General features: G+C 36.3%; 1 protein-coding gene across 5 annotated transcripts; it reads right to left on the reverse strand.

The window, feature by feature from the left end:
* Positions 1 to 5,235: 5,235 nt before the first annotated feature.
* LOC128864022 (CUGBP Elav-like family member 2) lies at positions 5,236 to 202,902 on the reverse strand. Of its 5 annotated transcripts, none has more exons than XM_054103489.1 (10): positions 201,968 to 202,894; positions 124,034 to 124,497; positions 106,160 to 106,242; positions 90,812 to 90,860; positions 57,380 to 57,561; positions 56,904 to 57,201; positions 56,577 to 56,762; positions 46,973 to 46,999; positions 29,866 to 30,012; positions 5,236 to 7,691 (listed from the first exon to the last, which is right to left on the reverse strand). In XM_054103489.1, exons 1-10 carry the CDS (start codon positions 202,537 to 202,539, stop codon positions 7,420 to 7,422), a joined length of 2,280 nt encoding a protein of 759 aa, XP_053959464.1. In that variant the 5' UTR covers positions 202,540 to 202,894; the 3' UTR covers positions 5,236 to 7,419. The 5 variants fall into 5 exon arrangements, with proteins under 5 accessions (XP_053959464.1, XP_053959467.1, XP_053959465.1 ...); XM_054103492.1 differs by lacking the exon at positions 201,968 to 202,894 and adding an exon at positions 125,309 to 125,752; XM_054103490.1 differs by lacking the exon at positions 46,973 to 46,999 and having other exon boundaries at positions 201,968 to 202,613.
* Between the last annotated feature and the right edge of the window lie 85,456 nt (positions 202,903 to 288,358).

Here is a 288,358-nt window from a genome sequence, read left to right on the forward strand (position 1 = left end):
GAGCCAATATTGAACGCGAAATTGCTGGAATTTCGGCCGATTTATGCAAAAGAGTGGTCGAAAATTGGGTTCAACGATTGGACTTCGTAAAACGTGCACGCGGTGGTCATGCAAAAGAAATCGAATTTCATACTTAAATGTATATGTTCAGACTCGATAATAAAAAAAAAAATTAGTTAAAAAAGTCAAACCGTTTGTGTTTTATTCAAAAAAAAAAAGTTGAAGCGCTCTTACTGAAAAACGCTTTATAAGCCTTGTTAAAAATGCACCCGATGTCAAAGTTTTTAACAGATTAATCTAATTGGGAGTGTTTTCCAAGAGTGTAGTGCAACTCACTAGACTATGCCTTTAGTTTCTACATAAATGCATAAAAAGGCGGGACTCACACGCGTGGATTTGTTGACAATTTTAGTGTCACGCTGTTCGTTGTTGTGCGAACATCGAACGCGGAAAAAATGATTGTGATGTATTATAATTATTTGTACTTGAGAAGAAGAGGTTGAGGAAGGTTTTTTCACACACCGTTTTTGTCTATTTCTTTATATTTTTCTAATAAAATTTGCCCCGATTTTAGTTTTATATTTCTGTAATTATGTTATTATATTATTTTTATACAATGATGGATGGCTTTTGAACTAACCTTCGAGTTCCTCAATAAATTACTTATTTACAATAATATTAGTAGTTAATGCAACAAAATCGAAAATTTTGTCGAATATAGATTTACGCCACTTGCACTAAGATCAATATTACACTGCTATATAATACAAACTTAAAGAGGCTGGACTACCAACTATCAGGAGAAAATTGAACTTAACGCCAATAAGCTAATTCCAAAGCTCTTTCTAATTACCACTAGCTAAATCCACAAAATGGGGGCAGCCGAAATTAGCCAAAAACGCTACCGACGATTAAAACTGTAATAAGGACCTACATCAAATGCACGAAAGAGATCGGTATGAATACCCCTTCGCTTCGCCAACAAAACTATTTTCCAGCCTGGCTACTGAAGACCTCTTAATGAATTTTGCCGAAAGAACAAAACTTTTTATACTAGAGCCAGAGAACTATACATCATTCGCTATACAAATATACACATTTTCAGGCGATACGGTCATTTATTTCTTTTTTGTCAGTACAGACAGCTGAAGCTGTTTTCAAGGATTCAATATTTGCAAGGATAGTATGTCAACCCTATCGTCACTATAATGGCAAATTGAAAACTACATCACATCATGCAGTCGAAATAATTGCAAACAGTCGAAATATGTAAACAAGCAACAACTTAACAAGAAAGGAAGGGCTAAGTTCTGGTCAGACCGAACTTTATACGAGTATACCGACGTACATGAATGTTTTTTTCCTTGTTCACTCCTCTCGGGAGCATAGAGCCTCGACAAGACTCTTCCATCGCATACGGTTTTGTGATGTTGTTTCTGCACCGTCCCATGAGATGTCGGCATCTGCTAGTTCGCGCAGCATCGACCTTCTCCAAGTGATCTCTGGCCGACCGCGACCTCTGCTCCCTTGCGGAGTCCAGTCCAGTGCCATTCTCGTCACCATAAAAAGTGGGCGTGGTTTTATCTGACCTCAATAAAATTTATGATTGATCTAAACGGAATGGACTTAATTGGACTTCAAAATTGTATTTCGTATTTTTTTTGTTCAGCATTTGTACCAAATTTGAGTAATTTTGCTTTATTTATAACACATGAATTTTCTTCTTTTTTGAAAATTACGACCGTTATATAGGAAGTGAGCATGTTTATTGACCGGTTTCGCCCATTTTCAGTAATAGGATATCTTGAACAAAGAGTAACATGCGTAGCAAATTTTACTAAAATATATTAATTTTGCTCGAGTTATAGTGCGCACGGACAGACATGGCTAAATAGGCTCTTCTTCCCATTCTGAATATATTGTATAATATATATTGTATATAGGAATATAATAATTATTTATAATAATAATTATTTATTTTTATTTTATCTCGCTTATTTTATGCTCTTTCATACAACTGTTATGGGAAATAAATTATAATACATACATACACGTGTGAACAAGTACGTAAGTATACAAATTACAGAATTTAAAACGTTTATCGTTTAGAAAAAAACCAAACCTAATAACAACTATTCACTTAACTGAACTTCCGCACTTCCCCCATGTCATGGAAAAGCTTTCAAGTATCATTCACTTTGTTACGGATATTAATTAGAATTACTTTTGAAATTGCGTTTGCTCGCCGTTAATTACCTTTGAGCTTTCATACAAATTCAACAGCCACTCAGTAACAAAAGCCACCATTCGGCTCAGTTCTACTTATTTTATTTTTTTAAACTTATTCTGAAAACAAACGAAAATATGAAATATACAGTCCTTTAAGGATAAAGCGGTAGTGGTTTGACCTTTCATTCAGTCGCATTATTTGTTATTAGGAAGGCCAAAGCTAAATTTCATGAGTTGTCCAAAAAGTACGTTTCTTGGCATTTAATACAATCAATATTGTATTGTTGAATGCGACGTTTTTTTAATTGCTTATTCAGAGAATTTGATGAATGTACCCTATCCAAAAATATGTGAATAACAAAGTCTTGAATATTTAAATTCCTGCTGGTGAAATGTTAAAGGCATAGGTTTATACGAACTGAAATTAAAAAAAAATGTGAAACAACTTTCAAAACAGCTAAATATTTATATTAATGAAAGACAGGATGGTATTTAAAACAATTAAAACTGATTGGGACCCCTTCCATTTCTGAAAGTGAAGAAATGCATCTGGGAGTAAACTGAGCTTTAAGGGTAAAAAATATTTCATACTCGTAGTATTAAAATATATTATATATGTATATTAGGTTAGGGAATAGCCTTTCATAGCCTTTTTATAATTTCTTTATTTTACAACGATTTGTTTACAACGATTTGGCAAAGGGTAAGTATTCATTCGATAGAACTCTTTTTGCTCTACAAAAATATGTGAATTGTATTTTTGAGTTATTTAATTTTTTATTAGTTTTGGAGGAAATGAAGGAAAAAATTAAGATTTTCGACACCTGGTTTTCTCTACTTTTCATTGAGGTCAAAAAGCTACCAAAGCAGCCCGGGACATTAGCGGGCGAGTCTACAGCACGGATATGGTTTGCAAAGCTCAAAAATGGCAACTTTGACGCCAATGACACGTCATGTAGCGGAAGGCTTTCTGAATTCGATGAAAAACGTCTCAAATCTCTTTTGAAGAAGAACGGTCGACAAACCAGTCGTGAATTGGCGAAAAAAATGAACTGCGATCATAAAACTATGCTTAGTCACCTCCACTCAATGGGATTTACGGAAAAATTGGGAACCTGGGTGCCTCACGAACTCAACGAAAAAAACAAAGAAAGCCGCCTTCAAATTGCTTCTTAGCTTCACGTACGCCATCGAGCAACACGCAGTCATAAACACCGCCTTTTGTTACGAATCGTCACGGGAGATAAGAAATGGTGCCTATACATCAATATGAAGCAAAGAGAGCAGTGGGTGGGTTCAGGAGATACGTCAAATCATCCAAAGAAGATACGTTTGGTGGGACTGGGAGGGCAAGGTGCTCTAGGAAATATTCGAAAAGAATGCCACGGTCAACAAGGAGCTCTACATTGCCCAGCACGTGCATAAGAATATTTGACTGCTAAGAATTGATCGACATGGATAAAACCTACTCCTTCACGACAACGCCAGGCCCCATTGTCGTCAAGGCCGCACTCGAAGAGCTCGAATGGGAGGTCCTTCAGCATCCGCCGTATTCTTCCTCAGACCTTGCACTGATCGATTATCATCTTTGCGCTCCCTGTCAAACCAATATCAAAGGCGTTACCTTTGGTAACAAAGAGGTCCTTAAAAACTAGCTCAACAACTTCTTTGACACCACTCCAGGTTATTTTTGGCGGAACGGCATCAGCAAATAGGTCGAGAGGTGGGAAGGGATGTACACAGCAACGGCGAATGTATAATTGATTAACTTATTAATATAATTATTGTTTTTTGTTTAAATAAAAGTTTGCTGTAAAAATGCTCCGAACTTATTCTCCAACCTGATACAAACAGCGGCCGCCGTAGCCGAATGGGTTGGTGCGTGATGAACATTCGGAATTCACAGAGAACCAATATCGAATCTCGGGGAACGCAAAACTAATAAAAACATTTTTCTAATAGCGGTCGCCCCTCGGCAGGCAATGGCAAACCTCCGAGTGTATTTCTGCCATGAAAAAGCTCCTCATAAAAATATCTGCCGTTCGGAGTCGGCTTGAAACTGTAGATCTCTCCATTTGTGGAACAATATCAAGACGCACACCTCAAATAGGAGGAGGAGCTCGACCAAACACCCAAAAAGGGTGTACGCGCCAATTATATATATATATTAGGACAGGTCGACTTAAAAATCGCTCATTGCTCTGTGAAAATCGTATTCTAGGGATCAAAATAAGAAACTTTGCCGAAGGAACCATACCTCTAAAACGAATTCTGAGGTCCCCCAATTTGGGTCGAACGCAAAATCCCACTTTGACCCATTTAGAGTGCTCCAATCGAGTTCAACTGTATGACCGACCCCCACGAACTTTGGACGGCCGATCCACCCATGCCAGTGGCACACCCCCTGGAACTCCCATGGGGGGTTCCCCATACAATCATTTCAAAATATCACCATTTTTGGCCTTTACATGAGAAAAGAAACTAAAAAGTTCGACCCAAATTGGGGGACATCAGAATTCGTTTTAGAGGTATAATTTTCTTATTTCGATCCCTAGAATATGATTTTCACAGAGCAATGGGCGATTTTTTTGCCTCCCCACAAATCGACCCGGCCTAATATACATATATACATATATAATACAAACAGAGCTTGTTTTTTCTTTGCCTAGTGATTCATTCATTAACCTTCTGAAATCTTGAATATAATCTTATTTAATTTGTGTGTTCATAGACTTTATACTTAAATATAAATAAATAAATAAAAAGTGCGAAAATCCGAGGGTAGGTCAAGAGTGCACGCCGGATAAATATTTATCATTTTATTCTCATATTTCAATTAGATGATTTAGTTTTTCCCCAACGTATCCTATTTTCGCGGGGGAGCGCACAAATGAGAATATCAGCGTATAAGAGTGCTCTAATGCTTATATGAATGTATGTATGCATGTTTAATGTTTAAGCAACTAAAAAAACTAAAATAGCACAAAAGCAAATTAAAACACACAATTTTACAGAAATTTCAAACAAAAACAAAGCTTTATTTGTATAAAATAATAAAGTTGCAGTAGCTGAGTATGCACGCCTCCATTTGTAATAAGCAGCGCGTAATTCACTTTACAAAGAACAAGGAAATTCATCAATCATAATTATAAAAATAATGCATTAACAAAGCAAATGTAAAATATTGAAAAAGGACTTACAGGTAAATATATTTATGTATGTAGATACGTAAAATGAAAAATAACGACATTTTCGAATAAATATATTAGTAAGCATTATACGATTAAAATATGCAATACGTAAATATACTTATACATTATTTCACCACACACTTGTTTACTCAAATACCCTGCAGAAGCATCGCAAAGCTCTGAATTAGTGGCCTTACTAATGACCTGGCCAATCGTCCTTTCACTGAGAAGTGCAGTTTAGAAGTTGAACTTGATACAACCCATTAGATATACATATCGATGGTTTTCGAGAAAAGTGACACCACTCAAAAATACAAAATACTGAGTTGGGTCAGTTTTCTAGACAAGTGACGCGCCAATTCGATCACCTGACAAAGCGACACTAACGCCATCTCTCAGAATTGCTTCAAGATTCGCTTATGACGCTTTTCCAGATAAAAATATATAAACTCTAAAGTTGGTTTTTGCTTTTAACGGCAAAACTCCGGATTTGAATTAATTTTGAGTTGTGTCGCTTTTCTCGAAAACCATCGATATATAGATTCAGGCTACATTGTATTTTCAAAAGTTCTGGACACTAGTCCAATTCAACTCAAAATTTTTGATGTGTGAATGATGAGCATTTCCTTACCCACCCACAGCTGTGAACTAGAATTTCTTTCGCACTGGCTCAGTTTACCCTGCAGGATACTCATCGACATAGATATATAAGTATGTGTGCATAAGAAATTAAGAAAACTGAAAAACTGCTGCCATGGTAATGACAAATAAACGATTCAAATACTAATATTTCAGAAACACTTGCTTTGGAACAAAATCGCACAATTTTATCTACGAAGAATTATATATATTGTAGATACTTCAATATAGTTATAAAGTTATACACATACATATACATATGCAAATGTAGTAGGTATTCTGTCCTCAATTTATAGAGAGAAGTAGAGTCATTTGAAATGAAGTTTATATGAGAATTAAAAAAAAATTAAGTTGCAAAACTGTATTTTCATTCATTACATTTGTAAACTTTGTGCACATTCAGATTTAGTTTTTGTGACAGTTTGAAAACTAAAAATTTTAGATATACATATGTATACACTCAATTACATGCTCATATTTTTTCATATACAAATTATTCAGTTCTCGATAAATATTCGTTAAAGAGCGTTGCTTGAAATTAAAAGGATGTAGTAAATGTTGCAACACTTTTGCCATCATACATTATGGCCTATACAACTTGAGACAATGTAAAATTGATTAGCATTTTGTCACTGCGAAATTGAAAACTCGCCGATATAGTATGTAATTATAATAAAAAAATACATAGAAGATTTTTTAAATGATGATAAACCTTTGCAAATGGCCATGAACAACATATCAATTCAACGTCGTAAAATTGCTGCTTCGTTTCAAAATGATAAATTTACAACATGTCCAAGTAATGAAAACTTTAAACAATCTATACCTATTTACAAATAACTTAAAACCTAAATCCAATAATAAAGAAAAACGTTCAGTTTCTATATTAACAATTCAACATGAAATTCAGATAATGTTTTTCATTTTCTTTTAAAGAGTTGCTCTTGTGCGTATAAACTACGTAAACATTGTGTTAGGATAGTTTTCAGACAAAGCGAATCTTAAAAAATACACATTAATTCAAAACGAATTGGCCATAATTCAAGCATATACACTAACATATTTATATTTGAGTAAAATATGTGTTTGTATGGATGATTGTATAGTAAGCAGTTGTTTCGTATTCCTACCTCCCACACCAAAAGAATTTCTCACATCATACAGTGATTGAATTGCCGCACAGCTGGTCAACATCAATTCAGTTAGTTCAAAATGTTATTACTATCCCTCTTTCCCATTCCTTATTTCGTTATTCCATTTGTAAGTTGCCGTGATTTTCTCCATCGTCGTTCACCAAACGGTCACCCAAATCGTCTTTCACAAACTGGCCAACTGGGCGATATTTCCTACTAGCAATGTTCTAGTAAGGTTTTGAAGCGTCCTTGGGTTTCTTCAGTTGCACCTTTAAGCGCTTAGTGCCTACTTGGAAACCGTTCATCGCTTTAATGGCTACTTGCGCTGACTCCGGGTTATCGAAAGAGACGAAACCGAAGCATTTGGAGAGATTGGTTTGCTTGTCGATGAAGACTTTGGCAGAAATCACATTTCCAAACGGCAGGAAAGTAGATGCCAAATCGGTGTCAGTGAATTCTTGTGGTAGATGATAGATGAATAAATTACATCCTTCGGGACCTGCAAATGAAAAAATTCAAATTAAATGGCTTTAAGGTAGAAAAGTTTGTGTGAACAAGTATTTTAATCATTTTGTTGATTGTGCTAAATTTAAAAAAAATACTTATCTCTTATTAGATTAACCTGACGAATAAAGCTAGGCTACTTATTTGAGTACATTGGCATTTCCTGGGAATATTTTTCAGAAACAACCAAATTAAGCAGCAATAAATAGTGGGCTAGAATTCAATTAAGGATATCTTTCTTATTTGAGCGAAACTCGAAAAATGGCGTTAATAAACTATTATTGACACCTAAAGTTATCACTAGCCAGCAAGTTTGATTTTTTAGCATGGTGTAATTAATCAAAGAATCATTTCAATGTATTTGTTTGGAAACGATTAATTTTTTGAGGTAAGGTAACAGGTAACATTATAAAAATAATATAAAAATAAAATAATAATAAAGAACCATTGATAGTCTGGATTTTTGGCCGATCTCAAAGCACTGCAAATTCGATAAATCTTGGCATTGGTGGGTTTCCATTTTCGTATCCGTTTGCGGAAGCTTATAGGGCTTCTTCGAGTAGCCTCCATCAATGCACAGGACTAAATCTTATTCTGGTGCGGACTGAACAGACAGTTGTATGCCTGATTAAACGAAGTTCTTAACTTGTGTACACATATTCGTATCACTGCCCAGAGTTGACACAAGTTGCAGATCACTTCGTTTTCCAGCCTTACCCATGGTCACCTGTGCCGACGCCATAAGCTCATCATATGTATTATTTTCGATTAGTTCCGAAACTCTCACGTTCTGCGAAGTATTTTTATTGATTGCCCTAGTTCAATGGAAAAACCTGGCGTAAAAAGTAAAATTTCTCCATCCAAATACTCTTTATATTTTTTCTCAAGCCATTCACTTCACCAGCTATGCAAATTTTTTAATGTTTTTTTTTAATTAACGATTGTTAATAATTTTTTAGAAGCTTACTAATACGAAATTTTCATTTGATAATTTAACTTGTTTTAAAAAGCATTTTACAATATAACCGCTACTCGCTCTCTATAAGGGTTGCTATTCTTGTGAGTATTAAACGTTTTCGAGAAGAATTCAACCGAAGGAAGCTGGATGCTGCATGAATTTTTAGTCTACATGCATTTTTAGTCGCTGTTTGTGAGCATATAAACATCGGATCATTATCTTGTTGAAGCTAAGATCGGCCAAGCTCAATTAATTCACAAAATATTTTCGGAGTAGAAACCATTCGAAGTCAAATAATACAAGCCAAATCACATATGTATGTATGCATGTGTAAATATGTTAATGACTTTACTGTAATATAAATTATTTCCGTATTAAATTATGTAACTTTCAATTAAATCTATCACAATTTACAAGCAATCAAATACTTAATAACAGAAGCAGCTTTGGATGTGGGAATACTGTAGATCCCAGTATGTAGAGCGGAATACATATTGGTATGCTTGTACACGTACGTTTTCGTGGTTGCGTGTTTGTAGGTATACATGTATGTATGTATGTATGCCTGAATGAGCATTGATATACGGAGCGCACATAATCCAATATAATGGAAACTGCTCTGCGAGCATTATTATTATTAATAACATCGACAGCGAGCGGCATATCGTCTTAAAATAGATTAAAAGCAACATCATACAATAGAAGCAGTCAGAAAACAGAAAGTTTATCAACAGCTTCACAAATCCGTGTATGTCGAGGTTTATCACAACATAATCACGAATGCAAGGATGTTGCCATTTATGTATTTTTAATACATAATAAAAGGCTATAGTTTTGCAATTCCTGGGTGTAAAAATGCAGATATACTAGTACCATATATTATGTTTATAAGTTAAGGGTGCTTTTTAAGAGCTTGATAACATGAAATGATAATCTGGTAGATAATTTCATTAAATTTATCTTTTTTATTATAATATGAGGAGGCTAAATTCAGCTCGCACCGCACTTTCTACACTCTATAAATTCTATAAATTACTCGTATTGTAAAATTATTGTAAAAAAATGTTGCTTTTTGTAGTGATGGCTTAGATGGAGATTTTGTGCAAGTTCAGATGGAATGAAATAATATGCAATATGGAGTCCGAAGAAAGGCTAAAAATAGTTTTCATTACTTCATCGACTCAACAGGTACATTTAACAGGTACAATGTCAAAAGAGCGGATGAATGGGGTGGCACGGTGGAAAAATAAATTTTATAAAAATTTGTTGAAAACAAGCGACAAGTCAAAATCAAATTATACCTTTTTTATTTATTTTCACGCAACTTTATTTGTTCCATTGCAATTATGATTTAATTTTTTTTCATAAAAAAAAATTTATGATATCTTATTTTATTGCAAGTGTGTATATAAATTAATTATCACTACATTGATAACTTTAAAAAAATAATTTTTTTCCGGAGCAACTCCGCTTTCCCGGAGCAACTCCGCCTTTATTTCACAACTGTAAATTATCGACTAAACTTTACAAAATTTCTTAAAGCTAATTTAACCTATGCATTCCCTCAATCACCTGTTATGCCGCGTGACCATATTCGCGGAATTTCACTTGTTGCCGTTCACACGATTTATTACAGACATAGCGTCAGCGAAAAGATCGAGCAACTGAGGTGGATCAACTTTCAGCGGAAACGCGTGTAGTGAATGAACTTTAAATATAAGTAGCGTTAACTCCTCCCTTCTTAAAAACGATTGTCCTCGATCGTCTTATTAGAAATAGGGTAGGTCATGTAGTCGAAGATTTGAATAACTAACGACGTTTCCTAGTTGGTTATTATTTGTGTTAATTGATGCATCTGGGAGATTCGGTAAGGTGCTGGTCCTTAGGTCGACTAATTTGAATGGTTCCGTTGGTACTTCTTGGATGATTATTTTTGATGTGGGTTTTATCCAAAATTTGAAGGTTATTATTATTGCTGTGAAGATTATTGCTAGTCCTAGCATTGCGCTCTTATTTATTGTCGAATCTGTTCTTAACAGATTTATCTTTTTCGTGTTGTTAATATGTAGTTTGTTGAGGGCTTCTAATGATAAAATGTTGATGCGTTCCCTTTCTAGCGGTGTTGGCTGTATGATCGCTGGTTCTGCTGTCAACGTAGACATTTCGATATTGGTGAAAGTTTCGTTATTGATGCTCAATGATGTGTTGTGAAACTTGATTAGATAAGTACCAGTAATTGTTCGCTGCTCTTTTTCCGTTTTTAGTGTTCCATTGAAGTCGTTTAGTAAGATTATCCCAGGCTGTATTTCCTCGATTGTTGGTACGTGTTGATTATTACTTATTGTGCAAAATGATTTTCTACTATTTAATATTTGAGGGATGCAGGTGCTGTTACTAATATTAATTATGTTATTTCTCTCACAAATTTTTATTTCATTGTATTTCATACATTTATTCTTAATTCCATATATTTCATTTTTGTTTTTTAGTATTTCTTCGAAATCAAGTTTAGTAATTTCTTTATTTCTCTTAACTGGTCTTATTATAATATTCTTGTAAGTAATATTGTTTGTTAGTGGTATTTTTACCAAATATAAAATTCTTGACTCCTTAGTTATTACGTTAACTTTTGCGTATTCTAATGCTTCTTCAACTGATGCGAATGGCATTCTTTCTTCGTTTAATTTCATGATTGCTATCTCAATTTCCTTTTTATTCAACAATATTGTATTCATAATTCCAATTTTAGCCCATTGAATGGCGTACTTAATGTTTACTAATTCTTCTTTAAGAATTCTTATTTTACTTTCCAGATTCAGAGTTATTTCACTTATTACATAACTGTCTTTTCTTATCGAATTTAGTAGTTGATTTCCTAATGTTGTTAAGTTGTTAATTCTTTCATTGAAAACTTCATTAATTATTACTTGATCATTATTATTTTCCTTTAGTTTGTTTAGATCATTATTCAAAATATCAAAATCTTCGCGGTCAGGAGTACCAGCAATGTACTTCCACGCCGTACCTAATGCATTAATAGCTCTCTTATCTCTAAATTCCATTTTTGGCTTTATGTTCGAAAGTATTACTAAGGATATGTCTATCTGAGACTTAAGGATGGGGTAGAAAAGGTTGTTAGCGGGAATATTCTTGTTAAGGTAGGTTAGTATGTCTTTTAAAAAATTGTCGTATTGGTCCAGGTCAATATGGTGTACTATCTTGAATGTCCCTTCTTGTATTTTAGCTTGTCCGTCATTGATCGTTATTAAATGATTTTTAGAGTAGTCTAGTATTTCCATTTCTGTTAAGCTAGTGGTCGTCATGATTAGTATGGTTAGTATTAGTAGGATGTCCTTGTTGTCTGTCATATTGTTTCTATAGAAATCAGAAAATTGTTAGTTTTTGTTATAAGGATTATAATTATAACTATTTTGTTTTATGTAAATTTTTATTATTGCCTAATTAATCCTTTATGAATTGTTCTGCCTGATTGAGTGATAACTGTACTATTTTTGTTTTCTTTTACCGTTTCTTCTTTGTATCTACATGAAAGTTTGTTTCCTATTCTTTTGTTGGTTTTTACAAATATAATATCTCCTGGGTTATAGTCTTTAAAAACTTGTATATTTTTATTGTGATAGTTAAGATCCTTTACTTGTTTTGCTTTCAATCTATTAATATTTTCATTTCTATCTTTTTGTAATTCCAAAGGATTTGTTGATACTCTTCTTCCGAAGAATAACTCGATTGGTTTTTGGTTGGTAGTGGAATGAATTGTGTAGTTGTATTTGTACATGGATTTTTCTAATAAGTCTTGAAATGAGGTATGGATTTTCTCGGCTTTTATGCATCTCATGATTTCTCCTATAGTTGAATGGAATCTTTCTATTTGTCCATTGACAGTACTGGTATAAGGGGGTGCTCTGAAAACTGCTATATTAAATTGATCTTCTATCAAATGAGTTATTGGGTGTGATCCCAAAGATTTTTCATTATCAATGACTATTTTTTCGGGGATTCCGTAGTTTAAAAGGATTTCTCTCAAGGGTTGTATTATATCTTGGGTTGCTCTAGAATTGACTATTTTTGCTTGGGCATACTTTGAGAATTTATCTATGGCTGTTAGTATTACTTTTTTATGAGTATGGTAAATGTCGAGGTGAACTATTTGTCCTGGATATTGAGGAATAGGAGTTGATTGTAATAGTGGTTTTGTAGGATTCTATCGATTTTCGCTTGCATTTGTGGGAAGTAAAAGTTTCTTAGAATTTGTGCTTTATTTATATGCCTATGATAAATTGGAAATATAATTTGAAATTGATAAGATGACGTTTCTTCTATTTTAAGAAAAATTTGATTCTTGAACACATTTATTGGTTCTTGGGCTAGTGAATTATTGTCATTTTCAGAATTTGTTAGATGGTTGATTTGGGGTAGTCTGGATAGGGCATCTGCTACGACGTTTGCCTTTCCTGGTTTGTAGTATAATTCATAATTATACTCTTCAAGGATGGTCTTCCATCGCTTCATTTTATTGTTATTATTCTTATTGCTGAGGGCGTAAGTTAAAGGCTGATGGTCCGTAAAGATTTGAACTTTTCGTGACCCATAGAGATAATTACGTAAATTGTTTAGTGACCAGATGATGGCTAACATCTCTTTCTCGTTGGTAGCGTAGTGCTCTTCTGTTTCGCTTAATGTACGAGATATGAAAACGATGGGCCTGTCATTTTGAGATAGGACTGCTCCTATTGCATAGTTAGATGCATCTGTGGTTAGTTGGAAGGGTTTTGTAAAATCGGGATAGTTTAGTATTATATCTTCTGTAGTCAAAGAAAGTTTGATTTTGTCGAATGCAATTAAGGCTTCTTCATTTAATGTGATTTGAATATTTTTGGATCGATTTTTGGACACACGTCCATCCTCCCCTCTTAAAAGGGCCGTCAGGGGTTTCGCAAGCTTCGCATAGTCCTTGATGAAGCGGCGATAAAAACCAGACAGACCTAAAAATGATCTTAAGTCTTTCAGGGTTTTGGGGGCTGGAAAATTTATTATTGACTCTACTTTTTTGGGGTTTGTTTTGAGACCGTTTTCCGAAATAATAAAACCTAAAAATTCTACTTCTGTCTTTAAGAATTCACATTTGTCAAGCTGAATTTTTAAATTTGCTTGTTTCAAGGTATCAAAAATTGTTTTAATATCATTAAAATGGGTTTCTTGGTCTTTACTGAATATCACAACGTCATCGATGTAAACATAACATCGTTTCCCTATGTGATCCCTTAAAATGTCGTCAAGAGCTCTTTGGAAAATAGAAGGAGCATTCTTGAGACCGAAAGGTAATCGGGTGAATTCATATTTCCCATTATTCACCGAAAAAGCTGTCTTCTCTATATCTGATTCTTTTAAGGGAATCTGATGGAAGCCGCTCTTTAGATCGAGTACTGAAAAGAATTTATTCTTTCCAAGTTCTGAAAGTACTCCATTTATTTCGGGTATTGGATATTTATCTGCTATTGTTACTGAGTTTAGTTTCCTATAGTCTATCACCATTCGGTATTTTTTCTCTCCTGACGCATCTAATTTTTTTGGTACTACCCATACAGGCGAGTTATATGGAGACCTAGATGGTCGAATAATACCGTCGCGGAGATATTCCTCAATTTGTTTTTCGGCATGGTCTTTGAGACACATCGGATAGGGATAGTTTTTTGTATATACTGGGGTTCCTGATGTTGTTTTGATTTCACCTTTTACATTGGTTGTAATCGTCAGTTTTTCGTCTGGATCGCTAAATAAAGATTTGTGGTTTTCTGTTAATTTTCTCAACATTGAGTTTTGGATTGGGGTCAAATGCTCTGACCGTATATTGATTGAATTCACATCTTGTGAAATCTGTTGCTTTAGTTTTATTCTTAAACAGTTTTTAATAGTCATATAATTGTCTTTGGTGTGTATTACTGCGTCTAGTTCCTTTAATGAGTCGTTCCCTATTATAGCGTGGAATGATTTTAACTTTGGTAGAATGAAGAATTTTATATTGGATTCCTTTAATCCGAAGATGTTTGCAAAAGTATGGTGTGTGACATCAATATGTCCTCCTACGGAATTAGCTTTAAAGGGAGTTTCGTTTTTAATTGGTTTTTTTGCTAGTCGGGGTTGCACATAGTTCTTTGTTTTCCTGAGAATTCTCTAATTGATCTTACTATATCCGGTATTTTATCGAGTTCGCCTAAATTGTTACGGTGTTCCGGATCTATTATTTGATCTGTTCCTACTAAGTCACTGTTCGTATTCCTTATCGCGTTATTCACAATGTTCGTAATTAATTCACTCAGTCCTGGTATGTTGATAGCATTGTTAGGATTAGGAGGGATTGGTGCATTAAGGATAGGAGGTCTAATTAAATTATTTGGGTTACTCATTTTGAATGTCAAGAGATAATTTAAATTTGGTTCAAATTTATTAGTTTTATAAAATTTAATTTAGCTAAAGTCCCTTGTTTCAAATTTGCACTTTACAAAATATTTAACTCTTTAATTGGCTCATAAAAATACTTTACAAAATATTTAGCTCTTATTCACTATTATTTTTTATATTTGATTTCTTAATTTATTAATTCACTATTAATTTCTTCAATTTAATTATTCTCTCATGGATTTTCCTTGGATAATAAAACTATTTTCCACTTCGTAACTAAATTTAACAATCGGGCTTTTTAAAATTTAACTCTACTTTTTTTTCAATTATTTTCACACAATTTCCACAATTTCTGGTTTTCTTATTTCTAAATTAATTTTAAATAGTTACCGCCGTTGCCTACACAGAGTCTGTAGGGGGTCCTTTTTGCCTATTTCGGCTACAGGGGGTCTACCAGTACTCCTTCTCGCGAGGTTGTCTGCGAACTGGTCTACAGACGTGGTTATACCTTGTCCTTTACAGGAGTTGTTGTGGTTTATTGGAGTTTTCGGCACATTTGTGGTGCGCGGCGAGCTGCTTGAGGTCGTCTTGGCACTTAAAAATTGAAGCTATTTGAGGTGCGGCGAGCTGCTTAAGGTCGTCTTAGGCACGCAAAAATCAAAGTCCTTGTAATTATTTGAGGCGCGGCGAGCTACTTGAGGTCGTCTTAGGCACGCAAAAATTTTGACTTGCTTGTCCTTTTTACAAATACTCGCGCCGAATTCCTCCTACCACGTTGGGCGCCAATTAATTATCACTACATTGATAACTTTAAAAAAATAATTTTTTTCCGGAGCAACTCCGCTTTCCCGGAGCAACTCCGCTTTCCCGGAGCAACTCCGCCTTTATTTCACAACTGTAAATTATCGACTAAACTTTACAAAATTTCTTAAAGCTAATTTAACCTATGCATTCCCTCAATCACCTGTTATGCCGCGTGACCATATTCGCGGAATTTCACTTGTTGCCGTTCACACGGTTTATTACAGACATAGCGTCAGCGAAAAGATCGAGCAACTGAGGTGGATCAACTTTCAGCGGAAACGCGTGTAGTGAATGAACTTTAAATATAAGTAGCGTTAACTTATATGTACTTAAGTTTTTCTTACTTATGAGAAAAAAAGTATTGTAAGAAAACCTAGAAATTTCTATTTATTTTATATTAGCATATTTATATTATATATCGATTTCTTTATAATATTAAATACAACCGCTATGTGAACAAAATTATAATAGCTTTGGGAGCAAGTGCGCAGTCATTATGAAGAGGGGTTTTTTAAGAGCTTGAGAGCTTAAAATGATAATACAAAACAGAAATAGTGTTGGAATAGTAGATAATTTCAAGGCATTTATTTTTTGAATATGACGTCCGGTATACGTCAGTTGCGGCTACGAGTTGCATGCTCCATTCGATCAGCCGAATTCTTAAATACTTTGTCCAATAACTCTAAACAATAAATCTCCATGAGCCCAATCAGCAAAAAAGCGACGCAAACAATGGTCACTTGGCTTAAATTTTTGCACGAGCTGTATTTTATAGGCACGTAAGCTAAGATCCACTTTCCCGTAGTCGAAGGCCAATGGCCAACAAGTTGGGAAGTACATTTCGACATTTTTTTCCAAAGTAAATTTCCACGATTTGGAAGCGTAGTGTAAAACAAGGAGGAGTAATCATTGCACTAATATAGAAAGTGAATTTTCTGAGGCATTATTCTTATTAATTAAGAATACGACATCAATTCTTCCATTAGAACGTCTTTTTAATATGTCACTAACATCTGGTGCCTAGACTGCTGATTGGAAAATTACTCATATTAATCCGGTGTTTAAGAGTGAGAATAAAAATAACGACTGCAATTAAAGGTTTGATATATAAAGTGGTAGACAGTTTCTAAACTTTTCAGAAGCATTGTTAAATTGTGCTTGCAACAAAAAGTTTAATTTCTCCATAGCTTGTTGTTTTTTATGAATACTGAATCGCACCGGTTCCTGGGGGTTTCCACGTCTACTGTATATACACGGATTTTTTTAAAGGCTTCGACAAAGTATCCCACTCGATCTTAGTTAACAAAGTTATCAAAATTAGGCTTCCATTCCAAGCGATTTGTAGCCAGAATTGGAGATATATCTTCCGACACATTCATTGCCTCTTCTGGGCTCCCTCAAGGGAGTATACTGAGCTCTTTACTTTTCATTTTAATTATAAATGACATTAGTAATTGATTTTCTTTTGCTAAATTTCTGCTTTATGCAGATGAATTGAAAATATCTTTTGTTATAAAAAGCGCTAGTGACTACGTTCAAATATCCCTACATCACATCGCACAGGGTATCTACGAACTATTATTTCATAGACTGACTAAATAAATAAGTGTTACGAGGGGTGCCTTTTATATTTCGGGATTAAAGAACAAAAACAAATTTTAATCATCGAAAATCACTTTATTGTTTTTCAAAATATTCTCCATGAAGATCTATACACTTTTGCATGCGTTTGAACCAATTGTTGAAGCACTTTTGCCACTCTGAATGAGGTACCTCCAAAACATGCATTCTGAATGCTGCAACCGCTTCTTCAGGTGTCGAAAAACGTTGACCTCTCAGTTTGTTTTTTACGTACGGGAATAAAAAGAAGTCATTCGGTGCCAAGTCAGGACTATACGGCAGATGACCCATTAATTCGATGTTTTGAGGGCTCAAAAATGCAGTTGTTTGAGCCGATGTGTGAGAGCATTGTCCTGGTGAAGAGTGCTCCGTCTTTGGCGATTGGTTTTTCTAATTTCTTGGAAGACAACTGGCAAACAAATGGTTGTGTACCACTCAGAATTTACTGTTCTGCGTTGTTCTAGTGGTACGGTTGCGACATGTCCAGTTTTTCCGGAAAAACAGGTGACCATTTGCTTGGAAGTGCTTCGTGCGCGAACAACTTTTGTTGGATTTGGCTCATCTTGAAACACCCATACAGTCGACTGCTGTTTACTTTCGGGCTCATACGCGTAAATCCATGATTCATCACCTGTCACGATGTCATAGACGTGTTTCGAAGCCCCGCGATCGTATTTTTTGAGCATTTCCTTCTACCAATCGACACGAGCCTTTTTTTGAGGGATTGACAAATTGTGTGGGATCCAACGCGAACAAATTTTTTTGACAATCAAATGTTTATGCAATATTGAATGTATGCTGGTCCCACTAATGCCTAAGATTGTCTCAATTGCACGATAGGTCACATGACGATCTTGCAACTGATTACAACTTACAACTGATTTTGGACGACCTTCACGAAATTCCTCTTGGAGTGAACTACGACCACGATTGAATTCACCATACCATCGATAAACACTGGTCCTTGATGGAGCTTCATCGCCAAAAAATGAATTAAGTTCATCCATGCAATGTTGCTGAGTTAATCCACGTCGAAAGTTGTGAAAAATAATCGGACGAAAATGTTCACGATTTCATTCCATTTTTGGACCGAGATTAATCTTTTAAGTTACTGTAAACAACACGAATAGCGCTGGTGTTTCAAAACGTTCTGAGTACGTAAAAGCCAAAAAATGTCAATCTTTGCGATACAGCTGTCAGTTGCCAGATTGCAACACCAGGGTTGCCAAATCCTGCCAAATAAAAGGCACCCCACGTAATACATTTTTGCTTAGTAAATCTAGGAAGACATAATGTCTTACGACTACCACAAAGATAAAGTAATTCACAATAAAAGGTAATATTTATATATGTATATATGAAATTCATTCAGTTACAATTTAAACTCTTGCATAGAAAACCAAAAATCAAAGGCAAAATATTGTGAAGTTTTAGTAAATTCTTTCAATGTTTTATGTATCGGAGCACAAGAGGCATAAACTGTTCTAACTCGCGCCGAAAGGAAAAAATTATTACTCAGCAGGTGATTTTTGCTGCGTCCTAAAAGATCAGCAAAATCAAGCAATCTAAGAGTGAGACGAAGAAAATTCTTTCGAATTCGTTGAAGTCTACTGAAGCGAACTGCATATGTATATAAGTAGTAAAAACATAGCCTTGCCATAAATTCTGTGACAAATTTTACAATGCCTATGACGAAAACAAATTCGCAGAAAAAATGTCCGTTATTTTTGCTTTTGTTCGTATGCATAGTCATAAATTACACTAAGTTTCGTGGATAATTTCGCTTGTAGATGGGGGGCTACGGAAAATCACATTGCAGTGACTGCATTACATAAATGTGGCAAATTGCAAGTGAGATTTACGAATTGCTGAAAAAAGTAAATATTTCAGGAATGTTTGTTTACCGTACGATCAATCGTTTTTCCCAAAAGTCTGAAGTGACAGACAGAAAAAAGAAATGGTCGTTCTCCCGTGGTTCGGGAAAGAATTCGCAGAAATCCCCTTATAAAGCGGAAAATCATGCCCAGGGAAATTAATGTATCAAACAGATCCATGTCAAGACTAATTAGAGGTGATCTCCACATGAAAGCCTTCCGTCGCTCAACTGGTCATCTTGGGACAACGCGCTTGAAGAAAATTAGACTCGACAGATACAAACAGCTTCTTTGGTGGCACGCGGCTGAGGGCCATGAAAATATTATCTTCGCAGATGAGAAAATTTTCACTGTTGAAGAAGTTTTTAATAAGCAAACCGACAAAATCTATGCTAAAACTTCTAAATATGCAAAAAATATTGTTCCAAGGGTTCTGCGTGGCCACCATCTAGCCTCCGTAATGGTTTGGTGGGAGTGTCTTGTAAAGACGTTACATCTCTTCATTTCCGCGAAACAGGGGTTAAGTTCGGGGCAAAAGTGTACCGCGAGGATGTCTTATAAGATGTGGTGAAGCAGTTGGGCAGAACTCTTTTCTTCAGTGCATAAGTAAAAAATCACCCAGTAATGGCTAAAAATCCATATTCCTGGGTTTATAGCCGCAGAAGAATGGCCGTTTGGAAGTTCAGATCTGAATCCATTGGATTACAGTTTGAGGTCAGATTTGGAGAGACCCCTGTAGGTAGGTAGGTAGGTGGGGTGGTTGCCATACAGACAAACTTAGACCTTTCGCAGGTCCATTGTGATACCACTGGAGCTTATCCTTACTCTACGTGTTCCTTTTCAAACCATCCGGTAGCTTTAATAAACGATCAGAGCTTCGTTAGTTTTAGATGGGCTATGTCCGCTACATCGGTTAGAAATGCTGTATCAAGAGTGCGCAGCCTTTTCATAGCTAGGCTTTCACACTCACATAAAAGGTGTCTGACTGTATTAAGACAGCTTCTACAGAAATCGAAGTACGGGAGTTCTAACCTTCTAGCGTGGCTGCCTATTAAACCATAACCCCTGTCCAAGGTTTCACAGAAAATTTCTCAAATAATCTTTGGTTCAGGTAGCGACGTCAGTAGCCATGGAAGCCGTGCATGCTGTAATTGTCGAATGGCCTAATCGTTTGAAGGCTTGTGTAAAGCAAATGGTGGCAATTTTGAATGCAAATTTAAATTTTTTTTTTTTACTATTTACATGATTAAATAACAAAAACTTAATTAAAAGAAGTATTATAATTTCATAGCTATAACGGATAAGCTCTTAAAATCAATCCATCATTTCCTTTCAATTTGCCATTTAGAATTGCAACTTCGACATTTTTTATAGTAAGTCTAGTTCCATTACAAAACCGAGGTGAGGAAAAGAATTATAGCGCACCAAGTTTGAGTGAAAGTATTGTATATGTAGTGGATACACGTACTTTTAAAATATGATTTTATAAATATCTTCGACGCCACCTAGTGTCTCCAAATATGTAAAAATATGTACTAAAATTTCATCAAAATCAGTTCAGTCGCTTCGAAGTCCATAGGAAAATAAGAGCATATAAATATAGGTCCTCCGCTACCGGTTGAAATGAGGCTTCTTGAAAGTCTTTTATCACAGATAGTTATGTAAAGTAGAATACTGAGTGTAGCAGAGCAAAGGGCACTGGGACGTAAAACCTATTTTCTAACCTAGTAATACTCGTATGTTTCTAATTCTGCCGCAATAATGAATGATGAAGTGTTATTGGTTCTTCACAGCCTGAATAGCGGGGTAGATAAGCGTGTGACGACTAATCGGTGGGTCCGATTATTTACAAGATACATAAAATAAGTGAGATACATACACATAAAAAGCTCTTTCTAATGGTGATCACCTTTCGGCATACAACGACAAATTTCCAAGTGCATTTTTGCCACGAGAGAGAGTTTTACAAAGATTGTCCAATATTCGGAGTCGGCATAAAACGGATATTTGAGGAGAAACTCAGCCGAACTCTTAAGAAGGGACATATACTTCTTAGTAGACGACTTTCTAACGGTAAATGGTTTGAATATAAGGCAGGAGAAGTATTTCAGCCTCTGTCTGGTCAAAATCAAATATTGTACCGCTCATCTTGCTAGAGTCAAAAGATAGTACATCTGAAAACGTGGTTGACTAGTGAGCAATAACCTTTGTATTTGCAGCGTGTCATAACTTAAGTGGTAAAGCAAGATATGTAAGTGTGCCTACTAAATCGGTTGCGGCTTCAAAAAAAAAAACGTATTTAAAAATATTACATGGTAGTATTTGAACATATTTAAACTATTTTTCAACATAGCAACTATCCCTTTCCATGTAAGTAGTGAACCACAGCATGAGCTTTTTTGATGCCTGCCTCGTCTCGTACCAACTCCTTCGCTCACTTTTCCACGTCCTCATTAACTTCCTTCTCGTCGATATAAAATGTGGGGGTTAAAAACATCTCATTCAAGTGAGTCCAAAAGTAGCGTTTTTAAACTCACGACACTATCATAACCCCATCACCATAAACAGATTTCACCTCTTTAAAAATCCTAACTGGAGTTCTCTTCAGTAAAGAGTATATCGCACCCTAAATACAAAAGGGTCACAACTCAAAATGTACCTTGTGCTCAAATATGAGCGAGACGTTATCAATAAAACGGTCCGCGGATGGCATATGGCAAAAATAAATTTTTTGTTTTTTGGCAGGACTGTTATAAGCTTACATGGCAAATTTCAGCGTGATATGTCAAATAGTTTGTTTTCTGTGCTACTGTAAACAAGTCAAGCTCGAGTGTGGAAAATTTTGAGTTGTGCCCCTTTTGTATTTAGGGTGCGATATGTTGGAACAAGGGTTGACCGGCATTAAATTTTTGCTATTAGCAACAAATTTTTTCGTAAGCTTTAGTCAAACCTAGTGATATGTGTATAAGTGATATAGTATCATACATGTTTTCCGCAGTTAAGGAATTTCGTCGATGATCAAGGTATAACAATGAATCAGATATAGAGTCTTATTTTTGAAAGCCTATTCGATTCGGGTATAAAAATTGAATATGGCCGAAATTTTCTTTAATTTGGCTTGGGATGATTAAACTATTTTTCAACGCCTGAGGAATGTATTTGTTGTATATGGCATTGAAGAGTTGGATGATTCTTTGTTTAACCGGTGTTAGTAAGTTATTTATCACAGTGTATGATCTTCAGCCGATCCCTGGTGGGCATTGTTTAGTGTAGCATGAGGTGCTTTTATATGGGACTTTGCGGTGTTGAAAAGTTGTTGACATGAGATTGTTCTGACCATTGCTCATCCAACCGGTTCTGTTTGCGATTTTGGTTGGTCCCTTTGTACCTTTTATACAATTAATGAATACTTCTCAGTTTACACCGCATGGACTTTTTACGTTGAACCAGATTACTTCAGGCGAGGATGCATGTGGGATTAACACACATATTACAATAGATCGAAATGGAATTAAGTTTGCTTATCAGACCTATCCATATTTTCATAGCAATGTGCTAAATAACATATTTTAAATTTGCAGGTTTTAAATATATCCTTACTAAAGGAGATGTCTAGATGTCACTAGTGAATAATTCCAAGACGGTACCATTTTACGATATGGGTTAAAAGTATTGAAATTTATTATGAGAATGGTCGACATATCGTGATTTTTTTTTTGTGCGAATAATCATCCAAATGAGTCGACAATTCAAAGGCTGGTGGAAAACTTTCAAGAAACTGGTTTTATCGAGGATAAAAAGGACCGACAGACCAAAAACTTGACGTTATGCTGAGAAAGTGTTGCTTAACAACCTTCAAAATTGATTCACGTTTTCAACAATTAGCCATTCATGAATCAACCGTTTGGCTGATATTACCAGTACACGTGCTCATAGTGGACATTTAAATGATGTCCTTATTCACTTACAATTGTTAAGAGCCGTATTTTGAACAAAGCACTGAAACCTGAAAGAACCTAAATTTGTACATGTTTTATTTAAAACAAGATCTAGCCGCGCCTTTTGAAAGACCCTTTAAAATAGCTTATGTTCCTTCCCCCCTCTCAAGGAATCTCTTCGGTGCCTCTTTTCGACAATGTGAACGCTTTAGTGAGTTTATATGCATGTAACAAGCGCACGACAACTCTTTGATGACTGCCCTTGCGGAAACAATATATGTAGGTACGAGTAGGTGGCGTGCACGTACACAAATTTATTTGTAGTTGAAGAAGCTTTTCGGTGCTTTGTGCAACATATACCCTTGCTATTGCGATATCCTTGTTGGATTCCCTGTAGTTGCAACATCGCCTACGCATAGTGAAGGGTGCGGGCCATTATCTGGTTTAAAGCTGGGGGATTGCATTGTACAGTACGCAGAAGGAATGCATTACTGCATTTCCACACACAGGAGCACTTTGCACATGCATCCTTATATATGTACAATTACGCACTAGCCTGTGCGTACACGCACAAACGCTTTGACACTAGTGTATTCAGATAGGAGGATGCGTTTCGCTTTAATTAATTTAAACACAACAGAAATTGCATTAGTGCACCAAAGCGCGAATGCATGCATTAGGAAAAATACACCCACCACAAAAGTAAAAGGTTAAAAGGGTTGGCCTGAGCAGCTTCAATGTGTTGATTGCATTACCTTATGGGTGCAAGCTGGCCCTATTGGATGTATTTGAGGCCACCAAGATTGCACACAAAGGCGTAGGGGATAATCGTGCAGCCATTAACTGCACCTGAAAGCCCATTTACTTTAGTTGAAACAAATTCACTATACTGATCTACATACACACCATTGCAGTTCAGTAAAAAGTTATATTTTGCGGAAGAATCCCGTCTTCAATGAAATCAGTTGTAGTTTTTACTGTCCCTGAAAATAATGAAACATTTTTACTGTGAATTTGTATAAGTTTTCACTGGTAATTTCCGCAAGTTATGCCTAAGCAAATACATATTTGGACAAAGCAAATATAAAAACTAATGGAGGCTCACTTCATTTGGGGAATTTTTTAGGTCCATATGTCCTTTGGGTAGCGTTCAACATACCCACACATACACTTATTCAGTTGCAAAGCTACACACGAGTATATGCACATAAAAGAAATAATAAAAACACGTTTATTTTGAGTAATAGTTTGTTCAACCATTCTTTTGACATCGTACTTCTTACAAAATGTTTGAGTCGACGAAGTAATAAGAATAGTCTTTGATTCTGGCAAGTTGGATTGAGACGAATTACTGAATAGTTAATAAATTATATCTATTGTATTATCTTTCTGGTGCATTTCAAGGGCTTTGAAAACTGTTTTTGGGGTTTCCTCGGAATCATATAGCAAATTATTTACCAAAAAAGTTTTCTATCCGAAACCGTTAATCCGGATTACTGGCGCAGTTATTTCTCATTAAAATTGTAGTGTGACAGACGGTCATTACGCGGATTTTTAAGCTAGCAGCTGATTTGCTTATTGGCTAGTTGAGCAGTAAAAGATGGACCGCAGGCAATAACTACGAGTATAAGCTGTACTCATACTAAGAAATAATTATTTATTTCAAAAAATCTTAAATTGCAATTTCTCAAACTGCGCCGAAATATTAAACAATTAATGCAATGTGCAAACTAGCGTTTCTCTTGTTCTTCTCTAAAAATTTCATTAATTTTCATTCACAATAGATATTAATTGTCATTTTTCGGCAATGTTCCCATCAAAAAATCCCCTAATCCGCTTAATTTATGAGAATTAAGTATAGTTGTCAATCCGTATAATAAAAACGGCAGAACTTTTTTTAAATTTAGTATAGTATCATTAGCAACATTTAATTTGGACCGTAATTTTTGGAATCAATGTAATTTACATATAATGAGAGTAATAGCTTGTAACATTCAGGTTTGGGCAGTTTTGCAGTACCACTGTATATTTAGTGGTAGTTAAGATGTAAAATCCATTGTTACTGAAAATTTAGTGATAGTGAAAAAATAAACTAAACTTTTAGGTGACACAAATTTAGTGACAGTGAAAAAAAAAATATCACTGCATTATCACTAAATCTTTAGTTTGGAACACATTTGAATTTATATTTTATGTCCGTTTGTTAATAAAACTTCTTGTTGGTGTATAATCAGTGTAATGAAATGATGTCATTAAGGCAGTCTAACGAAATAAATCACGACTTCTTTGTGTCAGCAGCGAACTCATTTGCATGGCACTCCCGAAGTTTTAGAAGTCAAACACAGATTAGGTGAACTATGCTACAAGCTTGGAATTTCTACTTTTACTGAGGAAGAAATTGAATATTAGCAATAATATGCAGCAGTGATGCAACCCATAACAAAAGCTTTCGACTTCATTCAAGGAGAACGAAATGTGTTCTTTGGTTATTTTATTTCCGCTTTAGTGCCCATCAAAATAAAAATGCGCCATTTAGCTTCCAAATACTTAGAATTTCTTACAGAAATTAATATTCAAATGAAATCAAGATTACTGCAAAGGTTTGGAAAATATTATCGTTAGCATAAGATGCAGTTATTGCAGCTCTCATCATTATCGATATGAAATTAATATTTCACGTAGTCTTACTGGAAAGTACTGAGTCATACACTCTAGGTGATACTCGAGATAAACTTGTGCAATGGAGTGTAAAAGACAACCGGTAGGACAAGCTGCCTTCCATAATTGCTAATACATCATTTCAGCTTCCATGTACTCATATTTATAGACTCCCATGGCGTAGTTATAGCAACCGAAGTAATTTTTTACTTGAACGATGATGATAGAGCATTGATGGTTTGCACCGCTTTGCTATTATAAAAAACATGTTTTTAAAATGCAGCACACAGTTAAGATTCAATCGCCCCATAATGTCATGCGGCGAAATGGGGACAATTTTTGTACCTAGCATTGCGTGATCTTGGTATTCTAGTGTCCCTTTCTGCTTGAGTGTGTCTGGTAAATAGATGACTTGAAGCTTACGGGTGTGTTTGGTTCGAGCCGTAGTTCGATACCAAAACCAGATATTCAATTAACAAATTGTAAATATTGAATTTTGTGAGAGTTTCAGTACATAATTTAGATCAGAAATTGATTGTTGTGTACAAAGGAAAATAAAAGATCGTCTTTCTCGTTTTGGTGGAGAAATACATACTCGTAGAAGAGATGTTTGAGTACAAGAAGTTGCTTTTGCGATATTCATGAATTATTTTTCCGCACTGGCTTATGAAATTCTCGTTCGCGTACTCTAAACTATATGCAGCCATAAGGTTCTTTTATGTGTATGTACACATACATATAGAAAAAAATAAACAGATGGCCCTGTTGAAGCGACAAATGTTAAGATGTACATATACAAAACAGACAGTTCACAAAATCAATATGTGTTCAAAGTGAAGATAATTTAGGCTCAAAATCGAGCAAATTACCCTAAGGTAGGTAGGTAGGTAGGTAGGGTGGTTGTCGCATTGTGATACCATTGGAGCTTATCCTTACTCTACGTGTTCCTTTTCAAACCATCCGGTTGCTTTAATAAACGAGCAGAGCTTCGTTAGTTTTAGATGGGCTATGTCCGCTACATCGGTTAGAAATGCTGTCTCGAGAGTGCGCAGCCTTTTCATAGTTAGGCTTTCACACTCACATAAAAGGTGTCTGACTGTTTCCTCTTCTTCTGTATTAAGACAGCTTCTACAGAAATCGAAGTAAGGGAGTCCTAACCTTCTAGCGTGGCTGCCTATTAAGCAATGACAGTTAAAACACCTATCATTTTTCTTATAGATTCTCTGTTGAATCGTAGCAAGATCTTCGATCGACCGCTGTTCCAGTTCGGCCATGTCTGTCTGCTTAGTTCGCATGTTGTGAGGTTTTGCCAGATTGTATTTACCTTTTTGATGGTTTCCCTGTCTATAAGTAATTTACAAGTGGCTATGGGCATGGGTATCAGCGCCTTATCCGGTTCGAGACCGAGCGTTGTACCGGTTCTTGCAAGTTCATCCGCCTTACAATTTCCTGCAATGTTTCTGTGGCCTGGTACCCAGATAAGGTGCACCTTGTAGCACTTAGATACGTCATCTAGTAGTTTAAAACATTCTAGAACTGTTTTTGACGAGTGTGTTTTTGATTCCAGCGCTTTTATTGCTGCTTGACTGTCCGAGTAAATGAAGACTTCATTTGCGGATAATACTCTCGTTTTTATCTCTTTAAGTCCCTCTTTTATGGCAGTGACTTCCGCCTGAAATACACTGCAATGATCAGGCAAGCGAAATGATTGGCATACTCCGAGTTTGTCGGAGTAGACCCCTCCGCCTACTTGGTTGTCTAGTTTTGAGCCATCTGTGTAGATGTTTAAGTCATTTATCTTGACAATGAGCCCGTTATCCCATTCCTCTTTGGAAGGAAATACTGTGACAAAGGATTTATCGAAATTGATGTCATTGGTCCTACAGAAATCCGTTGTGCTGGGAATGCAGGGGAATTGTTCTAAAATTGAGGAGTGCCCTCTTTGGTACGTTCTGAGTAGGCCGATTTCTGTTAGTCTGAGAGTTGCTTTGGCAGCTGTTTGCTTACCGTACTGCTCTATTGGTAAAATGTTAAGAATAATATTTAGTGCATCTGTGGGTGTGGTTCTGAGGGCCCCGCAGATGCAAAGACTGGCCATTCTTTGTACGTGTGCCATGGTTCTTTTGACGTACAATTTATCTAAAGCTGGCCACCATACTAATATGCCGTATGTTAGGATTGGTCTGACAATTGCCGTGTAAAGCCAGTATACGATAGATGGGGAGAGACCCCAACTTAGTCCTATTAGCTGTTTACAAGAGTATAGTGCTATTGTCACCCTTTTTACTCTATCTTCGACATTTGCCTTCCATGTTAGCTTTCGGTCTAGTATTAGACCTAGGTAGCGGGCCTCATCACTGAATGACAGTGCCGTTCCACCTAGAGTCGGAGGAATTATATTTGGAATTTTGTGTTTCCTGGTAAATAGGATGAGTTCAGTTTTATTGGGGTTGACGCTTACCCTAAAGGATGTTACAAACTAACAGTCACCATGTAAACATAAGCGTTCCACCTATTTGAAGGTAGTATTTGAAACGGTAAAGTATACCTTCTTATTTATGTATTTCATATTTTAAAAAAGTAATTGAAGACTGTAAGTTGTGAAAACAATTTTTCCAAATTAAACTCTGTTCCATTTAAAAACTTCTTCATAGTAGGGAAAGCATCTGGTATACTGTTTCGAAGAACTTCAATATACTCTGCAGATCGGTAATGAGATGAATTAGCCAATTTTAGTTATTGTTTCTAAACAACTGCAAACTTTTGCAAGATGATCTATTACACAAAGAACTTTGACTTTTTATTGTGTATTCTATCAGTTCGAAACACTTAGCCTAACCAATTCTGGGTCGTGGCACTGTAAGTAACACTAAAATTTGATAAGCTCACAAAGTCAACATCTTCGAACGCAACGTGCCGTGCATATCATCAAACTGAAGTTAATTTTCAAATCACTTTTCGTTGATGAAATTCAGAAAAAAAATTTTGAAAAGAATTAATTGAATCGAAATCAAATCTAATAACCTTCGAAAAATTAATTCAAATAGGTTCAAACTCTAAAATAAATTGATAAGTCGCAACGCACGTCTTCAAGTATGATGAGTATGTTATATATTCGTACTCATACGAGTATAAGTACATTTCTCGTTGAATCCGTTCTCGAGATATCACCTGGTTGGTGCCGTGTTATACAAAGTATGTATGATGTGGGGGAAAATTTATTTTATTCATACATTTTTCTTCCGTGAATTTTTCGGTTATTTCAATAGATCATAGAAAACGGTTCGTTTTTGAATTTTAAATGATGTAACAGCCCCACTTTATTTTATATACATATAAAGATTTTTACTTTACTTGTATTGGGATATGGTTGGATGTTCAGCTATAGCTTATGATTAATGACTGCACGTTGGCTTTTTTGGTGGCTGTCCACTATTCATCTGGAATGGGCCATGTCCGTATAAGCGAAACATGAACATGAACATGAAATTGTTTAATTACACGTCAGCAGTGGCAGCAGCATTAACTGACACATTCTGCAAAGCGCTAAAACCACATGAAACAATAGCCAATGGCGCCACCACTTCCACGGTGCTCCTTACAAATGAACACGAGCAAATAAAGGCGATGCGCTCAAAAGCAATACTGTTGTAGCCTGGCAAACAAGCGAAATGAACACTTACCTCATTTAGTAAATTAATAACAGTTCTGTTCTGATTTTGTAGCGAAAATCGCGCACTGTCAGACACATTTTCCTACACACCTATTCCGATGCAACAAATTATAAACGTGCAAAATTTCAAAAAATAGATACGAGTACCATAAATCCATGCATCACACCTCTTGCAAGTTTACCAGTCAAATCGCAACCAACTCTTATTTCACTAATGAACTTACCTTCGATTTGTTTACCAGCCGCTGCAGCTGCAGCACTACTCAATGCCACACTGGCCAAAGGCGAAGTCGATAAAGTGGTGGTGCCGAATTGTGGCAAGCCAGCAGCCGTTGACATATACGCAGACGCTAATGGATTCGGATCGGACCCTGTGGGTGAAGAGAAAATTTTTCGAGTTTTAACAAAAATGTGGAGAAAATAGTTGCGGGTGCTGACAAGTGAGTACGGATATATAAGTAATATGTGCGTAAATACATAAATGCATACAGTATCTGTTAAATATATATGTAAGTATTATGAACGGAAAGTTTTTTTTAACAAATTTACCTTTCTTGGCGTGACAGCCGAAATTAAAACATTATATATATATATATAACTGGCGCGTACACCCTTTTTGGGTGTTTGGTCGAGCTCCTCCTCCCATTTGTGGTGTGCGTCTTGATGTTGTTCCACAAATGGAGGGACCTACAGTTTCATGCCGACTGCGAACGGCAGATATTTTTATGAGGAGCTTTTTCATGGCAGAAATACACTCGGAGGTTTGTCATTGCCTGCCGCGGGGCGACCGCTATAAGAAGAAACTTTTTTCTTAATTTTTGATCTTTCACCGAGATTCGAACCAACGTTCTCTGACTGAATTCCGAATGGTAGTCACACACCAACCCATTCGGCTACGGCGGACATTGGGTTCTATTGTGGGTTCCACTGCACACTGAACATGACTAAGGATATTAGAGCAAGGACAGAAATTCAAAGAAAGTATCAAAATAACTGAGGTTGCAGTACTTTAATTTTGAAAGGCAATCCTTGGCGATGAGTTCCCCATTGATGCTGTGACGGAAGCCGCAAATTACAGACGGCTTAACTTTCAGTGTTAAACAATGTTCTGATACAAAAGTCGTTCTTTATACGATTACATTTTCATGCAAGACAATTCACCTTCTTGCCTCAACAAATTAATTTTGCATGTGCTGCCAGGGTACGGGAACTTTGTTGTATTTAAACCTATTATTGAATCTACCTTAAAATAAAGGCGTGCCATCGAAAGATTAATACGATATCGCTTTTAAATTCGGTGTAGGCACTGATAGCACACTGCTCAAATAAGTAGATGTTCCAGTTCACGGAACTTCATCGTAAACAGGTATACACAGAATCATCAGAGAAAATTTTACAATGGACTGAGGAGAATACATTTATATATATGAAAAGACTACATTTCCTGTCTGATGTTAACTCGAGACAAATGTAGATATTTTTGGGGCGTTAGTAAAATAAAGCAAAGAAAGTGATATCTCTGTTATAAATTAAAAATTTTGAAAAATTGGCCGTGCACCCCCATTTTTCGATAATTACTTAATAGAACTCGCCTGGACTTAGTGCACGTCACTTACACGTAACCCTTAATACGTATTTAGATCAATAATACATTTTTAAAGGAAAATTATATACTATTTTTTATGCCCTCAACATGTGGTCAATGTACAATTACATAGTTATATGTGCTTAAGCAAAAATGTTCATATTATTTTACGATATTAATGTCCACCTATGCAAGAGAGGGCTAATGTTGGTTACACACCTTTAAACGTATAATGCAACATCAGTCCAGACCAAATTACGAAACTGCGTGCGTACATACATAATATTTATTTCGTCATTTGAAAAAAAGTAGCATTCCAAGAAATTGTCTCCTTAATCCATTATGAAAATCCTTTAAAATCCCTTTCATTTATTCTGTGAGGTAAATGCGTTCAAGCAGGGCGTTATCCGTGCGGGCAACAAAGTTAACTAAGTGTATTAAAATAATCTAAATAAAATGCCGTGCAGTAAACGTCATTTAAAATATTAATTATCTCTATAAATAAAGAATGTGAAAATGTGGATGTGGAAAGTGATAGGTTATTATTTATATGATTTTGGTTAAAGTTTTAGCGATATTAATGACGCCACTAATGGGCTGTGCTTAGAAAATAGCAAAAATGTGAATAAATCCTTAAAACAAAAGTTTGGAGACTGGCGTATAAAAAATTGAATAACTAGTAGAAGGGAGCTTTTAGTAGTTCTAAAAGAATGCCGCTTGGATGCTCCCATAAGTCCAAATGCCTTCCTAAAGTTGGCTCAGAAAAAGCAGCTATAACAACAGTGCCCGGCGATGAAAAAACGACCAAATAATAATAACCAAATATATTACCCCAATTCTTTTTTTTTTTGCAACTTTTATTTAATATATTATATATGAATATTAGGTATTTTGGAGATAATTATATCGTCGATATGCAACCAAGAGAGGTACCTAAAATACCACATATGTATGTATGTATGTATACCCATACACAAATAATGACTACATCCAAAATATGCAAACGAATGCACTCCTAGTTGCGATAAAGCGGCCTTAAATGCGCAGTGAGTGTTATTAGTGCCTAGAAACAAAGCGATCATATTTAAAACTAAAAGATGGTGGTCGCCAGTGGGAAATTAAAATGGATCGTTAACCATCTGATGAGATGTATGAAAGAGTATTAAATAAGCTATTTAGGATGGAAAAAGCCAACTAAAAATCGCCAAATTGGTTAAATTAAGTTCCGATACTGTTCAACACATTATTCAAAGTTATGTACGAGAAAGCCGTGTGAAAATGAAGCAAAAACTGTACATAACAAGATTTTCAATGGCATTGTGAAGAGTACGTGAAAGTCCCTTTGACAGCACTCCATCAATTAATTACAAATGAAATTGCAAGATATCGTGGTAAAAAGTACCATCCGGCTCTCTCAACACCCTTTGTGTTGCCGTGCATACAGATGCTTTTGCATAACATTTATATGTATTTGCAGTGCAAGTGCATAATACTGCAGGTAGCACAGTATGCGAACACTGCTGAGACCTCAACTTCTACTTCTACCTTTCTTAAAATCTCTGATTTTTGTATTTTAGAACTATAACATGTTTTTTGAAATAAAGTTTTACAGTAAGCTACAAGTATATATGGCCCCTCTACAAACGCGAGATTTTCATTTGACATAAGTGCGGTTATACATATATGTATGTATGTATATATTTTCCTCCTTTCATAATGTTTTTTCTTTTTTTATATAAAATGTGATTGTTGTACATATAGAAGACGACATCATAGTCATAGTAATAATAAAAATAAAAATATCCAAAAACCCCTTTTTAATATGAATGTATTTATTTTTTTTAAGATTCTGTTACCAAGATTGATACCCAGTATCAGAATGAGTTCAGTTAGTAAGGAAAACAATGAAGGTTAATAGTAAGGTTGGGGAAAAATGAATCCATTGTTTTTGGTTAAAATTTTTACACAAATGATTTAAAACATTTGTTTTTTTTTCTTGTCGATACTTAGCTACTGGCGATGCTACGACTACTAACACCCGGTCAACTTCTATTATTTCTGTGATTTGATCCACATTTTCTTTAACCCGGCGTTCGTCGCTACTGGGTAAAAAATACCACAGAAGTAATAAAACCACTTTTAACTTTTTTTCTAGAAAATATCGTGACCTGCCGCTTCAACCACCTTTCTGCATAGAAACAAAAGACGCGCTTCTAACCTAAAAAAAAGAGGTTGTCTGTAAAGTCGGTTTACTGACGATAGTTTAACGTGACATAAAAAAATACTGATGTAATGGTTGCAATTTTAAAAAGAAAATTTTAATTTTATTTGTTTGATAGATATTTTGTATGGATATAGAGATGGAGGTAAATGGAATCGCAATGGAATTGATCAAGTTACAATTACACAAACGTGAAAAATTACGAAACATTTATCAAATTCATGAAAGATATGTTCAATTTCGATTGTGCATCAGACGTTAATAAGTCAACAACACTAAGAGGAAACATCATCGATTTGAATTTTTCAAGACACTTTACACTCGAAATACTCCCTTTCATTTCCTACTTTTTCTATCATCGTCCTATTCTCAACAGAGAAATGGTTCATTACCATGCACACAAGAAGAAGGCATATGCAAATACAAGTATGTGAATTTATATACAAATGCGCATATACATACATATATATGCTCACTCAAGTAGGACAGAGCCAGATGTCGAACGTTGCCGAACGCGGGGGCCGATTGTGCCTCTTTGTCGTTCGTTCCGCGCTCTCGCTTGCAGTTCAAGCAAGATAACGACGCATGAGCAAGATAACGACGCATTTTTTTTATGCGTGCAGCCGGCTACATCGAATTATAAGACGTTATCACGTCAACAAATATTTAACAAATATTATGTGGTAATTTTTACCCCGTTGCGACCGTTTGTGTTTGTATTTGCCTAGCGGCAAACCCCGGGCTAACATCAAAAATGCCTAACAGAATCGATGAGACCAAAATTGCACGCAATTACCTGTTACAGCATCGGCATCATAAACACCATTAATAATTTCAGCGGCCTGGCAGGCTTTTTTCACCTTTATCAAAGAAAACTGTAAAATGTACCGAATTTTCTCTTTGTTGACCTCCATTGTTAACACTCCGTAACTCACAATTAATTGAAACAAACAAAAACAGCAAAATAATTTTTTAGTGTGATATGTCACCTTGGCGCCAAGAATAAACTTTAAATTGTTTGATCTATACTTTACGAGATATCGATCACTACTGTCATCTATCGAAAAAATACTGAATTTATTTTTCCCCCAAACTAATATTTACTATGGAGGTATGTGAAATTTTAAGGTTTTTATTATTACTTTTATTTCTATTATACCACATTTTCGATAAATAAACGAAGATTGTATTTTAGTTATGTGCAAATGAAACAATGTCTGGATTACATAATAGATAGTTTATGGACTCCTCCGCCGAATTTGCACTCTAAAATGATCCAATGGACCTACTTCGTAGAAAGGTCTATAAAAAGTAGTTTAGGGACTACTCCTATGTTATGTAGAGATAGTCTAGAGAAACGGAGCGTTTGTATCATTCGGTCGATATGACCCAGCCAACGAAGCCGCTGGATATTTATTCGCTGCGCTATGTCTATGTCGCTGTAAAGCTCATACTTGAAGAGGCCCAAAAATCGTCCGCAGAATCTTTCTCTCGAACACTCCGAGTGACGCCTCATCGGATATTGCATCATCCAAGCTTCTGTGCCGTACGTTAAGACGGGCATGGTGTGAGCCATATAGAGTGTTACGTGTTATTCGTCGCCAATTGTTTACTTAGTCCAAAGTAGCATTTGTTGGCCAAAGAGTTTCTTCGCTGGATTCCCTGGCTGATATTGTTATCGAGGTTAATGCTGTTTTATAGATATCTCTCAAAAATTATTAAATCGTAATAGATTCATACAGTGCACGAGACACATACACAAAATGATACTCAAAACTGTCGTCTGATATTTAAAAATTAATTTAAAAATCATTGTTATTTTCGGTCTCTTTTAATAATTTTTAATTTGTATAGATATCATTTCAATTTATTATTTTTTTATTTAATTAACTACTGAATTCGCTTCCTCATCGAATCAATTGGGAAGTCCGCGAACCCATTTGAGAACTTAGGTCCTAGCATAAAGGGTCACGCAATTCACAAACTCCCTCTTCCTTAGCTTGACGATATATAGCTATTAACTAAGTGCTTGGCGACCTTTGCCTTAGCTCAATGTACAAGGTGGTGCAAAATTAATCATCCAATTTGTTTTTGGATACCTTTGGCTTGATGGAAATCTTTATTTTAATCTTTACGCGGTCTACTGCCTGGCAGTTTTTTCCTGCAGCTATCTAGTTCACAAGTACCAAATGTGATTGACGTACGACACCATTTGCAAAAATTATAAATCTTCCAATACGGTGATTAATTTTGCGCTACCTTATACATGTACATATACAGATGTGTCGAAACATTTATTTTGCTAGTCTATTTACAAATATTAAAACCTACTAAATCTCATCTGATTGTAAAATGTGTAAGGAATATTAACCCTCGTAATAATAATAATGCCCTCTACATAGTACGGCACTCCAATTATTATAATATATAGGTTCAATTTTTATTTATTCCCGTAACAAGAACAATTGCCACATATACAACTTCCCTTAATTCGTTCACGTGAAAAACTTTTTAAATTAAACTTTAACTCTTTTAAGCCCAATTTTTGCAAAACGAAACATTTCAGCAAAAAAAGGTCCACATAGGCCGTGTCATGGAAGCGTAAATGTGTACCTTTACAAAATGCTTAGATCCTACAGCAACTTGAACAATTGTAAAGATTGTCTACTTGAGAACTCACTGCCTCACCAGTATTCAAAGTCAATTGCCAAGCAAGTAACGCACACTAAAGTAAGGGGGTTAATATCTTGGGACAGCAAAAGCTTTTTTGGCTGTTTGTGTTACTAAAATAAAATTGCAAGTACAATACAAGTAAAAATGAAGTACACGAAAAAGAACAATACACTGAATATGCATGAAACATGCCTGTTAATACATCTACATACATATATACGATATAAACAAGCATTCCCACCAAAAAGTTACCGAAGCAGATAAGTAAAAGTTACAATATTGAGGAAAGTGAAAACCTCCAAATATTTTTCTTTTAACTTTTTAATGTTAAAGAGTTTGGAGTAAGCAAACGCAGTTGGAGTTATACAAAACAGTGGAAAGTTTAAGAGACGGTACAGCACGGCAAATGAGTAAAACAGTTGCGCTTGACGCAATCAAAAAAAGTTTTTAGCTTATAATGTTTATAATGTTGCTTTACTTCCCAACAAAAACTACTGGCTCCTTTCAGGGAACGGCAAACTATTTAACAAACATTCGGATTTATGAACTGGTTTGGAGGAACTTATACTAACGGATTATAATTAAAAAGCTATACTAATTAAAAATTTCAATACATATTAAATTAATTAAGTGTATATTTTTTACTTAGCTTATATTTATAGCAATGATTTTAAATCAATGAATCTCAAAAAATGGCACTTTGCCAGCATTTCGTCGTGGTTTTGTGCGAAGATGGGTGCAGGTACATTGTACTTCAATTGTGTCAATTTCTTTAAGTCATTTTCCGATACTATTACCCATTTTGGGCTCTTCAAACATTGACTTCTAAGTTCACTAGCAAAATCTGCCAGTGGTCGCCATTGTGGTAAGTTTGTAAGTTGTAAGATCACATTCGTGCAGCATGCAACTCATTTTTTGACCGTTTGAAGGCTATAGTCAAGGCAAGAGGTGATCATATCGAGCTAAAGTGAATATATGTATGTTAAAATTTTAATCATTTTTCAACAATTTTGTCTTTGAAATCAATAAAAACTAATTTCACACAAAAAATGTATGGTGTTTTGAATAGGTAAAACTTCACATCGTTCTCCCTGCCATTTCCAGCTAAGTTTGGAGTCCAAAATTACTCCTAAGTACTTTGCACTGGGTGAAAGTGAAAGGGTTTGTCCGTTAATGTTTGGTAGAGTAAAAATTGGTACCTCATACCTGGTCGTAAATAGTATGAGTTCTGTTTTACGTGCGTTTAAACTTAGGCCACAGCCTGTAGCCCAAGAGTTAAGCTCGCCTAACGCCCTTTGAATGATCCCACTGATCGTATTGGGACACAGTCCTGATGCCATTAACACCACATCATCAGCGTACGCGACCACTTTTACCCCACCTCCATTAAGTTTTATTAAGATTTTACTAATAACACATAACCAGAGGAGTGGAGTGCCCCTGTGGACTCTTTTAGTTTTGTTGATATTACATAAAATTTTTTATCCACATACATGTGCATGTTTTATACTATAACTCAGCTCATTTGAATTAAACGTTAGATGCAATTTCAAAGATTTTGATTAAGTAACTATTTCAAGTAAGCCGATTTGTGGAAAATTTGGAAATTAATATAACATTATGAGATTTATGCCCATTTGTGCATACGATTTTGTGCAATTTCTTTGCAGGCTTTGAGCAGGCTTATTTAGAGGCGCCAGCAGCTAGAGTAGAGGAAAATATCATATAAACGTAACTTGAACGGATAAGATAAACATGCACATGAATGCGTGCAGATTATTCGATTATATTCATAGATACGCAATACACGCAGGTACTATAAACTTATCTTAGTGCTTATATAGTTAAAATATTTTTCTTGGTTCCATTCGATTGAACTCTATACACTCACGATTTACCTTATTTTCGATTTCAAGCTTCTATTATTACAATATTTTCGCCATATCCTATTTGCACTTGTTAGCTCAGTAAATTCAGACAACATTTATGAACTCGGTTTTGTTCCGGACTTTCCTACAATCTTCATACCTTCCACTCAACTAATACCATCCCATCGACTACCATACTGAATGTATGGTCCGATGTTCATATGTTTTGCCTTTGGTTGATTCTTAAAGCGATTTTGTTGTCTGTTTGATATTTCGTATGTAGTCAAACTTTTTGGGTTTTAGCGAAGTAGTGAGAAGTCTACCACACGCCCGCACTCAGAAATCTTCTACATATGTACATATACGTATGTTCATACTCATACATAGGGTGAGAACAAAAAAAGCATCGAAAAATAATCCACAGACACTTGGCTGTCAGTTGCAGTTGGTGGAGTGCCAGAGAATTCACAGAAATGAACTTTACAACGTTACAACTAAAGGAGCACTCGCCTTTTATATGGGCGCCATTTTCATTTCTAATTCCTTTTCCAATTTCTATGCTTTTTTCCGTTACGCTCGTTCCTGGTTTTGTATCTGCACGAAAGCTTAGGAATTTTTAATATTTCATTAAATTAAGTGCTTCGATTCAACGAAACCGATGCACTTTTTCTTAACTTGCCTTGTTCTCCTCAACGAAGCCCAACAAAACAGTTAAACTTTTATGTTTTACAGCTCAGATGAACAGCCAAAGTATTGGGAAATTTGGACAGAACATACGTACATAAGTATATGAGTGCTTGTAGTGGTTACCCGTTCAGATTAGTTGTATCTCATTGCACACAAGCTTAGCACGGCACAAGGAGCAATCTACTTACTCACCAAGTCGAGTAAATTAAATTTGATGCCGATGCGTTTCTTCAATATATTTTGCTTAGATTCTTTCATCTCTGCAATGAACTTAAATTTCTTCAATTGTTTTTGGCAATGTATTGCAGTGTTTGTAGATTTTAACTGAAAGAAGGAAACTCTTTGCAGCGTAGAATAAAACAAGAGAAAGTATGCAGCAGAAAATTTTTTCTGATATTCATAGTGACCGCACGGAAGACTTAAGCACTAGAAAATGGAAAGCGAAAGAAAAGAAAAAAATGTTTGTCGATCTGCTCTGTGGGGATATGGTGCGGTCATTCATGCGTGAGCTCAAGTTCATTGAAACCTGGCAAGAACTCTCTGAGCACAGCACTACCCAAATGGATTTACCCCCTTTACATTTCATTTCTTCCTTTAAAGTTCTTCCTTAGGGGTATTGGCAGTTCGCGCCACGTATTTTTTCTGTTCGACGTCCCAGCACAAAGTAAACTTTAAGAATGTTACAAGTTCTGCGTGGAGGCAAGTTAAGATTTTAAACAATTTAAAATATACTTTTTATTATCTTCGTTAGGTCTAATTGCCGTTACTAATTATATTTTAAGTATATAGAAGCCGCACCATGTTCATATGCATATTACATAAAAGCAATGTATATCAAGATATAAATATGCACACACCCGTACATACACATTTTGGTATTAAAAAGTGCTCAGACTTTGAGTTCGCTAAGGCAGCTGTAGCAGTTCAACATTTCTAAAGTATACTGTAATAACCAACATTTCAGCAACATATACAAAAAAGTGTTCTCCTGGCATACACCTCATTAGGCCAAATGCAAAAATCATAGGCCTACATATATTAAGTATATGTCATGAAGAAAATTTGCAGTTTTGGAAGAATTCACACCATTTTGTGTTTAATGGTGGCAAATTTACTTTACGAAAATAATATAAGTTCATATAAGAGTATATTTGAATTGGATAGAGACTAAAAATCTTATATAATATATACACAAACATATCTTAGGTAAATAAGATAAAATCGAATAATTAAATCTTAGGTTATTAAAAAAACACGAAAAATAGAAACGTGTCTATATATAATACATATATTGTATATAAGTATATGTATTCAGGGTTAGTCGTTTTGACACTTACACATATGTTGGGCAATTTTTGATTACATGTATATTAGCGCGGGTCGATTTAAAAATCGCTCATTGCTCTATGAAAATCGTATTCTAGGGATCAAAATAAGAAACTTTGCCGAAGGAACCATAGCTCTAAAACCCAATTTGGGTCGAAAGAAAAATCCCACTTTGACCCATTTAGAGTGCTACAATCGAGTCCAAATGTATGACCAACCCCCACTAACTTTGGACGGCCGATCCACCCATGCCAGTGACACACCCCCTGGAATTCCCCTGGGGAGTTCCCCATACAATCATTTCAAAATATCACCATTTTTGGCCTTTACATTAGAAAAGAAACTAATAAGTTTCTTCGGCAAAGTTTCTTATTTTGATCCCTAGAATATGATTTTCACAAAGAAATGCGCGATTTTTTTGCCTCCCCACAAATCGACCCGGCCTAATGTATATATATATAATTGGCGTGTACACCCTTTTTGTGAGTTTGGCCGAGATCCTCCTTCTATTTGTGGCGTGCGTCTTGGTGTTATTCCACAAATGGAGGGGCCTACAGTTTCAAGCCGATTTCGAACGGTAGATATTTTTATGAGGAGCTTTTTCATGGCAGAAATACACTCGGAGGTTTGTCATTGCCTGCCGAGGAGCGACCGCTATTAGAAAAATGTTTTTCTTAATTTTGGTCTTTCAGCGAGATTCCAACCAACGTTCTCTCTCTGAAATCCGAATCGTAGTCACGCACCAACGCATTCGTCTACGGCGGGCGCCGTAATTTAATTTTTTATTAATTTGGCAGTATGATGCCCAAAACTTAACCGTTTTCCAAATATTCGATATTATTGTAAAAAAATATTTTTTTGTTTGCACGTGGACATTTCTTTAAATTTTAGACGAAGGGTTCGATTTTTTTGTTTGGTTGACGATCACCAATAAAACCTTGCGTTGCATTTCAATGGTCCACTTCCTTTCTATATATTAGGTCGGTGTTTGCTCATTAATCGAAAAACACTAGATATTAGGAGAGCTATTAAATCCCTCACCTCGTTTTCGATTTGATAAATGCGGCGATTGATTCCACACCGCTACTAGAGAAAAGGAATTTTAATAATTCAAATAATATTTTCCGGTTAGAGGTGATTAGAACTATTGTAATTATGCTTCGAAAGCTCCGATTTCTATTATCATAATCATATTGGCCTATATTTTTATTCCACAAAGTACTACTTCAAAATGTTAATAAATGAATTGCTTAACTATCATATATTCTAAATATTATCATAAATGCAATAAAAATATTATTAAATAAATGCTTCCTACTTCAGATCCTTAAACCATTTTTTGAAAGGAACTATTGTGCAAATTACATATTTGTATGTTTTTTAGATATTCGAAAAGGTGCAATATTCTAATGTAATAATGTAATTGAACAGATTAGGAGACATTCCAACATAACGAAACATTGATTGCAAACGCTACCTGTTTAGTACATAGCATATTTTAACAGCCGAAAAAGCCGGTTGAACATTTTTTGCTGTGTAGAGACGTTCTATATGTAACACAAGTTAGTACTAACCTTAAAATGAAAACAAAAAAAAAATCCAAAAAATCGTTTTTAATTATCGAAGAGTGAAGTTGCGTGACTTAGCTGACATCGTAAATACTCCTATATCGAAAGAACGTATTGGCTTTATATTTCATAAGCATTGGACTATGAGAAAGCTCTGCTCAAAATGGCTGCCGCGTTTGCTCACTGCTTTGTTTCATCAAGACAACGCACCATCTCACAAGTCAATCAAAACAATAGCAAAACGGCATGAATTGAACTTCGAATGGCTCTCACATCCCCGATACTCGCCAGATTTGGCTCCCAGCGACTACTAGCTGTTCGCAGACTTAAAAAAATGCTCGCCGGTAAGAAATTTTGCTCGAATGAAAAGGGTTATCGCTGAATCTGAGGCCTATTTTGAGGCAAAAGATAAATCGTTCTGCAAAAGTGTTCTTGATGAAAATTACGTTGATGAAGAAAGCTAATTTTGAACAAAAAAAAAACGTTAGGCCCGGGACTTTTCAGCCCATGAATTACATGCTTCACTGTGTTTTATTTTTCTTTAGTCCGCTATGCGATTCGTTCGTGGTAGATTTGCTTAACTGTGCTCCTGAAATATTTATTTAAAACCGAAACTCAGCTTAAATTTTTGGTCTGTTTCTATTTCTGATTGTGTGGCTCAGCTCGTGAACTGGATATTCACGTCTGCTTGCGAACATGACAACATAGGTATACCGATGAGGAATACGCTGACATGTTAATGCGTTACGGACTCTGCAAAGAATAATTATGTCCATAAATGAATTGAGAGAAGTGGACCAATACCGTGCCCGGCGAGAGGCCCCGACTTGACATCGATGGATTTTCGCGTGTGGGGTCAAACAAAAAGCCTCTTATACAAAAAGTGCTTCCGATCGCTGAAGGCGATGTCCTAAAACAAAAAAATCTTGGCGCGGAAAAGTCATTTAAGGATAATAATGAGAAATCGTATCAGGAATAGGGACGCTCATGTCGTGAACAACTTATAATTAATAAAAAGATTTGAATTGTTAAGTTTTTTGTTCAAGCCACGTATATTTACAAGAGTTTCCTTTTCAGGAAATTGTACCGTACACTAGTTCAGCACGCGATCCGCCTAGAGAATGCTTCTTTACTTTCTTATTTTCGAAGTTATTTCTTGGAATAGTTTCCTACAAAAAAAATCTTTTTTGCTTGATGTTAATTAGGAAACACTGAGCAAAAATACGTAAATCCGAAACTTTAGCGAGCAGTCATTTTTAGCTGTTATTTTATTATTTTTAATATTGATGATCTTTGACAACTGGCATACCCTTCAACTAGGAACAGAAAACAATCAACCCTTGCACTAACATTTAAGAGAATGGACTTACAAGCAAAAAAAATGTTTTATTTTAATAATCTTTAAAATCGAATATTTCGATACCGGCTAAGTTTCGGACATCATGTCACTTAACCAAATTAAACAAAAATTACTTAATAAACCGGTAAACCTGTATGCCGTTTATGTTTGCAAATTCAAATTTATTAAAAAAAATTTATACAAATAAAGTTGTAGTATTTTAGAGTTTGAAAAAATTGTTGTAAATGTACACTAAAATATTAATGCATGGCAAGCTGCGTTTAAATTTCTAAATTTTTACTCGAGTTATATATTATATATGTATGTATATATAAACAGCCGGGGGACAAAAGCCAAAATCTCTATTACATGGAAAGTGGATGTGATTCAAAATAACGGGCAAAATTATTGAATTTCGTTTTTGAATTTTTGAATTTCCTTTTACTAATATTAGGTAATTTTGCTGCAATTTGTACTGAAAATTCAAATTCGCTTACTTTCCGGTTTCAAGAATTTATTGGACTCTCACTTTCATCCCCAGTGAAAAAACGTATTTAGCTAAACCATAACGGATACTAAGATGAAGGATACTTGATACATATTCGTTAACATATACTAAAAATAATGCGCGTTGTTAATGAAAAAATCATGTATTTGTAAAATTCTTTACATTTATATGTATGTATTTTTTTTTAACCGATCGTCATCAAATAATTATAAGTCGAGCCTTCAATTATCGAATTTTTTACAATTTTATGTCTTCATGTCTTATAGAAAGTTCAAGATTCGCTTAGTATATTAATATTATGTGAAGTCACAATAAAATAATTGTACTCTATCTCTTTTTTTCGATCGAATTTCAATGAAAAATAATACGCTAAAATACCCAAAAAAAATTATTAAATTTTGAATTGACTTTGCATTTAATAAAGCAATAGCTTTAAATCTATAGAAGTTATCGGAAAAGTTATTGGATTTACTATTGGTTTCAGCATTAACAAGTTAATTATTAATAGAAACCAATAAATAAGTATTAATATTGGAAAAGTATTAATAATGAAAATAAAGTTATTATTTATGACTCTACAAATAATCGCTACAAAGGCAAAAATGCATTAAATTGCTTTTTTTAATTAAATTGAAAAAAAATATTGTCGAATATTTTCTATTTCAATAACATATTAAGTAATTAAACTCTTATTATTTGTAATAGAATATGCGAGGACTGAATGTTCGACTGTTTAATTTGGGAGAAAATGCCTACTTTCCTCGGGATTTTAAATTTTTGAGTAGCAGCGTTTTTTGCATTTTCAACGGGTCTTGGGCAGCATTTTATATACAGTAGATTCTGTTTTTATGCGGGTTTTTTTATGCAGTTTTGAAATAGTACGGTTTTTAAAAATATTAAAAAATGCATGTCGACCTATCGGGAATCGTACATATAAACAAGATTCTAAACCAGCTAAGCAAAAACTCATCACAGATTACATCAAAAATGCTAACCCCACAAGTATGGAGCCGCCTGCATAACCATCCAGATCAGACGTGTACATTTCCTCAAGTGACGGAAGTGATTTTACGCCAAATCCTAAACGAATGCGCAACAGGCGGGTATTGTCTGATTCTATTTCTGACGATGTAAATTTATTTCTCGTTTCTGACGTTTCTTAAGTAATGATATAATTTTCAAAAATACAATTTTTTGTTTATGCGATTTTATTTAATTATTTCAGATTCATGCGGTCTATGGAACGTATCTATAGTTATAATATGGGACTAGTACCCTTTTTTATGCGCTTCTATTACATTATTTCAGATTTATGCGGCTCTTAGCACTTTTGAAACGTATCTATAGTTTTACTATAGAACTGGTAGCTTTTTTTATGCTGTTTTTTTTATGCTGTTTCTTGCGGAACGTATATACCGCATAAAAACAGAATCTACTATATTTGCAATTTTCGCAATTTAACAGTTACATGCACGTTTATTTAACCGTCACACGCAGGTTTTGCGAAATAAGATACTGATTAAAGTCAGGTGATGTCAGATATTTTGAATGCCAGTGTAGCGAATATTACAATTTTGAAAGCTATTGTGAAAGCTGTTGAAATGGTATGCGATAATGAATGGAAGGAAAAGATTTCAAATGCTATTTCGTCTTACAAAAATACGTGAAAAATATGGGTATCAAATTAAAGTTAGAAATTCTGTTTATAAAATAAATTAAAAATACAAGAAAAATGACTTCTTCATTAAATATTTAAATGCAAAATATGGGTATTTGTAACTTAAATACTTGTAGAAATACTTTACCAACAAAATTTATTGTTAAAAAAATCCAGAAAAGTACAGAATAGAACACATAATAAGTAGTTATAATTACATAAGTTTGGGGGGTCTACTGTAATGCGGTGCGAAAGCAAATGTGGTATTTTGTATAGCAAATATCTCATTATTGGAAGAAATTTAACTACATCGGGAACGTTTTGTTCGAATGCAGATAACAAATTCTTTTTGTCACACAATTTGCTTTCGTATCGCAATTGCTTAAACGGTATTGCATAAGGAATACTGAAAAATTTGATTAATTTAATTCCGGATCGCGTTGCGACCGCTTTGCGGGTGGGTTTACGCGTAACCACCATTCGGTAGTGTCGGGATTCAAAACCCTTTGTGACACACCGAAGTGATAGAAAAGGCTTTATCTGATAGTGGTGACCCCTAGACAGGCAATGACCAATCGCCGATTGTATTTCTGCCATAAAAAGCTCCTCATAAAATACCATCTGCCGCTCAATGGAGGCCGGACAACCAAACACCTAACAAATGATGAAGCCAATTATATATATCAACATACATACATTTATATGATTTCACATAGAATTTGAAAAAGTAATTTACAAAGGTAAATTTTTTCGTTGTCCGAAGATTTATATCCGTAACTGTATGCAGGTGGTATAAAAACTTCTAGTCAGTGCGTATGAACTGAAATTGCTTTTGCATCCATGAGTGGTTGCAACCAAGGCAAACGGTGACTGTCGGTTGCATTACTCGCTGTATCAATGAGTTCCGTACTGTTAATTCGACGAAAGTGCAACTTGCAATTTCCTTTTTTTTTGTCGTTGCTTGCCCTTTTTTATATTTCTGTTGCACTTTTTCCTCAACTTTCGACTCTTTAACAGTTTTGTTTTTTTCTGCACAGTGCTAGGGCGTTTGCCCTTTAGCCCACATGTATTTTACGTTCAACCTACTCATATTCATTGTTCACCATGACGCGCATATTACTGGTGGTTATAAATGTTGCAGCCAGTGTTGCCACGACATCGTGATGAAATTATCGTAGCTATGCTAATGTTTCAATGAAAATTGGCACATTCAGAGTTTTCTTCATTCTGTATATAAATCTAAAAGAGTGTAAGAATAAGAAAAAACTGGAAAATGGCTTATGAGCCATACAAAGCTTCTTTGAATAGCAAAATCTGTTTCTGGAATGCCTTATTTATCAAGCGCTCAAATCAAAATGGCAACTCTGGTTGCAACTTCGTTACACTACATATTTCCCCCTTTGCTCATTTCTTTTTATTTGACTCATTTTTCGTCTGCATTATCGCCTTTGTTGTGGTTCGTTTAATTTTATGACTTGGCAAGAATTTTACTACCTTATTCGAGTGATTTTGTTCAGAAAGAAAGTCGTTTGCTTCTTCCTTTATTATGCTTCATCCTTTTGGTTTTTTTTTTTCATAGTAAGAGAGTTAATATAATTTAAATGCGCAATTGTTTTTCACTGACATTAAACATATGGATTTTCTTTACAACCGCTGACAATGAAATCTAAAATTGTGCAATTGTAATGATAAAGTGCATCTTTTTAATGAAGTTGTGTGTAGTGTAGAAAAAGGGGTCCGTGTTATATCCGAGTTCAACACTTGTAAAAAGAACACTCATACATATGTACAATACATATATACATAGTTTACTATATTTTAACACGAACATAATAAGCATATTGACGACAAATTAGGAAGAAAAACTTAAAAGATATCTACAACACTTTCGGTTCTCACCTGAGTTGGCGGTTTTTCCTAAAAGACCTGCAAGCGAATGGCAAGTTGCATGTAATAAGACGAGAAGAAAATGAATTGAAAGATCTTGTAAGTTATTTAATTTAATTATTGATTTCAAAATTAACGTGCACTAAAATCAATTGAAAGTACTTGAGTAAATACAAAAATAGGGCTCATAAAACATCCATGAACACACAACAATTTTCAAATTTTTTGTTGTATTGGGTGAGATTACTTTTCTTAATTAATATCTATACTATAAAGGCGAATGTCTGTACGTTGTTCGCGCATCACTACGAAACGACAACACCAAATGACGTAAAAATTTTGATACATTCATATTTTCACCCAATGAAGGTTATAGGCATGTTTTTATGATGGAACTCCCTTCCCACAGCTCCCAGGCCGCGCCACCACTCTCATTCGTCACTAATAACACAGGCCGACAAAATTTAACCAACATTCAGACCCAGAAAGCAGACTATATATTTCCGAAGGTTTATGTTGCGCTGAAACCAAATCTGGCCTCAGAATTGCTCTATCAGCTCTGGTTTTCGAGATATCCTAACATAAAAGTGCAAAAAACCCCATTTTTGCCCATATTTGAGGTTATGTAGCCTTGCAGATGTTTTCTTTCACCAAAATTAAAGGATGTCATCTTTAAATACAAGCCTTCTTTTTTCAAATGGCGTTGAGTTTGCTCAAATATCATTTTTTTTCGCTGAGATATCGCATTTTGAAATTTTCATGTTTCTAAATTTTCCTACACCTGAAAATCGATTGAGTTAACATGTAATCGAATATTTGCTTAAATTTAATATAAAAAATCTTAGTTTTTCCTATTTCCCACTATTTATAGCACACTCTAGACTTCATAATCCGCATAAACTGTTCAACTATGACCCAAATCCAAAGTTCAAAAACGGTTTGAGATAGAAAATTAATAAAAATAATTTTGCTTGATATTTTTCTGATTGGTTGCTTTGATTTTATTCAACGAGGCATAGCAACGGATGCCGGGTATTGTAATATTATGGTTATTAATAAAAAAATATTTTCTATGATATTATTGTTTGTAATTCTTTTATATACATATCCTAAATCCCTCAAAACTACTCCCACGCGAGCGGGGCCGCGGGTTAAAGCTAGTAATATTATATTTCACAAGCAATCGCTACCTAAGCCGACTCTAGAAATAACTGAGTTATACAAGGTAGCGCAAAATTAATCATCTGATTCTGTTTTTGAATAACTTTTTTACTAAATAAAAAAAAGATTTAAAGTGATGAAAAACTGTAGCTTGACTTCTAAGCGCTTCACAAGTGTTAAATATGACATACGACGCCATTTGCAAGAATTATAAATCTTCCCATAGGGTGATAAATTTTGCCCCACCTAGGTGTTTGTATTTTTTAACAAAACTACATATTTATGAGAGGCGGCCGAATGTGTGCATAAAGTGCTTTTGTTCGAGATAATAGCTTTCGGCTTTGGCGGTTGTAGCTTGGCCTACATATTTATTGATAATAAAGCTGCGTAAAAACGAATAACGTGTACCGAAAAATCCGGCTCAAGGCATTAGCATACACGATGTGTGTGGTAAGGATTGAGGGCGAACGCTTCGGTGGTGCCAAAAGGCAATATTTTATTCCTGCTACTTTTCATTTTATTTATTAATGATATTAGTACCTCTTTTTCGTCTGCCAATTTTCTTCCATATGGTGATTATTTAAAAATATTTTATACGACTAGAAATATAGAGAATGTTCTTATGTTGCAATCAGATATTCATTAACTCGTTTGTTGGTGCAGTATCTCTGATACCTCTTTAAATATCAAGAAATGTTTTTAAAGATCCGGGTCTGATCTTTGACTTTTCATTCAACTGCCAAATTTATTTTTTTGCATCTATTTCTTACTCTATCTTAGGTTTTATACGGCGTAATAGCTTTAAGTTCTCGGACATTTGCTCTGTAAAATTACTGTTCACTTCCTTTGTTCGCTTTAGATTAAAATATGCAACTTTTATCTGGAGGCTTGCTACCAATTTGCAATTCAGTGAATTGGATATGTACAGAAGGTGTTTCTTAAATGTCATATGTTCTCAGTTCGCTACAGTTCTCAAACTCTATTCCTTTCTATAATTCCCGATTGATTCCAGTTTATTAAACGTGTCTAGAAAGCAGAAGGTCTATATTGTTTTTACTTAAATTGTTGATTACTCATCTCTGTTACGAGATATTCATTTTCATATCTCTACTGGAACCCTAAGTAACACCTCACATCAAATTGCTTAGCACGTAGTGCTTGTAAATATTTCGCGCGCACTTAGATACTTTAACGAGCTCTCGAGCAATATTTCGCTTGACTTTCGGCGTCAAAAAGGAATTTTATGAATCTTAAACTCTTTGTTTTTGTTTTTAATTGTATTTGGTAATTTAAGCTCTCACTAAAACGCTATTTTTTACTTTTTGATTTTTTGCTCACAGAATTAGTCTAGTGTTATTTATATTATAATATGACAGGTGATGAATTTGGAGGTATCGAATTTAAAATTGAAATAAAACAACGAAAATTCAAATTGAATGGGCCATCTTTATTACTTTTGTGCAGAACCATTCATGGTATTTATTTTTAAAGATAATCCCTTTCCCGCATTGTAATTTGGCCATCCGTAAACTCCTATTCTAAATGAATCGCTGGAGGACAGCGGTCGGTATCTCGAGAATAACTTTAGTAATACTGGCTTCCAATGCCTCAATGGTAGCTGGTTTATACATAAAGCAATAAGCCTTTATATATCCCCACAAATAAAAGTCCAAGGATGTGGTATCGCACGATCTTGGTGGCCAATTCCCTGGTCTGAGACGAGAGATACGAGGTGTTTTCAAAAAGTATCGCGAATTTTGTGATTTTTTAAAAATTATTTATTTATTCATTAATATCTATTTTGTCCCCTTCAAAGTAATCCCCATAAGATATTATGTACTTGTGCCAACGTTTTTTCCAATCTTCGAAGTACTTCAAAATATTATTTTTTTGTTTTATCTTGTTCAGCTACTGCTTCTATGCCGTCTTTATCTCATCAATCGTAGCGTAGCGTCGCCCTTTCAAGGGAACAAGCGTCAGTTTCGGGAACAAGAAAAAGTAACAGGGGAATACGGTGCTGTGGCATCACTAGTGTGTTGCTTTACATAGCTTCTTCAGCACTTAAAAACTCAGAAAAAAAGCATTCACGGGTTGCTTCAGCTCGGTACTCGATGATTTGAGGCTGAAATATTTTTTATCTTTTTGATAACTTTTTTTACCTTAATATTATATGCATTTTTTTTTTTGTAGACATGAAGTCACGTAATCAAACACTGAAAGGCGAATTAATGGTTTATATAAAAATAAATAAATAATAAATTAATCGACTATGAGTAACAGAATATTGGTATAATTATACGTATATATATTTATTTTAAAACTTTGCTTCTCATACCATTTCGGATGTTCGATTACGTATCGATTCTTTCAACAAATTGCGAAAGTTTGCCAAATCGTTTATTTGCTAAAGTAAATGCTTAGAGCACTTATCCTTGTTACTGACAACAAAAACAAAGATGTGGAACTTTCTAACGAACTAATTTCCAAATAATCGTAGACTTGAATGACACTAATGATAGACAACAAGATTAGCTTTGAAATCGATAGCGTCTATACACCTTTTAGCGTTGCCTAGTCATACTTATGTATTGTACACCAGCGAGTGTGTCGTGTGTTCACCACAAACACACTTTCATCAAAGATGGTGGTTAATCAAGTGTTCACCAATCGTTAGTAATTCCCACAATGCCGTGGAAAATTAGTAAAGTAAAAAATTGAGTAAAACACTGCTCTATGGCCACTAGGATATTTCCGGTAAATTGGAAGCCGGAAGAAGGAAATAAGATCATTTTGAACCCTAACAAGCTGACGGTTAACCGACGATGACGCTCCGAAATAGTAAGGTATGAGACGATGGTCGCAGCTGCTACCAATTTGTAACATACATACAAACATACGGGCGCACAATCTCTTTCACATACAATTGCTGTTTCAGGCAGCCAACGAGAAACTTAAAGGATACAAAGCAAAGCAAAAATAAAAGGTCAGAAACACTCGTATACACACATACAAAGGAAATATTGCCATAGAAGAGCAAAAATATTTGAGTTTCAGCACACAACGTTCTGGCTACAATTTTCGTACATACATATATTGTTAATTTTTTTAATGTTTGTGCGTTGAGGTGTAACCATCGAAGGAAGAGCGCTTTCGTAGTCTCTTCGGTAGGCTATTATTTTGCGGCATGTTGCTACATTAATTTGCCAGCGGTAGTGGTGACGTTAAACAAATACTTGGTGTGAGAGTTGGAGGAGGCTGAATATCACTTGCGGGCACTGCGACTAATTTATTGAGTTAGCTTAAAAGAAGAAATATTTGCAGAAATTATTTACTACGCAAACAGAAGGCTGGTGATAGTGTACAAATAGGAAATTAATTCGAACTAAACCAAGAGAAGCAGAGGAGGCAATAATTTTATTAATTTATAATGATGTGCTTCGCTGCATAGTTTACTCTACTTATATTGAGCATGATTTTCTTGCCGTGAGTATTCTGCTTGGCCGTCGACGTTGATGCGTGGCCGGGCAAACCCCATGATTTTTTGCGTTTTTTTGCATTTTTCGTCGCCAGTCACCACCCGATGCAAAAAACCCTTCCGATTTTGTCGCTCGATCAGCAATTCGCACGTAAAAAATCGCCGTTCGACGTCGCGCAGCTTCAACTCGTACGGGACCCAATGTCCTTGCTTTTGGATCATTCCCATCGCTTTCAGACGCTTGCAAACGGTTGATTTATCAACGCCCAATGATTCAGCAAGCTCTTCTTGGGTTTGGCACGAGTCCTCGTTTACCAATTCCCCCAATTCCGCGTCCTCGAACTTTTTGGGCTGGCCAAGACGCTCCTTGTCTTCGGTGTGAAAATCACCACTTTTGAATCGTCGAAACCAGTACTCACATGTTGAAATCGACGGAGTATGGTCTGGGTAGGCCTCCTGCAGCAATTCACGGGCTTGGGCTGTATTTTTTTTCAAATTGAAGCAGAAAAGCAAAGCTTCCCGCAAATTGCGTTTCGACGGCACGAAAGTTGACATACTCGGAGCACGAAAACACTGCGTTGTTTATACTTCAGCGAAATGACAGATACTGATAAACAAAGCCTAGGGATGAGGCTTTGTCATGAATATATATTCAGTATTGCCAACGCGATAAAGAGATAAATAGCGCCATCTGTGTGTCACCTTTAAAACTAATTCAACCTCCCAATAATTACATTGCATTGGTTTATTGCGCATTGCTTATCAAAAGGTCATCCCAGCTTTAGAACCTTCAGCTTATTCAGAGAACTGCTGCGCCATGCAACTGCTATCCGCCTTAAGATGGAATCTATATTAAAAGGCACATTATTTTAGTCTGTTGAAGCAGTGAAAGAAAAAAACGCCAAGTGTCCTGAAAAAGGTCATAGAAGAAAACTTGCAGCACTGTTTTGAAAAATAAAATACTTGCATGGATTACTGTACGAATAGAGGAAGGGGGCAGAATATATCGAAGGTGATTAAATACAGTACCTAGCCATTGAATTATGACCGATAGCATTTTTTCTAAAAACTGCAAATATCAGGTAAAATTTTCAATCTAAGTTGAGCTTTTCCAAATAAAAAAGGGTATTAAGGGGCTGTTCTTTGATATTTTTAAGAATTTCCGGCCCGTTTTTTTGCTTATAAGTGAAAAGTTAAGTGTGCAAGAGCTAATGCGAATTAATTCGATCTTGTGTGAAAAGCACTAATTGATATCGTCTGAAAAGTGAAAGAATTGAATAGTGAATATTCATACATCTAAAATATGAAAGCAGTAAGTACAAAATATACATATCTTTTGAATTTTTCACCTGAACTACCTTTTTTTTCAATTTAACCATTTTTTTTTTAGAAAATGGGCTTAAAGTCGGATTTGACATCCCGAAAAAAGCAACAAATTGTAGGTATTTTCAAAGCCAAGAACCTGAACTATGCAGAAATAGCAAGAACCGTTCGAATGTCTAAGGCGTAAATGTTGCCAAAAAGTGGAAAAATACCAACAACGTTTTAGCGGTAACTTCAAACAATCGCCAAAATTGTCGCCGAGAATGCGTCACCTCAACCAGGCAGGATCACAAAATCAACCAAACAGTTCTCTGGAACAGAAATGCTTGAAGTCGGATGATTTTAAGAGTAGTTCAGGAATCTGGAGTAAATATTTCGGAAAGAACGTTACGACGACGCTTATACGAAAATGGACTGTTTTGCAGACGAGCAGCAAAAAAGCCAAAACTGACACCGCGTATGCGAAATCGGCGGGAATTTTAGGGCACAACTTCACAAAGACTTCGACGCGGAATGTTGAAAAAAAGTAAGTTTAAGAAAACATTTTTTCCCTTGTCAAATAGTAGTAAGAAGATGTGAATATTCATACCCTTTGTGGTTTTGTTTTTCTTCTTATAGATCATCTTCAGCGATGATTGCCGGTAGGAAGCGGTCACAAAAACAGAAAATTTTGTTCGCAGAAGAGCCGGAGAACGATATTCTGAAGATTGTGTGCTTCCAAGGGTCAAACACCCCCACCCCCCCCAGTGTTATGGTTTGGGGATGTATAACCTCAGAGGGACCAGGTCCGGTACATTTTGTTGAGGGAACAATGCGCTCTATCCAGTACGTGGGCGTACTGGAAAACGTTTCGCTGCCATATTTAGAAACCCTGAAGTGTCCGAGCGACAAATATACTTTTATTCAAGATGAGCATGAGTTGTCTGAATTCAATGGAAATAATAGTATCGCCATGGCCTGGCAATTCACCGGACCTTTACCCCATCGAAAGTTGTTAGGCATACCTCATCAGCGGAAAAATACAACAGCTTAAGGAAAACATCGAAGATGTGTGGTATAATGACCAAAATCTTAAGATGAAGATTACACAGTGCGTAGCCAGTATGCCTCAACGAATTGCGGCCGTCTTAACAGCAAGCGAAGGAGCTACGAAATATTCATTTAAAATAAATATTTTTAATGCGAAAATGTCAAGAAGCTTTTAATAAAAACAAATATGTAAACAAATATGGCATTTTTGTCATCGGTCATAATTCAATGGCCAGGTACTGTATATATTACTGCCAAACTTGTACTAATCGCACCTCATGCACATCAAAAGAATGATAGACACAATACGTAGAAGATATTGAAATCGTTGAAAGATATCGAAAGAAAAAAAACAGGAAGTTTATAAGCTTGAGATAAAGCGAAGAATAAATCTTACCAAGAAATACCTCCCTACATATATTCCGTAATCATGAACCCTATGCATATGAGGGAGAGTTGTCGAAAAAGAAATGATAATAATTAACTGCACGAACATGGACTTTGTAAAACTCACAAAAATTCAATGACTTCAATGACATGGCTATTTCATAGCCCATAGTGAAACTTTCTATTCGGCATCCGTGAATGGAGCACAAAAGCAGGGACGACCTCAAACACAATTGTAAGACCAAGTAGGTACTGCCCAAACTTCACAAATGATGGATATGTTTAAGAATGGATATGAGGAAGAACAAGATGCATAAGAGCGTCTCAGCGGGTCAATACTACTTTATTTCTATAGAGGTTTAACTCCTAGAATAGAAGGTAATAATTTGTTTATCCAATTGCTGAGCTTGAAAAGAAACTTATCATATTTTATTTAGGAAGTTATTTTATTTTGATTAACAAGTACATTCCCCTGTTTTGCATACATGAATATGCATGTGGAACTGGATGTTTTAGGGAGGAATTCCCAAAGACAATTCCTTAGTGTCTTGATCGTCAGTAAAAATATATTTAAGAGAAGGGGAAGCGATATATCGTTTGCGATGTTGGACCACAAACAAAATATAACCGTTTATATTTACATATTAAAGCAGTTCTTAGCTCCTGAAGTTTGTTTCTATCCAACCAAAAGTAAGATATTCAAATAGGTTCGATAAGTATTTTATTTTCTTTAAATTTAATAAAATCTATCGGCGCATCCATTTGCATGCAATTAACTTAAAAGATAATAAAAGGGCAAAAGAGTTGCATTCATGACATATCTGTCGATGCTCCCGTTGTCGTCAATGTTAATATTTCATTAATGAAATCCGATTAATAGCTTGTCAACAAACCACGTGTCTTTCCGCCATTGCGAACAAACGTGCATATGTATTTGCTAACACACACAGCACGAACAAATAAGCATCCGTTGAACAAATACATACACATAATTTAATGCCAACACAAGTTTTAATGATGGTTGGGTGATGCGCGATATGGTAATCGATATATTGCTTGCGTGTTGTTAATTTTTATTACAGATTAACACTGACATATGTCACTGTCCGGCTCTTATAATCGATTGCCGTCCTCCTGTCAATTACATTCAGGGAATTTCACTCAGGTACATAGCAACGGCGAAAAACAATGGGAGTCTATGTATGTATGTGTAAGTATATACTGTTATATATGCACGCAAATGTTTACAAGCTTTCCGGTATTAGACTGGTTCTCAGCCGAATGAAGAAAAACTTAGCATGTACCTGCACATTACAAATCGGTTATCAGAAGTTAATGCAATAAAAATTAGCGAGTTGAAAATAAGGATGTACATATTAAAAACTCGTTTTTATCATCCGACTCATTCGAAATGATTATTTTAGAACTTTAATATTTACTGAAATTAAAAACCTTAGTTGGACTGATAATCTCTTAAAAATTATCTCTTTAAACTTCATCTCTAACTTTCAGAGCCAATCTAATGTGCGCACATAGTATAGTATGTACAAGTAAATGTGCATATATAAATAAATATAATAAGTATGCATACGTATGTGTTATATATAGTACATAAAGTATTAAAATAATGACACAAAGCATAAAAGAGGTAGTGCAGCATATCCAGTTCAAATAACAATTATGTAATTTTTATACCCGCACGCACTTCTGCACAAAAGCATTAAAATTTTGTTCAAGTAACGGTTGTATGTAGCAAATAAAAACTAAAGGATTTCAATGAAGCTTAATACGCACGTTACTCTTTGCCCAAGGTAGTTTGGTACTGAAAATGGCCGAAACGGTCATATCTCTGTCATAAATAAAACAAATTTACTCACATTTAGTGAAAGTTGTAAACTTAAAAAAAAAAGAAATTTTATGTAAGAAAAACTTGTACGAACTTCGTGCACGCATTGCTCCCCGCTTCATTTAAATCCGATATTAATATTATTAAAGTCGGACAATAACCATATCGACTTTTTGTATGTTAAATCTAAATTTTCAACCGCCTGTCTGATGTTAGAGTCTTTAATTCTCGTTGTCTCTGAGTTTGTAGGATTTCAACAGCTAATTTAAAGCTATAACAAACCAAATTTTAATAAAATGTGCGCGGGTATATAAAGTTCGGTCGGACCGAATTTAGCACTTCCCTATTTGTTATAATATGAAAAACCGCAATAGTCATGCGACTGGCGAACTTACATAAGAGTGCCGCTGTGTTTGTCAGTTGGGCGCTGCCTGGGTTTGAGGCAGCGCTGGTGAGCGACGGTTGTGTCATTGCCGCAATGGCGGCCAGGTTTTGTACCGTCATCGGTGGTAACAGGCCAGCAGCAGCGGCGGCCGCAGTTGCTGCTGCTGTATCCGCAGTATTCGTCTGGGCTCCCAAACCTGTTGCAAAAAACATTTTCTCATTTATCTTTCACCAATTGACTGCATTTAAACAATATGTATGTCAAAATACAACCACCCTTCGCAAGTATCTCAACCGCAAAATGACCATGAATGGAGACCATCATTGCGGGTACGTACCTTGCAGCAGTTGTTGTTGCAGCCCAACCGCTTGCAGCTGTTGCAGCAATTGCAGAGATGCCGGTGTAATAGCATCGGCTCCCAAAACTGGGCTCGCTTGCTGTGGCGGGTTGGCCAGTATCGGCGTTGAAACGGTGGTAGCAGTCTGGCCCAATGGTATATTTATGTTCGATGCTAAATTCCAGAGATTCGCCTGAATTTGCTGAATCTTTTTCTGTTCCTTCTCCTTTTGTGTATCAGCAAATTTCACAACAAGTGGCGAAGTACAACCTTCCATAGTTTTATTTTGATTCAAAGTCTGTGGAAAAAATTGGGAAATAAATTATTTCTATTATTTGTTGGTAGGAATTTTCACTGGAGCAATGCGATATATCTGTTTATCAAGTATCGCACTTTGCTATAATTGGTAGTTCATTTGCGTGTAATTTCGCTCACAAATTGAGCTGAATTTAATAACATTGGAACGATGGCATTACTACTTTTATCGCTGATATCGCTGCGTGTTTAGTGGCAAATGTAACAAAGGCACAGCCTTTACTTTGTCCGTTCTGATCACGCAACACCGTGCACTCTTCGATGGCGCCGTGAACTTCGAATAACTTGCGTACGTCGTTCTCGTTCAGCTTCTTATTGAGCATTCCAACGAACAGCTTCCGTTCTGCAAAAGAAGAATAAAAATAGCCATGAAGTGGTCGTTATGGCATACTTTTGTGTGCACACATATACTTTTTTGTAAGAAATAATGAGGAACATACTTATGCAAATTATTGTAACTAGCTTGGGTTTAAATGAAGCTTTTATTGAGATCGTTTCGTATATTCTTTTTGTCTACTCTTTCAGCGATTTCGAATTAGGTAGTGAGAAAAATTCTAATTTGTTACCATGTTGCGCGACATTTTCTGGACGAGAGCGATTGCCCCGGCTACCGTTCATAAGGACCAGCTTTAGACTATATATCCATGTAACAAAAGATAAACATGGATCACGTTACTTCCTCCCATCACGCAGTAATACAGCGACACAATTTTAAAATCAAATTTTAAATAATATCTAATGCTGGAAGTATACAGGCACATGCGGCTCTCTAGTATGTTTTATAAACCGAATTAACACTACGTTTCGATGTAATACTTCTCAATTGGCGTATCCTCAAGTATGTATTCAAGGAGGTCGCTGACAAACATACAGACAAATTTTCGTACATGAAGGCGACGATTATATTCCACAAACCGACAGAAAGGAAAATTTGCAACTACATATATATTAAAAACAGTCACGTTTAACTCTAATAGCTCAGCTTTTTAGTAATTCGTACCTCCGATGAATTGCAAAATATACCTGCCTTTGGCAGCCTACAATCACAAATCTAATATAGTACAAATAAAGCAAGTATAACCAAAACGATGTGATTTCAATATAATGTGATAACGATTCAATATCTGGAATATTCACAATAAAAAAGGCAAATTCGTTCCTCTGTAACGAGATTTTTCGACGCCGTACAAGAAAAAATTGAATAGAATACAACAATAAAAGGTATTTCAAAAGACACGCCTAGATATTGTTTCAACACAAAACATACATACAAGCATTTAGATTCTTTCAGGTCTCACTATTTTTATTCAAAATTCGCTCTTAACAATTATATATGAAAAAAAATCATTTAAATGTCCACCATGAGCACGTCTACAGGCTGTCCTACGAGAATTAAAATTTTCAAAGACTCGCTCACACATTATCACATTGAGTTCAGCAATCTGAATCCGAATGTTGTGTTTCATATCTAAAATCATTGTTGATTTATTTACATAGACTTTACTTCTCAAAAAACTCCACAAAAATTAGTCTAGTGGAGTAAGATCGCATGATCTAAGTGGGCAGAAATTAATCGACTGGAAACTTAGATCGCAATAATGCAATGTTTTTTCGTGTGGTATGACTTTTCGTTCAAAGCAACAAAAAATCTTCAATTCACAGTAACAGTTTTTTCATTTTCATCTTCGGAAAAAATGGGTAAACTATTCCACCAGCCCCAGACCCACAACAAGCAGTACATTTTAGTGGATGCTATTGTATGATTTTTCTAAAACTACTCGAGGCATTTCTTCTCCCCAGATGTGGCAATTTTGTTTGTTGACAAATCGATGCAGTGTGAAATGAGCTGCATCACTAAAGATGATTTTGCGAAAAACCAGCTGAACACGCAATTTCTGCATTCAAAATCAATGTAAGTATACATGGTTCAAATTGTACAACTGCCTGCTTAACAAATGTCAAAGCTGACATAAAAAAGGTACCGTCTAGGAATTATTCACTACTAACATCTAGACGTCACTTTTGAAATACTCTTTATATGAATAGGTTACAAAACTTAAATATTTGATTATAATACAACAATATTTACCAAATTTACGATATTGTATAAGCAAAATGCTACCATTAGCCTCAGTGCGGTCACTTTGAATACTGGTAACATAATTCTTGCGTGAAAAGTGCATCTCTTGATTTTCATTATTGAAATCATTATTGTAGAAATAGTACACACGAAGTTAAGTATAAGCTTTTGTGTAAAGCTCAGTAACACAGCACGGAAATGAACTTGAAATTTTCAGTGTCAATAACATGATACCGGCGGTTAAGGTGTTTACATACAAACAATTTTTTGTTTAATTTACTTTAAAGCAGTGGAAACTGAAGCCTCAAGCCAGTATGCACAAAGAAGGCACTATTATATCACAAAGATATAGTGTAGCTCACAAAGCTAAAACCCAAAGATTTTTCAGTGAACTTAGTTACGGTTGCGTGCGTATAAGACCGCACGCATTAGCGTAACTTTCACAGCCTCTTTATTTGAATAATGCCACAAAGGCTATATACAACTCTTACTTACTTAGTGTAAGTACTTACATATGTAGGTATCGATATATTATTATATAATTGGCGCTTACACCCTGTTTTCGGTGTTTGTCTGTGCTCCTGCTCCTGTTTGTGTTGTCCGTCTCGATGTTTTTCCACAAATAGAGGGATCTACAGTTTCAAGCCGACTCTGGCTGAGGAGCTTTTTCATGGCAGAAGTACATTCGGAGGTTTGTCATTGCCTGCCGAGGGGCGACCGCTATTAGAAACATTTTTTTCTATCATTTGGTGTTTCATGCACAGAGATTTGAACCTAGGCCACGCATTAACCAAAAATAAAACTTTTCTCCGACGGAGTCCAATGCTGTGCATTGCGATAAATCAATAAAAATACTCGTATATGTAGCTATTACTCCAAAAGGGATGGATGGAAAATACTCAGGTTCTTTGCCGCCAAAATTTTGTTTCTGGAACAAATGTTAACATAAATGAGCGCATAGTGGAATTCCGATTGAAATGCGATTTCAAGATTTATATCCTAAATAAACCCGCGAAGTATGCTTTAAGTTTGTAAGGGATTTGTGACAGTGCACAAGGTATATGGCGTTACTATAGATTAATGTATTCAGTCTAGCAGCCTTATAACTGGGGAGTCATGTCGATCTAATTTAAGGGAAATGAATGACAAGAAAATGAAGAATCGAACCGATGAATTCAATTTATGCAGAACGGTAAATATACCGACGTGTGTGAATGAAGGACGATTACTCTTCTACGCCGAGTTAATTTTTCGGAACTGCATACTGGCTGAAAATCAGACTGGAAATTCGTACCATCCCGCCGCACATCAAATCTAAAATCACAGATGTACGAGTATTAGCGTCAAATAATGATGAAGGCCAATGTCAAGGCAGCCACCACCCAGTAATGACTCTCAATCAACAAAGGCGCCAAACAGTAAAAAAGGAAAGTTTGCGTCTTGTGTTCCTATAAAAAACGCGCATTAAAAGTCATTATTCACAAAATGTAGTTCTGCAATTGGTGGTGAAGATAAAGTTAATTTTTGTATTGTATGAAATGCATGCTTGCAACATACACAGTGGAAAATTATATTACTACATACATGTAATACCATTGTTGTCCTCAAAAAGTCAAAAGCAACCACACCATAAAGGCGGATGCTTTTAAATGTGAAGATAATGAAGGTAAGAAAATTCCACCGGCCGACCTAGTCCGTAACAGATTGAGTCGAAATAATTTACACCAACGTGTTCCAAGCTACCGCACTTAAGTAAAGTAAACCGGACCAAAATACAAGTATTTAATACCTAAACTATTTATTTTGGAACTCGGTGTTGTGAATAAGAGAACAGGAATGGTGTATCTATGGTGGGCACCCAATAAAAGATTATTATATCATTATACTAAAGCGTGCTGACCTACTCAAGTCGGTGGAAAAATACGGTGTTATTCCACCTACAGTACTGAATGGGTTTTAACCAAGAGGAATGTCTCAATTGTGCGAAGTCCATGGCACACCGATTGGGTAAAATTGCAGCCGGAAAGTATGGACATTGTGGCTACTGAAAACTTTGCTAGCTTACTTTTTCTAAACTAATTATTTTTTTAATTAGTTCTTTTTATCGGGTATTTATACTTTTGTCACTTCAACATATTTAACACATCTAAATTAAAATTACAATTATTATGAAATTAAATTGCAATATTCAATGGCCCTCTTCACGTTTAGTGCTAATATCATTCCTGTTGTAAAGGGTTCCCCAATACCTTGTAATGTATAGATCAAGCAATTTAAATTTTATACTCTTGTCAAGGTGACATTTCACACTGAAAACCATTATTTTGCTGTTTTTGTTAGTTCCATTCAGCAATGAGAAAACTCGGCGTATTTTACAGTTTTTCTTTGAAAAAGGCAAAAATGCAAGCTATGAGTATGGCGCTGAAATTGTGAATGGTGTTTAAGTGCCGATACTGTAACAGCTAATTCGTGCAATTTTGGTTTCGTCGATTCCGTTAAAGCATTTCTGATGTTAAAGAAAATGCCGATAATGTCGATAATATCGCAGAAATAAGCGAAATTGGCCGGCATGTTAGTAGTCGAAGCATCGCCCAAGAGCTATTTACACAAAAATAATGATTTTATTTTTCCTCAAACTATTATATTGGTAATTATAGAGCCACTAAAACCAAATCACAATTGAGAAAATCTTGCAAATGATAAAACTTTCTAACTAAAATGAATGTTCGTTAGTGAAGACATTAAGCTCGATTCGCTCATTTTACAGTAGATGCAGTTACCCTTCAAGGTCGACTAACCAACATTTGTGGGACGAATTCTAGACGACCAGTTCGGGAATGGATCCCCCAATAACCGTACGTCTAAGGCTCAGAGCATCACCGCTTTCTGTGCACATAAACTCAGCCTTTCACAGGCTTCAAGTAGGTGAATTTCGTTTCGGAATCTTATGCTCAATTTTATATCCGGTTTACCAAGTGGCAATGCATCCGCAAAAATCCATTGCTTAGTGTGGATTTTAAGCTGGCGCTGATACAGGGATTTCAAAACCTTTTTTTTTTTCTTTAAAACTCAAGAAGATCCACTTTTTTTAAATTATGAATATAACCTAAAATAACTGTATTCATTATGCCCTAATTCATTTTTCAGAAATGAATTTGGTCTTCAAGCTTTTTAAATCACTTGTGATAAATGTGTTGTTGGACCTTTTAAATTAAAAATGGAAAATACAACATGGTGTCCGAGTTCCAAAACTTATTACTTGCTCTCAGATTTGTTTCTACTACTATATATTAAGCAATGTTTTGTGTTACGTCCCCTAATTGCTATATAAATGTTTCAACAATGTAAATCACATGCTGCAATCGAAGTTGGTGTGGGCCAAGATGAGAGAATGTTCCGCAAATGCGTTACAGGAACTGCGGAAAAAAGAACGCGAACGCAGTAAACAAAGCAGACAAACAAGTAATGAAGGGTAAACAAAGGAAACATATGTATATGAAGAGCCATACTGGCCAGCTTGGCCCTGCGATGCAATGTTTAAACGGCGATACCGCAGGGCAAACTGAAGCTACAGAGTTCGGAGTTAGGGAAAAGGCGAAACCTTAAAATGCAATGATCATCACCGTCAACGGTATGGAATAAAAATCTATAGGAACCAATCCGTTTTGCTCAAATTGAATGATACGACGTGGACAACACGTGGTTTAAACAGAGCGGAACTTAGTGCCACTAAGCTAACACCACGAGGCACCGTGCGTGAAGGGTTTAACTGTATGAATCTTACGGATATGAAGCCAGAAAGGTCGCGAAATTTGCTCACACTGATATACGGGGAACGAAATAGTAGATGAGATAGCAAAAAGTGCTGTGAGACTACCATTTGAGCAAGAGAACGACATACCAAAACCGCTAAACGCAATATACAACGACATGGACGACCACATAAAAAGGCAAGGGGAAGCTAGGTGGACTAACCTGACCACATGCAAAACAGCAAAAGTCGTGTGTAGAACTAACGACAAAAAACTGACTCAATTCGTACTTACGCTCTCGCGAAAGGAATGCAGAACTATCATAGGTATGCTAACAGGTCACAATCTATTGGCTGCACATGCCTACAAGATAGGGATTCCTAACACGGACAAATGCAGAAAATGCAGAGAGGATGTTGAGGAGACTTTAGAACACCTTCTGTGCGTTTGCCCGGCATTATTAAAAACGCGACTAAGATGCCTGGGAGCCCCACTGATTGAGGGTCTGGAAGACGTCTCAAAAACGGAGCTCCCAGCCCTACTTAGATTCGCCAAAAGCGCTGACATCCTACATGATGTCTACTTTAGGTATTCATAGAGGTCGGCCTCCATCTGGTATCGCTAGGGACCAAAAGGTCTATGCGTGGCTTATTGCCAACCAGGCTAACCTAACCTAACCTATACGGGATATAGATAGCTTGAGAGAAACATATAATTATTTTTTTAAATATATTATTATTTTACTATAGGGGCTATACTATGATAAAACGTTTACACAAATGGCTTAGCCTAGTTTCCCTTATAAGTTTGCTTTGTGCAAAATAGATACCTACACATTTACATTTTTATTGTATCGCAAATAGTAGCAGAAAAATTGTATCATCTAGTTACGGCACAAACAGTGACCGCTATTTTAACAAACTTTCACTTATATCCATAATTTACAGATGCACTTAGAAGAGTCAACAAACAATTTTCGCAACTGAAAAATAAACAGATACATACAAAAGTGGCTTAACTATACCCATGTCCCAAGAATGGTGAACAAGCATTTGTATGCCCATGAAACATAGTATAAACATCTATGCATACTTTTCTATGTACAATTCCTACATTAGCATGCATTAACACACGCATATGTAATTGTAACACATATGTACTTGTGAACCCTCATATGAAATCGTGTTTAAAGTCCCCAGCTACCGTGGTGCCATTTAAGCTTAGATTGCCTCCCCCAACAACCAACCCACCAAATTATTGACCGACACGCAAATCGACTGTGCTCTACTTTTTAGATACTGCGAAGCATTACTGGCGGTATTGTAGGTAAGTCACCTTGCTTTCGGCTATTCTAGCAGTGGTATCGCGTTCTGTGGCTACGCAGCCAAGTGTTGGAAGTAGGTACCTGCAACATTTCGTAAAATCGCTGGCTGGTCGTTCAGAGCCCAATGCTTCACATTTTATGTCAGCAGTGACAAGGCGAATAGATTGCCTTAACTGTGCGGTACAGGTGTGGGCAGCAGTCAAGCGGTCGAGGTGTCGGTAGTGGCAGTGTTGATATGCAAATGATTCCACTTTTAACTGCAAAGTTCGTAGTGTCCCAGTTATGTGTCTTTATGCATATCATACGAGCTGCTGCTCACATACATATGCACATTTGCTTGTAGTACATAGCAACCACACTAACAAACATTCGTACACTGTTTTTTTTTATAATACTAAGTTTCTTAGTTTCTATGTACGCGCATCCAATGACTTTTTGACTGCATCCGTAAGTTTTGCTACCATCAGATATTCCACTTTAAAGCGAATGAATTTCTCTGCTAATAAAAGCACACTGAAAGCTGGGAACAGCTACATACATATTTGGCCAAACTATCTGCAAAGAAATTTCATGTATTTGTAGGCATTTCACTCGATCGTTTTAGTATACCCAGAAAGTGGTTTTATCGAGGAGAAAACATAATTTTTTGTTTGGTGAATAAAATGTCGGTATATTAAAACTAAAAATATTTTTTATTTTGTTGTCGCAGAATATCTATATAGTCACTACAGACTTTTCATATGATGGAAAATTTCTGTTTTCTAAAGGGGTGAGAAAAATGATCGAAAAGCAAGTCTTATAGTATCCCAGTACTGCCTTTAGCTTGTCGATCAAACTAAAACCGAAGTGTTCAAGAAGTATTTTTTGCTGATTGGACTCATTAGATTATTATTCAGATTTATTAGAAAAATAAGTCAAGAATTCGGTTGATCTAATGGACCATGCAACTCGTAGCCGTGGCAGTCAATACTTCAATTTTGTATTATCATTTTGGGTCCTCAAGCTCTTATAAAGAACATCCGATGCTTTGAAATTGTTGTACACATATTCCGTTCGTTCCATGTTTGAATATACCGCATTTATTTACAGACTCCATCATAAAATCACACACATTAATAGAATCGAGAGTGTTCTATAATTACCCTTATTTCCCTAAAATTTTCTAATCTTTTTAAGGAGGGATGCCCCTTATAAATTCTCATTTTTTTAAATAACCTGAAATCCTTCGAAAGCTTAAGAAATGGTTATACTGATAGCCGTCATCTACTGACTGCTATCAAGGTTCTTCTTTCAACAAGAGCTCTACATTCTGATTATTATTTTTATATCAAGAACTTCAGTGCGAATTAGGCAAGGAAATGATCCTATAACGCGTTCACGAAAACTATACATTTTTCGAATTCAGTTACGCTTAATTTTTCTTGCCATAAAATATCTTTTCGGAATAGATGAACTCAATCCTACTTTAGTATTTTCCTCAAAATGTTTTAATCCAGGTAAGCGTCAGTTAATCAGTTAGATCTACTGTGAATACATTTAAAAAGAAGTTTAAAGAATATAACAACATCTCAAAATAGGCCACCGACCTTAGGAAAAGTCTTAAATACTGCTTGGAATATAAACAAATACTATACTATATACTATATACTACTACAAATACAAGTATAGCCAATACATTCCAATGTAACGTGCATTTTATTATTACTCGTATGCTGCATCCGCTATATCCACTGTTTTTTGTCACAATTCGCGCAAATTTCTTCAATTTGCAGTCAAACTCTTTGCCTGCTCTGCAAGCCCTGGAGCAGATGCTTAAACTAGTAAAACATAAGTTTGGAGCTCTTCCATAAGTTTGGAATTCTTCCCCATCGGTACAATATAGAAGAATTAAAAAGAGGGATTAATATTGCAAAGAGCACACAGAGCGTACTACATATCAACAGCTACTAAGCCACCGTCACATAAAATATAACAGTTATTCCAGTGAAGAAGGGAAAGAATGCGAACAAAGCATGGTTCCAAATGCACTAGATCGCGCCTGCTCCGTACTATTGCATTCTCTGCTGGGAGTTTATTGCTACTAACACAAACACATACGAAAACTCCAATATTCATAATCTCTGCAAACCAGAAAATTCACAGCCGCTTAAAAAGAAAAACAGTTTATACGTCCGTAGTATAACTTTGAATACAATAAAACAAGAATTGCTGAATGAACAAAAAAGAGATAAAGGGAAAGGAAGGGGATGAGTTGGTGGTGTGGTATAGAATTCTAGTTCTCTATTATGTAGATATTGCTCTTTCAACATTATTTATGCATTGGGGAAAAAACCCTGTAGTCAAACCTTCCAGTCCCATTTGCTATCTTTTTCAGTGCTGCCAATTCGTCACGGTTCGTTCTCGGTCTAGTCTCGGTTCGGTAAAATCTTTCGACATCTACATTTGTGTTCTTACATCGGTCCAGTCGCGATTCATCGTTCGTTGAAAATGAAAATGAAATTGAAAATTTTTTCAATTCTCCAATAGGTTGCTATTGTCGAAAGACTGAACCGAGAACGAAACGTTATTCACACTATCAGTACAAGTCGCGGCAAGTTCGATCACGCTCCAGCAAAATATTCTTCGAACTTGATCGATGCTGGAGTGTGACTGTACCGAAACTTGAACAGCACGGATAGTGTGAATACAGTCATTGTTTTTCGTTTGTGAATATTTTACCGGACCGAGACTGGACCGAGAGCGGACCGTGATCGGCATCATAGTGTGAATCCGGCCTAAATGTACTAGTCAACTCCCGCATTAGTATTACACCAGTCAGTGAGCTAATATAGGTAGTCTTTGTATCAGCACTTAACGAGCCAGTTCATAAAGAACAACAAAAAACAGATACTTACCTCCGTCACCTAATCCTCTTGAGTGCTCCCTTAACTATTAAAATATCCCTCTTCATATGTTAGTAATATAAAAGTATTTGTTTTGCATACACCTCTTATAGTTTATTATGTGACTAGTACAACTCTAGCAACTCTGGAATTAGTTAGATTTCTTTCATTAAAGATAATTCATAAACGTGAATGCTTGCTGCGTATTTTGTCTTTTATTGCATAAACCTACCGACCACTTGTCATGGGCCAGTGGCGGACCTTAAGCAGGTTGACCCCGATTCAACCATTCTGAGTGAAACTGCCTTAAATGTGTTTGAATTGTGAACCGCTTCCGTGCTCAGCCAATATGCATGTATGTGGTGTGCAGATATACATGGGGAGGCTGAAACCGAACTTTTTTACAGACGAAAATTTAAAAAGTTTGAAATAAAGAATGCTCGTGATTATTACGCTACACAACTAATGCGTACATACATACATATTGTTGTATGTAATAGGACTATGAATAAGTTCGTGCGGTTTTTTTCGAAATTTGAAACTTTATTGACGTAAAATGGTTACAAATTTAATATTCAAAATATTGTCCATCGCTTACTACTACTTTTTCCCATCTTTCTGGCAATTCACGGATTCCCTTTGTGAAAAATTCGGTCGGTTTTGCCGCAATCCACGAATCGATCCATTTTTTGACTTCATCGTAATTACGGAAGTGCTGGTCAGCCAGGCCATGTTGCATCGATCGGAAGAGATAGTAATCGGATGGCGCAAGGTCTGGACTATACGGCGGGTGGGGTAGGACATCCCATTTGAGCGTTTCTAAGTATGTTTTGACCACTTGTGCAACATGTGGCCGAGCATTGTCATGTTGCAAAATAACTTTGTCGTGTCTATCGGCGTATTGCGGCCGTTTTTCTCGCAGTGCTCGGCTCAAACGCATCAATTGTCGTCGGTAGACATCCCCCGTAATCGTTTCATTCGGTTTCAGTAGCTCATAATACACAACACCCAGCTGGTCCCACCAGATACACAGCATAACCTTCAGGCCATGAATATTCTGCGCCGACGTCGATGTTGAAGCATGGCCAGGGTATCCATACGTTGCCCGACGTTTTGGATTGTCGTAATGGACCCACTTTTCATCGCCAGTCACAATTCGATGCAAAAAACCCTTTCTTTTGTGCCGTTGAAGCAGTTGTTCGCATGCCATAAAACGGCGTTCAACGTCTCTTGGCTTCAATTCATACGGCACCCAATGGCCTACCTTTCGGATCATTCCCATGGCTTTTAAACGTTTGGAAATGGTTGATTGATCAACTCCCAAAGTTTTTGCAACCTCTTCTTGCGTTTGAGCCGGATCTTGATCGAGCAATTCCTCCAATTCGGTATCCATGAACTTTGGCGGCGCACCCTCGCGTTCTTCGTCTTCCAAGCCAAAATCACCACTTTTAAAGCGTGCAAACCACTTCTGGCACGTTCGCTCAGATAGAGCATGCTCACCATAAACTTCCACCAAGATACGATGACTTTCGGCTGCTTTTTTCTTCATATTAAAATAATGAAGAAGAATTCCCCGCAAAAACACATTATTTGGCACGAAATTCGACATTTTCAAGTGTGGTAAAAATATTGTTGTTTACGCTTCAAATAAAAAACTTATACTGACGTTTGTGCCTTACGACAGTAGCTCTCCAATGAATGTTTGGAAATGTGGATCGATGGAATAATAATCAAGTTACGCCATCTGTTGTAAAACCGCACGAACTTATTCATAGTCCTATTACATAACTGAGGTGAGAGGAAAAACCTCTGTAGGGAATGCAGTCAACTTTAAGTTCACTTTAAATGCAACATTTTTCAACCACTTGTCACCTTGTTGTACTACCGACTGCTTTACTTGATTTTAACTGACTACCTGCACTCCCTGACGCTTTGAAGCTTTTTAATAAAATATTCTGATATCCATATGTGTGGATATATAAGTATGCGGCGGTCCAGATAGTAGTTTTTAATCAGATTTTGTTTGTCCCGATAGAAATCTTGAAAAAAAAGCAATACCCTATATTCGCAGAACGAAATGAATCGATTTGTGCTTGAACAATATCGGTAAATATTCCAAACTAATTTCATTATTCAAACAAAGTCAAATTGTCTAGCCCAAACAGTGCTTTTATTAAAAGGAAGTAAAAATCATCTTTTCTGACTGCTGTTGGAAACAGCATAGGGTCCATGATGAGTGCTATAGAAGCCCAAAAAACGACTTTTTTGTAGCCGGAAATTCAAGATGTCTACTTGGGCTATCTTTGGTTTCAGTACATACACACATCCCATGACAAAATCGAACTTTTGCGCTCCAACTTCGGAAATCGCGTTAACATCCGTCTCGGCAGTCTCAAATGGCCACCTTGGAGCTGCGACTGAACGCCATTCGACATTTTTCTGAGTTGCCGCAAAGAGCCGAAGTTATGCGAACAATACATTAACGATTCAGCGATGAGCAAGCCATACGTGAGATAGAGCCAAAAACCGTCACCAAGCAGTTGGAAACCTAGATTCACAGGTGCGGATTAACAATGATTACGAAGTCAGCAAAGGCAGGGAATAAATAAAAATTAAAAAAAGGGAAAAATGGAATAGGCTTGTGAAGAAAGATGCAAAGAACACTATTTCAACAGTGAAAGATGAAGTAAGGAATAAGTTTCAAAAATATGATATATACGAGCTAATGCTCCAAAAGTCAGAATACGGATTTGCTAGGTAGAATATGTATATTTCCCTAATAAACAGGCGCAAACGCATTGCTTTCGGAAATCAGCACAAGCCTCAGAAATTTTGGAAAAGTTTTTTTCCGAAGAAAGTCCAGTTTCGCATTTTTGGTATCAAAGGAAGAAAAATTTTGCTGAGAAAATTTGGTACAGCGCTGAATAAAGAATGGTGGTGGTGAGTGGTGGATCCAACGATGAATATTTTAAAACAAAATTTAAAGCAAGGCGCTGAGCTGTCACAGTTATCAAATGAATATTGCTTTTAACTAGGCAACGTCCCCCGGTATACGAGGTTTGTTCAAACAGTATCGCGAATTTTGAACTTTCGCAAGTTCCGTATATTCGAATTTCGATTTTTTTGTGGTGATATGTTGGTACTCATGTCTCTCACTCATGCCGACGAGTTCGGCGATTTTGAATGTTCAGTTGATTGTTGTCAGCTGCTTTGCTTGCACGTTTTTCGGCTCGTCTTCGATGTTTACCTATTCAAAAAGATGGATCAAAGAACTTGTATCAAATTTTGTGTGAAAAACGAACTTAAGTGCGCGGATGCATTCCGACTGTTGACTGTGTCAAACGAAAAAGCTACTTTGGACCAAAGCAACGTTTATCGGTAGTACAAAATGTTCTCAGAAAACCGAGAAGATGTGAACGACGAAAATCGTGCCGGACGCCCGAGCACTTCAACAACACTTCACTTGCATCACGATAACGCCCCTGCTCTAACATCGTTGCTTGTGCGCGACGTTTTGGCCAAAAACAACACACTTGTTCCCGAAACTGAAGAGGTCCATGAAAAGATGACGCTACGCTACGATTGACGAGATAAAGACGGCATAGAAGGAGGAGCTGAACAAGATAAAAAAAAAAATAGTTTTTTGCAGTGCTTTGAATATTGGAAAAACGTTGGCACAAGTGCATAATATCTCATGGGGATTACTTTGAAAGGGACAAAATATATATTAATGAATAAATAAATAATTTTTGAAAAAACACCAAAATCACGATACTTTTTGAACACAACTCGTATGGCTCATATAGTAAAGTTATTGTTTCTTTATAATGCCTCCAAGCTACTGCCAACACCTCCACAATCGCCAGATTTAAGTGAAAAGAACCAAATTAAGAGAAAAGTGGCCTTGAAAGATGTTATGTGGGAAAGAACTGATGTCAAAGAGACCACCAAATAGATGAACTCTAGGTATGATATACTTAAAGAAGTGTTGAAATGCCGTGGGTACCCAACAAGCTACTAAAAACGCATCATTGTGGAAAGCTTTTAAAATATTTTGAGTTTTTTATAAATGAGGGTAGACTTTTGGGGCTTGTTATTTTTGCGTTTTAAATAAAACTATTATTTATGTATTAAACGATGTCATCTAAAATGAGTTATATATTTCATTTGATACGTTTAATGTCGATACATAGTTAAAATAAAACATTATTTTAAAAGCTTCAAAGCTTTTTCCGTGTTACTTTTTCAACTACAAGGATCATAGACTTATAACACCAAGTATACATATTTGGTTATATGAGATAACATTTTTTGGAGAAAAGAAAACCCTATTAGTAATCACCTATACAATTCCCGGCAGGGACTATGTACGCACACATGGGAATTCACATATGCATTAAAAAATTTATGTGTGCTACTTTATCAAGACTTTTGTAAGCGTGTGTTTATGATCCCAACTAAAATTGTCCTTTTTATTGCTTTAACATGGAAATTTATGACATCAAAACGAATTTAAATATGCGTTAGGGTCCTATTCATATCCTTCATTTTTATTCTATTCATATGTATGTTTATCGGTTTTTGCAATTGAGTTCTTAAATGCACACAAAAGAGGCATAATAATACATATGTATTGTTGAGTGAAGGAGACTCAGAAAATAAATAATTCCCAAATGTCATATCGATTTATTAACCTATTTAAACGCTTTTGTACGGGTCAGTAGGCAGACAAGCAAATGAACTACACGTGAATGATACTAGCTACGTTTGCTACCAACGTTTGCAACCAAGGTGGCCAGCAGTATTTTAAATTGGGGTGGAGCCAACATTGAATAAATTTTCTAAGATGCTTATAAAGGGTGTTTTTTTTAGAGGTTAGGCTTTCAAGTTGGCACTACTTTTTTCGTAGATGGTCTTTTTGACAGCTGTCACTTGATTTATGCTCAGTTTGGTTTGCCATTTCATAATGAATAGACTTACACCTGAACAACGTTTGCAAATCGTGCAAATTTATTACGAAAATAATGGTTCGGTTCGCGCGACGCATCACAAGAAAATTTTGTTCAGCGATGAAGCTCCCTTTTGGTTGAATGGGTATGTCAATAAGCAAAATTGTCGCATTTGGAGTAAACGTAATCCACAAGCCATTGCTGAGACGCCGTTACATCCTCAAAAAGTCACTGTTTGGTGTGCTCTATGGGCAGAGGGAATCATTGGTCCATATTTCTTTAAAAATGAAGCCGGCAATAATGTTACAGTCAATGGAGAGCGCTATAGAGCCATGATTAATGACTTTTTCGTGCCTGAATTGGACGATGTTGATGTGGACGACCTTTGGTTCCAACAAGACGGCGCTACATGCCATACAGCCAACGCAACAATCGATTTATTGAAGGAAACTTTTGGTGAGCGCATTATCTCGCGTCGTGGACCTGTGGCGTGGCCTCCAAGATCGTGCGATATAACACCGCTGGACTATTTCTTGTGGGGCTATGTGAAGTCGCTTGTCTACGCAGATAAGCCCGAGACGATTGACGTCTTGGAAGAGAATATTCGGCGCGTTATTGCTGACATACGGCCCCAATTGCTGCAAAAAGTGGTCGAAAATTGGGCCTCTCGGCTGGAATTTATTCGAGCCAGCCGCGGCGGCCACTTGCCCGAAATCATTTTTAAAACATGCCCTTATCTTTATAATAAAGCTAAATTCTTGGCCATAACATTAAAATATATACGTTTTATTTCATCTTGAAAACCTAACCTCTAAAAAAACACCCTTTATTACTTGCATGTATGTATGTACATACGTAGCAGTAAACAATAGTTACTCAAATAGAGCGTATGATGTCCTTTGCCATGAAAAGATCAGAATGTGCAATAGGTTTTCGCATCGAATTCGTTAAAGTGGTTATACGTGACCTTAGCAGACTTTTCTAAGTGTGCCTTTACCCCTTTGCTCTTCTTTGTAGTAAAACAGAAGAAAAAAAGTAGTAAGCCACGAGAAAGTGAGAAGTCTAGAATATTTGAACACTTGATAACCAATGCTGTTGAGAGAATTGCAATCATTGAATAAAGCTTATAAAATGTAAAAATTAATATATTTGTTTTTCTATGATTTTTATTGGCTACCCGCGCTTTTTTGTGTGCTTTTAAATACCCACTAAAATTGTAATATTTTATAATAAATTTAGATAAAATAGACTTAATTCTATACTTACTATTATTCCTACGTCTAAAGCCGAGTAAGCACTTCAAATGTAGAATAACACAAATCAATTGGTGTGTTAACAAATTCACAAAACAAAATACACGACACAAGTCAACGAACAACGAATACAACTTTATTAAATATTTTTATTAAATATTTCTCCTTAGGCAAAATTCAGTCTGTGCAAAATACTAGTCAATAAATGAAAAATGATGCCCTTTCGTCTTCTAAGATTTTCATACCCGTGCGCGCTTATGTCCAAGGGTATTTTAATTTTGCTTACATAACTGTTGTACAAAGTTCCAGTCTGTCTGTCGAGCCATTCCAAGTGATGCAGCTCTGGTGTGGGGCATGTATTATTTGAAGATGGGGATAAATTCCATTTGCATTTTATAAAGATGATTTTAAAATTACATAACGGCAGGATTAGAACAAGGACACATTTATACTCTATCACTACACTTGAAATATATACATAAGACATTATTCCAATCCAAGAATGAAAGACTGTCTCATATGCTGTCGCAAGCGGTTTTAAAACGAATAATTGTTGGGGTTAGAGAACTCAACAAAGTAGGAAATGCTTATGAGCTAAGATGGGATCACATGGAAAATGGCACAAGAAATTGGAATGACAAATGTGAAATAATACTGAACAGCATTGAAGAAACCAACAAAAAAAAAAATGTGGCAACGTGCAATGAACAGTACTGACAGGATATATAAACTTTTAGATCATAATATTGTACAAGACATTATTATTTTAGAGACTATTTGCATAGGTACAGAATTTCATTGAATTTTAAAGCGTGGAGTGGGTGCATTATGCTAAACGGGCTGTATAAGACAAACTGCTCCATCTGTAACTTAAATGAAATTGAAACAATCTAGCATTTTCTTGGAAGATGTTCCAATTAACATGTTATCGACACGCAGCATTTGCGAAACACTTTCTACTCGAATCTGAAATTGTACAAATTCTGAACGGTATCGATGATCCAAATTGGAGAAACATTACTAGCTTTGTTGTTGGTGCTTTATAATGTAGGCAATTTATATAAAGGACTTAATATGTCAATGCTGCAGGTTCCTTTTAAATGTAATATATTTTTTGTAATTTACTATTTTTTATTAATCAATACAATTAATAAAATGAACTTCTATCTATCCACCGCTCTATCTATCTATCTGTATATTTATCTATTTTAAAAAATTGTCGGTTCCACGCCCACTTTTGGTTAAATCCCTGTGTTTTGGCTTTTTAACTCACGCACGAACTTGGTACCCGTTTTGAGCCCAACCTGAATTATATCCACCATAATTAAATTGCATAGCTCCGTTCAGTGATGTTACAATCTATAACTCCCATTGTCCATGAGCTTATTTTATTCCAATAATTATTATACTCTACATTTTTCGTTAGTGTTAAACTACATATTACATATATCCTCCACGTCTTTCACTTAGCAAAAGTTTGGTAGTAGTGAATTTTCTGAACATTTTCAACGGACTTGGGATTAAAGCAATTGACCTCATTAAATGTCTGCAATTGACATTTTAACTGACAGAAATAGCCAACATCAATAATTAAACTATTGGTATCATTTCACTAGCCATTACTGCCATCGAATACTATACATATCAGACTCTCTGCTGCGAAATGCAAATTATCAACAATGCAGGCGACACGTACCAACCCCGTTTAACACCACTGCAGACGTTCAACCGGCCACGACCAAATACAAAGAGGACGCCATAAAAAAAATAGCCCTTCAATTTGTATTCGACAGCGTTACGCTTGAAAGACTGACACATTGACAGACGGTATGGCTGTTCTATGTAGCTAGGTGTTGTTGCTGCTCCAATCACCGCTTCAACTATCATGACAACAACAACCAATCCCATAAACACAGCAACATACCTGGCACCGAATACGGTGATGAATTTGGTGATGGCAGCCAATAAGCAGAATTTATAGCCGGATAAGTTTTATATGCCGATGTTGGCAAAAATGCTGTTGCAAAATTGTTGGGTGCTTCCACGCCGCCCAGTGCAAACGACGTTGACGTGAGTGTTGAATTTGAAGTTGGTATGTGGTTTCCGTAGCTAGTGCCACTGTCAGAGCCGATACCGATGCCGAGGTTGAAGCCGAGGCCGAGGCGAATACCGGGAATGCAGTCGCTATTCCTGTTGGATAAGCTCTCAATTATCGACGATAATTGAGAACTGCAGCTGGCTCGACCACTATCACCAATATGGATTTCATCTCTGATGTTGTTGCTACTGCTATGTTTACCGCTGGTGTAGCCAAGAATATTGCTGTTGTTGTTGTCGAAGCCAGAAACATAAAGACCGGTGGCGGCAGTGCTAATCGGCTCGTTGCCACAGCTGCTGCCGTTGCTGCTGCAATTTGTCAAGCCAATTGTTGCGGAATTATTTTTCATAGTAATTAATGGTCAACAATTCAGAGAAAATTTCAAATAACGACGGATGTCAAGGCTCGCACAAAGAATGAATAAAATATAGAATGAAATGCACACAGTGTGAGGTAAATGCCAACAAGTTTAGAGGATCCCGTGGAAAGAGTACATCGAATATAGTTTTTGTAGGCCTTTATTTTTCGTTATAATAGGTAGCACTTGGAACATAAGTAACATATTTATGCAATCCATTAGACACGAGGTACACGATTTTTACATAAAAGATTTTTGTATTTTTACGACACCGCAAGAAAGTCACGTAAAGCTGATACTCAATTTTTAATATTTTCTTGTCTTTTATTTTTTTAATTTGCACTGCGACGTCGAATAAGCGTAACCAAATTTACAACTTAGCCACAAATTACAGTTGCGTTAAAGGAAGAAACACATTTAGCAACATTTTAGCAAAAAGAACCTGTGAATGTGTGTGTACTTTATACGATTTTTATATTAGCACTACTGTTCTACATCATATAATAATACGTGAAACTGGAGCTCATTCGTATTACAAAAACACGTTGAACATTTAAACAAATAAATTACTGATATATGGTGTATTAGGTGAATTATTTCATTGAGTAAAAGTCAACAATAAACACAGTGTATTCAGAACTCCATATCGGCATTTTCCCGATTTTCGGTCAAATTATTGCACACATAAAACGTCGAGTTTTGTTAATTAAACACAATTTCGTAATAAAAAATTAGAAGAATATAAATTTTTTAGTAGGCGCAGAGAAAAGCACTTGCACACGCACTTTGGCTTGTTAGCGGTGCGTGAAATGAATTGCAATGGTTTAAGGTTTTGCGGATTTGCAAATTGGTGAATTGGCGAAACAGCACTGTTGGCACGACCACAGCTTTACGATAGGCCAGACATTCGCCATTCGCTAGCGAGTGATCAATTAAATCGAATTAGCGTGAATTTCGTGCTCGAATTGTTTTCTAAAAATAGTGTGCAATCACTTAATTGCCAGAAGTAATGGCTGAATCAAAAACAAAAACAAAAATCAAGTATTTACAATTACAATAAAAGAAAAAAATAACGATGAAATGCAATGCGCCAAAGAGCGATGAGTTCACCTCGGCCGCTGCTGTGATGGAGCAGAGGCGCAGTAACAAATTTAGCTACGATTACTTGCCCTCAAAGAATCCACGGTAAGCCAGAAGTCACATTTCAAGATCCAAAATATCATGACGAAAATCATAATGGCAAATCTGTCGGAACAAATATTTATTTTCGACGATTAAATAATACTTATAAGCAGCTGCTATTTACCCAATTGATCAAAATATTTTAGCTTATTCCTAACCATTCTTATTATTAATTATTCTTAACTATTCCTTGGCTGAATCTTCTGAAATAATGCCTAAACTCCAATGGACCACGCGCCACATGTATGCTTCTTGCACCTTTTGCTAAAACCCTTTCCAATTTTGGATTAATCGTAGAAGATTTTGCAAAATCTTCTGAAGGGCTTTTATGAAAACTTGTATGATTTCATTAATATTTCTTAGGTGTTTGCTTCCATAAGTAAATAGCCCTGTAGTGGTATTTTATGACATTACCATTACCACGAGGGGAGAAAGTTACTAGAAAAAAGTCTTTCTATAATTTGGTGTGTCATGATTATAGTGGGTTTCGAGTCGGAGACCTGGCTTCGGCGGGGCGTTTGCATCACTTGGTTAAAATAAACAAATCATTTTGAATAAATATATTGTGGTTTATTTAATCCAACATTCGGACTTGGAGAAGGCTTTAAACATTTTTAGCAAAATTAATACCTTTTCGGTGAAACCATTTGGAATTGAAAAGTTTATCTTTCTTCAACAAATATTACTTTTTTTATATTACATGTGATATGTAGTTAAGAAAATCTTGACATTCAAAAACAATTTCAAATATTTGGTGCCCTGTGTGGGCATTGCTTTGTGTAATTAAGAAATGCTAACAAATTTGAAGAATCCACTAAAATGAAAATTGAATTTATAAACTAAATTTTAAAAAATAAAAATTTATAAAACCACACACGAAAAGGGAGTATGGTGGATCCTTTGTTAAAAATTATGGCAAAGAAACATGTCCTGAAACATTTTTCTTATTTGAGTCACCGAAATGTGTAGAATTTTACCTGCGCAAGGAAAGGGGTTTTAAAGCATTAGATACATATATTTATGAAGACAAATGGATGTTAGTAAACTAATTACTTATCTGCTAACATCGATAGGAAAATATTACCTATGAATCTTTTACCCAGATCTGATATCTCCTTTTCCAAGTATTAGATAACGATAACGAAGTTACTAAAGAGCCATAACCATGTCAAATAATTAGGCAGAATAAAACTAATATACTTCAAAAATTCTATACGAAATTAGTAAACTCGATTTTGGCCGGATATTTATATTGTACTATTTCCTTTATATCCAAATGCAATATGTAAAACTTGAAAGATATAAAATGTCTTCTTATAAAAGTGTTTTTGTCTATTCCTTTATTTCTATATAACCAAATTACTCTCTGCTCACAGTAATTTAAATTAACGAACTAAGAGTGCGCTATAAATATATATTTTGTCGTAGGTTCATAGATACCACCACATTGCAATAGAAAAGTAAATTCCATCTTACGCTGTAGATATAATGGCGGAATATTTTCGATCTATCCAAATTATCGACGCATTTGCAATTGAAAGAAGAAGTTGGGCTTTCTTCGTGCTATAAATGAATCTTATTCACATATAAGCCACGTGATTGACTGCTGGTGTTGGTGTGGTGTAAATCACTTGAAATGTGTCGCTTTGTCACTTTGATGCAATGAAGGCGCGAAATCGGAAAAACACTGATTCTAAAAAAACTAATTTTAAAATACCAATGCTTGAACGATATGTTGAACGCGTTAATGTGTATGTGTGCGCACCGATTTGCAGTCAATACTCGTACGATATGCAGCAAAGAGATGTGCACACGACACTTGACGAGACGAACGGATTGACGTTTTAAGCGCAAATGGCATGATAGAATCTCTTTTTTTGAATTACCGCAAAAAGTTTGCCATAAAGCTTTAATAGAGCATCTTTATGGGTGTATGAGCATGCCTTCGTTGGCACCTATACGTGAGTCCGTAATTTATGCTTCTTGCACTGCTATATTTACACAATCACGTATTTACATATGTAAGTATATGTACGTACACAAGCTTGCGTATTGTAAGTTTGCACACCTAATCATACACATACAGGATGGTTGAAAAGTAAGAAAACAAAATATGTGAATTTTTGAGTGAATTGAATTTATTATTCAATATAATTTTTTTCAACTGTAATACACTTATTCCGATAAAACTCCAATCATTTTATATAAAGGGTTTTTCAATAGGCGCGGATCGATTTTCGCGCCCTGTGGCAGCCATTTTGTTTTGGTGACATCTGTCAAATCTTTTGTTTATTATTCAGTTGTTTATGTCAAATCATCACGGCTTATGGTTACACGATTGAACAGCACGTTCAAATGATAAAACTTTACTATCAAAATGAGTGTTTATTAACGCAAACGTTGCGCGCATTGCGCCCATTTTTCGGTAGACGTGGTGGCCCTTCCAATTTCTTATGGCCCGTATTGAACCATATGGACCTAGACGACATGTGGTTCCAGCAGGACGGCGCTACGTGCCACACAGTAAACGCCATTTTATTCCATTTCAACATCTACCCGCCCTTATTGAAAAACCCTATACCACCACTGTAATGCCGAATGGGTAGCCGTAGCCAAACGGGTTGGTACGTGACTATCATTCGGAATTCAGAGAGAACGTAGGTTCGAATCTGGGTGAAACACTAAAATTAAAAAAAGTTGTTTTCTAATAGCGGTCGCCCCTTGGCAGGCAATATCAAACCTCCGAGTGTATTTCTGCCTTGAAAAAGCTCCTCATAAAAAATATATGCCGGAATATCTCCTCATAAAAAATATCGGTGTCGGCTTGAAACTGTAGGTCCCTCCATTTGTGGAACAAGATCAAGACGCACGCCACAAAGGAGGAGGAGCTCGGCCAAACACCCAAAAAGGCCAATATCGAGCTTTTACTCAATTAACGTTACATTAAAATTATGGAGTACTCATTTATCTGAGATTTCTACGGTTAGCAATTTCGCGCTTAGCTCGAAAGTACAGAACTTCAAACTTAAATATTGAAAGATGTGCTACTGCCACTAGATTGTTATGCAAAAATGTCTATTTCATATCTTATATTGTCTTTCGCTGACGACGGGCTATTGAAGGTAGTGCTACACAGTAGCGTATTAACGTAGTTTTGTATAAGATTTCCAACACAAACGATGTCATTGATTTGTTCATTAATTCCTGTGTAGGTGCATTTACAAAGCTTTTAAATCACGTTTTAGTTCTGAAATCTATCGGTGCGCAGTTCTAAGTAAGGAGAAAATTTCTTTAATACTTTTTTTATGAATTTCCTCCAAACCTCTAAAAATCCTCAGCTATTCCCTTTGTTAACAACGCTGACACGCGAAATTCAAATGGCTTGTAAACAAACATAAAATGGCTTATATATTTGCATTGCTTTAGTGGCTATTAGGTGTCGCTTTAATACTTTTTAGCTAACCTGTATAAGTAACTAAACATATTGCCATATGTTTGTAAAATTGAAAGCCTCGTCTACTAAGGGCATTTAGAAGTGTTAACTATTTGTTCTGTTTTAATTTCACTTAAAGCACTCTCAGCCACATTCAAGCAAGTTGCAGCAGTTGCCAGCAATCAAGTGCTAATTACAATACGAACCAAAGCAAGCATGAACTTATATATGTATACGAGTACATACATTTGTATATGAGTGTAGGAATGAGCAACCATTTTCAATTTGTATTTGTTGCATTTGAATCGAGGTATTAAGTAACCAAAGATTCTGACGACATTATGAGTCAGAGGTACATTTAGCCACTTGTATTTATACGTCTTATTGTATGAGGAATGAATTTGTTGATAGTATGATTTAAAAATAAAATAAAAAAGTATTTGCGCTATATTTCAATTCAAGGTGGCATGATAAAAAAATGTAAAAGTAAAAAGGCTGTGTATGTATTGTTCAAGTTTTTTATGTTCGATTTATATACTCGTACATATTTTCAAGCTTGTTCACATACATTTACTATACTGCAAAACAGAAGAAGTGTTTATATTGCGCTCAAAACCATTAAATATGCCAATACAGAAATGACCCGAAACCAAAAGTGAATGAAAAAAACAAATACAAATTAAATAAGAGTATATTTATCTAAAGTTATAATAAGATAATATATTGCGTAACAAGAGAATGGAGGGACACTTCTATCTAAAAATATATTGCATCTAGTATCTCGTCTCTAAAAGTCGGCAGTAGAGAAGATACTTCCTAAAAAATACTTCTTAAAAAAATCAGTATATTATGTTATATATTGTACTAATCCAAGGCCCGAATATAAGCATTTTCCGTTTTCCAAATATGGTCGCCATCTGACCTCGGTAGACGGACCCATCTTATGGGCATATGAACCTAGTCGATTGGGATCGGTTGGGTAGAACAAGTAATCTTATCGAGAGGTTTTCAAACAAGTCTTAGCCTTCTATCAAAATATTTATCTCGATATTCACCGACCTTCTATGCCATTCGGTACCAGGTTCACATATACTTGCATTTGCAACTTCTGTAAATTTTCTGTATACCATTGTACATATCTACATATGTGAATCTTGAAATCCCGGGGAATGAATGTCCAGTAAAAGTTGATAGCTTTCCTCTGGGTTCTTGGTGTAGCTACCACCTGGCTTTTTCGAGGTACATATGCCGATTGATGCTTCCTCCGACACATGCTAATTTGAGATTTCGGATAATACATTTGGACTACATAAGATAAGATCAAGTACTTCATCTCTTATATGAGACTCCTTTACTCAAGCCATCTTGGTCTTGGAATTTGAATAGGAATTTTCTGCCGAAGGAGAATTCTGTGATCAAACAGGGACATTCCAACTCACTTATTGTCCAAGGCATGTCTCTTAAGAAGTATAAAATTATAGAGACTACTGTTATAGTTGAATATATTGACATCCGAGAGACAAGCTAGCCTCCACACTCTATGTAGTCGGTGGCATTTGGTGAAGCTGACCATTAAATAGACTCAAATTTGTGGCGTGTGTCTTCTTATTGTTCCACCTACAGTTTTAAGCCGACTGCGAACGGCAGATATTTGCCGTTCGTTACCTACCGAGTGGCGACTGCTATTAGTGGGAGCATTCCCACATACCACTGGTGCGACGGTGTCCTTGACTATGTTTCTGACATTTTTATTTTAATCTCCTACCCTGAAACAACACAAAAATGTCGCGATAATAAGTATAAGAATTAATGGTCCGTGTGATGGCGTTATTTTTATTCCAGTTCAAAATATCTCCCCATTGACTAATTTTTCTTGTCCTTATACCGAAACAAAGAAACAGTGAATTTGCTGAAGAAATACATTGACTAAATTAAAGACTGAGAGCTTAACAATCAGGAAGCCTAAAGGTGGAAGAAAGGTGGAGTGAAAACCCAAGGAAGCCTACCTGTTTACTAAAATCTCGTGCGACATTTTGTCAAATTCCTTAGAGAAGCCAGTATAGACGCAATCAACTTGGAGCCCTTTAGAAACCGATCAAATACAAAACTCGCTAAAAATATCAAGATTAGTAGCTGTAGAACGGCCAGTTACAAAACCATGCTGGTTTGAGTTAATTAAAGACTTAACCGCAAAATAAATTGTACCCTTTACAAGGCATTCAAACAGTTTATATGTAGATGATTGATAGCTTGGAAATCGGCCTATAATTACGAACGTCATTTTTTCTTCCACTTTTAAAAAAAGGTGCAATGATTGTAAACTTCCAACCATTTAAGAAAGTGCCAGTAGATAAAATTTTTTTAAAAATAATCTCTAGAGGAATTGCTAACGCTAGACAATTCTTAAGCGAAATAGCTGAAAGACCATCAGCATCTGTATGTGACGACGATATGAGAGAAAGCATTCCCTTGTAAATGTCATAAGTTGAGATGTGCAGATTGCCAAAATTTAAAGATGAGGATATCTTGGATGAAAAGTTAGAGCATGCCTCATCACTGAGCCTTAATTAAACAAATTTGTAAGTTCAGTTGTAAAATATCATGTGACCAATAGAGACCGGTCTCGTCCGGAATCATTTATTTCGTTAACCACCGTAGCCGGGTAGTTTACTTTACATATTGATTTCAATAAGGCGTTTTACGCGAGATATATCTCCTTTATAAGATCGATGTTTAAGTTTTTAACCAGCCCTCCTGCTTTGGATTTTTTCTTACCCCTATAAGTGAGCGCAAAGACTAATTTATAAACATTAAACATTGTACTTTCAACATAATAGATGTATTTTCCTTAATTCCCCAGGGAAGCCCCTTCGGACCGATTCTGCTACTGTTATATGAACAAATTTTCTTATATCTCAAACATTGTAATGTATACTGATGTTATACAACTTCTTAAGAGATTTTTGATGGAATTCCTGCATGCAATGGTTATTTAGAGCTTTTCAATCTTCTCACTCTTGATAGTGGTCGAGAAATGTTGGGAATAATGCTTATTTCTGCTGACAGAAGAGATTATTAACCCTATCAAGTACTAAGACACTTTACACCTCTTTTTTAAGACCATGTAAAACAAATTAAGAACATCGCAGGCGAACAATGAGGCGAAGGCCTCCTCTGTGTTGGAAAGATCAGGTGAAGAAGGGCTTGGCTTCACTTGGTGTGTCCACCTAGCGCCGGTTAGCACGAAAGAAACGACTGATGCGCCTAAACGAGCTTAAGAAGAAGAAAATAAAACCGAACATTCTCAGATCTCAACATTTAACAAAAAACTCTTGCCCGAAATTCGGATCGGCGGGAAAACAAAAATGTTCCGACCGTTGTGCGGACTGAGCTTCGCGTGTCGGTCGGCCGGGTGAATATCAACTGTCGAGTTAAATAAGAAAAATTATAAAAAATCATATATCGTCCCCTTAGTATAAGAATAGCCTATGTGCTCATAGGCTATTATTTTTTTATTGAATTTTTGGATTCTCCATCGTCGATTTTATATGTGGTCAAAATTTTGTCAAATTCTAGTTCCACAAAGTGGGTCAAAACGTCAGTCAAAAAATAATAAATATTTACAGACATAACGAGATTTGAGTGAGAGCTACTTTCGACAAAAAGTTTGAAATTCATTTTCTCAAAACATCAAAAAATGTATAGGCTATTTTAATACTAAGGGGACGATATATTTGATTTGTGGTTTAAACACGTGTGTGTCATTTCACATCAATATTAGACTTTATTTTGGCTCTGAGAAAAATAGTACACTTAAGTTATAAAGAGTTTTTCAAAAGGTTTATTCTAAACTTGGCACTGTAGCCACCTTGGTAGGTCTATATAGCTTCCATATTTGGTGGTCTTGACATTTAAGCACGGGACGCTGCACGTCTCAACAACGCGTTGAAATTGGTAAAATTTGTTATAAAATCAGTGCTTTTCGCATTCTGTACAGGTTCACATACCCAGCAGACATACCTACATATAAAAGATATTCATTCGATGTCCCTCAATTACCAGGTTTGTCGGAGCCGTATCAGTTAATTAGACTGATTTGTCAAACAAATCAAAAACGAAAGTTTATATATCTCTCAATATTTAATACGAATACATATCGTAACTGTTAAATGGTATCCGGTCGAATATTCCCTCTTATGTATGTCTTCTTGGTAAACAGGCCCTTTAACTTTAAAATAACCATTTTCGTAGTTTTGACGTTTCATCTATTTGACTATATCAATATACAAATGTACATAGGTATTATGTACTCATGGTAACGGTGGCACATATTTACATAATACATTTTTATAGCATGCAAATACAAAATAAATATGTGCATTCTTAACCATACGAACGAAAGATAAAATAAGGAAATTCAGCATGCAAACGTTGACAGAATGTGGGTAGCTCGGTAATTCACTTATAACACTCAATTTGGCGGACATCAAGCGCGAGACAACTCGGCATTCTACCAGGGGCGGCTGAAATATTACGGCCCATGGTGTGTACCGGCGAAAACTTAGCATCTCGTCAGATAACACTAAATACTTGCGGGACTCATGGAAATTCTAGCTATTTGGGAAATACAATAGTAAGAAAATGCGAACGGCTATTTCTACAAGAGAGGCCTTTAAATACGACTCCTGCCCGGGTCTACCAATGACTGTAGTGACCGACGAAATTGTTCAAAAAGTGAAATACCGATAGAAGAATTAAATTGTGCCGGATAACATAAGAACTGCAGATTAGAAAAGAATGTATTGCGGAAATTTTACAACGACATTTGCACATGAAAAATATGAGTGGGCGATAGGTTCCGCGACATATTGTGACGACTGGAGAACTGGATTTTTTTTTTTGGAGTTGTGTTGGAGTGATTTGGTCCAAACTTGTAGCCGCGTTGTGAACGCTAATTAACAATGATCACAGGCAAAACAATATTCGATGCAGTAGTTAAATGGGAGTAAGACCATCAAAGAAATTTCAAGTGAAAAAGACTATTTGGCTGATTATTGCTAACATTTTCTGGCATTTCAAGGAATCTTATTGATAGAAGTGTTTGTGGAATGTGTATTCCACTTGGTGAGGATTATATCAAAATAAGAAAAATATAAAACCATAATTTTCATTCTTCAGGTACAATATACAGCGAACTTATAAGTCGCCCCTCGTAAATATGAGGTGTATATTCAATGAACAGCCGCATTTTGCGCAGCACAAACGCTATAGTGTGCGAGAGAAGTCACCTATTAAATATGCAATCGCTATGCAAATGTGGTGCAAAAATATGCGTGCTTCAAATATAGGCAAAGGGATAATAAAAATTCAAATTAAGTATGTAGAGTACAACGCGCACTTGAGGTATTATTGTTATCCTTGAAGATGCTCCTGCTAGAAAATCAATAGAACTTAGAATTTAATGTTGAAAAAGTGAATTTAGTTGTTGCTGCATGGCAAAGAATAAACGAATTTCAGAACTAAATTTGAACAACAAAGAGTGTATCCACTGTCTGTACAATTCGCCACAAGTCACGGTAGCCGCAGGTTATTGCAGTGCCGCAGTTTGGGCGTAAGAAAAGTTTACACTGCGGTAATGTAATAAATTTGGCAAAGCGCGATGTATTTAAGGAGGGAAATTGCATCCAAAAATAAACGAAAACTGAACAAAATAGGCAACATGCAGGCATATGTATGTGTTAAACTATATTATATATTATATACATATATATAACGGCATATACATACGAGATTTATTTAAACATTAAAGGTGATTTGGTATTTATGCCCGACCTTTTCCAAGTACTTCTGATATGCGCTTTTTGGTATGGTCTTGAGCTCCTCCAGTGACGCGATCTTTGTTCTCCACTTGTAGGAAATCTTAATCCTTTCATGCATATTTCTATAAACATTATTTTTTGCACAAAGTAAACCCGTGAAATGCCACAATAAACATTCTAAATATGAACGTTGTCGCAGTTGTTTCAATTTTCCACACAAAATGCAATTCACATTTCTTGATCCATTTTTATCATTGATAATGTCAACGTATATCAAGAATATGTTAAAAATCTAACATCGGAAATAACAATAAATACAATATATTACATGGCACGCGAAGTTTAAAAAGTCACCATTATTAGAAGAAAGATCGTACAGTGGCTTTGGACACTGCAATGATCATTGACACGTCAACGCCAGATACCTTTTATGAGGAACTTTTTCGTGGCAGAAATACACTCAGAGGTTTGCCATCAAAAAGGTGGATCCTGTATCAAATTTTGTGTGAAAAACGAAATTAAGTGGTCGAAAAGATGTGAACGACGAAAAGCGTGCCGGACGCCCGAGCACTTCAACAGACGAAAAAATTGATGAAGTGAAGAAAATGGTATTGGACAATCGTCGAATCACCTTTAGAGAAGTTGCTGTGCCATTCAATTTTTTTGAATGATTTGGGCATGAGACGGGTCGCCGCAAAATTCGTACCAAAACTGCTCAATTTCGACCAAAAGCAGCATCGCATGAATATTGCTAATGAGATGTTGAACTCTGTCCGCGACGACCCAACTTGCTCCAGAGGGTCCTAACTGGTGACGAATCGTGGGTTTATGGTTATGACGTGGTAGCCAAAGCTCAATCATCTCAATGGTAGCTGCCGTACGAACCAAGACCGAAAAAAGCGCGCCAAGTTCAGTCGAATTAAAAGTTTTGCTACTATTTCCCTCGATTGCAGGGGCGTTGTGTATCATGAGTTCTTGCCACAGGGTAAAACGCTCAATAAAGAATATTACCTGTAAGTTATGCGCAATTTGCGCGAAGCAATCTGCCAGAAACGCCCGGATTTGGGGAAGAACAAAAATTGGCTCTTGCATCACTATAACGCCCCTCATCACACATCGTTGCTTGTGCGCGACGTTTTGGTCAAACACACTAATGATGCCACAGCCACCGTATTCTCCAGATCTGACCCCCTGTGACTTTATCTTGTTCGCGAAACTGAAGAGGTCCGTGAAAGGACGACGATACGCTACCATTGACGAGATAAAGACGGTATCGAAGGAGTAGCTGAACAAGATAAAACAAAAAAATGATTTTTTGAAGTTCTTCGAAGATTCGAAAAAACGTTGGCACAAGTGCATAATATCTCATGGAGATCACTATGAAAGGGACAAAATAGATATTAATGGATAAATAAATAATTTTTGAAAAAACACAAAATTTTAAACACACCTCGTATGCATGTATCTCGAAGATGTTTAGTTGTTAACGAGGTTCCACTTTTTAAGAAAATATTTGCAGACTAGTGTAATATCTCAGGTGGCAGTAAGATAAAATTCTTTACGCTTCGCTTCGATTTCGCTCATTGAAAATGGCATATGCGGTTTTTACATAATCGGTTCTTACTCGTTAGGGTTGCAAGAGTCTTAAGGAACAGTTACTTTTACTTTTTAAGTCTACACATACATACATGTCTACGATTACCGCCACATCCAAAACATGCAAATTACAAAATAGACAATTCAGCAGCTCAACACGTTTTTAAACATTTAAGGTTAAAGAAATGAGACGTTTAAAAATGAATAAGTACCAACAATTTTTAAGCTTTGTAAATTATATGAATAAACTCTAGTTTATTTCAATTTAATAGCTGAATAAAATTGTTGCAAAAAACTTAAAATTGTGTGTGTGAAGCAGGATCATATTTTTTAAAATTTACCTGGTGCAAGACCCTGCACTTAGAATTTACCCTTTGAATATTTTTACAATGAAATTTTTATTTTAACCTCCATCATTTGGAGATTTTTTTGTTATTTCTGTAAAAATTTTCATTTTGAAAATAAATCTTCACTTCTGGCAACTCGAAATCGGCGTAATCACAATGAACATAAAAAAATAATTTCGTTTGAACACGAAAATAGTGCCAAAAAAATCAGTTGAGTATGCGACATAACAATTCAAAAGTTGCGCCAGAACCCAGGCAACAGTACTGCACCACCACTTCTACCATTACAATCTCAGTCACAGCTTAGTCTTGCATCATGTACATGCTGCTTCTACTCCGGATTCGCCTCGGTCGCCATGCATACTTGAACCTACTCAAGCATTTTATTAAATTGCCACCTTCCGTTACGATTGTTTCCGCATTTCTTCACTTTTCTTTTTTAACCCTCCTTTTTTTTATTTTTCATCATTTTGCACATTTTAGTATTGTTGCTATTTTTTATTATACTTCCTCGGATGTTGCTTTGCTCTTCGCCAAATTTTATTCCCATTCAACCCAATCCCTTTTTTTCTATGTGAATTTGTTCGTTCTGTAATTTTTCCGCTTTTGTTTTATGGTTTCCAATACAAAGTTCGTGCCATTCTGTCTCTCGAAGGAGATGTGAGAGGCGGGGCAGCGATGCGCTTGAGCAAAATGATTGCACTATTGTCTTTTTCATTTTTCTTTTTTCATGAAGAATAGGTATCTGAGACATTTTATTTTCTAGCATGTTTTTGTGGATTTTGCTTTGGTATATTAAAAAGTTCAATAATATTTAGATTTACAATGCGGAAGGCGACGACAACATCATTTTGGACGGCTTCCAGGCGCACAGTTGAATAAAATTTTGACAAAATCAGCAAAAATGCAAATTTTGAAAGCTTTTCCACACTTTGGCAGTTTAACAAATGTACATATGTGTATTGTACTTAAGAGTCGTGTACCACCGGGTCATCTAGAAATTTAAAAAAATAAATTTTTTGTTTTTTCCGAGACCCATTAAGTGCCAAGTGATTACCTATAGAGTTTTCAAACATGGGCATACATACTTATATTCCCATAAATGTGCATATTTACTAGAGCTACCAAATTGACGATTTTGACAAAAACTAATATAAGTACATACGCCATTCCAAGTGGAAGTAAAGCCTCATAATTAGTATATTTGCGGGGCTAATCATTTTTATAACTATTTGAAAATAAAATAAAAACCTAATGTTTTCCTTTGAGCAGAGCAATTGCATTAATATTTTTTTGGCATTTGCTTTAGTGAATAGTCCCAGAAGATCTTTCAAAACCCAGTCTTCTAATGTTTTCCTTTTACCCATTTCAGGTGTAGGTGAAACTTGCTACTTCTCAGGTCGCTTAGTGCATATGTATTACGGTTTTTTTTATTTTTTTATTTTTTAAACAGCTACTATATAATGCGTAGATATTTGTACAGGTACAGGGTGCACCATTTGATGTCGGCATGTAAATATAATATATCTTCGTGAAACACCAAGTATGAAGAAACAAATTTTTCTAATAGCGGTCGCCCCTCGGCAGGCAATGGCAAACCTATGGGCAAATGCGCTAAAGGTAAAGCGACATAAGAGATGCAACGCTAAGGCTATGACAAGACAAGACAAAGCCGTCGCAACATGGAACAGCAGGGACTTCGGCGAAGTCAATTTTTATACAACCCAAATGCTTTTGGGGCAGGGGTATTACCATAAATACCTGTTCAAAAAAAGGAAATGCGAACACCCCTGCATACACGAGGAAGCCGCCGAAGATGACGCTGAACACACATTCCTCCAATGCATGCCTTGGGAACGAGAACGTCGAACGCTGGAGAATGCAGTCGGTCACATAACCGCAGCAAATGTAATCGATAAGATGCTAAGTAGGAAAGAAACGTGGAAGATCATCAGTAGTTTCGCGGAAAGAATTCTCCGTGTAGTAAAGAGGGATCTGTACGTAGGCACATAGGTAATGAGGAAGATGGAACGCCACTCTGAAAGAATGCGAAAGCGGTACCACTTCTCAACGGCAGAGGAGGAGCCGTTCATGGCAGAATACACATATATACATATGTATATACTTTGTGAATCCATTGGCTTGGATTGCAAACAGTTTGAAATTTGAAAACTTATTTCAACATAATTTGAATGTCTTAAAAAAATAGAAGAAAGAGTGCATCAACAAATTCATAATACTATAATTCCATGAACACACCAGAATAGCATATAACAACAACTGATATACCTATAATTAGCGTTTACACCCTTGGCGTGTGTCCTAATAGGTTTAGGTACCAAACAAAGGCACCGGCGATGATAGAACAATTTAAGTTTAAAATATCGGCATATTTAGAAATTTTATCAACAGATTCAAAATAGTGATGCACATACGCGAAATAAAATTTTCCAAGAAATGTAAGGGATAAGAAAATGTCTTTCCAATGATACTTTCGAAGTAGGTCAATATTATACTTACCATTCCGATTTTCGCTATCCGCCGGCTTCATTTGAATAGGATGATACATCTGAAATAAAAAAACGGATATTAATATTCACCGTCAATGGAACCGAAATTGCAAAGAAATTTTACAACCTTACGTACTAGCATTGTCTAATTTTTAACTTAGTTCCCGCGCTCAATTATGCATAAAGGTATTATAAATTAAGGGTGTACGTAAGGGTAAAAGGGAATCGAGATATATATAGAGATACCGATTCCCGAAAAGCTGGCCAAAACTCAAAAAATTAAGTAATTGAGTCAAAATTTCTTACTCGGGGGTTGTCGGGGTCGCTCATTACGAATTTGATCTTAAAATTTTGAAAATCCACCCCCTTCCACCCCTATTGGCCACCCCCTCAGGTGAAATAGCGTATATTCTAGAACATAATCAAGATGCATGTAAATTTATATGTTTTCGGGGTCGCAAGGTAGCAAGTGGTAGCAGCTGTAACCATTACTTTTTTGAGTAACCTTTAATAGCTTTCAAAGCAGCATATGACGACGTTGTATTACTATACAGTTTGAAAACTCAAATTTTGTAAAAAAAATTGCAAAAAATGTATCTACGTATTGCTGCAGCTAAAAATTTTGTGTCGAGGTATTGATATGTACTAAAGATTTCTCGTATTTTACTAACCTTCCGAAGATGATTCCATTTGGTTTTGTTCAATTTACTCCATTACAAAATCTTTCAAATGTGTACAACTTTCACTATTCATCGATAGTAATACGATGCTCAAACGAAGGCCACGTTGCGACTGAAAATACAGAGGATACTTAGGGTACAGGACGTTGCTATGAACGGTTTTCACTACTCAAGGCATTACTGTAGCCAAACCAAAGACAAAAAAACTCAATCTAGAAACTTTTTTTTTCGACTTTTGGCCAGCTTTTTGGGAATCGGCCGCACTGTGCGACTGTAAGATAATTCGGGCAAAAATTAATAATGGGTGTTTTTTAGCTACATGAAAACTAATATCAATAACTATGGTGTGAAAGCTGAGAATGACAAACTGTTGGCAAGTCATCACAGATCGTTTAACGCCAGAACACAGATTACGAATTTTGGAAATTTACTTTGAAAAAAAATAAGTTTATTCGGAAAGTTCATAAGGTGAAGTGTTGAAGAAGAGGTCACGAATCGACATTTCGTCATCGTTCTTAACTTGTTGGCATGTGTCCTTCGACTGCGTTAGGATCTTGGCTTACGTGTCTATAAAATTCAGCTCGTGCAAAATTTAAACCACCGGACCAAATTTAACCTTTATCAGTTGTTTTAATAAATATGAAGTTTTTTAGGCCTTTGAGAAACGAAATGTTTTAAGTAAGGATCGTTCATGAAATAAAACGTTTTTAACTTGAACAGTTACCATTAAATAAAATAGCAATACGATTGATTTTTTTATCGAAAAAATGAAGATCATATTTAGACTTTTTTCTTTGAGCGGAAAAATATATCAAATGGACTATGCGTTTCACTGTATAAACAGACATTTTTTGTAGGAATTTATATTTGAATGAATTTGACTGTTTGAAAATATCTTTTAAATTTTTTTTTTTTTAAATAATACTTCCTTATAAATCTTGAAATTATACTTTTAATGTTTGAATCACTTTCAGTCAAGCTCTGCACTTCTTCAGTGATTATTCCCGTAAGTATGAGTAACAATTTCTTCAGTAAATTATCTTTTTGAAAGCATTTAGCGAATAACAAATAGGTGTACGCCTGACAAACCCACAGCTTACTAGAACGTGGCAATGTCACTTACTCATTGTGCACCAACATGGCAAGCCACGACACTCTCTAAAAGTCTCCTCGGCTTATGCGTAGAAAGATGCATACTCTTATTTAATAAAAAAAAAAAGTGAAAGACGTTGACGCTACAGCTCTGTGTGAGCTTTGGCTGCACAAAATGTCTCCATTTGCCTCGATCCTTGGTTGATTCCTTCCAGTTGTTGATCTTGAGTTTCCCCATGTCGTCTTCTAGTTCGTCAATCCATCTTGATCTGGGTTTGCTTCTTGCTTTCGTTGCAAATGTTTTAGCGTCAATTATTTTTCCTGCTGTCCATTCACATGGTATGGTCTTGCCATCTTAGTTTTTGAGCTTTGATGAACTGCACAATATTTGCCTCTCTTTTAAGTTGGTTCAGTTCATGGTTCCATCGTATACGCCACTCGCCGTTGTTTTTGGCTATACCGAAGATTAGCCTCTCGTCTCTATTTTAAAGGCCTCAGATAATCTACCTTGTACCAAAACTCTCGATTCGGTGTTGCGGATTTTTAGGGATTCCACATTGCTCTAATACTACAGGTACATTCATTCTGTGAATGATTGCTTAAAATCAATGAACAGCATGTGCGGGTTGATATTGTTCTCATAGCACTTTTTCCCCCATAGACTGTTTTAGGCATAATATTTGATCTGCCGTCGCTCTACCGGTAAAACTTTTTCGGCAATTATGTTGATGATTTTTGCCAGTAATTTACATGTTGTACTGAGGAGCGAATATCCCGCGAGGATTTTTACACTTTGTATCGTCGCCTTTTTTTAGGATTGGTACTATAAGTGCCGTGTTCTATTCTCTAGACAACAGTATACTCAAATTATAAACATCTTCCCAGGACGAGACCCAACAGATATACCTCTTTAAAGCAGGATCAGAAGATCATTGATTTGTTTGTGACAAAGCCGAACTTACCCTTGCATGAAGCTGAATCAGTTTTAAGGAAAACGGGTGTGAACGTATTCAAAGACACGATTCGAGTACGTTCGCATAAAGAAGACCTAAAATTCTGTAACATTATCCGACATCAAAAAATACCTGAACGGGCTAAGGCATACTTATAACCGAATTGGGCAAACGTAATACTCATGGATGGATCTTTGTTTCGAGCAAAGAGTTGCGTACATTTACTGGTGTACTGTTGTTTATCAACAACTTCAATCAACTGTTAAGCATACAGAAAAAGTTTATGTTTGGGGCCGCTTCTCCGAAAAAGTATTATAATTTACCGTTTATTTATGTTTGACGCCAATTTGAATGCAGTTTTGATTAACAAAATTTACCAAAAAGCATTATTACCGTCAGCTGCGACGATGTTTGGAAGAACTAGCCAACTTTGAATTAAACAAGAATACAACGATCCCAATCATTGAAGCCGAAGGTGTATAAAGTGGAAAAAGCAAAAGGGATCGAAGTGTGGGATTTACCAATATGGTAGTGGCCTACTGGCAGCCCTATGAAAATGTTTGGGCAATGGTTAAACACAAACTCAAGGAAAAACAAATATGGACGGTCAAACAGCTATCAAGGCAAATTTGGCCGATTGGGAGCCGATTACGTTCACTCTGAATTCCGAATGGTAGTCACGCACCAACCCATTCGGCTACGGTGGCCGCTCGTAAAATGTTGCGTATAATAAATATTAATTGAAGTATATATATATATATATATATATATATGTATATATCTATATATATATAAATATCCGTACAATGCAGTTTGATAGAACCGAATTGGTCAAATAGTTTCAAAGTTATGGCGGTCGCGCTTCTATTAGGCGGGCTTATCCACCTTTAAATCTTGACATGATATACCCAATAATTCTGAGCAACATAAAAAGCTGGACAAGACGAGGTACTAGATTATGACTTTTGTTCGACTAGATAGACCCCCACAGTCAGCATTGTGATTATATCCATGATGGTATCTAGTAGACGTACAGACTGGAAGTATTAAATTACAATTTTCCTTTATGCATTTTGGTGGTAAATCATTAAGTTCCGTTTAACAACTTAGGTTATATTATTTTAGAAATGTATTGTGAAATGAAAGCCGAAATAGGATTGGAAGACATCCTAGGAACAAACTTTAAAATAACTCTGCATGCACTTTATATACCACTAGTATGTTATATACAAATGTATGTGTAGATATGTAGCACAGAAGTGCATACTCGAAGTTATGATAGAAATGATGGAAAAAAGGTTTCGTTATTACAAATACATATGACTCAGCAGAGCCGTCATCATCAGCAGTAAAGATTTAAAATTGCTGCCACAGCAAAACTGCCACAACTACAAAAGTCAAACGCCTTTTTTTACATACATACGTGTACAATGGAATAGCAAACACATATAGATATAGGTATGTATGCTTAAGTCACACGCGCATGCCATGCTGCGTTTCAGCATTTCCGGCATGTGCTCGTGTCGAGAGTTGGTTGTATGCAAATTACGTAGTCATTCGTGTGCAGCGACGTGACGCTATGCACTTTGCACCCAGGAACCTGCACGTACGTACTATACAAAAGGAAATCGCCAAAGAGCTTGATTTTTCTTCCGACGAAGACATTTCTGGAAATGCCGATAAATTCGCATAAAATTTTTGCATACGTTTCATTTTCAGATGTCAGTTTGTTATTCATTTTTTGAATATTTTCTTCTTGGCAAAGTCTATTTGTACGACTAAATAAACTATTATACCAAAGTTTTAGAATAAAAATGTACAAAATCATCAAGTTTGCTTTGTGATACACAGTCATTCAAGTTACAAGCACTTACGCTCTACTAATTTCGGAAATAAATCCTATGACGTTAACAAATCTTACTGTCAAAAATAAAGTATGAAGCATTTCAAAAATCAGAGCTACATTTTGGCCGTAAAGTAGGAGATCATCGACGTTTTATCAAAACGCGAAAGGCTGATGAGTCAACTGAATCAGTATCACCTGAATCCGAATGTATCAAAGCAGGTAATACCAATTCAAAATAGAGTATCTACAAGGTGAAAACCAAAATAAATAAGACTGAGCTAAAATTGAAACGATAGGAGCTTTGTTCTGACAACTTAGAGCTTATTTATTCAAAATAGTCCCCTCTGGCCTCGATACACTGTTTTGCGAGACCTAAAAGCTTTTCGAAAGAGTGTTACAGGTCATTGACCGGAATGTCCTTCAGGATGTCGGTTAAAGTCATTTGGATGGCCTCTACAGGCGCAAAACAATTTCCTTTCATGACCAAATGCAATTTTCCGAATAGGTAGAAGTCACAGGAAGCCATATCAGGCGAATACGGTGAGTGATTGATGGTTAAAATGCGATTTCTAGTCAAAAAATCAGTCACAAGAGTGGATCGATGAGATGGCGCATTATCATGCCATAAACGCCAGCTTCCCCATTCGCTGTATTCAGGACAAATTCGACGAATGCGATGCAACAAACGCTTCAAAACGGATAGAAGGATAGAAAATTGCGTTGACGGTTTGGCCTGTTGGCAAGAACTCCTTGTTTAAAATTCCCTTGGAATCGTAAAAACAAATAAGCATCGACTTGATTTTTGACTTCTCCAAACGCGAGTTGTTGGGTGGTAGCCCGTCTGGGACCTTCCATTCGGCACTTTAACGCTAAGTTTCATGTTCATGTGGGAAACACCATGTTTTATCACCAGTTACAATATTTTTGAATGTTGATTTGTGCGGAATGACGTGCATAGACCTTTTTTAAGCCCAAATGATCAGTTAAAATACGATAAATATGCTTTGGAGATATTCAACTCCGATTCTATGAATTTCAACGATGATTTCGGTTTGATAAATTTATGAACAACCAGCTGTACCCAGCTCGCGTTACTACGCCAACAACTAAAAGGAATTTAGAAAAATCAGTACACAAATATTCAATTCATTCTAAACCATTTTATTGATTTTGTTTTATCTTTATTGTGACGGGGCAGAAGTTGCTACTCTGCAGCGCCACCTGGTGGCGAGTCGCAGCAATGAGCATATTCTACAAACCTTCTCCGTGAAATGTACATATATATACCAATTTTTGTAATAATCGGTCCAGTAGTTTTTGAGTTCATCGAGGACATACAGACAGATATTAATTTTTATATATAAAAAAAGAAGTTTTCGATGGAGTTTTCTGTGATTACTGAATTTGGGCGGCCCGCGAACCTTTAAATATTTGATGCGAATGAGAGCATCATAAAGGTATGTATACGGAATGCAATACCATTGCACTTTGTCGTCGTTAATGAAAGTGTCAACAGGTCTACGCTCATTCCAATGGCAAACTTCTGAGTTTATTTCAGCTATCAAAAATCTTCTCATAATAAACCATTTGCCGATCGGTGTCACTCCATTAGTGGAGGAACAGCAATCCGCACACCACAAATAGGAGGATAAGCTCGACCAAACCATCCAATAAAGAGTGTAAGTATAAGTATGTATAAGTATATATATAATATATAAGTATACAATACATATACATGACTGTTCTATACGTTCTACCAGTTTTTACAATGAACGCGAATTCGTTACATAAAAAAAAGCAAAATATTCCCGGCTCATCCTAAAGCACTCCTTAAAACAGTGGTCTGTGCTGGAAGGAGTATCTAGCTCCCAGAACTTGTTCTGACTCACCACTTTGATTATTACATAAAGGCTTTTTAATAAGAGGTGCTATTTTGATATTCGAAGAAAAATGCTATTTTTTGATATAAATCATCGGATGTTTATTTCATTATAAAGAGGAAGGTATGCCGTTAATAGTGGAAAATAACATCAGGCAAATGACCATCACGACCACGCTGACAGGACAATATCCTTTTCATCAAATTTTCCATAACCGAATTGCAAAGTGGCTGTCCTATTTCCTCAATAGCCTCACGAATTCCATCTTTGAGGTCTTGAATCGACCCTGGGCTGTTGGCGTAGACCTTCTCTTTGACGTGGCTCCAAAGAAAAAAGTCACAAGGTGTTAAATCACAAGATCTCGGTGGTCAATTGTGATCACCTCTTGGAGAGATAACATGGTCCGGAAATTTTTCCCTTAAAAGATCAATGGTTTCGTTACTTGTGTGGCACGTAGCGCCATCTTGTTGAAAATAAACGTTGTCCAGATCAATACCATCCAATTCCGGCCATAAAAATCGTTAGTCATCTCTCGATAGCCTTTAATATATATTTAAACTAGCGAAAACCCGCCCGTTCCGCTGGTCGTCTTTAAAAAAATCTAGATAAATTAATTAAATTAAGCCGAAAAATACTGTGTGTTTTTTATAAAAATTCTCGCGCATGTATATACTCACGCAAATTTACCGTTATACTGTTTTTTCTCGGAACGCATTACTTTGAAGAGCATGTGATAAATACAATTTGTCCGTTTTACAGTTACATAGTAGTCGACGCGATGACGCTCAAAAAATCACTTTAATTTTCTTCTTCTCTAACCACAATATGACGTCACTATTGAATAAATGTTGATCAACATTGATTTAATTTCTTTGCTTGAAATAATTTTCATATTTCGTTATCTTTTTGGCAATTAAGAAAAAACTTGTGTATGTATATACTCACGTAAATTTACCACTGTTCACTTTGCACTAACAAAATAAAATTTCTTTCTTTTCCGGCTTTATCGTGGCAAATAATATTTTGAAACAATTTTGCGTGAAAAATTTTAAATATTTCAGTAAATCTTCGTTTCCTATCAAATAGATGCAAAATATTTTAAATATTTACTCAAATGGTTGTTTTTATCAGAAAACAATTTTAAAAACGTGGTTTTCTCTGGAGAAAAAATACTCACTTGTTGTTTGCTCGAAAATCAGATCAGAAAGAAAGTTTGAGCGCGTCGTTGTTCCGTTCTGCATTTGCATAGATGCGCTCCCCTTTACACATAAACAACAACATCAATCGTATGATACATACACTTCGTCGTGTACGAAAAAGCGGAGAAGGAGAAGAGAACTGTTCTATTCCCCCCGCTTTAACCCAGCTATGTGTTCAGGTGCAAATGACTTTTTTGCGTGAAGTCTGATATAAAATAAGTTCTATTTACACTTCTTAAATTTATATAAACTTTTCCAGGCGAAGTAAAAAAACTGACATATATTTGCTTCAACCGTATATTTGTGAGTACACAGGTAATACGTAAATATATGAATGATATGGGTAATATCTCATATTAGCATAACCTTTCTGCAAAAAGGCGGAAACGATCACCAATCACGCCGGCAATGATACAATGAATTTTTCACTATAACTGACTTCAGATTAACGTTTATATAATAAGCGTATATGTAACATTTTAAAATTTTTTTAGAATTTTTTTTTAACTTTTAATAATAAGTGGTCTTCCTCTTCCTCTTCCTGTAGCTATTCCTTTTCCTCTTCCATCTCCAGCTCCATCTCCTTTCTTTATCCCGGAAACGGGCAGTAAAAATTACTTCACTTAAAAGCTTTCATCAACAGCTTCCATCTGATATCCATATTGTACAAACACACCCAAGGGTACCTTGGTCCACCTTTTCGGCTATATCTCGAGACCCTGGTCACTCAGAGATCTAAAAAATACTCTGTCTTAAAGCACTCATCAGTAGCTTTGATTTGATACCCACAATGTAAAAACACATCCTAGGGTTACCCGGGTCCTCGTTTTGGCCTTCGGCAGCGCCACCTGGTGACGAGTGGAATCAATAAGCATATAATACTAACCTTCACCGTGGAAAAATATATATATATACCAAATTTCATAATAATCGGCCCAGACACACACGACCAAAATGTATTCAATTCTAATGAATGCTATGTGCGGTACAAAAAATACGTGCGGCAAATAGCAAAAACACACTCACTTAACCGACGCACCGCACACACACGCGTTATCGGATTTCAACCAAACTTCACAGAAACCTTTGCCAAAGTAACACCAACAATGTGTGAAACTTTCATTGTTTTCCTTAAACGCGTTGCTGAGATTACCCCGGACAAATGCACACTTTTTTTCGACTTAATTTTTATATATATAGATAACACCTGTTATTGGAAAACCCTTTATATTAGTTAAGAAAAAAAATTTGATAAAGTTATTGCTTATTATAAAAGATAATCCCAAATTTCGCATGCATAGCTCCCATAATTTTTTGCAACCGCAGTAGACGTCGTTCACGGATTTCCTCCAACTGTTAATAATAATAATTAAATCAATTAATAATAATTAAGCAAGCCAAAAACACTAAAATAATCCATCAAACTAATTTCTATTAAGATAAACATTTCAGAACAGTTGATTATTAATTTTGCTGCTAATCTGTTACCCGTTTAGGATAGATTGATATTTGTAGATTTACTGCTGATCACTGCATATGTAAACGTACTTTTACTCTTATTTACCGACCGCTTTACATTTAATGAATTCAAATACATATATCAATAAGTTTAATGCGAAGAAGACTTACCCGGATCACGTCTCAAGCAGCTTAAGAAACTCGGTGTGAGTTTATCTCATCTGTCAGTATTTTAAAACAATTACACCGATAAAGCCTCATTCAAACAATTAAAGCTGGAAAATGGCTTCTTCGTAAAAGAAATTAAACAAGCTGCTTGGAGCAACACACACAGGGTTTCAAAGAAGTGAAACTATTTTTACCTAAAAAAAGAAAGCTATTTACGGCGAAATTGGAACGAACGCGTTCAGATGTCGGCAAATCAAACCTTAATAAGGCATCAAAACATCTGCAACCGATTTCTGTCTAATATCTCTAGTGATAAAAAAGACGCCTACTCAATTTGAAGGAGCACTAAATATCTAAAATTACCAATGTATCTGATAATGGCCCTTGTGCTAGAAGTGATGAAAAAAGCAAATATAATATTTAGCGAGTTTAATGAAAACTAATTAAATGCAACCTTTTTTAGCAACCAGGAGAATGTAATGATTTAAAAACGACATTAACCCTGGTTTCATAACGTACGGTAGGGAGATATACATACATACCTATAATCGTTTTAATTTTTGATTTGCATTTATCTCAGTCGATATTTATATATTCTCAGTGGTGGTTGATTTTTCAGAGTAAGTTTCGTATTCGATGAAATATGAACTTGGCGTACGTCTACGAGACGTACCATTATAATTTCACGATCTGTCCATGTTCTCACAAACAAAAAAAAAAATAATAATAATAAAACAACCAAAAAACATTTTTTTAATGAAACAAATTAAATCGAAATAAATATATTGAGGGGCATGAACAAAAAAAAATATATTTTTTTGAATTTAGTAATAATATCGCCAAGACTAGACATACTATCGGGAAGTTTAAAAACAAAAATTTGAAATGTTTTAGCAAGAAAGTATTTGGGACAAAAAGATATCCACTTTGCGGACGAAGTTGCAACTCCATTTCAAAGTCCTTACATTCATGCAAATATCAGAAAATCTGGTGCAGAACTACTTTATTAAACCGTCAGAGAATAGGGTCCCAATAAGCTTATAAATGTCTTCTTCATCGAAACTTCACAAAGCGCAGGACATGCTTGCTGTAAGTATCATACCTTAAAGGCTTCGGTATTTAACGTGAAGGTTTTTTGATTGAATAAACTTCTAAATTAAGCAGAGTCGTTGCGCAGCATGGAAATACCATAAAAAAAAAACAAGTTTTTCTCCTTATTTACACATAAATGAGTGGCACTTGAAAATGCAGCAATTATTTGGCGTACTTGCAGTCAGATCTCCATTCTAAAATACATATACGTCTGAGCTATTTGCACCAGAATAGCATGCCATAAATTCCAATTCATCAGCCGAGAATGTAAACACACATTCATGTATATATCACACAGCTATTTGAACAACAACATCAGGTGAAGTATACGCACTCTGACACCAATTCAGGGGGGATACTCATTGGGTGTGCAACGACCGAAGGTTGGTCTGATGGTCAAAGCCGTGTATTCAAGTAAATTTTAAAGAGTGAATACATTTTTTATTGTAGCTTGCCACCACCATTTCCGTTTCTCATCCCTCAGCAAATACCCCGCCTGCCAAGACAATGACTTTGGCCAACACACTTGTTCACTTCTTCTCTCGCGCACACCACAGAGCGAGTTGTTTCAGTAAACTGTTTGGGATGGTCATTCTAATAAATCAAGCTCGCTATCTTACCCACTGCAAATACATATATATTTACCCCCCAAAACAGAACTGCTACTAATATTATGATATGCTTTAGTGTTTTTTATTATAGTTTATTGTAATTAGATAGCGTTGCTAACAGTAAAACTATTAGATTTGCAGTCAGAGCCTAGAAGACAAACATAATATGAGACCTACTGTTTGGAAGTTATTATATATGAGTACGTAAATTAAGTGAAATCAAAATCAGTTTTGAAAAACTGGATCGGCATTCTATTTATACATGGTTGGTTGGTTGGTTGATGTGGTGATTCTTCCAGAATCCAACTAGCGCTCCCGCACCATTTTGTTGTCACATCCTCGTTACCAACTTGTTTAACGGTTATTTACAGCAGGACTATATCCAGTCTGTACGGTTTAAGATCCTTATTAGGTTGTTGACATCTAAGCCAGACAGCTGTTCAAGACTCTCGAACAGTGGTTTGCCCAGGGTTAATAACATAGGGCAGGGCATTCGAAGAGGAAATGGAAGGTTGTTTCCTTTCTCTCTGGTTGTTTGCAACTGTGACAGTATGTGGGGGATGCCCACTTTCGCTGATTGTTCTCCCACAGACCAAAAGTCAGTTATGACTGCTGCCAGTCTCCAAGCGTCCCGTCGTTTCATGTTTATCAATGTTGATGATTGCTTAAGGTGGACCATAAGGTTCTGCTAATTTTGCTTTTCGTCTGGTCTCTCCTTATACAATCCGCGATCCGGAGGTATTTTAGGGAAATCGCACTCTTGACTGCACCTAGTGGTGTGAATACTGATTCTGCAAGACCGTTATTCATGGCAGATCCCCTTCTTGCCAGTTCATCTGCTTTCTCATTACCTTCAAGGATCCGATGTCCCGGGACCCAGATTAAGGTAACTTTATGGTTTTCGCTCAAGGTGGTAAGGCTATTCCTGCTTTGTTCCACTAATTTAGAGGTTGTTGTAGCCGAACCCAGTGACTTGATTGCAGCTTCGGTATCCGAAAGAATGGCGATATTGCCCTTAAAAAAGGAATCTGCGATTAGTAGCCTACAAGCTTCCCCAATTGCCAGTACTTCCGCCTGAAAGACACTGCAAGCATAAGGGAGAAGCACAGATCTTTCAATTTTAAGTCTATGAGAATATATACCAGTTCCAACACCACAATCCATTTTAGAGCCGTCTGTATAGGCTGTAGTGTCGAAGTAGTTTAGTGATTCCTCCTTAAATGAAAAGAGAGTGGCAAAATTCCTATTGATTGTTACCGTCGAGACGATGTAGTCAGTCCTCACTGAGGTTAACTGAGTTTGTCGCAATAATAGACTGGTATGACCATACGTTTTTTCTTTCCAGCGACCTGCTTCATTTAGCCTAAATCCACTCATGGTTGCTGTCTTCTTAATAAGTAGGTGTATTGGAATAACGTGTGTCAGTGCGTTGAGGGCCTCCCTAGCACATGATCTGATTGCACCGAACGTTATTGCACATGCTAATCTTTGAGTTCTGCCAAGTAATTTGATGTTGTATTCTATTTCTAGAGCTTTCCACCAAACTACCAAGCCGTACGTTAAATTTGGTCGCATAACCGCCTTATACAACCATAATGTATACTTGGGTTGAAGACCCCATCTTCTTCCAAGCATACGTTTACAGTCATATAAAGCAATTTCTGCTTTTCTTACCCGTACTTCGACGTTTAGTTTCCAGCTAGGTTTGGAGTCCAAAATTACTCCTAAGTACTTTGCACTGGGTGAAAGTGAGAGGGTTTGCCCGTTAATATTTGGTAGGGAAAGATTGGTACCTTATATCTGGCCGTGAATAGCATAAGTTCTGGTTTACGCGCATTTAAACTTAGGCCACATGTAACCTGTAAGAGTTAAACTCGCCTAGCGCCCTTTGAATGATCCCACTGATCGTACTGGGACACAGTCCTGATGCCATTAACAGCACATCTTCAGCATATGCGACCACTTTTACCCCACTTCCATTAAGTTTTATTAAGATTTTACTAATAACACTTACTCTTAGTTATGTTAATATTACCCATATTAGCGTTGGATAGCATCAGTGTTAACGTTATTAAATGCACCTTCTATGTCAAGAAAAGCTGCCATGGTCTACTGTTTGCTTGCTAGAGACCCCTCTATTGTTTGGATTACCTCGTGAAGCGGAGTCTCCGTCGATTTGCCTTTGAGGAAAGCATGTTGTGCAATTGATATACTAGAGCTATCCAGTGAGCTCCTAATGTGTATGTCTAAAAGCCGTTCAAATGTTTTTAAAAGGAAGGACGACAGACTAATTGGCCTAGAGTTCTTCGCTGATGCATGTCCCGTTCTGCCTACCTTTGTTATGAAGACAACTTTCCAGATATTTGAAATATAACCTAGGTTTACACAAGCTTAGAAAATTTACATTAGCCAAGGTAGAATATTATCAAGAGTTTCCTGTAACATCTTGGGAAAAGTCCAGTCTGGGTCTGGAGATTTGAAAAGTGAAAATAATTTTATTGCCCATGCAATCTTCTCTTTTGTGACTTTTACATCGGCAAGATGCTGTGGGTCATAATGGCTCCGCCGGTTATCCCAACATGGCTATCGTGAGCGCTACATCTCGGAAAATTAGTGTTTAAGAGAAGTTCTAGAGACTCTTCCGCCGTAGAAGTACAAGTTCCATCTGGCCTCTTAACCCAAGAAGCCATTGAATGATCTTTGGACAAAATACGGAGGAGCCTCGCAGAATCTCTGGTAGATTCGATCGAAGAACAAAAATCTCTCCAGCTCTTCTTCTTGGCGGCCCTGGTTGTCCTTTTGTACTGTCTCCGACTATATCTGTACAGGTGCCAATTATCTGTTGAGTACCTGAGTTTAAAATTTGATCTGGCTTCTTCCCTCATTGCTGTAGATTTTTTTCTATATTTAATTGGACACGACGTTTTGTAAGTCCTACTGAATGTGTTATCCAATGTTGTAACCCTACTACTCTCAAGGTTTTCCGTGAGAGTGATTTGGCTGATCGGAATTCTTCCCAACCTATTATTCACTACATTTTTGAAGTTTTCCCAGTTAGTTCTTAATGGATTTCGATACGGTAAGGGTGTATCCACATATTTCTGTAAGATTTTCAACACCATTCGCTTAAGGCAAATATAAAATCCTCATATACGGGACATTTTTTTTATTAAAATGTTATTGAATTGATAACAGTGTCCATTTAATTCTCAAACATGCACAAAAGCAAAAAGGATACCAACGAAAATATTTAAAATAACGAAAGTATTAAATATAAGTTGAAAACAAGCCTATTATGCCTCTAAATTTGAAACTATGACATAATGTTAAATTAAATTCGATCGTCTGGAGTCTTTGAGGATAGCTTCAGCTTTTAGATTGATTTAACAGTATCCATTCCGTCGCCACTAATTGGGCATCTAAGCCTAGTAAATAAGATTCAATTGCTAGTAGGCATTCACGATGAATGGTAATTTCGCTTTCTGTATTCCAAAATGTTTTGCAACCTCATTGCCGGCAAATAATAACTCATAAGTACTTGCACCCCAAAACTAAATAAAATTCTTCGTAAATTCTGGTCATTCCGCGGATTTACGCACATGTCCGCATTTGCGTTGACTGGTATAAATATTATATTATATTGTATATATAAGTGTAGCTGTTCTTACTCCAAAACGCAATTGTTCTTTTTAGTAGTTTAACAAATCCAGTCCTTCGTTTTCTCAAACTGTTCTACTTGTCTTAGTTCGGTCCAGGTTAAAATACGCGGTCTATATTAATGGACTAGAGTCTGTTCAGAGAACTTTTGTGCGCTTTGCTCTCCGCTCGATGAAATTCGTTGGCCCCATTCCGTGCTTACTAATTAATCTTAGAGTGTAGGCGTGTTCTATTGTCGATGTCTTTTCTCGCTGATATTTGTGGCTCAATCAAATTAATTTTAATGTTTCCTCACAGATTTTCGGTTGTTAAAATATAGGTCTACTTTTAAAAAGTTACTCATAAGACACTTGTCATAAGGCCTTTGCTTGTATCTCTATCTATCTCATAGGTAGTCTTCAAGCATCCTGTTCGTTGATTAATAAATAAATAAAATAAATCAAAATATGCAGAATCAAGGCCAAAATTAAACTGTTAAAAGAGGTTTCACCCCAATATCGCTCTTTAGGCCATTTCATAAAAATGGTTTTATTTTACAAATTAATAAGGCTGTTCTAATGGACAAACAGACTCTTTATAAATTAGGAAAAGAGGTGTGTAGTAAATTACCTCCTATGTAATTAACATACTTAGAAAAATCTTCAAATTTAGTTTGTAAACACCCCGATAAAAGTAATAAACAACAAAAAAGACGGTAAAGCTTTTTTGATTTATTAACTTACCCCATTTAAGGTTTTCACATTGTGCAGGGCATCTTGGGCTTTTAAGGCAGCGCGACGAGTGTAAAATGTCACAAAACAGCAGCCTGAAAAAAATCGAAAAACAACAGCAACAAACAAAGTAAAAAATTATTTAAAATTGTATGAAAAAGTTATGGGAAGCAAGAAGAAGAGATGTGGTTGTTTATATATAAAAAGATATGTATGTTTGTATATACGTGTAGTTATGCACAGTTAAACCAAATATAAAAAACTAAAAATGTTAGTGGGAAACTTGGTAACACTAAATTAAATGCTTATCACCGCGACAACTTTACTTTCGTTTGTGGTTGATCATTCAGCTGGCAGTTGCCAGAAGGGGAAGGCTATTAAGAGTTTCCCAGCAGAGCTGTTGCAGGACGGAAAATTAGGCACAGAATGCGGCCCCAAAACACAAATAAAAATGCGAAATAGGCAAAGGTAAAAAAATTAAAATTTTATGAGCTTAAGCGGATTTGGGAGCACATAAAATTTGCATAGCTTGGAGGGTTATTTTTGTGCGTTAGTCAGCCCAACTAAAGTGGAATATTAATTCTAATTGCTTAATTTGGCGTTTATTTGTTAGTATTCCACTATCAAATCGTTTCATAATCGCGATTGGGCAATTTAAGCTTGAGATCTAAATGCATGTTCTTACATTGTAGTAGATATACATATGTATCTATATAGTTAAAATGTGCACACTATTATTATTTATATTCACTTTATTAAAGCAAAGCAAAATACTTTCCTCGCAGCCGTTCAAAATTGAATTTAATTTTGCCGAAACCACAAGCCTGCGTGATTTGACTTTTTGCTCCCTTGTCATTCAAATTCATTCGGTGTCATTTTTTATAAAATTTTAGCTTTTTATCCGTAACATTTTTTGCATCCATTTTTCGCAAGCACATGATTCATTTCCTCGCACACACACATCCACACTCCTAACCGCATAAATTTACTCCCGCATACACACGAAGCTTCACTGACGGGAGTAAAATCTATTTCCGGTTTAACGATTTTTCTTTCCGCTGCACAAAAACAGATGCGATGGGAAATGCAAACTCTGTGGTGGAGCATAAAAATAGCAAATATTTTTCTATACATACTTCAATAATATATGTACATACATATATACATATATGTATGTATATGACAGTATTGGCAGCTCACAAACACATGTGTTAATTTATATGTATATAGGTATGTACGTACTGACACTATAACTAAATAAAGAACTTAAATGCAACTGACGAATGTTGTAATCGGATCGCTACCATTCTGTAAGGCTCAGGTTCGGAGCCGACTGAGGGCATGAAAAACCAAATGATAGAAATGGTTTAGCAAACCTCCGAATGTATTTCTGCCATGAAAAATATCCTCATGAAACATGCATCTGCCATTCGGAGAGGGCATAAAACCCCATTTGAGCAAAACTTCAAAACGCATACTATAAATTGGAAGAGGAGCTCTACCAAACACCGAGCAAAGAATGTACACACCAATTATTTCATTCAATTTTATTTTATTAATTAATAAACATAAATAAAAAAAATTGTATTAGAAATAAAATCCTAGGTTCATGCGTGCCATATATAGTTTTAAGCCACTTCATTATAGCGAAAAATACGTTATTCTTCTTCTTGATTGGTCCGATAACCGCTTACGCGATTTTGGCAGAGTTTAACAACGCGCCAGTTATTCTGTCTCGTGCTAACTGCCGCCCACTGGACACGTCAAGTGAAGCCAAGTCCTTCCCCACCGGATCTTTTCCTTCTTCCCCACCTTACCCTTCCTCTGCTACCACCAGGTGGTACCGCATTGAATGCTTTCAAAGGCAGAGCATTTGGCATGACCCAGCCAACGCTTACGATACTCGCTGTCACTAACGTGCAAAGGCCTAAAAATCTTTCGCTGATTCTTTTTATCAAACACTCCAAAAGACGCTTCCTCGGACATTGTCATCATCAAAGCTTCTGAGAGACTTATAGAGGTTAGTTTTGTTCGTTGTGAGAGGACTTTAGTACTCAATTACCTACTTAGTCCAAAGCAGCATTTGTGGGCAAATCATAACTGTCAAGAGTGACGCGACTGCCGATACGCTAGTGCGCCGACTGTTTGTTTGATGACAGGAGGTACTACGTTTTGTCTCGTTCACCACCAGACCCATTTGCTTTGCTTCTTTATCCAGCAAAGATTGTACACTCCTAATCATTTCCAGGTTAAAGAAGTCACACGACAGCGAGTCAGTCTATCTGAAACATCATTTGGTGTCAAACTCCTCGGAGAAGTCTATTGAACAACGTAATCTCACATGGACGTATTAGTTTCTCGGGGATACCAAATTCAGACATCGTGGCATATAGGTAACTCCTTCTCGTGCTGTCGGACGTAGCTTTAAAATCGGCTAAAAGATGGGTTGGGTCGATTTTTCTTTTGTGGGTCTTTTCCAAAAATCGGAGTATTGCGCATATCTCGTCGATTGTAGATTTTCCAGGTCTAAAGCCACACTGAACAGTTCCAATCATTTGGTTGATGGTAGCATTCAGCTGCAATATGCTCGCTAGAAGCTTATACGCGGTATTTAGAAGACTAAGTCCGCAGAAATTGATACAGATTATAGCAATACACTTCTTATGGATTAGGCAGAGTGGGCTCTGGATGTCAGTCACCAGATTGTCGTGTTTGTTCTTACAGGAAAACGACCGGTTTTGCAATTTTCTGTAAACCGCCAAACTTTCTGGTAGAATTTTTGGGAGTTTTTCCTATTGTCCAGCATCTCAATACGTTAGAGAACATTAAAATGAATTTTCATAAGAAGGTAGGTACGGATGATCCATAATTAATAGGATTTTTTTTTAAAGAAAATTAAATGCGATCGTCTTGATTTTATAGTATATAGTTATAGGACTATAGGACTCCTATCCTCATCATGTTGGTCTCCTTCCCGCGCGGATGAGGCTTAAGTGGTGGTTTGACCCCCATATCATGGGGACCAACCCAACACGAACTAAGAGGGAAGCTTCATATGAGGATTGGCTAGCCATCAATTTGCTTTACGGCAAAATTGGTGGCCATCCAATCACCATATGAAGATCACCGTACCGACGTAGGTCCCCTGTTAATCCTAAACTCCCATCATCCCATCATTTCCTCTCCTCTCACAAAATGCTTTAGACATACTTTCTAGGTGGGCAGAAAAGTGTGGTCTAGGAGTCAACCCAGACAAAACACAACTCATATTGTTCACTAGGAAACACAAAATCCCTCAGCTAAGTCCAATTATGCTCAAGGGGGAAGCTCTTGTGATTTCGGAAGAAACCAAGTACTTGGGACTTAACATAGATAGGAAACTGACTTGGAAGTCAAACATCTTAGAAAGACTCAGTAAAGCGAACCTAGCTTTGTATGCCTGTAAGAGAGCTTTAGGCAAGACTTGGGGAATTAAAGCTAAGGTTGCTCATTGGCAGTACACTGTTGTCGTCAGACCCATTGTTCTATATGGAAAAGTTGTCTGGTGGTGTGCTATGCAGAAAAAAACCTATTCTAATTTATTGAATAAGGTGCAGAGATCAGCGGAATTAGCAATATGTGGCGTCATAAAAACCACGCCATCCATGGCCTTGGACATCATATTACATCTGCCACCCCTAGATCTCTTCTGCAAATACTCAGCGGCCTGCTCCGCTTTAAGGCTCAAAGCGAGCTCACAATGGAGGACTGTCACACATGGGCATTCAACCATCTTAGACTCCTACACGGATATACCCAGTGAATGTGATTATCACCCTCACATTATTTGCTTCGAAAGGAATTTCCTAATGAAAATCCCTTCTAGACTGGAATGGTTCGAAGAAGATCCAACACCCAACACGCCCTTTAAGATCTACACAGACGGATCTAAAATGGACACCGGTGTAGGATCAGCGTTATTTTGCGAAGAGCTTTCTATTAGTTTATTCTTTAAACTACCGGATCACTGTAGAATTTTTCAAGCGGAAATAAATGCTATTCATGAAGCCTTAAAATGGATAAAGATAAACAGAATATCATCAACGGATATCTGCATTCTATCAGACAGCCAAGCTGCCCTACGGGCCCTGGATGCATTCCAAACAACATCAAGGAGTGTCTTACGTTGTCGCCAATCTCTAAATGAGATGGCCAAACAATATCGTATAATCTTATGTTGGGCTCCAGGCCACAGCGATATACCAGGGAACTGTAGGGCAGACCAACTTGCAAGAGAAGGTACCAGTATGCCAAACATAAGTAATTTTATGGAGATACCTCTCGCAACTTGTAAGCTTCTCATTAAGGACGCATTAATCAGTTCTGCAAATCAAAGATGGATTAGCGTTAACCCCTGTGAAATTGCTAGGCAAACATGGCCAAGGCTAAATTTACGTCTGTCAAAGAGTATTATAAAACTGAATAGACTTCAAATCAGGACCTTAGTAGGGGCCTCACAGGACATTGCCTCATGGGAAATCATGCAAAGAGATTAGGCGTTTACACGTATGATTTCTGTCGTAGCTGCAGAAATGAGGAGGAGTTGGAAACAATTCAACAACTTTTTTGCCCATGCCCAGCTCTAGCCAGAAGCAGGAACCGATTTTTAAAATCCTACTTCTTAACGAATATAGATAATCTATACATTTTAGGCATCAACAACTTTTTACGCTTTGTCAAAAGCTCAGGATGGTTTAATATGGAAAGGGAAATGTAGCCCAGCCTCCGGGGCTCACAACGGACCCATTTCGTGGTTTAAGTGGCATCGTTGTTTCTATTCATTTTGTTATTTTTCAAAAAAATGTTCCTATTGTAGCACCTGCCAGAATGGCAGGCTTACAGAATAATAATCAGTTGAACTTTTTCGTTTCAGATGTCCCGAAGAGCCAAAATCCTGTTGCCACCTATTTTTTTAAGACGTTTACTTTGGTGCCACACTAAAAATATGTAAAAAAAATGTTTTTGTATACTATTCGATGTCAATAATAACATAATACAAAATCAAAACGATCGCATTTTATTTTCTTAAAAAAAAATCCTAAAAAATATCTATAAAAAATTAGTGATGTGGCAGTCGAAGTTTGTTCACTCAATTTCGTTTTCCACCAAAGCTGAAGGCCAAACCTGTGGGCAGAATTCTGCTGCCGTGTACCCGGTCATGTGGCAGTCGAAGTTACTCTCACAATTTTGCTTCGGATGGCCAAACCTGGAAATTTAACATCCTTATGTTGTTTCTGCCTCTATACGTTAAAGAATATCTACACGGAGAACTTCTATTTAATCACATCATCAAGTTTTCTCTCGACGGCTCTATATGCAGATTTAAATTTATTTGCTCTTTATTATTTTTTACCTTAATTGTCAAATAATTATAGTCACGCGCAAACTAATAGCGGTCGTCGTCAATTAGGCCAAATAATAAAATGTGTTTATGTAACAAATGTAATATAACTAAAAACATATAAGCCGATTTGTGCTATAAATGGAAAATGAAGAAGAAGTAAAAGGCACTAAGTTACTTGCGACAGGAAATGATAACTTACAGCAACAGCCGAAATCCGGTCAAAGAGTACATTCGACAGTTTAACGTAAATCGCCTACAATTGTGTGCGGCTCAGGGCACTATACCACGTACTGGAAATGAATTAATCGAACATAAATAAATCAACGTCTTTAAGTTTCACACAGATTACTTTGACAGCAACAGGGGCAGTGGACCAATATATGTACTTACGAAGACTGCTCACAGCACGTCAACAAATAGAAATAGTTTCTGCTTTAGCCAGTATGCAAACATAACTACTGCATGGATACATACATATTGTAGCTCATGTGAAAAAGCGAGCAGCACATTGAGCGGAAAATAATTTCCATAGATAAGTAACCAAAAATATCGACTTCCGGTTAGCTAAACAGCTAGCGCCAATGCCGCCAGTTGACATCGATGTCTTGTGACATGCGCAGGGTAACAACAACACCAGTACGACGTCAATTGCGAGAGCACCCAACCATCCTAGGCGACACCAACGCACCATGCATAACACTTTGGCCAAAACATCGCTGCATATACACACACTATCCACATATGTACATACACACATATGCATATTTACATACACAAGCATGCACTAACGTACAGCTTTTTTGGATTATATTGGCCTTTCATGTTTTCGTTGGTTTCCGAAGTCAAAGTTTAGTAGTGCAGTAGTGGAATCAGATTCCGACTTCTTCCGTAGCTGTGCCATGCAGAAAGCGAAGGAAGCAGAGCGAAGGAAGAGAGAGCGACGTGAAAAAGTAGAAAAAAAAACCAGCCAAGGATATGCGACGAATTGATATGCTAAAATAAATTCGAATTTTATGCATTTTTGCTGTCGCTACATACATATGTATACACTCATGGACAACCATACATATGCACAATTACACACAAATAGGTAGTAAGGAAAGTACTCGCAATATACAGCTAAATATTTTGGAGCCTCGAGATAGCTTCATAGAAAACCCACTATTGAAAAGCGTCAACGATATTTCAACAATAGAATAAATTGTGATTGTGGCAAAGAGAATTTTTTTAAGGAATTTACTTAGTACGATCGTGTAGTAATAAGTAGAATTCAAAAAGAAAGAGAGGTTCTTGTTTCAAAATTAATTGCTAACTAACGTCTTCATATTGTGTAACTCCTACAACCGTTCGCCAGATATTTATACACCCTTACCATACAAACTCCCTCGAAATGTATGAAATAACCCAATTACGAACTTTAAACGCTGGTGAATGCATGAGAGCCTTCTAGAAGATGTTTATAAAAATGCTACTCACTGAGTGAGATTTTTATTTGGTTTGTCGCATTTCATCCGGGATGGCATCTAATCACTCATCATCTACCGATTCCAAACACCTCGAAAGATACCAATGAAATTCACTTCAATAAAAAATTTTTCTCATATGATTCCCAAATTTACTTTTTTTTAACTATTTGAACTATTCTGTTCCGTTTGAAGGATGCTGTCTCATATTCACAGACAAAGCAGGAGCGAATTACTGTAATGGTATTTCAAATTTTTCAAAAGAACGATCGTTGCATTTGTAATTAAGTTAATTCGATGTAGTTTATATGTATTCATTTTAATTTATTCCTTTCGAGGCTACTGGAATTATAACCATTTGGTAATTGCAATTCCTATCGCCTGTAATAAGAGTACTGTAATATTTTAATAGCACGCGAAATCATCAAATTAAAATAGATTTATCGGAATTTCGCGCTCTTTTGTGATTCAATTTCGCTTACTTTCGCGAAATACAACGAATTGGTCAGCTACGACAGTGAATGTACTGTCTTTGAAAAATCACTGACAGTGACGAAGAATATGAGAGAATTGGGAAAGTGTTACTAAAAAAATGTGAATGTATTGCTATTGTCTTTGCAAAATTGTACTTGTAAACGCCTAGTTACTCCCTACATTATTTTTAAAAGCTACTCACCAATTCTGCAACGCTTCGAATTTAACTGTATGCCATATTCTGCTATACTGCTCTGCTCTCATATTCGCTCTCAGTCAACTCCTTGATCTACTTTGCAACCAGACAGAAACTAATGTGAAAACTATCTTTGACTTCGTAAAAAAAATTTTAATATTACGCATCTAACTTAAATTCATATACTGAATAAACCAATATCCCTGGAAGCTTGCGATAAGGTAATAATTTATAATTTTACTTGTAATTATAATTATTAACACAATAATAAGAATATAACTGACAACAGCGACGTACTTTCCAATACTCTTTATCTGTTGCCAGCAGGAACCGTGGTTCAAAGCGGTTTGAAGTATTGAGCATCAGTCTTTCGCACAGTAATGTCAATACAACTTTATAAGCGATCTTGAAAAATCCTATACCAAGTTTGTATTGTACAAAGGACTATCCTTCTTGCAGATGATCAGGGTGTACTTAGGTTCCAATCATTGAACATTAATTCATCCAAGAAGATTGTATACCATCGGCTCTATTAGCTTTATGCCTTCTAATGCCGCGTCTGGTGTTCTGAACTGGCATTATGGTAGGGATGTGAACTTTGTCCCTGAATATGTATTGGAGTTGTTTCTTTATGATCAAATTTGTCATTCTGTTAAGCCGCCATTTGACAGTGTTAAGAAGTTGTTCCACATATCTCAAGCTTATTCTGGTGCTTGGTTAGCATATTCCCTTCTTTATATTTACAGAAATCAGTGTTAAGAAGTTGTTCCACATATCTCAAGCTTATTCTGGTGCTTGGTTAGCATATTCCCTTCTTTATATTTACAGAAATCAGTCCTTATTTGCTCTTCGGGCTGCATTTCTGTTTATCAGACCTCAAGGTCTTCGCACCTACACTTTTCTAAGCCAAATCTCTTTTTTATATGAAATATATTTCTCGGCGCTTCTATCGTTCAGTTGTAGAGTCGCACTTTACCTGGAAATACGAGGTGCATTTATCCGCAGAGGGAGCACGCCACTGTAGCAGTTGCTTCTGCGAGAGCAATCTAACCCAACGCACCTCTTCCTCTAAAGAGATTGTGAGATGGAATCTCCCTCCTCGTATTCCACATATGTATGTAAATATAAGCAAATTATTGAAAGTGTTCTGCCCACCCCACTTTTATCTCACTGCGTTGGATTATATGATAGTTCTACTAGGGTGCACGCGTATGTGTATATATGTTTGTTTGTGGCTGATTTTTGGCTGCTAGCATGAAGATAAATAAAAATGTCATGCTGGAAGTTAAGTAAAGATTAACGTTTTGTTTCAGCGCGGATGACACTTTGGTAATAGTGGTGTAGGAAGCGTACTAAAGCCACAGTCACAATAAAGGCCACCGACACTGCAATGCAGTTAATAAATCAGCTTGAGGTGGTACTGAATAAATTATTTTGAAAGACGAAAAAGCTAACATATACGAGTATATATGTACCTATATACATATAGTACACCTATTGCTTTTTACGCATGTACGAGTGTGTATGTATACTTGCAGTGACAGAGAATATTTTAATCGTTCCATATATTTCAAGATTAACAAGATTTTTGTAAGAGCCGTGGAGATGCCCAATCCACTTTCGTTCTGGATTAAAGGGCCGGCTCCACAAATTGGATGCGGAGCAACATCCCACGATATTAGAAGAAGAATTTCTGCAGGCGCTTAGTTTGCAGATCAGGGAAACACTCTTTCTTGAGCCGAGGAAAATAAAATAAAAAAGGGATTATAGCAACAATAAACATAAAACTAAACATTGAAGGCTAATCTCGATCCGGACCGAACTTTGCATTCTGTCAAAAAGTACCGGGATTGTTCAATAAAACGTAAAAATAATTGTCTAATCACCAGCATTTATTTTGTCGCCTTCAAAATAGGTTCCATTCGACGCAATATGCATATGCCAACGATTACTCCTGTCATCAAAGCGTTTGAAGATATATTCTTGAGCGTCTTCAGTTTTCAGTGGCAATTCCAGTTTTCGGAAAAGGAAAAAGTCACAGGGGGCTAAATCCTGTGAATACGGTGGTTGTTCTGTTCAATGACATTTGTCGAGTTTTTGTCATAATCAAATAAAACGAGTAGCATGACTTTCACTTTTGACCGACTTTAACGTGGTTTTTTGGGTTTCGACTCATGTGAATAGCGCCATTCAGCCGCCTGTTGGCCGGTTTGCATGTCAAACTCATATACCCACGTCTAATCACTTGTTATGATGCGCTGGATAAACGTTGGGTCCGAATTCACTTGTTCAAGCATGTCTTCAGCCATCTTCTTCCGATGAATTTTTGCGAATTGATTCTTGAGACACGCTAATGTCCCAAGCTACCCCCCTCAAATTTAAATGATGGTTTTCCAGCACTATTGCATTGACTTTGTCGACGTTTTCATCCCACGTTCCCACGACAGTTGGTTCTACGTAATCGGAACGACCCGGATTTTAAAATATTTTTATCCATAGTGAAAATCGCAGAGCACACCTGCGGTTGACTGATATAAATAAATGCCAAAAACAAGCTAACTGACAGATCAAGCTCAAACTCTGCGATACTATATTTAGACATACATAGGCATAAGTGTAACGCGCGCTTTTTAAATGAACAATTTCCGATATTTTTTTACAGAATGTCAACATTTGGCTAGCTGTTGGAATTAAACAAACTCAGACACAATGGGGGTTATAAATAGCTTGCAGCGTCACAGGAACGGAACTCAGATTTAGCACATGAACGTGAGCGTGGTTTTTATCCGTTCTCAGTAATATTTACTTTGGGTCTAAATAAGGTGGCCAGCAATCCAGGTTTGCGAGCGTTTCACAGCACATTTTGTTTTAATTTTAGCTGCGTCACATTGATTTTCGCAGTTTCCCAATTTGTATAAAATCTGTGTAACTTTCCATAATTTATAACAGATATATCAAGTTGTTTGCTTTTTTGAAAATTATCGTAAGTCTAAGATGTGTTTCATGCAATTTATTAAATGTTGCTTGAGTTATCGTGCACATAGACCGACGGACAAACATGGCTAACTCGGTATACATACATATGTAAGTCCTGTCATAGCTAATTTACCTCGAGATTGGAGGTTCATTCAGATTCATTTTAGCTTCAGGTTACATTTTATGATACATCTAAAATTAAAAAGTTGAGTTGCCACTTAGTGCCTATCTCGGTTATTTTATGTTATGCGAAGAAAATTATAAGACTCTTAGGCACAAGTGTATGGGTATTAAAAAGAAAATTAAACAAAGAAGGGCAGAAGTTAGACGAAATTCGGCATGCCGTATAGTAGCAGATTGGTGTTGCGTCTACGTATAACACGGGGAGGTACGCGCTAAGTTCGGAGCGAAAACTTTTTATTTACAATAAAAACTAAAAAAATTCACTGTATATATATACATATATATATAGAGTCTGCCCAATAGAAGCGTGACCGGCAAAATTTAAACTTAGAGTTCCATTATACAAAAAATTTAAATGCTGCTAAATAGGTGGCTCCGTTCAGCAATACGCGTTGTGCTATGTGTTGGTTTTGTGAGATATTTAGAAAGTGTGCATTGCTCTTACTAAATGGGTTCCGCGTTTGAGAAACGATTTGAAGAAATGTTCCTATGTCTACAGCGTAAAAGTCTAAAAAGGGTAACATATATCTGCAGCAAAACAATTGAAGATATCGAAGATATTTATAAATAAATCGGCGCAACGGTAACACATCGGCTGAAGAGTCCCAGTCCTAACACATAGATAGCACCAGTTTTATTGTAGTCCCCTCTTTATCAGTTAGTACGAACCTTAAAAAAACAGTTGTTAAAATTCCATGATATTCTATTCATTAGTTCGTGAGTTATTGTGCTAAGAGTGACGTTCCTTTGGTTTTTTTTTTTTAAATAAGGGATAACAAAGAATTTCGTGTTTGAATTTTACACATGGGGAAAAATACCGTTGAATCAAACTAATGGCTTGAAACTTGGTTTGGGGACTCCGCTCCATTAGAAACAACAATAAAACGATGGTTTGCTGACTTCAAACGTGGTTGTAGAGACACCGATGATGCACAACGTAGTGGACGTCCAAATGAGGCGGTAACATCACAAAACGCCAAAAAGAATCCACAAAATCATTTGGAATGAAAAGTGAAGTTGTGTGAAGCTGAAGCAGTTTTAAGTAAAAGTGGTGCTAATGCATCCAAAGGCACGATTCGAGGGCGTTTACATGCAGAAGACCTCAAATTCCGGAGCACACAAAAAAACCCGCTATTTTTATCACACATTGAAAAGATTTGCATGGTTTGATGCGTAATATTCACAGAAGAATCTTCCTTTTGGACGAATAGTTGCAGACGTCGGTCCTGGTGCACTCCTGATAATCAACAACTTCAAGGAACTGTTAAGAACCTAGTTAAGTTTCTATTAGAGTTTTGTGTTTGTGGTGTGCGTCTTGATGTTTTTTCACAAACAGAGGCACTTACAGTTTTAAGACAACTCCAAACGGCAGATGTTTTTTATGGGAAGCTTTTACATGGCAGGAATGCACTCGGAAGCTTGCCCTTGCCAATGGGCACCTACTATTGGAAGAAATTTTTTTCGATCGTGTTTCATGATCCAGGCTTCGAACCTGTGCACTACCGCACGGTGGGTAGGTAGGTAAAATAGCAAGAGTGCCACATGCACACTTCAAGTAGCACTTACGTGCCGTTTTGATACCATAATGTGGACCATTAGCTGTGCAAAAAAAAAATTTTGGGAAGAGAAAACCTTCTACAGCCATCCAGTGCTGTTGATGGAGTGGATGAGAGAAAAGGGATCTAGGCTGGAGAATTTCTTCAAGCCATCCCCAAAGGGCACGCTAAGGAATCTCAATCACCTAGCCGCCAGAGCCGGACATTTGCAGGGAAAGTGTTCATGTTTATGCTGCTACAACAACAACTGAACAAAAATTGAATGCCTGTACCAAAACGGAAAATAATTCTGACGGTAGGCGAAGCGTATGAAATATTCAAAATGATAAAATTAGCAAAATGAACTTTTACACAAGTAGACCAAAGGAAATTTTACTTTCCAGAAATATGCCACATTGCCAATATGGCTTTCATATTAGAAGCATTGGAGAGTACAATTACACAAATACCTATCCAAAATTTGCTGTAATATGAAAAATTAAAACTGTATGCCCGGTATACATACATATGTATGTGACAAATGCGCAGCCAATATAAAATATGACCTAAAAACACAACATTTTTATGATAGCTTAATGATACTGTGCGTTGGACGAAAGTCGAAAACCATGCCATTCTAAACTGAAGCGAAAGTTCTTTAGATGTCGTGTTATTCGAATTGGAATCAAAGTTACGAAATTTTAAATTAGATTACTTTATTAAGTAGACGCAGCAACAATATTTTGAAACATGAAAAAGAAACGTTCGAGCCGGCATTGAGTTTACAAACTGAAGTCCAGTCAGGGCATTTGAGCTACATTCGAGTAAAACTTTTTACTTGCGCATCATGGAAAAGCACAATCTTTCGCAATTATTAATGATAAACTTTCTCATAACCAAAGTTCGAAAATAAACGAAATGAAACGCATTATTTTGTTTCGTTTCGCTCATTACAGAGAGCAGATAAATACAATTGAAACTCAAACAAAGGCAATTGCAGTTGGATTTGTTTTTGTTTGGTTTTTGTGCGCGAGGCCAAATACAACCACAAGCAAAAGTGTGGAGATGTGAGAGGCAACATAGAAAACATATCAGTTATCCAACCGCTGGGATGATTCGCAAACGTATTGTTGGCAATTTGTTCATTACAAGCGAGAAATGTTTTCAGTATGTGAGCATGGATGTAGTACATACATGTGTTTTTCAGATATCAAAATCACAAAGAATGAAATGGAAAAGCCGGTTAGTTTAGGGAAAAATATTTTTTTACTTAAATGTATATCCATGTTACTAAGTAATATATATGTATGCATGTATGTATACACTATATGCACGCGGGAAAACTGATCAATTGATGATATGTACTATAGAAAATCACGAAAATTAAGTTTAAATAAACAAAGGTTTTTAATTATCCTATACAACAACATTTCAGGGCAAGCCAAATGCATATTGCTGGCGAAATTTCACGCTTCTAAAGTTAGTACTAGCATTAAAGGGTTAACAGTTTTTAAGTGACGCCCCAAATTGCCGGCATCTCCACTTCGGATAAATGTGTTATTTTCCTTTAGTTGAAAAGGGAGTATTTCATTTTTAGAACGCGATTTAATCAAAATTCGACTACCTCCTTGTACGATAATAAACATATAAGTAAACTAAGAAGTTGCATTTTTCATTTCCCTACGTGCTTTCTAAGTTCTTTGCTTGCGCAATTACTCTCATTGTGGCATTTGTGTAAATAAACCATCTACCAGTGATGGCCAAGGAGCGAAACAGCAATCGCTTTGTTTACACTCTTTGCATTGCAAAGATAGTGTTTTTTTTTTTTCTGTTTCAGTATAAAATGATTCAATTTGTTTGGAAATTTGGCGCCTCCGGACGATTAATTCGTAAAATCTTTCGTGTGCTTCCGATCATCGATCATAACAAAGACTATACTTTCTATTTCCTGAGGAAAATTATTATGCATTCAAAAGAAAATTTTGATATTTACAATTTATAGTATGTATTTTCCGAAGAATGAACAACTCAATTTAAAAACAAATTCCTTTTAAGAAGCATTCCAAATATGATTGAGGATCTTAATATGAACACATTTAAATGAAATGTATTTGCACGGCAAAGGCACGGTTGATGGAGTAGGGTCAGTTGTCAAAAGAAAAGTGTTGGAAATTGTATGTACCCAAATATGTATACAGTGTATATAGTATACCATGTAGATACATACATACGTATGTATGTATATAGTATATGTATAATGAAGATTGCATTTGTGTAAAAAGTTACGCTAAAAACTTCCTTTAAAAGATATCAAAGTGTTTTGGGTCATTGTCTTGTTAAGACATGAACCCTTTAGCATCCAGACCAAGTTTAACGACACTGTCATACAAATTATTTTCAAAATGTTAAAATACAGATGATTGTCCATTTTATCATCAATAAAAACCATTTTGCCTACTCCAGATGCAGCTATGCATCCCCAGACAATTGCATTTCCTCCTCCATGCTTAACGGTGGGAATATGATTTTTTTCATTCAGTTCTGTATTTCCTTCCAAACTTTTGGAGGGCCATTTGATCCAAAAACATTAAGTTTCGACTCATCACTGAATATGGCGTTTTCCCAAAAAGAATCTGGCTCATTTACATAGCGTTTGGCGAACTCCAATATCGTCTTTCTGTTAATATCTGAAATGTAGGGCTTGCGGCGTGCCACTCTTATATGATAACTACCGTTATGCAGACAATTACGGACTGTTTATAGGCTTACTTTTTATGCAAAGTCTCTTGAATATTTCGGCGTAATATCGTGGAGGTTACCGGTGCTACCATGTTGCGTTCCTCACGTGGAGTCAATATTTTGGCCCTCCGGCTTGGTGTTGATTAGCTTCCAATTTACCAGTATTAACGTAATTAGCAATAACGTTTTGCACCGTAGAATGCAATTTACCAATTTTTTTGTCAATTTCGCGCAGAGACGTGTTTTCCAAATACAATTTAATAACAATTTTACGCATTTCTAATGGTAAATGCGCGCTTCGTCCCGTTTTGCCACTTCCAATGGAGATATTACGCGCAACTGAAACTGAATCGACGATAAAAACTAAGAGAAACCAATCTTTTTTCGTTTTCAGCAATTGGTAAAATCTCCAACGCTTTTTACTGTTACTTTTGCAGCAACAATATCATGAGCGGAAAGTGTACGAATAAGTGTTTTGTAGCATTTTGCTAAGTCTGCCTACTTTCCTTGGAACCCTTCAGTGGGGGTCGAAATAACGGGAGTTTTGTTTGTGGCACTTCATTAGGAATGCAGCCTTCCTACAGTGATCCAAAAGAAAAATATTGTTCCAGAAAATATTTTGCGCACAGCTAAAGTTTTTACGTACTATGCGGGCTGTACGAATAAATTGTGTGACCTCTGTATGACTCCAAAGACTGTTCGTGGCAAAAGAAAAATTGCTGATCCAAAGCCTATTAGTACCAAAAATGTGTATGCTGAAAAAAATGTGTCAGGTTGGAATGTCCGCAAAACAAGAAATTCCCATATGTGTAACAATCTTTGGTACAGATACAAAAGTACAAGACTGGAGAGTGTAAATAGAGGTGTTGGGTGTTGCAGATGATTATAGCGATTGGCGCCAATAATTTTATGGCATGCTTATCGATGGCATTTCCTTTCTCAAAACATATGCATATTAATCAAAGTGCGAGCAAACTCGGCACAGACTTCATACCAAACATATGTCCGGCATATGACGCCGCACGGCACTAACCACCTTTTCCACGCCCCTTAAAACCTACTCATCCAACACCTCTCTCCCTCTGGACTCAACCTGTCGAAACAGTATATTTCCTGGGCCTACCTTTAGATGAGCAAGACGAAGACGACCCTACATTGACAGGGTTTGTATTACTGCTACAACAACAACAACTTAATCTATTCAAGCATATCGTATCTCTCATTTTTAACTCCTTTGGAATTATTCTGTATTTGTTACTGAAATAAAACATTCATGAATAGTTTTATATTAATATTAAAAGGTTTATTTATTTCCCAATTTTTTCGATTTTAGTCTCGAGCTAAATATTGGTCTTTAGTTAAATGTGAAGTGCCAGATATATATATGTACATACTTTGTATACCGTAATTACGGCAGTGCAGTTTTTCATAATTTTGAAGTAAACGCATTTTTTTGCTAAGGAAAGAGTTCTGTGGGGAGTTTCGATGCGATATCTCAATTTATGTTGATGTTCTCCTTTGAAAAATTTGCTAGAAGACCATAAATAGCTAAATCACTTCCCTACCGATATAATTATATAAAAATATATAAACGAAGGGTATTTTAAAAAATTACCATATGTGTTGTTTTAATTTAAAAAATTTTAAATTTTAGATTCTTTCAGGTTTCACTACTTTTGTTCCAAATACGGCTAAGCACACCAAAAGACGTATAATCTTTATATCTGTCAAACAGAAATTGAATACGCCATACAACTGAAACTGTAAATATCATATAATCGTACATATGTTCAGTTCATGTGTACCAATACAACAAATTAGAAGAATCTTCACAGCGAAATTCTCGGCTACGGCGTTTGCTAACCAACATTTCAGAAACATTTAGGGCAACTGAAGCACATCTTTTGTTATGAAAATGCAAATGCAAAAGGCAATGATTTCTTGTTACTTACCTAGAGGCGACCACTATTAGAAAGAACTTGTTCTGTGATTTGGTGTTTCATGCCCGGGATTCGAAACCGGGCCCTACGAGTTGTAGCCACGCACAAACCCAGTCGACTAGAGCAGAATCATTGCGAACGATTTATTCTCATTTAATTTCGATAATAGGTATATATATTTGTTTACTCTTTCAGAAAAGTATACACAGTGTTTTTTAACTATACAAGGCGGCGCAAAATTTATCACCCTATCAGAATAAATATAATTTTTGTAAATGGAGTCGTTCCTCAATCTTATTTGACCTTAGAAAACTAGACAGCTGCAGTACACAAACAGATAACCAAATTGAGTGCTATACGGCCCAAATAAGGATGTCCAATAATAGAAGTATTTTTTTTTTAGTAAAAAAGTATTAAACAAAAATATATATTGTATGGCCAACCATGTAAATATAAGCGAAGACTGGAAAATCGAAAAGTGTAGGCATATTGAGTCTCAAGCATCTCTTTAGGTTAAAAGAAGAAACCTCTATGTGACGTAGTCACTTGCAACGGCAAAGTCAATGCGTCTCTATAAGTGAAAAACTTGCTCGCATGAAAAACTTCTAAAAGCAAAAAAAATTTTCCGACTACCTTCGACTCCGGTTATCCAGGGTTTACTGTATTTTATGAGTATGTAGTCTTGATAGTATGTAGTTGCCTTTATAAAAACGAGCCTTTCTTAAGAGCAGCAGTACCGGCTTCTCACTAACCAAAACTAAAACCAACAGAATTGGTATTTAATTAATTTGAGAAGTACATGTTCCGTTATTTCATAATTTAATATGTAGTATGCAGCTACGTTCGATGAATGAGAATACTACATATAATATAAATGAAAATACTTATTAACCTCCAAAACAGTTTTTTCGCTTTTTAATTTGCCGGAATTTTATTATTTTAGCCAATCACACCGCTCTCCCACTTCCCAGTCATACACTTATTAGCTCTCGCTTACCTTTACTGATTCCAGTCGCCTTATCGCGCAGAACATTTATCGAATGCACTGAACCATACTCTTCGAACATCTCACGCAATTGTGCCTCATCCATGGATTTTGGCACCTGGCCAACAAACATTTTGATATTGTCTGGATCGGGCTCCTTCTCGCCGAACGGCACGTCGGCATCCATGCGGAAGCATGATGATTCGTTGTCGACAACATTCCGATTGGCACTGCATGTGTTGTTGTTATTGTTGCCATTGGCATTACAAAGACTTGGCGGTCCACTGTTGTTATTGCCGTTGACAAGACCTGTGCTGCTGTTGCTATTACTGCTGTTGAGCAGAGACGGACTATTATTGAAGCCATTGCTGCTGTTAATGCTGCTGTTATTATTGTTGTTTCCCGGAGTGGATGTGTGAATCGGACTGTTGGGAAGGCTGTTAGTGGTGCTGCTTTTATCACTCATGCCAAATGCACTGTAACGAAACGATTTGAAAAAATTTAACTAAAGGCATTGGATATTTATATGTATATCTCTGTATATATGTACATATGTATGTACATTCTGTATGTAAGGGAAAAAACATTTTTGAGCTGTTGATATTAGAACGAAGATTTTTACAAGTATTCGATTTGATATTTGGGACGAGAGTGAAGGAGATAATTGAAAAATTCACAAAAACAACCTAAAAAGGATATGATAAATGAGGCACATAAAAATGACCAGCAAGGAAAGAACAGACTTAGCAACAGCCACGAAAAGTAATAGGGATATGTACGTGAAAACAATACGTCAACTGCGAAGTGACTTAAAGAATTGCGAATCGTGTAGAAATTAAAGGATGCAATGTGGCAAAGCAGGAAGTACATGAACCTAGATAAATGAGAGGAGAAATGGAGTAGAACTTTTAAATTAATCAATTTTCGAATATTTCATTTCCTTTCAATATATCCAGTACCAGTCTTGTCTTTCTAATATCGCTGAAGTTTTCAATTTTCAATGCAACGTTGCGCCCTTCTCATTACAGTCCAGGAGACAAAGACGATAACGGAAAAGTAATGAATTGAGAAAAAATAATGTAAGGTAATTTATGGAATTAGAGCCATTAAAATAAGAAAAGAGTTTGAGAAGAAACACAGTACGTAGTAATTTATTTTACAATATTTAGCATTTATATTCTATAATTGGGAGACAAACACATTAAGAGATTTTATTTATATGTTCAAGTACTTAAAACATATAACCCGCAAATCTTAGACTTACATGAATGCAAATTAGCTACTCACTCAATATAAAGGTTATGTGCCTTTTCCGAAAAATCGAATATGGTTGGCCTATTTCCGAGGAAAGTGGATGAGTGGCTGCTAAACATTTTTTACGAATATCCTTCAGTTTCACAAGTTTTCACGCTGCACAATTTATTTGTCTACGCAATATACACTTTTAACGAGTAACCGTTTTTTTCGTGTATGTAACACCGACAGATCACCAGTGAAATACAAATTAAAAATGTATAGCAAAAGCAAAAATGCGCTTAAGAATGTAAAATTTAAAAACAGTAATTTTATTGGTACTCTATAAAAGTCACACTGGAAATTCAATATTAAACTTTTTAACAGTGCACTAAATACACATTTATGAAAGAAATTATAAATAAACTGAAGGTTATTGCAGCGAAAGACCTAAACTTCGATGTGCCTCTGTACACGACTTTCAGACAAATGAACGAGAGTATATTAAACTTCCAATAACGGAGCCGGCAAAGCCATCAAGAGTTTAGTGTTCGATGGAGACTTTGAGAGCTTAAGTTTTTTTTGTAATAGCGGGACTTTGCATACCCGAAGAAATATATTATCAAAAGGTTCAAATAACGAAGCATAATTAGCGATTCTTACATACTCTACTATATATTTTTCAATGCACTATCAATCTCTTATATGCAAAATCCATAATTGAGAAATTTTGCGCGTGTTTTCTAAGCAGGTTAGGACAATTTAACTTTTTGTAAATACAAAATACACTTTTTTGTACTTTTTTCGTCTGACTTTTTTTAAATAGGCGAAATCGGTAAATTAATGGTACTCTCTCCTTGTAACGATAATTGTACAAGCAACCAGTAATTCAATAAATTCGTTAAAAGAAACTATCTAAAATTATCTCAATTTATTTGTTCATACTTTTTGACATAGAAGCACTTCATAAAACTGAGCAAAACCTTATTTATTGAGTCGTTGCACTCGGTCTCAAGATTTTGTGATTAACACACCCGGTACTAGTAAAATGCGTAAAAACGTTCAATATACAATGTACATATTTCGAACCTACGTAAATTCCTATACAAGTATTTGAAAGTATGAGTAAAGCTCTCCAGTTCAACAACAACAGTTCAGTTTGAAGGCTTTTGACATTCAAAATGCTCATTATTTATTTGCACAGTTAGGGAGGAGTTCCAATAATGTTTATAGTTAAAATTTACTCCCAACTGAATTAAATTGTGGGCGTAAAAACGTTAAAGTACGGGAGTTTATCGTATTTCTTTCGCCCACTTTTGTAAAACCCATGGCGTGATGGCCACAGCATCGGGTATAACCTACGAGAATATATTTAAAACCAGTAGCAGTTCGAAAAACAAAAAAAAAAAAAACAGTGCACTTTATAAAACTTTGATATTTAAAAAGTAACGCCCCTACGAAGTGGGCGATATTAATTAATGCAATTTTTACAAAACAAAATAAACCTCTATTCACTTTTTAAACCTTTATCTCTTTGCGTCGAATACGCTCGCCATTAGGAAATGAAAATGGCTCGCCAAAATTATTAAGCATGTTGAAAAAGTAGTTAATTTGAAAATTAACTCTTTAGTTGACTGACCTATTTTAAATCGCAGTTATGGTCAATAAATCACCAGTCTATGACAGGTTTCTCTGGAATTTTCAAAACGGAAATTATACATAAAAAATAACTTCGGCAATTTTCAACCGGTTTTTTTGAGCCGTGAATTTGTTTTCTTCCACTACTGTTTCCACTCTAGTTGCCCTCCAATTCGCTCCACGTCTGTTTTGAACTCTTCCTTTCAAACTCAACCCCTCCATTTTTTTCCATTATGCAATCTCCGCTCATCTACGCTTATTTCACCCTTGCTTAACCTTTTTGTGCACTACCCATTGTTTTCGAGCAGTTAAAGTTTGTGACTTTTACTACTTGAATCTTTCTACATTTTCTTCAGTGACGAACAACTATACAAGTATGTACGAGTATGTAGATCCGGCTACTCCGGCCATCGCTATGTGTAAACTCTTTGCCGTTATATTTCACTGCATTGTTTCTTCTTCGTTTCTCGCTCTTTTCCTGTTTGAATACTTTGCCTAAATGTTGTTTGTGTTTTTGGGTTTTTGCCATTTTCTTGCTCGCTCATTGTTGATAGCATTTGTAGCGTAAAGTAGTTTTCCGGTATCCTTAAAGAAGAAAATTATACCAATGTTTCGGTATGAATGCTGATTGTTGAATGCACATTAACTTTTCGCAACACAAAGCCTACAGCAAGCAACAATCAATTAGTAGATGACAAATGCTAACCAAGTTTTTATTAGCTTGAATTACTATTAAAGCAAAATAGACTAAAAGTTTTAAAGCAGCTATTTATATACATATGTGCTTACAATACATAACAACGGGTTCTCAAACATTCCTATACCTTCCCTATCCATCATTAACTTAATCCTTACCTAGTCTTCTCTGTGCTATGTGAACCCCATGCTTCGCCTTTTACTTCAAGTAAAATATTCTAATGTGAGTATTTATGCGTAACATAATGCAATTTCTTTAGAGAAAGAAGCGATTCTTATTACCAAAAAACATTTACAAACATCAAAATAAGAATTTAGAATTATCGCTCTCTGACTATATTTGAGTTTCTCCGTTCTTATAAATATGTAGGGTAGCAGCTTCTGCTCCAAATTTGGATAATTTCATAGCATTGCCATTTTATACTAATTGCTCTCTTGGTCTCAAATGGACTCTTTCATCAAGATTGAAATGAGATTCCTGTGATTCCGGCTATGCGCCCTTTAACTCGAATATCAAGCGTAACTAAATGTATACCAATCTTTCTTGACGTTATGGTTTGAGCTGTGAAAGGAGTAATTTTATATAATTGTTTCATAGATATTTTTATAGGACAATCAATATGATTTCTATAAATATGAGCCATCTCAGACCGTATAAATACATAAGCACAAACAGAAAGATTTCCACAATTATGTGAAAGAGGAAGAAATTTTGTCTTCATGGGAAATTTCTACACATCTGTGTATGTACATATATATGTAAAGGATCGAAATATGTATGCACAGGCTTCATTTCGCAGTGTGATACAAACGTATTGTGCACATTGAGTTTCGACTCATTTTGGTGCTGAATTTCACTCGTTGGCGCTATCAGGGGCGAACTTATGACTTTTAATTAAAGCACATAAAATTCTCATTACAAACAAAATGTTGCACCGATAGTTCTATACTAAGTTCCAACGCATTCGGATGGTGCAAGATTAGATTAACCCCAAAAATATGCAACGACCAAGTTTCCCTACTGTAGAACAAATATGATACTTGCACATACATATATTAATACTCGTATTAGGGCATTCGGAGAGACTGCCAGCAGTTGCTGCAACTACGAATTCGAAGGCGACAGCTAAAGCATGGCAATAGTAGGCCAACAAGCTGACAGACAGACGGGTAGAAATGTCGGCAAGTAGCGGACAGATGGATTGTACAGCGTGATTGGGTGAATATGTGACGTAGTCAGGCAGCAGGAACTGACAGAGGCAAGCTTTAGTCATCGCTCGAGTGCAACGAATTGGTTGATTGGCGCGAACACCCGCGAAAACGAGGGCAACAACTACATACCATCAAACGGTTGCACAACTGCAGCAACTATTAAATTCTTTTTTGCTGCTGTTTTCATGTTCTTAGTTTTTCCGCGCACAAGCGGCAATCCATCTTCATCATTCGAAGCAGCGACCACATAGCGCCTCAAAAGGATAATCAAATGACTCGGAATACACTCTGGCGCATCACTCCACTACCTCTTTGACCCTCTTACTAAGTTCCTTGCCGGCAGAGCAATACAATGCAATGAAACTTCTTCATATTGAGGGATAAAACTAAGAATTTACTCGACTTAACAAGAATATCACATTTGTAACAAATCAAATGGAATTCAGTGTCTTCAACTTTCATTTTTATTTCACTTCAACGTAATCTTGAAGCTTTTGCTATTTTGTTTGTTTTTTATCAACGTAGTGGGAAAATATGTTTCCATATATTTAAGAAACTCTCGTTCATCCCTTCTTATTATATCTATGTATGTATGTATGTGAAGAAATATTGGGCTTGACATTTGATTTTTACCTCCAAATCAGAAATGTGAATTTTTTGCTCCATCCCAAAAATCGAGTTTAATTCAATCATCAGGTGAATTACAGAAGTCATTTTATGACATTCTGCTGTCGTAGTTCTATAGACACTTAAAATTTTAAGATATTAAGCTTGCGGAGGCTTAAAAAGTATTTTAGCAAATATGGGTGTTAGAGCGTTCTAGATACAAGTAAAAAAACTCGTTGCGTTCTCCCAAGGTAAAAAGTCGGAATAGGCGAAAAGAAATAAGTTATGTTTTTAATCCAAAAGGGTATAGAAGCAACAGCGAAGCGATGACTCCAATGATACCGTTCTGATATTATGAACGTCGAAAAAGAAAAAGTGCAAAAAGCTTAGTACACATACTACTTATACTCCTTTTCCAAGGCAGTTTGGTACTGAAAATGGGCGAATTTGATCAATAACCACCTTTCCCATATATCGGTAATTTTGAAAAAAAAAAAACCTTATATCTCTGTCATAAATGAAGCAAAATTAGTGAAATGTGGTAAAAGTGATAAACCCAAAGCTAAAATACAATGAATGAAAAATGTTGGAAAATATGCTTAGCCATACCTATGTTTCGGTAAAAGCGTGTATCTCAATAATGACAGAAAAAACTCGCCCAAACTTGGTACTAGTACTAAGTTAGGTTAGGCAGGTTGCTTGTTTAAGACAAGACACTCGGTGTCCCTAAGGGCCATTGTGATACAAACATTTGATTTCCTTCCCCTAACTAAGTTGCTTAAACCACTTAGAGCTGTTTAAGCAGGTAACTGGTTCCATGTGTAGAAGTCCACGCAAGTGGGGAAAGTTACTGATCGCCATTCATTTAGGAGTGGCCAGGGCGATTCTTCTGCATATGGTACAAGCAGCTCACAACGTCCGAGTTTAGCCTACATATCCTCTGGGTAGCTTCCGAGCACCCATAGCTTCCAAAGCCTCGGATGAGAACTACCTTTACTGATGACAACCCCTGCAAACGAAATAAGGATAATTATAATTATAATTTCGAGGTTGTAAAAGACTTCGTTTATTTAGGAACCAGCATTAACACCGATAACAATGTCAGCCTTGAAATCCATCGTAGAATCTCTCTTGCCAACAAGTGCTACTTTGGACTAAGTTGGCAACTGAGCAGTAAAGTCCTCTCTCGACGCACAAAACTAACACTCTACAAGATTCTCGTCATGCCCGTCCTAACGTATGGCGCAGAAGCCATAGAAGCCAAGAACATCCGATGAAGCGACGCTTGGAGTGTTTGAGAGAAAGATTCTGCCCAAGTTGGCAACGGCGAATATCGCAGACTATGGAACGATGGGCTGTATGAGCTTTACGACATAGCGTAGCGAATAAAGATCCAGCGGCTATGTTGGCAGGGTCATGTCGTCCGAATGGATTCAAACGCTCCGGCTTTGAAAGTATTCGATGCGGTACCAGCTGGTGGTAGCAGAGGAAGAGGAAGGCCTCCTCTGCGTTGGAAAGATCAGGTAGAGAAGGACTTGGCATCACTTGGTGTGTCCAATTGGCGCCGGTTAGCACAAGAAAGAAACGACAGGCGCCCTTTGTTAAACTCGACCAAAATCGCGTAGGCGGTTATCGCGCCAATTAAGATGAAGAAGAAGAACTGGTTCCTCCAGTTAGACATTTTGCAAATTTCCCAGCTCCTCAAAGAAAAAATTGTCAAGATATTTGGCGCGGCTCTTTGAAGTGCAGGACATTCACAGAGGAGGTGTTGTAGCGACCCAATTTCTTCTTCATGTCCACAGCTCCTGCAGAAGTCGTTATGAGGTACACCCATTCTACTGGCTAGGGCAGTGACCCGCACCCGTGAAGTGACCCGTTATAACACTTGTGAGGACACTGGTAGTGATCTGTTGAGTCCAAGCAGAGGTTTTATCCTTTTAATATTCAGTTTTGGCCAGAGCGCTTTGGAGACCCTACAGTTAGTGGTCAGAGACCTTGGTTTCCGCGATTACGCTCAGGTCAATCGCAGTGTATAATTCGTTTAGAGGGCATATGCCCTCCACCACTCGTTGAATGTCAAGCTCAGAGCCTTTCCTTGCACACTCATCCGCTCTTTCATTTCCCTTCACTCCAGAGTGGCCGGGAACTCAAAAAAGTGTGGTATTATGTTGTTGGATGAGAGCGACTTCCTGCATTCTTTAACACATCTTGAATTGATGCGCGTGGAGGTATAGCTGTTCTCGTGGTTGCTCCGGCATAAACTGTCTGGTGCGCATAATGTAGGATTTTTACCGGAGATTTTCATGGACAACTCGACGGGCAAGACCTTCAGAAACAATAAACTCCCTCGAAAGGGCCCTTCAAAAGAATGTTCCTCGTCGATTCTGTATCGCCAGCTAATGTTTTCAATTCACGGCGAACCTTATGTACATATGAATGGTGCGATTTGCGCATATAACGGCGATAACTGCATCTCTTCATTTATAGAATTAAAATGTAGCCCTCCATGTCCTATCTAAAAACGCATGTCCCGACTGGCCAATGCTCACTTTAACTAGTGCCACAGTTGGTTTTATATTTATATGCTTAATATTTCCTCGGATAAGCGAATAAAACCAAGTATGTATGTAAGTTTTGTGACAATTTCATATTGCTTCTATTTCCTAAGCTATGTAGTTCGACTCTTTGCATACATTTTGTATAGGCTGAGTTCTTCAATTACTTCAGATTGTTCTGGTTAATGAATGTGGTATGCTTGTGCTTGGCATACATACAGATGAAGCCGCTTTAAGGCCTTTATTGCCCATTTTAATCTCGCCAATGGAGAACGTCGACCAACACTGCGCAAAGAACTTATGATTTCCTAATGCACCCAAAAAGTGTCTAACTCATATCTCGAAATGTGACCATTGGTTGTGGGGACCCTTATTGGCTGACAAAAGAGACGAGTCAAGATACTGCACGGTGCGATGGCCCCACCAGGATAATGAGTAGTTGCAGTAGCTCGGCAGGTATGACAATTGGTCAGCATCAAATTATACAACATCACCATCTCTATTCATTATTTGCCTCAGCGAATCACTGTACCTTCATTCATTAAATTCAACAAAACTAATTAAGCAAGCTTGAAGTAATTTACTGACGACACCGCCCATTCCCACAGACACACACATGTATCGCTCATTCGTTGCAAGAGTATTATAATATCATACAAACAAACTTTTAGATAAGTAAGCAGAAACTATTAGCAGCTTTTCTTTTATGCTGGGTAAATGCATGGCGATATCCGTTAACGGCTCTCATTAGATGAAAATGTAAAGGCATAAAAAAGATAAACTTCGAATCCGTTTCTCTAGAGTCTTCGAGCTTTTAAATTATGACGTTCTTCCAGAAAACTTGCAATATACTCTCGTACTTACATCCATATGTGAAACGCTGATAATTTGCAGCAAGCAAATGCATACATATAAAAAAAAATTGCTACTTGTTTTTAATTCCTCATATACTCGTATAGGTACATACGAGCATACGAGCACACTACGAACTTTAATGAATCAACCAACGACTTCGGCAATAAAGCTAATTTCTGCTGGAGTGTGCCAACACTTACAAGAACACACACAAATGCATACACGAATGTATAAGGTGTTTCGTTAAGACCTCCTGCTTTGAAATTTACAGAATGTCGTAGATCAGTTCACAACTAAATCTAAATGACTGGGCAATTGTATTTAATTTTGAACTTTTCTGGTATTTATTTCAAAAATGTCTGATCGTTTTATTGTAGCGGTCGCCGTAGCCAAATGGGTTAGTGCGTGACTAGCATTCGGAATTCAGAGAGAACGTAGGTTCGAGTCTCGGTGAAACACCAACATGAAGAAAAAGTTTTTTCTAATAGCGGTCGCCTCTCCGCAGGCAATGGCAAACATCCGAGTGTATTTCTGCCATGAAAAAGCTCCCCATAAAAATATCTGCCTTTCGGAGTCGGCTTGAAACTGTAGGTCCCTCCATTTGTGGAACAACATCAAGACGCACACCTCAAATATGAGGAGGAGCTTGACCAAACACCCAAAAAGGGTGTACGCGCCAATTATATATACATATTTATTGTAATAAAGAGTGAAGACAAGGAGATAAGGTATAGAATATTGGCATTTCATTGGTAATTTTGATAAAGTTTTCGATAAGATGTTGGCTAAATTTTCTCAACAGCACGTCGAATATTGGCTTGCACTTTCGAAATAGTTTTAGACATATTGGCATACATATTTTCCTGCTAAACTAGTTAGAAAAAAAAACAAAATAAATCAACGGTATATTAGAACTCAATTTAACAGTTTCCTGGATTCCTGAATCAGAATCCAGGATTCTTTTTATTTTTGGAACCGTTTGAAAAAATGTCTAATAATAACTGAAAAATCCGGATATTTATTTTTCTAGCCCTATAATACTGGTAAGCTTGGATTAATATTTTTTTACGCCCAAATAAAAGACATTTCCGAATAAGCAATCGATTGCTTTGATCCTCTAGAAAATACATAATTTGTCTGATATTGGAGGTTACTGACATTCCCAACCTATTACAAACGAAGTTACAATCATAATTCCATATATGCACGTATGTAAGTGAAATTCTCCTAAGGATGCATGTAACAGATGTGGAATACGTAATTGATATCAAATGAAATATGACTGAAAAAGATTGGAAACTGCAATGTCCCAACTAGGGCCGCCACTTACTAAAATATTTTTATAAAATTTAGTGGTATTTTCGAGCAAAGTATAAGGTTTCTCGCACCAATAAACAAACTGCCTTGTATATTGAAATAATATAAATTCTACTAATAAAAAATAAAAGTTTGAGTTTACCAATCATTTTAAATGTATGTATTTCAAATAAAATAAAAATCCATACATCATTTTTTTAAATTTAAAATTACGAGTCCTAGATCGTGTCAAATCGAGTTATTATATTATACATTGGCCGCATATTCACATAACTGCGACGCGAGATAAAGACATTTTCGAACAGCCTCTGCAAACCTGACAATTGCTATGGGTTGTGCATGTAATGCTCCATGAAAGCGTACAAACTACGAGTACAACGCTGGATGAACGACACATACAAATGGTGCTGAACTCAATACAGGCGGTCATAATGGGACACCCAAAAGATATGTATGGATATACGAATTATGGTATAGGTGACTCTGCTTAATTCTAATTATAAAATTTAACTAAAAATCGAAATACGCTTACTTATTAATCTTTCCTAAGCAAATGGTAACAAAGTTTGTTGTTGTCGGCAAATAAAACTCCTGGTAACTTTTACATTCGTTTCTGCAACGCAGGATTTTGTAACCACAACACTTGCTCGTATAAGTACATATATGTAGGAGCACCGCGGTAATAATGACAGCTGATGTTTAATTACTTTTTAGAAATAAAGACAAATACGAAAGTCTATTTTAAAAAATTAACATGATTAACCTATACTTACTTACTTTATAGCTTGTTTTGTTTAAATTTTACACCAAAAGTGGCAATAGTGTTCCTTAACATATTCGAGTATAAGTATAGTACTACTACAACAACATATCCAGCTCGAATATAAAGAAATAATGCCTAGAGTTGCGGTTACTTGAACCGGTAAGAAGTTTTAGTAATAAAATTTGGCCGGTTACTAAATTTCTCCTAACGAATCACACTGTAGGAAGATTTTCGAAATCCACAAAAGTGGCTGACTGTTTTCTTTGCTTCATTCAGCAATGAGTGCAGGCAAAGGCAGTACCCTGGGACTAAATTACGCCGGAAAAGCACACATTGAGTGTAGAGGATGGAACGTTTTGTCAACATAAATTGATGAAGAAAATCAATCTCAGCACTTTCCGTCACCAACCACTTTCCTTGCTTAATGCCCTGGCGTCTCTTCTATTTCGTGCACACATTTATTGAAACTATATGAGTGTATTTGGTTGCAGTATCTACTGCTGTCGTGCAGTTCATTCGACTACACACAAGGACATTACGATATGAGCAAATCTAACAATTTGATTTGGGGTTGTGGGTCGGAGCATTAGAAAGTATGTCAAAGGCGAAGTAGTGAATAAAGGAAATATGACGAATAGTGGCAGCAGCTGTTAAATGATGTTAACTTGTAATAAAAACCGAAACAAGTGTTATTAAATTCTCCAATTTAATCATAGTTTATTAGGGGCTAGTCTACCTACTTGATTTTCAAATCAATAGAACTTTCTTCTGAGTCCGAATTTATAATTGTTCTTGACTTAAAGAAATTTTTTCCATTTTACATTGAAAAATGGATAAAACTTTAAATCTGTAGGTATTATGAGCCGTGACAATTATTTTGGAGGAATATTTGTTTGTAGTTTAAATATCCTTAAATCGTCCCTAGGAGTCCCTGAAAAAGTCGCTATGGCTTTCCACCTGCGGCCTTAAAGGGGTAATGTGAGTTCGCTCAACCGATGTGTTAACTCGGGGGTACATCAGTAACCAGCCGACTTGGACCTGGTCAGGAAGTGTTCATTGGACGAAAGAGTAGCCTGTGTTTTCCGGGGACGGTAAAGCGTAGGTCAGGCCTCAGGAAACTGGGGTATAAGCATTGTCTCCGAGGGTCCACCCGTTCTCGATTGTTTCAGTGCGTCCCCTGCAGACGATGCGCTGGTTAAATAAAAAGTATGGATAAAATTAAGGAAAAAAGACAAAAAAAAAAGAAAAATAGCAGAACACCATTAACGGTAGAGATTTAGAGCAGAGCCCTTTCGTACAAAAACCACGATTACTTCGCTCACCACCACAAAAAGCGAATACGCCTGTTACGAGCGGTTCATCGCCAATCATAATGATATTACAGCCATTCTGAAGAACTTCAATAGCAACTAGCCAAAGCAGATGCGAAAGAAATATGTTTAGGGTGCGATTAAAATATTCGTAATCCAATCTATTGCCCATACATATAATTCTTATATCCAAACTCTGTAGCAAGCCTCTAAAGTTAACAAATTGTATACTAATACTTTTAATCAAAGTACATCCAAAAAAATTTCAATAATACTTGTTTTTTAACAAAATATTCGTTTGAACTATAAGAATATAAATTTTGCAATTGAATTAAAAAAAAAACGCCACATTTTTCTGAAAAACAAAGTTTATATTTCTAAAAATGATAATTTTTAATGTAATAAATGAAAAATATATTTAAAAATATTTTTTTAGAATTTCATTTGAAAATACTGCATTTTTTTCACTTTCGATCAGGAATAAAAAAAACCTGCTAGTCTTGCGCAATGAAAACTTTATCAGTATTATTATTAAGTTGAAAGTTTATTTATATTTATATTCCAAGCATTTAGTATATTGCTTGCAGTGATTCTCTTCCTTATATGTCATCATTGTCTAAGAAGCATCCGAAAAGGTCGCTTTTATTAGAAAAAACACTACTAACTTCAATAATCCTCAGACGTTGAAGTCGCTTTATATTGCATTAGTGAGAAGTCACCTAGAGTATTGCTCGTTAATAGGGAATCCATACTACGAAATCCATTCTAAAAAAATTTAAAAAGCATAACAAATTTTTACCAAATAAAATATACTGGCCAAGTGGTCCCCTCATTATATTAGGTGCGCAATTAAGTTCCCGCTGTGTGGCAATAGATGCCGCCAGCAGTGTGTGTTAGTCGATTCTAACATAACCTAAACGTCATAAACCAAGCTTAGACATATGGTAAGCAAACTGTTTCGACACATTAGTAATTTTGTTTTGGTATCATATACTTTTGATTTTGTGAAAATGTCTGATTTTGTGCCGAATTATCGTCATTTACGGGAAGTGCTGATTTTCCTCTTTCATTTGAAAAAAAAACGACGGCTGAAGCGCATCGAGAGCTACAAAGAGCTTATGGAGATGCTGCTTTAAGGGAAACAACGTGCCGAGATTGGTTCCGTCGCTTTAAAGACGGTGATTTTAATGTTGACGACCGTCCGCGTGAAGGAAGGCCAAAAACGAATAAAAAATTATTAATAGGATATTTTAGCTTGTAAAAAAATCGTGCTTTTAGTCTAAGCTTTTTATCTGAGCATGGGTATGTGATAGAGAACATCTATTTATATATTCTTATTAAATCGATACCAAGGAAAAACAAGCACATCGTACGCCTCAGATAAAATCAAAATTTGGTAATTTGTTGAATAGTGTAAAGAGGAAAAATTAATTATAATTTCCTAACTTTTCCCCGGGCTTCAATAATTTTTCCTAAGTAAAACACACTGAACAAATTGTAGCAGTACAGAAAATGTATCTTTGTGTATTTTTTTGGTCTCCAGAATGTCAATATCTATGAACTAAGATTGAGAGCTTAGAGTAATTGAAGAAAAATTTGACAATTCGGACATCAAATAAAAAGAAGAAAAATGAAAATTTCAGCCCTACTGCTGCTACCTGTTTAATGTGTTTTAATGTGTCCTAAATCTTGCTTCTTTTGATGCAGATGCCCTCTTAAGAAACATAGAGAAATCGCAAGATTCAGCTAATAAGGTGATTCTCAAATACATTCAGGCTCGATAGCCTTCGCCATTCACCGTAACGGCAGCTCCTACCTCATTTCGAACGAATAAAGGACCAATGATGCCGACATGCCATGAACTCTGCGAACAGACATATTTTTCTCAAAGTAAATTTCCACAATTTGGAAGCGTTGTTCTGGCGTTAACCGATTCATGTTGACTTGTCAAACCATAGTTATCGACATCGATAATTTTCATACAGCTAAAAAAACACCCGGTATATAGTATACTTGTATAATAAATAGCCATATAATTTTTCTATTGTATATTCATAAATTGTTTTATACTATCATGCCCGGTTGTACAATTTCAATATGAAGCTTTACCATTTCAAATTTTAACAACCTGATAAACTTTAGATTGATTGGTGAAGCCGGGCATAAATCTTATGTGAACTATGCAGCCAAAAAAATTAACTGGAATTTGGCTTTCGTTATCTGCTATTCTGAATTAAATTTATTAAATAATTTGCATCCCAAAAGAAATTGTTTTCAATGAATATTTTCGACTTATTTTATATCATTGCGAGATCGCATCCCCCTCATATTCTTGTGCATCCACATGAATAATATATTAGGTAGCGAGATACAATTCCTATCGTTAAACCCAACATATCTGCACTAAAGATAAAATGGGTTTTATTGAAGATAAATGGAAAAATATGAGTACTTATATATAGTCAAAAAGAAAGAAAGAAGAGGACAGATTTACAAGTGAATATTTAAATCCGGTTTTCTAACTTTACCTCTCTGCGCTAATTGAAAGAAAACTAAATCACCCATTTTGCACCTAAATGTGCACACATCTGTGCATACACATATAAATATGATGCCGAACGAAACCCTTGGGGTTCCGCATACAATTTTATCCGATAGACTAGATGCGTACGTAAGCCAAAAATGCCATCAGCGGTAGCCGTTGACTAAATGGCACCAAAGAGTACTGCCTTATTATCATCCCAGACGTCAGGCAGCCACTTAACTCGGCAAACTGGGCGAAAATCTTCGACGCCCTAGAGCGAATTGGGGTCCCCACGTACCTGAGGAGAATATTGCGCAGTTACTTTGATGACCGAATTCTATGGTACAGTACATCAAAGGAATAAAAAAATGTTTAAAATAACGATTGGTGTTCCACAGGGCTCTGTTCTCGGCCCATTGCTGTTGAATATTATGTACGACGGTGTTCTCTGTGTTAGGATTCCAAACAGCTAAAAGTTTAGGCGATATTCGCAATCCTCAGCGTGCAATCTTGAATAGCACAAACCAATCTAGAATTAATGCATCAAAAGACCAAAGCAGTCCTTATATCCAGCCGAAAAAGCCAGAAGGGTTTCCTTTACAAACGGACACTTTATCATATCGAATGTTCTCGCAATCACATCCTTGGGAGTAATGATGGATAAAAGTCTATATTTCAAAGCACACCTCGAGTATTCCAACAAAAAAGCATCCACCACTACGACGGTGCTGTCGAGGTGATGTTAAACATTCGAGAACCAAAACAAAATCGCCGTTAGCTAATGTTGTGAAAAACCAAATTTTAGTTATGGTGCAACAAATTGGGCGTACACAACGCATCACGTATCATACTTTCGAGGTCTACAGCCCACCTACCGGTTGTGCGCACTTTGAATAGGTAGCGCATTTAAAACGGTGTCCGACGATGCAGCCTTAGTACCCGGTAGGCATATTAACAATGGGAGCTGCCCAAGAAGCAAGAACACAGAGGCCTATACGCACATCTACTCGTGTGACGTTACGAGAAAATTGCATCGATGAGTGGCAAACAAGGTGCGATAGCTCTGCAAAAAGACGTTGTACGCAAAAATGCATGCCCAAACTAAACCTTTGGGTAAGGAGGCCATATAGAGAAGTAGAGTTTTTACCTAATGCAGTTTTTGAGTGGGCATGGATTATTCAAAACATATTTATACAGGTTTAAACATGACGACAGTCCTTATTGTGACTACTGCGACGAAACGCTTTAGAAGACATTCACCATTCTTCACATGCTCGCGCTTCCGTTATTCAAGAGAAAAACTTCATAGAACCTATGGATAACCTCCTTCGCCGGAAACATTCGTGCAGCATATGCTGCGCTCGATGGAAAAGTGAAATGTGGCATGCAACTTAGTAGCCGAGATTATGAAAGAGATGTGGAGTCTGGAAAGACTGCGACACAGCTGCGGCGGCTAATCGCCTTCCCTCTCCGCGAAGTAATACTTGGCGGTAGTCCAGCGACGAGAGGTGATAGCCCAGTTTCAGAAGACCACTTGAGGATAGCGCGCTACCACAAGGCCTATGAAAAACACACATTCATATAAATATATACTCGTAAGTGCAAATCATATGCATGGGTAATACAATTCACACAGAACTGAATTCTCGCCAGGTAAAACGATAGGTCTCATTTTGGGCAGTCGCTTGCTTTATTGCTATAACTTTTATAAAAGACTTCGTTGGGTATAAATATTGAAGAACCAGCAGCGAATGGAAACGAGTATTCGTGTGAGTGAAGAACACTTTAAACGGACTTTTCCCTGTATCAAAAGGATTTACAGTAATAATGCAAAAAGGAGAAAGCCAAGTGGTTAAGTTGAAAAGCGTTTCTTCAAAAGGATGACAAAAGCAAACTAAAAACACAACCACGACAACAATTGCCACCACCGGCTACATTGCTATCCAATGCGCTGTTTCATTCGCTGATCCTGCTATATGGCACGTCCGTATAAAGGGATTAAACGCTGATTGTGCGTTTGCGTTGTCTGGCGATGACATCCGCTTGCAGTGAGCAGACCTACTACATATATATGTATGTATGTATGTAATACATTCGATATCTCCTCTTCAAGTACACATTTTTAGTTACTTTTTCTATTTTTTAATACTTTTGGTATGCTATTGCGTGCATTCCTATCTGAATAAGTTTGTATGTATGTCAATGACTGGTTAATACGTTTTTTCAGGGAAGCCAAATGAAAAGGATAGAATGCAGTCTCCCAGTCTCATGCGTGGAAGAATACAAGTAGAATCTGGATAATGGGCAAGTATACGTATGAACATATCGGAGTAGCTGCAACTAAAAACATATACGAGGGGTGCTTTTATATGTCGGGATTTTATCAACCCTGGTGTTGCAATCTGGCAACTGACAGCTGTATCGCAAAGTTCGACATTTTTTGGCTTTTACGTACTCAGAACGTTTTGAAATACCAGCGCTATTTGTGTTGTTTACAGTAACTTAAAAGATTCATCTCGGTCCAAAAATGGAATTAAATCGTGAACATTTTCGTGCGATTATTTCTTACAACTTTCGACGTGGATTAACTCAGAAACATTGCATGGATGAGCTTAATTCATTTTTTGGCGATGAAGCTCCATCAAGGACCAGTGTTTATCGATGGTATGATGAATTCAATCGTGGTCGTAGTTCACTCCAAGACGAATTTCGTGAAGGTCGTCCAAAATCAGTTGTAAGTTATAATCAGTTGCAAGATCATCATGTGACCTATCGTGAGATTGAGACAATCTTAGGCATTAGTGGGACCAGCATACTCTCAATATATATTCAATATTGCATAAATATTTGACTGTCAAAAAAATTTGTTCGCGTTGCATCCCATACAATTTGTCAATCGCTCAAAAAAAGGCTCGTGTTGATTGGTCGAAGGAAATGCTCAAGAAATACGATCGCGGGGCTTCGAAACACGTCTATGACATCGTGACAAGTGATGAATCATGGATTTACGCGTATGAGCCCGAAACTAAACAGCAGTCGGCTGTATGGGTGTTTCAAGATGAGCCAAATCCAACAAAAGTTGTTCGCACACGAAGCACTTCCAAGCAAATGCTCGCCTGTTTTTTCGGAAAAACAACTGCATTTTTGAGCACCCCAAACATCGAATTAATGGGTCATCCGCCGTATAATCCTGACTTGGCACCGAATGACTTCTTTTTATTCCCGTACGTAAAAAACAAACTGGGAGGTCAACGTTTTTCGACACCTGAAGAAGCGGTTGCGGCATTCAGAATGCATGTTTTGAAGGTACCTCATTCAGAGTGGCAAAAGTGCTTCGACAATTGGTTCAAACGCATGCAAAAGTGTATAGATCTTCATGGAGAATATTTTGAAAAACAATAAAGTGATTTTCGATGATTAAAATTTGTTTTTGCTCTCTAATCCCGACATATAAAAGGCACCCCTCGTAAATACAGGAAGGAGTAGTTCCCAGACCTTTCCGCTAACCTAATTTCGGAAACTAGAATTCACCACCTACAACCAACCACCAATTGAAATCTTAACTAATGTTAATTAGGTATAATGTAACCGCCAGATTTAATTAAATTATTTTTATGATTAGAAATGATGCATCGATCAATTTATACACTTCCACAATTAATATAGAATTTCTTCTGTTCTTCCTAAAAAATTTTAATAGAATTTTATATACGTATGTCTATTGTAATCTTGTATATTTTTAGTTTAAAACAGTGGACATAAATGAAAAAATGTATATGCTAATTTATTCACTTTGCATGCAAGTGATTTTGTAGAGAATTTTACACATCAAAGTAGAAGGCTTTTCAAAAGACGCGTATATATGTTGTTTTAAAATAAAACATTTAAAAATTTACATAATTTCAGTTTTCACTATTTTTGTTTAAAATATGACTCTTAGCAATTATTTGACAATAATTACATTATTTAAAAGTCCACCATGAGCGCAAGTAAAATCCGCCATAATGTACCAATGTCCGCTGTGTGTGTAATGTCCGCCAATGAGTACGTCCAGATATCGATGTTGAAAGCTCTTCAGCAACACTTTGCGGTACAGCAGCAATATTCTCAACAGAACGTCCGATTTTTGGTCTGCGAGACGCTATTCCATCCTCAACAAAACCAGTTACTTAAAATTTGTTTACCAACCTTTGAATTGTCGAGACATTCGGACGATTATACTCACCAAAAAAATCACGAATTTAGCGACGTATTGTTCTTAAAGATCGACTATTTTCATAATAAGTTGCAATATTTTCAACGCCTAGCTATCCATTGTTAAGGTTGTACACCTGTCTACTAGACAAATGTTAAAGATTTCTTCATTCTTTTGAAATATTTTTTTCGATATTTTTAGTTTCGACTGTTTCAATTTTCGTATAGCGTACTGGACCCAATTGAACATTGAACGTATATATGTCCAAGTAAATATTTGTAGACTTATTTCCCAGCATACGAAGAAAAACATGTACTATTTTTTTCAGCCAATCGTAGTAGTTTACCACAAAGCGAAGGTGCAAAATCTCTGCCTTCAACTGATGTCAACTGACATCAACAACAGCGTTGGAGTGCAAGGTAGCGGAGGCAGAGGTATGCATCGCCTGCCTTCACACCAGGGCAGCTCGCTTTGCCCTTTTGCCCTTCAAACAAACGCTCTTTTAATTTTCCAGTTCATTTTTCAGCGTGGAAACAATAATATATAAAAGAGAGAAAGCAGCTGGGGTTAAGAGTATAGGGGGTCTGTAAAGCGTTAGAAACCTGTAAGAATTTTATAATGCAGAATGGATTATAATAGAATTCATGCGCTTGAGTTGATGCATTTAGGGGCGCCAAAAACATGCAAACACGTACATAAATATATGTATGCAAGTATATGTTGAGAACGCATATGATTTTTGTGATATGAACACATCGTATATTTACAAACATACGATTTTGCCTCTTGGTGGGTTTAATTTTTTGGCGAACGATTTTTTCTCCAATTACATACGTTTTTTTATAACAATTTTCCGTTGTGTTATTTCTTCTACATTGCCCCATAAACTCGAGTTTAAGGTTTTTTGTTCATGAACAAGTGCTTTCAGGCTTTCTCATTGAAATGTTGAATAAATTCAGAGCTTGATTTGGCAGTCATCTGAATTAGATAATGTTTTTGCAAATAGGATTTCAGAAACGTATTTAATGAAGGAAATGTGGCTTTGTTTGAGTCAGTAATGGTTGATATTATCAATTTCACAAAAAAATATTTCACCAAATTCTAAAATATATTGGATATGGTGAAGCCTGAACCAACTTATCTTATCATTTGTTGTGGAACAAAAGTAAGAGGTGGAAATTCGCCGAAGTTACCATGACACTTAATCTTGATAAATAACCCAACGATGGTCCCTTTTACAGGGACTGTTATAAGTAATGTCGAAGCTTTTGAAAAAATACTTTTAAAACTTCTACAGGCAGTCGTTGAAAAATAACGCTTGATTCCCATTCACCAAATTGGTTTCAGAAAATATCATTCGACGTTCGATCAAATACACAGAGTCGTAAGCTCCATTGATAGCGCTGCGGAGAAAAAGTATGTTCAGCCGAATTTCTTAATGTATCGCAAGCATTTGACAGAGTATGGCACGAAGTGCTCCTCCAAAAGCTCAAGTTTTGTTGCTAATACAAAGCTGCGAGGTGCTCTCGTCATATCTTAGTGATAAATACTTTTGCGTAAATGAAAAAAATCAGAAAATTCATGTTCGTCTCTAAAAAATATAAACGCATTTACGCATGACACTGCTATACTTGCAGTCGATAACACTGCCGAAATGGCAAGGAATAAGCAACAAGGAGCTGTTAACCTCATTGCTACATGGGCTAAGAAATGGAGAATAAAGCCAAACAAAAAGAAGTCAGCTCATATAGATATATTTCTATGAAACGCTACTTTCAAGTCAATCACATCGATGCGATGATAATCCCATACGTCGATGAGGCCAAATATCTAGGCATATCACTTGATGCCAAACTGCGGAAATATCATGTAAACAAAAAAAAAAGAAGAGCTTGACTTGAAATTAAATAAACTACATTATCTCCTTGGTAAACGCTCAAACTTGTCAATCCACTAAAAATTACTTATTTACAAACAAACGCTAAGCCCGGTTTGGATTTACGGTATACAATTTATCACCAAAAGTACATCACCTCTATCCAACGTCTACATACAAAACAAGATCCTGTGGAGCATAGTAAACGCGCCATACTGCATAAGGCATTCTTTGTGATATTGGCATACCCACTGTGACTAATGTAACAAAGCAATTTGCCATAGCTCACAAACAGCGACTAGCGAATCATGTCAACGACAGCTTACTTCGACTGAATTCTTCTCGAAGACGATTAAAACGCACAACGCAAGCAGACCTTATCGAGAACGAATAGCGATTATATTATAAAATGCTTCTTAAAACAAGTTGAATGGTCAAATAAAAATTGCTTATTAGTATCCTTTCATATACTAGATGCACTTGTACAACGCTTCTAAAAAATTAATGAGAATCGTTAATAAAATAAAACAAATTACAAGAAGCACCACGTTCAACAACATCTACACATCGAAAAGCGCAAAACAGCGACAACATTGTAATTGTCTGCGAAAGCACAGCAAATTACTAAATGTTTGAATAAATGCAAATAGAACGAATTCTTCAGAAATCCCACCAAAATGATTATAGCTTGTGATATTCCTCCAATAAAAGCCAGTCATAAGAAATTTAGATCGTTTAAGGCAAAATATGCGCAGAAAAAGTACCATTTTTGTATCAATTTACATTTTTCCTCAATCACCGCACTCAACGAACTTGGCCCCTTTTGAAAGTTTGCAACTTTTGTGGAGACAAAGTCCGCACCGTTGGACGAGCTCAGACCGAACCTCTTTTTGATCAGAGGGTGTTTGAGAATCGCAGAAGGGCATTAACGCAATCGTATTATATCTGAGGAGAATGAATGTGAAGAAGACTAAATAAATATTGATGAATAAATGTCGTCTTACTTTTCGAACACACCTCGTACATAGTTTATGAACACAGTGTCTAATCCGTGTATAGGGTAATTGCACATTTCTCAATTGCATTGCTTTAATAAAATGAATATGTATATTCACAATTTGGTCTTAATTTCATGAATAAAGTTAGAATATGTGTGTAGATGGGTTGCATCAGCATCGGTTGTATCACCAGGAAAAACGATAAACTGTTTATACATATCGGATCATTTTTAGCTGCATGAGAACATGAGATTTATTGGACTGATCGAATGGACCATGTACCGCGGCGGATATATGCCAGATATCATATTCAAAAAATGAATGCCAAGAAATTATCTACCAGATTATAATAAAAAAAATGCATTCCAACAATATTTCTGTTTTCTATTATCGGCAGCAGGAGAAAACAATATGAGACAGCTGTGCCGCATAGCTGGCCGCCTAACTAACCAGCAGAGTAGTAGTAACCAACCAGTCAGAGATTTGCATGTGTTTTACTGACTTCCAATGATGACCAGATCCGTAGATGGATAGAACACTCTGGAGCAATTAGCAACATCGCTCTTAGCAGTGAATCTAGCATCGAAGTGTGTTGCACAACCACAAGCAGCAAAATAACAACATCCTGCCCTACTCTAGTCAAGATTAATATTGACATTAATAACTTTATTATAAGGGTCCGCCATATAACTTTACGGAATTAAAAATGCTATAAAAAAGAAACTACTCAATATTTTTCCAAACTGTTTTTTTATTTTGAAATACAATCCTTCCGGTTAATGATGGAACACAACTTCATTCATATGGCTCCTCGGCTAGCCATGCACCATCCCATACGATCGGTCAAATTTTTCAACACATTTTCGATTTTATGCGGCTGTATTTCAGCTATGACATCGCGTAGGTTGGTCTTCAGTGCATCAATTGTTGCTGGTTTGTTGGCATAACACTGGTCTTTGACGGCACCCCAAAGATAATAATCCAACGGCGTCAAATCGTAGCTCCGAGGCGGCCAAGACAGTGCGCAAAAGATTGATCGTAGCATTCGCTGTGTGGCAAGTAGCGCCATCTTGTTTGAATCAAATGCCACCAATATCCTCCTCTTCAATTTCTCGAAACAAAAATTCGTTCAACATGGCCCGGTAACGTCTCCATTGACGGTTACGGCCACTCCTCGCACATTTTCAAAGAAAAATGGACCAATGATGCCTCTCGACCAAAATCCGCACCAAACAGTGACTCGTTGTGAATGCATCGGCTTTTCTTCGAGTGCGCGCGGGTTTTCTGAGCCCCAAATGCGGCAATTTTGCTTGTTAACATACCCGCCGAGATGGAAATGAGCTTCATCCGAAAAGATGATTTTTCGGTAAAAGTCTTCATCTTCTTCAAGTCGATTTTCAAAGTAATGTCGCAATATTTCCCAGCGTTCTTTGAGCGTATACACAACCATTTTCGTTCAGCGGAAGAATAAAACTAATTTTCTGTCAAATCAGATGACAGCTCAGTGTTACCATTCTTCAAATAATACCTAGTTCAAATCCGTAACGATAGATGGCCCTTTATTTAGAGCCTTTTCGCCAAATGTGATTAAGCACATGTTCTTATACACTGAGCAGAAGCCAATAATATGATATATACTATTTTCAGGTTTTATTATAGTTTTTAAGGTTCTTGCATTTACATATAACCTCCTCTTGGACTAAATATGAGGCTTATATAAAATGTAGAGAAGTTGTCACAAAAATAGTCTATATCTGACAAATTTAAAATTCAAATTCGTTTTTAGCAAGGCGCTTTAACAGCTCGGGTATAGAAGATTTTATCGTTACGGGAGATAACTCAGTTATTGCGTCCATATTTGTGATTTTAGCGAGGTTAAGCCACTATATAACCCAATTAGCATTTTTACGCACCGTTGCCTAAGCAAGTTTAAGTGGTAGTCTATGGTATGTCTTTTTGATTCTTCAAGTTTGTAATGTAAAAGAACTTAAGAGTATTTGTATTTATTTACAATTTCCACAGGCTCATTCTCATATATACAACTATAGCAACCCGGTATTCTATTACATTCTCTGAAAACTACGACTTTTGGTTTGGTTAGATTAACAAGCCCCATTTTGAACTGTAATCTCGCATTGCGTTATTCATTATTTGCAACCTCGTTTATGACTCGGCTAACAGCGCAATGCCGTTATGTATATATATATATATATATAAATAGACAATTGGCACTTACACTCTTGTTTTGTGTTAGGCCGAGCTCCTCATTCTATTTGTGGCAAGCGTCTTGATGTTGTTCCGCAAATGGAGGGAACTATAGTTTCAAACCGACTCCGAACGGCCGATTTTTTTACGAAAAGCTTTTTCGTGACAGAAATACACTCGGAGGTTTGCCATTGCCCGCCGAGAGGTGGCTTTTCTTCATTTTGGTGTTTCACGGAGATTCGACTCTACGTTCTCCGAATGATAGTCACACACCAACCCATTCGGTTACGGCGGGCATGTGCAGGGTGGGCCATATAGCGTTTGCTTTTTGAACCACCTATTTTTTTGAGAATGGTAACACAAATGACATGTCAAATGTGTTCGTAATTTACTTAAAGGTTTGACATTTACGAAATGGGAACTATACGCTTGAACAAAATTGGGAAATATTGAAAACCTATTTCCAAAGTGGTGAGTATTCTTCTTCTTTTCTGATTTTCACATCGGTGGCTACGTCAATAAGCAAAATTGTCGGATTTGGGGCTCAGAAAATCCACACGTTACTGTAGAGAAGCAAATGCATCCACAACGAGTCACTGTTTGGTGCGGTTTTTGGTCTGGGGGCATTATCGGGCCACTTTTTTTCGAAAATGAGCGAGGAGCCGCGGTTACAGCAAATGACGAGCGTTACCGTGACATGTTCAACGAGTTGTTTCCGAAAATTGAAGAGGATGACATGGACGACATTTGGTTGCAACAGGACGGTGCAACTTGTCACACTGCCAAAGTTACACTCGAACTTTTGGCTACCGTTTTTGAAAACCGAATAATAAGCCGAAATTCTGATATCAATTGGCCGCCTCGGGGCTGTGATTTAAGCCCGTTGTACTATTTTTTGTGGGGAGCCGTTAAGGACAAACGCTATGCGAACCATCCAGAGACGATTGATGCTTTAAAGCACGAAATCGAAGTTGCCATTCATGAAATTGGAGCCCAAGCAATCGAAAATGTGCTTAAAAATTGGGTTGATCGAATGGCCTACTGTAAAGCCAGTCATGGCAGTCATTTGAACGATATTATTTTTCATTCATAAATGACAATGTTCAATCTTCAAAATAAAAAAAAAAGTTTGAAAAAATATTGATTAGTTTTTTTTTATAGCCGATTCAAAAAGCAAATTTGACATGGTCCACCCTATAGATCATTTAAATATAATGAAAAAAGTGTAGGACTTAATAGACAGCCCTTCTTACACCTTAATTTACCACGAACGATTCTTAAAGCTCCCCATTATGCCACACTTGGCTTGAAGTTTCTGCATATAACAATTGTAAAGCGCTAACCATATGCCTTAACAGACTACATGATGTTAGTTTGTAATTGTGAGGAATACATAGAGTCAAAACTGCACGATAAATATGTATATTTATTGCGAACTCAGAACTTAAGGTGCCATACACCCAAACATGTAGACTACGGCGACTGTTATCAAAAGTAGCAATTAAGTTATGTAAAGTCGTACTAATGGATAGAATAACTGTGGTAAGTTCTAGGCCGTTTGAATGGCAAGTTTTTTGCCAATTTATAAAACTCCTTTTCATTTATTTTCTTAAAAAGCACAACGCTTTATTTGTAATTAATTAATGTGTAAATGGAGTTTTTGTCCAAGCAACTTTTGCGACGCTGCGATGCCATGGTCGAAGTAAAGCAGTAGGAAATTTTCATTTTTATTACAAAAATTTTGCCTCAATCCAGAAACTGAGATACTTTTAGTTTCCTGCATATTTCCACACATCCCGCACACATAACTAACTAGGTGACAGCGGGCGAGCCTGAGCGGCAGTCATACCAACCGAACCGAATTACTGGTACGAAGATTTGGTTCTGCTTGTATATGCAAATAAATAGACGTGTGTATTTGTTGACAGTTCTGGGGTTACCCACTAACTTCATTTATTCACATACTCGTATGTGCCTAAGTACATTCACATACATTAGTAGCTAAATAGATCGTTACGAAGGTGTGACATTGTAAGGTTTTACTAAGCATCACCACCAGCAAGAAAAACCAATCCGCCTCAAAACTTTTACTCTCTCGCCTTACCGCAAATATACCCAATTCAACATACATGCACACATACACATTTAAGGATGTACATATGTAGTCATCTCACTGCAAAGGCATGTTGCGTGCAGAGTGGCAACTGTCAAGTTGTGTACTAGCTGCTGGCAGCTCAAGCACCCAACAACAATTATGGACCACAAAGACACAAAACGAGGGCCATCTTTAGTTTAGTAAACAAAGCAACTTGAAGGGAATGTAACAGCGGTGGAATGAGCAGAATCGGTGCTTCTGAGGTGAAAGCATGGTTAGTATGTGAATGTATCAATTCGTTTAGAAAACGAAGAAATGGGAAATTAGCGGCAAAGCACTCATCATAGGTGGGAGAGTGAATGCGGTTTAAAAACCACAAAATGTGTGATAGACGCTCGGTTTTGCTCCAAAACGACGGCTGCTACTCGTATTGTTGATGTTGTCTGCTATTTTGGAACACTAAACTAGACATCATAAAATTTAGAATGACAACACGCAACCAAGTCACGTAAATAATTAAACACGTGACATGTGTGTGAGAATGCAGCCTTGTCTCCTTGGCACATATTTGCTTTACCCACAAGCCTGTGTCTTTATGAGTGTGCAACTTTGTTACAATTATTCGTACTATATATACAGAGATTTAAGTGTATCATATTAAACTTCTTCTTAAACGGGCACGTTTTTTCTAATACCTTCACTTTAGGCTTTTATACGTATATTTTTTGTACCTACGTATGCTATTATTCTGAAGGGTAATTTAATTAGATAACATCGCAGTGGGTGATAAAGTTAATTTTATGATAATTAGGCGCCTATTCTTCTCGTAAAATAAACCACACAAAAATATATTTTTAAATTTTTTTTTCGCAATAGCCCTTTCTTGCACAGGGAAAAATTAATGTGTGATAATAAAAATTTTAACCCACCCACTATTTGTGTTAGATTGTCCCATGCCATCTTCAACCAGGACAAACGCAAAGGCACAAGTAAGCCTCACAATGACTAATCAATGTTTAACCATTGGTAGCAAGGAACAAATAAAAATATCGGAATATGCACAGCAAGCGATAAGTTAACTTAGCGATAAGTTGAGCTAGTATCTCTTAGAGTGAAAATCAGGTATTTATCATAAAAAAGTCTCATATTAAGGTACGCCTTCCATTATAATATTTTAACCAGAAATTGCAATTAATTAGAAGTAGCTTTGCTCAAAGTTCAATGTGATGGAAGGTTTGGATATATCTACACACCTGATTTATATATATATATATATATAATTGGCGCGTACACCCTTTTTGGGTGTTTGGCCGAAATCCTCCTCCTATTTGTGGAGTGCGTCTTGATGTTGTTCCACAAATGGAGGGACCTACAGTTTCAAGCCGACTCCGAATGGCAGATATTTTTATTAGGAGCTTTTTCATGGCAGAAATACACTCGGAGGTTTGCCATTGGTGTTTCACCGAGATTCGAACCTACGTTCTCTCTGTGAATTCCGAATGGTAGTCACGCACCAAACCATTCGGCTACGGCGGCCGCCTGATTTAGTAAACGAAAATAATCTTTGACTATTTTTTGTCCATAATGAGTATTTTATTTAAATATTTGTGCTTTAGATTTAAGTACTGCAATTATTTATTATTTTTTCCCTTTAAGTAAGTAAAATTATACAATAAATAAATATAATATTTCAATATACATATACATACGTATATACATATATGAGGTAAAGAAAGCAGAGGTGGCGACATCCGCCAACCGCAATCTTACTCTGACAGAATAAGCATTTGCTCACGTAATAATCTTATTTTTGCATCAATTTTATTATTGTATTGATTTTAATTTTAATTGTTATTTGCGACAATTGTTACGCCACAGCCAGAAATACACCAATTCTTGTAAAGCATCATTCTTTACGAGGTGACAGTAAATTGATCACCCTAACCTCAGATTTGGAATTTTTGTAAATGGCATCGTACGTCAATCACTTGAGAACAGCTGCAGTACAAACAAACAAGCAATGGAGCGCGTATAGATCAAAATGAAGATTTTCATTACTCAAAATCAGTTTTTTATTCAGTAAAAAAGTTGTTCAAAAACAAAATTAGATGATTAATTTTGCGCCGCCTTATATTGTATTATTTAAACATTCCTGGTTTCACCTATTAGAGAATGCAGGCAGCAAGTTAGAACGATGATTCAAAAAGGAACTTCTCACATGAAAGTGTATACAGCCCTTTTAAAAATAAGGAGATTCAACTACGCAACATGAAGTGGATGCAACGTTAGGGGGCTCTTCTTATATGACACGGAGTTTAAAAGGCGGAAATCGAGTATTGTGCGCACCTTATTTACTTTCAACGCCTGTACGGCACAAAAGAGGTTATATTTCTGAAAGCACTCCGCGAAATATACTTGGTTTCTTCTTGCACGCGTGAGTTCCAAGCGCCTGCGCTAATAGCGTAGTAGCCAAATGGATAGACATTGTGCGTTGCATTCTCACAAACTCGATTCAAGCTTGTTTATGAACAACTATTTCCTTCAGTAATAATTGAAAATAAATCTTTCTATGATGCAATTCTGGATAAGATAGTTGTTTGTGAGAAACTTTTGTAAGGCAAAATTACATAGATCTTACTAATTGAAAGATCCTTTGGGGTACGCCTATTCTCGCGGTGTAGAGTCTACTGCGTATGGAAGATTATCAGAGAGTATATCCCATGTGTGTGACAATTCCCTGAGCGCAGTGTTTTCATTGTCTGGCAGGACTCATTCATCCTTGATAGTATGTATATACTTTCAGATGAGAATTTTGAAAAGAACTAAAGAACTACTATAAAAAACTTCTCTCTGCACATAACATCGCTCCTAGTCGGAGCGTAGGGCATCCACTGGGCATACAGGGGTAGAAAGTGTGCTGCTTGTAGATCCTCTGCCTCAAAGGGTGTGCTAATACTCAAGACTAGTGGAGTATAGGACTTAAGCAATAAAATTTTGTATTTTTTTATTATTCCTGATTATTACCAACGAGGATTTATTAATATTCATATATTATTTTAACTAAATTGTGTATCTTTAATAATGTACATATAGTAGATAAATCCCTAAAATACATATGCCTTATAAAACATCCCTAAAACACTTAGGTGAGCAAAATGGGGAGGGAAGAGCGGCAGATTTTCAACTGAATAGGACAGCGAATTGTTTTAAGGAAAAAGGTTTTCTTCAAATAGCAGTGGCCCGTCCATAGACAATGTCAAACATCCAAATGTATTTCTGCAAGCTTATTACATATGGGATTTCAATTTTCGCCAGAATTTTTCTCTCGAACACTCCAAGACGGCCTCGCCGGATGATATGAATGCAACCTTCTGCGCCATATGAAGGGGAGGGCAGGATGAGAAGCTTGTAAAGTAGTTTTGGATCATCGAGAGAGAACTTTGTTTTTCAATTGCCCACCCGGTTTAAAGTAGCACCCTTTGGAAAGCTATAGAATTTTACTCACTACTCTTTCTTCTTATTCAGAACTGGTAAATCTCTTTGAAATCATAGGAGAATAACGTTGTTTTTAAGCAGACATTTAGTCCACTCACCCACAAAATATACTTATACTTCAATAAAAAATTAAAAGGTTCATACAATTATATTATAAGCGAAGCGTTAAGCAGTATTTATTTTACATATGCAGATATATCTGCCCGACTAGAAATTTTGGTAAGGCGGTGATAAGGCGCAAATAAGGCAGATCGCATTCCAAATTTGCGCCTCATAAGGCAGCTAAACTAGGCCCAAGTCCCGAAAGGTATCGCTACACATCTGCCTCATTAGGCGCAGGTTCGAAAAACCGAACTTCTGTAATACTCCGGATGCCCTTCTACAAATCAGTTAGGGATTCCAATTTATGCCTAAGTGAGACACTGCCACAGATTTTCGTGACCCCAACCAAATTTGGTATTGTTCTGGCATGCCAATCTTTGTCTTGCCTAACGTGGGCCTGGTAAGGTAATAGTGAGGCGTGCCTCAGTAAGGCCTACCTAATTCGGGCCTAACTGATTCTTCGGCATGCCTCACTGTAATTCTAGTCGGGTATAAGTCTGTTCCAAAGCACTACACGTAGGCTTTAGGGTATGGGAAATAAACATTATTAAAACTTTAGCATGTGTGATGTTCTTCAAAAGTGATCGAAAACAAATGGGAGGCACTAAATGTTTTTTTGACAGCTTTCTTCTTCTTCTTCTTCTTAATTGGCGCGATTCTGGCCGAATTTAACTAAGTCGTTTCTTTCTCCTGCTAATCGGCGCCGGTTGTACACATCAAGTGGAGCCAAGTCCTTCTCCACCTGATCTTCCCAACGCAGAGGAGCCTTCCCCTTCTTCTGCTACCACCATCTGGTACCGCATAGAATACTTTCAGAGCGTGTGTATCCATTCGGTCGACTTAGCCCAGTAAACGAAGCCGCTGGATCTTTATTTGATGTGCTACGTCTACGTCGCCGTAAAGCTGATACAGCTTATTGTCCCATCGCCTGCGATATTCCTGTCCCCAACGTACAAAGGACCAAAAATCTTCCGCAGAATCTCTCTCTCAAACACTCCAAGCGTCGCTTCATCGGATGTTATCATCGTCCACGCTTCTGCGCCATACGTTAGGACGGGTATGATGAGAACCTTGCAGAGTGTTAGTTTTGTTCTTTGAGAGAGGACTTTACTACTCATTTGCCTACTTAGTCCAGAGTAGCACTTGTTGGCAAGAGAGACTCTACATTGGATCTAAAGGCTGACATTGTTATATGTAGGTGTTAATGCTGGTTCCTGAATAAACGAAGTCTTTTACAACCTCGAAATCACGTCAACAGTGACGTGGGTGTCGATACGCGAGTACACCGACTGTTTGTTTGATGGCAGGAGGAACTTCGTTTTGTCCTCGTTCACCACCAGATCCATTCGCTTTGCCTCTTTATACAGTTTGGAAAAGACAGAACTAACAGCGCAGTTGTTAAGGCCGATGATACTCATATCAATATCATCGACATACGCCAACAATTGTACGCTATTACAAAAAATTATGCCTGAGCGATTAAGGTCTGCGGATCGCACGAATTTGAATTTTCAACATTTATAACGAAATATAAAAAAAACGCTATTAAACCTAATAAATCAGATTCAACGAAGTCATTGTTTTCTAATAACCATATGGTATACTTACTAAAAATCGCTGTGGGAAAAATAACTTCGAAAAGCTAAATTTACTCCGACTAGCTGGTAGAGGAATATGCCTACCGCGAAACGTTAAAACTTTCCTCGAAGAAAAAAAATCATACGCACACATGCTCTGGTGTCTATAATGACTAAAAGTTGGTTTTACAAACGGAGTTTAAGTAGAACTTGAGTTCTACTATAGCCAAACCTTAGCTAAGTACAATTTTAGTTTTTTTCCATTTTACATATTTGAATATGGAAAATATTTTATTGAAATACATATATTATATGATTGACCCACTACATCGGGCTTAATTTAAATACTAACTTAAAATCCGAACCAATCGAAGAGATAGTTTAGCATGAAATTGATTTTCTGGTTATTTTATAACATCAAGCTAAGAATATTCCACGTAGTTTGCTTACTGATTCGAAATCTGTTACGAAAATCCTTTGTGGTCATATATACAAATTATATTTATTATTTATATTCCCTCTTAATAACTGCCGTCATCGCTAGACTTATAAAACTCCATATCCCGAAAACGAATTTATTTTTAATTTCTAATTTCACTTATTTCGTTCCCCACAATTTGCCTTTGTCGGCTTAAAGCTGTAGATCCCTTCATTTGTGGAACAACATGAAGACGCACACCGCAAATAGGAGGAAGCGTTCGACCAAACACCTAAACAGAAGTGTACGCGCCAAATTTATTTTTTAAGAACTTTGTATGCGTTACAAGTTTTCTTTGCTATGTACGTTTTTTTTTAATAAATGTGCTATGGTTTTATACAATTCACTCTATTGAAAAAACAGAGTTTTTTCCTTCATGTATTAAAAACTCGTGTTAAGAGAATTTCTTCAAAAAAATGCCGAAAAACACTGTTTTGCTTCATTTGAGGTTATGTAACAAGTTGATACATGCCTTCTTCAAAAAGGTCGTTATGATTTCTTCAGTATTATCTAGTATTTTTTTGTGTTTTTTTTTTGTGCTATGAATACACCTCTATGGTTTTGATTCAAAGCCTTTTTAAAATTTATAAAAAAAGTTTAAATGTAAAGAAAAGTTGAGAGAAGTAGATCCAATATTCTTGCATAACCTCAAAAGGCGCAAAATATGAGATTTGCCTACACTTCCAAAACATCAAACATTATAAGAATCAATAAATCTTCAATAGCACTTTGCCTTTTTTAGCCTTTTTTTAATATAAAAATTGTTTTGTAACTTAAAGTTTTGGTAGCTTTAAATCGAAAAAGAAATAAACACCAAACTCAAACATTTTCATATAAAAAGCACTGAATTTATTGCGAAGAGCAAAGTGTTGGCAACACTGCGCACTTAGGCTAGTGTAACGGCACGCACTCTTGTTTCTATCATTCTTGGTTTTCGAGTAAGAAATGGCAATATTTTGGTGTATAAAAAGTTTAAAAATAACAAGTGGAAAGCAAAAACTTTTTATTTATCAATAGTTCAAAAAACTCTACTGCAACCAACAAGAGAAATGTTAACTTTCATATTCATATTTTCAACAACAATGGCCAGCAAATAAAAGGTATATAATTATTTTGCACCATTTTGCACATACTTTAGTCGCTTGGTTTAAATACCCTCTAAGTGAATATATGAATTGTGGGCTAAGGTGTATTTGCCACTGCTGGCTGCAAAAGTAGTCGCAGAATCTCCACTCAAGGGTACCTATGCAACGGCAAACACTTGCATGCATACATACATGCACATTGTATGTATGTATATGTGTTCACTTAAGTATATTTTTATGGATGTGCACGTTTGAATGTTTCTGCACTTATGTCGAGTAAGCAACCATCCTTATGAACATATGCATATATACCATATACACAGAACGTGGAGTACCTGGAAAGGTGGAGACTGCTGCAACCAAATGCGCAATTCTGATTCGGATACCTCTTTAATCTGCTCCTGATCCAGCAGAGGTCGAAAGGCGGTTGAAGCACAATGCTGTTAAATACGTACATTAGGGAGGACCCAATCAAGCATTAAGAAATTACCTATTACTCAAGCAGCCAAAGTCATACAGCTACATTCTATGCATTTGAAAAAAAAAACTAAATATTGACAATGAGGCAAAATTATTACTAATCAAGCAGTTTTTATTCTGTGTAAATAGGGCATTAGTGCGTAGCGCTTTCTTCTATACTATTGGTAAAGCATGTAATGCAAAGCTCATATAAACTGTATTGGTCATAGACAACAAATCTTACTGCTTCGACATTAATGTTGCGAAATCCTTTCCCATTTAAGTATAAATTTACCCTTTCGGTACTGATTTTTTAGATTATTTATCTAGAAGTGTCAATAAAAAATTTCAAGTCGCCACGCCAATCTGTTTGTCGATATAGGAAGTTTTTTGTAAGGAAATTTAACAAAAGCGGTGTAACATTTGCTCAAAACAGTATTTCCTGAAATGAATATTTCTTTCATCTTTTGCTTTTTCATTTATGTTTTAATTATTCGAGAAAAATGCATATTTCAAAGTTTTTTGTTGAGTTCTGAAGAAATTATCCGCCAAGATTGCAGCAGTCTTTCAAAAATTAGTTTGTTAAGGATTCACAAATTAGTCAAGATTTAACCAGAGTTTGTGCAGAAATATATGTGCATAACTGCCTCTATTACCTTTATCAAAATTTCTCTCTTTTTAATCTAAATACAAGGCCTTTTGAATAAGTAACTTCTACCGCCTGTCCAGTTTGTAACTGGGATGCCCCAAAAAATAGTCAGCACGTCACTGGTACCTGTCGTGTCTATACAAATTTTCGTTGGATGTGGCAGTGAATTCCTTAAATATAAACACGATTTTGAACGGTAGTGATTATAAAGCTCTGTACAAATTCTTATCTAGCTGCCTCAAATAGAGCGAGTTTGTTCTTAATGAATTCTCGTAATCTGCTTGTTTTTTGTTTGTGTACTGATTAATTTTTATTTTCATTTTAGGACTAGTTTGTGAATAAGTAATGTTGCTATGTGCTAAAATAACCTCTTATTTTTATACCCCCGACCGACAACTTGTGTTACAGTCGTACGTTCTGTTATTATTATAATATTATCTATCTCTGTCTCTATTCTCTCCTATCTCTTTCTCTGATACTTTTCTCCCTCCCTCCTTGACTATCTACCCCCTTTCCAGAGCTTTAAATACAATGGGCTTTTTAGCCTGAGTGTTTTAGGAGCCACCAAATCTCCTGGTGCTCCTTGGCTCGACCTTTTCAAATTCAAATTCATAATATTATTATGTCATTGTCAACAACAAAATTGCTCTCATTCCAAGTTGGAGTCGAAGGGGTGAAGAGAGCGTACAACATTATTGGGAGTTGGATCAAAAATAACAATATATCAATTACTCCTACTGGACTCTTAATTTCCGAATTTCCTAATAAATCTGAATCGAGACTCAGACGATTTAGATGAAACACATTTTTCTTTAAATACACATCTGTACATACGTACCTAAGTACCAGGGATGCATATGCTAGCGGAAACGGATGATCCCGGAATTTCGAGATATTTTTAAAGTACTCCCGCCCCGTGTAAGCAATCTTTAAAAATAAGGAAGATGTTAAATTTGTCTGAAATAAATTCTTTTTTTTGCTGTTACAAACTTAGGTTATGTAACGATAACATAAAGTCCTATCGATATATAGAAACATATAAATTGGGTTGGAGTAAAGATTTTTAAAGTAAACCCTATAAAGACGAATCACCATAACATATATATGTACACAGCAGTAAGTTGCAGAAGTGTCTCAGCATTTGTAAGTGGCCATATACGCCAAACTCTTTCACCTGCCCCTCCCACCCATTTCATGCATTCGAGTGGAATTGCAATTGCACTGCAGCAAGTTTCGGAAACAGGAACAATTATACACTCAGAGCCTTGATTTCAAAATATAAAACAAGACTGTGACAAGAACCTGACGTGCAACACAATGGGTCTTCGGCTCGATGGGTCTGTAAAGGAAAGATATAACTATAATTGCCGGAGTTGGAACCGCTGTTCCAGCTAGATTTGGTTAAGGGTTATTTTAATGACTTCCGAATCTATGATCTTTTAGCAAAAGAACTTGAATCTGACATTTGAAGTTCTGATTTTCGATGCAATAAATCAAAATTGCTCGTAATTCAGTATGGATCCTCGAATGAATAAAATGTTCATACTAATACTTAATCACAAAAGATTTCACTCGGTAGTGTACGAGTATATGTACATTTCTACAGGCAAATGCCAGAAGCCTGCAAAAAAGCAGTATGACCGAATCGAGCACACAACTCACAACGAGTCTCAGTAGTGCCTCTCAGGCTGACGTTTCAGTGTTTGCTGAAGAGAAACTCGACCTCGAACATCGAAGAAGATATGCATGTCTTCGTTGTAAGCCGCGGCCTATTCCAAATTTACGTTTATGCTATTTAGCAAGCTGATTCAGTCTGGAAATGAACACTAACTTCTTCTCTAATTTTGTAATATATATAAGGTGTTTTTTTGTTTTTTAAACATATCGCACTTGTTACGTTAAAGCGTAACAACTCAAAAAGAAAAGGAAAAGAGTAACCACTCAAAAATTTGTTATTTTAGCGCAACTACTAAACAAATAAGAATTAAACAACCGTTATATTGTTTTTAATGATATTTTCGTGCAATTACATATTTTTCCCCTTGTAATACCTATATTATTAATATTTACGGAAACAGTTTTTCGTCTCTATTGAAAATGTTCAGATTTTGAGTTGTTACGCTTTAACGTAACAAGTGCGATATGTTATTTTGTCAGTGACAGCTCTTTTCCTATAGAAATCTTGACAGAAAGTCAGTATTAAATCTCGGTGGAATAAAATGAATCGCTTTACTCTTAAACAACATTGAGGAAATATTGCACAAGTTTTGGACAATAGTTTAGTTCGAAAACCCAAGCATTTTCATCTCGGCAATTATGTTAATAAGCAAAAATGCCGCATCTGGTGATGCGACAACCCGCACGTGATCATAGAGAACTGAATACATCATCATATCAATAATTATTCCTTACTACCCTCTATACTAGTATACTTTATTTATTTGATAGCAGGAAAACTCAAATATTTTTTTTTACGTTCTCATAAAACAGCATTGAAGATGTGTTTTGCTAAAGATGCATACACACATATATATATATATACCTTTAACATACCTATATTTTGTCCAAATAATTCTTCAGAAAATTTCAAGAATATTGAAAGATACATTTTCAAAACACATTATTGTACAATATTTGCCCTTGGAAAAAGTAAAAAAACTCAAAAAGCGTCGGAAAGCTTCTAAACCTCGAAACATTTTTAGCCTCGAAATATAACACTGGAAATTGTATGGAATACGCTTTTAGAGTGCTTCGAAAACTTTCGAGCCAAATTAGACGCGAAAGCAACCTTCAAACCTGCCTTTGTATCCGAAAGTCCTAAAAAATTTCTGAAGGAAAAGAAAAACATACATAGCCAACTAAAAAGTAAGGATAGACACCACTAACTGAAAACAGCTGAAACGAGATGCGCAGTATGAACAAAGCGGTAAAACAAAATATTGGCTTATTTATCAACCAAAGAAAAAACGCCCAGTAGTGTCAAAACATAGTGAACAGAAGAGTGCAGGATCTTTGTTCTTGGAAAATTGTGTCATCAAATTTTATTACATTCAAGTTTGTAAAGCTTACTCGCAAAAATTGCTTGAATCTTTTTTCATTAAAGTTTGGTAAGGAATCAAAAATAAACTTTCTGTACCTTGTAACCGTATTAAGGCGAAAAGGATGTTATATAGAAAACAGCTAACGGTCAGAGTGGTAAAAAACTTCAAGTGAGAGAAATATTTAATTTTTCAACACAAATAGCATCTGCGAGCAGCAATAAGAAAAACAGATATTTGAGGAGGCTGTTAATGTAATACTCGTACATACATATAACTAGGAACAGCGAACAAAAAATCTGTATTTTTTTAAATATTAAGATTTAGGTTTATCCATACCAATGGCTTAGAAATTGATGCGAAGATATGGCTACTGATGATAGATTTTTTTACAGGCTTTTGTTGGGAGAAGTGCTGCTATAAAATGTATTCGTGGATATATTTACATACAGCAGACCAATAAATTATGTGCATTAGTCAGTTTGCCGACTTGTTTAATATTATATTTTTCTGTTGCAAATAAGTTTCAGAGAAAAAACGAGATAGCAAAGGTTTCCTCAAATTATTTTTGTCTTTCAGTAAGTGCTTGAATGTTTCCCTAAACATTTTTTGTTATTTTGAGAGCCTTTGAAAATATTAATAGACATTTTCGCACTCTGAAATACAGGGCTTTCAAATTTTACAGCCTTTAGTTTAGGATAGGTTGTAGCGGTTGTCACCTCTAGAACACGCTTAGGCTTGTAGCACAATGTGATGCCGGCCGGGGAACTTGTCCTTATCTTTCCTAATCAGTGCGAACTTTGCAAACATTTTAGAACATTTCTGGTTTCCACGAACTGAGATTTACCAATTCATTGAAAAATTGTCTACCTAAAATGGATAGAGCAGGACAATGGCACTGCAGGTGCAGGATGGTCTATTCTTCTTCCTCATCTAGGCAGCTACAGCAGATGTTATGTGTTTGCACACCTATCCTCTGGGCGTCTGCAGTGTCCCGCTATAACGGAAATCAGTGTCCTAAGACTGTGCTTAATTTAGCTTAGCAGATATTCTGTGCGTTAAGCGTTGAGAGTCGACCAAATTTTTCGAACAATTCTGCAGGTGGTTTGATTACGCCATTTTTCATTCGCTGCGTTTACAACTTCTTCAATGATAAGTAGCTCACATTTCTGGCTAGGAACCCTGTTTTGTGAGAGATTTTATCGCCGCCTGGCTATGAGTGAAAATGTAGATATCATCGCCAAGCATCGCATCACACTGTACCAGTGTCATGGTTTTTATTATTGCCATCAGTTCAGCCTGAAAAACATTACAGATTTTGGAGAGCCGAAAGCTGAATGAAATTCCCAGATACTCGGAATATACACCTCCGCTCACCCTACCCTCGAGATTTGGGCCCTCTGTGCATAAAAGGATAACCCTGTCTTACGTAGTTCTTACAAAATCCTTTAGAAAAATAAATTGATGAGAAAATTAAAAATTTAGTATGCAACTTTGCGATATAAGTTCAATCTATTTGAATTCGAAATTTTTACAACAATCTGTATAAGTGTTTTATAAATTTGCAACAATGGCTACCATTTGGATTATAATTTGCCTTTCATAAGCTTAACGTTTGTTCAACTAAACATTTATTAAATATACTGTTTTGTTTGTTGGGTTCCCCTGTATGCTAAACTGTACTATAGTGCAGTAACTTCTCAGCTAATTTTTGTTCACATTTGAAATTTTTTGTAAACATGGAAATCTAGAAAATCGGGATAATATAAGTACTTAATTTATTAAGAAAAAGCGCCTTCCTCATAAAATGTTTCTGTTCGCATGCTTCCGCAGCTCTTTTAAAATGCACATTCCAGGTGTAAAAATATGGCTAAGCAGGTTAAAGAGTCACTTAGGCGTATGCCTAAACACATATACACATAGCATATATGTATATATACCTACTGATGCACTCAACTCCACATACACTATGGCCAATGTAACATATAAGAAATATCGCGTTCAAATTCCAAACAGCGGCTGTCGCAACGAGTCACTAAAGTGCGCTTGCATTTTAAGCGAGTGGCAGAATGACATCAGCAAACGCCAGACATTATTACATTTGCCACTTAACAGCATCAGAAATAACAGTAAAACGTGGAGTAGGGAAAAATATATTTGTATGGTGGCAGCACGTTAACTGTCTGCTGTCACAAGTGGGCCAAATGTGTGCCACTGCAAGTAGCAAACAACACGTGTAAGCCAAACTAGCTTATGTGGCTACCGCCTGCCCAAGTGGATGGTGAAATGGGTGGAATACCAGAATAGGAGGAAAGGCCTATAAAGGTGACGGCGCTGCATTGACTTGCACTACATGCATTTCAGCAAAATTGAAACGGAAACGAGCATTTATGTACTGAAATAGTTTTGGCGATAGTCAACACTTTTCCTGTGTTCATGCTTAACAAGTTGTTGTTGTTCTTAATGTAGTTGAGTTATTTGGTAAAAGCAGCCGTGGCCGGAAAAGTTGCCTAATGGATGAGAGGTAATAGAGAAAATGGATAAGAGAGTATGTTCGAATGATATGTATGTGTATGCATGTGTTGGCCACAGGTAACAAAAATTAACTAAGGAATCTTCCAATTATACGAAGTTTACCTACCAACCCGGCAAGAGACTACTAAAGCTCAATTTCACAAACTTTGTTTTAAATATTCTAAATTGAATTCACTGTATGTTTCTTTCTTTGGATTCTTGAATTTATTTTGTTTCTACTTTCATGTGTAACTAGCAAATATCCGGCATGTGCTGCTCTGCCGTTAGACTATGTTCAAACAGACCAATTAGCTAACGCAATTAAGCTTTAAATTACGTCAATGAGTCAATGAGTACTAAATATTAGACCTACACAAGTAGTAAGATATTTGACAGCTGCAAGTGCCTCGATTTTGTTTCTGAAAAATTCGGTGTGAGGAGAATATAGAAAAACTTAATTTTAGAACAAATTTTATTAGTTTATAATAGATATATTGAACTGTTCTAGTCAATACAATAAAATTTTGATTACAGTATGTTCAAAAAAATGAATAAGCTGGTAACTCTTTAAAGTTTATGATTGCAGCAATAGAACAAATGCTGGTGTAAAAGCTAGTAAATGAAATTAACATAATAATCAGACTTTTATTTATTCCCGTATGTTTTTATTAATACTTTTTAGTTGCAATCTATTTCAATAATATTAGCAAACAGCAAGCGAAGGGTGGAAGGGAAATAAAATACATTTCGTGGACCTACAAGAATGGGGAGTAAGCCTCACAAAAAATCCCAAATAGCCAGGCTAGCAACCTCTATATTGGTAACTTTATGCTCAAAGAACTACCTAAGGCAACAACAATGATTCAATGGCAACGAAAAGGAAACGGACTAAGCGAATGAAACAAAGACACATTAGAGAACTGGTTCATGGAACATTATAACTTGGATAAACGAAGATCAAGAAATAATCCTAGAAATAGAGAATAGAAAAAAGAAAATCAATGGACCAAAGTCAATCAATCAATAATGGACACAAAAATGAAACCAAATATTAGTGAACTTCGAAATAGAAACGTCTCGAGTTCTACCAAATGCTTCAGACACAGATGGATAAAAGAAAGAGCAGTGAAGAGGTTATAATTAGGTTGATGTGAACACTAGAATAGGCACAACAGCTTTAACAGGTATAAAGCAGAGATTTAATGAAGAAGTATAAATGATAGCGGGGAAATGCGCACAATAATCTAAGAAATAACAACACTTTATTTGATCATGCCGAAGAGTACAAATATATTTTTGAAAATTCTCAAGGACAACAATCAATAATCGACTATATGATTACAAACAGACAGTTCACACCGTAAAATATATTGGATGTACGAACACTTAATTCGGCCAATTTCGGAAGTGACCACAAATTGGTATTATACATATAAGAAAAGAATTGGCTACATGTATATAAAAAGTAACGAACGATTGTCGCAAAAAATTACGTAAATGAAAATGATAATTCAAACGCAACATGGGAAAAAATTAAATCCAATATTTTGCAAGCATCAGAAGAAGCTCTAGACAAACAGCTAGTAAGCATTGCTAAGGCTAAGAGGAACAAAACTGTCTTCAACGAAGAAGTAAAATGGATAACTAAACATAAAAGCAGGCATTTTTAGACTACAAGGCAGCAAAAACAGGCGAAAGCAAAGAACGCTACATTGAACCAAGAAATTTAATAAGAGAATAAAAAAAATAAAAGAATCGTACCGGGAAATGTTTAGAAGATAGAAGTGAATGAAGCAATAAAAATGTATCCAATACAAATTAATAAATGGAATCATACTTTAAAAAATTATACAAAAATGGCACCACAATGATGGCGAGCCCGTCATTCTGTTATGAATCTAAACTCATAGTATACATATACAAAATGATCCACATAATTATCGCGGTATAATCCTGCTAAGCTCAGTTCAAAAGCTTTTCACTAAAATTTTGTTGTTCCACCTCCGGATTGTATATTTATTTTACAATAAATTATGGAAATGTTAATCGAGTTCGATAATCCTGCTTTTATGTATTTTGTTGACCTTAAAAAAGCGTTTGATCGAGTCAAACTTGAGGATGTACCTCAAATATTAAAAGAGAGAAAGACGTCTCGAGATATTCCACAAATAATCAGCGATCCAATACCACGAGCTCAACAAAAATAACGGTAAATGCACTAAGAGTATAAATTGCGCCACCGGAATACGGCAGAGGTGTCCGCGAGAAATTTTTTGGAAAAGCCTGTATATGATCTTGGAAAATAAAACACGAATCTACAAAATAATTGTAATAACAGAAGCTCGTGCAGAAAACATGAAAACGAAACAATTGCTACGGACTACAGAAATGCATGCCCTTAGGGTCATAGCTGGAAAAACAAGACTAGACCACATAAGAAACGAGGAGATAAGAGCACGGACAGGTGTGACCGACACTGCAAAATTCGTAAGAGCCAGAAGACGAGTATGAAACGAACACGAGCCCCTAGTAATCGGTTGATAAAAATAATGAGCTGCTAGAAGAAAGAAGACTACCTGGAAGACCACCAAACAATGGGCAGAAAGTTGGATATCTACGACATCTATGAGATATATTGTATAGAAATATACAACAATTTATGTGTAATTTCTCTAAATATGAAAATGTATTGATGTATCAATGTATGCTGCGTATATATATATATACTATATAATTGGCGCGTACACAATTTTTGAGGGTTTGGCCGAGCTCCTCCTCCTATTTGTGGTGTGCGCCTTGATGTTGTTCCACAAATGGAGGGACCTACAGTTTCAAGCCGACTCCGAACGGCAGATATTTTTATGAGGAGCTTTTTCATGGCAGAAATACACTCGGGGGTTGGCCATTGCCTGCCTAGGGGCGACCGCTATTAGAAAAATGTTTTTCTTAATTTTGGTGTTTCACCGAGATTCGAACCAACGTTCTCTCTGTGAATTCCGAATGGTAATCACGCACCAACCCATTGAAAACTTTACATACATATTATTGTATTCTAATTTTTGGGCAAAGAAAAAGAGGCAAAACCTATAATTCAAGATAATCAAGAAGTTTGACTTCTATTATTGGTCTGCAGTGAGGTCCATAATTTTGTTTTTATTTCCTCGTTCACTCCGCTCGGGAGCATAGGGCCTCGATAAGACTGTTCCATCGTACACGGTTCTGGGCTGTTATCTTTGCGCCGTCCCGTGGAATGTCGGAATCTGCTAGTTCACGCAACATCGACCTTCGCCAAGTGATTCTGCTCCCTTGCGAGCTCTAGGCCAGTGCCATTCTCGTGCTATCTGGTTGTTTTCTAAGCGTGTGTTCTGTTTATCGTCACCTTCTGCGTTTGATTTGCCATAGGATGGGCTCCCCATTCTTTGCTCTCCACAACCCATCATTGCTAATGGTGTTCGGCCAGAATATTCTACAAATATACCGATATGTTCATCTAGCACTTACATCCATAGATATTCATATTATTATATAACCTTTATTGTAGAAATGGTTTCAATTTTGTCCGCGATAGTTGTTTTGTTTTTCCTCTACTTAGTTTTAATGCCCGTTTATATCGTTTTGTTTTCATGATGTTTCATGCCATTAAACAGGCTTCACGGAGTTTCATAAAATTCTTGCACAAATTTATTGCCAACGCTCTAAGTCAACTCATTTGATTTCTGTTTTTTTGTTTTTTGTTAGATTACCACATATGTGGTTAACATTCCTACCAAAATGTTTCGTTTTAAAAATGGATTTGGACTTGCAAGAACGGTTTAAAGTTTGTAAAAATGGATTCAATGGTGCGAGAATTGTGGAAATATTGAAAATTATTTCGGCAGTGATGGTCTAAGAAACGATCGTGAGTCCATCGAGGATGACGATCTTAGTGGTAGACCCTTGGCATCGAAACGTGATAAAAACATCGTACAATCGAAAAAAAAAAATTGATCAGTAACTACAAATTAACTATCACACAGCTGGGACAGATTTGGCCTATGGGTTCGTTTGGGGCATTCTAGTTAATGATTTAAGATTACGCCGCGTTGCTGCAAAGTTGGTCCCAAAGGACCTGAATTCAACGGAAAAAAGAACCAGGTTGATATCGCCAAGGGAATGATGTCCAAGGTTGAATGCGATCCAACATTCATTAAACGCATCGTTAATGGAAACGAGACTTAAGTTTATGAGTACGACACGCTATCCACGCATCAAGCGAGTGAGTGGAGAGCTCCGAATAAACCAAAACCAAAACAACACGTCGTTTTCAGCCAGAAAAGGAAGCGATGCTCACGGAAGTGATACAACGGTATTGCACATAACGAATTTTTCCCGAAGGTCAATTAATAAAACCTATTGATTGGGCGTTATTAGACGTTTATGTGAAGGAATTCGTAAAAAAGGAGGGTATTATATGTACAAACAAAAGCTCATACCTTAGGTATCGTACCTTCCATTGGCAATACTATGCCATTTCATAATCAGTTTAACCAATATTTTCTTTCCCTTTCTTTAAGGCACCACTAGCCAGTATAACTGGCTACCACCACATGGGCCTCATTGAATTCTTTTCACGTGATAACGTCCTATAATTTGATTTAGCCGGCTGTCGTTACCTTGCTTGAACTGCGAGCGAGAGCGCGGAACGAACGAGAAAGAGCACAATCGGCCCCCACATTCGGCAACGTTCGACATCTGGCTCTCTCCTACTTGAGTGAGCATATATAATATATGTATGTATATGCGCATACCATATGTATATAAATTCACATATTGGTATTTGCATATGCCTTCTTCCTGTGTGCATGGTAATGAACCATTTCTCTGTTGAGAATAGAACGATGATAGGAAATGTAGGAAATGAAAGGGAGTTTTCGAGTGTTATGTGTCTTGAAAAAGTCAAATCGATGATGGTGCCTCTTAGTGTTGTTGACTTATTAACGTCTGATGCACAATCGAAATTGAACATATCTTTCATGAATTTGATAAATGTTTCGTCATTTTTCACCGTTGTGTAAATGTAACTTCACGTTTGTGTAAATGTAACATTGCGATTGCATTTACCTCCTTCTCTCTAGCCATACAAAATATCTAGCAAACAAATAAAATTAAAATTTTGTTTTGAAAATTGTAACCATTACATCAGTATTTTGTTATGACGTTGTCACGTTAAACTATCGTCAGTAAACCGACTTTACAGACAACCTCTTTTTTTTATTGGATACCTGATTGCTCACCTTTGAAATTGACTGGTAGTGTGGTAGCAGCGCATTTAGCGCCCTAATATTATAGACGCAGACGGCTCTATAGGCGTTTTGCGCACGCTTCTTCCTCAATATAATCCACTCGGTTGAGAGCAGCGTGCAGTAACATATGTTACCTTATGTGGATGATGTTATTCGTAGTGGCAATGAGCCACTACGTATGTATGTATAGATTTCATAAATATGTAAACCCACATATGAGGGACAGCTGATAAGTTCTCGGCCCAGGCACTTAATCAGTGGAAAGTATGGTTTTACATGTTTTATTTTTCAATGAAATCCTGTAAAGTGACACAAACTTTTCTTAATTGGCGCTTACAAGCTTTTTGGGTGTTTCGCCGAGCTCCTCCTTCAATTAGTGGCGTGCGTTTTGATGTTGAAAAACTTGTTCTATAATTTCTGGTGCTACATGCACGGATATTGGAACATACGCATTTCTGAATGGTAGTCACCCACCGACCCCTTCGACCACATAGCTACTTTTGGTTTTAGTATTATTAGCTGCCCCTTGTATATGCAAAATGTACATAAACTAGGTGATGACGGTATAAACATTGCTGGCAGAGGTGACTTCAGCTGGGCCACAATATTCACTTAACATATTCTGTGCACCTCTCGACAGCTTGCGGCGGCATAATCATAAAATACAAAATGTACACATTCGCCAAAGGGCATGCCGTACCAGTAAGAATACCGCTGGGATTGTAGTGGATGTTATCTGCAAATTGAGTAGGGCATATATCGACGCTTCGAGGTGGCAAGTACAGCTGGCAGTAGCTTCAACAGAATATGGCATGGGATGGTGTGAAATGTGGACAATATCTTTGACAATGAGTGTGTCATATTGGGTTGTTTTATGCAGGTACACCTACATATGTATGTACAAATACAATAGTATATGCCAATTGGGCTATAAATAAATAGCATACATTTGATGGTTGCTTGTTCTGAATTTAACTCCCAAGTTTTAGCACCGGGATAATGTGCTGACCTGTAGCTCTAAGTGACCAAAACTTGCTTATAATTTACAAACATTACAAGATTTATTTCGTATCTGAGTACGAGTAAAAACCAGTGATGCTAGACTGTGGGGTATTTTCCTAGGCATATTTTGCAATAACATTTATTTAGAGGGCAAAAAGGGAAATTTTTACATTAATTGAATTTTCTCGAATTCAACTTGGAATAATCATTCCTCTTTCACTCGTTCCTTCATTGCACACTCGTACTGTGCTCTGAGTGGCAGTTACTCAGGTAGACATCAATAAAAAATGTGTTTGAGAAATTTTTTAAAGTTTGACGTTTTTTCTATTCCGTGAAAATCCTGTAACAAATTTGAGAATGTTCTATTCATATTTATTTGACGTTGATGATATTAGCGTTGGCTACAAATGCAAAGAAATATGGCCAAATTTAAATTGGGAGTATGAAGTTGTATGCAAAGAAAAGTGTTTAAGTTTGTATGAAGTCCCTATTTTTTATAAAAATACAGAAAGGGGTTTAAAACTGTTTTATGGTCGATTTTTAGCTCTTGGGTGATTTTAGTTCCTTGGCCTGCCTGAGCGAGAAGCATCTCTAACATCAAAAATGCCTGAACGGAATTGACAAAACCAAATTTGCACGTAATTAGCTGTTACAGTAAAAGGCACCATAAACACCATTCACAATTTCAGCCACTTTCGGCTTGCACTTTCGCTTTTATCAAAGAACCAAATTTTCTATTTGTTGGCTTTCGAACAAACAAAAAACAGCAAAAGAATTTTTTGAGTGTGAAATGACAATGAGTATAAACTTTAAATTGTTTGCTCGATCCTTTACGAGATATCGATCTTTGCAGTCATCTATCAAAAAATCGTGTACTTCTTTTTCCCCAAAATAATATAGTTTCACTTTTGCCTTTGATGACATTATCCAAGAATTACGTTTTCTAAGTCCATGATTATTTTGATGATTGGAGACAATATTTTTTTGGGAGAAAATTGTTATTAAAGCGAACGTATTTGATCTGGTAACACAAGGTTTTCTTTTCAAGTGAAGACCATACTTTGCTCGAAAATAAACATGTATGAACATCTAACGGTATTTCGCAGCAGTAAAATTTCAGCAGTTGTAATATTGTGCTTGATTTATGGGTTCACTTGAGTAGAGGCACTCAGTTTTCCTACATTATTTGCGCATTACAACTGTGAATAAACACATTGTGTTTGGTCGGAAACTTCTTAATTTTGATAAAATGGGAAAGCAGAAAGATTTAACAGATCAAAAAAAAGGCAAATCTAAATCTTGACTTAAGAAGGACTTTCAAATCGCCAAATTTCCAAAAAGAGTGGTCAAAGTCTAAACGATGTGGATCTTTACGTGAAACAAGGGGCATCCAATGGTAAGAACTATAAAGGCAGAACTGAGATGAGATTGCATCAAATTCCGCCCTTCCAACATTAAAAATAAAAAAAAAATGCCAAATGTTGCAGCAAGCAAATCCACCGTTCGAAGCATAAAAAATTGCCAAAAAAACCTCTGACCTCTTTACTGAAAAAGAAATACTGCTCCTGTCAACAGGCATCTGTCAGTTGACTCCTGTCAAAATTTGAACGTGCTGCGTCAGTTAGTTTGTGTTTTACAGCTACCTTTATCAGACTACGCACATGCGCTCTCAGAGTAGCTTCTTCATACAGAATAGTATCTGAAGCAGCGGTGTTAGTTATCAGCGGAACCATCCCTATAGATATTCTAGCACGCCACACTTTGGCAGGCAAGATGGAACTCTGAACGGTATGGTAGAAGGACAGCGAGACTAGTACCCGATCTAAAAAAGTGGGTAGAAATAAAGCACGGTGAGGTTAACTAATACCTCACACAGTTTTTGTCCGGACATGGGTCCTTTCGCAAGTACTTGTGGCGAATGGGAAAAGTGAGCCTACCAAACTGCATATATGGAGATACTGAGTATGATGATGCGGAGCTGACCTATTTTAAATGCGAGAGGTGGAACCTAGAGAGAACAGCTCTGCAACGAGCTATTGGTGTATTTACACCTGAAGAAGTGATCGAGAAAATGATGATAAGCGAAGAAAAATGGAACTCCATCGCAAATTTTGTGGAGGATATTTCTCCGAAAAAAGAAGCGTGAAATGGAAACTTATGTTGAAGAGCATTGAGTGGGGGTGGGGGGAAAATCCAAGAGAAGAGGAGCGATATTTTTAGTGGAATCACCACACACGTATTAGCGACGGTTACTATATGGTGCGAAGGCATTTTTAACCCAACCTCACCGCCAAAAACAAAAAGCAAAAAAATGGAGTGATACAAAAAATAACATTTATAGTTTCTTTCTGGCTAAAGTTAACCTTAGTGCCTTCTCTTGAGTATCAAGGTACTTTTGATCTCATTTATTGTAACCATGTAAAAAATTATGAATTAAATTAACCATATTCTCATATTATTCTCATTCCTGCGCCTGTGATATATCAGTATCGTCTCGCTAACATAAAAACTATACTATCCTACCTCAACAAATAATTGACGATACCTCCAATTTTTTCATTATATCGTGTCGGTTGCGCAGGAGGAGCGTAATCATGGGGTTTATTAATTGTATTTTGTATCTCCATGTTGGCCTCCAAATAAAGCAATGTGCATTTTTATGTCACCTCCAAATTGCAGATGGTATTCAGGAGAAGCTTTTTCATGGCAGGCGTGCAGGTGTAGGTTTGCATATGCGTGTCGAGGAGTGACCGCTATCTAGCCCGAGACAAACCATAAATTAGGACCGAAAAACCACTAAATTACGGTCTCAGTATATGTAACTGTGGTAAAAGTATTAATATAGACTATAAATTTTATGTTGTATGCTCGTATGTATGTGGAAATTTTATCAGTACCATCGCATGTTGAGTTAATACCAAGTTAATACTATTTTCATTTTTAAAGAAGTTACATTCTATTAGGGTATATTTTTCTTGGCACGCACTTGTAGGTATGTATGAGGTGAGGTGCGGCAATTCAGTTGCGATAATTTAGTTATATATCGGCAACTGCAACACTGCTCCAAAGAGAGGGCGCCTTCTCTTAGTTTGAGTCGACATTTCAAGTGGAATAACATGTTTAGTTTAGGTTTTATGCGTATTTTTCGAAAATCACTTTTTCTTCGAAATATTTGAGAATGACCAGCGAACAAAGCCTTAAGTGGGTGACAAAGGGTAGGGAGCAGCCAGTGTGAGCGAAATTGTCCAAATAGTGACTATAGCCAATGATGGTTTTTTTTTTCGATGAATGAGGCATTATTCCGTGCCATTCCGGCGTCCTGGAGGTGCAGCGAGTGCGCGAATTCCGGGTGCGGCGCGAACTTACTTAATTTTTTGTGCAAGTGTCTGATGGAAAATTGTGTTTGAACTGTAATTCGTTTGTTTGCTATTATATTTTTATTGTGAAGTGCGAGCCGTTACAATTTGAAAATGGCGCGCAAATTAAGGTTATTACGTTGATTTTGTTTTAAAGTGATATACAGTGAGGTGACGGCATATTATTTAGGAATAGAGATACGAGAAATAAATTGCTTTACATGTAAAGGGTTTTCCAATAAGAGGTGTTATTGGAGATCTTTTGCCGTAAAAGATCAATGGTCTCGTTGCTTATGTGGCACGTAGCGCCGCCTTGTTGAAAATAAACGTTTTCCCGATCAATACCATCCAATTCCGGCCATAAAAAATTGTGAATCATCTCTCGATAGCGCAATTCTTTCACCGTAACTGTTGCTCCAGCTGCATTTTCGAAAAAGTAAGGTCCAATGACTCCGCCGGACCGTAAACCGCACCAAACAATCACACGTTGAGGATAAAGAGGCTTTTCAACAGTAACCGTTTGATTTTCTGAGCTCCAGATCCGACAATTTTGCTTGTTAACGAAGCCACCGAGGTGGAAATGGGCCTCATCACTCAAGATGATTTTTCGATGGAATTTCGGATCATTTTCATGCATTTCAACGACCCAATCAACAAAGGCACGACGTTGTTGATGATCGGCCGGCTTGAGTTCTTGTATTAACTGGACTTTATAAGCCTTAAGACCCTAATCTTTATGCAAAATACGGTGTAATGACGTTTGTGGAATGCCTAATTCCAAAGAACGACGAGGAATACACAAACCTGGGTTTTCTTCAACACTTTCGACTACAACAGCAATATTTTCGGCTGTTTTTGAGCGACGTGCACGGGTTTTATTCTTCACTTCACTAACTTGACTAACAGCTCGAATTTTTTCACCAATTTATGTATTGCGGTCCGACAAGGTGCTTCACGATGACCCAGAGATGTTCGAGTTTTACGAACCGTCTCTGCCAAATTTTTACCATTTTTATAGTGAATTCGAATAATTTCAATGCGTTGTTTAAGGCGTATCGTTCCATTTTTATTAATGGCGTTGTTTCTACTTGTCAAATATCAAAAAATGACAGCTTCAAAAGAGTTTTCTATCGAAATAACGGGCTATTCAAAATAACACCTGTTATTGGAAAACCCGTTACATACAAGTATGTATCGCGATATAGAGATCAATCTGGTGTAGGCACTTATATAAATAAATTTTAGACACCAGCAGCCAATCAAATTGTCTCGCCGCAAAATATTGTTACCATGTTTCGATAACAATTCAATGGCAAAAGAGAAAAATCTCGCAAATAAACACTATTGCCACCATTTTATATTAAAACACAAACCCAGCACAAACACGCTGTGAAAGATGGGTGTGGAATGGGTTTGGGTATTGATATTTGTATAGGATTTTACAAGTTTTTAGCTGATGTTTGCGATTAAACATCCTTGGCGGCAGCAAATCGAAAATTGAGCTTTGCGGGAAACGTTATATGAGATGAATGGGTGAACTTCGGAGACTTATCAAGGGTATTTTCAATCCCAAGATCAACATTAGAGATTCCTCTAGGGAGACTGTTCTGAAGGTCGATAATAAAATGTGACTTATCACTTTGTTGACTCGTGTTTTATTGAAAAATTCCTGGAATTTAATTGCCACTTGTATTTACTATACATGCATACAAATATTATTATAGAAAAGTGTGTAAAGATACAAAGGACTCTTATTTGAATTCATTCCCGCCTACACATATAAAATCTTATACATACACATATACATAACTATAAATACCAATACGTGGGGCACATTTGTATTCTTCATTGCGTGCATGGCAAAGTGGACGAATATTTCTTTATCCCTGCACGTATATATGCATATACACATTTACACATACACATAGGTATTTGTATATAAATTATAGACTCGCAAATTCACATATTGTCCAAACGCTGGAATGTATTTTTAACAATAAAAAGAGCAAATACGTACATATATGTGAATTTCTCTCCGGGGAGTCTTCAATGCTGCCATTATGTCAAAATGTTTTGCGCGCCATTTAAGGGAAGCCAGCGAACAAAGTGTACAAATACATATTTACTTATGTTTAAAGTGGATGGGGCGGATGGTTGGAAGCAACAAGATAATGATTGCTCTGTGACCGTGACACCATTTTAATAAGGCAAAAGCAAGAAGCCGAAATAAAATATAAAGGAAAATAAATTAATGACGCTGATCTGCCGCCAAAATTAATCTCAATAAAAAATATATTCTTGCATTTTTGTTTTCGTTTATATTCATGGCGCAATATATTAATGATTTAAATAAGCTAAATGCTTTTCCAGTTTCAGCGTTAGAAAAGAAGGCCGACTAATAATAACCAGTCAAGTTTGAGTCTAAGGTATCAAAATTACATAAGTTTATAATTAAAAATTTGAAAGAATTAATAAAATTGTATATTTTTTATTGTACAAAGATAATACGATGTACAGGGTGGGCCATATAGCGTTTGCTTTTTGAACCACCTATTTCTTTGAGAATGGTAACACAAATGGCATGTCAAATGTGTTCATAATTTACTTAAAGGTTTGACATTTACGAAATGGGACGCTATACGCTTAAACAAAATTGGAAAATATTGAAAACCTGTTTCCAAAGTGGTGAGTCTTCTTCTTCTTTTCTGATTTTCACATCGGTGGCTTCGTCAATAAGCAAAATTGTCGGATTTGGGGCTCAGAAAATTCACACGTTACTGTAGAGAAGCAAATGCATCCACAACGAGTCACTGTTTGGTGCGGTTTTTGGTCTGGCTGCATCATCGGGCCATTTTTTTTCGAAAATGAGCGAGGAGCCGCGGTTATAGTAAATGGCGAGCGTTACCGTGATATGTTCAACGAGTTGTTTCCAAAAATTGAAGAGGATGACATGGACGACATTTGGTTTCAACAGGACGGTGCAACTTGTCACACTGCCAAAGTTACACTCGAACTTTTAGCTACCGTTTTTGAAAACCGAATAATCAGCCGAAATTCCGATATCAATTGGCCGCCTCGGAGCTGTGATTTAAGCCCTTTGGACTATTTTTTGTGGGGAGCCGTTAAGGACAAATGCTGTGCGAACCATCCAGAGACGATTGATGCTTTAAAACACGAAATCGAAGTTGCCATTCATGAAATTGGAAATGTGCTTAAAAATTGGGTTGATCGAATGGCCTAATGTAAAGCCAGTCGTGGCAGTCATTTGAACGATATTATTTTTCAGTCATAAATGACAATGTTCAATCTTCAAAATGAAAAAAAAGTGTAAAAAACTATTGATTAGTTTTTTTTTTATAGCCGATTCAAAAAGCAAATTTTACATGGCCCACCCTATACATTCACACTACAAATTGCAGAGCTGCACTCTGACAATTGGTAATGTAAATTATTGCTTAGAAAGTTTAAATTTAATAGCCGCTTGAGCCTATTAAAACAGAAATTTGTTACTTTAATAACGCGTAATAAATTAATTACTCGTACATTGTTGCTGCCCGCTAATAGAGGGCTGGTCGAGGAAAGAATCTCCTAACTCTACCACCTCTAACAGAACCAAATCGATGCAATGGAAATTTAACCAGCTTAGCCTGCGAACCGAGTTCGCCTTAGTGTTCATACCGGATACGTTGTAAAATTAAATTTGTATTATATTAAAAAATGTATCAGCTATTAAGTTTGTATTGGCAGACTAACATTGGCAGGCCAGTTCTCAGGCCAAAGGAAAATGTCATATATATTTTGGCATGCACTCAATACAATTTTTTTTTTTTTTTGTAATTTTTAATCCATTTATAGCAGTACAAAGTATGTGTACTAATCCCTGCTTGTTTCACAACATATTAAGTAAAGTTGCTAGCTTTTCGATAAATATATATGTTTGCTGTATTTGCGAAACGTTGTTTCAAAATTTGACCACAATAATTTATTTCTGGTTAACTTGCGCTTGCAGGTGCTTAACATAACGACGTTATGATGTTTTCAACAGATGCAGCTCCACGTATAGGAGCCTCCTGCTAAGGCAACTAAAAATTTTTACCCCAAAATGGTTCAGATTTATTGAAAGATCGCGGTTCGCAGAGATCGAAACACTTATTCTAAATGCGGGAAAAAAGCAAGTAAGGGCTCTACCTCGCAAAATAAGATTTAAAACTGTGGGTTCAGTGCAAACACTTTTAAAAAGTAAAGGAATTCGTCAATACATTCGACTCTAAAACAGTGAACCAAGCGCCAACACTTTTCGTTTGCAGTGATTTAAAGAGCCAGTTAGTTGGAAGCTCGATTTTCAATATATTCCTACATTTATATAAGCAGAAAAGGAGCGAAAAAGATGAAGCAAGTATTAGACAAAAACTAGGGATATGATCCTTAGAGCTCTATAGGTAAAGTATTACTAGGCGAAAATTTTAATATAATATTTCCCAGCTTGAAGAAGAAGTTTCAGCCACATTATGTTTTTTACGTCTGCGATTCTTTTCAGCGCTGATGTAGAAATAAGTTTTTTGAAAATCGGTTAAAAGTACTTGGCTATTTACTGTTATTTTTATTTTGGCTTTTAATGGATTTCTAGTTTCTTAAGTAATTTTTTACATAATTTAATCAAAATCCGAGCCCTGGCGATAACTGTTCGAAAATGGAGTCCGACAATGCAGTGATAACTTGAACGGTTAAGTCTCACAGCTTTATACTTAGTTATTTACTCGCATAAGCTTCAGCCAACTTCAAACTTACCCAAATTACAGAGGTGCGCACCACGATTGACCAGCCATTCAAAACTATGTAGTGTCAGTTAGGTCACAGAGGACAACAAGTAGATACGTAGTCGATGAAAATACAGATCTGTCAAAACATTGTGTTGAGGACAGTTGTGCTGCCTGTTAGCGAGCATAATAAAATTCTCTGCCACCAATTTCTGCTACAGCAGGAGCCATACTGGAAGACATACCCCACCTGGATCATTTGAATGGGTTCCGCCTGCTACTAACCATCTCGCACCATCCTCACCCAAACCAGTTTATCCATTATTTGTATCCCTCAAATTAGTATAAAATACTCTCTCGCTGAGTATAAAAATACTTGCTATAAAAATATACATAAATAAATATAAATATTATATTCGATATGTACGCAGGAAAATGTGGTTACTTTCCACGATTTAGAGAACACAAAAGTGGCGTCATTCACAGTACCGCTACTTTGTACCTGGTGAATTTGGCAGAATCGGCTGGCCTGAATGACGTCAGGTGTGAAACAAGCCTTTCCATGCAAGTTACTGATTTGTGAATCAAGCAGTGAATATTTTGATTTTTAAATTAAACAAAATAATAAACCTGAAGTGTCACGTATTAAATTGTGAAAGCACGAATGATAATAAAGTCTCCAAACGAAACTTTTTTTCTTGCTTTCAACGTGAACTCCCCTATCCTCCTCTTTATTTTGTTTCTATACTGACGTCACGCCCATGAATAGCGAAATCTTAGCTACTTGTCCATTTTATTTGTTTTTCTTGCTAGCTTTTCGTGTATTTGTTGTGAACAACGTCAACAAAGGCAATTAACAGCAGCAAAAACGCATCAAAAATAAACAAGAAGTCGGATTTGTAAAGAGGGAAACAATTAGTATTGCCTTGCAAATTAATTAATTTTGAAAGTTAAGGTGAGTCAGACGTGGCAAGTAAAGTGTTCTCAGCAAGTCTATCGAACTGAAGAATTTAAGAAAGTGGGTTGAGCTGGGTTTCGCTCAATGTATATTTAAAGCAAGTTTTGAAAGAAGTTTTTATTTCTGCAATGTGGCTCGAATTGAATCTTGCTAAAACCAATTTTCGGTTTTTATGCTGGGGTAGACTATATTTGTCGGAATTGCTTTTTTGAATAAATAAAAACGAAACTGATTATAATGAAAAGGATTTGGAGAGGAAATAATTGTTACCATCAAAATAGTTTTATTATTAATTGGTTTGCTAATTGAGCCAATATTTTATTAACATCAATATTCCATATCTATTTGCCCCCAATGCCACACAGCGAAACTCGAATGGGTTGGCAACACTTTCCAGAAAAGGAATACCTGCTAATACGCTAACTCTAACAAGTTGAAAGTAATATCCCCTTTACATTGAACTCAAATGCATAACTTAAAAGTTTATCCAAGGCTTTTGGCCGAGTTTGTGGCTCTTTGATTGGTTCGCGTTTGTTTAAACCTTTTTTTTTTTAATTTTGTCCTTGAAATGTCAAAAAGTGGCATTTAGGAAATGCGAATTTATATGGAGAAATACGTGATTTAACTTCACACGTAAATGTATGTAATATAACCTTCCGAATAGATCTGCTTCTGATAAATGCAGTCAGACTATTGCAGAGAAATTTCCATTTAAATATTGAAGAAACCTTTCCTTAACTAATATTCGGGTATTCACATTGAAATAGAAATATCCCTAATTAGTTGAAAAAACATAATCTCCGCTGTACCAGGAGTCACCTAAACATTTTTACCAAAGTTACGGTACTCACGCGATTGGCTCGAGTATATTTCATATTGAATATCTGTGCAAACTTTTCGATAGGGTGCATGTTAAGGTGCTTAACTCTCGCCCAAACTTCATAGTTGTAGCAATATCTATCGATATATATATCGGGTGTTTTTGAAGAGCTTGAGAACTTAAAATGACAATACAAACAGAAATATTTTTGGAATGAATTTGAGAATTACTATAATCAGGTGGATAATTTCATGGCATAGATTTTTTTAATATGACACCCGGTATGTGTTTGCCGCGGCTATGAGTGGCATGGCCATTAGTCTACGCTTACTATTGGTAGGCGCGCTGTATGACAAGTTACGCTATCTTGTTGGAACCAAATGTGGTCGATATTTAGCTGATTAATTTTTGGAAACAAAAATTTTGTTTTTTCTAAGAAAATGTCCAAACTGTGAAAGCGTTGCTCTGGCGTCAGACGATTCATGATGACTTGCCAAACCTTACTGAACAAAAATACCAACACAGTTTGCCATTCTCAACTGTTGAACCATAGTTATCGATATCGACAGTTCTCATGCAGCTGACATTTATTAGGATGGACCAAACAAACTGTTTTCATTAATGGTACCCCCTAAATTTGTTCTACTCGTATTGGCATAAAAGTGAGACTCCTATTCGTGCCGCCATTGAATTCGCATAAGAAGAATGTAACAAAACGATATATGTTTTTTTAACATAATTTTTAAATAGAAAAAAAGTGAAACAGTTGTTTTTTTTTTATGGAAATTACAAGAGGAGTTTAAATAATGTAGGCCTGTAAAGATTTTATACCATATTTACAGAGCCGTATATTATGTTTCAGTGGTAAGTTTCAAAGCGTTAAACTTTAAATTTAATAAATCTAAATAATAGGTGACTAATTTTTTGGCTATAGTATGATACAAATTTAGGGAGCAACATGAAGAAAAAAATATGTTTCTTTTGGGCCAACCTAATACTTACTTATGTATCATATGTACGTATGTCTGCAGTTTTTGATTACGTGTAGTCAGCCAGCTTACATTTGTAACTTATATAGGTATTTCCACTCTAGTACAATACGTAACGGTATGCGCCAGTATTTACGTTTGTGTATGCGTATCTCATTTTGTTATTTATTACCAAGGAGATAAGCCTTTTTTGTGCATCCAAGTTCATGAACCTTTATTATTTTGCACATTGCGAGGTAATCACACTGACTGGCAGACCAAAAATCGGGCAAAAATGCAATCAGTTAGGTGTGTGTGGGGAGTACTTTCAGTTGTACACTGGCTGTCTGACTGACAGACAGTTGAATTGCTCTGGCGACCATATTGGCACAAAACATGCTAGGTTGCAAACAAGCGCACTACAACTACAAACAACACGAGCAGACAGCGTGTTGAAGGCGTACCAATGAAACTTGAATAGATAATAGAACACAGATTGATAAGTGGAATGTGCGCTGACAACCATGCTAATGAGCTAAATATGTCTGAGTAATTTAATATTCGATCGCATATATACATACCTATAATTGTCGTGTCAGGTACACATATGTATATGTATACTCGTATTAATATTTATGCATATGCAGGCATACTTATCAATACATATATAATATGTATATTTGCATATTTGCATATTTGTCCAAATAAATGTGTATATTAAATATTTCTAAAACAATAAGAAGATTTGAGAGGTTTTGTGATAACGCGAAGACGAATTATGAAGGAGATGAAACGATGACATAAGTGAGTTAAATGTAGTTCTAAATAGTCCAGCTCATTCTCATGGTCTTTAGCGAATTAAGCATGTATGCTGCAGATTGGCAAACGCTTTAGTCCTGAAATGATTCTATGCTGCAGCAAGTTTGATAACCCTATACGTCTGAAAGAGTGTGTGTGCTTTATTGAGCTTTGGCAGTTAAAGGGACAATTACGTTCCACATCGTATATATACATTTTTCGAATAACTCCAGAGGGGAACAGGTTTTGAAATAGACGGAGTAATTCAATATTTCAATATTATATTACCTCTGATATGGCAGCCACCTTGACGCTGTGCAGGGGCTTTATCGAATCTCAAAACGGATCAAAACACTAGGAAGAATTGTCGTGCAAACGGTAACTCATGTCTGGTACCGCTTGAGAACGATGACCAAGAGCTGCCACCTCTCAATCCAGAGTGTTATGCGTCACCATGCCCATTTTATGATTTGCAGCCAGGAAGTAAATTCGGCTGTATTTTAATGGAGCCTCCTCAACATGGGGCGAATTGAGGAGTAACTGTGGCCTTACCGCGGCAAGGGGCGCTGAAGCGGCGTACCTTTGAGATCCCCTAAATATTTGAACACTGCTAAGCTTGCCTTGTCAAGCAGGAAGTCGTACGAACAAGATGAACAAAAAAAAATCAAAGCCAAAAAACAGAACAAAACAAAAACAATAACGACAAAAAGGGCAGGAAGCAGCTGGGCAAACCTCTGCTTGCGGGGCTCAAAGAGGCGGAAGTGTTGCTTTCTGAGGAACACGCCCCCGAGGATGATGAACCATCCACCAGCCGTGGGGTGTACCATGAACTAGCCCTATATGCTGAGAAAACTACTGGGTCAGTCACCACAGCATCTAAAACAGTAAAGCGAGGAGACCCGCGAAGAAACGTTACCGTTGGTTCTCACCAACCAACAACGTCGCCGTTGTTGCCTAGCACAAGGCCGGATACATATCGGGCTAGTAACCGACCGGAGGTGTCCCAGCAGCCAGATCGGGCGCCATCTCTAGCAAGCAGGAGCCACAAACCTCTCCGGCACTCAGAGTCCGGGAATCGTCTGACTCAAACAGGGGAAAAGGTAGGTGCAGGAGGGGCATACGCCCGACGTACCCGCCTTCACGTTGGACGACCCCTACAGGACAGGGTTGAGTGGCGCGGGGGTGAAATGATACCTGTGCTACCTGGAGGAGGGCAAACCCCCAGAAGCAGCTCGCCAATTTGTGGAGCAACGGCCCAAGAATGTGTCTGATCTGCCCACGGAACATCGAACAGGGAAGCGGGAAACTAATAGCTGAGCCTGCACCCGCTGCAAAGCGGAGATGCGGGTAGATCACCCCGCAAGCACCTAATTCTAAGAGGCAATTTATAAGTTGATTTGACTCCTCTCATTAGGCGATGGGCATCAGTTTTTGTTACGGTATCTGCTGCACTCTGCCAATTCATTTTAAACTGTTTCTCACTTTTAATATTTTTTTTAAATCTTAGTAATTGTCCAATATTTTCCACTAGGGCACTATTGTGAACAGAAATTGGCTATGATGGTACGATGCTACGTCGGACTAGAAGAGAACTTAGCCTTTATGTTGTTTTATGAACGGCAGCAAACGTTTTGCAAACACTCTTTCTTAAAAATTTCTTGATTTCTTTATAATATCTGTGGCAATGAACGTTTTGCTTTTCATACCACACTAGCAGATGGCTTGGCTAACCAAACATTTTTTATGGCACATATCCAACATTTTTATCCTAAAGGACTCCTACTCTTTTTTTAGTTGCTGCGTAATGAATCTGTTTAAAGCCTCCTTTAATGCATCGTCCTTTACCACTCAGCGATATTTGTGAATATCTAGACTTATACAGTTTGTATCTTTGTATCACTCTTATTTGGTTTATCATTTCGATTGGGTCCTATAACCTTTTTACATTATCGTAAACTTTCATTTTGGTACATTTCTTGGGCGTATCTTTCCGACATACGAGCCTGTTTTGTAGCATCTCGAAGTGAAAGGTCAGTTTATTTTGGAATAATGATACCATTCTTTGGCTTTTGTTTCCGAAGCAAATCCTTTTGTTCTTCCACTGCCAGGCCTTCGTTACCGTACTTTTCGCGCAATTTGAAGTTTTTGCTTTGGCATTGAGCGACAAATAGCCATTTTCTTGCTTTTGCGCACAATTTTCTCCGCAAACTCACATTAAACCGAATACATTTTAAAGAATACGTAGATGTTGCCAAAGTGAATGCGCGAAATTAATAATGACAACACTATGAATATGTATACTCATTATTTAATTACAGTTAGTTTTACGCAAGTGATGAGGAAACACCATCGACTAGTTTTCTTCGTATCCATTCCTTATAAATGTCTTGCTAAATTCGGCAAAAGTGGTCCGCCATCATACCGCAGCTTTTTAAAAATTACTTTAATAAATGTTTCACAAACGAGTTGTTATTTGATAACTTTTAGTGCAGACACATATGACAATCGTTATGAAATGAAACAGCTCTCAAGGCAAGTGCGCTGATTTGAACCTGATTATCTCCACAGCTTGCGCAGAAATTAACACAAAATATGACTCGAAGATATGAAGCCATTATAGTTAATGTTGGTGACTATACATTTTGCTGAATATATGTATTGCGTATAAAATAAATATTTTAGTTTAGTTAATTAATTTTTTTGAATTTTTGAACTGAAACCTCTAATATGAACTACCCTGTAAATTCGTGAAAGTACATCGAAAAATTACAGGTTGATGCAGTAGTTAATAATTCATACAAACAGCCACAAAACAAATTTGCCTTCAAAAGTAAAATATGTAAAAGGTTTGCATGTACCCTTTGCATTGGCCCTCGAAGAACTATGTAGTTTGCCAATTATTCTCATAAGCAACAACAAAGTGCTAGTTTCCTAGTCTCACAGTATTTGTCAATTACTTGTATACTAATAAGCTGTCTAGCTTTATGGCTTTCAATAAAACACTGTCAGGTTCAATCCACAGCCAGCAATAAAAAACGAATCACTGCCTAATAAAGTACAATGCAAAAAAATATATTTCATCAGCAGAAAAAACGAAAATTTAGCCACAGCCAAATAAGAAAAAACAAATAATGCACAACCGCAACACCCAAATCTATAACCGCACCGAATCAATGAAGCTTGTCAGGCAAAGCGCAAACCAACAAGTCGAAATACAAGCAACAGAAGTAAATATAATTTTATTTAAGTTCATATGTAAAAATGTATGTACTGCAAAAATGTGCATATATCCATACAAAGCGTTGAAATGTAAAGCAGCAGGTCTGCTCATGTCAGTGACTATTGCTGTTGCTGGTGCTGCTGCCAATAACAGCCAACAACACTCGCGATAACCACATTTACAAAGCCACGAGAGTGAGCAGAAGTCAGCAAGAAATTTACATTGGTGAAAGAGAGCGAGGCACATACAAATGGTGGCAAAGACCAAACCAAAACTGGTGGTCTTATGGTATGTAGAAATGTAAGCGGGGAAAAACAAAGAAAAGGAAAAAGAGAAAACCGAGCGCTCGGACGGGTTAACATCGAACTACAATACATATAAAATAACAAACATACACACATATGAATGTGCTTAAAATACATAAAATATATAGTAGTGAAAATAGTGTGCACGTTTCCAAAATACGAGTACACCTACGAGCAGGAAGTGTGACTGCTGTTGCGTTGTGTTATTTTTGCGAAGCTTAAAATTGAAAGCAGCCCCCACAAAAAAATCCCACTAGCTACTACTAAGCAAACCATAACAACGGGCATACGTGCGTATGTATGTATTCAATGGGCAGTCAATGGAAATAAGCACACTTCAAATATCAAGCCCAGATACTGATGTTCGAAACAGCATTGCCACAACCACTTTCGTCGCCCCTACCGGTTAACCGAAGGGCCACGCAAAGTAGCATCGAGGAGTGTATTTTATTAATGTTTGGCTTTCACTTTTATTTTTGTGATAAATTTTATCGAGTCACAACCACAAGGCGTGTTGGTCGGTTCCTTTGTTGCTCTGTATTTGGCGGCATGTGGACAAACGCAAGCTTAGTCGTTGAGGTTTGCGCGCATTCTGACGTAGCGATTGGGTCTTGCTTCTCTATCGTTGTAATTGTGTTCATTTACTGATTGTTTTTTGTTTGCAGATGGGTGATGATGAGCAAGATTCGATTACTGTGCGGTGTACAGTAATTCGATCCCATACAAAGGATGTACAAAACAAGTAGGGAAAGTAAAATTCGGTCCAAGTATACTTTAATAAATTTAATATGGCGGAAAATTTTTGGAATCTAGCAAATCATGAACAATGAAAGTAATAGCTTGTAACATCCGACGAATTGAGAGAAACTTAGTTCTAACACTTTTTTATACCCGTACACTTTTATATGCACGGGCTTTCTGTCCGTTCTCAATAATATGTATGACTGATCTAAATGAGGTGGGGAGCAAGTTTTATTTATCGAGATACACGCATATTATTCTTTTTTTGGTTTCATCATTGGTATAAAATTTTATTCATTTTGCTTCTTTTATAACATTGACACATGTAACTTTTTTTTACTTTTTGAAAACTACCGTTATATAGAACGATCATCATTCTAAGGTGTTTTGGTATATATATACATGATCCGTGATCCGCTATTCAAGAGAAAAGGTACGATAGTTTTTTCTTTAAGTTACATTTTCAAAAAAGCAAAAATGTACGTTCAAGGACACATACATAGATTTATACACACCAACAAATAAGCTCAAAGTATCTTAAATTTAAGATGAATATTTACAATAAAAACAAAATACATAAAACGATCGCACAGCCCCTTATGACCGGAACTGACACCCAGGGTTCCGAAGGAAGTGCACTACTAGTGGTGAAACATGGCACATTGGCTATGCAAATGGAGAACCGAGTGAGTGTGAGCAATACACCATCGCCGAAACGATCCGAAGCAACTGAACAAGTTTTGTAGGATGTGGAGATGGCGAACAATCTCTCAGTAGACTCAGATGGATTTCTGGTACCGAGTAAGACAACGGTGAAACCTGGTGCGAATCTGGTAAGTACCGTTAAAAAGACTGAAGTTATTGGAGATTCGATCGAAGATGCTGGTCAATCCGCAGGGCAGATCAAACGAAGAAGACAGAAGGCGAAGAAAACCGAAGCATTAGATAAGGTAAGTACTCAAGCTCAGTGAACTTCGACGCCAGTAATCGAAACAGGAAAGCGTGGCAGAACAGAGGATTCCTCTGTAACGCTGCACTCTTCCGGAAACGAAACGGGGTCTGTGCCAACGACCAGAAAAAGGAGAAAGGCAAAGAAGAGGAAAGTCGAGACACGGGCCGAGATTGATCGAACACACCATGTTAAAAGAGCTATGCTAGGGAGATATCGTTGTTGCAAAAATAAAGTACCTGAACAGTGTTGAAGCTATCATAGTTTTGCCCTACCTACCCTACGGCTCGTTACACCCACCTCCTTCGAGGGAGCTAAGAGAAGTAGTCAAGTATGCAGAATCCAATAATCTGGCGCTAATAGTGGGCTGTGTTGCAAATTCAATGAACATTGTATGAGGAAGCAGCAAATGCAATCCTGGAGGTCTCAAGTTACTGGATTTTATCCTGTCATCTGATTTGGTATTCAAAACACTGGTAACAAACCTACTTTTGTGACCAAAAGGAGACAAAGGGGTGATTGATTTAACCCCTACCATTAGGTCAGTTGGAAATCAAATCAACCGATGGCGAGTTTTGGAAGAGGACTGGGAATTGTTACAATATCAATACCTTCCAGTAGGAATCCTCGAAATGTGGACTGGGACAGGTATGGTGAGCTTGTAACAGAGCGATTACCAAACCTGAAATAGAAATGATTGAAGATGCTACTGAGAAATTAGAAGGTTCTTTAATCAATTGCTTTAAGGAACTGTGCTAACTCAGGCAAAGTAGAAAGGGAAAGCGGTTCTTTGGTGCAACCCTGAACTGAACTTAATAAGGCCTTAAAGACCCAAACAGAAGAGGACTGGGCTAATTATCGACTTACACAGGGAGAATATAAGAAAAAATTACGCAATGCCAAACTTGAATCCTATAGAAATTTCTGCAGTAACGTCGAAGAAATGAGGGAAACAGCGAGACTTTGTAAGGTCCTTCTTCCAGACTGCTCAGTAAGGCTGGATTTCATTCGAAAACCTGATGGTTCATACACCATTTCCAAATCGGAAACTTATTATTATTTTTTATTTTATTCTAGATATAATTTGTGGGAGTGTTGGATTTTTCTTTTTTTGTCATATAAATCCCTAACTGATTTTTGTTAGCGGAACGGGCCGGAAACTATACCTTTTGTCTTTATATGTTCTTTGCTGTAGTAATCAAATTTTTGTTGGTAGTAGATATGAATAATGGCTTTTGTTGCGTTACACTACGTTCTCAGAACGCAATCATTATCTATTCAATTTAAATCTCGTATTAATGAAATCTTTGAAGTACGAGTAACAAGCTAATAAATACGAGAACGTTGAAGCAAACACTAAATGTATGTACTTGTACGAGTATTTGGAAAAGGCAAATACAATTGGGTAAAAACGCAGAAAAAAAGACAAAGATAACGGAATAAAAAGAGAAAAGTGAATGAAGCAGTGGTGATTACAAAAGTGATAACAATGGCCGGGCAGCAACAGAAACATATCTAAACCGTTTCAAGATGAGCGAACGAAGCGGAAGACAAATTCAAAAAGCGTGAATTACTCCGAATGAAAATTTTAGCGTCGCGGTACAAAATACATAATAAAAGGCAAAAATAGCAGCGGATCGATATGCCTTCAAAGCAACAAAAAGCATTAGGGAAAACGGTAGTAAACACGTACGAAAACGGCAATGGCGGAAATAAAGTGCTGGCTCTACTCCTTAGGGTAAAAATAAAACAAATTCAAAAACAGCTACGCGAGAAACAGTTAACAATAGTTGGCGCAACACTTGTAATAACTACGCTGAATCAAAGGGCAATAAGCCAAGATCTTCACTTTTTCTGAACAATTGCAAGTGAACATGAATTGCAGACAAGCGTTTAATGCGCTTAAGTATAAAAAGCTAAAATTTACAAGAAAAATGAATAAAACATAATCGCTAAAATATTTACATGCAAAAAAAGAAAAACCCAACGCAAATCAAGCATTAGTAAAGAAGAAGAAATCCCAAATAACAACACACCCACAAAATACCCGTCATGAACAAGCATCAGCGGGAAAAAATTCCAGCGTAATACCCAGTTTCAGCTACTGAATTGGTTTAGCAAATAGCAGCAGAAGTAACAACATGTAACAATAATAATATAAAAAAATCACCAGCAGCAAACCACAATGGAAAAGTAAACAATATCCCAAGAATTAAAGGATAGTAAAAGAAAATGCCGCAGGTCTTCAATATTGATGGATTGATGGACACCGAGAAATTGTATTAATCTCTGTTCACTAACATCCATATTGGCGTTATTATTTTGCAAATATCCCACTACTCTGTGCCTTCAGGCCGGCGGGCCAATTAAAAGATCAAAAAAATCGATTTTTTTTTTTTTCCTGAAATCAATAGCTTAGATATTCAAGAACATGAGACACAAATTTTCAGAGTTAAATTCCAAGTAAATATTTGCAGAGCTACAGAGCGGAGCGTAGTGCGGCGTCGAGCAACCGTGCGCTTATTGTTGTAGTTTGAAGCGCGTTTTCTCGGCTTTTCATTTTCACGATTTTACCTAATTTATGTACACGATTGCAAAAAAACTAAACGAGCTATCCATTTCATTCAAAATGCGTTATCTTCAGTATTGTTTTCCCTTCTATGTGAACTAAAAAAACATCCAAAAACTTTTTTTAAGCGACTTTTTTACCCAGTTGAAGAGTTTTTTTTTCCTTGAAAAACCACTTTTTTTTCTATTTACCTTCCCCAAAAATTCGAATTTTACGTGTTTCTCCCAATTTTCTTAGTTCACATCGAAGATAATTACATCAAAATTAATAATCTTTTTTTTTTTTGTTTTCAGATGAAAATTGCAAGTTGTATCTTGTACAGAAGTTGGATACTTCAGTGGCAAGGCGCTCTGGGAATCTATTGATAACTCGGCTTACAATATATTGTTGGAGATTGTACAAATTTTTTTTTTTAGTTCAAATATATATTAAACTATCCCCAAAACTTCATTTGGCTAATTGTTTTTTTTCTCATCCTACAACGCTTCGCGAAAACTACTGAATTTAGGACATCTAATTGGCCCGCCGGCCTTCAGTCAGATTCGCTCATTTACGCATGGACCTTATTTCCATATAAGTTAATACCGTATTACCGAAGAAGTTTATATATTATTTATATACTCGAATCAGGGTAACCGAGTGGAAACACGAATTGTCGTTCAGAAACTTCATTGTTCAAAATAGGATATGTACATATATTGCCAGGGATTGCAGACATTTTATTTTTGGATATAAAGTTTACAAGCAAATCAAGTGCTCAGGGTTACATTTTGATTCTCCAGTTTCCACTTAGAAAACCGATGGTGCCATTATATCACTTGTATAGAGGTAGGCAAAGGCGCCCATAGTCCTGATATTGGTAGCACGTCATAATTTTGAAACCACAAGTTACACCACATTCATATTCACAGTTAACCCTTTCGGTCCGAACGGGACTTATATGTCCCGGCAATGTTTGAAGATACCTACAATTTTGATGGGACCAAAGACTTTTATTTCACCCATTGCAACTATTAAACATATAAAATAATTTGTATTTCCGTTAGCGGCTTTCCGTACCGAAAGGGTTAAGGCACACATACAATATATGAGTATATGCATAAGTAGAGCTTTCGATTTTGTACGCACATATTCGAACAGCTTGACAAATGAGCAACAAGTACTGCACACCTGTTCGATGAGCATTACTCGAAAATTTTCGAGTGTATGCTCGAGTATATCGAGCTGTGTCGAGTAATTCAATTTTTTTGATTATTTTCACTTTTTCTGTCCCCCTCTTTTTTTATGTTTTATAATTCATTTATACACAGTGCTAACGTTGTAAGAAAACTTATTAAAAAAAAAGAAGTTGTCTGTAAAGGCGGTTTACTGAAGATAGTTTAACGTGACAACGTCATAAGAAAATACTGATGGAATGGTTGCATTTCTCAAAAGGAAATTTAAATTTTATTTGTTTGATAGGTGTTTTGTATGGATATAGAGAAGGAGGTAAATGGAATCGCAATGGAATGGGTGAAGTTACATTTACACAAACGTGAAAAATGACGAAACATTTATGAAATTCGTGAAAGATATGTTCAATTTCGATTGTGCATCAGACGTTAATAAGTCAACAACACTAAGAGGCAACATCATCGATTTGACTTATTCAAGACACATTACACTCGAAACACTCCCTTCCATTTCCTACTTTTCTTATCATGTCATATCGTAGAGAATAGATTCGTACATTTGATATGTCCATATGATTTGTATGCATCTTTACAAATAGATTTCTTCTTTTTGTTTCAATATTGCGCGAAATTGTATATAGGCATAACATAACATAACATAACATAACATAACATAACATAACATAACATAACATAACATAACATAACATGCAGTTCAAGCAAGGTATTGCTGCATGAGCAAGATATCGACGCGTTGTTTGGTGTGTGCAGCCGGCTTTATCGAATTATAAGACGTTATCACGTCAAAACTGACAAATCAAATATACCTAAAACTGCTTTATACCCACACGGAGCTCTAGTTACAAGGGGTTTTGGGGTTCCAACCCAAAGGATAATGCCGAACTTGATAATAATACTGAACGATTTGCTATAAACAATGGTTTGGTTTTAAAGAGTTCCACATTTAAATTGATATCTTCAAGCACTGCGCATTTACGCAAATGGACGCATTTTGCTGTACAGATCATTTCTATATTTATTGAATAGTAGACTAAACGTAAGATTTCTAAACGAGTTTTAGACTTTAGTCATGAAGTTGAGCCGAAAAAATATACCTGCTGTCAAGTAGAAGTACTGAATTGGTTTACTATTTCTGCAACTCTTCTTACAACCACCTTCGAAAATGTAAGATTATTTTTAATAGACGAAGTAGACTTAAAACACATTTAATAACTACTTTTATATGACACCCAGAACATACCGTTCAACCTTAGAGTTGGTTTTAAGTAGCGCCCACATAATTAAGCCACCTTATCTTTTTCTAATATTCGCAATATTTTTCACGTTAAATTGTGTTCGTTAATTTTTTGTAAAAATATGGCTCAAAGTAAAGTTCCAAGTTATGTAGGTATAATATCCACAAAAAAGTCAAAAATTTCAAAAAATATTTATCGAAATTTTCAAGTTTTTAATCAGAACCTTTAAAAAACTTCACGGTATACAGTTTTAAAGCCCATTCAATTTTAGTATAATAAAGTTTAAGCTAGAAATCTCGCGTTGATTTTTTTTGCATATGATGTTGAGAATTTTCTTCCATTTGGAATACTTTGCTTGGAAGAAAATGCTGAACGTCATGCGCAAAAAAATTGTCAATCAATGCGATTTTTAAGCTACGTTAAACTTACAGTTTATAATACTTTGCTAAAAAATGTTCTGAGTCGCTGGAATAGAGATAGATATGGTGATTTTTAAGATTATGTCACTTCGAATTCGAGTTTTTTTTGTCTAACTTCATTAATACAATTGAGTATTCTATGTATGTAGTACAATAACTATCGATACTTTTATGAGTGAAACTCTCCAACTATTAGAACAAGTAATAAGCAACATTAAAATCACATTCTTACAGTGGCAATCAAAATAAGCCACGCAATTGCCATTATTGACTGCAAAAATATATTAAAACTAGAATTGCTTTTCAGTAATTTCTATTAACATATTCTTCTATACCAAAAGAAGTAAACAACGTACATACATATATCAGACCGTTAAGCGGCTCTCAGCGAATTCGAAAGAATCTGCTGATGGACTGATGTAACCGGGGCATGACAACGGTTTATTTACGAAAAACCTGTGTGTGACTACGTATGAAAGAGCGTATAGAATTCTGTTGCCGAATACCCGGTGACGTGGCAGTTGAAGTTACTCCCACAATATCGTTTTTCACCATAGCTGAAGGCCAAACCTCGTAATCTTTCGTTGTTGGTTTTCAATTCACCATTGCTCGCTAGAGAATTCCGGCTCTCGCCAATTTTTATGTGAAAGCAACAATTTAGAGATCAAGGGACTTTGTTTGCAGCCGCTTAGATAGCAAGCGACAAATATAAGTTAGAATATTTGTTTATTATATTTTGCGTACTTTAGGCGGGATGGTTTGACAAGCAATAGAATTAAATAGTTTGTCAAAACGAAAAAATAATGCAGTCCTGCTAAAACGCTAAGCGTTGGTGAATCGAAAGTAACTATTGTATGAGCTCTAAAATGGCATGGAAATTGTAAAACGCGCAATCGATTATGGACAGAGATGCTTTAGGAACCCAAAATTCTACCCGAAATATGTGACAGAACCACCTGTGCAGAGCAGACAACGTCGCAAGAGCTGTTGGCCTCTGTACGCAATGTTAAAAGTATTTTTGATAACGAAATATGTAAGTCAGGTGTCCCCCAGTTATTTTCTTACTCAATTAAGTATCAAATATGTTCTACTTATTGTATGGCTGTATTTGTATTTATTTGTATTTATTCTATACATACCTACGTTATATGTTGTTAGTTAGCATAAATAATATTTAGTAAAGTTAAGGAGAAGTGTATGTATGAATATATACGTATACATCCGGGATTGCATTAGTACAAATGTGCCGAAAATCGCAGGAGTTGCAAACTCGGTATATACAGAATATGACGTATGCTCTATATTGTAATATTAAAAAATTCGTATAAGCATCTCAAGTAGATGACTGTGTAGTAGAGCCATAAAATCGGTGCGGGAGCGAATCCACCGAAATTTCTTGAGGAAGCAAAAACTCAAAGCTAGAAAGCAGGACATGTCTTGAACCCTGCAAACCCCCCGTGCGCACGGGCCTGGATAAGGAGATGTATGCGAGTAGTTATAATGCAGCACAAGCTTTGCTAAATTAATTGTACTTAAAAAACAGTGTGCCACCTTTCTATTTCCCAAAATAAACTCGAATTTTTTGTATGTAATCTTATATAGAAAATTTAATATTTGTTTGTTTGCAATCAAGGACATAAAATGTTAATGCCTTAACAATTCAGAAAAGTGGGCGGAATCAGTAAAGGAGGTATGGCTGTCCCCATATAAACCAATTCCTTATTATTGTATAGTTTCGATATCATTCATGGTGCAGTATTATGATTTCGCAGAGATGTATAAAAAATCAATACCCAAAATTAAATGGGGAGCGGCGCCTCCCATAGAGACTAGTTTTAATATTGCATAGTTTCGAAATTATTTATGGTTGAGTAAGTGAAAGCACTAAAAGAATGTAATCCAATAATATATAATTTCGACCTGCGCACTATCCTACAGATATGCCGTTTGATTGCAAACGACAGCAGTTCCTCATTCAACTTGCGTTATCAATAATCATCAACAAGCCATAAGGTCAATTACTTCGAGTGAGCGAATCGAATTCGGAAAATCCGCGTTTTCCACATGGCCATGGCTGTGTATTCTTGCGTCGGTCAGCCAGAAACTGATTGGTTTTTGCCAAAGACGGAAAAATAAAATATTTTTAATTTAAATCATTACATTTCAACAAATGTACTCATTATAGGTTATAACTAAACAAAATATATCTTTCAGTAAAATTAGTTTTTCTGTGGAAGCGACGCGCGGGGTAAAAGTTAATTTCTAATGAAAATTACACCTTTGACTGCTAAAGCTAAATTCAGTATGAAAGGAAATGCCTAATTTGGGGTTCAACCGAACTTAACTGTGCATGCTTTAGTAAAATGGCGTAGTTATAGGTAATGGCTTATTACGATCATATTTTTTACTTTGAGATAGTTTGGAATATTTATTATTCGATTAGTCTTTTTATCAAATCTTAACTCATTTGCAATGTATTTTATGTTGGAATTGAGTGCATGTTTTGTTAAGTTTTCTTTATAGTAGGACGAGTTTGTTTGTTTGTTATTATTTGAAAAACAAGGTTCTTATTTACTAAACTAGACTAACGATTACACTAAGTTTTGTCAAGATATAATACTTCGTTTTTGGACGGATTAATACCAGGAGGCGCAAAATTAATCACCCGTCGGAAGATTTATAATTTGTGCAGCTGCAGTATACAAACAGACAAATAATGGTGCGAATAATGATCAAATTAAAGATTTCTGTCACTCAAAATCATTTATATCTACTTATATTGCCTAGAGTATCTGGCCGATGGGAGTCAATGCGTTTACTATGAATATGGAAAATTTGGCCAGCCGCGATCTAATTCGCTTCATATTCGGAATGAGACTAATTGCACTACACATAGTATATCCAGTTGGTTGAATTTGAGTTATCGCATATCTTTCTTTCGTACCAAGGCTTCATATTAAATTCAAGCAAGTTCTTGTTGTTCTAAGTTGTGCTGGAAGTTACCATTAATCTCTCGACTTTACTCTTTTTCAACACTCCTACCAACCTATTTTGGGCCAAACTTAACTTGTGTACCAATTGCGGTAAGATATATTAACTTTCATCGTTTTATTGTGGGCGGAAGGATGGAGAGATAGACATAGCTAAATGGACTCTTTTCTTCATTCTGAACTGTTGGCGTATTTAATCTCTATCGATCTTAATTTTATTATGCTAATAACATAGAAGCATCAGTTGATCAAATTTATAATACCCAAGTTCACTGGTGTGTATAGGTAAAAATGTAGTCATTTATTTGTTTATGATACCAAGAGCATGTGATGGGTTTCCTAGGCACTTTAAGTAATAAATTTATAGCTAACTTATTTTTCTTAAGACGAAGTTTTCTCATTTTGCATACCATATATACGCTTCATACATATGTACATACATACGTACGTGCCTACATCATACCACTGTGGACTGTTTAACAAGGACCCGAAATGTTCCTTGAAGTGTCCTCCCGCTGGTGAGTAGCAAACAATAAAAGAAATAAATTTTTATAGTAAAGTATAAAAAATAATACACAACGGTTATCGCAGCCTGTCATTTTCATAAGAGCAGCACTTTCAGATTTTCAGAAATTTATATGCATTTGAATGTACATAAGTCTGTGCGTAGACACATAAGGTCGGTATGCTTTCTATGGGTAGTATTCATATATACACATACGTTTGTGTGGAATGGTATATGAAATTGGCCCTAGTATGAAAAGTATTTTATTTGCTTTAAATTTATTAGTGTAGTTTTTATAGCACACCGAACTGGAGGTACACTGGCAAAATGAGGGTACATAAACTCACTTATGTGCTCTCGGGCACATGGATAATCTTGCAATTTTGTGGCATTTTATGTAGGTACTCATATACTAATACATATACATACAAATGAATATATACTCATATGAGTGTATGCATATTTTTATTGTGACCGTATACATGTTATGGCTCCAAAACAACCAAATCAAAAACAATATGTGGCAACAATAATGTCAAATGTTATTACACATTAAATTAGTCAGGCGTAGAATAACACGTCGTGTGCGCAACCATAACTCACGCATTCCTGCACATTTAAATTATATAAAACTATTGTACACATAAACGCGGTACAGTTGAAGGGACTCTGCGAATAAGTATTCAGCAAATTGTCGCGTGTCCTCTTTCCTACTTCATACATACACTTACATTTACACATGCATGCACTTATGTACATACGTTGGATAACAATTTCATCATAAATTTCGTCATAAAAAACTCTGAAAGTAATTATATCTTTAATTCGCAAAGTATACTCGCATATGTGTGTGTGTTTGTATGTATGACCACATACGAGAACACCTTTATCGATCGCGTCTGCGACCACGGCACTCACTGCATGTTGAAATATTGCATTTTCTAATTTTTCTAACAACCGTGCTCAAGTAAGTATGTACATATATTCAGAGAAGCATGTTTTATGTACACATGTGCATATACCTACATACATTTACGTGGGCAAATTATGGGAAAAATAAAAACTAGCTCAAACCTCAATTGGGGTAAGGGAAAAATTTATTTTTAAGACAATTAATTTTGTCCCCATGCTTCCGCTAAAACTGCCAAGATTTTCATAACTACAGGGTGAACGATATGAAGTGTTACCAGCTTCACACTGCTTGTATTTGTAAAACAGCTCATGACATCAACGTCAAAATTGTTCTAATGACAGTTCAATATATTGTTTGTAAGCCATCAAAAGCGTTCACCCTGTAGATGCGCGTAGATAATGAAAGCTTCATAATCCATATTTGTTGTTTTAAAAAAGCATATACGTCTAACGAACTGAAAGCATTTGCACAAAACAAAAGCTTCAATGAATTTTCAACACCTTCAAACTTTCATATTCTTGTTATGTATTGTATATTTCTCCTCGTGGTAGAAGCATCAGGCAAAGGATGGTTGGGTCTTATTAACATCAAATATTAATACAAATAACTTTACTGATTTTAAACATTTCTAACCCGCTGTCCGTCGCGTGGGGCGAAAAAAGTCCTTTATTCTGTGTGGCTCAGATATTACGTCGTTATTATGAAAGACAGTCGTTTAAAATTTCATCGTTTCCTCGTTACCTACTACTGTTTCGGCAACAAGAAGCTAGCATTAAGTGGTGTTTAGACGAGGAAAATAATGACGAAATAATTGCCGGCATCGATGGTGCACTTCTTGGTGTTGTTCCACAAATGGAGCGTCCTACCGTTTTAAGCATAAAAAACTGCTAGAAATTATTGAGTTTTACAATCTTACTAAAAACGGAGATCCTGTCGATAGACTGAAATCTAACTATTCAGTAACCCGTTCTTATTCGAGGAGGCCATTTCGTTTATTTTTTCAATGCTCGATATTGGTTGTACCTATAAATGTTTAAATACTATTTCGACACTTTGCATACGGAGAAGAATATAAAATGCAAGGATTTCATTAGCGTTTGATATTCTCCCTAATTGAAAGTCATCATGCTTATCACAGCAGTGGTTTCTCATTTAGCGTTTTACACAATTCTCTCACGAACAAAAAATGTACAAAACAAAAAAGCCTTGATGTAAGTTCTGTTCTCGGAATTCAAAGAGACAATATACAAGCTGATGTGCCCATTGCAAAAAAAATTATTTGTCCTGGTCACTGCCAAACAATTTTCATGGAATGCGTAGAGTAAAAATCTTCAATTTCGGTCGTGAAATTTGTATGCTTGTTGTTGCTTTTAGCAATAAAATATATGTTCATATATGAATTCGTTACCTCTGAACTTTTTATAAGTTTACTAAGATATAATTTATGGCGTCTTTTGTAAATTTAAATGCGAATAAATGTGTTTTGTTAAGTAACTGAATGTGTTTTTTATTTAAAATACATCTAAATCAAATTCTTGTTAAAGTAAGCTACTAATAAAATCTAAAATATTTTAAATGCAATTAATTCTGTGATAATTAAAAGACAGGTGTGATTGGTGTAATTTACTTTATTACTAACAAAGTACTATACCTATGTGGACTGCAAAGCGTGATATAGACGGCTGAGAAAAGAGCTTGATTTAAGATGTTTGATACAACATATCAAAAATTTAAATTTGGGGTCATAAAGGCCCCCACGCGATGGATAATGATAGTAAAAGTAATTTTTAAAATAAATGTAGTTTTATATCATGACATAGTGATTAATGGCTAATTAACTCCACTAACCAACGACTGACTTTTCGGCCGGCACCACACAGGCAGGGTTGCCAAGCGTAAAACATGATTGTGAAAATATTGGGAAATCGAGTTTCAAAGTTTATTGCTTTAATTAGTTGCGTTTCCATGAACGCATGGCATTCTTTATTTTGGTATGACATAAAACTTTTGATGTTCGGGAAGATATCATTTCTCAAGGGCATTATTTTGTTAATCCCCTTTTTTCTTCCTTCATACGGAACCTAAATCAATAGATAATACATTAATTGAAAGGCAGAAATTAGGTCTAGTATAGACCGTCAAGAGCAACTTAATTCCGTCCTGAAAAAAATCTCATAAAACCCTCCGCCGTTCGGAGGCGGCGGAAAAGTGTATTATATGTATATTTACATATACCTATATTCTTTTTTTTAATTTACGTTGGATCAAAAGTTTGAAAACTTCATGATAAAGGTATAAATATTGGTGTTTTTATTGTAAATTACACATGGGAATATTTCTACTTAGGTACCTATATTACCGTCGATAGGATAAATTGATTTATAACACTAAGAAGTAGAATCTTGAATGATTTGTCTGGGCAAAAAAGATGTCAATGCGCTATCGAAATCAGTTAGCAAGCAGAAAATTTTTTGGAGCGTGTGAGACAACACGTATAAAGAAATATTGTTAAATGTAGCATTGCATGCAAATTACGATTACTAACAAGAAAATATCCTAATTAAGTTTTATTTTGTTGCGCAAGAGGCGGAAGGGTTTTGCTAGTAGCAATGCTAGATGGAGCATAATATTTGTGAAGTCTAGAATTTGTAGCACTAAAAGAAAAAGATATCTTGAGTACCAAAAAAACAATTAAAAGAGACCATTGAAAATTAAAATATGGAAAAGTTAATAAAGAATAGAGAAATTTGAAATGCTTAACATTTTAAGCGTAACATTCCAATTATTGTTCTTTGGACCAGCAGTCGATATACCGATAACCAATACACTTTACAAACGTTGCTTTATTTAAACCTTTCTGACGTTTTTATAAAGTGAAGTTTTTAAGGGGGTCTTCTGGTCTCCAGCGAAAAAAAAATCGATTTTTTTTTTGCATAATTTTGTTGTATGTGTATGCGAGAATACGCCACAGAAAGGATTTTTTGAAAATCGTATTTTTTCACATTTTCACCGAAGTGTACCCTCCTCCGGCCGTTTTCATCATAAACTTTATCTTTAAACGCGTTTCCCCAAAAATCGTGTTTTTTAAGCATTTTGGTCACACTTTTCATAGTAGTTATACTCCGATTTCAATGGTTTTGGTCTTAAAAGGTTCGGAAAACTTACCGCTAAGTTTCCCCGTGTACGATTTTTGAAATTTTTTTTCATTCCATTTTTATAACCTTTTAAAGTTCAAAAAATTAGCAAAAAAAAATTTTTTTTGCAAATTGTTGCATAACTTTTGAAAAAAATTTAAAAAAAAAAATCTGTCACGGGAAAACTTAACCAGGGCAACTCTGAAGACAACGCATATCTAATTTTTGCTTTCTGATTACCCAGGTGGAAAAACCGTGACCAAAATGGAGACCTGTTTCGTTTGGAGGTGGACGTCTTCAGCGCCATTTCAAGGTCGCGGGTGTTAATTTTTTTCAAAGTCAAAACCATTTTTTAAAAGCCAAGACATGTACCTTTAAAATAAAAAAAAAAAATTTTTAAATATTCACAGGATTTGTCACAATCAATCCCCAAAAAAACCCTTCATTTCAGGGCCTCGAGACCAGAAGACCCCCTTAATAAAGTATATTCATATAAACTAAAATATGTGGTTTATAGCGAATTCTACAACAAATCGTTCTTATATAATACAATATCGTAAAGTATGGGAATTAGTTCCCGTAAATATTTTTCATTTCATTGTCTTTGTCATGAAACTCACGAAAGGACTCTTAATAATAAATTTATTAGTTCCAAATTTTCACAATGAAGCCAAAAGAAATTATTTCTGCCATCCATGTGACTTCTTTCATAGACGTAATCTGTTTAAGGATTTATGATAGATAGGAATGATGGACTTAGAAGCATTTTCGTGTTTAAAAACCCCATCTTATTGGATAGTCGAAAAAGTCTTTTCGTATTTTGTCAATAGACATCGTTGGAGTCATCTATCTCCAGTGGTACCAATCACATTGTGTCATATGACATTTTAAGCTTCATTTAACCAAAAAAATTAAATTCGGAGAAGTTGAAAAAAAGTTATAGCTGTTCAAAAATGAGTGAAAATAATGAAGAAATTCGCTATATTTTGAAATTTTTGTATAAAAAAGGGAAGAATGCCAAGCAATCCACCAATGAAATTTGTGAAGTTTACGGAGACGATGCTGTATCACTTTGTGTAGCACAACAATGGTTCGCTCGCTTCCGTTCTGGAAATTTCGATGTGAAAGATGCACCTCGCTCCGGTCGACCTATCGTTGAAAAAATCGATGAAATTATGGAAAAGATTGACCAGGACCCTCACATAAGCTGCCATGATATCGCCAAGGCACTAAACATTCATCATCAGACGGTTTTGAACCATTTAAAAAAGGCTGGTTACAAAAAGAAGCTCGATGTTTGGGTACCACATGAATTGTATGTGAAAAATGTAATGGACCGAATTAACATCTGCGATTCTTTGCTGAAACGAAATGAAATCGAACCATATCTGAAGCGAATGGTAACAGGAGACGAAAAGTGGATCAAATACGACAATAATGTGCGAAAAAGATCATGGTGCAAGGGTGGTGAAACTCAACAAATGGTCGCAAAGCCAGGATTGACGCCTCGAAAGGTTATCCTGTGTGTTTGGCGGGATTGGAAAGGAATCATCCACTATGAGCTGCTCCAGCCTGCTCGAACGATTAATTCTACACTTTGCTGTCAACAACTGATGAGATTGAAGCAAGCAATCGTAAAAAAACGACCAGAACTGATCAGCAGAAAGGGCGTCGTCTTCCATCAGGACAACGCTAGGTCACACACTTCTTTGATGACTCGGCAAAAACTGGGAGAGCTTGGCTGGGAAGTTTTGATGCATCCACCATATAGCCCTGACCTTGCACCATCGGACTACCATTTGTTTCGGTCAATGCAGAACTCCCTTAGTGGAGTAAAGTTGGCTTCAAGAGAAGCCTGTGAAAATTACTTGTCGCAGTTTTTCGCCGAGAAACCACAAAAGTTTTACACTGGTGGAATAATGTCTCTAGAAGAAAAATGGCAAAAGGTGGTCGACCAAAATGGTAATAATTTGGTTTAATAAAGTTCATTATAAATATAAAAAAAATGAGTTGAAATTTGATTAGAAATACGAAAAAACTTTTTCGACTACCCAATATTTTCTTAGTTGATAGAAATTTTGTTACATTTCTAAACAAAAAGCAAAATGCACTGATCAGATAACGACAATTTAATTGCAGTTTGAGGAAAATGCGCTTTCATTTTGTGTTCCCAACGGAAAATTAAAAGCTTTCATAAATTACACGCAAACATATTTATATTGTTATGTCTACTTGTATGATTCTATGCAATACTCGTGTAAGGGTGATGCATCTACGCATGTGTGTGTTATAAAAGGTTAGTTCGGTGAAAGAGGCCAATTGTTTTGCCTTATATTCTGCTTCTATGTTATACTTACTTCTCCTTCAGGCAACTGCGAAAGTCCTGTTGTGAATCGGTTTCCTCCGACGATTGCTGCGGATGTAGTAACAATGATTGTTGCTGCTGCAACAACTGTTGCTGAAACAACTCATGTTGCTGTTGTTGCAATTGCTGTTGCTGTTGACAAAATGTCTGCAACTGTTGCTGTTGGGTTGGTGGTATGATTTGTTGCAATTGCATTTGTTGTTGGTTCTGCTGAGCTGGCAGTTGCTTCTGATATGGGTGTATGCTGTTGTGATTGATGTGGCACAATTTATTGCAGTTGCTATCCAGTCCATTGTAGTGATTGCCATTGAAACGCTGTAGATACTGCTGCTGCTGCTGTGGTTGTTCCCTTGCCGTTGACAGGTGTGATTGCTGCAATTGGTTGACTGTCGTCGCCGATAGTTGTTGCTGATGCTGCTGTTCTAGTTGCTGTTCCGCAATATGTGTCGCTGAGGACTGGTTGGTGTTATTTTGTTGCTGTTGAAGCTGTACCTGCTGGGACGGACTATTTTTGCCAGAACCTGGTGATATTTTACCAGCTAAAGCATCGAGCGAACTTAACATTATGTTAACGCTTTGCTTAGGCGCTCAATTTTTGTGTTTGCGTCTGTCGTGTTGGCGAGCGACGGACAGTAAATCTTTTCAATGATCAATGAATATATTGTCTTCTTATTTTAATCCTCACTTCTAGCTCATACACCAACCAAACGCAAACGCTCATGAAATCAATAACGCTGCAATTCTTCAAAACAATGTCAATTATATTATTTTCCTTTCCACGAATTCTCTTTTGAATTTCTACGTATTCTTTGCTCACTTAAGGGTTGGGTTCACCGATTTTTTCCCTTTTACCGATTTTTACTTTTAGTTTCCGTTATATTCTTCAGTTTCCTTTTCTAATTTTCGCTTGAGTTGATATTTGTACAGTTTTTAGAAATTTGCTCGTATTTGCTTTTGCCTGAAGGAAAAGTATATAAATTTTGAAATTTTGGTATTAGTATCAGACACATTTAAAATGTAGTTAAAACGGAAATGAGAATGAATGAAAAACTAGCATTGTGAAGTTTTCAAGACCCCCTGTGTAAGCAAGGCTTCAATTCCTAAAAATAATCGTTTGCCTTTGATGAAAACTGTTTTTAAAGTGGTATTTTTAAAAAACACAAGAAAGTGAAAGAAGTAAAATAAATAAAATGAGTTTTTGGGTCTATCTAAGGGAGCAATTATTGAACATGTTTATTGGCATGTAAAGCTGCAAATAGTAAATGAAATGATTAAATTTCATTAGTTATTTAAACACATTTTTTATTGCTATCGGCACATATTTTTAGTAAGCATCGCGGAATATTTTTTTTTAATAAGAAGTTGCTGAAAATTGCATCTATATAATAAATCATCATAGTGAATTTAAGAGTTTCTAAGTTGGGTCACAGATAATAAATGGCAATTAATTTTTATACGCTCAGACGATTTTTATATTACCAATTTTCTTATTTAATCATTTAGCATACATTAAAACTGTGTATACTGCAGGGATGTGTAATTGATTCCTTTATCCTTCGTTAATTATTTGTGATAATCATGTGTATTTGATTTCAACGCAACAAGTTTTTGTATTTATTTATTTATTTATTTATTTATATATCTAAGGAATACAATTATATTCTTACTAGCTATGCACTTACAAGTAGGATCTATGAGTTTGTATTTGACTTGGGAGTAAATTTTTCAATGCCGCTCCAGTAAGTTACAAGTCGACATCTTTGATATTATTGAGTTCACTCAATGAGTGCAGTCATAGCATAATTGAATTTGTTCAGTTGCACATGAAACACGTCAAAAGTATATTGAGAAGTAATCTTCTTAAGATATCAGTGCAATCAATTTCACTGTTAGCACATTTAGTACAAAGGAGCAAGACAAGAGTATTCTTCTACTGTGTAGTGATGTTAAATTCAAAAGCTGACATCGAGAATCGTATGAAGGCAAAGAAGGATCTGAAAAGTTTAGCGGTCGTAACGTAAATTTTATAAAAACTTTTTTTATGCGCTCAATCCTTTTTATGTAAGTGGATCAGAAAGGCCGCCAAATAAAAGCGGCATATCCATGCTGTGTACAACTTATTGATGGTTTCCATAAGAATCTGAGAAATGTATACAATTACGCCGGGCAACGGCTAACATAGCGTAAGCATTCGGAATTTAATCTATACTATAAAAGTGAATGTCTGTACGTTGTCCGCGCATCACTACGAAACGACAACACCAAATGACGTAAAAATTTGTACGCATTCATATTTTCACCCAAGAAGGTTATAGGCATGTTTTTATGATGGAACTCCCTTCCCACAGCCCCCCGGCAGCGCCACCACTCTCATTCGTCACTAATAATCGATTATTTGCTTAAATTTAATCTAAAAAATCTTAGTGTTTCCTATTACCCACTATTTACAGCACACTCTAGACTTCATAATCCGCATAAGCTGTTCAACTATGACCCAAATGCAAAGTTCAAAAACGGTTTGAGATAGATTGGTTGTTTTGATTTTATTCAACGAGGCATAGCAACGGATGCCGGGTATTGTAATATTATGGTTATTAATAAAAAATTATTTTCTATGAAATTATTGTTTGTAATTCTTTTATATACATATCCTAAATCCATCAAAACTACTCCTACGCGAGCGGGGCCGCGGGTTAAAGCTAGTAATATATAGGGTTTTTTAATAGGTGCGCTTCAACTTTTTTCCGATAGGGAGGGCGAACGACGCAATATTTTTTATTTCTCGCTTGTCATTTGTAAACTTCATTAGTAACATTTCATCTTGGAACGCTACACACTTGAGCAACGATTGCAAATCGTGCAAATTTTTTATGAAAATAATCGTTCTGTTGCTGCTACTTTAAGAGCATTACGGCCATTTTACGGTCCATTTAACAAGCCGTCCCGTTTTGGGGTTATGTGAAGTCATTGGTCTACAGTAACAAGCCGGCGACGATTTGTGAGCTCAGAGCCAATATTGAACGCGAAATTGCTGGAATTTCGGCCGATTTATGCAAAAGAGTTGTCGAAAATTGGGTTCAACGATTGGACTTCGTAAAACGTGCACGCGGTGGTCATGCAAAAGAAATCGAATTTCATACTTAAATGTATATGTTCAAACTCGATAATAAAAAAAATTAGTTAAAAAAGTCAAACCGTTTGTGTTTTATTCAAAAAAGTTCAAAAGTTGAAGCGCTCTTACTGAGAAACCCTATATATGGTTACTGAATGTGAGTTTAGAGTCGAAAAATATTCCTAGATCTTTAATTTGGACCACAGTTTTCAGTTTTTTCATCTTTGATTTTCTTGAGAAAACTACTTGAAAGCAATTGTTTCAATTCAAATATAAAAATTTTTTTCGCACCGGGCATAAGCCAAAATGCAATGAAACTGAATCTTCAACATTCGATGTGGTGGAGTAAATTTTAAGATCATTAGCGTAAGGGAGAAATTCCGATAAGTAAAGACATGAAGTTATACGGTCTTTAGAAAAAATTGCAACGTTTGAAAGCGTAGACCCTCCACTAAAAAAGCTATGTTCATTCGGGCTTATGAGGCTAGATACAAAATAAACCAGCTTTGCCTTAACAACAGTCTTAAATAATTTCGATATTGTTGTAAATTTCATAAAAGATCTATAGTTTGTGGCGTCATTATGATTATTTTATATTTCCAATAAAAATCTTTGTAACCAAAAAGATGTGAAAGCGCGATGAAATCGACGCAACAAAATCTGAATTATATTATGAATACCGTTTGCCTAATAGTATTTTAACCAATTATTTTCATCAGGTATACTCGTAGAACTATAGGGTGGGCTATGTAAAATTTTCTTTTTGAATCGACTATAAAAAAAAAACGAATCAATATTTTTTCAAACTTTTTTTTATTCTGAAGATTGAACATTGTAATTTATGAATGAAAAATAATATCGTTCAAATGACTGCCACGACTGACTTTACAGTAGGCCATTCGATCAACCCAATTTTAAGCACATTTTCGATTATTTGGGCTCCCATTTCATGAATGGCAACTTCGATTTCGTGTTTTAAAGCATCAATCATCTCTGAATGGTTCGCATAGCATTTGTCCTTAACGGTTCTCCACAAAAAATATTCCAACGGGCTTGAATCACAGCTCCGAGGCGGCCAATTGATATCGGAATTCAAAAACGGTAGCCAAAAGTTCGAGTGTAACTTTGGCAGTGTGTCTCTTGAAAACAAATGTCGTCCATGTCATCCTCTTCAATTTTTGGAAACAACACGTTGAACATATCACGGCAACGCTCGCCATTTACTGTAACCGCGGCTCCTCCCTCATTTTCGAAAAACAATGGCCCGATGATGCCGCCAGACCAAAAACCGCACCAAACAGTGACTCGTTGTGGATGCATTTGCTTCTCTACAGTAACGTATGGAATTTCTGAGCCCCAAATCCGACAATTTTTCTTATGGACGTAGCCACCGATGTTAAAATCAGAAAAGAAGAAGAAGACTCACCACTTTGGAAATAGGTTTTCAATATTTCCCAATTTTGTTCAAGCGTATAGCGTCCCATTCGTAAATGTGAAACCTTTAAGTAAATTATGAACACATTTGACATGCCATTTGTGTTACCATTCTCAAAAAAATAGGTGGTTCAAAAAGCAAACGCTATATGGCCCACCCTGTATGTATTGCGTATTACTTCAAAACCAATCGGATGTGGGAATATCACATGCATACACACATGTGTAGCTTTACTAATATGAATTGGATTTTATAAAGATTTTTTTTTTAATTATGAAACGAAACTCTGATATAGAAGATAAAGAAATTGTATTTAATACATTCGCATTAGTATAAATTTTACATTTTAAGTTTAGCTACAGAAAGGGGAGTTATACTGTTTCTCGGTGGAGTGTATAAAGAGGAAGTTTTTTTATAGATCCCGTACCCCATTTTTCACACATATTCATGAATGACCACATTTTTAACAAACTGAAATATATTTGCGTAAATATTACACATCGTGTGTTCTTAAGTGCACCATCACGTTTAATCATTTGCTTAATAATTTTAGTCAATTACATTACACTTAGACTGCCAAATTGTACACGTATGGTCTGGAGAATTAACATTTTCTATATTTCTATTTTCATAAAATTAAAAAAAGTTTCAATAAGGACATAAATAACTAAACAAAACACAAAATAATTAGTTAAAGGGTAGGGGTATGAACTTGGGTATAGAATTCGATATCGCTCATATACTCACCATGAGTACTATGTTTGCAGCGATCTATTCTTTAGAGCCAACGAAGGCGACCGAAGTGTGCTGCGCTCCCACATCCATCTATTCATCGTTACCGGAATGACTCGAATTTATATCCTGCCAGGGACTCTCACTCCAGCAGCATTTCGCAAATGTGTATGGGAAATGTATGGCAATAATTTTCTGGACAATTTTCCGACGAACATCAGGATTTTTTTTAAATTTGTACAGAACCCAATCGGAGTAGTTTCGTTACTTCAAAATTACTTCGAAGTAAGCCGCACATCACATACTTGCGATATTTATGGACTGGAAGATACCAATGTTCCTTCAAAGAGCGTGGACTCGCCTGAGTTAAATCTTTTGAAGCTGGACCACTTACATACATATTCATATGTCTGTGATCTTTTGGGGACCTCAACTGGTATACCATATATGTTGTCGCTATATCGGAGGAACTTTCAATAGTGAATATTTTAATTCAGATTTATCCACCCACAGCCTTTTTGCTGGCACAATTATTACGATTTATTTAAACGACTTAAATTTGTAGCCACCGACTCAGCACAGAACTTCGGTATAATTTGCTGAAAGATTTTTTTCAAATGAATTACACTCTTTAAGGCAAAATATATAAATCGTATAAACTTAATCTGTGTTTGCCGGAGAGAATTTTGTACAACCGGGCGCATTTTAGTAAACTGACAATTTTTAGAGTCAAATTCATGCATTTTCATCAACTCATGTCTTTCTATATATGGTAATTATTCATAGCCTTTTCATATAAAAAGTTGGTTTTTATCCGAGATCAATAATATTTATGTCGGATCTAAAGGGTAAGAGGAGCATATGTGCCCGAAGTTTGGGCGAGCTTTATTAAGTCTTTATCTGAATACATACACGTATTTACACAAAAGCGGACGTGGTACTGCGTCGTGTATCTTTTTTAGATTCATCATTTGTACTCAATTTTAGTACATTTTTATTATTTATAAAACAGATATCACATTTTTTGCTTTTTCGAAAATTACCATTATAAGACAGGTGAGCGTCAATATTGCCCGATTTCGGCCAATAAACCAAACTATCGTACTTTGGCACCAGACTAATAGTAATATGTGTACCAAGTTTCATTGAAATGTGAACAAAATTATTATATAATTATGGTCATTTCGCAACTATGCCACAAGAGAAACTTCAAGCACTGAATTCTAAGTAGTACAAAACCATTTGTTTGCCAGAACTTTTCGGAGAATTAAAGAAAACCTATTGCCGTAGACGAATAATTCGTCAACAAGATTATGCGACCTCCCACATATGGGCGCACACAAGAGAGTTTTTGAGCATTCAAAAGATCGTATTACTGAATAATCCGCCTTACAGCCCTGAGTTAGCAGCTAATGATTTGTTTTTCCTCATCCAACATCAAAAATAAAATGCGCGGTCAATGGTTTTTAGCGCCATTGAAGCCTTTAAATAGCTCGTTTTGGAGTTATCCACTGCTGAGCGGCGAAAGTGCTTAGAAAATTGGTGCAAGTGAATGCAGAAGTGTGACTTCCAAAAGAATATATTGAAAAGCAATAAACCCATTTTCTTCACTATTTTACTGTGTTCTCATTATAAGGCGCAAAGTATAAAAGACAGCCCTCGTACGCTTCGCATCTTCTGTGCATTGGTGCGCGCGTACGTGTATATAACAATCTCACCGCAATTGTAGCGCGTGGATGTAGAAGTACGAGGGGTGTTCAAAAAGTATCGCGAATTTTTTTGTTTTTCCAAAAATTTTATTTATTCGTTAATATCTATTTAGTCCCCTTCAAAGTAATCCCCATGAGATATTATGCATTTGTGCCAACGTTTTTTCCAATCTTCGAAACACTTCAAAAAATCATTTTTTTTCATCTTGTTCAGCTCCTCCTTCGATGCCGACTTTATCTCGTTAATCGTTAATAGCGTAGCGTCATCTTTCATGGGCCTCTTCAGTTTCGGAAACAAGAAAAAGTCACTGGGGACCAGATCTGGAGAATACGGTGGCTGTGGCATCATTAGTGTGTCGTTTTTGGCCGAAAATCGCACACAAGTAAAGATGTGTGAACAGGGACGTTAACGTGATGCAAGAGCCAATTTTTGTTCTTCCACAAATCCGGGCGTTTCTGGCGGATTGCTTCGCGCGAATTGCGCATAACTTGCACGTAATATTCCTTATTGACCGTTTTACCCAGTGGAAAAACTTTTATATTCGACCGAAAGGCGCGCTTTTTTCGGTCTTGGTTCGTGCAGCAGCTTCCATTGAGATGATTGAGCTTTGGTTTCCACGTCATACCCATAAACCCAAGATTCGTCACCAGTTAGGACCCGCTGAAGCAAATTTGGGTCGTCGCGGACAGAGTCCAACATCTCATTAGCAATGTTCATGCGATGCTGCTTTTGGTCGAAATTGAGCAGTTTTGGTACGAATTTTGCGGCGACCCGTCTCATGCCAAATCATTGAAGAAATCGAATGGCACGAGCCAACCGATATGTCTAGATCCTCAGCATTTTCTCTAACGGTGATTCGACACTTTATTTCGTTTTTCACACAAAATTTGATACAGGTTCTTTGATCCATCTTTTTGAATAGGTAAAAACCGAAGACGAGCCGAAACACGTGCAAGCAAAGCAGCTGTCGATAATTAACTGAACATTCAAAATGGCCGAACGAGTCGGCATGAGTGAGAGACATGAGTACCAACATGTCGCCAACAAAAAAATCGGAATTCGAATATACGTAACCTGCGAAAATTCAAAATTCGCGATACTTTTTGAACACCCTTCGAATACTCGTATATATTTAAGCACAGTTTGAGTCGACATTTTGCTTAACTTAGTAAACTGCATACCAAATTGTTGTGAACTCGCAATAGGGCACATGGTTTTCGTTCGTTTATACAAACAATCCAACTCTCGATTCACAATACTAGTTTACTAAAAAGAAGTTGTAAAAATATAATTCACATGTGAGCCCTGAAAGGCTTGTGTGCATATGATCTTCCTTATGTTAGATATATAATTTTTTCCCCCACAAGTAGGCGAACTTGCTGTCTTGCGCTAGCTTTCAATTTCTTAGTTGCATCGTTGTCTAAAGGGAAATTCGAAAAGCATGTGCACAGGTGCTGGTATGCAGTGAGCTTAAAAAAGGAGCAAAAAAAGAAAAAAGAACTTAAAATATATATTTACCCATACAGTTTGTCAAGAAAATGTTTTGAGATACTAAATTATACGAGCCATTTGCACCTCTTTAGCTAACACCATCGCCTATTATTGAATTGGGAGACCCTTTCAAAATTATTTCATTAACTTACATAGCTTCCAGTAATTCGTAATGGTAAACTGTTCGAATCCACAAAAGCAAGCAAAAATAAAAATGCAAAAACAAATCAAATACTTATCTAAACTGACAAGAAGAGCTTTACGTATCTATTTTGGGCACCGTTTGCTAAGGTGATTTGATATACAGTTATCTCACTGAGTTGTTACACACGCGTTAGTCATCAATCAGTCATAAACTGATCGAAAGACTGATTTGTTGATCAAAGTATCAAGCCGTACATAAATTAAAAAGAACACGGAAAACGGATATCATTTGAGTCGATCAGTCGGTCTATTATAATTTACAATAGGAAGAAGTGTGCAACAGTTATCAGAACTGTTTTATTTAACCCGGCAAAGTATTTATAACATAATAATCGTGTAAAAAATGGAAATAAAATGGAGCTAAAATCTGTAAGTGGAAGGCCGTGGAAAATATCTGACCACGTCGATCGTATTTTGTAGAGAAAAGTAGCAGAGAAATTTCGCAAACGTCGCTCCTTTTTATTGAAGTAAAATATTGGATACACCAACCCAAATGTCGGCTAATTTGTGGGCATATTTGAAGCAAAAAGTAAAAAAAAATCACTCAGTAGGTCGAGCAGAGCTAAAACGTATTTTCAAGGAATAGCATACGTAAGATACCTCAGGACTATGATATTTAAAAAATTATTCATTCTATCAGAAGCATGCTAGAAGGTGTTATATGTAGATGCTCGGAGTAGTCATGCAGAGTACTGATTTACATTTCATTTGTTTAAACATATAACTTAAAGCTAAAAACTGCAAATGTAAAAAGACATTTTAGACAGCTGTGTTTGAAGTGTATTTAATTTTTGCTCTTTTTTTTGTGTTGTTCTTAAATGGAACAAACGTATTTTCTATTATGGGCTTGTGAATTGTTTATATTCGTCAAATAAAACAAAGATTAAAAGAAAACCACAAAAAATACATATTTTCTGAGCAATATGCCTGAATCTCGATAAATTAGTAGATGTCAAAACATTTTCTTGACAAACTGTATTGCTTACTTAAAGAATAAAGTGAAAAATAGGAGAAATTTCTCGGCTGGAAACCTCGAGTCTTGCCCGCACATAAATGCTTCTAGCTGGGTAATTCTCAATCAACATTAATCATATTAAACACTTCTTTTACAAATTGTATCTACACAGTATGTTCAATAATAACATAACTTTTCAGATGTAGAATAAAACACATATCGTACTGTGTTTGAAAGTTATATTTTATTCAAAATAGTCTCCATTTAACTCGATACAACGTTCAGAACGATCAACCAATTTCTGCATGGACTTTTTTATGTCATCTAAGGGAATGTTCTTTAACACCTGTGTCCCGGCTGCTTGAATGGCTGGAATATCATCATAAAACGCACCTGTCATGGAAGTTTTCAATTTAGGGAACAGAAAATAGTCGCATGGTGATAGATCAGGAGAATACGGAGGGTGGTCGATGACACAAATATGTTTTTGCATCAAAAATTCACGAACATTTTTGGTGTTGTGAGGTGGTGCATTATCATGCAAAAAAACAGCTGTTTCCCCTCTGGATATTCAGGTCTTACACGAATAATTCTTGACCACAAACGATGTAAAACTTGTAAATAGTATAATATTCTCCATTAATAGTTTGACCTTCTGCAACAAATTTCTTGTGTACAGTACCCTTGGAATCGTAGAACGTCATCAAGATTGTTTTGATTCTGGACTTCTGAAAACGCAATTTCTTTGCTTTTGGCTCCCCTTTCGTCTGTCATTCTGCATATTGACGCTTAGTTTCAGGGGCATATTTGAAGCACCATGTTTCGTCACCAGTTATGATCGAATCAAGAAAATCTGGATCGTTTTCAGCTGTTGAAGTGATGTCTTTACAATGCTCTACATGAGCGATTTTTTGATCTTCATTTAATTGGTGTGGAACAAAGCGTGCACAAACCTTTCTTTACCCCAAATCGTCACTTAAAATTTTCCAAATAGTACCAGTAGATGAATTTAATTCTTCAGCCAACAATCTTACAGTGAAATTTCCGTCAACAGCAATGATTTCGCGGACTTTTTCCACCAATTCAGCACGATTACTTGCTTCTGGACGACCAGGTCTTTCATCATCATTCAAATCTTCACGACCATTTTTAAATCGCTTAAGCCAATTATATACATTTGAACGAGCTAAACAATCATCACCATAAACTTTTTGCATCAATTCGTACGTCTCACTAAATGTTTTTCCAAGTTTAACACAAAATTTAATATTTGCTCTTGGAGCACATTGTATTTTTACGACACAAGCACGCAACATACTGTCAATAAAAGGCGCGTAACTTTTTAACCCAAATGCCAAACGCTTTACATGAAGTTGGTTGCGGTTGAAAGCTGACGCTTGTACCTTTTCAATATGATCAAAGTTTAATAGATAGCTCTACGTGTTCAATGATTTAAATAAAAAGTTCTGCTATTTATTGAACATACTGTGTATATTACATGTATAGTTGTATGTATATAATAACCGCTTACACTCTTTTTGGGTGTTTGGCCGAGTTTCTCCTCCTATTTGTGGCGTGTGTCTTGATGTTGTTCTACAAATGGAGGGACCTACGGTTTAAGCCGACTCCGAAAAGGACATAATTTTTTATGAGGAGCTTTTTCATAGCAGAAATACACTCGGTGTCTTGCCAATGCCTGCCGAGGGGCGACAGCTATTAGAAAAAACTGTTTCTTCATTTTGGTGTTTGACGGAGATTCGAACTACGCACCCCAGAATGGTAGACACTCACGAACGCATTCGGCTACGGCGGTACCCAATTATATGTATAATTGTCAATAAAATAATCACTAGCCATACCACGCCACACCTTCAACGAAAATGCTCTTGTATGGCTAAGTTCGCGACTGAATTGCTTTAGTTCTTACCGTACTAACTTCCTGATTTGAGTATGGATTGAGAGATGTTGTGGAACTCATATAAACTCAAAATATAATTGAGTTAAAGCACATTTCAAGAAAAGTATAATTGAAACTAAGCTTTTCAATTTCAAAAAATCGCATTTCTACCTAAATATATAAAAAAAGAAGGAACGAGAACCCCCATTGGTTTTAAATTCACTAGAAGCACATCAAATTGGTACTGGAGCATTTCACTGCAGATTGGTGACACGTACATATAAGTACACATTTTTATTTGCATCGTTCACCATATGTCTGAGGCATGACCAAAACCAACACCGGAAGTGAATACGATGGCCCTTGAAGAATATTAGAAATTGTAAAAGCTTTATAAACAAGAACACAAAGACGAATGTAAACGCCGACAGACAGATAGATCTATGTACTTTGTACATGTTTGTTTGCATTTACATGCATGTGCAAGTGTTTAGCCCAGTTAGCAAAAGTCACCAAAGAGTTTAAAAGAGTACGCATTTGTTAAAATTTTATTTACTTCAGATGTTTCAAATAAAATGTAAGAAAAAGAGTTATGGTCTCTTCAAAGTTCCAATTCATAACAAATCAGAAATCGTAAAACTATAAAAATTGCTAAATAGAAATATAGTCTTAGTCATTCTATTTCTTTCACGACAATTATAGACATTTCGCAAAAATTGCTTTGCGTAAGCAGCCAAACCAGCAAACACTAAAGGAGATGAAAGTTGTGGATTTCACTGCGCCAATAATTTATTTTCACCTCTTTTTGTTTAAAAAAAAATCATTAAAGAATAGAACGTAGGTATTACTTAAGTAAACTATTAACAACAATTAAGATTAGCACCTGAATGAAATAGGGAATGTATTACTAGTATAAATAGCACTCTTTTGATCACAAATTCGACCCTTTTGATTACTGGTTAAGCTGCACAATTGAGATGCAGTCATGAGAGGAAGCAGAAAATGTTGCGTATACGCCTGAGGATTCTGCTTGACAACAAAAGGTGGTGAGTAAAGAAAGATTGTAAACCTATACAAAATGCTCAAGCACATCATTGTAGGCATTCCGAAATATTGCAATGCAGCTGCAATGGCTGCGCCTGAGTGGTCGTATAGAAAATGGAGTAAGAGTGGGGCAATTGCGGCATGCAGTGCTACAACATACAACAACGGTCACTTGTGCGGTTTGTTTAGCACTTGAAATGTTCGGGATAATTGCAAAAATGAAAAGGGATACATTGACACAAACTCAACCACCAAGTACATGCATATATGGACACATATTTGATCGACATATACATTTACATGTGCTTACCTATGTTTAAGTAGTTTTTACAAATACGTAGCTACAGTCAAGTGCTAATATAAAACAGTATACACTAGTTAAATAAATACAAACACCAGCTACATACATATATTCTGTGAATAGAATGCCACAAATTTAAAATTAAATGCCAAAATGGGATATGCACTCTTGCATTCACAAATTTATGCAAAGCAGTAAAATTGAGGTAACGCAAGAATGTGGACGATGCAGACTATGACTCCAAAAATATGCTATGATTTTCTCGTAACTTAAGAACAAGAATTCCAATTATTCACACTTGCCAACGCTTTCGAATGGGAAAATTGATGCGAAATGCAGACAAAAATATATAGCAGCATAAGAAAATAACAGAAAGAAATGGTATAAAAATATTTACGACTTCGCCAAAGCATATTCATATTAGAAACTTTGCTTGAACGAGTAGACAGAAGATGGTGGTGGAGATGAGTAAGAAATAGGATTTTCAGTTTTCTTCTCAATTTCTTCAAACAGAATATGTTGCGAAGTGTAATGTTTTCACCATACCATACCATTGTCATTTTTAAGTGCATTTCATTTCTTGCTTTAAAAGCTTCTTATAAGTTGCGATTTCAATCAGTTTTATAAAAGAAATAACAACCAAGAAATTACTAGCTTAATCGGAGCTAAGGATGAATTCCGACGTCCACTTGGTAATGCTGTGAAAGTATATATATTTATTTATTCATTAATGTTATTATTATATAAAGGGTGTTTTTTTTAAAGGTTAGGTTTTCAAGTTGGCACTACTTTTTTCGTAGATGGTCTTTTTGACAGCTGTTACTTGATTTATGCTCAGTTTGGTTTGCCATTTCATAATGAATAGACTTACACCTGAACAACGTTTGCAAATCGTGCAAATTTATTACGAAAATAATGGTTCGGTTCGCGCGACGCATCGCGCGCTGCGTCCAATATTCGGCCGACATAATCGTCCATCAGAGTCACTAATTCGATTAACCATGGATCGGTTTCGCACCACGTTTGCTCTAGTGGATAATACGCATCCTCAGAGACGTCGTACAGTGCGCACCGAAGACGCTATTGCTGCTGTGGAGCAGAGTATCGAAGAAGACCCGAATGAGTCCATCCGCCATCGCGCGCAGCAATTGGAGATGTGCCCATCCACTTTATGGAAGATTTTGCTGAAGGATCTTGGTTTGCGGGCTTACAAAATCCAACTCGTGCAAGAATTGAAGCCGAACGACCATCAAGCGCGTCGCACGTTCGGTGAATGGGCCCAAAACGAGAGGGCCACCGATCCCGATTTTCACAAGAAAATTTTGTTCAGCGAGGAAGCTCACTTTTGGTTGAATGGGTATGTCAATAAGCAAAATTGTCGCATTTGGAGTGAACATAATCCACAAGCCATTGCTGAGACGCCGTTACATCCTCAAAAAGTCACTGTTTGGTGTGCTCTATGGGCAGAGGGAATCATTGGTCCATATTTCTTTAAAAATGAAGCCGGCCATAATGTTACAGTCAATGGAGAGCGCTATAGAGCCCTGATTAATGACTTTTTCGTGCCTGAATTGGACGATGTTTTAAAACATTTAAAACATAATGGCAAACCCTTATCTTTATAATAAAGCTAAATTCTTGGCCATAACATTAAATTATATACGTTTTATTTCATCTTGAAAACCTACCCTCTAAAAAAAACACCCTTTATAAATATTTATTCAAAACTAAAATACAAATTTTAAAAATTTAAGATTAAAAGGTGTAGTACAATTACATTGTCAACACAAGAAACCATTAAATTGCTGAAAATACAATACTTACAAATTATTATTTAATTTAAGAAACTAATAATTATGAAACTAAAATAACAAATATTTGCAAAGTATTATTTTCATTTCTTACACAGAAAGTAATTTTTTAATTGCATTTAAAATACCTGTTTGGCCCTAGAAACGTCCAAATCCAAAAAAATTGAGAGTTAATTAAGTCAGAAAACGTTCTAAGGAGTGGTGCATTGGCATTATATGAATATAATGTCCCACTAAAGCCAACGCGACAAATCTTGAAACGACGAAAATTTCTGCAAGGAACATTAAACTGTATTCTTGCTAGAAGAACTGGACAGTCAATTTCGCTATTAACGAGATGAAAGATAAATAATACTGCAAAGTACTTAATCGAAAAAAACTAATCAATAGACAGCGAGATCCGTATGATGGTTTCGGATCTGAGAAATTGAGTGAATGTAGTGCGCGCAACAATTTTTTGAACTATCTCCACTCAATTTATATGGACTGCATGATAAGGTTTCCAAATAGCAGCATAGTCTAATTTGGACCGAACAAACGCAGAGTATAATATTTTAAGAGTATATGCGTAATTGAAGTGCGATGAGTGGAGTCTTACAAAAGCGAGCATAGCAAGTGAATTAGAAACGGCATAATTTAAGTGCGGGATAAAATTGAGCTTTGTATCAAAGAAAACTCCTAAATCGTTTATCACATCAGATATGTATAATTAATATGATAAGTGGTACTAAGGGGGCTTTGAAGCTTAGAAAATGGGATATTAAGACATTTTTCAATGGCAAGAAATAGACGATTCATACGGCACCTGGAAAATAAATTATACAGCTCAGACTGTAGGACCGCTGAATCACTAGAATTTCTCATTTCAGATATCATTAACAAACAAAACAAATAACAAAAGTCCTAAAATACTACATTGAGGTACACCAGAGGTGGCAATGAACTGTTCCGAAGAAACTCCATCGGTAACTACAGTACTGCATCTCATTATTAAATAGGATCGAATCCAATCAAGGAACGAAGAATGAAAACCGAGACAAGCCAATATGGTTACTAAAATCGTAAAGGAGATTTTTTCAATGGCCTTAAAGAAATCCGTGTACATCGCATCCGTTTGGCAACCATTCTGGAATCTTCAGAAAAAATGGATAAGTTAGATAACCTAGATTTGCAACTACAAAACCATGCTGTCAGCAGTAATCAGATGTTTGACACTAAAATATAGCTTGTTTTGGCAACACATTTAAAAAGTTTATATACAGCAGATAATTTGGAGATTGGTGTGTAATTCGTAATATTGCTTTTATAAATGTGAGTGGCAGAATTCAGCTTCCAAACATCGATAAACTTAAAAATAAAATAAAAATTAGTTTAAAAGATTGCGCCGAAGAGTGACAATTTTTAAGCCATGTTAAGCCGATTGAGAAGAGTTTTTAATCTTTAACGATAATCTTAATCTTTCCTCGAGAAATTTTGGCGAATGGCTGTCAAATGTTCTTCCTGAATATCTTCATCAGACAGGAATATACAATATAGATATACTTATAAAGAGTGGTTAAGTTTCAAGGGCCGGTATTGATTTTGAATAAAATACAATTTTTTTAGGAAATTATTGTCATTTTTCTTCGAATATATCAGGCCAGTCCATAAGTTCGTGCGTTTTTTAAAGGTGGTTTTAAAATTAATAAAAAAGAAGTTTAAAGTATTTATTAATCATTCCTTCATTATATACAATGTCTTCCCGTTTAGGCAAATTTTTAATTCCCTGCTCAAAAAATTGTTTGTCCTTGGAGCCAAAATACGCTTCGATATCCCTTTTTATAGCTTCTTTTGAGGAGTAGTTCTTATTACTCATATGGGATTGAAGTCCGCGGAAAGGTGATAATCACAAGGTGCAATATCCGGAGAGTATGGTAGATGTGGCACTAGCTCCCATCCGAGCTCGTTCAGCTTGCCTAATGTTTGCCTTGCGGTATGAGGTCTTGCGTTGGCGTGGTGAAACAAAACTTTGCGTCTATTCACTAAAGACGGTCGATTTTTGCGTAACCCATTTTCCCAGCTTTGAAACCTTTCCCAACTGAACCAGGTGCCTGTGAACTATTCCATGCGATGAATTTAACCTCTGAGCTATCATATCGACTGTCAAATTTGGCTCAGCTTCCACGAGTTCGAGCAAGGCGTCGGAGTTAAAGACTTCAGGACGACCAGCGCGCGCGGCATCCTCCACGTCGCAGTTGCCACTTCGGAAGCTTAAAAACCCCTTTTGCGCAGTCCTTACACTCACAGTATCCTCTCCGTGAACAGTGTTTTTTTCTGCAGCAGCAATTGTTGCATTTTTACCACTTTTATAAAAAAAATACAAAAAATGCCTCTTATACGCGTTCGAAGATTCCATTTTATTTTTTAACAGCATGTGCTTCTATCCGCGATTAAACTCGCTTGTTGAAATAAAGAAAATATAAATAGTTCCGTTTTATTCCGCGAATAATTTTTTGTATGCAAAAATCGTACAAAAGTGAAATTATGGGTAAAATACGCACGAACTTATGGACTGACCTGTTATAAAACACATACGGTGGCGACGTCTGGGTGCTGAAATCAAATGAAGTCGCAAGGAGTGTTTCGAAAGAAAGATTCTCAGAAAGATATATGGCTTTGTACACCTTGAAGATCAGACCTACCACATTCGGTACAGTAACGAGTTAGACACACTTATCACAACGCAAATAATTCATGATCAGATTCTGCGAATGAGCAATGATGGAACTGTAAAAAAGATCTTCGATACAAATCCACAAGGCGACAGAAGAAGAGGTCGGCCAAAACAAAAGATAGAGGGATAGCATAGAAGAAGACATAAGAACTAGGGGCATATCTGATGTCAAAAAAAAAGCTGAACCCGAGTGACGTGGAGGCGAAGTAGAACGGAAGCAACGAACTGTGAACATTTCACCGCGAACTGTGATGGCATGATGATGATGATGATGAATTTTTATGACACGCTTCTTTTGCCAATAGCGGTTTTCGACCCAGGCAACCCACTCGGCATGGCGGTATTATAATATTTAAGGAATTAGGAGCATGTTGATGTCACCTCAGGTCAAAATACTGCGCTGAAAAACATTTTACTTAAAACAAAATCTATTTAACTTTGGGCATAACTTTATCAACTTGTTCCGCCCACCTAACAAGTGACGGTGTAACCAAAATAAATGAGTTGAAACTGAATAAAAAAAATTTAGAGCGAAAACGCCAAATAAATGAATTCACATTACGAAACTTACATCAATTTTAAACTCAATAAAGACCCAAACCAGACATTCGATTTCACTGAAAGACTGGGTCGCTATCGCCAGTGATAAAGCAACAACAAAAAGAGCAGCAAGTGGGGTAAATGCGAATTTAAATAAACACTTACAAACTTATTGTATGTACATATATAGCGGCATGAATATATGAATCGGTACGTACATATGTACATATATACCGCAATTTTCTGCGAATAGGGACAATGATAAAATGATAAAAAATTTGGCACAAAAACGAGTGTATAAACCAAATGAAAATAAAAATGTTGAAATGGAAAAGAAAATGTGAAAAGTAAATAAAAGTTTTTACAACTGTCAACACGCGATGTGCGCTTATTTGCTGTTTGTTTCCTTCCGCGTCACGAGGCTGTTGTAAAATTTTTTATCAATGCTTAATTTTCCACAATTTTCCATTGTCACCCTTGTGACCTTTTCCGTCATCATGAACGCTTAGATGCTCATATACAAATAGTTGGTTTAGTTTAGTAAAATGGATTAAATGGAACAAAAAAAGTATACAATACTTCGATCGGAATTGGTATAGAAATAAAAACTTCCGACGAATTTTCCAGGAATCTGATTAAGACATAGAATGCTCGAATCCATTTAAAAACTTGTGAAATGAATAAAATGCATAGAAGCTATTTCCCCCAACTAGCGAAAAATGTACTTTCCTTTTCGTTATCTTTGCAATAAATCTTAGTTGCCTCTTCCTATTGGAAGAATGCGTCGTAGGTACTCTGACGTAGTGAACAAACAAGCTTGGTACATATACTACATACCTACTCATATATTGTATGTATACATGCGTGCACATATCGACAATGCAATTGGTTAATGAGTTGCTGTCTGATTTTTCATGAAATTTCATTTTATTTTGTAGTAATACTCAACTCGAACCATCTTAATTGAAATCGCTTAACTAACACGCCAAGTTAGTTTCTAGTTTCCGAAGTTGCTTGTCCTTAGTGTATGTATTTCGTCATTCTTTGCTGGGTCTACAGTACTCCAACAAGTCCTTACACATCGTTGGTGATGTTTTGGAAGCAGTAGACGATTCGCCAATGAGCATAGGCATTTTTGATGGGATGAAACGAGCAAAAGAAGAAAATACTGCTAAAGGTTTTGTTTAATCTGCACAAAGAAGGGTCAACAGTACAAGCAAAGTAAGCCAATTGAGTAAATTAGAATAGGACAAGTTTGATCGAAGAAATTGTAAATTCTGTTAACTGCCTCCGAAATGTAGGAATAAAGTATTTATGTATTTTTGGACATGCTCGTGGCTTTTAGCGGCGTGACCATCAGCAAGGGTTAAGAAGTAAATTAAAGGGTAATGCAGTACTTTTTACAAGCACCAGCTATCGTTCATCATTAGCAGCGATAAATAAGTAAATAACAAACAAACAAAACATGTATAAAACTACAATAAATTCCACCTTATATTAAAAATCCCGTCTTCTCTTAATTCATAAGCGAATTTGCACATCGAAATTGTCAAAATGTCAATTTATTTGCTATTTACTATCAACCTGCTGAACTCCTAAGTACCTTACACAGTCGCACAGCGCAATACACATCATTCGCATATTGTGCTTCTGCTCTAGTTGCTGACATCTGTCATGACAACAAAAAATTATTTAATAACATAACAAGAATGTGAAATTAATGTACACACATATATCTCTAACTATAGGGTGGGCCATATAGCGTTTGCTTTTTGAACCACCTATTTTTTTGAGAATGTTAACACAAATGGCATGTCAAATGTGTTCATAATTTACTTAAAGGTTTGACATTTACGAATGGGACGCTATACGCTTGAACAAAATTGGGAAATATTGAAAACCTATTTCCAAAGTGGTGAGTCTTCTTCTTCTTTTCTGATTTTCACATCGGTGGCTACGTCAATAAGCAAAATTGTCGGATTTGGGGCTCAGAAAATCCACACGTTACTGTAGAGAAGCAAATGCATCCACAACGAGTCACTGTTTGGTGCGGTTTTTGGTCTGGCTGCATCATCGGGCCATTTTTTTTTTCGAAAATGAGCGAGGAGCCGCGGTTATAGTAAATGGCGAGCGTTACCGTGATATGTTCAATGAGTTGTTTCCAAAAATTGAAGAGGATGACATGGACGACATTTGGTTTCAACAGGACGGTGCAACTTGTCACACTGCCAAAGTTACACTCGAACTTTTAGCTACCGTTTTTGAAAACCGAATAATCAGCCGAAATTCCGATATCAATTGGCCGCCTCGGAGATGTGGTTTAAGCCCGTTATATATATATATATAGGGGAGAATGGGGAGTTGTGAGACGGGTTTTGTTTTTGGACCCGTATTACTCAAAATCTTAATATTCTGCATATGTCAACGATGGAATCTTTAGTCAACGAATACTGGAAGCTATTGGTATGCCCTATTTAACAAAACTACAATTTTCCTTAAAATTAAAATTGTGTATAATAATATAAAATATAATACAAAATACAAAAATGTGGGCAGTTGTGAGACACCATGGTTTAAATCAATAAAAATGGCTTATTTTAGTTGTTAGTTCTTTATTAAGATGAAAAATAAAAAAGAAAAGACAATTGTTATAAAAAAGTGTATAAAAAAAGCAATGCCATCAATCTGATGATTCGCAGTGAGAACATGTATAATAACCAGTTCGTAAATTGGCACACTTTAGGTGCACAGCTCGATCGCATACATTGCAATGAATGGAGTTGTTTCTGCTTAATTTTTTCGGCATTTGCAGAAAAATTTCATGATATATATATATATATATACAAACAATGCATGAATATTGCGAGGTACTTATGACAGATGCGTTAAGACGTCGAAAAAAACGGTGTCTCACAACTCCCCACATTTGTTGTCTTACAACTCCCCAAATCGTTTTTTTTATAAATGGCCGCGTAGTCATAAACACATCGAACGTTCATGCCCAAGTGAATGTGTACATTCAAAGCTAATAGGACAATTAATCATTTGTATATATTAACATTTGCAATTTGCTTCAACAACTGATCGAATGTATCGCAAACCAAATGATGAAAAAAACTTACCGAGAAATTCCAAAACACAGTAACTGGAGAGACGCGTCGAATGCGTGTAAATATGACCAATGCTAGCTGAAAAGTGAGATCGCATCGAGAACACTTGTTGACACTTAAAATCGAATGTAAACAAATGAATAATGCCGAAAGGTAACAATATCTCACAACTCCCTGTGTCTCACAACTCCCCATTTTCCCCTATATATATATATATATAAATACCATATATATATACATATATGACTAAAATTTCAGTTCGACCAGTCGCTTGTTTTCAGCAAATTTTTCTAAAGCTCTTTTCACCAAGGGAATTTGAGTGAAAAGATCTTAAGAAAAATTTGCTGAAAACAAGCGACTGGCCGAACTAAAATTTTATTCTTTACTTATTCTCAATCGGCTTAATGTTTTTATTTGCTTCATTTAGTTTCATGCGGCTAAAGACCTTTACTTGGTCCTTTGTGATTTAGATTTAATTAGTTCCCATTAAAAAAATGCGTTTCATTCATACATTTTTATTGAACATTGAGAGAATTATATGCAAGTTGTATATGTCTTCTGGTTTATTCAAACAAACTAGTAAATTCAGCAGAATATTAATATTGTGCTTTTAAGATACTTAGTTAACTATAAAATGCTTTCTTTATTATCAACAAACTGAATAATTCATGAACTAACATTTTTAAATTTTCAATTAAGTTAATTATGAGTGCATGTATGTACAAACTTTTTCTTTATTAAATCTTAATAGAAACTTTATAGAAACAAAAAGGCAACTAAAGTCACTCGCAACATTTGTGCTCTCAAACAAAATGTGTGTAAAAATTCCCAAGGCTAGAGCGGTAACCGACAACACCATAATTCACTCAGAACATAACTCGTGTATGTTGTTGTTTACGTACAAGTAGTTTCGTGCTAAAATAGTTATTCTTCCTTGTCATTACCAATCGTATTGGAGTATTTATGGCTTCATGGCCGAACTAACGTGCGCTGCCAAACCAAATTCCAGTTGGAATATCATTAAACTGCCATTTGCTAATTAATATCACGTTTAGTTTTATTTTATTACTCATTCATTCCCTTCCCTTTCATTTCATCAAAGGGCCAACAAACCATGGCTGGGGGAAGCCATTTATTTCAAATGGTTAATCATCCTGAACCTTTCAGTGTTCTACAGCTAGTTGTGCGAAATCAATTTTCATTGCATGTCTGCGACTTTTGTTTGCGTTTTCGTGTGTAATTTCAATCGCTTCTAATGCTTTATCTGATTTTTCCTCCCTGGTATACATAATGGAGTTGGTTTACTGGTTCTGTAATTCTCAGAATTGCATGCCACCCATTTCGTTTGGTTATGTCATCAGCCAAAGTCAATTAGTTCGCACGCAAGGTACAAGCATAATTGTATATATAAATATGCCTGAGTTCGCAAATGCAATGCAACTATTCGAAAAACGGGAATTAGCAAAAGTGACAGTGATGAGTTGAACTGGTGGCACATAAGCGTGCGAGTATAAGTTCTATATATTATACTATACAGCGAAATCAACTGTTGTATATATGCACATAAAAGCATAAAAGTACGATTGTGTGCGTATATACTTGTTGCTCATTCCCAATGTTTCTGCGGAGGAGAAGAGAAAGTTGAAAGAGGAGCACATGCCTGCCGACTGAAATATTATGATATTGAGTGTTCTGCCCAAACATGATGCGCTATCAGCTACGGCGGAATTTATACTAAATTATACTAAAATCTAGCGTTTACTATACTTATGCTTCATTTTTACCAACTTATATTCAACACTGTTTAATGCAACTTAGTTTTATATCGGGGGCAGGCTCTAGTTCAATATACATATATACATCAGTATAAATCTTAGCTCGAGTTGAAGTTTTTACATAAGTGACTTTCGAATTAAATTAAGTCACAGCTGTTTTTAGCGTTACTCTTGACAAATTCAGTTAAATTTGAAGTATATAATAACTTCGGTTACTATGGAACCAACACGAAAATCTATAACAATGTAAACCTTGAAATCCAACAAATGTAGTCCTTCGTATGCCAACAAATGCTACTTTGTCAACTGCAACTGTATTATTGGTTCTCTCGGCAAATATAATTCCTTTATCGTGTCCTGCTACTATTTAGCTATAAATATACTTATATACGAAGACAACATTTGAAGAGATATGATTTGCAAAGCTGATACCTGCCGTTGCGTTAGAAAACCGAGATGAAAAAAAAGTTCGCATTTTTATTTGGAATAGGAACTCGACTGCCGCACAGTTTTAAAGTCGACAAAAATGCTTATGAGGTTAAATCCCAAGTAAATAGGTTCAGACTGGAAGTGTGGCTTGCTCTAGTTTGAATGAAATTGATATCGATTTACAACTGATGTTGTAATACAATATGTAAACGTTATTGATCGTAATAATTTAATATCATTTTTAGAAAATCCGAAAATTCTCAATATATTATTATGAGTACATTCAAACATATACCACCATGACAAGAAAGCCCCCAGAAAGTATTCAGAAAATTCAAAATGCAAGTTTATTCCTCAAAAGTTATATTATCACCTCCAAACTACTCCCCATCTACTGCAATGGACTTATGCCAACGTTTGATCCAGCTTGCGAAACATTTCTGGAATTCATTTTTCGGCATAGCCATTAGAGCCGTCTTTGAGTTTTCCATTACTTCTTTCGTCTGTTAAAATGCGTCCCCTTAGTGATTTTTTGACTCAATCAAACAAAAAAACAAAAATTAGTATGGAGCCATATGCCATCTCCAGTAAAGATGCGTTTGATGAATGGAAATTCAGATCCTTTGAGACCAACAACTAACTTTGCAAATCATTGACTACAATAGCCTGAACGGATCCATAAGTAATGTTGAAGTACTCTACTAGCTCTCTGATGGGTAATTTACGATTATGGATCAACTTTTCTTTTACTTTATTGATGTTCTCATCAGTTTTCGATGTCGACGGCCCACGTAGGCCGTTCGTTATTCTGAATGGCCTCACAACTTCTTCTGAAGAGTTCAAGCCACTCGTAAATGGCTGTTTCCTTTAGAGTATCATTTCGCAGCACTGAATTCAATTTTAACGCAAAATTACAACAAAGTTACAAAAATGCAAACTCGTGGCGGCAAATTCCAAAAATATTAAAGATTACAGTTTCTATTGTGAGAAATAGATAAAAACCGTTTTGAAAAAATTGAATGCAATAGATATATGTAAAAGTTATTCGCATGAGAATAAAAATACTAATTTCTGCATTGAGCACAATGTATAATTTAGTATCTTTAGTATGCCCAATGGCCGACACTTCGACCTAAAATAACTTTGTGCCCTACTACCAGTTTTAGAAGTAGTTAATACTAGTCCTGACTGAAACTACTGCCATTAAATATATTACATAACATTTAACCTACATGATAAGAAAGGAGCGTTAGAACGGCGGAAGTATTGTTGAACATACTCATAATTGTAAGAGAACATATAAAGAACAAAAGAAAGCAATTAATAAAAAGAAAACGGCAAAATTATCAAATACGGAGTGATGTAAAAAATATCGTGGAACTGTAAAAACAACAATACACGATAGTATGTCATTTACTGCTAACCGAAATAAAAACAGTGATAATAGCAATGTGATTCTGCTTTGGTAAAAGATTCAGCACTCTCAGCCAACGCCGCTCTTCAACTTAACACATCTTCAAAGACACGGTGAATAAGGCTCTGCGCGGAGTGAATGTTTCGATCTTTTCATCCATCATAAGGCTAAACATAAACCACAGTACGGACATAGCATCATTCATATAATTTTGTTTTCGACATTGTCGAGTCTCCATGGGCCCCCTTTACAATTTTCAGCTCTTCCGAAGAATTAAACCAAATGTTATAAGTTTCGCAGATCTCTATCATATTAGACCGGGCAGTTGAATGTTTGACAAATTCAGAGTTTGATTTGCAACACGTTTACTTTTTCTTATACACACACACTTATTATTATATTTAACAAAATAAATTCCAATATGAATATTGTTTTGTTAATTGTTAAAGTATGTACTTATATTTTATAGCAATTCAGAAAAATGTAAGATTAGAAAATACTTGTGCAAATAAGGGGTCTTTCAAAACATTTTGACGTGATAACGTCTTATAGTTCGATTTAGCCGGCTGCACGCACGAAATATGTGTCATGTGTCGTTATCTTGCTCATTCGTCGTTATCTTGCTCATGCGTCGTTACCTTGCTTGAACTGCAAGCATATGTAAAGTAGAATGGGGTAAGTTAGGTCATTTTTTTTTGGAGAGCTCTTGCTACGGTGTTTTTGCATTGATTTTGAAAAATAAGCAAGATTTTGAAAGGTTATTTATCTGCTAACATTTTGGTTATACTGACTTATGTTTGGCTAAATATTTTGGAAGCTGCATTCAATAAGACAAAGGTACTTTTTTTCGATATTTTCAAAATCGGGGGGCACGATAGGTCACTATATGTGAGGGGAAAAGAACAATGTACATGGCTTGGAAATTAACGTTTTAACTTTTATTTATAGAGTATGAACACTGCACATGTTATAAAAGTTAGGAATTTTTCTTTAATTCATCACGCGAGCACGTAATGTTTCGAACGGAATTTTAAATTTTTTAGAGGCTGATCGAACACTAGTGCCATCTCGGACTGCCGCGATTGCGTTTTTTACGTCCTCTTCACTTCGTTTCGGCGTTTTTCGCACATAATTACGCACCATTTTGCTGCAAAAACAATTAAAATTTATTTTATTCAATTAAAAGTAGTGACCTATAATGCCCCCAGACGGCTGACCTATAGTGCCCCCTAGCACATGTTTTATGTTAGTGTCGATATTTTTTTTAAAAACAAAAATATCAAAAAACTAACACATTATTCGTGTTCAGCATTATTTTCTACGTAAAATAAAACTCACCTGACAAATATTTACATGCATTAAATGCACTGCACCGTAGAATAAAAAAAATGCTATGTCGGAGAAAAGCTCACAAAAAACTAAACGACGGCAGAACTAGGATAACTAATCAATGGTGACGGTCGAAATGACAGTCGCGAACGTTGTTCCCCACCACGTATTCAATTCACATAAGACGAGTTACCTCTGCAAAAACAGTGCGACGAAAACCCCACCTACCTATTGTGCCCCCATACCTATCTTACCCCATTCTACTCTACATATATAAATTCGTTACCTTGCTTGAACTGCAAGCGAAAGCGCGGAACGAACGTCAAAGAGCACAATCGGGCCCCGCATTCGGCAACGTTCGACATCTAGCTCTCTCCTACTTGAGTGAGCATATGTATGTATGTATATGCACATATGTACATATATAAATTCACATACTTGTATTTGCATATGCCTTCTTCCTGTGTGCATGGTAATGAACCATTTCTCTGTGAAAGAAAAAGTAGGAAATGAAAGGGGGTGTTTCGAGTGTAATGTGTCTTGAAAAAGGCAAATCGATGATAGTGCCTCTTAGTGTTGTTGACTTATTAACGTCTGATGCACAATCGAAATTGAAGATATCTTTCATGAATTTGATAAATGTTTCGTCATTTTTCACGTTTGTGTAAATGAAACTTAACCTATTCCATTGCGATTCCATTTAACTCCTTCTCTATATCCATGCAAAATATCAATCAAACAAATAAAATTAAAATTTTCTTTTTCAAAGTGCAACCATTCCATCAGTATTTTCTTATGACGTTGTCACGTTAAACTGCCGTCAGTAAACCGACTTTACAGACAACCTCTTTTTTATTTACAATTTTTTTAAGATTATTTCAAGTTTCACTATTTTTATTCAAAATACGGCTCTTTATGTAAAAATTATATCATTTAAGTGTCCTCCATGAGGACGAAGGTTGTTCAGCAACATTTTGCGCTACAGCAGCAGTATTCTCAACGGAAAGTCCAATATTTGGTCCGCTAGTCTTTTTTCTATCCTCAACAGAACGAGGTTTTTTCACCCTTGAATATTCGACTCATTCGGACAATTATTTTCACTAAAAAAATCTCGAATTTCGCGGTTTCAAGATTCAATAATTTTAACGCGTTTTTCTATCGAGTGAAATTGTACATCTATCTATGATACTTCACAAATGTTAAAGATGGGATAAAAAATGGAATTACGCACTACTGACATCTCGTCGTCATAATGAAAACCATTAGGTATTTCAGTTATCAATTTTAGAAACGAGTATTTCACCATATTCGAAAATGCATTGGAAGTCTGAACAAACTTTCCTTGATTCGTGTTAATTGATAAACTTCAAGCACACATTTTGCGAAGTACACATTTTAGACAGAAGAAAATCGTAGCACCTTTACTATTTTATGCGGCCTTATTTCAAGTATGAAGAGGAAATGCAAATATTTTCGAAAAGCCGTCAGTCAGGTATACGAGTATACTTTTTATACTGTATAAATTGTAAAAAGTACAACTAGAATTGAATTGAATTATCAAAATTATTCAACAGTAAATTAGAGTGGTGTTTTAGGTGTGTACCTATAACCTAAATGATTTGTATATATGTATATATATAATTGTGGCGTACCCCTTCCTGGGTGTTTGGCCGAGCTCCTCCTTCTATTTGTGGCGTGCGTCTTAATGTTCTTCCACCAATGGAGGAACCTACAGTTTCAAGCCGACTCCGAACGGCAAATGTTTTTTATGAGAAGCTTTTTCATAGCAGAAATACACTCGGAGGTTTGCCATTGCCTGCCTATAGGCGACCGCTATTAGAAAACACTTTTTTTCTTCATTTTGGTGTCACCGAGATTCGAATTCCGAATGGTAGTCACGCACCAACCCAACAAAATATTTCGAAAATATCTCATGCACGGTAATTTTAAATAGGGAATTCTGAGAACTTTCTGAACAGACATATTTTAAATTAAATAAATTGGCTTATCAAGAGAAATTTATTCGTTTTGTGTTTATTTTGAAATTTAACTTTTTTATTCGCTTTTAACGTATAAATAATTGATGAATTAGCCGAGAAGAAGTAAGAAAATGATTTCTGAAAATATGTAAGTATTTTTGTTTATACTTTGGACAAATTATAAATTCACTCTATTCAATTATGCAGAAGAAATATCGCCGACTACTTGTTTTCTTTCATGCGCAACGACTTCGCTATTAATAATATAATAATACTATTAACGATACATACTTGGCGGACGCAGTAGGTAGTCACGCACCACCATTGGGAGTGCATGGGTTCGAATCTCCGTGCATGAACATCAAAAAATAGAAACAGTTTTTTTCTAATAGCGCTCGCCCCTTGGCAGGCAATGGTAAACTTCTGATTGTATTTCTGCCATAAAAAAGCTCCTCATAAAAACCATTTGCCATTCGGAATCGGCGGTAGGTCCCTCCATTTGTGGAAAAACATCAAGACGCGCACTAAAAATGAAGGAGGAGTTCGGCCAAACACCTAGCAGCAGTGTACGCGCCAATTATTTACTTATTTTTTTACTTGTAACTTTAAAAATTATGTGCGTAAAAGGTAAAGGTAACTACGCCGTTGCCTTCATCTGCTCCCGGCAAATTGGAGTGTTGTTTGTCTGTGGGAGCCTCATTTACTAAGTAATGCCTCATAACATAATTACCTGATCTAACAAAACGACATCAGTGATGCCAAATACAACAAATTAAGTGAAACAAACAAGTGTGCACACGATAGCTACAGAGATGCGTGGTAAGAAGAACGAATATAGGCGAAATATGAGAAGGGACATGTTTGTAGCAGACCTGCTTAATGTGTTGGTGATGGTAAGACTGACAGGACTAACAGTAAATCCGCAAAGGTAATAGCGGTGGCGGCTTTATATCATCACAACAAAAATAAATAAAATTTTATTTTCATATGTATGTACATATGTATCTAAACTGTAAGCATCAACACTGGCGCAGCCAGCTAACACAAACATGCAAACTTATACTTATGCAAGAACCTGTACACAAGAAGTGCCCTTGACATAAAGACGGTGGAATATTTGTATGGCTGACTTCATTAAGGCATTTTCAGGTGCCATACTACGCTCGCAAAGACGCACAAGTACATATGCACATAGTCCTCCTCATACTGATGGAATAAAATAGCGTCGGTATGAGCTGGAAGAAAATGTAAGATTTATTGAGTGTAGAGCCCTCAACAGCAGGGACAAACTACACGTGCATCAACGAAAAAACAACAGCAGTTTGCTTATGCCTATCTCCAGCAGCTGCAAAAAAGAAAAAAGGGTATTGACATAGCTACAATTGATATCGCCTTCATGATCTGACTCGTGTTGATGGCAATAAAAAACAGTAGCATGTACAGATATACCTACTTACGTACATTTGCAGGCACATAGATATATGCGAAGAAGGTAAACGTCGAAGACGTTGTGTTGCTCTAATGGCTGCAGCCATTTTCAGGACTGCTTCCAGTTCTTCATGTTATTGCTTCATACTGGTCGTACTGGACTTGCTTGTTCATATCGTTATGGCTGCTTACTGATGCGGCAGCGGTTGTTTACATGGCAAGTCCATGCGGCTGGTAATAAAATTGCAAAATTACTTATGAATGAAGAATATTGCACGACTGCAAAAGCACCAGCTGCTGCTACCCAACTAACCATTAAATCAACCCCCCCGTCGCGCTGCAAATATATTTTTGCCAGTCCCCCAGATGCTCTCGCTTCCGAACAGCATAGACAAATCTGAATGGGATATAAGTTACTTCTTTCTGTTATACTCGTCGGCATGGAGGCGTTGTATGCCGGTGTAATGGTGTAATTAAGTTGTTAGTTTCTTGGAATTTTCGAGGCACTTGCCGCAGCATCAACTTCCACAGTCATCTTCGCGTGGAATCATATTTTAAATGGTTCGCTTGCGCATTTATTTTGATTTTCAAGCATTTGCAGCTGTTGCTGTTGGTGCAGTGGTAGAACTGCGTTTTTACTTTACTTGTTTACCTGCAGTTATTACAGTTGGTACTGAAGAGGCAGTTGCCCTTGGTGGTAATGGAAGTTCCGTACAAGTAGGTTTTCCGTAAACTACATTTTCGTAAGTGCGTTACTAATTGCTGTCAGATTGCTGCTTGAAATAAGACTAGCAATAAAAGACGCAACAGCATCAACAATTTGCAGCAATTGAATTTACTTACTACAAGGCCAAAGAGATTACATTTGCGTGTGCCAGTAATTTTCAGTAGCCATGCATCACAATTTATTTCATTATTTTTCTCCAATTCATTAATCATCTAAGAGCTCTATGAAATGGCATGAATAAGCAGAAAGTAAAAAAACTGAATTATTTAACATTTTGCAGTCCCTCATTCAGTCAACCCTTTAACTAATTCATTGGCTGCTTAAATAAAATTTTCTTAATTAGATTCCACCTTCATCAACGTAAACTAAGATTGTTTGATATTCATGTCTGCCTTGCCACTAAGTCGCGTAATGAGCTAAGTACAAAAATTTGGGTCAATTAGCGGTAAAGTTGGAATGAGAACCGTGGCTTTGGCACATATTAACGGCGCACACTTTCCGACTGTTGCCACTTCTATTCCGCCAATTGCTGCTGCTGGAGTTTTGTTATTTTTCTAACTTCCGCAATTTTTTTTAGTAATTAAAAGTTTTTAATGAGTTTTAATGCTTTTAGTGTAGCCACTTGGTCTGCATCTGAGTATACAGGCATCATCGTAAATTTTGCATTGCCATTTGCTAATTCTCTGAAAAAAAGGATCACGAAGGAATATACGCAGGCGCACATTCCGTCAATATTATGTGGGTTTCGGGCTTAATAAGAATGTAAGTATCTTACCAGGTATTTTTTTAAGAGCTTGAGAACTGAAAATGATAATGCAAAACAGAAATATTTTTGGAATGAATTTATTTTTATTACAGTCTAGTAGATAATTTCGTGGTATTTGTTTTTTGAATATAACATCCGGCTTGTCGTGAGTTACACTAGAATTGCAGTGAGGCATGCCGAAGAATCAGTTAGGCCCGAATTAGGCAGACCTTACTGAGGCACGCCTCACTATTATCTTACCAGGCCCACGTTAGGCAAGGCAAGGATTGGCATGCTGATTTGTAGAAGGGCATCCGGAGTATTACCGAAGTTCGGTTTTTCGAGCCTGCGCCTAATGAGGCAGATGTGTGGCCATACCTTTCGGGACTTGGGCCTAGTTTGGCTGCCTTATGAGGCGCAAATTTGGAATGCGGTCTGCCTTATTTGCGCCTAATCACCAAAATTTCTAGTCGGGTTATTGCTTAAACCAAATGTCGTCGATGTTTAGCTGATTAGTTTTTGAGAACAAAAGTTCAGTCAGAACGGCTCGATAGCGCTCACCAATTTAATATAACGACAGTTCCTTTCTCATTTCGAAAGAAATAAGGACCAATGATGACGCCAACATTTAAACCGCACGCAAAATTCAAGAAGTGCAAAGTAAATTTCTATAATTTGGAAGCGTCAGTTAAACGTTAACAGTTAAACGCTTAGGGATGACTAATCAACACAGTTTTTCATTCCATAGTTATCAATATCGATAGTTCTCATACAGCTAAAAAATCATGAAATAGTTACAACCCAGTAGTTTAATAGAAATATTAGTACAGCTTTCAATATCTAATTTCCACATTGATACCACATATTTATATATATATATATTTAATTGGCGCGTACACCCTTTTTGGGTGTTTGGCCGAGCTCCTCCTCCTATTTGTGGCGTGCGTCTTGATATTGTTCCACAAATGGAGGGACCTACAGTTTTAAGCCGACTCCGAACGGCAGATATTTTTATGAGGAGCTTTTCATGGCAGAAATACACTCGGAGGTTTGCCATTGACTACCGAGGGGCGACCGCTATTAGAAAATGGATTTTCTTAATTTTGGTGTTTCACCAACATTCGAACCAACATTCTCTCTCTGAATTCCGAATGGTAGTCACGCACCAACCCACTCGACTACGACGCGCCGGTTGCATAGCTCAATAGTAGTGAAAATTTCCAATGTTTGTTTAATTTGGCATTTGTTTAAAAAAATGCTCAATTAATATTTCTTCTTTCTCCATACAAAATGCGTATTTTGACAGTGCTCTCACGAGCAAAAGAGTTTCTTATCTACATACTTACATATATTGTAGTTATCTTTGGCTTGAACAACGACTGATTGTAAGAGCGTGATAATGCGCCGGAAATGAGCGAGTATAATTCTACCGGCGGATCCCCTAAACCGTGGTAGGCGAAGTTACTCTCACAATTTTGCTTCGGATGGCCAAATCTTATATTATATTTGGATTTTTGCGAGCCTGGTACAACGAGCATTATACGAAGAATTTTTTTTTTATTTTTATTAAAAACAAATTTGTGAAAAAGTATTGTATAGCTCCCTATATATGTAATATACATATATAATATTTTACAGCATTTGCCTTTTATTTTATGTTTTATTATTTTATTAGCTATGATGCATCGTACATTCGGTTACGGCGAACGCCGCGAAATGTGCAGTGAGTTTGTTAGTAAAATCCTAGGCTTAAATCGATTACCTTTTTTACATAATACTTACGAAGGTAGTACATTTAACAAAAGGCGTTGCTCTGCGGAAATCGTTCAATATGGTAAAATTTCTACATAAAATCCGAGTTTATTAATTTTTAAACTAATTTTTATTGGATGCAAGTATACACACGTCCTGTACAACCAATATTGTTACGGTTAATTCCCTGTACTATGTCATTACGTTAGACTTTCATGAGAAATTACCATTTTCGACGTAATTGAGGCTATCAATAATTGGCGAGCCCTGGAACTATATAAGTTAATATGTAACTTATAAAGGATGTAAACACTTGAAAAATTGCTTTATAAGAATATTAAAAACTGACTCAAACTATTAGCACCCAAATAAAAATACGCTTACGTCGAAGTGAAACATTAGCGTTATCACGCTTGATGAATAAATTTAACAACGAAATATTACCGGAAAAAATCAAATATAGTAATTTTATTAATTTTACCGTTTATTTCTTAACTCGAATAAAACTGATATAATTTCTCCTCCTTTTCCCGGTTTGGATGATCCATAAATATACATTTAATATGTATATTTGTCATGCCGTGTTGTTTTTGTCAGTGCTTTATGTCCGTTGTTAAGTAAAACGTCAAATTAAGTGGAAATAAATAGAAAAATGTATCTTCGGCATCAAGTGGCACACTTGTTTTGTTGAATAAATAAACTCAAGCCTGCCCAAGGAGATATTTACCAGCAAAAGTTTGCTCATACAAACATTTAACCTTCGGAAGAAAAATAAAAGTTTGCAACAAAAATCAAGCATAAATTTTACCGAACTAAGGACAGACGTCTACGTATGGTTGCACATGCCGAAAAAGGCATCAATCATAATGCACAACAAACAAATATACTTATGAACGCTTGCTTACAAGCAAAACAGTCCCTTACAAGCGTCAAAGCAGACTCATTACAGGCCCACACACCCCATAACGCTGCCACTTCTCGTCATACAAAAAAAATTAATTTTAAAATCAGTGGTCAAAACTTATACTCCAAAAAATATGAAATAGTACCGCCATAAAACTTAAAACTATTTCAACAACAACGATAACGGTGCACGTTGTTTTGCCTTCACTTCTAAGAAATAATGTCGAAGATAAACTTTACAAATCATATTATATGAAGGGAAGCAATCTGAAATTAATGGCTTGATTTGAAAAAACCCAGATTCACTATTTACAAAACACTAAAGGTTGCAGCTCATTTTCGAATGTCACTGTGTATACCATCCGAAGATTCACTTACCCGAAATATAAAATATGGGTTTTTAAAACATACTATACACCCTAACTTTGAAACATTTTTTCCCGATAATACCTCGTATCATATCAGCATCGTCTTAAAAGCTTGCTGCATCTGAAGTGCTTTTAGTTACCGGAAAAACTTTAAAATCATCCGCATAAAGCAAATGTGGAAAGTATGAAGAGAAGTATGGCAAGGACTCTACTTTACTTTTTGATGCCCTGGAAGATGGAACGAGGGGCTAAAATCCACTCCATTAATTGAATTAACAAGAAGGTATTGTATGTTAAACAGGTATGCGTTTAACCACAGCAAAAAAGCTAAATGAAAGCCAAGGTAGGTTGGTTGGTTGGTTTAAGTGGTAATTCGTCCAGAATCCAACTAGCGCTTCCGCACCATTTTGTTGCCACATCCTCGTTACCAACTTGTTTACCAGTTATTTACAGCAGGGCTATATCCAGTCTGTGTGGTTCAGGAACCTTATCAGGTTGTTGACATCTAAGACAGTTGTTCGAGTCTCTCGAACAGCGGTTTGCCCAGGGTTAACATTCTGTTCATTCATAGGGCAGGGCATTCACAGAGAAAGTGGAAGATTTTTCTCCGGTTGTTTGAAACTGTGTGTGTATGTGTTGGGAAGGATGCCCATTTTGACTGCTTGTTCTCCGACTGATCAAAAGCCAGTTATGACTGCCGTTAGTCTCCAGGCGGATGCCTGTTTATCAATATTGACGATTGCTGGAAGGTTGAAGGTGGGCTATAACGTTCTGCTAATTTTGCAAGTCGTCTGGTCTCTCCATCCACAATCTGCGATTCGGAGGTATTTCAGGGAAATTGTATTCTTGACTGCACCTAATTATGTGATCACCCTCTTGCCAGTTCATCTGCTTTTCGATATCTTCAATTTTCCGATATCTCGGGACTCAGATTAAAGTAACTTTATGGTGTTCACTCAAGGTGGTAAGGCTGTTCCTGCTTTGTTCCACCAGTTTAGAGATTGTTGTCGCCGAATCCAGTGCTTGGATTGCAGCTTAGCTAAGTCTGTATAGACTGTAGTGTCGAAGTTGTTTAGTGAGAATCCCTTATTCCATTCCTCCTTAGATGGGAAGAGAGTGGCAAAATTCCTATGGAGTGTTACCGTCGAGACGATGTAGTCAGTCCTCACTGGGGTTAACTGAGTTTGTCGCAATAATACACTGGTATGACCGTTAGTTTTTTCCTTCCAGCGACCCGCTTCATTTAACCTAAATTCACTCATGGTTGCCGTCTTCTTAATAGGTAGGGCTATTGGAATAACGTGTGTCAGTGCGTTGAGGGCCTTTCCAGGACATGATCTGATTGCACCGACCGATATTGCACATGCTGATCTTTGTATTCTACCAAGTAATTTGATGTTGTATTCTCTCTCTAGAGCTTTCCACTAAACCACCGAGCCATACGATAAAATGCCCTGTAAAACCATAATGTATAGCTGGGTTGAAGACCCCATCTTCTTCTAACATACATTTACACACATATAAAGCAGTTTCTGCTTTCTTTACCCGTTCTTCCATTTTTAATTTCCAACTAAGTTTGGAGTCCAAAATTACTCTTAAGCACTTTGCATTGGTTAAAAGTGAGATGATTTTCCATTAATATTTGGTAGGGTAAAAATTCGTATCTTATATCTGGTGGTAAAAAGCATAAGTTCTGTTTTACTTGCATTTAAACTTAGGTCACAGCCTGTAGCCCAAGAGTTAAGCTCGCCTAACGCCCTTTGAATGATCCCACTGATCGCATTGGGACACAGTCCTGATGCCATTAACACTGCACCATCAGCGTACACAACTGAAGTAGTCGGAAAAGCTCCGGTGCAACAGATGGTCACAGTGCGCTGTAGTCTCGATAAGGTCCTCCTGACTCCCACTAGAGAGAGTCAACTCATCCAGACCACTGATGCATAGGTGATAATAGGTCTTATCATAGCCGTGTAGATCCATAGGACCTTGCTAGGAGAGAGACCCCACGTTTTCCCAAAGACACCTTCGCACTGCCAGAAAGCTGTCAGTGCTTTGGATGCCTTTGTTTCAACGTGTGATTTCCATAGGAGCTTACTATCGAGGATTACTCCAAGATATTTAATTTCCTTGGATAGCTGGATTGTGACTCCATTTAGCTTTGGCAGAACGAGTCCATCAAGCTTCCTCCTTCTGGTAAAGAGGACAATACCAGTCTTGGCGGGATTTGCCGATAGCCCATTCGCACAGCACCAAGTGTCAATCATATCCAGTGTTTTCTGTACTTTGCTACAGATGTCCATAAGCGAAGGGCCCGTTATCAAACAAGCAACGTCGTCCCCACATGCTTGTGTATAGACTCCATCACCATTTAAGGAGGTGAGTAGAGGATCGATCACCATGCACCAGAGCAATGGAGACAGCACACCACCTTGGGGGCAGCCTCTATTAGCCCTGGACGACACCAGCAGATCCTCCTCCGCCCGCACCGTGACGATTCTTTGGGCTAGCAATGAACGAATCCAATTCACCAGCACCCGGTCTACACCATGTCTGTTGGCAGAGCTGCATATACTGTCGAAAGTGGCATTATCAAAAGCCCCCTCTATATCCAAAAAGATGCTCATAGCGTGGTCTCTTCTATCGATGGCCTGCTCTATCCTAGCAACAAGGTTTTGCAGTGCCGACTCGCATGATTTTCCGCTTTGATAGGCATGCTGAAATGGAGAGAGTGGGTGAACCTTCAGCGACTTCTGACGCATTTTCAACTCCACTAGCCATTTGAGACTTTTCAGCATGAAAGAGGTCATGCTGATAGTTTTAAAGCTTTTGGGGCTGGTGTAGTCATCTCTCCCAACCTTAGGGATGAAAGCGACCCTCACCATCCTCCACGAGCGTGGTATATAAGCCAGTGCCAAGCATGCAGTGAAGATTTTCTTCAGGGCTGCAGTCACTGACTCTATGCCTTCCGTCAGCATGGCGGGATAAATGCCATCTTTTCCGGGGGATTTGTAGCCACCAAAAGATTCGATGGCAAATCGAATAGCGGCATCATTCACCGACTGTAGCAAATAATAATAATAGTAATTTTAATTGATATTGAGCAAAAATCAATATAAATAATGAGATAAGATCGTTCTTTTGAATGAAAAGTGCGATATGGACCAATTCGTCCCTTAAGCTAAAACTCGCAAGTTTTTTCTAATCCAGCAGCAGGGTTAAGAAAAAATACGTGGAAAACTGACTGCTGGTGTGTTATATGAGATCGTGGCTTCGAAGAAATCAGTCACACTCCATGTAGCTCAAACCTGTCCCCGAGTCATTACTTTTTGTTCCGAAATTTGAAAACGAAAACATTGTGGGAAAAACTGTCTAATGATGAAAACCTCAAAGCGGCAAGAAACGCACACTTTTTGGACAAGGAGGAAAAATATTTTATGAAGACCATTGGAAAACTAATTTTAAGATATAACAAGTGCTTTGATGTTATTGAATTAAACTCGACAAGAATACTTTGAACGCCTCTCGTATGTAGAATTTCATCATAACCAATGAACATATCTATGTGCATATAGTACGTGCAAACAAGTCTATGTACATGAACACTAAATTGTAGCTTAGATACACGTAAGTGCTTAACAGCATTCACAGGCAAAATCGGGTAGAGAAGACAACAGCAGAATCTACGAGTGAGAACTACGTAAGCATAGATATGGGATGCGGAGGGGTTTAAATGCTATTACACTAGTAAACGCGTGTACATGCAGAAACTGTTCACCATTGCGCCTCTCGGCGGACGAATTGGCCCTCCTGTTACGAAAGCTGTAGGGAGTGCGACTAATTAATTCACTGTCAGTTACGTATGCGTGAATGACAGCTGCCATTGTTGCTACCTTATCATAAAGAAGGACTGAGGCGAAAAACAAAGGGTAAAATTTGTATACATATGTTGATCGGTGTTGCCGTATTGGGAGAAATTAAGTCTCGGAACACATAAAAGTCGCTTTTATTATATATTTCAGTTTGCAGCTGATTCATATAAGAAATATCAGATTTATCATTGTATGTTTCTAACTTATTCGTAACTCGAATGCGGCGGCGACAATCCAGAATTGGCGAAATCCGCGTATGATTAATTCAATTAAAGATATTTAGAATTACGATGATATCCCCTGATAGATGGTCTTCATTTAATCCATGAATGAGAAAGTGTTTGATTAGTATTTTTTTGCTAAATGATTATATATTTCAATCACTATATCAATAATGGAACAAGCTAGTACACCGAAGACGTCATGTATATGTAAATTTGCAAATAAACTCGAAGAAACTATCGCACTGCGTATGAACTCATGAACATAAACTCGGCGCGGATCTCATCAGCTTAATATAGGGTTTTTCAGTAAGAGCGCTTCAACTTTTGAACTTTTTTGAGTAAAACCCAAACGGTTTGACCTTTTTAACTATTTTTTTTTTTTATTATCGAGTTTGAACATATACATTTAAGTATGAAATTCGATTTCTTTTGCATGATCACCGCGTGCACGTTTTACGAAGTCCAATCGTTGAACCCAATTTTCGACTACTCTTTTGCATAAATCAGCCGAAATTCCAGCAATTTCGCGTTCAATATTGGCTCTGAGCTCACAAATCGTCGCCGGCTTGTTATTGTAGACCAATGACTTCACATAACCCCAAAACGGGACGGCTTGTTAAATGGACCGTAAAATGGCCGTAATGCTCTTAAAGTAGCAGCAACAGAACGATTATTTTCATAAAAAATTTGCACGATTTGCAATCGTTGCTCAAGTGTGTAGCGTTCCATGATAAAATGTATACTAATGAAGTTTACAAATGACAAGCGAAAAATAAAAAATATTGCGTCGTTCGCCCTCCCTATCGGAAAAAAGTTGAAGCGCACCTATTGAATAACCCTATATTAGTTGTACTATCCTAAAGTCGTAATATCCATGTAAAAACCTCAACAAATTCGCTGATAAGATTCGATTAATTTAGGAATTTAAGGCAAATGGGAAGGAAGGCTGGTTTCTCTGTGTGGGCAAGGAAAATTGCAGAATTTAGCGTTCTCAAAACCTTCCATTTACGTTCCGAACTTAAGAATTAGATTTAAACGAGTTTGTATTTGAAAAAAATGTGACTTTGCTCCACACAAACTTTCCAACACTCGATGTTTTGCGGACTAAATTTCGTAACCGTGTAAGCAGCCGTTAGTCGGTTAGCAAATGAACTATTTTTGAAATGAAACTATGCGCAGTGAAGAATAAAGTAGGCTCAAACTTTTCTTTTTGGGTATATTTTTTAAATTTATAAATTGACCCGAAAGAAATTTTAACAGCTTTTAATATAATCTCGCATATCTCTTTGTGGTCTTGGTTTCTAAGTATAAGTATTTCCTTATATTGCTCAAATTTACAAATACGTAACGTAGGGCTTTGCTGGATCACTTATAACCCGTTTCGAGCTAAAGGGCAACACTGATGCAGAGCTAGAAGCAAAATATAATGGTGTTTGTAATATGTACTCACATGGGGAACAATTGCGGTAAAAGCAAACGAACAATAAAAGTCGCTGCAGGACTTTATCATAAAAAGAGCAACAAAAACCAATGGCAACCAATGCCAAAGAGAAGCAAACTGAGCGTATGTATTGAGGTGCATACTCGTACAACATAGTATTAACAGTATGAGGGTAGTTAGGCATTAAGTGTGCAGCTCCATTAAAAAGTACAGCGGATTATCAACGTTTGCTACACCTGGATATTTGATGCACGTTTGAACGCCAAATGCTGACGAGGTAACGATGGGGCATATTATATAGGGCTCTCCAATATGGTCAGTTGAAATTGAGTAAAACAAGCTGTGCGTGGGATGTTAAAAAAATATTTTGTTTGTACTTGTAAGACATTTGTATGCCAAGTATGCATTCGTTTAAATATCTACCTCGGCTCGGTGGCATGTGCAAAGGTATGAACTCATAATTTAAAGTGCAAGCCGACTAGTATGACAGACGCTCGCTTTCGAGTCTGGTTGCTAAAAAATGGTTTCATGAAAGTGCCTAATGAAATTCCAAATATTTCAGAGTTTCGAATGCCATTCCGATTGAAATTCTAGCTGTTTGGCATTTTTTTTTAACAATTAATAGGACTATGAATAAGTTCGTTACGGTTTTACAACAGATGGCGTAACTTGATTATTATTCCATCGATCCACATTTCCAAACATTCATTGGAGAGCTACTGTCGTAAGGCACAAACGTCAGTATAAGTTTTTTATTTGAAGCGTAAACAACAATATTTTTACCACACTTGAAAATGTCGAATTTCGTGCCAAATAATGTGTTTTTGCGGAGAATTCTTCTTCATTATTTTAATATGAAGAAAAAAGCAGCCGAAAGTCATCGTATCTTGGTGGAAGTTTATGGTGAGCATGCTCTATCTGAGCGAACGTGCCAGAAGTGGTTTGCACGCTTTAAAAGTGGTGATTTTGGCTTGGAAGACGAAGAACGCGAGGGTGCGCCGCCAAAGTTCATGGATACCGAATTGGAGGAATTGCTCGATCAAGATCCGGCTCAAACGCAAGAAGAGGTTGCAAAAACTTTGGGAGTTGATCAATCAACCATTTCCAAACGTTTAAAAGCCATGGGAATGATCCGAAAGGTAGGCCATTGGGTGCCGTATGAATTGAAGCCAAGAGACGTTGAACGCCGTTTTATGGCATGCGAACAACTGCTTCAACGGCACAAAAGAAAGGGTTTTTTGCATCGAATTGTGACTGGCGATGAAAAGTGGGTCCATTACGACAATCCAAAACGTCGGGCAACGTATGGATACCCTGGCCATGCTTCAACATCGACGTCGGCGCAGAATATTCATGGCCTGAAGGTTATGCTGTGTATCTGGTGGGACCAGCTGGGTGTTGTGTATTATGAGCTACTGAAACCGAATGAAACGATTACGGGGGATGTCTACCGACGACAATTGATGCGTTTGAGCCGAGCACTGCGAGAAAAACGGCCGCAATACGCCGATAGACACGGCAAAGTTATTTTGCAACATGACAATGCTCGGCCACATGTTGCACAAGTGGTCAAAACATACTTAGAAACGCTCAAATGGGATGTCCTACCCCACCCGCTGTATAGTCCAGACCTTGCGCCATCCGATTACTATCTCTTCCGATCGATGCAACATGGCCTGGCTGACCAGCACTTCCGTAATTACGATGAAGTCAAAAAATGGATCGATTCGTGGATTGCGGCAAAACCGACCGAATTTTTCACAAAGGGAATCCGTGAATTGCCAGAAAGATGGGAAAAAGTAGTAGTAAGCGATGGACAATATTTTGAATATTAAATTTGTAACCATTTTACGTCAATAAAGTTTCAAATTTCGAAAAAAACCGCACGAACTTATTCATAGTCCTATTATATTAATTTTTTTTAGTTTTGTCGACATGTTTCAGTGAAATATGAAAATTAGTAATTTTTCCAAGTAACTCCAACGCTTGCACCACTCTCAGGACAGATCGATGTCGTGAATGTAGATAGCAATGTATTTTATTGTTACAGAAAAAGAAGAATGGAGTGAGAAAAGTAACTGATAGTTACTATAAAACGATATAAGAATAATAAAAAGAACGATACAGTTGAACCAAATATCACTACGTAACCAAACTCAAAAAAATCGTGTAACTTGGTACGATGTATAGAACATGTTTTGTGCCTAGTAGAGTAATAAAAAAACTGGTAACTCGAAATATTAAACATACCTTCAAAATTCGAACTTAGGGCCTTTCTTGGGGATCTCTTAACTCTTTTACTCATAATTGAAAAATTTGTTAATACATTTTTAAGTTTATCATATTTATTGCCGTGTGTAGTTGCCGGTCTCCCATCGGTCGCATCCCCAAGTGGCGGATAAGAGAACAGTGGGCAGATATGCAGAGTAGGTGGGAAATCGATCGCGTAACAAAGTTTTCATCTGTAACCAAGCTAGGATAAGCGGGCTAGCAACCTACTTATTCGAAACTAAATTACTATACTATAATATAATATACATATATATATAATATATAAATATATTTAAACTTACAACTACGACGCCAGTGCTAACTCAGGTTAGTGTCGTTCGAAACTTTCCCAACCAAACAAAAATGTGAGAAGTACGCGAAGCGCTTTGAGACGATATTTTTATGCACGCATTCGAAAGAGCCGAAATTATCTTACGCCGCGGCTGCAAAACTAAGAACTCAAAAAAGTTTGTTGTGTCGTTTAAAAAGATATTGATTAGTTTTTTTTTAAAGCCGATTCAAAAAGCAAATTTTACATGACCCGCCCTATATTTGTACGAATACAAGTCTTTCAAATACATAATACACAAGTACCAAAATTTAAATTTATCATTATTACTAATGCGATTACAAAAGTGATTTTAAGTATCAAAACACATCGTCTCCTCTACGATATATTGAGGCGCATTACAAAAATGTGTTCAAATCAGCAGTGGTCTAAGTGGCGTAGTTGCCAACTTCATTTAGTGTTTTTTGAAATTTAAACCCCAAAAACAAATGGTTCAGTGCATAATGCCCTTTTTATTTATTTCTTCTAAACTCCAGTTCCATCCACATGCCTTTCTCATAGATAGGTAAAAACATGAAATAAGTAAATACGACGTGTGTATGAGGACTCAGCTGATCTGAATCATTTTCAAACTACGACAAATTCGTCAATGGCTCTTGCCATACTTTTAAAAGCAAAAATCGGAGCCGTTTACCACTTCTCTCAGTAATCGCATTACTCCACATAAAAAATTGGTTAAAAGGGAAAATTGTTATTGTAATTTTCATATCGATAGTAGGCACGTTTATCAAAATTCAAAATATGACTTGAACTCAATTTTATGGTCACAAGTTGCTCGCAGCCTTCGTAGCCGAATGCTTGGTGCGTAACTACCATTCGGAGATGAACAGGCTCGAATCTCCGCGCATAAAACACCAAACAATAAAAAAGGTTTTTTCTGATAGAGTTCGCCTTGTAGCAGGCAAGGCCAAACCTCCGATTGTATTTATGCCATGAAAAAGCTCTTCATGAAAAATCATTTGCGGTTCGGAACCGACTTAAAACTGTAGATCCCTCCATTTGTGGAACAAGTTATATATAAATATATATTAGGGCGGGTCGATTTAAAAATCGCTCATTGCTCTGTGAAAATCGTTTTCTAGGGATCAAAATAAGAAACTTTGCCGAAGGAACCATACCTCTAAAACGAATTCTGATGTCCCCCAATTTGGGTCGAACGAAAAATCCCACTTTGACCCATTTAGAGTGCTCCAATCGAGTCCAAATGTATGGCCGATGTATGGTTCCTTTGGCAAAGTTTCTTATTTTGATCCCTAGAATATGATTTTCACAGAGCAATGGGCGATTTTTTGCCTCCCCACAAATCGACCCGGCCTAATATAGGTACATATATAAGTATATAAGTTTAAAATAACTTGTACACTTTAAATTTACATATACCTATAGGTATGTTTTTCTAATAGTGGTCGCCCCTCGGCAGGCAATGGCAAACCTCCGAGTGTATTTCTGCCATGAAAAAGCTCCTCATAAAAATATCTGCCGTTCGGAGTGGGCTTGAAACTGTAGATCCCTCCATTTGTGGAGCAACATCAAGACGCACACCACAAATAGGAGGAGAAGCTCGCCCAAACACCTAACAGAAGTGTATGCGCCAATTATCGATTTTTTTTTTTTTTTTAGGTATGTTTTTTACAGAATCGTTATGATCGAATAAATTTTGTGTTATTGAATTATTTGAGATTATGTGTTTATTTTGTACTCCCGTTATATACAAACTATTATAAAAAAACTGTTATTTGATACAAAAGTTTAATTTAGTGAGCTGTTTTTTCCAAGTTTTGTTGCTTTTCGAAATTCAAAAGTTGCTAACTCTATCTATCATCTATAGTACAACCACTTACGTGCATACATAAGTATAGTCTTATATATATCCTCTTATATATGTCCATTCTGATATGTGCATGTATACAATTGTTTGCGGTTGCATAATAAATTTCATCACCGCCGATCTCTTTCTTTCTACCCCCTTATTTGTGCCGTAACGTGTTTTAATTTGAACGGTAAACAATTAACAATTGTTTCAATATTTTCAACGTCGCGGCACAATAAAGCCATGTTTTAATTTCATTTATTGTCATCGCCAACATTGATGCAATTCATTTACTCAACGGCAGCAACAATTGTGTTACCAGTATCAGTTGCAGTATTTCGCTATGCAAGCAAAAGAATACTTAGTAGTCACTGGATTTCAATTAAGGATCAACTTAATTCATTTTAATCTTGTTTACAAAACCAATTAAATGTATTGCCATTAAAAGCGCACTTCGCTTGCAATATATGCGTACTTACATGTATATTTTGTCATCTACTAAATAAATACCTTAAAGTAATTTTATTTCACTAGTTTCGTAGTTAAATAACTTTAATGAAACACCTTACCTGCATCACCTGTATGACGAAATAATGAACTTTTATGCATAATGTACCAAAATCTATTCAACTCTAGTACTACCTGTTTAAGTGAACCTGTTGAACATTTGCCTAAAATACAATATACTTTTGACCAGCAGTACGATAAAATTGGCGTTTTTTGATGACAACAAGGTTACGCTCGTTTATATAAAAAAGAGTGTCCAGAAGAGAAATCCCAAAGAACAAAACTTTTATGAAAGCCATGAGTAAAATGTCCAATGCATTACGAAATTTTAGGTGAATCCATTAGTTTATAATAAAATATGCAGCAAAGAATAGTTGCCTTTGGTTGTTTATAAGCTGCATCAGAACATTTAACGATAATAATAATAATTTTAGTATCTGTAGTGACCAAGTGGCGACACTTTGACTTAAAAGACCTTTTGTGTCCTACTACATGTTTTAGAAGTTAGTACAAGTGCTGTTGATTATCACTACTACCATTAAATACTATATTACATCAGGTTCTATTTAACTTAGATGTTCCCTGCCTCAGGCTAGGATTTGCCAAACTCTTTCAGTAAATATCCTTTTTTGAATCCTTATTTTCTCCCATTCCCAATGTGAATTTTTGAGAGATGAGAATTTAAGTAATAGTGATCTGTCATAAAATCTACTCATTTTTTATAGATATTTTTTAGGATTTTTTTTTTGTTTAAAGAAAATAAAATGCGATCGTTTTCAGGATATCAACGAAAAAGTTTCCGCCATTTTGTTATTTTTCAAAAAAATGTTCCCATTGTCACACCTGCCAGAATGCCAAGCCTATAAAATAATAGTCAGTTTAATAAATATTTCCTTTTATCGTTTTATTCATTTAGGCACATTCCAACAAATTGTGGACTAGGGCTTAGAATGTAAGGAAGACTAAGCCCTTATTAAGTATCAGGTGTTTTTTAGCAGTCAAATTGGAAAATCACTTTGAAAAAAAGGGTATATCTTTATAAGTTCATAAAGCGAAGTGTTGAAGAAGACGATGAAATGTCGACACACAACACACAACTTGTTGGCCTTTGTCTTTCGACTATGTGAAAATTTTTCGTAAGCATATTGGCTCTCATATGTTAAGCACATTAAATACAGCTTCATCAAGAATTGCAGCCAAAAGACCATCGTTTGCGTCGCGTTAATGCAGAATGGGCTCATTTAAATTTAGTATTTACATTTATTGAAAAAGTAGTCAAAACTTAGGCTGATTGGTCGTAGCCGTGTAGATGAAGAAAATTTATTAAAGATAGAAATCAACCCTGATTACACTGTGGAACAAATTCAGGTTAGCAAAAATTAGGTCCATTCTGAGAGTGGCGGGTGAAAATAGAGGCGAAATTAGAAGACCCGTATCGCGCCGTTTTTTTATGTTAGTTCGAATTTTTTTTTAATCGGCCTTCAAAGTTTGCAGTCAAATGCCGATTTTCAGTATATTGTTTCATAAGTACCACAAAAATTTTCGAAATCAATTTTTTCAAATATTGTAATTGTAGCACAGGTCTCTAGCAATAATTTGGCTTTTACAGATTGAAAAAATATCAATTAGTCGACGAGTTATAGCCAAAAACCCATATAAACAATTTTGCTCCGATTTCGAACTTCGAAGGCCGATTAAAAAAAAATTCGAACTAACATACAAAAACGGCACGATACGGGTCTTCTAATTTCGCCTCTATTTTCACCCGCCACTCTCATAATGGACCTAATTTTTGCTAACCTGAATTTGTTCCACAGTGAAAAAAGTTCCTTATCGATCGCCATCGAATATTTACTTTACCAGCTAACTTGTGCCTAATACCTAGACCGAGCAAAAATTTATATATTGTATAATATTTCAACGAAACTTACTCATCTCCCTTGTAACGGTAATTTTCAGAAAAGCAAACTACGCGGCCGCCGTAGCCGAATGGGTTGGTACGTGACTACCATTTGGAATTCACAGAGTGAAACACCAAATTAAGAAAAACATTTTTCTAACAGCGGTCGCCCCTCGGCAGGCAATGGCAAACCTCCGAGTGTATTTCTGACATGAAAAAGCTCCTCATAAAAAATATCTGCCATTCGGAGTCGGCTTAAAACTGTAGGTCCCGACATTTGTGGAACAACATCAAGACGCACACCACAAATTGGAGGAGGAGATCGGCCAAACACCCAAAAAGGGTGTACGTGCCAATTATATATATATATAATATATATATATAAACTACGTGATATCTCTGTAATAAATAAAGAAAAGTTATTCAAATTTGGTACAAATGATGAACCCAAGAAAAAAACGACACAGGTAAAATTTTGTTAACGACTCGCCCATAAAGTAAGCCTCATCTCCCGTAAGGATGCATTTGAGCTTGTCCTGATAGTCTGAAAGCATTGTTTCACACACATCAACGCGACGAATTTTTTCCAAGAAATTGAGAGCTTTCGGTACCAAACGAGATTTGACTTTTCGTAGGCCCAAATGGTCCTTCAAAATGGTTTTCACAGATCCTTCTGATATTCCGATCATATCAGTAAGGTCTTTAACAGTCAACCGACGATTTTTGAGCACTAACTCCTTCACTTTATTGACGTGTTGGTCATCTGTTGACGTCGATGGTCGTCCGGAGCGCTCCAAGTCATCAACACGTTCTCGACCCTCTTTGAAGTCTTTGTACCACTTATAAACATTTTTCTGCGACATGGTCGAATCACCAAATGCCTTCTGCAACATGCTAAATGTTTCCGCAGCCGAAATTTCATTCTGCAAACAAAACGAAAAATGCACTCTTGGTCGTTTGGTAAACACAAGCGTAAATATATTACTGATAATGACATTCACATGAAAGTTGGCCCAGATGTTATTAACAGTGCTGCCAACTCATAAAAAAGGTAACTAGAGCGAAATTTTAATCCCGCGAACTTTGACAAATAAATTCACCTTACTTTTTGCCCACAGTATAAAGCTCGCTCCGGACCAAGTTTATTGATGGACTTATTACAAATAAGAAATTAATACAAAATTTGTAAAAAATACAAAGAGTATGAGTATTGGTAGAGAAAAATAGTGAAGGAGGGCATGGCCACATTAACGTATTTACTCTTTATTATTTCTTTAACAGACAGACTAACAGCAAATAGAAAACCAATTGTTCACACAAAATTCAATATTTAATATATAATATTTTCACCTCGATGTTCTGCTTTGAAAATTTTTTAATAGGAAATTTTGCACAAACCATGCTACTCCGAAACGTATAACGTAAAATGGCGTGTTTTTAAACATACATACATACTTACATATAATACATATTTACTTCGTTACAATTTTAGAATAAGTACCAGTACAGGCGGAAAATAGATAAAAAAATGGAAAAGAACTGCAATAAATTTTTTTAAGCAAACGACATAAAATCCCAACTTTATCGTACAGTTATCATTTCATATTGGTAGGCATACCAAACAGCTATGTTGTAGCGAACATTTGAATTGAGCACCGATTTACGTTTAGTAACTCATCCTTGAGTAGGTATAGGTATGTAAATTTTAGACGCCAGCAGGCAATCCAATTGTCTCGATATCAACAAGCTGCAGAACATCGTTGCCACGTTTCAATAAAATGATTAACAAAAGGGGAAAAATCGCGAAAATGAGCATTATTGCCACTATTTAATATTAAAATGCATGCAAAGCCAGCTCCAATATGCTGTGAAAGATAAATTTGAAATGGGTTTGAAAGTAAGCTTCTGTGAAAACGTTATATTAGTTTGGGGAAGAAGAAATCAATTTTTTTAAGAAATCAATTTAAAGTTTATGTTCGTTGTAAAGGTGACATTTCAGACTAAAACAATTCTTGTGCTGGCGAAAATACAAGCCAGGCCGCTGAAACTGTGAATGGTGTTTATGGTATCGATACTGTAACAGCTAATTATGTGCAATTTTGGTTTCGCGATTCCGTTCAGGCATTCCTGATGTTAAAGCAAATTTCGATAAAAGCACAGATATAATCGAAGTTGACCGGCGTGTTAGTAGTCGTAGCACCATGAGTTAAAGATCGACCATAAAACAGTTTGAAAACATTTGCGCAAAAATAATGGGTTTCTGCAGCTCAAAATATTATATATATTTACTTATATATTCAAGTAAGTACATATTTGTCCTGTCTAATGCTTGGAACTCACAAATATTCACGATTGTCTCATGGCAGGAAAAAAAAACGTAATGAAATGCCGTATTCGCGAGTTTAGTACCCTTCGCACTAAAAACGGGTTGAACCAAAATGTAGGTCTTATCTTTTTGCATTTTTTCAGCAACTTCCCTTCTGTGCATCTAACATTCGTGGTGTACTCCATCCCACAAATTCTAATATCAAGATATCAAATGTCCAAACACAAAATTTGTTTTCATATAGCTCATAGCTATCAGGCGAAATGGCAGCTGATTAACAATAATTGATTGACTGTGAAAATGCATCTTTAGGGCAACATGTCGTTCGCACATGCATTTGACAGCTACTTTCATGCCGTGCAGATAGCACAAAATGTATTGTTCAGCTGATACAGATTTTTCCAAAATGTTTGCAACCAGTTATATATCACACAGCCCAATGACTCCTTACATTTTTAATAGACTCAACAATTACTTTAGTAAAAAATTTATCTGGCTATGAGATTATAACTGGATGTGATCCATGTAAAATAGTAGTCAAATCCAGAATACTTATTATTCCAAAACACTTGCTTTTCCAGTTTAAACGACTTCCATCTCTTTGAAAGCTATTAACAAGTCTGAAGAAAAACACTAAAATCATCTGTTTCCGTTAAATAAAACTCTTTGTAAAAAACTATCTGCCATTCGCAAGCGGCACACAACTGTAGGTTCCTCCATTTGCGGAAGAACATCAAGACGCACACTACAAATTAAAGGTAGAGCTCGCTCAAACAGTCAGCAAAGTATGTAAGCGCCAATATGTTCGAGTATATATTTGGACTGCAATAAGGAAGTAATTTCATTGAAAATAACTGTTGAAATAAGTTTAGTCTATTTAGTTCTGCAGCCGCGGCCAGCCAGTTCCTTTATAAATACATCTCTGCAACAGGTAGGCGACTTTATAATATCCAAGCCGTGACCGTTCCAATATCTATGAATAGCAGAATTGCTTTATATTTTTACCTCCTCAAATATAGGAGCAACCAAAACATGAATTGAAAATATCACAAGTTATTGGCGTGCCTACTATACCTATGCGCATATCTGGTTAGTGTATTTACATATTCATGTGCATATGTACCAGTATTTTAGTTCAGCTAAGCACAAATAGTACAACCCAAATCAACCATTAAAAATCAAACAATTTGCCAAGTACTTTATCCCAACCAGAGCAATCTGCAAGCACTAAATGAATTAAATATTTATTTAGAGAAAATTTTGTAAATTTGATTGTTTCAAATGCCGACATCCGACCAACACACTAGGGGAAATACAACAAAATACACAGTTTAATATAATAACAAATTGGCTGCCAGCAACTATGAGCTGTAAAAACAGCAACAAATACGCAGAAAGTCATTATTCCACGTAAGAAGCAACAACATTTTTGGCTTACTAAACAAAACTGAGTAGCACTTTTTGTGACGCTTGAGACCCGCAGCAGTTTATCCGGCAGTTGTCGTTGCATTTAATGGTGGGCGAATTCGTAATTAAATTTTTAAACCACTATGCTGCATATTTACAAATACAAGCACTGATGCACAGATTCATGGCCAATACAATACCTCGTGGCTTGAGGACAGAGAAGTTTGCAGGATGCCGGTACTTTTCCGCTGTTGGGGAGGTTATAGACGTCGGAAATACATTGCAGAAGTCGTTGTTGTTGGACTAGGATGTTAACAGCTGTAGTTGGCGGAACATAAGTGCCAACAACAACAATGATGGCAACTATAAAATATTACACGGCGCAGAACAAAGGGTATCCGATGAAAGGGATCTAATATAAAAACAACAAAAATGCAGGAAGCGTGAGCGCATGCAATGAAATGAAAGCAATTATAGTGAGACGGGAATAGTCACAAAGTGTTTGCAGTATGGGTAAGTAAGCTCCATTACTCCCACGCTGCAAAGAAACCGCAGAAGCGAGCGAAAGCACAACAAGAGCGCCAAATGCCAACAAGCCGACAAAAATGTCTGTAAAAAGGGGTGACAAAAACGTGGGAGGCAAAATTAAATACTAATGAGATTTGAATTTATATACATATGCAGGCGACTGGGTGTGTGAGGTAGTGGAGTTATTATAGCGTCGAAGCACGTGCAATTCCTTGAGTTCCTCTCGTAGCTGAGAGAATTTGCATGTCCTTTGCTGCTATTTCGTCTTTAAGCCTTAACAAAAAAGCGTTAGTAAGAATACAAAACAAGTGTTTAATGAATGTAAATAACAACCAGATAAGAGATACTTGGGGGCAACAACGAATGGGTAATATTGGATAATTGGCAGGGTGAAGAACAGAATCCTTAATCAATAGCTTTTGCATTATCAATTACGAATAAACGCTTATACTGACATCTATGAGATCGCTTAACCACAACTGTGCTTAACAGAAATAGTTTACTCATGATGTACTTTCAGAATCAGTAAAAACGCTTTTACTTGCTGGAGAAATTCTCGTAGATTTTTTATGGTTCGTTTATTAGGAGGAACACTGTTAAATAACTTATATGTCACCAAGATACAGAATTTACGATAATGTGTTCTCTTAATAAACAAAATGGCTTTGTATGCAACCACATCTTATATAAAATATTTTTGAAACCTTATAAATAAATGTCTCAGAGGAAGAATTTTAAATTTAAAAAAAAATTCAATAGAATGCCCGGGGGAATTCGCTTGGAATATTTTCCTGCAATGTCAAAGTTATGCTATTTTATAATGAAGGACCCTACGCCGCAGCTGCCATATGGTATTCTAGTTTGGAATGCAAAAGAAAGTAGTACACCATTTGTATATTAACATGGAATCATAACAACACTTCCGAAGGCGAAAAAAGTAGCGAAAGAACCTATTTTTTAAGGACAAAATGTGTACGGGCCAGCACCCTGTTCCAAACAAGAAATCTGTCTTTGCTTCATCATCAGTTCTCTACTTCAAATAATAAATCTGGTAAAGTGTCCATTAAAGACCGATAAACGTAATATAGCATTCCTGTTGGTGCAAAAACATACTGAATTCATTAAATGTGGATTATATTTAAAAAAAAATTGTTGAAAGAAACCAACTTTTTAATTAAAATTATTGGCAAGCATTTAGGTGCCTAGTAGGTATACTCATATTTTCATTAAAAGAAACATATCAGCAGCAAGACTTCGGACCGTTAGTGGCTGTAGACGAGCCTAAAAACAAAAAACACTAAAACAGAACACTAAATTATACTAAAATTAAAGCGGGCCGAGATGTAAGCTCTAGTGAGCCACTTAAAGGTAGGTTAGGTTAGGCTTGGCAGCCGCATCGCACATAGAGACAACGATGCCACTTAGACCACGAAATGGGTTCGTTGTGAACCGCGGGGGCTGAGCTACATTTCCCTCTCCATATTTAACCATCCTGAGCTTTTAACAAAGCGTAAAAGGTTGTTGATACCTAAAATGTATAGATTATCTATAATCGTAAAGAAGTAGGATTTTAAAAATCGGTTCCTGCGTCTGGCTGGAGCTGGGCATGTGCAAAAAAGGTGTTGAATTGTTTCCAACTCCTCCTCATTTCTGCAGCTACGACAGAAATCATGCGTGTAAACGCCTAATCTCTTTGCATGATTTCCTATGAGGCAATGTCCTGTGAGGGCCCCTACTAAGGTCCTGATTTGAAGTCTATTCAGTTTTATAATACTCTTGGACAGACGTAAATTTAACCTTGGCCATGTTTGCCTAGCAATTTCACAGGTGTTAACGCCGATCCATTTTTAATTTGCAGAACTGATTAATGCGTCCTTAATGAGAAGCTTACAAGTTGCGAGAGGTATCTCCATAAAATTACTTAGGGGGCGTCCATAAATTACGTGAGGTGTTTTTTTCAATTTTCTGAACCTCCCCCCCCCCCCCCCCCCCTGGTGAGATGTCGTGAGATTTTATTCAACCCCCAATCTCACGTGAGATTTTTCAAAATGTGGGTTTCTTTGCTTCGTGCTTTTATTTACGACTAGTTAAGACTAGTAATCAATATTACTGAGAGTTATAAGTCTAATAAAAATTGAACAATAGAAGACTTAAATCGTAACTACTGCGATTAAAAAAAGAATATCTACTCTAATTCAGTCCATGGAGAATCATGCGCGGTTTCAAGAGAGACTATTGGGACCAACATGTCCATATGATTTTCAGTAAAATCATGTGCTCCTTCAACTTCGTTCTAATCTAGCCACTCTAAGCCGTTGACGCTTGCGCACACTAACTCATTAGCTCGTCTTGTGACAATCCGTGAGGGTCGCACTTTGCGGAACATACGCGCTTGCTTAGCTGGTGGAATGTGAGCTGCTCTCCTGTGCTCTGCAGCTCTTGTGATAGATGCGAAGTAAATACCGCATGTACTGCAGCATATTTTCTCTAAATCATCACGTATACTGGGGCAATAGAGATCAATAGGCGTGCTGATGAAGGCATTCAGCGGTTGAATCGGTACGCGTATTAGAAATGGAGCAAATTATTTTCCGTCATGTTCTTTAAGGTCCGGAATTGTCAAACGTCAACCTGAGTGATAGGGCGTTCGGCTCATAGTGGCGCGAAAACAACCGACGGGCTACACTGTACCGCAAATTTAGATTAAATTGAGCTATTTGGTATAAAACAAATATGGTGGTTTGACAGTAGTAATGTATAACGTCGAAGTATGAATGAAATTATTTTCTTTCGAACGAATTAGTGAATGATCATAATCATACTACGATTACGCTTAAGATTAAATTTTAAGCATATACAATCTGGATAATGGACCAAAATAGTATAATTTTTTTTGTTTCAATCAGAAAAAAAATTGCGTGATATTTGCCGAGACCGCCCCCTCTCTCCAACGTAAGATTAGATGAGATTTGACTCGACCCCCTCCCCCCCTTAAACATCTCACGTAATTTATGGACGCCCCCTTATGTCTGGCATACAGGTACCTTCTCTTGCAAGTTGGTCTGCCCTACAGTTCCCTGGTATATCTCTGTGGCCTGGAACCCAACATAAGATTGTACGATATTGTTTGGCCATCTCATTTAGAGATTGGCGACAACGTAAGACACTCCTTGATGTTGTTTGGAATGCATCCAGGGCTCGTAGGCAGCTTGGCTGTCTGATAGAATGCAGATATCCGTTGATGATATTCTGTTTATCTTTAGCCATTTTAAGGCTTCATGAATAGCGTTTATTTCCGCTTGAAAAACACTACAGTGATCCGGTAGTTTAAAGGATTCACTAATAGAAAGCTCTTCGCAAAATAACCCTGATCCTATACCAGTGTCCATTTTAGACCCGTCCGTGTAGATCTTAACAGATGTGTTGGGTGTTGGATCTTCTTCAAACCATTCCAGTCTAGAAGGGATTTTCATTAGGAAATTTCTTTCGAAGCAAAGAATGGGAGGGTGATAGTCACTGGGTATATCCGTGTAGGAGTCTAAGATGGTTGAATGTCCATGTGTGACAGTCTTCCATTGTGAGCTCGCTTTGAGCCTTAAAGCGGAGCAGGCCACTGAGAATTTTTCAGAAGAGTTCTAGGGGTGGCAGATATAGTATGATATCCAAAGCCATGGATGGCGTGGTTTTCACTTAAAGGTAGAGCTGAGGTAATTTAACTTACATAGTAGCCAATCAGACAAACGTTTAGTACACAAACTGACTGTGTGACTATATGTACATTAATATTGCTAAACTAATTTTTATTATGTATGATACCATGAGCCAATACGTTCGAGGAAGTGGTGTTGCGAATCTTAACACAATAGTAAAAAAATTGTGAATATGATGCTGGAGACCCCGGAAATTTTTAGGTACTACTTTTTTTAAATACAATATTGCGACCGCCGTAGCCGAATGGTTTGGTGCGTGATTACCATTCGCAATTCAGAGAGAACGTAGGTTCGAATCTCGGTGAAAGATCAAAAAGAAGGCAGGCAATGGCAAACCTGCGGAAGTATTTCTGCCATAAATAGCTCCTCGCAACAAATATCTGCCGTTCGGAGTCGGCTTGAAACTCTGGGTTCCTCCATTTGTCGAACAACATCAAGACGCACGCCTCAAATAGAAGGAGGAACTCGGCCAAACACCCGAAAAGGGTGTACGCGCCAATTATATATATACTATATAATATTGATGTAACATTTGAATGGATTTACTTCCCATTTACAGGGTTGTAAAACGGTTTATGAGCTTTTGAGAAAACTAATAGTTAAAAAATAAAAAAAAAAGTTTAATAAAAAACAAAAATAAAAGTTTATATTACTGATTTCATGCATGCGTAAATTCTAGAGTTCCTTGAAATTCACGCGTTCACCAAAAAAAGTTTGTAGAAGGTCTGGAATGCTATAAGAAGCACAAGCGGATGAAAAGAAAGAGGTGTGATTATCTATCGCTTTTAATATTCTTTTTTTCAATGAGAATAAATTGGAAAGGTTTCTAACAATATAATTCTAAAGTTAAGATGTATTATTATCAGTATTATTCAGATGTAAAATAATTTGGTTTCTCAAACCGGAATTTTTAAGATTTTCTCAAATGTTCCTAACTAACTGTTGGTGGAAATTAATTTGATCAATTGGTTTGTTATTAAAATACTCAATTAACTATTTAAATTATGGAAATTTTTAGTCGTTAAGAAATGGGCCAAGGACAACATTCATATTATTTAAATTAAAGTCAGTAGCGATAATTGCAGTCGCTACGGTATAGCTCAATATTGTATAACTACCCATACATTATTTCAAACTGTGTACCTCAGGGTATTTAAATACATCAACGAAGATTTGGCTAAAATTAAAATGCGTTTAATAATTGAATAAATAAACAACCCATTTTCACACTTCACTGTTTTCTTTAACTCTCGTCGTTCCATTACTTAAATGAGCAAAAATACTTTTAATTCACTTCTGCTTTGTGCTTTTATTCGTACTTTACCCATAAGAGGAATCGCGAGAATTGAGTTGAAAGGCGGCAGTGACCCAGCCGGATTGGTGGCGATAATAAGTGCTTATACAACAGAACTTCGCTTACAATTTTTTTCAACCGCACAAGCAGCAAGGCAGTGCCAACAATGGAAGAAATGTGAATTCAACTTGATTCAGTTCATTAAAATACCTCAAGTTTTAAATTAACCATTATAGATATTAGGAGATTATTTTAGAGCTGACAGAAAATATACATACTCGCATATGTAAATATTATATTAAGGGTTGCATAACTAGTTTTGCCTGTTTAACTACCTAATTTTGGGTATTAAACACAAAAACCAAAAAATTATTAATCAGTGTACTGTAGTTATGTCCCGAAACTAGAATAAAAAACAGAAAAATGTTACAAAATGGCGCGGTTTTGAATTTAACGCTCTAAAAATCGGGTTGTTTTTTTAGTTTTTTAATCAAAAAATACGAAATATCAGAAATAATGATATAGTACGGGCAATAGCCATTGATGTTGTGAACAACGTATTAAAATTTCAAACGATTCGGTTGAATAGTTTATAGGTACAGGAGCGCGCATAAAAGGAGCGCGCTCTCTACCTAGTTAGTGGGTTGTAGAAGCTATAATATAAGGAATTTCGGCATGAAAATTTCACAGTATATTCTTAAGATACGAGTATTATACTTTCGAAATATCGAAAAAATAAAAACCCGATTTTTTAACATTTCTAGACCACCGGTTCCCCTTAAGTATTCCTTACATTGTATGTATGTATGTACATTGAATGTATGCAGCAGTATTGCCGTTTTGTTTACTTTAAACCAAAGTTGGTCAAAACGCATTGTTTGACTGCATTCACTTTTCACATTTCACTTTGGTAATATTTATATTCTAACAATTACTTCTGAATCTTAAAAAGAACTGCAACAAATAGATATGAGTAGAAGGTCTTTACAAGTATTAAGAATAAACTTCAAGACATAATTCTTTCAAAGGAACTGTTAAGAAGTAAGTTAGTTGGTGAAATGTGGGCGCCTAGAGAATAGTTTTAATTTTAAGTTTTGAACCAATATTTCTTCTTTTATTTCATTAAAACGAATAGACTGAACTTGTTTTTACGAAACGCATAAAATAATACATATATGTACATTTGTTTCAACTTAGTATAATATTTTTGATGAAATTTACTTGACCCATGTTCATGCACGTATCCTTGAATTATTATTTTCTTGTTGAAAATGCTTGTGTACTAATGGAAGATTTATAATTTTTGCAAATGGCATCGTACGTCAATCATATGTAATTTGACACTTGAGAATCTGCAGTATACAAACAGACAAGCTATGAACAACCAAATCAAAATAAATCCTTCACACAAAACTGTTTTCATTAGAAAAAGAGTTGTTCAGAAACAAAATTTTATTAATTGTACGCACTTTGTATACGTATAATTATGAATGAATATAATTAAAATATTAATTTTTGACTGAAAATTTGATTCTTTCTTGGATCCCTTTTTCCAAATTTTATTTTTTTTCTATTTTTTATATGGTTCGCTCGCTGCAACACTGCGGCACATTTATTGGATATTTCAACTCAAATCCGCTTTTTGCTTTGAGAGTAGGCCTCTTCTATTTGCCACTTCCCCGCTCGCTATCTTTTCCCTCGATGAACTTAGCGAAAAATTTGCATGCAGAAGCAACAACAAAGTTATCGAGTAAGATTCGCCGCTAGCGAGTATGGTTATACCTCATTAAACTTGTGTAATTCATTGTCTTACAAACACATGTAATTTAAAGCAGCTCTATTCCCGCGTTGCCAATATACATATGTTCATTTATACCAGTTGCTTCATCTATTCGCCATTTGCTAACTCTTGGCAAAAAGAAGAGGCCTAGTCATAATATTAGTCATATATCTTCTGTTAGACAAGTCGTGAACCAAGGCAAGTCCACATTAGATCATTTCGCTACAGCAGCTTATTTGTCTCTTTCTTGCTTTTTGCTGGTTGGAATGTCAAGGTGCCGTTATTCTTTCTTTTCGCCTTCTTTGTTTAAGATTATTATTGAAATTTTGGCAATCAAAGTATCAAATTACAGTAACAATATACGTATACATGTTGTTGTTACTCTAACGAAGTCATCTCCCATGAGTTTGATTTGTATGATAGTATACGCTAAAATATCAAACTAACTACAACAAGAATGTTAGATTACAAGGATGCTAGCACCGGGAGAGTAACTGTGACGTAAAAATGAATAAATAAGAAAGGGAACGACTTTTTATGGGAAAATAGATGGTGAATAGCAATGAAGATGAGAAACATTATAAAGAAAGAAGAGAATGGCGTTGTGTGGTTACGTTATATTATAAGCCAGCTCGTGGATTCTGTCTACTTCACAGCGATCGAGATAGCGGCTCGCCTATGGCGCCACTTTCTGTATTTTCTTCACCGTTCATTTGCTGATACTAGTAACATCTAAAGAATTTGCGAATGGCGTTTTTATTGGCCGATAATGCCAAAGATCCGAGTGTACAATATTTCGGTCAAATACCCAAAAAAAGGCGTAACATATATATACGAGGACTGTTAAACAAATAAGATAAATTTTCAAATTTCGCGGGCTACGTACATTCGACTCCCGATTATTATTAGCATGTTTATTTTGTTTGTGAGAGGCATAAATAAGACAAGTGTTTTGCGTGTTCGGCGATTTTCTGCTATCGACTCTTGGCTCTCCTGGACTCTTCCATTGAGATGACTGGACTTTGATTTTGATGTCATAACAATATACCCATGATTCGTCACCAGTTATGACCCTTTGAAGCAAATCTGGATCGTCGTTGATGTTATTGAACAATGTTTGGTCGAAATTCAGCAATTTTGGAACGAACTTCGCTGACACACGCTTCATGCCCATAATTTCCGAAAAAATTACATGACATAAGCCAACCGATATGCCGACATCCTCAGCAACTTCTCTAATTGTGATTTGACGATTCTCCATAACAATTTTCTTCAGTTTCTCAACATTTTCATCGGTTGTTGATCTGCTGGGGCGTCCAGAGCGACCGTCGTCATTCACATCTTCTTGACCTTCTATAAAAAGCTTGTACCACTTTCAAACATTTTTTTGACTCAGCGTACTCTCACCGAATGCCACAGTCAACATTTCACTTAATTCCCCTTGGTACACAAAATTTGATACAATTTCTTTGATCCCTTTCTTTCGATAACCTCTTTTTTTTGCCTCTCACAAACAAATTAGATATACTATATTACTAAAACCGCGAACATATCTTCGAAACGAGTGTACCAACATAAAAAAATAACAATCGAAAGTCGAATGTACGTAGCCCGCGAAATTTTAAAATTCACCCTATTTCTTGAACGCACCCCGTTTCTTGAATTTGCTGCTTTTATGGGAACTTATCAATCAGCTCGCCTCAAAAAGGATTGATTGTTCAAAAAATATTTCTTTATTTCAGTCTTCTCTCTTTAAGTTTTGGTGAAAGTGTAAGTTAAATCTCTTGTGAATCTTAGGTCTATCATTAGCCTTTATTTTATTTACAAAATCATCAATAGTGTAATTGATTGTGCAATTTAGTGTTCATCTACAGGTATATTGTGAGAACTAATTATTAATCTAATACTTCTATTGCTCAACTTTTTTAAATCTTTAGATCTTTTTTGTATACAATCGTAGCAGCTTTGCATCAATTACAGGTTGCATTCAAAGCATTTTGCAAATTTTTAAATAAAACTGAAAATGAAATGAAAATGCAAGTAACCTCTCAATCGAAATCTCATTTTTCCATAAAGGTTACACGTTATTATGACAAATATAAATATTGTACATACATCTTAGAAAACTAAAAACAGCTTAAATTATAATACATTGGAAAAATCACAATACTAATTATTATAAACAACGCAATAGCAAATTGCAAGAAATATTCTATCTAAGCGAATATGGCAGGACACTCGGATTGTGAGAGGACACTCCGAGAGTGCAACAAAAAAGTTCTTACTGGGTGTTTTAACTATTTTTGTAATACTACACACATTTTCGCCTAGTAAAAATTCGAAAATGGACTATACAGTTGTTCGATTTAATTATATTAACTCAAGCATTTCAAGGCTTAACACGCAAGTTAAATTGCGCCTGAAAATTAATAATTATAAATCACATTTCATTTTAGATCTAACTAATCCATACATAACTAAAACTACTTTACTTTATCATTAATATTAAAATTTTAAAAACTTACTCTATAAGCAAAATAAAACATGTTGGGAAGTGCACAAAATAATAATTAATTTGTTGCGCTGGCCTCGTTTTTGGAGTTGCCTTAAACACCATTTATTCATCCCTCTCAATGTAGTACAAGCGAGGCCCACTCCTGGATGGAGACCAAATAATTTTAAGCCATACAAACTTTTGAAAATCAGTGGAAATAAACTTCATGTATTTTTGCCCAAGGAAATGAACTAACATTTCCTTTTAATTTTGAGTATAGGTATATATTAATGGAAATAAAAACAAATATATGAAAATATGAATGAGCATAAATGCACATACATTTCATCTGTTACATACACTTTTGTAAATGAATGATTGGCTTTCTAAAATTTATTTCCTTCTAACCAAATGAAACGAACCGATACAATAATTACGAAAATAAAACATCCAATGCCTTTTACAAAGACAATCTCCTTTTAAAAGGCAATATCATAAAAAAATCGTTCTCATGCACATAAAAAAACACCCGACACTTTAAACATAATAATGAATAACAAACATTAAATACAAAGGGCATATTATAAATAAACTTAATCTCTATTTTAAAGAATTTGTGGAAAACTAACTTTCTAACGATGTTAGCATAACTTGCAAAATTAGCACAGAAGAAGTGTTGCTCATACGCCCGGGCTATTCGAAATGAAGGGGATTTCTTCCATTGACTCTTAGGCAACGACTGGCGCAACAGAACCCAAACAGTTTTGGTACTCAAATAGGAATGTAAATTCCATTATCAATTCATTGAGTAGTACCATATTCTTAGATTTTTTCTGTATAGAAAGGGCTTCTATTTTATTTTATGATTTCGGATGTAAGTTTAAGTACTAATTTAACAACATAACTCCCTAATTTGTGTTCCTATTTTATATAGTTTTTTATTGATAGCAAGTATTCTCTTTATTGCTTTATTGTTATTGCTTTTGCTTAAAAATCTTCTTTAAATATTTTATTCGGAAATAAATCCGACACATAAAAAACTACATATTCTTTTTTATTTCTATGCCAATACAGAATTATTTAGTTGCAAAAAAAGGCAGAACCAGCTTGGAACAATAAACCCTAGAATGTGTTAAAATTTGTACAATAAAAAGACTTAAAATAAGGGGTATCTCCGCAGGCTTTACACAATAGATCTCTTTTGTGCGCTGGAGTATAACATCATATTACAAAAAATTGTCATGATTTAGTTTAAGTTTTTTCCATTAGAAAACCTTATAAATTTTGTATATTGCTAACTACTTATCTAAAAGTTTAAAATTTCATCCCATTTTGATTTCCGTATGACCACCTATAGTAAACCGAAACTTTGTTCATTAAAAGCACGCGTCCTGCTTGTTCAAACTGTTATACGCATAATTATATTGCCTTCAACACATCGCGAAATATAATAAAAATTGATTGCTTACAAAAGGACCTTCAAAAGACGCGCCTAAATGTTGTCTTAAAATAAAAAATGTTAAGATTTAGATTATTTCAGGTTTCACTATTTTTACTCAAAATATGGTTCTTAACAGTTAACAGTGACAGTTAATTCATGAATGCCCAACTAATTGTTGAGAACGTCGGGATATAGATGTTGAAGGTTGTTCAGCAACACTTTGCGCTACAGCAGCAACATCCAACCGAATGTCCATATTCTCATCTACCAGTTCGTTTCTATCCTCGAAAAAACCAATTTCTTACAATTTTTCTCCAGCCTTAGAATTCTCGACATATTCGGATAATTATTTCCAACAAAATAATCACGATATGTTGTTCTTAAAGATCGAGTATTGTTATTGCAAGTTTCAATAATTTTAACGCGTTGTTCCATCGTGCAAAGTTATACATATGTCTACTTACCAAAGGTCTATAGAAAAAAGGTCTAGGATTATAGGAACTATTCACTACTTACATCTAGGTTCACTTTTGAAAGACTCTTATTTGTCGCTTGGGAGCTAAGCGGCTATTAACAAAGTCGCTTGATCATCGCTAAAGTGTTGTTGCTTTCACATACGAATTTTTGCTCGTCGAGCAGCGGAGTTCCTTAGCGAGCACAGAAGCGATAAATCAAAAGCGGCATATATATCCTGACATATATACCAGCGCATCTTCATATACAAGAAGCTCGTCAAAAAACTGTCAAACCAATTTGTTAGATCTGCATTATGTAAAAATGTCCAGAATTTCGACACGGACCAGTTTGTTAGTTTAGGATCATCTTTTGCACGTACTTGACAGTCAGTTAGACACAAAAATAAAATACAATATTATTAATTACTAAATGGTAGGCGGTCGTTGTAATACCGTTGCGGACAAAGACCGCAACCAGCGGGATAAAAATTTACAGATTCGTTAACAGAGTAACAAAATTAAGTATATGTACATAGTTCAAAGTTATTAACTGATTTTTGGCACGCATACGGAAAATTGTGTTAAAAAGATGTACCGCGCTAACTTGAAAATAATTTGATTATGAGCTATAACTTTTCTTATTATTTCGCTGTGTGCCAAGAACACAATAATCGTGACCTTGCCTTTACATATTTCCTTTTTCAATAGCTGAAATATATAAGTAAATATAAAAGACCCCACAAAAAACCATAAATGTCTGAAAATCTTCCAAAAAAAAGCATTGAGGATGAAAAAACTTTAAATATTTTCCCTAAACACTGTGCAAAAAAGTAATAATGAAATTCATATGACTTAAGTATGTATTTATAAAGCAAAAACAATTAATTTTTATTACAAAAAAAATTTCAATTAGTGAACAGTGAAAATTCAATCCATAAGTACAAAACAGATAAAAATTCAAAATCGAAGTGAGCAAAAAAGCTCAATTTTACACCTTCATCGTTATTTGATAAGAAACGTGCGCGTTATTATGGACTGGACCGCAAATGCTATCATCAGCACATGCCATATGTCAAATACTATGTCAGATATGTCCAGCTCATCTGTCGGATTTTATGCAAATTACGAGGGGTGCCTTTTATATTTCGGGATTTGGCAACCTTAGTGTTGCAATCTGGCAACTGACAGCTGTATCGCAAAATTTGACATTTTTTGGCTTTTACGTACTCAGAACGTTTTGAAATACCAGCGCTATTTGTGTTGTTTACAGTAACTTAAAAGATTCATCTCGGTCCAAAAATGGAATTAAATCTTGAACATTTTTGTGCGACTATTTTTTACAACTTTCGACGTGGATTAACTCAGCAACATTGCATGGATGAACTTAATTCATTTTTTGGCGATGAAGCTCCATCAAGGACCAGTGTTTATCGATGGTATGGTGAATGCAATCGTGGTCGTAGTTCACTCCAAGACGAATTTCGTGAAGGTCGTCCAAAATCAGTTGTTGTTCAGAAAACCATTGATGATGTGCGCGAACCGATATTGCAAGATCGTCATGTGACCTATCGTGAGATTGAGACAATCTTACGCATTAGTGGGACCAGCATACATTCAATATTGCATAAACATTTGACTGTCAAAAAAAATTGGATCCCACACAATTTGTCAATCGCTCAAAAAAAGACTCGTGTCGATTGGTCGAAGGAAATGCTCAAAATATACGATCGCGGGGCTTCGAAACTCGTCTATGGCATTGTGACAGGTGATGAATCATGGATTTACGCGTATGAGCCCGAAAGTAAACAGTAGTCGACTGTATGGGTGTTTGAAGATGAGCCAAATCCAACAAAAGTTGTTCGCGCACGAAGCACTTCCAAGCAAATGGTCGCCTGTTTTTTCGGAAAAACTGGACATGTCGCAACCGTACCACTAGAACAACGCAGAACAGTAAATTCTGAGTGGTACATAACCATTTGTTTGCCAATTGTCTTCCAAGAAATTAGGAAAACCAATCGCCAAAGACGGATCACTCTTCACCAGGACAATGCGAGCTCTCACCCATCGGCTCAAACAACTGCATTTTTGAGCACCCAAAACATCGATTTAATGGGTCATCCGCCGTATAGTCCTGACTTGGCACCGAATGACTTCTTTTTATTCCGGTAGGTAAAAAACAAACTGAGAGGTCAACGTTTTTCGACACCTGAAGAAGCGGTTGCGGCATTCAGAATGCATGTTTTGGAGGTACCTCATTCAGAGTGGCAAAAGTGCTTCGACAATGGGTTCAAACGCATGCAAAAGTGTATAGATCTTCATGGAGAATATTTTGAAAAACAATAAAGTGATTTTCGATGATTAAAATTTGTTTTTGTTCTCTAATCCCGACATATAAAAAGCATCCCTCGTACTAACGCCTGCTGCTGGTTTTTCGTTGTAACAAAGACTGTTATTAACGACTGTGTTTTGGTTTCTCGAGTTGTTTATACAAGGTGGCGCAAAATTAATCACCCTATCGGAAAACTTATGATTTTTTGCACATGGTGTCGAACGTTAGTCATATTTGACACTTGTGAACCATACAACAAATAGACAAGCAGTGGAGCGCGTAAAGCTCAAATAAAGTTGTATGTCATTCAAAATTGTTTTTTATTCATTAAAAAAATGGTTCGAAAAAAAATGGATGATTAATTTTGAGCCACCTTGTACAATACTTGTTATCCAGCTACACGTGATCTTCAACGTAATCTTTAGACGTTGAAATTTTAAGACACAGTCGCACTTGGTAGAGTTAAATGCACTTATTTCATCGTTTTTGAAGGAGCATGAGTATCTTACATGAAACATTTTCACTTAATAAGGCCTAAGAATTATGTTTTGTTTAGAAAAACATTATTTGTTTTGAGATTCCTCCAAGAACGAAAATTTCATGTAAAAAAGGTATTAGTGAGCCGAGCAATTTCAAAATCGTGGCAAAAAGGCCACGTAAAGGAGTTTTGAGGTAGTATTTGAATATTTGAAAATTTATGAATTCCACATTTAAGCTATATTATTTTTACTTGGAGTCATTTTCCCCAGATTATTCCTTGATCTTCAAATATGCGCGTAGCATCGGATACGGGTCTGCATCATCAGGAAATAAATAAATTATAAACAACCACTTCAGGGCTGCAGCAGAAAAATCAGTCAATTTAGAAAGTTTTGAAAAGTTTTTTTTTTGCTGTGGTGCGATTTCACAGTGTTCGTTTTTTTTTTACACTCCAATAGCGGGACACTAAACAGTGAAACAGTGACCCTTGCTAGGCATTTTGTTTTTCCAGATAAGAGAATTAAAAATTTGTATTGTATAATAAAATATTTAAAATGAATTTCATTTGGGTTCATAAAAGTGGCACCTTTTGAAAAAGTAATATACTAATTCATATAATATATTATATTAAAAAAATTGGCAAATCAGCATATTTACTTTTTTCGGGTTCCGTATTTGGGTTACTGTATGCTAAACTGATTTCAGTTCATTTTTTTAAATAATCGAAAGAAACTTGAAACATTTTTCGATTAATTTGTAAAACCTTCAGATACGGCAAAATTTGGAAAGTGACCAATGTAGTACCTATTGTTAAAAAATATACTGCTACTCAATCCTACGACTTACGGGTCAAGAAGCATTTTGTCATAATTTTCAAAAGGGTCATACTAAATCAAATTATGGGGTACTTATCAGAGACTTGTCTCATTTGCGAATATCAATCCGACGAGCGCAAAGTTGTTCAACTGCAGTGCTGAAAGTCGTAGATATGCGATCATCCTTTGATAAGGGAGACCGCACCATTCTCATATTATGGAACATTTCTAAAACATTTGAAAATGTATTCATCAGATCGATTAATAGAAGATACATATCTTATAAATAGACGACAAAGGGTTGCATTAAAGAATAACTGTTCTGCCTTAAAGCCAATAACCACAGGGGTAGGGCAAATAGCTATTTTTGGTAGGGTCTTATTTATATATGTATAAACAATTGGCGGTCGCCGTAGCCGAATGGGTTGACTACCATTCGGAATTCAGAGAGAACGTAGGTTCGAATCTAGGTGAAACACCAAAAAAAAGAACAACATTTTTCTAATAGCAGTCGTCCCTCGGCAGGCAATGGCAAACCTCCGAGTGTATTTCTGCCATGAAAAAGCTCCTCAGTTACAAAATAACTACCGTTCGTAGTCGGCGTGAAACTGTAGGTCCCTCCAATTGTGGAACATCTAGACGCACACCACAAATAGGAGGGGGAGCTCGGCCAAACACCCGAAGAGGATATACGCGCCAATTATATATACATAAATAAATATTTGCAATTGGCGCTTACTCGCATTCGGAAATGCCCAAGTTCGAATGTACGGGCATGAAACATCAAATGATAGAAGAAGTGTTTGCTAACCGAGTGGATTTCTGCCATGAAAAAGTTGCTCATAAAAAAAAATCGGCCGTTCGGAGGCGCCATAAAACTGTAGGTCCATTTATTTAAAGAAAAACTTCACGACGCGAACCAGAAGACCCACATTCACAATCATCCTGGTTAAGCTCTTCGAGTTATTTTTATTTCCTTCCGAGCAGATATTTTGCGTTGCCAACCACTAGAATGCTCTGGTTCGACACTTTTTTGATTTCCGTCATAAAATATTGCGTTATTACTTGTCTACCTAAAGGTGGTCCCTGCATAACCTGCATCTAACTTTTTTTAGTTTTTAGTTTTAGTTTTATCCATCAGGTGATTGTTGTATGCCAAAGCAAATACAATAAATTTAAAAAAGTAATAATAATAATAAATAAATAAAATAATAATATAAAGTGTGCCAGCCAGTTTATGTACACACATTTCAAGTTTCCTTATGTTTATTTTTGATTTTAATCGACTACAAATTTAGAGGCTTAAATGTTATAGTTCATTTAAAATTATAAAACAGTTTTGAGTATTTTATGTTGCATCAATTTTTTGAGTAGCTCATGTTCTTTAAATATTTGCTAAACAAACATTTAATAAAAAAATAGTCACTAAGTATTTTTTATAGAATGAGGCAAAAGGTATAAATACCAAGTATGCGTACTGAAAAAGAACATAATTGCTACCTGGCATACTTTATAGCTTTTCAGTATGAGCTTTACAAGTATTTATAGGGTGTTCCACTCATACTTAACACATGCGAACATTTAATGAAAACCGCAACAATTGTGATTTCCTCCAATTAAAATTCTAATTGATCAAAACAAGTCTTTTTTGCATTTTTTCACTACATTTTAGTGCATTTCTTGCCCTTCAGTGGCTTTTAGAGAGACGAGTACTTGAGGTTTAATAGTGCACTACTTTTTCTTTCTTGCCCCACAATAAAAGATCTGGTGGTATCCAATTGGGAGAAGACCAGTAGAAATTCATCATTGGATTGAGTAAGTCCATTGTGTTGTACATGCTCTATTCGAGAATTTTCAGTACCGCCGGATTTTCGCGATTTCTGCGAATTATATTTCCCTTTACCTTTCCATGATTTAAATTGTACTGCGCATACGTTTGTAAAACCCTACAGAAAAGCAAATCGAGTAACAAGTGCCAACGTTCTTCAAAATGCTCATGTGTCCAGTACAAATGAAACACCCTGTATTATAATAATACGCCCTGCAATATAAAATGGTGATTTTTCTAAATATTTAAAATTTTCATGCTTTAAGCAAAACCACATAAACTAAATTTTATGGAAAATTTAGAAAAACTCAACACATTTTCATATTTTTAATCTTACCTTTCAGAAACTCTCTGGATATGCAGTTACATGGCTGATAAAATTTTAGTGCAATAAATGCAAGTTTTGAGCGGCTAAAAAATCGTGTAGATTTTTAATAATTTTGTTTTTCTGACTGCTGTTTGCACTTGCTTCCATACACAAACGAATTTAGTGTAGAAGAAATTATGCAAGACTGTTTGCAAAACCAAAAACAAAAAAAACTCAGCGTCCAGTTTTTATAAATTGCTCTTTTATGCCGTTAGCAAAAAACAAAACATGTTAAAAGTCAAAGTTTTCATCCGTACCGAAAAATTATATAAATATGCAGACTAGAAAATTTAAAATGTTGAAGAAAATTTGTTGAACTTTTCCACTACTACCGAAAAAAATTGTAAATGTTAAAAAAAAATCCAATATGTTTGTATTAATAATATTTTTTTTACAATTTTTATAAATGGACTTATTTATTAATTTTGCTAAATTTTTGGTTCATCAAGATTTCAATCAAATAATTATCCTGGGAATAACTGGACGAAATTCCCTTCGAAATTCTAGAACGTTTTGGAATAAGCTGATAGGTTGATACCACGATTACGAGCTTAGAGCCCAAAAGATACGAGGTGTGCTTTTTATATGTCGGGATTAGAGAACAAAAACAAATTTTAATAATCGAAAATCACTTTATTGTTTTTTAAAATATTCTCCGTGAAGATCTATACACTTTTGCATGTGTTTGAACCAATTGTCGAAGCACTTTTGCCACTCTGAATGAGGTACCTCCAAAACATGCATTCTGAATGCCGCATCCGCTTCTTCAGGTATCGAAAAACATTGACCTCTCAGTTTGTTTTTTACGTACGGGAATAAAAATAAGTCATTCGGTGCCAAGTCAGGACTATACGGCGGATGACCCATTAATTCGATGTTTTGGGTGCTCAAAAATGCAGTTGTTTGAGCCGATGTGTGAGAGCTCGCATTGTCCTGGTGAAGAGTGATCCGTCTTTGGCGATTGGTTTTCCTAATTTCTTGGAAGACAACTGGCAAACAAATGGTTGTGTACCACTCAGAATTTACTGTTCTGCGTTGTTCTAGTGGTACGGTTGCGACATGTCCAGTTTTTCCGAAAAAACAGGCGACCATTTGCTTGGAAGTGCTTCGTGCGCGAACAACTTTTGTTGGATTTGGCTCATCTTCAAACACCCATACAGTCGACTACTGTTTACTTTCGGGCTCATACGCGTAAATCCATGATTCATCACCTGTCACAATGTCATAGACGTGTTTCGAAGACCCGCGATCGTATTTTTTCGACCAATCGACACGAGCCTTTTTTTGAGCGATTGACAAATTGTGTGGGATCCAACGCGAACAAATTAATGCCTAAGATTGTCTCAATCTCACGATAGGTCACATGACGATCTTGCAATATCAATTCGCACACAGCATCAATGGTTGTTGGAACAACAACTAATTTTGGACGACCTTCACGAAATTCGTCGTGGAGTAAGCTCCGACCACGATTGAATTCACCATACCATCGATAAACACTGGTCCTTGATGGATGCAATGTTGCTGAGTTAATCCACGTCGAAAGTTGTAAAAAATAATCGCACGAAAATGTTCTCGATTTAATTCCATTTTTGGACCGAGATGAATCTTTTAAGTTACTGTAAACAACACAAATAGCGCTGGTATTTCAAAACGTTCTGCCAAAAACGTAAAAGCCAAAAAATGTCAAACTTTGCGATACAGCTGTCAGTTGCCAGATTGCAACACCAGGGTTGCCAAATTCCGACATATAAAAGGCACCCCTCGTACATTGTTTAATGGACGGGCTAAAACTAGGAATCGTCCAACTTCACATAGCAAATAGACGCAGTTCCGTCATGTTTCGCTAGCTAAACTTATCAACTAAAACGGTCAAATATCCACTGTGTAGTGAGAACGCGGTACTCTGGTGCGACTCTTCTGATGTATTCAGTCTAACGGTTCACCAGGCTGCGAAAGGCCGATTGGCTTTGAGCAAACGGGTAACTGGTACGAAGCGGAATGCCACGTCGCATAAGAAAAAAAATTCTGCCTAAACCTTTGTACTAATAGGTACATCTCATCTTGCATACTTTTTCCCCTACAAGCTAGTCTTCATATGAGAATATGCCCTCTTCTGAATCAATTGCTGTTTCAACCCATAGAAAGAAATCTGTTTGCGGCGTTTTTATCAACGCGATAAATAATTCCATGTATTTAAATACATAGACATATATATTCAATACACAAGCATTGATGCATACAGTACTAATTTAGTACAGATGATATTAGAAGTATTTGAAAACTACCGGTTCAACGCCATGTAACACATTCAAGTAGACGGCCCAACACTGTGCCCATATACTCGTGCATATACCTTTACGAGTACACATGCTTATGGTGGTGTACGCAATATGATCCCTCTTTGACAACGCGGCATTGCTGGCTTGTCTGTTATTATGGCCTTTTTACCGTTAACGCATTACCGCTTTCCTGTTGCTTACACAAATAATTATATGCGTATATGTGCTTTTGTTGCTGCAACTGCTCATTATAGCCGCCAGCTACCGATGTTGCCGACAACGTTTTCAGTTTTTATACTCACTTCTTTTAAGCAAGAAGTTGAGTCAGGATTATGAGTGGATGTACAACGGGAGCTCAGACTCATTTACGTGCTCATTTACACTTAAAATACGAACATTGGTATGCCGCCCTGTTCATCGTCACCATCCCGCCTCTTTCACCCTCCCTTTAGACAGAATTCCTTTTACAATTCATCGCACTTACACACTTACTCTCGCTTCGCTTTAATTACGCTTAATAAATAATTTAAAAAGCGCGCGCAATTTAATTTCAGCTTCCTTCCAGCTGTGCTTCAACATTTGAGAGGCTTCCCTTTTGTGGGCGGTTGTGCAAGGCGCCCTTTGGTTGTTCGTTGTTTTAGTTTCCGACTTTTTATTTTGTCTTTTCGTCTTGTAGTTGTGCGTTGGCTGCCATCACTTCGGTTAATGTCAGCTCTGCCTGTTATATTATCTGTTGTTTGAATGGATATGTATAAGTGTAAGCATAAAGTCATATGTATGTATGTATATGTGTAATCATGTAATTGTGTGAGATAACGTTCAACACTATGCGGACAAGCGCTTTTTATGCGCTTTTTATTGAATTTGTAGCTTTGTTAATTGAGCACCTTAGCGCCTTCTATGCAGCATTATAAAAACAATGATCACTGTGGGTGCCAATGATTGGCAGGGTAAAGAATTGTACAACACTCCTCGCACTTACAACTCATCAATTGCAAATACCAAATATTGCAAAATACAATATCACTTCCTTTTAATTTTTCGTTTACTTTTCCTTACACTTTTTCATACAGCTATTTATATGTACACCAATATGACCATTAGAATTTAATTATTACCGTGAGCAAATTGCCTTTTGTATTTGAATTGATTAAATTTAACTTTTCACTTTCAACTTTCCTCACTCCGAAAACTCGAACTGCATACTCGTATTTAATTTTTCACTTTGGCATACGCTTATTTGCTGCGGCTAAATTGAATTTTTTAATCGCAAAAAGTCGTCAATACACCCGTACCGTACGAACGCACAATTTGTACTAAACCTTTGCCATATATCCAAAAATCGCGTAACTCCATAGTCTTCCATTCACAACCATTCATGATGCAACTTTGTGTCTCCGCAACCACTTCGTTAATGATCCCCTTAAGCCCCTTAAAAACCTTCCACACATTGACATGGAAAAGGGAAATTTTCAGTAAAACCAACCAATAGCGCTGCCACCGAAATCGCGTAAACTCATTCCGAGTTAGATCCGAATATCCCTTAACTATAGTAAAATGCGTGAGCACACAACTACATCTTCACAGAAAAATATACAGCCTTCTAAGCGCATGCGTATTTCCGCTCTCGCCATTTCCTTGTGAGATGTATGCTCTGTTCAGCTGTTCTCTGTTTACTACTTTCACTATGGTCGCCTCGTCGTTTTAGTACATATTTCCATATTTGCACCACCACTTTGTTTGAACGTCGGTTTCCCTCGCAGCTTTATCAGCATCAACGAGCACCTGTTAGCCATGCAGACCAAGTCATGCCGGGCCAGGATGGTCCGAAAGCTTAACGCTTGGCTCGTCTCAAACGCACGTGCCTGTCATCCGTGTCAATGTTTGTTGGCTATCTGCGAAGACCTACGCTTACACACATTAATATGGAACAAGACATTGGGCATTGCATGCGGTATCTTTTTTGATAATCCATAATCTTAGTATATTGTACGAATGTATTAGCACATAAAGTAAAATTCGATTACCGATTCTGCCGCTTGAAAGTAAGCTAACTCCTTCTAAAGAATAGCGTAAGGCATTTGTTGCAAAGAATTTTTACTACGTCAATGTATTCGAAAATATATGCACACATATGACCTAGAGCATCTTGTCAATGTAATAGTTAGGAAAGATACGGTTGCATGGGAACTCAAATCATTTTCACTTTTAAAATCCCTAAGCGCTGACGGGATCTTTCCTAAGATGTTACAGGAAACTCTTGATAGTATTCTACCATGGCCAATGGAAATTTTCAAAGCGTGTCTAAGCCTAGGTCATATTCCAAATAGCTGGAAACTTGTTAGAGTCGTATTCATACCAAAGGTAGGTAAAGGGTGTTTTTTTTTGAGGTTAGGTTTTCAAGTTGGCACTACTTTTTTCGTAGATGGTCTTTTTGACAGCTGTCACTTGATTTATGCTCAGTTTGGTTTGCCATTTCATAATGAATAGACTTACACCTGAACAACGTTTGCAAATCGTGCAAATTTGGGCCCAAAACGAGATGGCCACCGATCCCGATTTTCACAAGAAAATTTTATTCAGCGATGAAGCTCACTTTTGGTTGAATAGGTATGTCAATAAGCAAAATTGTCGCATTTGGAGTGAACATAATCCACAAGCCATTGCTGAGACGCCGTTACATCCTCAAAAAGTCACTGTTTGGTGTGCTCTATGGGCAGAGGGAATCATTGGTCCATATTTCTTTAAAAATGAAGCCGGCCATAATGTTACAGTCAATGGAGAGCGCTATAGAGCCATGATTAATGACTTTTTCGTGCCTGAATTGGACGATGTTGATGTGGACGACCTTTGGTTCCAACAAGACGGCGCTACATGCCATATAGCCAACGCAACAATCGATTTATTGAAGGAAACTTTTGGTGAGCGCATTATCTCGCGCCGTGGACCTGTGGCGTGGCCTCCAAGATCGTGCGATATAACACCGCTGGACTATTTCTTGTGGGGATATGTGAAGTCGCTTGTCTACGCAGATAAGCCCGAGACGATTGACGTCTTGGAAGAGAATATTCGGCGCGTTATTGCTGACATACGGCCCCAATTGCTGCAAAAAGTGGTCGAAAATTGGGCCTCTCGGCTGGAATTTATTCGAGCCAGCCGCGGCGGCCACTTGCCCGAAATCATTTTTAAAACATAATGGCAAACCCTTATCTTTATAATAAAGCTAAATTCTTGGCCATAACATTAAATTATATACGTTTTATTTCATCTTGAAAACCTAACCTCTAAAAAAACACCGTTTAGAAGGGGACATGCATCTTTTACTGGTTATGTGTGATGAGCACAATCTTAATAAAACTTAATGGAGGTGGGGTAAAAGCAGTGGCGTTTAAGTGGTTTAAGTGGTGATTCTTCCAGAATCCAACTAGCGCTTCCGCACCTTTTTGTTGCCACATTCTCGTTATCAACTTGTTTACCAGTTATTTACAACATGACTATATCCGCTTTAACCAATCACCCATATGCACACATTATATGGTGACAACCTAGATATTTCATTTATCTATAGAGTCCGTTCGAATGTAATTACAACTTTTAAATTATGTAGTCAGTTGAGGCAGTTACCAATAGTAAAATAATACATCGGAACTACTTCACTGGCAAAGATGAAGGATGAAGGTATTATGCCTTGTGCCGTCACTATGTCACTTACAATCAATAATAGTGGTTCAAAGTCACTATCGCTAGTTTATAATTTTTTTAACTATCCTGAACGTAAACGTGTGAAAGGGCTAAAGATGACAATTAAAAAGTAAATTTTGATTATTCCACGAAGCATTAATTTTACAAATTTGATTTCTTAGGGTATACTCTCCGTCGAGGATCACACAATCCTGAGATATTACAATCATTTCACTAGTAATGGCGACCTTTTCTTCAAATATCTACATTTTCTTCACAAGCGATTATAGATTTATAAATAGAGTCCATACCTCTAGGTACATTGTACTCTCCAATAATTATATTTTTTTGGCTAACTTTAAAAATGAATCGTGCATACAAAGTAAGACTTTTATTTATGCATGTATGTGCTAGTGTTGCCTCGTCCACACACAGGTTGCATAGGCCACGGATTGACTATATTATGTTTATTTAATTAAAACTGTTAAGAGAACCACTTTCTTTGCTCTAAACGCGAATGTCCTTCTTTTGAATTATTAAAGAGTTGATCATGCGCACACTTAACAAACGACAAAAATAAAGGAAATTTTCTCTTTCTACTGTAAATGCAATAAAACAATAAGAGAGAAGGTGGATTTGCAACCACAGCTATTACTTTATTTAATTAAATTCCGGTAAATTATTGAGCACGCATTATTTTATTTGCCAATTACATAAAAAATATTATCAAATTATTTGTGTATTACCTCCAAACTTATGCATATATGCACATGCGTTATATTTATGTATGTATATACACAAATATAATCGTAGGTACTATACAAAAATTACAAATCTATGCCATAAATGTAACCCAAACATGTAGACTTTGAACTTTTTGTACATACATACACATATTAGGGGTATTCACAGTCAAAAGTGCCGTATTGTTGTATGACGTCAACTGAATCCGAAATTTACCATACGTACCCGAAAGCTAATCGTTAAAACATAAAATGTATGAATACGAGAGGTGCCTTTTATATGTCGGGATTAGAGAACAAAAACAAATGTTAATAATCGAAAATCACTTTATTGGTTCTCAAAATATTCTCCATGAAGATATATACACTTTTGCATGCGATTGAACCAATTGTCGAAGAACTTTTGTCACTCTGAATGAGGTACCTCCAAAACATGCATTCTGAATGCCGCAACCGCTTCTTCAGGTGTCGAAAAACATTGACCTATCAGTTTGTTTTTTACGTACCGGAATAAAAATAAGTCATTCGGTGACAAGTCAGGACACCATTAATTCGATGTTTTGGGTGCTCAAAAATGCAGTTGTTTGAGCCGATGTGTGAGAGCTCGCATTGTCCTGGTGAAGAGTGATCCGTCTTTGGCGATTGGTTTTCCTAATTTCTTGGAATTCAACTGGCAAACAAATGGTGGTGTACCACTCAGAATTTACTGTTCTGCGTTCTTCTAGTGGTGCGGTTGCGACATGTCCAGTTTTTCCGAAAAAACAGGCGACCATTTGCTTGGAAGTGCTTCGTGCGCGAACAACTTTTGTTGGATTTGGCTCATCTTCAAACACCCATACAGTCGACTACTGTTTACTTTCGGGCTCATACGCGTAAATCCATGATTCATCACCTGTCACGATGTCATAGACGTGTTTCGAAGACCCGCGATCGTATTTTTTGAGCATTTCCTTCGACCAATCGACACGAGCCTTTTTTTGATCGATTGACAAATTGTGTGGGATCCAACGCGAACAAATTTTTTTGACAGTTAAATGTTTATGCAATATTGAATGTATGCTGGTCCCACTAATGCCTAAGATTGTCTCAATCTCACGATAGGTCATATGACGATCTTGCAATATCAGTTCGCGCACAGCATCAATGGTTTTCTGAACAACAACTGATTTTGGACGACCTTCACGAAATTCGTCTTGGAGTGAACTACGACCACGATTGAATTCACCATACCATCGATAAACACTGGTCCTTGATGGAGCTTCATCGCCAAAAAATGAATTAAGTTCATCCATGCAATGTTGCTGAGTTAATCCACGTCGAAAGTTGTAAAAAATAATCGCACGAAAATGTTCACGATTTAATTCCATTTTTGGACCGAGATGAATCTTTTAAGTTACTGTAAACAACACAAATAGCGCTGGTATTTCAAAACGTTCTGAGTACGTAAAGCCAAAAAATGTCAACCTTTGCGATACAGCTGTCAGTTGCCAGATTGCAACAACAGGGTTGCCAAATCCTGAAATATAAAAGGCGCACCTCGTACAAGGTTTGTTCACAAAAATAAGGTAAATTTTCTAATTTCGAGGCCCACGTACATTCGACTTTCATTTAATTTTTTCATGTTGGTTCACTCGCCCCTAAGGTATGTTCACGGTTTCAGCAATTTAGCATTTATTACACAAAATTTGATCCAACTTTTTTGATCCATTTTACCGATAGCATAAAAAAGTACTAATCAAAAGTCGAATGTAAGTAGCCCGCGAAATTTTGAAATTCACCTTTTTTTTAACACACCTCCATCATTTTCACGATAAAAGAATGTTTTGCTGTTTCGTTATACTTTACAAAAAATAAAATCTGTGTATCTTCCCAAAATATCGCTTAAGGTAATCGAAACGTGGAGTAATATGTAAATCAATATTAATTACAAAATTTTTTTTAAAATACGTTTTAGATTTTACTATTTTTAATTCAGCACTCACTCAAATCAAATATGAATTCACATATCAACGTATTCAAAAAAAAAAACAAAACAGATTCCAGAAATAAACATATTTAGTCCAATCATTCAACTGACATAATTGGAGTCCACTCTCAAATTGTACATACAAAAATGCATTTCGGGTTCATGATTTTTTGAAAAGATGGAAAAGAAATATAATTTATTTACTTAATTAATTTAATTACTTAATTATACTGATTAATTTAATTACTTAATTATACTGATTCGTATAGTGGTAGTAGTATAGCATAAAGTATAGTATAGCATAAAGTAAACGAGTTGCCTTCACCCAAATTTGTATTCGTGCTTGCATTGCATAAGTGGCAATGCTGCTGCGAATAAAAAAACCTAACGATTTTTGCATTTACATTTTTCAATATTTTAGAAAAGTGGTTTTATATTTGGAAGAAACAATTACTTTTTTTAAATGAATTATGGTGGCAAAAGTTTTCATTGATTCAATCAATTACAGCTCTGATACACAGACGAAATTTTATTTAAAATTTTACACCAAAAAAAATAAAGTTTTTTGTTTTTCTGATTATTATTCTTTTAGGCAGCATATTTTGAAAAGTTTGACTATTTGTTTAATATAAAAAAAAACATGTTTATATTTATTAAACCCAAAGTCTGTCGGCAGCAGTTTTTCATTCTTCTTCTTAATTGGTGCGATTACCGCTTATGCGATTTTGACCGAGATTTACAAAGCGCACCAGTCGTTTCTTTCTCGTGCTAACCGGCGTCAGTTGGAAACACCAAGTCAAGCCAAGTTCTTCTCCACCTGATCTTTCCAACGCAGAGTAGGCCTTCCTCTTCCTCTGCTACCACCAACTAGTACCGCATACTTTCACAGCTGGAGCGTTTGTATCCTTTCGGACGACATAACCCAGCCAACGTAGCCGCTGGATCTTTATTGGCGGCGCTATGTCTATGTCGTCGTAAAGCTCATACAGCTCATAGTTCCATCACCTGCGATATTCGCCGTTGCCAACGTGCAAAGGTCCAAAAATCTAACGCAGAATCTTTCTCTCAAACACTCCAAGGGACGCCTCATCGAGTGTTGTCATCGTCCAAGCTTCTACGTCATACGATAGAACGGGCGCCATATGAGGGGCTTATAAAGCGTTAGTTTTGTTCGAGGACTTCGCCGGGGCTCGAAGCATGGTAGCACATTCATGATTCATGGTAGCAATGAATGCAGCACCAGATTCCAGCATAAAAAAATACACCAAGCAACGTGGCTGTCACTTGATCGAAAAACGCGAAACCAGATCGATCATTTTGCAATAGATGGAAGGACTCGGATAATTATTTTGTTGCAGCCAAAATACGCTCACGCCCCTATGTAGCAAAAAACATACATCTAACTACGCAAAGAATGTGTGACAACGGAAGGTTGCAATCGCAACAGACAGCCAGAAGATTCGCCACCAATCCAGCATGCAGGAAGAGTGGAGCAGCATTTGAGTTTCCAATGTCAAGTTAATACGATAAGCCTCTTTGAATATTAAACACATATTTATAGAGGCTGCTTGAAGCAAATTACTTGCTTCAGTCTTAGTGATTTATGACTACATAGGGGCTTATTACCATAGTAGTCTAAGAAACTTGCTTTGGTACAATATGTTTTGTGCAATAGGATGGATTGATTTTTTTTAATCGCTATTAGCAGGCCTGCTGAAAGCTGCCTTTGTACTTCATAAATAAGGCAGCAAAATGCTATTTGCCTCACCGGGCGTAAAAATGTGCGCCCCGACATTAAATCAAAAACGCTCTAATTTTCATAACGCGAATTTATATGTACATAATAGGGCGGGTCGATTTAAAAATCGCTCATTGCTCTGTGAAAATCATATTCTAGGGATCAAAATAAGAAACTTTGCCGAAGGAACCATACCTCTAAAACGAATTCTGATGTTCCCCAATTTGGGGGATGTCCCATTTTTGGCCTTTACATGAAAAAATCAGCTAAATGACTATGTTTTTTCTTTATTTTTATTTCTTTATAATAATACTTATTATTCATTTATGATAATATCTATTTTTGCTCTTAAGAAATTTATTTAGTCAGAACATATGTAAATGAAAAAATTAATTTAAGTGAGTTATAGAAAAGAAACTAAAAAGTTCGACCCAAATTGGGGGACATCAGAATCCGTTTTAGAGGTATGGTTTCTTTGGCAAAGTTTTTTATTTTGATCCCTAGAATATGATTTTCACAGATCAATGGGAGATTTTTTTGTCTCCCCACAAATCGACCCGGCCTAGTACATATACATACACTTCTACAACTCTGTCACGATTGAATCTCAGTTGTTACAGCCCAACCTTATATTCACGCACGCCGGCAATTATCTTCCAAAATATCCTCATGCGCATGCAACTGGAATGAGACTAACCGAAATTGAACGGCTTGCGCCAAAATCTAATTCAATTTCCAGTTTGTGTTTTGTTCGGCATTTCAATTTGACATTTACACGCATTTAACATTTCATTTCAAGTGAATTTTTGTCGCGTTTAGGATGGAGGTAAGAACTTATTTACCTCCAAAATCATGATTTTCATTTAAAATATTGTACATCGTTTTTAAATATTTCAGATGTGCAACGGAGAATCAATTAGTGTGGTGTAGGCATTTTGACGCCTTACCTTATCTTACCTTAAGACCAACAAAATTGAATATCCTCGTACGCAATACAGTTTTGGGTGAAACTAAAAACATTAAGAGGGTTCAGCCTACATTAACAAAACTCAGTAGTACGTATTGTACAGAGGGGTATTGGGAAAGTCGCCCTATATACTCAAGCGCATTGCTATGGACGTATCGGTCATATATACCAGGGTGTTTGGCCGACGCACGCGTCTTAATGTTGTTCTACAACTGGAGAGACCTACAGTTTTATGAGGCGCTTGCTCGTGACAGAATAAACTCAGAGGTGTGCCATTACCTGTCAAGGGACGACCGCTATTAGAAAAAACTTTTCCTATCATTTTGCAGTTCCATGCACGGAGATTCGAATCTGCACACTCCCGCATAGTAGTCGCGCCCAGCCTATTCGGCTACGATGGCCCTCGACTAATCGAATAAGCACACTAAAAAATTAACGAGCGATTAAAAAAAAGTGAGGCATGCACACATAGAGGGTCTCCTATTATACAAAAAATGTACCTCCGAACTTTTTCGTTTATTTAAATTATGCCAGGTAGTGTCGTGAATGGATGTCATGTTGAATTACCTGTTAATCTATGCAATTATATTATTCTTAGAATATTATATGTTTTTGGATAGCTAAAAAGTCATACTAAATTTGCAGAATAGTTTCCATAACCATTTTTTTTTTAATGATGTGAAGTAGGAAACACGGAAAAATCGTACATTCAAAACTTTATCACTAAATTTTATTGATGAGTTTTATTAATTGGCACACCCTTTAACTAAAAGCAAAAAACTAATTTTTTAAATAATCTTCAGAATCGAAACGGATAAGTTTTGGTCATTATGTCGTATAATGAAATTAATCTGAAACGACCTGAAGTGTTTAGGACGGGTTTCCCGATAACCCTGTATATGTTAAGGATGCATATTGTTTCGCTGTTTACGATTCCGGGATTTTCGTGATGTCATTATCACAGTGCCGTACGACGATAACACAAAAAAAATACATCAATACGAGGATCGTTAGAAAAGTCCATGCAAAGTCAGAGAGATGACCCTACTGGCGCATATCGAGGTTATATTTAGTTAGTACTACACACCAAGTTTCAGCCAGATCGGTCTATTTCTTTGTATTTGGCATTCGTTTGAATTTAGGAAGTTGAAGGATTTTCCTTTTCCATCACGACAACGCACCAGCTCACGCCTTAACAGTTGGGGTCGCAAAATAAGTGGAAATAGGGTTCCAACTCGTTTCAGAATAGGGGGGAGTATTCTCCAGTCTAAGCTCCTTCGGGTCCCTCGAACTAGTATTTGTTTCCCAATTTGGAGGGGAAAAGATTTTATTCAAATGAGGAAGTGATTGCAGAAACGAATGTCTATTTTTCTGACTTGGAACAACCCTATTATTCAGAAGAGATTAACAAACTAGAGCAGCGTTAAACAAAGTGAAAAATAAGAAAGATTTCCCAAACAATTAAGGAGTTTTTATTCTTACACGGACTTTTCAAACGACCCTCGTATTGTTAGAAAAACATTCCTGCAATATAACAAATAATAAATCAATGGGCTTTAAACACTCGTATTCACTTTTATTTAAAATGAAAATTATACGCATTCAAAGGTTTTATTAACAATAAAGACAAAAAGGGGCAGTTGACTCAAGGCACCACGTGGTGAGCACCAGCAAAAAAGTATGAGAAAAATTAGAAGACTTATAAAAAAATAGACCTTTGATGTAAAAATTCTTAGCATTATCTCAATTCGTGAAATTGTTTGTTAATTCATTCTGGAATAAATTGAAGTATGAGAAACTGTCAGAATTTGTGAAGAAGTTTTTTTTGCGATCTCATATTCAGAAATAAATTCGGTTTCATTGTCATAGAAGGGGGGCAGTTGTACTCTGTGAGTTCCTTTTTCATGGCAAAAATGCTTTGTTCGGAAATTCGACCAATTCTGCTAGCAGATACCAAATTTGTTCCATATTCTGTGGGAGAAACTTATAAAAGGTATTTGAAGAAGGTGATGATTAAATAAACTGCCACTGTGATGTTAAATTGATTTTGTGGTTTTCTTTATTCCCGTAAGTGTTAAAGTTTTTACTTCTTCTCAAACGCTGCAATTTACGTCGAATATCCCTTATAAACTATGAAATATGCAGACTGGTAATGTGCGGGGAGGGCAGATCTGTCTGACTGGTTTACCCAAAAATCCAGAAAACAAAAGCGAGCCGCTGGAAGGTGCTATCCGATGCAGAGCACTGCGATCCTTGGAGCCCAAGATACAAAACTGTCATTGTATGTAGAACTCTATCCGTCAATCCTGTTATTGAAGGAGCATCCTTACAATAACAAAGCATCGAGTGAGGATCATAGTGGGTGTCTAGGAAATAACGTCCTTTAAGGGAAGACAGATATTTCATTTGAAATAGACAAGGATCTTTTCTCGGTGCAACCGGAATTTTATTTGTTTACGTTTTGTTAATCTAAACGTATTTGCGAAATATAAATTTGATGGGCGTGTTGCCAATCAGCGTTAAGATTCTTACTTCGAAAAAAAAAATTATAACTCCTTCATACTTTCCTAAATTTGTTAGCATAACTCTTATTTTGTAACCGTAACTAATTCGAAATGACGCCAGTAACATATTTATATGTTTCCCAGTATCTGAGCTCATTGCTAGCTCCCACAGCAGGGGTTCTTATAGATCTATAATAGTTTTTAATTAATTAATTTCAAATATTTTCAAAATAACTTTTGTTTAAAATAAAAGGAAGATATTTTTCACAAGATTCTGAAAAGCCATATAGAATCTAGCTTCAATGCTAAGTTTTTAGTCGGCCTACGTACCATGGATGCACTGTACGAGTAGAAGTTGTTGTGAGACTAGATGGTTAATCCCATTTTCTACATATCTAATCAATTTTTTTTTATCGCGACCGCCGTAGCTGCGTGCCTACAATTCCATAGGGTTCGAAATACACTGTGGGCATGAAACATCAAATGGAGGAGACGGTGTTTTTTCTACTAGCTGTCGTCCCTAGGCAGGCCATTGCAAACCTCCGAGCATATTTCTGCACAGAAAAAGCTTATCATAAGCAACAAATTTGAGAATCAGCTGGGTCAAACACTTTATAGAGGGCGCACATGCCAATTTTATTGTTGCAGTCAAAACCTGCCAATCACAAATACACCCTTAATACCTAACATTCTAAAAGTTTACCTGGACATTCATTCGTTTCACTTCATTTCATTTATTTATTAAAATCTATGGTAACAAAACCTTACAAACTAGATGTATAAAATGAAGATATTACTTATAGATAAGATTTAAAATACGTCATGCAATTCATTTTCAATTTAAATGGCTTAGTATAAAAATATGACTTACAGTCTAGAGGTACCCAATTTTAGTTAAAACTAATATACTTATACATATACATTAGGCCGGGTCGATTTGTGGGGAAGCAAAAAAATCTCCCATTGATCTGTGAAAATCATATTCTAGGGATCAAAATAAGAAACTTTGCCGAAGGAACCATACCTCTAAAACGAATTCTGATGTCCCCCAATTTGGGTCGAACTTTTTAGTTTCTTTTCTCATGTAAAGGCCAAAAATGGTGATATTTTGAAATGATTGTATGTGGAACCCCCCAGGGGAGCTACAGGGGGTGTGCCACTGGCATGTGTGGATCGGCCGTCCAAAGTAAGTGGGGGTCGGTCATACATTCGGACTCGATTGGAGCACTCTAAATGGGTCAAAGTGGGATTTTTCGTTCGACCCAAATTGGGGGACATCAGAATTCGTTTTAGAGGTATGGTACCTTCGGCAAAGTCTCTTATTTTGATCCCTGGAATACGATTTTTACAGAGCAATGAGCGATTTTTAAATCGACCCGCCCTAATATACATAAATAGCATCTCCCCTTAAAGGGCAATACAACTAATATAACATTAAAGTCCATTTTTGTTGTTTGTAATAACTTCTGAAGACGCTTTTGAAAGTATTGTATTGTATTATCTGCCATCTGAGGATTAATTTTTTTTGGATTTAATGAAAAAAAAAATCAGTAAGAAGTCAAGATCTTGCCAACCACTGGTTCCTTTCAAGGAATCTGAGCTGGGGAGTATTTCGTTCGATAATCTTAGGAACTGCAGTCTATTCTACGAACGAATGGTACGGCAAAAACAAAGCTTAAGTATAACTTTAGCAAAGAAGAGAGAGGCCAGACAAGGGAATTCGTGACAATATGGGTGCCAAGGTATTCGCGCTAACGTGTTGATTGGGAATGGGCTTTTCAGAATTTTGCGAACGGTCTTTAAAAAATTGAACTTAAAATACTTCGTAGCTAGTAGTGCAGTATTCCTGCATTTAACTGCGGCACTGAATCTAGTTTCTCTTCGTGCTGTTATTGTGTGAGGGTATGAGTATCAACGTATGTAAGTATGTAGGTTGCTCTTTCTTGGTAGTACATTGTTCTACCGCAGCATTCGCGTTTACATAATGTTAGCATTTGCACTGCTTTCTCTTCTATTTAAAAAAAAAAAATAAATAATTGGCGCGTACACTTCTGTTAGGTGTTTGGCCGAGCTCCTCCTCCTATTTGTGGTGTGCGTCTTGATGTTGTTCCACAAATGGAGGGACCTACAGTTTCAAGCGGATTCCGAACGGCAGATATTTTTATGAGGAGCTTTTTCATGGCAGAAATACACTCGGAGGTTTGCCATTGCCTGCCGAGGGGCGACCGCTATTAGAAAAATGTTTTTATTAATTTTGCTTTCACCGAGATTCGAACCAACGACCTCTCTGTGAATTCCGAATGGTAATCACGCACCAACCCATTCGGCTACGGCGGCCGCCGTATATATATATATATTATATTTTATAAAAGCTTTCTATTTGCAGCAGTGCCAATGTGCCAAAAGTGGCGAAATTTCCTGAAAGCAACCAAATCGTGCAAAGTCGTCAATGTCTCAATGCGCGCACCACTCATATTTCGCTGTTTGTTCTGCGAAGTGTCACATAGGCACCATTGAGTTATCGACCACCGCACGATACAAAAAGCAAACAAAAAATTTACCCCCACGAAAACTAATGCAGAGTTCACTCATCAGCCCATCCACTATCCTTTTCTAATAATCGTAAAGGGAAATAAAGCTTTCACTGGATGGTGTGGTGGAATCTGATGCTGCAGCACTTACGACTTGCATGGTTGTTGCCAAGTGGTCGCATCTAAAATCATTGTGACCGCAAGCAAACTCCACTTTAACCCACACAATCATATAATATACTTATAAATACCTACATACGCCCTAAATTGAATATATTGTATAATATGAATAATTAATCAAAGTTAACAAGTAAGAGCATTTATGTGATATAATACGCAATACTTCCAGTAATTTTTGTACTTTCCCAATTAATTCAATATACAGGGTGCGGCATTCGAAGAACATTAAGAATAAATTTAGTTTCGCTCGATATGGCCACCTTTTGCATTGACCTTGAGACGGTCCAGAACCGAATCGCAAGCTGCCCGAATGTGACTTGCAGGTACTTTGGCCCACTTGCGAACAAAGGTGTTTTTTCAGCGCCTCGAGACTGGTGAATCCCTCTAGTTCGGACCTTGCTCTCCAAAATGGCCCAAAGAGAATAATCCAATGGACTCGCGTCTGGGGAATTTGAGAGCCATTGTGTGGACGTTATGAAGTTCGGAACGTTGTTCTTTAGCCATTCTTGGTTCATTCGAGCTTTGTGAGACAGTGCCGAGTCCTGTTGAAACGTCCATGGTCTGCCACCGAAATGTTTGTCTGCCCACGGCTTCAAAGCACCCTCCACAATACTTTCCTGATAATATTTTGCATTTGCCTTTACGCTAGATTCGATAAAAATGATTGGAGAGCGCTCATCTGCGGTTATAGTGGTCCAATCCATTACCTGTGGCGGGTGCTGCCTCCTGGTGGCCAATCGATGACTCAAATTCTCAAACGGTCAGTCAAATAAACCCTATAGTTTTGGGGGTTTATGAATTGCTCAATTTGAAAAATTTTCTCGTCAGAAAACACAATATTCAAAAATTTACCGCATTCGGCCAAGCGAAGCAACTCCTTCGCTCCCTCAAATCTGACTCGTTGCAGCTTTGGTGTGAGATCATGCGCCTTTTGAATCTTGTAAGACTTGACTTTGACATAATTTTTCAGTATGCGGCGGATGCTACGGTCAGATATTTTCATTTTATTAGCACTTCGTCGGGGATTTCGCTCAAGTCGCTTCTTCTCATTTTGGACCATTTCACGTGACGTTTCAGTCTTTTGGTGGCCACTTCCATGACGTTTCGCGATGCTGCCAGTATCATTGTGACGAGTAATGGTGCGATAAACAAAAGTTGTATTTACTTTAAGCTGCTCGCGCTCACGAACGATCGTTGGTTGTGATTTTCACAATCACTCTATTACGTTTGAAATCCTTTACTTCTTTTTTCGCGCTTACCCTCTGCAAAATGCTTCCGCGCGCTTATTTAGCCAACTAACAGCGGTCTGAAGTTGGTTACACTTCGAGTGCCAGACCCTGTACTTATAAATAATTAGCTACCAACTATTTTTCCTTTTTTATGGACCTTTATTTTTTCCAAAAACAAACAACTTGTGGTATTTAGAAGAAGAGGTAGCTACCGATAGCCCTGGTAGCTAGAGCTTTTATCTTAGATTAATCTATAATTTTAATTATATTTTAATAAATAATAATAATAATAATAGAAGAAGAGGAAAAGGTTAGACAACAGGGAGGCAATAAGGGCATTAGGACCATCTTATGAGATGACTTGTGTTTGACACAAATTTATTCCTCTACCGGGTATGATCCGATCTCCAAAAAGGATGAGACTTATATAATATGTTTTTTCTAAATCTGCTTTGCTGTTTTGGTTGTTAACAGAAAAGTAAATAATAAGAAGATTATTTTAATTTATAAATTAAGTATTACTTTGTAGTTGCATAAATTTGTAGTTTGATTGATTAACGTATTTGAAAAAAACCAAAATTAAAAATTGCTGGCCGGGTAAAAAAAAAAATTTCTTATTTTCACTTATATTAATAAAAATAAAAATAAAATAAATTTCAAAGTAGAACTTAAAAACTTAAACTCATGGCTTAAGATAAGAATTGGGCATTCGACTAATATAACCACAATAGAAATAATAGGAATTAGATATTATTAAGGTTAAATAAAATGGTAATAATTTATATTTTGTATAGGAGTTCACAATTCCGGAAATAGAAACTTAGCTGAACAAATGATCGGTGAGCAGCAATCATAATTGAAACTGAGCAAAACATAAACTAAGTAAATAAGTTATCAAAATAAAAAGTCTGGAATAATCTGTGTTATTTCGCTCAGGAAACCAAAAACCTTTTTGAATTTTCGCTATATGAGCATTTGGAAACGTATTTTGGTGCTATTACAACTCAAGTGGTGAATTAAAAGAATACTG

Source organism: Anastrepha ludens, chromosome 5 (genome assembly GCF_028408465.1).
Source record: "Anastrepha ludens isolate Willacy chromosome 5, idAnaLude1.1, whole genome shotgun sequence".
NCBI lineage: Eukaryota > Metazoa > Arthropoda > Insecta > Diptera > Tephritidae > Anastrepha > Anastrepha ludens.

Excerpts from the sequence above, each read along its gene's own strand:
- LOC128864022 (XM_054103489.1), bottom strand. The coding sequence starts at position 202,539 with ATGTTAAGTTCGCTCGATGCTTTAGCTGGTAAAATATCACCAGGTTCT. Across the intron at positions 90,861-106,159 it reads ATGTGAAAACCTTAAATGGG|ATGTATCATCCTATTCAAAT; the intron begins GTAAGTTAATAA and ends TTTTTATTTCAG. Across the intron at positions 56,763-56,903 it reads GCAACAACAACTGCTGCAAG|GTTTGGGAGCCCAGACGAAT; the intron begins GTACGTACCCGC and ends TTTTTGCAACAG.